This window comes from Scyliorhinus canicula, chromosome 11 (genome assembly GCF_902713615.1).
Source record: "Scyliorhinus canicula chromosome 11, sScyCan1.1, whole genome shotgun sequence".
Lineage (NCBI taxonomy): Eukaryota > Metazoa > Chordata > Chondrichthyes > Carcharhiniformes > Scyliorhinidae > Scyliorhinus > Scyliorhinus canicula.
The window spans coordinates 161244763-161494359 of record NC_052156.1 but is presented as its reverse complement, the minus strand read 5'-3'; the positions used below and the strand labels follow the sequence as shown (position 1 = coordinate 161494359).

The 249597-nt window shown below is 42.6% G+C and overlaps 1 protein-coding gene across 2 annotated transcripts; it reads left to right on the top strand.

Moving 5' to 3' along the window:
• Nucleotides 1-8590: 8590 nt before the first annotated feature.
• taf3 (TAF3 RNA polymerase II, TATA box binding protein (TBP)-associated facto) lies at nucleotides 8591-209248 on the top strand. Of its 2 annotated transcripts, none has more exons than XM_038811879.1 (7): nucleotides 8591-8697; nucleotides 38123-38365; nucleotides 149600-151395; nucleotides 163683-163765; nucleotides 196150-196411; nucleotides 205938-206044; nucleotides 208481-209248. In XM_038811879.1, the coding sequence occupies exons 2-7, from the start codon at nucleotides 38173-38175 to the stop codon at nucleotides 208593-208595; spliced, it is 2556 nt and encodes an 851-aa protein (XP_038667807.1). In that variant the 5' UTR covers nucleotides 8591-8697; nucleotides 38123-38172; the 3' UTR covers nucleotides 208596-209248. The 2 variants fall into 2 exon arrangements, with proteins under 2 accessions (XP_038667807.1, XP_038667806.1); XM_038811878.1 differs by lacking the exon at nucleotides 8591-8697 and adding an exon at nucleotides 8887-9130.
• The last annotated feature ends 40349 nt before the right edge of the window (nucleotides 209249-249597 follow it).

Below are 249597 nucleotides of genomic sequence, written 5' to 3'. Positions count from 1 at the left end.
TCTTTGTAATTGATAAAAACTCTTGCTATATTTAGTTTTTTAATATATATAAATAAAAGTTATTAGAATAAAGCTTGTTTTGATTAAGTGTCTAGAAGACCGATGAATCACACCTGAAGGGAAGGCTCTTGGGCTCATTCTAGCCAAATTCAACATAAAAGGTTGTGGGTCAGATGAACTTCATAATATACTTTGGAGTTTCTAAGCCCTGGCCCATAACAATAGTTATAGGCCTCCTCCTGTCAAAAGACAGTGATGAATCAGGCAAGGTTCAGCAAGGTGACAAGAATGAAGAAAAGTTCACAAAATTTGACATACTTCCAGCAGAGAAGAGAAAGCAGATATGGTCCGAGTGTTGGCAATTCTGAGAAGGATAAAAATGCTAGCAAAACACGGGTATTTAATGTAGAGCGGGAGTACTGCACCAAAATCATAGAGTACAAAATACAACTAAAACTGAAACTTTGATTTTATTTTCTCTGCGGGTTCTAATACAAATGTACTGATTCAGGTCAATCAATCCATTCTTTTCCTCAAACAACAGAAAATTTCCAGCAAAGGCTTCATCGGAAGAAATAATTATTCTTTTGACTCGTCTGGTTTTTGAGCTATCTGGGAATTTCAAAAATGTAACCTGGATGCAAAAGTATTTTTAAATAAAGACTTACACTTGTTTCTTCTGCGGAGGCATTGATCATTATGGTTTTCAATAAATTTGGACGAGTAACAGCATGTTTTCAATACATTTGCTTTAGTAACAGCAAAAGCTGTGAACAGGCAGCATACCTGTACCTGGCAAATTCATCTTTTTGCTCTTCTGGGAAGCATCCTGGATTTTATTTTATTTTCAAGACACAATGAGATGTAAACAACAAATGACTAGAAATACAATAGACCTCCAGAATTTACAGTTTTTCTCAGGTTCTGTTTCTATGTAAATGTGAAATTGTTGATGGACCAAAACTTTGAATACAGGGCAACTATCGAAGTTTTAAACGTGCCTGAAGGGGGATATATCACCTGGACCGGATGGGCTACACAACCAGGGTTCTGAAAGAGACAGCTGAGGCAGAAAACGGGAAATGATGGGCGGGTTAGCCTGACTTCGGTTATTGGTAAGATTTTAGTGTCCACAATTAAAGATGAGATCGCGGAGTACTTGCGAGTTCATGGTAAAATAGGACTGAGTCAGCACGGCTTTGTCAAACGGAGATCGTGTCTGACAAATCTGAGAGAGTTCTTTGAGGAGGTAACAAGGATGTTAGACAAAGGAGAACCAGTGGACGTGATTTATTTAGATTTCTAGAAGGCCTTTGACAAGGTGCCGCATAGGAGATTGTTAAATAAGTTAAAAGTCCATGGTGTTACAGGTAGGATCCTGGCATGGTTGACTGGCAGAAGGCAGAGTGGGGATAAAGGGGTCATTTTCAGGATGGCAGCTGGTGACTAGTGGTGTGCCTCAGGGGTTGGTGCTGGGACCACAACTTTTCACAATATACATTAACGACCTGGAAGAAGGAACTGAAGCCACTGTTGCTAAGTTTGCAAATTATATAAAGATATGGGCCTGGATTCTCCACCCTGCCGCGCCACATTTCTGTTTTACTCCGCCAGCGGGATGCTCCATTATGCCGCCTGGTCAATGGGGTTTCCCATTGTAGGGCAGCTCCCCTGCCATCGGGAAACACCGGGCTGCCCGATAAAGGGGTCATTTTCAGGATGGCAATCGGTATCTAGTGTTTGCCTCGGGTCGGTGCTGGGACCATAACTTTTCACAATATACATTAACGATCTGGAAGAAGGAACTGGGACAGGTAGTATTGAGGAAGCAAAGGGTGCTGCAGAAGGACTTGGACAGGCTAGGAGAGTGGGCAAAGAAGTGGCAGATGGAATACAATGTTGGAAAGTGTGAGGATATGCACATTGGATGGAGGAATCAGTCATAGACTATTTTCTAAATGGGGAAATACTCAGGAAATCAGAAGACCAAAGGACTTGGGAGTCCTAGTTCAGGATTCTCTTAAGGTTAACGTGCAGGTTCAGTCTGCAGTTAGGAAGGCAAATGAAATGTTAGCATTCATGTTGAGAGGACTAGAATACAAGAACAAGGATGTACTTTTGAAGCTGTATAAGACTCTGGTCAGTCCCCATTTGGAGTATTATGACCAGTTTTGGGCCCCGTATCGAAGGAAGCGTGCTGGCCTTGGAAAGGGTCCAGAGGAAGTTCACAAGAATGATCCCTGGAATGAAGAACTTGTCGTATGAGGAACGTTTGAGGACTCTGGGTCTGTACTCTGAGTTTAGAAGGATGAGGGGGGATCTTATTGAAACTTATGGGATACTGCGAGGCCTGGATAGAGTGAACGTGGAGAGGACGTTTCCATTAGTCGGTAAAACTAGAACCAGAAGGCACAATTTCAGACTAAAGGGACAATCCTTTAAAACAGTAATGAGGAGGAATTTCTTCAGCCAGAGGGTGGTGAATCTGTGGAACTCTTCGTTGCAGAAGGCTGTGGAAGCCAAATCACTAAGTATCTTTAAGATAGAGTTGCAAAGAGGGAGAATTCAGAATGTCCGATTCCCCTAACAATCACGTCTTTTGGGGCTTGTGGGAAGAAACCAGAGCACCCGGAGGAAACCCACACAGACACGGGGAGAACATGTAAACAGTGCACAGTGACCCAAGCCGGGAATCAAACCTGGGTCCCAAGCGCTGTGAAGCAACAGTGCTAACCACAATCTATGACAGCATCGCTCCTAGGCCGAGGAAACTGCTTTCCAGTATAAAAGGGACATGGAAATCCGGGTAGCCAAGGTGAGGTGATGAAATGAACTGATGCTTGAAAGTGCATAAGGAGTCTTCACATGCTGGGGTCTATTTCCCTGTGATGATTCGTTAAATATCATGCCTCGTGTGTCTTTGCACCCTCCGCCCCGCTCCCTTGCTATTCTCTACTCAGCAATTTATGGACTGGGACAGCCTACTGTGCATGACTTTGCACAAACCACCTATAGTAGCCAACCAGACCGAGAAACCCACGGAATTCCCTCTCTTAGGCTAAGGCTGTTCCCGTACTGCTTACATCATCATCAGGAGCGAAGCCTTCCCTGGTGACGAAACGCATAGGGCACTATATTTTTGACCAGAAAATTTGACACTTTCCTGGTTTGATTTTCAAGTTAAACTCCGACAAGTTGGCTGAGGTGGTGTCTAGTGTTTCAAAGGCCTCATCAAACATCAAGCCGAAGATGAGGATATCATCCAGTTGCACAATGAGGGACTGGAAATTAAGGTAGCAAAAAGCTTTATCCACCACATGCATGAAGTTGTCTAGGGCCTCACAAAAGCCCAACCAGCATTCTTATGCCTTCACAAAGTCCCCTGGTGCCTTTTTGGAATGTCATATTTTCAATATCTCCCACGGCGATGGATGGGTAGCTGGTTATAACCGTGGACCAAATAGAGACTACAGTACTTTGCATCTTGGAGGATATGTAATGCTTCCTCAAAGGCAGCGTGCAAGCATCCTTCTGCTTTTTGGGTTGAATTCCTGGTAATTAACACACGTCCTCTGTTTTATGCCTTCCTCCCCCACAAAGGCGATGGGGGAGTTGGATGGCCTCGATGACCTAAGGATGACACCTCTTACCAGAGACATTTGAAGATACTGTCCGACTTCTTTCCAGTATTGGGGTGGGATCCAGTGGTTGGTAATATATACTGGACGATCATCTACAATCACAATCCTGTGGCTCAATACCCAAAGTTACAATCATCCTGACTGAAAACTGCCCCATACTTGGTCAATAGTATGTAATAGTCATAGTAGTAATAATCGAAGAGTTTTATAGCACAAAAAGGGGCCCTTTGGCCCATTGAGGCTGAGCTGGTCATCAAGCACCTTTCTATTCTAATCCCATTTTCCAGCACTTGGTCTGTAGCCTTGTGCGCTGTGGCTCATCTAAATGCTTCTTAAATGTTGTGAGGGTTCCCGCCTCTACCATCCCTTCAGGTAGTGAGTTCCAGATTCCCACCACCCTCTGGGTGAAAATGTTTTTCCTCAAATCACCTCCAAATCTCCTGCCCCTTAGCTTAAAGCTATGCCCCCTGGTTATTGACCCTTTCACTAAGGGGAAAGATTCCTTCCTATTTACCCTATCTGTGTCCTCCACAATGTTGTATACAGCGCCGGCCCTAGGGTTGCTGGCGCCCCGGGCAAGCTGAACTTCGGCGCCCTTGGGGGGCGGGGCCGGGGCCGGGGGGGGGGTGGGGGGGGGGGGAGGCGGGGCCGGGGGGGCAAGAGGGGGGGAGGCGGGGCCGAGAGGGGGGGGCGGGGCCGAGAGGGGGGGGGGCCGAGCCGAGGGGGGGCCGAGGGGGGGGGGGGGGGGGGTCGAGCCGAGAGGGGGGTCGGACCCGAGGGGGGGCGGACCGGCGGGGGGGGCGGACCCGAGGGGGGGGCGGAGGGGCGGACCCGAGGGGGGGCGGAGGGGCGGACCCGAGGGGGGGCGGAGGGGCGGACCCGAGGGGGGCGGGGGGACGGACCCGAGGGGGGCGGGGGGACGGACCCGAGAGGGGGGCCACCCTGGGGGAAGGCGGCCACCGCGCATGCGCTGGTTGGCACCGGCCCAACTGTGCATGCGCGGGACCCGAGTCTCTGGCACCCCCTAGCACATGGCGCCCCGGGCGACTGCCCGAGTTGCCGGTGCCTTGAGCCGGCCCTGGTTGTATATCTCAATCAGGTGGCCCGTCAGCCTTCTCTGCTCCAGGGAAAACATCCCCAGTTTAACCACCCTCTCTTCATAGCTGAGACGCTCCATCCCAGGCAACATCCTGGTAAATCTACTCTGCACCCTCTCTTGTGCAATCAATTCGTTCTGGGATTGTGGCGACCATAAGACATAGGAGCAGAATTAGGCCACTCGGCCCATCGAGTATGCTCCGCCATTCAATCATATTTTCTCATCCCCATTCTCCTGCCTCCTCCCCATAACCCCTGATCCACAGAACTGGACACAGCTCGAGCCTAACGAGCATTTTATACAGCTCCATCATATTCTCCCGACTCTTATATTTTATGCCTAGGCTAATAAAGGCAAGTATCCCATACGGCCTACTTCTGGGTACTGCTGCCTCCTCTGGGTCTCCTGAAGCTTGCTGATGTCCATCTTTGAAATCAGGTCAGAAGTGTTTTCCCAAATTGGCCAACACTTCATGACGGTAGCAAGCTTAAGGAAGTCAGGGGATGTTCTTGGTTTCAGTTAACATCTTTGTCATTGAAATTAGTGATTTGATTGACTACCCTACTCTTTTCTCCCACAGTAACGAGGGTACCTCACACCAAGTGGTAGGTCTGCTAGATGCAAAATGTGGTACTCTAGCAAGACATTACGTCCGCCAGTTGGGGCAAACTGGCTTAAGCCTTCAAGGGCAGTGATGGAATGGGCAGACAAAAGAATAGCCTGGTTCCCTGCTACTCGAAAACTTCGAAGGTCTGGTGCAAGCTGATACACACCTTGGGTATTTAGTCTAAACGCGCCCGGACGTCCCTTTAACATCACAGGTGTTCTCAACTTCTGTACTTCCACTGGAGTATCTCTTGGGTCACGGTAACCCCAGGTTATGAAAACTATGATTGAGGGCAGATTGGGAGACTACTTGGTGTAGTCATGATAAGGAATGTCTGACCCCTACGATTCAATGAGGGGAGGAAACGCTGATTAGCTCAGATGCTTCAGCAAGATGCTCTTCGAAGAACTGGTAACGGTTGACATCTCCACTCTGGTGTCAATTAGGCATGATGCTTCTACTGTACCAAACACACCCCTGTACGGCAAGTCCCTTTTGCTCTACGCAAGACGGAGCCTCTTCCGAAAGGAGCTCAACACCTGCCTGGTTCTTGGTGGGAGGCCCGACTAGCTTCACGTCGGTCGGGAAGGGTAGGCCATTGCACTGGATGGAGTCTCCAGTTGTCTGACATCAGTGATGGCTGTGGTTGTTGAATGCAGTATTGGTTGACGTTCCCTGCCCCATTACAATTCCTGCATCTCTTTGGAGCATTCCTTGGATAGGATTGGCCATAAGGCTTTCCGTGGGCCGAGGACAGGAACGACTGAATTTGCAGTTGTTGTGCGGCAATCTGTTCTGCTTGTCTCCTCAGCCTGAGGTTTCCATTCTCGTTTGCACCAACAGTCTAAATGTTGGAAAGACCAAGGAACTGATCATTGACTTCAGGAAGCGTAGCACGACGCACACTCCCATCTGCATCAATGGCTCCGAAGTGTAGATGGTCGATAGCTTTAAGTTCCTGGGGGGGGGGGGGGGGGGGGGGGGGGTAGTCACCATCACCAACAGTCTGTCCTGGTCCACACATGTTGATTTAACAGTCAAGAAAGCCCAACAACGTCTCTACTTCCTATGGAAGCTAAAGAAATTTGGCATGTCTGCATCAACTCTCACAAACGTCTACAGATGTGCGATAGATCGCATCCTATCGGGCTGCATCACAGCCTGGTACGGCAACTGCTCGGTCCAAAGTCGCAAGAAACTGCAGACTGTGGTGAACTCAGCCCAACGCATCACACAAACTTGCCACCCCCACATTGATTCTGTTTATACCTCCCACTGCCTCAGGAAGGCTGACAGCATTATCAGAGACCCCTCCCACCCAGGCATTGCCTTCATCCAGACGCTTCCATCAGGCAGAAGGTACAGAAGTCTGAAGACTCGCACATCCAGACATAGGAACAGCTTCTTCCCCAAAGCTACAAGACTCCTCAACGACTCCCCCTCGGACTGATCTGTTCCCTGTAAGAACACTATCCACGATGCCGTATGATGGTCTTGCTCATGTATTTGCTTTGTTTGGCCCCTTGTTCCGCACTGTAACCAATCACTGTTTTGTCGATGTACCATTTGTCAATGTTCTCTGTTGATTATTCTTGTGTCTACTATGTATGTACTGTGTACGTTCCTCGGCCGCAGAAAAATACTTTTCACTGTACTTCGGTACATGTCACAATAAATTAAATCAATCAATCAGTCACTTCCCTAATGGTAGCCAGTTTCCTGGTTGCATCCTTCCCCATGACCTGGATGATGTGGTCTTGTGCTTTGAAGGCCGTTGCTTATACAACAAGCACTTCATTCTTGCAAACCTCCTCCGGACCCTTTCCAAGGGCAGCATATCCTTCCTTAGATATGGGGCCCAAGACATCTCACAATACTCCAATTCGGGTCTGACCAGAGCCTTATACAGCCTCAGAAGTACTTCCCTGGTCTTGTATTCTTGCCCTCTCGATATGAATACTAACATTTCATTTGCCTACTTAACTGCCGACTGACACTCACATTTAACATCAGCGAGGTTCTCAACAACTAACAGATTATTCCTATCAGTATTCACAGACAGTTCAAGGTGTCTCTGTCTCTCTCTCTCCCCCTGCCCATCTCTCTCTCATCCTGTCCCTCTCTCCCCCCCCCCCAACCACCACCACCGTCCCCCCCTCTTCTCTCCCCTTGCCCCACTCTCTCTCTCTCTCTCTCCCCTTGACCATCTCTCTCTTCCCCCCGTCCCCCCGGTCTCTCCACTTGACCCCTCTCTCTATCCCCCCCCCTGTCCCTCACTCTCTCCCCCTGTCCCTCTCTCTCCCTCCCCTGTCCCTCTCTCTCTCTCCTCCCCTGTCCCTCTCTCTCCCCTGTCCCTCTCTCTCTCTCTATCTCCCCTGTCCCTCTCTCTCTCCCCTGTCCTTCTCTCTCTCTCTCTCCCCTGTCCCTCTCCTCTCTCTCTCTCTCCCCTGTCCCTCTCTCTCTCTCTCTCCCCTGTCCCTCTCTCTCTCTCTCTCCCCTGTCCCTCTCCTCCCCTGTCCCTCTCTCTCTCTCTATCTCCCCTGTCCCTCTCTCTCTCTCTCTCTCCCTGTCCCTCTCTCTCCCCCCCCTGTCCCTCTCCCCTCTCCTCCCTCTCTCCCCGTCCCTCTCCTCTCTCTCCTCTCTCTCCCTGTCCCCTCTCTCTCCCCTGTCCCTCCTCTCTCGCTCTCTCTCCTCTCTCATCTCCCCTTCCCCTCTCCTCCTCCCTCCCCTGTCCCTCTCTCTCCCTCCCCTGTCCCTCTCTCCCTCCCTCCCCTGTCCCCCCCTCCCTCTCTCTCCCATCTATCTCTCCTCCTTCCCTCTCTCTCTCTCTCTCCCTCTCCCCTGTCCCTCTCTCCCCCTCCCCTGTCCCTCTCTCTCTCTATCTCCCCTGTCCCCCTCTCTCTCCCCTGTCCCTCTCTCTCTCTATCTCCCCGTCCCTCTCTCTCTCCCCTGCCCCTCTATCTCCCCGTCCCTCTCTCTCTCTCTCTCCCCTGCCCCTCTATCTCCCCGTCCCTCTCTCTCTCCCCTGTCCCCCTCTCTCTCCCCTGTCCCTCCTCTCTCTCTATCTCCCCTGTCCCTCTCTCTCTCCCCTGTCCCTCTCTCTCTCCCCTGTCCCTCTCTCTCTCTCCCTGTCCCTCTCTCTCTCTCCCTCCCCTGTCCCTCTCTCTCTCCCCCTGTCCCTCTCCTCTCCCTCCCCTGTCCCTCTCTCTCTCCCCTGTCCCTCTCTCTCTCTCCCCTGTCCCTCTCTCTCTCTCTCTCCCCTGTCCCTCTCTCTCTCCCCGTCTCCCGGGGCAACCACAATGGCAGGCCTGGCCATCCGATCCGGCGGCATCGATGGGCGATCGGGGCGGGTGAGCAATCGGCGCTCGGTTGGTCGGGTTTGCTGGAGCCGGCGGCAGACAACATGGCGGCGGCGGAGTGAGGGGCCGAGCGGCGGCGGCGGAGTGAGGGGCCGAGCGGCGGCGGCGGAGTGAGGGCCGAGCGGCGGCGGCGGAGTGAGGGGCCGAGTGAGGAGTGAGGGGCCGAGTGAGGAGTGAGGGGCCGAGTGAGGAGTGAGGGGCCGGCGGCGGCCGGGCTGACACACACACACCGGGCCTGAGTGTGTGAGCGGCGCCGGGATGTCGGACAGTTACGGGCGGGCCCTGCTGCGGGTGGCGGTGGCTCAGATCTGCCAGGCCCTGGGCTGGGACTCGGTGCAGCTCACCGCCTGCGACATCCTCACCGATGTGCTCAACAGGTACATCGAGCAGCTGACCCGCGGCTGCCATCGCTACAGTGAGCTGTGTGAGTACCAGAACCCTGTTTCTACTGTACACACACACCCTGACAGCAACACACACACCCTGACAGCAATACACACACCCTGATAGCAATACACACACCCTGACAGCAACACACACACCCTGACAGCAACACACACACCCTGACAGCAACACACACACCCTGACAGCAACACACACACCCTGACAGCAACACACACACCCTGACAGCAATACACACACCCTGATAGCAATACACACACACACAGAGCAACACACACACCCAGACAGCAATACACACACCTTGACAGCAATACACACACCCAGACAGCAATACACACACCTTGACAGCAATACACACACCCAGGCAGCAATACACACACCCTGACAGCAATACACACACCCTGACAGCAATACACACACCCTGATAGCAATACACACACACAGAGAGCAACACACACACCCAGACAGCAATACACACACCTTGACAGCAACACACACACCCAGGATAGCAACACACACACCCTGACAGCAATACACACACACAGAGAGCAACACACACACCCAGACAGCAACACACACACCCTGACAGCAATACACACACCCTGACAGCAATATACACACCCTGATAGCAATACACACACACAGAGAGCAACACACACACACCCAGACAGCAATACACACACCCTGACAGCAACACACACACCCTGACAGCAACACACACACCCTGACAGCAACACACACACCCAGACAGCAACACACACACACCCAGAGAGAAACACACACACCCAGAGAGCAACACACATACCCAGACAGCAACACACACACCCTGACAGCAACACACACACCCAGAGAGCAACACACACACACACAGACAGCAACACACACACCCAGAGAGCAACACACACACCCTGACAGCAACACACACACCCAGAGAGCAACACACACACACACACACAGACAGCAATACACACACCCAGACAGCAATACACACACCCAGGCAGCAATACACACACCCTGACAGCAACACACACACCCAGGCAGCAACACACACACCCTGACAGCAATACACACACCCAGACAGCAATACACACACCCAGATAGCAACACGCACACCCAGATAGCAACACACACACCCAGATAGCAACACACACACCCTGACAGCAACACACACAGATAGCAACACACACACACACACACAGATAGCAACACACACACCCAGATAGCAACACACACACACCCTGACAGCAACACACACACACCCTGACAGCAACACACACACCCAGATAGCAACACACACACCCAGATAGCAACACACACACCCAGATAGCAACACACACACCCAGAGAGCAACACACACTCCCAGATAGCAACACACACACCCAGATAGCAACACACACACCCTGACGGCAACACACACACCCTGACGGCAACACACACACCCTGACGGCAACACACACACCCTGACGGCAACACACACACCCTGACGGCAACACACACACACCCTGACGGCAACACACACACCCCCAGGCAGCAACACACACACACCCAGACAGCAATACACACACCCAGATGGCAATACACACACCCTGACAGCAATACACACACAGACAGCAATACCCACACCCAGGCAGCAATACACACACTCTGACAGCAAAACACAAACACAGGCAGCAATACACACACCCAGGCAGCAATACACACACCCAGGCAGCAATACACACACCCAGGCAGCAATACACACACCCACATAGCAACACACACACCCAGAGAGCAACACACACACCCAGAGAGCAACACACACACCCAGAGAGTAACACACACACCCAGAGAGCAACACACACACCCTGACAGCAATACACACACCCAGACAGCAACACACACACACTCAGGCAGCAACACACACACCCAGGCAGCAACACACAGACACCCAGGCAGCAACACACACACACCCAGAGAGCAACACACACACCCAGACAGCAATACACACATACACAGAGAGCAATACACACACCCAGACAGCAAAACACACTCCCAGATAGCTAAACACACACCCAGGCAGCCATACGCGCACCCAGACAGCCATACACGCACCCAGACAGCAATACATGCACCCAGACAGCAATACGCGCACCCAGACAGCAATATGCACACCCAGACAGCAATACGCACCCCCAGACAACAGTACGCGCACCCAGACAGCAATACACGCACCCAGGCAGCAATACACACACCCAGGCAGCATTACACGCATCTAGCCAGCAATACACACCTACTGACAATTACACATACCTAGACAGCAATACGCACTTGAATAGCAATACAATCACCGACCCAAATGCACACACTTAGACAGCAGTGTACCCCATGGCACACAAATACCACTTAGACACACACACTCTTTCTTACGCACTCTCTCTCTTATGCGCATGCTCTCTTTTACGCACACGCTCTCTCTTACGCACGTGCTGTCTCTTACGCGCACGCTCTCTCTTACACGCTCGCACTCTCACGCGGGCTCTCTCACGCGCGCGCACTCTCTCTTACGCGCACGCTCTCTTTTACGCGCACGCTCTCTTTTACGCGCACGCTCTCTTTTACGCGCACGCTCTCTTTTACGCGCACGCTCTCTTTTACGCGCACGCTCTCTTTTACGCGCACGCTCTCTTTTACGCGCACGCTCTCTTTTACGCGCACGCTCTCTTTTACGCGCACGCTCTCTCACACGCGCCCTCTCTCTTACGCGCGCGCGCACTCTCTTACGCGTGCGCACTCTCCCACGCGCGCGCTCTCTCCCACGCGCGCGCTCTCTCATGTGCCCGCTCTCTTTTACGCGCACGCTCTCTTACGCGCGCGCTCTCTCTTATGTGCGCGCTCTCCCTAATGTGCGCACTCTCTCTTAGGCGCACGTTCTCACTTACGCGTGCGCTCTCTCTTACGCGCACGCTCTCTCTTACGTACATGCTCTCATGCGAACGCTCTCTCACGTTCACGCTCTCTACGCGCACGCTCTCTTACGCGCGCGCTCTCTCTTACGCGCGCGCTCTCTCTTACGCGCACGCTCTCTCTTACGTACATGCTCTCACGCGAACGCTCTCTCACGTTCACGCTCTCTTTTACGCGCACGCTCTCTTTTACGCGCATGCTCTCTCTTACGCACGTGCTCTCTCTTACGCGCACGCTCTCTCACACGCGCCCTCTCTCTTACGCGCACGCGCACTCTCTTACGCGCACGCACTCTCTCACGCGCACGGTCTCTCACGTGCACGCTCTCTACGCGCACGCTCTCTCTTACGCTCGCGCTCTCCCTAATACGCGCGCGCTCTCCCTAATACGCGCGCTCTCTCTTACCCGCACGCTCTCTCTTAGCGTGCGCTCTCTCTTACGCGCGCTCTTTCTCTTACGTACATTCTCTCACGCGAGCGCTCCCTCGTACGCCCACTCTCTCTTATGCCCACTCTCTCTCTTACATGCACGCTCTCTCTTATGCGCACGCTCTCTCTTATGCGCACGCTCTCTCTTATGCGCACGCTCTCTCTTATGCGCACGCTCTCTCTTATGCGCACGCTCTCTCTTATGCGCACGCTCTCTCTTATGCGCACGCTCTCTCTTATGCGCACGCTCTCTCTTATGCGCACGCTCTCTCTTCCGCGCATGTGTGGTCTCTTACGCGCACGCTCTCTTATGCGTGCTCTCTTTACGCGCGCTCTCTCTTACGCGTGCTCTCTCTTACGCGTGCTCTCTCTTACGCGCTCTCTCTTACGCGCTCTTTTACGCGCGCTCTCTTACGTGCGCTCTCCCTTACGTGCGCTCTCCCTTACGTGCGCTCTCCCTTACGCGCGCTCTCCCTTACGTGCGCTCTCTCTTAGGTGCGCGCTCTCTTATGCGCGCGCTCTCTTATGCGCGCGCTATCTTACGCGTGCTCTCTTATGCGTGCACTCTTGCGCACGCACTCTCTCTTGCGCACGCACTCTCTCTTGCGCACGCACTCTCTCTTGCGCACGCACTCTCTCTTGCGCACGCACTCTCTCTTGCGCACGCACTCTCTCTTGCCTCTCTCTGCGCACGGCACATCGCTCTTGCGCACGCACCCTTCTTGCCCACACACTCTCTCTTGCGCACGCACTCTCTCTTGCGCACGCACCTCTCTCTTGCCGCACGCACTCTCTCTTGCGCCACCGCACTGCCTTGCGCACGCACTCTCGCTTGCGCACGCACTCTCTCTTGCGCACGCACCCTCTTGCCCACACACTCTCTCTTGCGCACGCACTCTCTCTTGCGCACGCACTCTCTCTTGCGCACGCACTCTCTCTTGCGCACGCACTGCCTTGCGCACGCACTCTCGCTTGCGCACGCACTCTCGCTTGCGCACGCACTCTCTTACCCACACATACACACACACTCTCTCTTACACACGCTCTCTTCGACAGCAACGCATACTCACACTCAGCAGTACACCCACACACACTTACCCCCACCTATACAGACAGGCGTACAAACGCACAATTATACTTAGACAGCAACAGACACTTTTTTAGTGTGTATGTAATCACCAAGCCAGGCAATAGCTTCCATAGTGACTAAATGGAGTTCTCTGAGCTCTCTGCTGAATTTTGTCATGGGGGCAGTTTTCAGTGATATGAATCATTGATTGAGGGCACCATGGTTGCAGTCCGGATTCCCTGCAAAGCCCCACTTGTGCCGAATTTCTGCACAAACGCTCTGGCCAGTGCGAAAACAGTTGAATGCCCAACGTGGCCTGGAAGCTGGGTGAGCAGGCTATTGGATCTCTGGTGAGGAAGTGTTTTTTTTTAATGGTGGTGTGTTGGCTCCATTTGAGCCGCGACACGGCCTCTGGTATTATTCCTTGGCAGAGTGGTCTTAGAACAGCAGGTGGATCGGTAAGATCCTTGCGTAGCGACAGGCATGGGTTGATGTAAACCTTTTCCAGCAGCTTTCTTGTTGCAATTTCATTCATAATATGAGGAGGTGGGATGTGAGGGGATGGGATGTTGCTCAGGACTGGGAGCCAAGGCAATTGAGTTGACCAGAGGGTACCTGTGATGACTTGTACTGTAGTGGTGCACAGTACTCTGCAGTCAAGTAGGAGATGGCAAGAGCTGAGGTCCTTCAGGCTTGAGCAACTTCACCCAATTAAGAGCCAGCAAGTTTGCTGAGGAGGTAGTTTCACATTTTGATCTTTGCTGCTGTCTTGCTCAGATGTTTTTAGTATGTCAGTATTCGGTCAAGGATAACACCAAGATAAATGGGATGTTGTTCCTGATTCGGTCTCTTGCCATTCAAGAGTTTCCTCTTCGCACTGGCATTGTGGAGGTGAAATATACTTGAGACTATTTTGTTACTGGGGGAGGTTGAATGTGCTATGTCTTCCAGGAGCTGGTCAGCTTTGTAACATCGTTGTTTAGTGTTGCTTCTAGTTTAGCAAATGTCCCAACCTGAGAAGCACAGCAGATATAGTCAGCGTAGTTGAAGTTCCAAGACAGGGTTGGAGACAGAGCATTGATATAGAGATTGAAAAGGGCAGAGCCCTGGGCAAGTCCATTGGACTGTTTCCTTCAGGCGTTTGTCTTATCACTCGTGCACCTGAACCGTCTGTCTCGGAGTAATAGTACAATGGCGTCAGTAACCCACGGAGGGAGGATTGTTTAGATTTTGACCAGCATGCCAGACAGTGCTGTATGTTGCATTGAAATCGAGAAAGACATTGCCTGTTTTGAGGTGATTATCAAAGTCTTTTTCGATGAAGATGTTTTGGGGAAGGACATGGTTGCATGTGCTTCGCCCTTGCTGAAAACCAGCTTGTTCACCGTTCCAAGATTTCTCCGTCTCTGGCTCTATCCACTATAAGATGAGCTGCTCTAAGAATCACAGAGAGGTGAGATATTGGTCTGTAGCTTGAAGGCAAGTTTGGATCTTTGCCAGGTTTTGGGGGCCGATGACTTTGGACACGTGCCAAGGTTTAGGCAGTCTTACTTGCAGATAACCCTTGTGAGGAATTCATCCAGCAAGCAGCAGGCACGTGAGCCAATGTGTTTGAAAAGCATAGGAAGAATGTTGGCATAGCCTGTGGCAGTGCTGGGCTTTGACTTTTTTTGTCGCACCTTGTCCAACTCCATTGCAGAAAACGGTTCAGGGCGTGATCTGAAATTATCATGTCTTCGAAAGGCTCGCCACTCAGTCTTTATTAGCTTCTTTCTCCAATGATGCCTTTCCCATATGGAGGAGATGGGCTATTTTGTTGGCATTTGCAGATAGTTGGCTTGGTGTAGGTGGTTGCTGAGCTGCTCCAAGATGGCATAGGAGCATCCAGCGTTCCTGGCTGGATTGGGTGAAATTCAAGTTCCTGGTGGTTTCTTCCCATCTAGCTCAGTGGGCAGAGTCTAAGGCAGTGATGGGCAACCTAGTTTATTGAGTGGGCCACATGACTGCCCCTCCTTCAACTTAATGGGCCACAAGATTGAAATCGGGCTTGTTCACTAATTATGACCCCGTGAATAAGGTTAAATATATTTAATACATGCCAAATATTTCCTAACGAGTTAGAAAAGATGCTTAATCAATGTTAATAGAACTTTCAGCAACTTCAAATGGTAAAAACGAAAAAAATATTTGGACGCAGAGGGAGTGCACAGCTCTCACAGTCAATGCTGTGAGCAATCAGTACGCACCTCGCTTCACTTAGCTTTGCTTTACATGCGTATCACTTCAGTCATACTAGTAAGAAAAAAACAATGCGGTCGGAAATCAGTTGAATCCAGCAACCCTGTGTGTAACAGCGGTCAACAAAATGTCCCGTGGGCCAAACTCAGAACCCTGAGGAGCCACATGTGGCCCCGGGCCGCAGGTTGCCCACCATTGACCTAAGGACTCTACCAAGTGACCAGCTACATCTGGGTCACCAGTATTTCATGCACTTAGGCGGAAACATGCACATAGGCACAAATGCACACATGCTCAGACAGCAACATAGAGATGCATTTAGACACGCACATTGGCATAGTGGTATTGTCACTGAACTAGTAATACAGAGATCCGGAGACCCTGGTTCAAATCTCACCAAGGCAGGTGATGAAAGTTGAATTCAATAAAATTCTGCAATAAAAGTCTACGGCAGTGATGGGCAACATAAGCTAGCGTGTGGGCTGTGATGACCAAGAAACCATTGTTGATTGTTGTAAAAACCCGATGATATCTTTTTGGGAAGGAAATCTGCCCTCCTAAGCTGGTCTGGACTATGTGTGACTCTAGATCCATAGCAATGTGGTTGACTCTTAAATAATCTCTGCGTAGCTTGCCATTCAATTGAAGGGCAATTAGGGATAGACAATAAATGCTGGCCTAGCCAGCGACACCTACATCCCATGGATGAATAAAATGTGCCCATATTTAGACATACAGGAATATACATACTTAGACACGCACACAGAAACACTTAGCAACGCACATGTACACAGACTTAGAAATACACGCACACAGTCAGCAATACACACTGATACATTTAGAAACACATTTACTTGGACAGTAACACACACACAGACAAACACGGATACACATACATATACACGCTTACACATGCAGACACACAAATATACCTATATACTTAGAGAGCAACACACATACACACACAGACTTACAGACCGCAACATACAAACAGACATACCAGCACACACACACACACACACACACACACACGTACAAACAAAAACATAGTTGAACAAGTGCGTGCACACAGACAAACACACACACAGCAAGAACATCACTTACTCCAGGTTTCGCCCCCCACCCATATAAACACTTCACCAAACAGCCTCTGAGCAGCGAATTTGCCCTACGTCCTGCATTGTATGTTGTAGGCCTGTACTCCCTGGAGTTTAAAAGAATAAGAGGTGGTCTAATTAATACGTATCAAGTTCTTAAGGGACTTAACAGGTGAGATGATGTTCCCCCTGCTCGGAAAATGTAAAACACGGAGTTACAGTCTCAGAATGAGGAATCAGCCATTTAAGACTGAAATGGGGAGAAATTTCCTCATTCAAAGGGTTGCAAATCCTTGGAATTCTCTTTGGGTATTAAGGCATATGGGGATAGTGTGGGAAGATGCATCCGATAAAGAAGATCATGATTCTATTGAATGGTGGGGCAGGCTCAAGGGACCAAATGGCCTATTCCAGCTCCAATTTCAAATGATTTCATAAGGCCGACTAGAAGTTTAGAATATGGATCGAGTATGCTAGAAAGATGAAAATAATGGCAGTTAGAAAAAACTAGAATGAAGATTGAAGTGGAACAAGTTGTCTATTTAGGTCAAATGACAACAGAAGATGGAACATGTGATGCTGAAGTTAGAAGAAGGATGGAGAGCACCAAAAACAATTTTGTGATGATGAATGATGCGTTAACTACTAGGAAAAAATAACTCATAACATGCAACTTTCTATGCACTTTGCCGTATGTCTGAGAAACCTGGACAATAAGTAAAGATCTGTGGAAGAAAATAGAGGCCTTTGAAATGTGGATGCTAAGATTCCATACACAGAATATAAGACCATAAGAAGAGGTACTGGAAATTACAGGAACCTAAAGAACTCTTTAAAAAGTGACATCCAGAAAAGAAAACGTCAATATTTTGGTCATTTGATCAAAGTTGACAAGCTCAGAGATCTCTTCTGCAGGGCAAAGTGGAAGGCTGGTCAAGCCAGGCGCAGGTAGATGGTAGACGTCACAAAATGGTTTCAGACCAGTTACAGTGGGTATGTGGACGCAAGACAAACGAGTGCGAGATACCATGACCACATCTCCCGCGGTAGGAATAGCTACAACCAACCAGCAGTTGAAAGCATCATTGTAAAGCATACACTGATTAAAACAAACTTAAATTCCCTCTTCCCCATTATAATTTGATTCAGTTAAGCGGAGTTGTTATGGGGAAAGAAATAAAAAAGAAACAAAGATATCAGCCGTGATCGAATAGCCAAGCTGCACCCAAAAAGCAGCGCGCTGTGGTACAGCGTGGCCGAAAGAAGCCGGTTGACCCTGCTCCCGGGATCTACCTGACTCGATGTTGCGATGTAAATCCCGCCCATTGTGGGTGGAATCACTTTTAGCCAAATCTGCATATTAAAGCGAGACAGTTAGTGTAGTGATCCTGACTTGAGTGTGTACAGAAGGGGCTGATGGATAATGGATAAACCACCAGGGGGCAGCACGGCCCTCCCCCTCACTTTGGCTGATGTGACTGTGAGGGGAACAGGAATGGAAGTTTAGCTCAGGGCTGCTAGTGTGGCCAGGCCTAGTTGCAGAGCATAGAAAAGTTGTCACCTCATTTACAAGTGCAGTTCTTTAAGTAAGAGCTAACGCAGTTATTTAAGTTTTGCTGCTCAATAAACCTACCATCAAACTTCTGGACGACTTCTAGCCTTCTTTCCAGACCGTCTACTGTAACTGAGTTACCATCTCTACAGGTAACAAAACATGGTACAGGAGTGGCTTTATTTGAACAGCACTAGATAGATTAGGTTAGAGACCAGAAAGAACCAAAGCAACCAGCAAAAGCAACGTGCCGGCCGCTCGACTGTGGAAGACTTCGCAGCATTTTGATTCCAAACAACCTACTGAAGCGATGGATCACACGCTACTTCCAGAGATGCTGAAAACTACCGGTAATTTAAATAGTAACTGGAAAATGTATAAATAGCAGCTTCAGATATACATGGCAGCTATGGACCTAAATGCAGCCACCGACGAGAGAAAGATTGGACTATTACTCTCAACGGCAGGCTGGCAGGCGGTAGACATTTATAACTCGTTTACGTATGGTGATACTGAAGATAAAACTAAATATCAAGTGATAGTGGCAAAATTTGATGACCACTGTAAATCACAATCAAATGAAATCATGGAACGATTTAACCTGCGTAACAGATTCCAAAAAAACGGGGAGACTATCTCCAATTTTGTCACAGATCTCCGCTTGCTAGCACAAGGCTGCAACTATGCTGATGTAACAGACTCCATCATCAGGGATCAATTAATCTATGGTCTTTCCAACGAAAATTTAAGGGAATCATTAATGCAGCAAAATGATTTAACATTAAAAACCACAATAGAAGGCAGCACGGTGGCCTAGTGGTTAGCACAACCGCCTCACGGCGCTGAGGTCCCAGGTTCGATCCCGGCTCTGGGTCACTGTCCGTGTGGAGTTTGCACGTTCTCCCCGTGTCTGCGTGGATTTCGCCCCCACAACCCAGAAATGTGCAGAGTAGGTGGATTGGCCACGCTAAATTGCCCCTTAATTGGAAAAAATAATTGGCTAATCTAAATTTATTAAATAAAACCACAATAGCAAAATGCTTACAGCAAGAGCAGAAAAAGCAGCAGTACCTGGAGTTTCTTGAAAAAAAAACATGGAGAAGATCCACCATGAGGCAGACGTAAGAATGGTGGCCTCTCCTCACAGGCCTTCTTTTCCGGTGGCTGGCGCCCATAACGGCACATCTGCGCATGCGCGCAATCAGGACAGACGCAATCCTGGAAGGACCCGGTACGCACATGCGCAGTACGCACAATACCGGCCCCAGTCTGAAGAGCGCGCTGCGCATGCGCAAACGCTGCCAGCGCATGCCGTGCTACCGCTGTGGCACCGCCCATTTAAAAGGGAAATGTCCTGCACAAGGGAAAAGGTGTCGAAAATGCTCTAAGATGAATCATTTTGCCTCCCAGTGTCAGTCCACAGCCAAATACTACTCTCCAATGCAAAGGCATGGAAACTTTAAGGTTTGCACGGTAGATACAATGGACACTAGGACACCCGAAGAAAATGTTTCCAACTACGAAGAGTTCCACTCCTGGGAGAACACGTACGGCGTTGGAATCATAAACGCCACAGCGGAGCCACATGAGCTGAACACACAGCCTCGATACGTATATACCGTTGAATCCACAAGCGAATGGAGTGCCACGATGCAAGTGAACAACTCCCCAATTATGTTCAAGCTGGACACGGAAGCATTCGCAAACCTGACGACAAGCAAAGATCTCGCATCCATCCCAGGGACACACGAGATGCTACCTGCTGCATGCAAGTTAACAGACTACAATGGGAGCCAGATCACCTCGAGGGTATCATGCCACCTACAAGTAATCAACAAGACAGCCACAAAAGGACTACGTTTTGAGATCGTGGATGACAAAAGAACTTCACTATTAGGTGCTCAAGCCTGCAAGGATTTGCGGCTGACACAAAGGATTTTCATGCACACGGCTGACTCATCACGACTGCCGATGACATACAGCTGCTTCTCAGTGAGTATCCCGACGTCTTCTCTGGCATGGGTACGTTACCTTACAAATACAGAATCCTGCTCAAAGAGGATGCAATACCGGTCATTCATGCACCAAGGAGGGTACCAGCTCCATTGTGGGACAAGCTAAAAGCAGATCTCCAACGCCTCCAATCTCAAGGCATCATATCCCAAGTCACACAACCGACTGACTGGGTCAACTCGTTGGTGTGTGTCAAGAAGCCATCTGGTGAACTCAGAATCTGTTTAGATCCCAAGGATTTGAACAAAAACATTCGCAGGGAACACTACCCTATCCCCAAGCGAGAGGCGATAATGAGCGAAAAGGCACAAGCTCGCATATTCACCAAACTTGATGCCTCACAAGGCTTCTGGCAAATGCAGCTCGATGATTCCAGCCGACTACTGTGTACCTTCAACACGCCGTTTGGACGGTACTGTTATAATCGGATGCCCTTCGGGATTATATCTGCATCCAAAATATTTCACCGAATAATGGAGCAGATGACAGAAGGCATTGAAGGCGTCCGTGTATATGTTGATGACATCATAATATGGTCAACGACAGAGGAAGACCACATTGCTAGGTTAAAACAAGTCTTCCAAAGAATCCACCAATTTGGGCTGAAGCTCAACCAAGCCAAGTGCACCTTTGCACGGTCCTCTCTGACCTTCCTGGGTGACACAATATCAGAGCACGGGGTGAAGCCGGACGCTGAGAAGATCGCAGCAATTCAGAGCATGCAGAGACCACGTGACAAGAAAGCGGTGCTCAGGTTCCTGGGATTCATCAACTTCCTAGGCAAGTTCATATCGAACCTAGCAGCACGGATGACGGCGTTAAGGCAAGTGATAAGGAAGGACACGGAGTTTGACTGGACCCAACGTCACCAAGGTGAATGGGACGATCTGAGACACCAATTGATGGCAGCTCCAATGCTGGCATTCTTTGACCCGGCAAAACCCACAAAGATCTCCACTGACGCCAGTCAACATGGAATTGGTGCGGTGCTACTTCAACAGAATGACCAGTCGGACTGGGTCCCAGTGGCTTACGCTTCTCGAGCGATGACCGCCACAGAGTGCAGGTATGCACAGATAGAGAAGGAGTGCCTGAGATTGACCACAGGCATGACCAAATTTCACCACTATGTGTATGGTCTCCCCACATTTCTCATGGAGATTGATCATAGGCCACTGGTCAACATCATCAACAAAGATCTCAATGACATGACGCCGCGCCTGCATCGCATGATGATGAAGTTGCGGAGGTACAACTTCATGCTGGTCTACACCCCTGGTAAGGACCTAATTATAGCTGATACCTTATCCCGAGCCATTGACGCTGACAATCTGCTTCCGGCTTCCATTAATGATGTGGAAGCTCATGCACAGTGGTGCAGGGAGACACTCCCGGCAACGGACGAGAGGCTGCAGCAAATTCGGCAGGCGACATGGGAAGATGCCACCCTGCTTCAAGTCATGCACAACCTTCAGCATGGCTGGCCAAGAGGGCAGTGCCCACAGTTCCAAAATGCCCAAACTGAACTGTCCATGGTGGATGGCATCATACTGCGGAATGACATAATCCTCATTCCACTGACGCTCCGGGCGGACATGCTCCGCAGGATTCACGAGGGGCACCTTGGTGCCGAAAAGTGCAAAAGGAGAGCATGGCAATCCGTGTATTGGCCTGGGGTAAACAAGAACATAACGAACACGGTGCTCACATGTGACACGTGTCAAAAACATCGACAGGCACAATGCAAGGAGCCACTGCAGCAGCATGAGATGGCTACGTCACCGTGGGACAAAGTTGGCATAGACTTGTTTCACTCCATGGGTCGAAACTGTGTTCTTCTCATCGATTATTACGGAAGTACTGAAACTCCCGGATCTCACATCGGCGTCAGTTATCAAAGCCTGCAAAGAAACCTTCTCCAGGCATGGCATCCCACAGACGGTCATGTCCGTCAATGGTCCTTGCTTTGCCAGCTGGGAGTGGTTGGAATTCGCAAAACAGTCCAACTTCAAGCATGTGACGTCGAATCCACACTTTCCTCAATTGAATGGCAGGGTGGAGAAAGGTGTTCACATTATTAAGCAACTAATCAGCAAGGTTGCTGACTCAAAGTCTGACATACACTTGGCCCTATTGTCATACTGTTTGTCGCCTTTGAGCTCTAGGCTGTCACCGGCTCAAATGCTCTTCAATCGAGATGTGCGGACAACGCTACCGGCATTACACTTCACCAATCCCGATCACTCGCCAGTGCTGGACAAGATGCGTCACCAACGTCAGGTACAAAAGCAGCACTATGACTGGCAGGCAAAAGTGCTGCATCCGTTAGCAATCAACGACACAGTGAAGTTGCGACACCCGGCTGGGGGTTGGTCTGACATGGCAATGGTTCTCTGCCAAGTATCGCCACGATCTTACGTTGTGAAGTCTGATGATGGAATACTGTTTCGACGCAATCACGAGACCTGCTGAAGGTTCCAACTCGTCAACGTACATTTCCAACATTAGATCTGCAGGACTCTTATCGTGCGACATCCTGGGACTCCAGCAGTGTGTGCCCGAATGGACATAAAATACTCTGGGTCTCCATGCCCACTCAGGAGGTCTACCCGGATCTGACGTGCACCCAACCCCCTGAACTTGTGAACATGAACTGATACGATCATTGCTCTGCTCTGTTTTTGTGCAGGAAACTAACTGTTTGAATTTTGTTTTTAGTTACAGCTCTGCAACTATGAAAAAAAAGTGAAAAGGGGGGATGTAGTGCTCCTTACTTGAGTGTGTACAAAAGGGCTGATGGGTAATGGAAAGAACACCAGGGGGCAGCACGGGCATGTATAAAAGTGATGCCGATGGCCCTCCCCCTCACTTTGGCTGATGTGACTGTGAGGGGAACAGGAGCGGAAGTTTAGCTCAGGGCTGCTAGTGTGGTCAGGCCTAGTTGCAGAGCATAAAAAAGTTGTAACCTCATTAACAAGTGCAGTTCTTTAAGTAAGAGCTAACGCAGTTATTTAAGTTGTGTTGCTCAATAAACCTACCATCAAACTTCTGGACGACTTCTTGCCTTCTTTCCAGAGCGTCTACTGTAACTGAGTTACCATCTCTACAGGTAATAAAACAGTTAGTCTCACTTTAATGTGCAGTTTCCCAAGATACTCGAGGCGTTGGGTTCTATCCTCTTCACCTCGGAGACATGGGGTGAGTTGTTCAGTACTGGTCTTCACAAACGGGGACCAGACGGATTGGCACTTGAGGTCTCCCAGGGGATCGGAGGCCGATAGGGGATATAGATAGAATGGGTATTGTATATTTAGTGTTGGTCCAAAATTGATGAATAATAAATGGCTTTCCCATGCAATAATGCTCAGCTTTCTGCTGACTCTTCGTGTTCCTGTTCATCAGATATTTCCTTAGGCTGATTCCCCATATCTACAGCCTAAGCAAATACAAGTTTTGTATTTTACAGATGTTTTTAAAATTTGTAATTCAGGTTTTCAGGGCGGAGGTTTTTCAGAGGGGGAGGGCCATCAGGGTGTCAGTATGTGGTCACCCTTGTAACCTCATTTCCAAGAATATGTTGTAATTTTGTTTTATTAGACAATTGTACTCAAAGACTGCATCCAAATGTACAGATTTTGTGACTTTTATATGATTTTGTATTTGCTGTGGACATGTTTCATTTGATTTGACCATTAATATCATAGTAACCATGGTATAGATCTGAAGATAGTCTTACTGATGTTCTCAACATCGGCTCAAGACAGTTAGCAACGTTGGTTTTTAAGACAAATTAATTCAGTATAGTGAATGATTTAATTGTGGTAAAAGCATTGTTTTACAAATTAATTTTACTAATTCTGCTAAAATCAAATCAATTAATTAAAGCTTCCTTCAGTTTGTGTGAACTTCTGACACTCAAAAGTAACTTTTCCCACTTACTAAATTGTGGATTCTCTGTAATTCTAAGGTTATCCAACCGGTCCCATTCCAAAAAAAGTGATGGTTAACATTTTTGCTATGCCACCAGTCAACTTGCACATTGTGGCTCTGCAGTTCGTAGATTTTCAGCATAGCCACTGGAGGGTGCACGGTAATGACTTGGGGATGATTCTGGTTCCAAGTGTAAGTAATTGGCGCCAACCTGGCAGAGAACATAGAACATTACAGCGCAGTACGGGCCCTTCGGCCCTCGATGTTGCGCCGACCCGTGAAACCATCTGAAGCCTATCTGACCTACACTATTCCATTTTCATCCATATGTCTATCCAGTGACCACTTAAATGCCCTTAAATTTGGCGAGTCTATTACTGTTGCAGGCAGGGCGTTCCATACCCCTACTACTCTCTGAGTAAAGAAACTGCCTCTGACATCTGGATTGGATTGGATTGGATTTGTTTATTGTCACGTGTACCGAGGTACAGTGAAAAGTATTTTTCTGCAAGCAGATCATTCAGTACATGGGGAGAAAAGGGAATTAAACAGAATTCAAGAAAATACATGAGAATACATAATAGGTCAACACAATATATACAATGTAACTACATAAGCATTGGCATCGGATGAAGCATACATGGGTGTAGTGTTAATGAGGTCAGTCCATAAGACCTCATTAACACTACACTATCTGTCCTATATCTACCACCCATAAATTTAAAGCTATGTCCCCTCGTGTTGGTCATCACCATCCGAGGAAAAAGACTCTCACTGTCCACCCTATCTAACCCTCTGACTATCTTATATGTCTCTATTAAGTCACCTCTCAGCCTTCTCCTCTCTAACGAAAACAACCTCAAGTCCCTGAGCCTTTCCTCGTAAGACCTTCCCTCCATACCAGGCAACATCCTAGTAAATCTCCTCTGAACCCTTTCCAAAGCTTCCACATCCTTCCTATAATGTGGTGACCAGAACTGCACGCAGTACTCCAGGTGCGGCCGCACCAGAGTTTTGTACAGCTGCAGCATGACCTCGTGGCTCCGAAACTCAATCCCCCTACGGATAAAGGCTAGCACTTGAAATTCAGAGCATCTCTAATACAGTGATGCGCTTAATTCAGACACTGTATGTGACAGCATTGTGGCAGCAAAATGATTAATCTATTTTGAAATATTTTTGTTGGATATTTTGAAGTGCCAATGACTTTGGTGGGACATGAACTGGCAGGCACTTCTGAAACTGATAGTGAACAGTGATATCAGTTTCAGTATATACAGCAACTAACCCAGCGTACTAACCCAACTACTGCAATTAACCCAGCATATGGGTGGCACGTTAGCACAGTGGCTAGCAATGTTGCTTCACAGCGCTAGGGTCCAAGGTTCACTTCCTGGCTTGGATCACTGGCTGTGTGGAGTCTGCCTGTTCTCCCTGTTTCTGTATGGGTTTCCTCCAGGTGTTCCGGTTTCCTCCCACAAGTCCCGAAAGACGTGCTGTTAGGTAAATTGGACATTCTGAATTCTCCCTCCGTGTACCCGAACAGGTGCCGGAATGTGGTCACTAGGGGTTTTTCACAGTAACTTCATTGCAATGTTAATGTCGGCTTACTTGTGACAAAGATTATTATTCTTACTTTTACCATTTAATTCAAATAAGCTATTTAAGCTCACTTTGCTCCTTGATGCAAGACTTCCTGATCACAGAAAGTCACAGCTTAAAAAACAGAATGCTAAACTGTACAGTTTTTTAAAGTCTGTATAATTTATCCAGTAACTTTACCAATCGTGCCAATCGAGAAGGATCAAGATTCAACTCCAGTTCGTGTGGAGCTCATCAAACCTAGCTTGGGATTTTGTGAGGAGTGTTAAATTTGATCTAAGTGTCCTTGCATTAGGAAAGTGAAAATCAGTCAAAATTAATTTTCTTGATTTTTGTCCACCAAGCTTTGGTAAAGGTGCACCCACGTGGACAGGATTGTGCTCTGCCATGATGTCCTGTTTATAAAAGCACATCTGCACTAATTTTCTGGACAAGTTACGGATTAACCATGATCTAATTAAATGGTGTAGAAGGCCCAAGGGTTTGAGTGGCCTACTCCTATTCCTGTGTCCTGATAACTAATGACAAAAGGACATTGTGTACATGAAATTTCATTTCTGCAAGTTAGTGCTTTCAGGAGGTTGGTGAGAGGAACAACTTAAGTTATGTGATTTATAAAAGGAATATGGATTGTGTGTAGACTAGAAGGGGGTAGGACAGAGCCTTTATATAGATGTTGGCATGTGCATAGTAGTTCAGAAGATTGATTTTGCTATTTAGTTGGCTGTGTAACCGCTGATCATTAATCGCTTCCATGAGCACTATAAATGGCTGTCCTGTTTAAGTAATGTGCATGTAGAGAAAGTTTATTTAAAACAATGCTTTATTCACCTTTTAAGTACCAAGTCTGTTGGAAAATGGCTGGCAGTGAGGTTAATATGTTGGCCTGATTGAAAAGGGTTAATGGAGCTTTACAGGAATTTGATTGAGTTAACCTTTCTCTGGATTATTGTTTTAATCTGATGTTTGGTGTAATCAGCTAAATTAGATTTGGTGCTAAATGCAAAGGTATTACTTTACTTGTAAAAAAAACTGCAATTCTTTATATACTGCAAGAAGCATTTTCTCCACAGTAGGTTTTGTGTATCAGTAATCTCTATTAAAATTTGTCAGAAGGTTGTCATTCGGCCATTATAATTCCAATGGGTCTCAGTATTTTATGATGCTTGTTCTGAAGACCTCTGATATAGTATCTGCTATTCTTTGTACAGATTGGATTTAAGTATGTTTTTACTAGTTTGTCATCGTCTTTGAAGTTTAACATTTGGTGTTAGACTTTAAGATCAACTTTTTAAAAAGTATTGATATGACTAGTAATTTTGAAATTAATACAGATAAATTTTCCTTTAGCTTTTCACTTGTGCCTTGTGTCCAAATGTGATAAACTTTCCCATCTCAATTCCTTTTTTATGAATTTAAAGTACCCAATACTTTTTTCCAATTAAGGGCAATTTAGCATGACCAATCCACCTATCCTGCACATCTTTGGGTTGTGGGGGTGAGACCCACGCAGACACGGGAAGAATGTGCTCCCATCTCCCATGAGTATAATGAATGTTGAATTTCTATTTGCTACCTATATTTTATGCCACTGAAGCTTCATTCAGTATGGGTGGGTACGATGTAATAATAGTCATGTTTATTGTCGCAAGTAGGCTTACATTAACACTGCAATGAAGTTACTATGAAAAGCCCGTAGTTGCCTCATTCCAGCGCCTGTTTGGATACACAGAGAGAATTCAGAATGTCCAATTTGGATTTGGATTTTGTTTATTGTCACGTGTACCAAGGTACAGTGAAAAGTATTTTTCTGCGAGCAGCTCAACAGATCATCAAGTACATGAAAAAAAAAGGAAATAGAAGAAAATACATAATAGGGCTACACAATGTAACTACATAAGCACCGGCATCAGGTGAAGCATGCAGGGGTGTAGTGTTAATGTGGTCAGTCCATAAGAGGGTCAAATTTACCTAACAACATGTCTTTTGGGACTTGTGGGAAGAAACTGGAGCATCCGGACGAAACCCACGCAGACACGGGGAGAACATGCAGACTCCACACAGACAGTGACCCAAGCTGGGAAACGAACCTGGGACCCTGGTGCTATGAAGCAACGGTGCTAACCAATGTGTTACCGTGTCATGTGAAAGTAGAATCGCCGTTCCTTAATAACATTATTACATTCAATTAAATCCATGTGGTGTGTATGGAGACTGTTACAGTGTATTTTTCCAAGCTCAGGCCCAGGTGTAGATTTATTAGAGGGTTCAACAATAACGGGGCTGCAAGCATATCTTTCCAGTAGCCTGGATAGTTTTAGTAGTTTGAATATATCTGACTGAGGGATGTTCAAAAGCTAGTTAAATTGTTCTCGCCTAATATTGTTCCTGTTACATTATTAATAATTAATAGTGGGTTGAAAAGATGTCTGATGCAGATGTGTTAGAATTAAAAATTAGAATCATATAATCCCTACAGTGCAGAAGGAGGCCATTCGGCCCATCGAGTGCATTGATCCTCTGAAAAAGCACTCTGCCCAGGTCCACTTCCCCGTCCATCCCACCCTATTACCGTAACCTAACCTGCACACCCCTGGACACTAAGGGGAAATTCAGCATGGCCAATCCACCTAACCTGCACATCTTTGGGCTGTGGGAGGAAACCGGAGCACCCAGAGGAAACCCACGCAGACACGGGGAGAACGTGCAAACTCCACGCAGTCACCCAAGGCCAGAATTGAACTTGGGTCCCTGGTGCATTGAGACAGCAGGTGCTAACCACTGTGTTGTCTTATTTCTCAGGTAAAATGGTAGCTGAAGGGCAGCACGGCGGTGCAGTGGGTAGCACTGCAGTTTCACGGCGCCGAGGTTCCAGGTTCGATCCCGACTCTGGGTCACTGTCCGTGTGCAGTTTGCACATTCTCCCTGTGTTTGCGTGCGTTTTGCCCCCACAACCCAAAGATGTGCAGTGTAGGTGGATTGGCCACGCTAAATTGCCCCTTGGAAATTAGCAAGAAAAAGCAATACACCTGAGGATTGGGAACAGCTTAAAATTAAGCAAAGGCGGACCAAGGGATTGATTACGATGGGGAAAATACAATATGAAAGTAAGCTAGTGGGGAACATAAAAACTGACTGTAAAAGTTTCTGTACGTACGTAAAGAGAGAAAGATTGACAAAAACGAATGTAGGCTCCTTACAGTCAGAAATTGGGGAAATCATAAGGGGGAACAAAAAAATGACTGAGGAATTAAATTTGTACTTTGCTTCTGTCTTCACAAAGGAAGGCGTGAACAATGCACCGGAAATTCTGGGAGAAACAAGTTTTAGTGAGGAGCTGAAAGAAATCAGTATTAGAGAATGGTTTTAGGAAAATTAATGAGATTGAAGGCAGATAAATCGGCAGGGCCATAAAGTCTTCATCGCAGAATTCTTAAGGAACTGACCCTAGAAATAGTAGATCCATTGGTGGTCATTTTTCAAGTTCTTTGGACTCTTGAATGCTTCCTCAAATTGTGGAGGATAGCTAATATACACCTGCTATTTTCTTGTCTTGCCGGCTGTACAATTACTTTAACTCTCAATTCCCAGATTGTATTAAAATGGCAGCAGACATTTTGTCTACCTCTGAAGTCTACTGTCCCACTTTAAATCTAGTTACTGCAGTTGTCTATTTAATTCAGATCACTTTGTTTACTCTTCCTTGAATTCTTCTGAATAATCCCTTGGCCTCTGTTCTAACTTCAGGTGTCTTAAACATTCTTTCTGTACCAAATTCCCTGAATGTCTGGATTGCATTTTGTTCCTGAGGAAGCCTGCATCTTTGCAACTTCCTTGTCCTGTCCAGCTTCTCCTGGCAGAGTTGAGAGCTGTTCACTTGCCAGTATCCTGTTTCCAACTGTTCTAACTTCCAGTTAAAACTAAGAACAAAGGAAAGCCCTTCCTTCTGGAAAATGGACTCCTGTTGCTAAGCAACAACTTACTTCTATTTACTCTTCACGTATTAACCTTCTCTAACCACAGTAGAGACACAGTTGGAACTGAACCAAATCCCACTCATAAAAACACCTTTGTCCAGCATGAATCTAACTATAGGTTTTCCCATTCCAGGCACCGAAACATTATATTGAACCCACTTAAAACTATAACTTATTTCTAATGATTACCAATGCAAATATAAATCCCGTAAAACTACCTTTGTTTTCCTAACAATATGAACACAAGAATATGATTTGAATATTCTCTGTTCCTTCATCTCAGCAGTATCTTTCTAGGCACATTCAAATACTGAAAAATAAAACTTGGTAAGTATGTGCTAGATATGAATTAACTGGCAAACTGATCAGACACATCACATTCCAATATAAATGGCAGATCAACCCAAGTAGATTCTGTGGATTTTTCAACAGCCCATCCTGACGCTTGTCACACTGTAGGCCAAACGGTCTTACTGAAACTTTTTTTTTCTCACGGAGGTTCCCATTTGGAGAACTCACCTTGGAATTCTCCAAATGTCGCACCTACTTGGGACGGCTTCCACAAGGATCCACCTCCAGGGTTTAATTCTCACCTGGGATTTCTTTCTTCAGGATCTCCGAGTAGATTTGTGTTTCACCTTCCAAGCACACTTTCAGATCTTTGGCCATGCCAGGCAGAACAGCACTGCTCCAAATGGGCACTTTTGCCCTCACAACCTGCAGCCCGGAATCACCAACTTTCAGCATCCCTTTTTGATCCTCTGGGCTTCTCTCGAGCCCAATTTGCTTTAAGCCTGCTCTCCGGAGCTGTTTCATTAACTTGGAGCCTTTTTCACATCTCGGTAGGATCTGTCTCTGATCCCTGTCTCTGTTCCGTGCCTGATTTGGGACCTTGTTCTTGGTTAGAGGCCCCCACCGTGTCCTGCTCCCAGGGGCACCGTCTCTTGAATGGCTCCTGACCTCCAGTTTCACACTGTTTCATTTCCTCGCTTCCTTTTCTCCTGCGCTTGCATGCAGGGTGGGTTCCTGGCCCGAAGACAGTGAAAGCACTGAACTCCAGTTCCCTTACTGCCACTTCAATTTAAACTCAAGGTAAGCATTGGAGTTTGTATTTTGCTCTCGAGAAACTTGTTTGTATTCCAGTTCAGTTTTGTAACTACTCAGTAGGGTTGACCTATTGTCCTGTTCTTAACACGATACACTTTAGTAAAGTGAATCCTTCATTGCATGGCACAAAATCAAGCAGCAGTTTCCTCCAGTTATGTAAAGAAATCAGAGTTACCAGCTGCATTATTCCTAATTTCTCAGCAGTTAGGTTGGTAAACACGGAGGAGAATGTTTCTTGGATCGAACTGTCACCTCAACTGGTTAAGGCAGTAGGTGACCACGCCACACACCCAGATATGTCCCAGATTCGGTATTCCTGCTGAGTTAGCTGATTTTAAACAATATGGATTACCTCAGCACCTGTACAGTATGGAGGGATAAAACCATCTGGATTTTTGCTCATGATCACTGTCGCAAGTAAGGAGCATGTTGTTTATGGATATCGGGTATGGCTGTGATCAGATTTGGCTGTGATTGCTGCTGTTTCACCTGTCACCGTGGTTAACCGTCCTGCCCGTGTTCTCAATTGTTGTGTAAGATAACCATGCAAATCTGTAAGCTTCCAGTAATCAAAGTTTTTATTCAAGTACGTGGTGGAGAGAGTGCCTCAGCTTGCTGAGGAGCCTCTCTCAATAATACATGGTTTTCAGCACATGTTTACAGTTCTTATTTGCCTACTTTTCATTATAATGTTTCCCATTCATTTCTTAACTTGTCACACTATTCCATTAGCAGATTTTTCCGTTATCTCACCCAGTCTTGAGCATGGCCTTCAAGGGCAGCACGGTGGCGCAGTGGTTAGCATTGCTGCCTCACGTCGCTGATGTCCCAGGTTTCATCCCAGCCCTGGGTCACTGTCCGTGTGGAGTTTGCACATTCTCCCCGTGTCTGCGTGGGTTTCGCCCCCATAACCCAAAGATGTGCAGGGTAGGTGGATTGGCCATGTTAAATTGACCCTTAATTTGAAAAAATGAATTGGGTATTCTAAATTAAAAAAAGAGTACAGCCTTCAGTTCCTTATCTCCTCCTTCTGTATAACAATGAATAAGGCAGTAATTGCTAACTACCAAGCCAATGTTCCCAAGTCAGTTTGGTCAAGTATCCCATCATGCTCTAATAACCTTAGAATAGACAAATACAGTTATTAATGTTGAACTTAATGTAAATCGTAGTATAAAATATTATCCCATTTTACAGTCAAATCTCATCTCTAGAGAATAGTGTCTAGATCAGAGGTTTTCAAGTGCTATGAGAAGGGTGAAAATGTACCGTGTCCTGTTGTGGGAAAGTTCAGAGGCAATGTTAAAAATCAAATCCTTTCCTTGCTCTGTGAGAAGGAGCCATGACGTCTCTCTCTCTCTCTCTCTCTCTTTCTCTCTCCATCTGGTGATTGAATCCTTTCCTTGTTCTGCAGAGGGAGAGGAGAAGATGTGCCTCTCAAAGGCCAAGCAAAGGATTCAATCACTAGATGGAGAGAAAGGGGAGGCTGCGGCACCGCCACAGACCAAATTTGGATCTTCCGGTGGTTGGCAGTGAGAAAGTGCTGGAGCAGCAGAGAGGAAGCCAGTACACATCCTCCCAACGAAGATCAGGCTCAGGGCCACTTCCGCAGATGGACTTTCAACCCTTCGAAAGACACCTCAATTTGGCTACTTCCTGCATTTCACACGCTTTCACGGCATTCGACTTCAGGCAGTGGCTCAAAATGACACTGAATTCCAACAATCACCAGTTCAGCTCCCACAACAAAAATTACGATAATAGAAACAGTAATATTTGTTGTGGGTACTGAATTGTAGATTGCTGAAGCTCAGTGTTGCTACACCTGTAAGACCAACAATATTCCACACATTGTTACCACATTGGAAAATTAGTGTTGCAATTGGTAGCAGGATCTGAAGCACTTCAATTTCATCAGCTGATTCTCTTCCCGCTCACTGGACTGGATACCATCATCCCCCGAAACCCACCCGCAGTCCAAAGACACAGGAAAAACTCATTATTATGGATTTCACTCACTCCTCATCACCCTGAATCTGAACCTACAGAGATTCAGGGGTGGGCGCCTCGAAGTTTGGATGGCCCCATTGTGTGCTATCTAAAGCCTGGGCTTGAAGTCTGCACAGCCACAGCACTCGAACCTCCCTTTCCCACAACAGGGCTGACCACCCTGCTTTGTGAATGTTGCAGCTATCCAAACCGACATTTTGGGCTCCGGGCACCAGAGGACTAAGGCAGCCATTATCTCTCCGTGTCATGTGAGTTTTGTTGAAACCTCCGGACCTACCATTCATCAAAAGTACTAACGGTCCGACTTGGTAGAGAAGCCTGAGGAAATTCTCATTGATATCAATACTGAAAATACAGAGCAGGCTCAACCTGCGGAGAAGGTAAGGTTAACGTTTCAGTCACGGTCAGAAGGAGGCCATTTGGCCCATCGTGTCAGCATCGGCTCCCCAAACGAGCATTGTGGCCCCAGTCAAAGTGCCATTCTCCTGCCTTTTCCCTGTACTTCTGCACATTCTTTCTATTCAAATAATAATCAAACGCCCTCTTGACTGCCTCGATTGAACCTACTTTGAGAGTAAAACAAGACTGGTAGACGCAGCGGAATTGACCATATCCACATTTCTTTGCCGGGTCTATTTTATGTTCCCTAATCTAAGCGAAATGGATAAGTGTGTCGTCATTCAGTCATTCAGTCGGTGATGAAGCATCTGAAGCCCAAGAGAAAACGTAAAGTGATGTTCAAAGACAGTACAATGAGAGCTTGCTGGCCTTTGGATTTTCATGGACAGGAGATGCTGTTTTTTTTAATGTATATAATAATCCTTATTGTCACAAGTAGGCTTACATTAACACTGAAAATTCCCTAGTCGCCACAATCCGGCGCCTCTTCAGGTGCACTGAGGGAGAATTCACAATGTCCAAATTACCCAACAGCATGTCTTTTGGGACTTGTGGGAGGAAATCTGAGCACCCGGAGGAAACCCACGCTGACACGGGGAGAACGTGCAGACTCTGCCCAGACAGTGACCCAAGCCAGGAATCGAACCTGGGACCCTGGTGCTGTGAAGCAACAGTGCTAATCACTGTGCTGTTTATCTCTTGCCTGACTGTCTCAACTGCAAAGAGAAGTTGGCTACGATGGTACCAAACAAGTTAAAAGGCCATTTGCAGACAAATCACCCATCTCTTGTGAACAAAGACATTCAGTACTTCAAGCACATTAAAGAACAAAACATGAAGCAGACCTGACGTCTGATGGGGTGCGCGCGGGAAGCCCAAGAGGCTAGTTACGTGGCGGCTGAGCTTGTAGCAAAATCAAAGAAGCCCCAAACCATTACCAAAACCTTAATTATGTCTGCATGTAAAGAACTCTATGGTGTGCTGTTAGAAGCTGATGATGCAAGAGAGATCGACAAAGTTCCATTCTCAGATAATAGACGGCAAATTGACAGCATATCAGCTGATATCGAGGAGATGCTGCAAACGAAGTTAGTCAAAGCGACTGGAAAATTTGTTTTGCAGACTGACGAGTCCACCAATATAAGCGGACATTGCCAGCTGCTGGCCAACGTTTGGTATGTTGATGGGGACTTTTTTATAGATTTTTTTTAATATAGTAAGGAGCTGCTGAGTCATGCGACTGGTAAGGAAATATTTTGGGTAACAGATAGTGGCTGGTTTAGCACAGTGGGCTAAATAGCTGGCTTGCAATACAGAACAATGCCAGCAGCGCGGGTTCAATTCCCGTACTGGCCTCCCCGAACAGGTGCCGGAATGTGGCGACTAGGGGCTTTTCACAGTAACTTCATTGAAGCCTACTTGTGACAAGCTATTATTGTTATTAGATACTTACTTGAAGGAAAACAAACTCACCTGGGCCATGTGTTGTAATATTGCATTGATAGAGCAGCCTCCATGATGGGGAAAGTCAAAGGATTTGTCAGTAAGGTGAAAGGACAAAATCTTGAAATTCATACCAACTATTGTATCCTCCACTGTGAAGCCGAAAACTGGCACCAGAGTTAGCTGCAGTATTAGAGCATGCCATGAAAATCGTGAATTACATAAAATCACAGCTATTGAAATCACATTTGTTCACTATTTTGTTTGCAGTGATGGGGGTTGAACATCAGAGTTTATTACTACACCCCGAGGTGCGATGGTTTTCGCGTGAGAAAGTGCTGTCCCATGTTCATGAGTTCCAGAGAGAACTGACAATCAACAATGCATGAACTGCCTTATAAAGAGTTACTGCCTGATAAATACTGGTGGGCTACGCTTGCATATCTCAATCACATTTTCAGCCATTTAAATGAGACAAGACTAAAATGCAAAGGAAGAACGAGACAATCCTGCCTATCACAGATAAACTTCAAGGTTTCAGGTCAAAACTAGGCCTTTGCCAAGAGAAGGTGGCAAAGGGTTCACTTGAGATGTTCCCACTAACATCGCCGCGATGTTTCCACTAACATCATCAATGGCAGACACAGTTGTCAAGGTGCACAGTCTCCAATTCCAACTCTTAAAGCGCTCCAAGAGACGTTTGAGTGCTACTTCCCCTCTACATATGTGGAAGACTATGACTGAAATGTGATCCATTTAGTTCACTTTCTTCCTATTCATCACAAAAGTTGACATTAAAACAAAAAGAGGAGTATGCAGAGCTACAGATGGATCGCACAATGAAACTGAAGTTTGGGGAGGTATCTTTGGACGGGTTTTGGCTGACTGCGGTACATGAATATCCGGCGATCTGACCATGCTATTGCTGTACTCTTGCCGTTTCTGACAATATACCTCTGCGAGCTAGCATTTTCAATACTGGCATATGTAAAAAAACAACAGAAGGGAATGTTTGTCAGTTGGAGCAAGATTTGCAGGCGAACCTCATCAATTCGCATCAATGGCAGCCCCAGGTTTGCCACTAACCCGGTAAATTGTAATTTACTCAACTTTGCGTTTGCTGTGATCCATTGAATTTCAATTGAATGCTGTAAACCTCTGGTAAGACCGTAACCATAGTAGGTGCAAGCAAATGTGACGTTTATGAGCAGTCAATTCAGCTGAAAAGAAGTGGGTTGTTTGTTTCATTGAAGAGTGCCGTGTTACTGAAAAGGTTTGGAACCACTGGTCTAGGTAACCAGATTTCAGTGGAAAATAAATTGGCAAGCAACAAACACAGACGCTTTGTGCAACAGCCTTGAGTGCAAAAGTGAATATTATAAAGGCAATATCAAAGGCCCAGCCGCATTCAGTAGATGTACGATGGCCCTTTACCCAAAGACTTTCTGTATGGTGAACCGGCCATTGGGCTACACCCTCTTGGGCGTCCATTCCTCTGCTGCAAGGAGATCACTGAGTGAGGTATGAAGATGGCGGACATTGAAGCTCACAACTGGGAGACAGTTGCTCGACCTCTGGAGCCTGACTGATTGGAAGGGTCGAGCAGAAATGAAAAGCTCAGCTGTCTGAGGAGAGAGGCAGAGAAAACAGAGGCCAGCAAATCGTGCACCTTCTCATTCCACTCACTGTCTTCCTTGGCAGCAAGTGCAACAGAGACTGCCATGCCAGAGTGGGGCTCCTAAGCCACACCAGGCGATGCTCAACAGAGTCGTCCACCATGGCACAAACTATTACCTTAAAAGATGGAAGGCTGCCATTTTGAAAGGCTGAAATAATTTAAACAATAAGCAGTAATTATGTTTCTCAAAGATAATGCAAAAATACTTTTTCAATTTGTAGTTAGACATATAAGTACATTTTCCGATCTGACCCACCATGGAATCGCCGACCGTTAAAAGGTCCATTGACATTGGGTGGGAATTTCCGGTCCCTGGGAGGGAGCGACTGGAATATCCTGCTCAATTTATGTTCTGTAATATCTTTTAAGATGAATTTCACCCAACATTATTCTAATAATTTAACTTAAAATTATTTTTTCATTTTGACAATTTGTTACTGTGAAGTCCGAAAAGTGATTTTAATTTCATAATTAAGCATCTCAATGAAGCTTGCGTTTAATTAGTGGGAGACTCACTTACTAATTAGAAATTTGAATTTATTAATACACCACAGTTCAGGTGCTGTTGACTGCATTGTGACTATAACAATGTGTACTCGAATGCACTAGATTTCTAACTGACATGGAATTAGTGGCCTATTACATGATAAGACTTGAGAGTTCCTTCACAAAGACAACATTGAAAATCATATGCTTTTGCAGTAGTTTAGGCAGAATAAATCATTGTGCTGAACCACATCAAAGTATAGCATAAGACAGTTTGGTGTTGTTAATTAATGAGAAGTGGTGATTAAGCATTATCAATAAAGGGCTAATCATTGATTAAGACTCACTTAAGCTCACTTCATTTGATGACCTGAGCGAGGGTGAGTTGCCGGGCTAGGCTGTCATAGAAAGAATGGGACAGATATTGGTATAGAGTTAAAATGTATGGGGTATAGGGTTAAAATGTATGGGAGAAATCAAATAGTCAACCCTGATTATGTTGATATATTCATCTATAATTTATATAAAGCAAATATATCTAGATTTTGTTTCTAAAATTTAACATCATATTTTGTCTTGAAATGTTGCATTTCAAATACTTTTGTTATTCTGCCACATTAAAGTCTGTTCATTCAACTTGTGCTCAAATCAAAACTCTACAAGCTACAGAATGTTAAAGATAAATAATGACTGACTGATCGTCAGTGGAGAACAGACTGGAATGTTGCTTTGGAAAAATTGCAAAACTGGACACATGAACAGCATAACTTGTTGGTGTACTGTTTGGTGACAAAGGATGTTGCAAGACAACAGGGAAATCCCAAGTAGAAGCAAGGTTCTTTCCTGCAAGGAGTGAGGGGAAATTGGGAGCTGGGTTGCAGTAAGTTGCTCTCACCTGCAACAAAAATAAGCCAGCGTATATGGCTGAATGAAATTGTCATAGTAATATCAATATTGTACTTGGAAACTGCTTATATTTCTTTTAGTTCCACACTAATATTTTACCATGCCACTAAACTTACTTTTCCTTATGCTTTGCCAGATGGCCGCACAGATCCTGTTTTGGATGATTTGGGACAGGCCTTTAAATTAATGGGAATCAGCCTTTCAGAACTTGAAGACTATATTCACAACCTCGAACCCATTGGATTTGCACACCAAATCCCAGCATTTCCTGTCAGCAAAAACAATGTGCTTCAGTTCCCACAGCCTGGTACCAAGAGTCTTGATGAGGAGAAGGAGTATATTCCAGAATACATGCCACCACTCATCTCATCACAAGAAGGTGAGGTCTGTTTAGAATAAAACTTCACTGGTTGGAAAGATTATTTGAATGTCTCATCGGAGACACCAGTGAAGTAGCACATTAGTAAGGCATTGAATTAAGATGCCTTTTCTCTACAGCTAACGTGACACTTTTTGGCAGCTAAATATGTCGGCGTGTACGAGGGAGGAGTATATATGAGGTAGGAGCAAAGAGTGGGCCATTCAACTCCTTGAGCCTGCTCCATCATTCAGTAGAATCATGGCTGATCTTGTCTCTCTTTTATTCTGCTGAAAACGGCATCCTTCCAGAATTGGTATAGATAGGATCCTGAGGGGATTTGATAGGGGAGGTAATGGGAGGATGTCCACGATTGAAGACTGAGATGAGTAGAAATGTTTTCTCTCAGGGTTGTTGGTTTGTCCAACTCTCTTCCCCAGAGGGCAGTGGAGGCTGTGTCGTTGAATTTATTCAAGGCATTGTTGGAGAATATTTTTGATAGACAAGGGAGCTGAGGGTTATTGGCGGACAGACGGGAATGTGGAGTTGAGACCACAACCAGATCAGCCATGATCTCATTGAATAACAGTGCAGGCCCGAAGGGCTGAATGGCCTACGCCTGCTCCTAAACCTATGTTCCCCCAATAAGAATGAAGGAGATTACATTTATATCGTTCTTCAGCATGTTTTAAGACCTCCGGATGGCGCAGTGGTTAGCATGGCTGCCAGCGGCGCTAAGGACTCAGCCCGGGTCAGTGTCTGTATGGAGTTTGCACGTTCTCCCCGTGTCTGTGTGGGTCTCACCCCCACAACCCAAAGATGTGCAGGTTATGTGGTTTGGCCAAGCTAAATTGCTCCTTAATTGGAAAAAAATAATTGGGTACTCTAAATTTATTTATTTATTTCTTTCTTAAATTTAGAGTACCCAATTCATTTTTTCCAATTAAGCGGCAATTTAGCATGGCCAGTCCACCTAGTCTTGGGTTGTGGGGGCGAAACCCACGCAAGGACGGGGAGAATGTGCAAACTCCACATGGGCAGTGACCCAGAGCCGGGATCGAACGTGGGACCAGTGCTAACCACACCGCCACCGTGCTGCCTCTAAATTTATAATAAAAATATAAATAAAAAAGATCTCCAAAGTGCTTCGCTAGGAATGAAGGACTTCAAAGTGTAATCGCTGTTGCTTTTTGGGCAATCATGGGAACCACCTTGCGCATAACAAACACCAGAAACAACAAATGAACAGAATGGCCAATTCATTTGTTTTTGGTAGCATTTTTTGGAGAAAAATATTGAACAGAAACTGCTCACCTTGCTGTTTTGTATGTCCTTCTGAACTATTTGAATAGGAAAGTGGGCATTCAGTTTAATCTACCTCCAACAATGCCACACTCCTCCGGTACCGCACTGAAGTATCAATCTAGGTTATGCGCTCAAGATTCTTTGAAAAGAAATACTATAAATCAATTTGAAGAATTAAAGGTTGTTAATGGAATCTATCACGGTTGAATAAATTCGACATTTGTATCTGCAGCCTTCTTGATAATCGTTTGTCTTATGCAGTCCATTGTTTTGATGCACGACTGGGCGGAAACCTTTTTCCCAAGTGGAAAATGTCCAATTCAGAGTGATTCGAGTTGGGTTGGATAGACATTTGCTGTTAAAATTTGAAAAATAAATTAAGACCAATTAGGTATTTAAATGTTCAAGCATCTTACCACATACTACCAGTGTTTGTAACTGTTGGGAGAATAATAATCGAATGAAAGATGGGCTTGTCTACCTAAATCAAACTGCACTTTCATGTTAAGTATTTTCTGTAAAGTGTAAATATGTATTGTGCTGATGTTTTAAGGACTCTCTTGCTGCTGTTTTTATATAAGCCCAGAGTTTTATTTGTACATTTTCATTAGGAAAGTACACCTTTAAGCTTTTAACTGTACGGATGTATATCCATTGTTTGTGCAGTTGGATTTAATCTGTACAGGTGTTTTTGTGTCAACTTGCCTCAGTTGGCAGTAATCTTACCTTGGAGTCATGCGATTGTAGGTATTCATACACTTTCAGTCTTCGAGCACATAATTTAGATTGGCTACCTAGTACAATATTGAGGGAGTTCTGCATTGTCAAAGCGATCCTTCAGGTAAGACTTTGAACAGAGGACCAATTTTCCCAGGTGAATGTTAGAGACCCCCCTGGATCTTGCTGTGTACAAAATTGGCTGACCCATTGACCATAACAATAGTCGTGAACTTCAAAATAATTCATTATACATTTGATTTTAATTTTTCTTGGAATGTGGTAACGCTGACAAGGCATGATTTATTGTTACTCCCTCAGGGCATTAAGAGTCAAACATGTGGTGTGGGACTAGATTCACAGTTGGGTACGGGTGAGTGGCAGTTTCCCCTCCCTGAAGGAATTAGTGAACCAGCTGTGTTTTTACAACACTCTGACGGACTTTCATTGTCATTTCTCTTTCTGGTGTCAGTGTACAAATTGCCAGATTTATTGCATTCACTGCCACAATTTGTCATAATGGGAATTGAACTCATGACCTTAGATTATTTGTCAGTATAAACAATAAACTACTGTACCTCCTCTCTCTGAATTGCTTGAGATTTTCCACTAAACAGAAAGGTGTGCTATAAAAATGCAAGTCTTGGGGAGAAGCTATCCGAATCTGTTCTTTTGGAAGTGTTAGATATAATTTATGTTAAAATGTATCTTTTATTGGTGGCTTGACATTCAGCCAATTGACTGAATTTTTTATTTGATTTATAAACCTTCCGACGCTGCAGTACTTGACCAAATTATCAAAGGACTAATTATGTGGAAGAGTTGCAGGCCTGACGTCTATATGACTACAACTCTGCACAATATTGCTCAGAGAGCAGTTTTCGCGATTTGAACCTGTGCGGTGAACCTTAATCCTGCATGTGCTCAGAACTACCCTGCATATTGCAAGGTTGAAACCAGGGCAGAAGAAGCAATTTTGAGTTAAATTGCTTTCGTTTTAAGAAGGTGCCCCATTGCCCTGAGGTGTGGTAACCTTCAGGTTTAATCATCACCATTCAGCTGTCAAAGGGGAGAGCAACCTATGGTCTTCTGGGACTGTGGTGACATATACATTTTATCCTATTATCCACCATTTTTCTTAGTTTGTAACACAATTAAACACGTGCATGGCAAATCAATTAAGAAACTTTAAAAAGTCATAAATGACAAGTTCTTCCATATAATTGGCATCTACATTAAGAATAATTTTTCACTGAAAATCACCATATTAATTTCATTGCAATTTTATTTAAATGTGGTCGTCCTGCCTTATGCATCTTTCTGCGGAGGAACCCAACAGTGTGTTTATTCTGTTTGTGCAAAATTCAACCTTCAGTTCGGAGTTTCTGAGAGAAGTCTGAGTTAAGTCTTTAATTACTCCCTCTGCTCTACGCCTCACTGCAACAGGATAGTTAAGGCTAGCCATTCAGCATTTTTATTGAATTCTGTCAACTCATTTTCAGTACAACCTTGAGGCTGTTAAAAATGATTAATACTCTACTGCACATTATATGAAAGCGGAGGCCCAAGTTTTCTGTCTTTTTTGTTTGTTGTTTAAATGTGTAGTGTGGGGCCTCTGGAGCCACGTAGAAAGTTTAAATCAACATTTCCATTAACTTCCATTAAAGTCAAGCTGTAGATTCTAACAAATCTGAGTGTACTGATTTAGGATTCATTTAGGAATAAAAAAAGACTTGCATTTGTATTGGGAGCTTTCATGACCTCAGGATGTCCCCACAGCACCTTACAGTCACTGAAGTACTTGTGATGTTTCGTCACCGTTGTAGGAAATGCAGCTGTCACTTTGCACACAGCATAACTGTTCTTTGTCAAGTAGTGCTGGGGGATGTTTCATGTCCACCTGAGAGGGCAGACGTTTTAGCAACACTTATAAAAGATGGCTCCTTCAACAGTGTGGCACTCCCATAATACTACTCTGGAGTGTCATTCTAGATTTTGGAGGCTCCATTCTCTGGAAAGAGACTATAGCCTATGGCTCAGAGGTGGGAATGTAAAAAACGAACCACTGCTGACATTGTTTATGAGATAGCACTGCTAAGGAACGGCCTATTTTAAACCTTCAGGCCCATGAATTAAAACAGAACAAACTACTGAGCGTGAAATAGAAGCACAAATGACACGGAGTTGCTGGTACTTTCTAAGCCAGATTGCCTCTGGTCATTTCCAGCCTTTGAACAGTAGATTGGACACCTCCAACTGGAGATACTTTATAACCATGTGTACACTACTTCAAATTCTGTGCCTTTATTCTTGTATTTATTCTCGAATGCAGTAACCATTTTTTTCTCCCACAGTTAATTTATGTCTGCTGTAAAAGTAGTTGTGGTTCTTTACATTGGCATGGTTAAAACCAGAAGAAAAGTTAAAATCTGAAATTAAATAATGATCTTCCATTTAGCTGCAGAACAATGGGAATAAAATTGCGAATTTAGTGTTCTCACCAACATCTCCAGGGAAACCTCAGAAGCTGCATCTGTAGGCTTTGTTGAAGTTAAAGTTGAAATAGTTTGGTGTTTTGATCTGATCTAATCACCTGACAATAATCACCTAATCTCTCCAGGTGAAAGACTGCTGAACTTCTGTTGCATTTATATGAGGTCTGGTTTAGAGTAAAAGGGCTGTGCTTTTCTTTCTGAAATACGATGAGCAGATCAATTCCTCTGACGTTGCAATACTTGCCTCCAAGAAAGAAAAGGTTTGGAATTATCTGTGTCTCTTCCCATGGTCACTGTTGTCCTTTGCGACACATACAAATCAAAAGCGCTGGTGGTAATTCTGTCTTGCTGCTGCATCAGGAACTGAAAACAAATGACATTAAATACAGCATTAACAACATTCCTAGTGATCAACTGCTGCTTTTAAAAATAATCCTGCTGGAGTAAAGTTTTAATTATATTGCATGATATTATTTTGTGACACAGGCGAGGAGTCTATTAATGATATCTGCTGTCCCAAAACAGCAAATTAACTTTAAATGATGGTGCACTACGGTTCTCTCGGAGTTTGTGTTGCTGCACTTTTTACATGCTTGTTGTAGTCTTGTGCTATGGTTGGTGATGGTGGAGACTCCAGCGACTTTCCATCGTGTGGCTCACCAGGAGTCTCTCCTGCTCTTATTGTCTGCCACTGGGTGTGCATTTGAAAGGGTTTGCAGGTTGACACTCAACCTGTATGAACACTTGGATATCTAGTCCCGGGGGCTGGGATTGTCACTCTGAGCTTCTGGCTCAGAAGCATGGAAGCTACCCACCATACTGCAAGATCTCACTCTTTCAACGGTATCGGGAAAACGGTATTGGACACATTGAGAACTCCTCAAGCTTTACTTATTGTTTAAATCATCTGAAACCTTCAGTTGCGCTAGTACCTTAAAATCACTGCCAAGTGTCCATCATTCGTATTAGGGTACTGTCTATCTGGCCTGTTGCTTCTCTGTGTAAGGCATTGCAAGTAAATATTCATATTCTGGTAGTTAGAATTGCAGAGAATGCCACCAACAAACATCGTCAGTTCAATTGATTTGTATTTTGCTGGTAAATATTAGTGAATAGACTGCACAATATGAATCATCTGTTTATAAAAAAAAATTTAAATCTAGTTTTTAACCTGTTTAGTTCAATCTTTACCTCAAATCGCATTCAGCCCAAAGAAATATGAGGCAGTGTTGACACTGTGATATGCAGCGCCCTCTAGTCGAAATTGTCGACAAGCTGATTTACAAACTACTTGAAGATGTACAATCAGTCAGTTTTAAATAAAGCCCGTCTAGGCTCTCAGGCTTAACATGTTCTGCAAATTTTTCAAGACCCCTCAAACAGTTAATTTTTTTTTTGGAAAAGACTGACTCTTCGGACGATTGAACAGGGGTCTAGATTTTAATCTGACGGAAAGTTGGGAAGGAGTAAAATATTTGTTACTTGTAAATAGAAAGTTCTTAATTTATTAGGATGAAACTGAAGAGCCTCGTATGCGTGAGAGATCAAACAATGTGTTTTGAATGGAATGGGTTTTTGCAATAACTTAACACAAGGATTTACAGTGGTATTTCTTTAGGACCACTTGTGAGAAATAGCCAATGGGACCATACAAGTAGTAAACCTCATCTCTTGGGAAAATAATTATTGGTTTTAAATGAATACCAGATTGAAAGTATTTTATCACCAGAACTGCGTAAATACTTTGGATTACCTCATGAGCTGACAACTGGAGTATTAGGGGTGGCACAGTGGTTAGCACTACTGCCTGACAGAGCCAGGGCCCCGGGTTCAATTCTGGCCTCGGGCGACTGTCTGTGCGGAGTCGGCACATTCTCCGTGTCTGCGTGGGTTTCCTGCTCCAGTTTCCTCCCACAGTCCAAAGATGTGCACGTTAGATGGGTTGGCCATGCTAAAATTGCCCCTTAGTCTCCATGGATAGGCAGGATAGCTGAGTTACGGGGATAGGGCAGGGGGGAGGGCCTAGGTAGGGTGCTCTTTCAGAGGGCCGGTGCAGACTTGGTGGGCCGAATGGATCCTTCACCACTGTTGGAATTCTGTGGTTCGATGGTATTGGGTATTCCTATGATCAAATAGCTTGTATTATCTTTGGGAAAATAGGAATAATACATCAAGCCTGTTTTGCCATTTTTACTTGCTAAGGTAGCACTGAGTGTTTTTTAAACTCCCAATTCCCTGCCTTTTCTGCATTTACGTTAATAGCTTTGCCCCTTCAGTCAGTAAAACATTCATGTATTACTGTGATTAGCTCTGAATTTAAAATATTAATTCCCAATTTCTTCTGTCAGCCTGTCCTAAGGCACTGGATATTTTTGGGAATAGGAAAGTTCAGCAGCATCCTTCCTCGAGGATCAAGCTCAAGCACTGTTCTTAAAATGTGGTTCTAGGCAATGAGCATTGAAGGCACCAAAACCACGGCAAATTACATCAGTTTTAGTTAAATTAGTTAAGACTTAGACAAGCTGCAACACACATAGTTGGACTGATTTAGAGGCTGTACTGTCACAGATTATTCACAGAAATTACAATGGAGGAGACTGCTGAAATGCTATCAATTTTCTTAATCCAGAGAGAGAGTTGATGGAAACAATTGCTCATATACTGCAGGTTATGGCACATTAATCTCCTGACTACAATATAGCTTTAAAGTAATAGTAGAAATTCAGAGCCCAAGGTTCTTAGTTGTACATGCTCCAGATTGTTCCGTATAGCTTCAAAATTTTATATCCAATCTAACCTTGAGAATAAATGAAGAATTTGATGTAGAATAAAATTGTAGAATATATTCTTCAATTGAATGAAGATGATGTGTCGAGTCATTTTATTGAATTGCAGACTCTGCCTATTCCCAGATTGCTAAATTAGTTCACAATTGTGCCCTTGATAGAGAGACTCTGGAGACCGTTTAAATGGATGTGAGATTCTGAGGTGAAAATAGGCCAGAAATATTATCATCACTCCTGCCATTAAACTCAACAGATGGTACTGTGGGAGTTAATAGTATGTGACATAGGATAGAGTTGTCTTAAGTTCCACTAACATTGTCATTCTTCACTTAAACTAAAATTTGATCTTTCAATTGAGCATTGTGCGTATCTCCATCGGAGATTTCCTCTATTCACTTCACTTCATTGGCCATTTAAATTATAAACCTTCCTAAACACTAGGAGATGTTGAGGGATAATGTTTTTACTTGTGTTTTTTTTAAAAATTAATGTTTTGTGCAACTGCTACGTATTGACTGTCCCTTTTTGTCCAGGTTTGTTCATAAATCAGCTCAGATGTTAATATACAGGCTAGTGGGTGGCTGGCAGCGAGCCGGTGACTGATCCCTTGGGATAAGCCACCGTGTGCGTGAAATTTGAATTTGCTGTCAATTATGTTTTCTAACCTATAGTTATTTTTTTAAGTGGCCTTTGTTTGGCAGAGCAAGGTGACAGAAGTGAAAGAATAATAGTCGCGGTATATTGTGAGACGCAATGGCATAGGATTTGTGGTCATAATGACGTCAAAACTGTCAGAGCTCGTTGTCATTCCTGTGTAAAACTGACAGCAATTTCTGGCATCACATACGGAGGTAAGAAATTGCTGTCAGCGATACCCTGCTCCTCCACAAGATATACTGTGACAGTCTTTACAGATGCAATCAACACCGTGATTTGATGTGAACCTAAACCTTTTACATACTATTCTTGGTTGAAAATCATTGAAAAGGTTAACCCTTGTTAAGTGAAGTGTAACTTAGTGTTTAATGGCATACTAAATCATGAGCCCTACTGAACAGCCGCCCTGGAAAAACTAATTTTAGACATGTAGGATGAAAACATTTGAAAATTGCATTACTTTAAAATTTAAAATGTGCTTTTTTAAAATTTGTTTATGATAATTCAGTTTCGGTCTCAATCACTTGTGAATGCCCTAATCTTTGTTTGCTTTGTGGACAATGGTTAAGATGTGAATTATAATTTGTGCTTGTTTACTTTCTGCTTTGCTGTGTATAAGAGTTCTTCTGATTGGCTTCAAACTTCTTGATGGCTTCATTGATAGTGAATGGCAATGCTCTCATAACTCTTATATTCAAAATCTGTATCAGAATAGAGGAAATCAGTGTTCCAGACCCTTGTAAATATTCGTAGGCAGCTTTCTTAAAGACCGGAGGTGAGCACTGCCCCTCGGCACTGACTGCAAAATCCAGAGCAATGCTTTTTCTTGAATCAAACCAAGGCCCACACTGGAGATTTTGCCAAGGTTTAGAAGACAAGTGTTAAATCAGGAAGTTGTATTCATGAGACACTAGCCTCATATTTGAAACGCCGAAGGAAAGGACAATAGTGAGGTAAGGAATCTCAACAGTTCTGTTGTGCTAAAAATAAAACAAGTTAGGGCAGCACGGTGGTGCAGTGGTTAGCCCTGCTGCCTCACGGCGGCGAAATCCCAGGTTCAATCCCGGCTCTGGGCCACTGTCCGTGTGGAGTTTGCACATTCTCCCTGTGTTTGCGTGCGTTTCGCCCCCACAGCCCAAAGAATGTGCAGGGTAGGTGGACTGGCCAATCTAAATTGCCCCTTAATAGGGCACTCTAAATTTATAAAATAAAAAAAAACAAGTTAGTAGGAGATCATGCAATGAATCTTGATTTCAGTACAGGAGGATACAGGGAGGTAAGAGTGACGTTCAGTCCAATATACTTTGACAAAGAGTCATCGGACTCGAAACGTTAGCTCTTTTCTCTCCCTACAGATACTGCCAGACTTGCTGAAATTTTCCAGCATTTTCTCTTTCGTTCCAGTATACTTGGAGCTTGGCAGGCGCAAGAGGAAAGTTTAGGGAGGCACTGAGCATAGTAGCAATACCTTCAGCCATAATATTATTAATAGTTTAATTACGTTTTAGTGATCTTGATTAGGCTAAACATTTAAAAACTTCTTTCAGGACATTTGCACTTACCAGTCTTCCTTGGTCAGCGTTGATCGTTTATCTATGTGGTGTGAAATTAGAGCAAGTTGAAAGGCCCCCACGCCCCAAAATGTTTGCACGATATCTTTGTGTAAAAGATAAATAATGGAGCACATGTAATTCACTGCAGATATACAGAAGTGATTATCAAGCCTTTAAAAACAAAATGAAAGGCGGCTTCACGTAAAGTGAGTCCTTGGCAAACGTTGTATTTGAAACAAACACTTGCACGCACAAGTTATTTAATATTCAACCAACTCGGGATATGTTTGCTAACACAGGCTTAACAGTTCAAATACAGTTTTTTTTTTATTTGTTTCCATTTTCCAGTTTATGGACATCACATTTCATTTTCAAGAGTTTTCAATTTTGCAGTGCAGATTGTTCTGACACCTGCAGGTGGCAGTCTCAGCTCAGATTTGGTTACAAGTGAACTAATATTCACTGTTATTGAAGCAAAAAGTGACCCAGCTGAGATTCCGAGTCAGCCGACCCAATAAAGTACAAGTGAAATGTAGATGAGTCTGGAACAGGTGATGTGTGAACGAATTCTCTGAAAAGTTAATTTAAAAGTTCAGACGTATTATTCAACAAAAATGTAATCATTAAGATATCCATATATGGAATTACCAGAATGTGTAAATCACTATATCAAGAGTACAGAACTCTTTCGCTTCTTCCTGTATTATCACCATCATCATTTTTTTTTTTGAAAGCCTCTTTTTTTTGTTCTCCTCTGTAGGTTGGGGGGGGGGGGGGGGGGGGGGGGGGGGTCTGTGGGTCTGTGGGAGTGAGACCGCGACTGTCTACTCCCTTCCATTTACTTTTCCTTCTATGTAAATAAATTATTAATTTCTGATTTGTTCTTCCACAAAACAATTCCCATTAGGAAATTGGCAATGAAGTCCTCTTGGCCATATTCTCTCCCTTCTATTGGTAATATATTTCAAATAAAAACAAAAAAGCTGAAGGTATGTGATGGAAGGGGGGGGGCGGGGGAGTAATTAATTTTAAAAAAATCTTTATTGTCACAAGTAGGCTTACATTAACACAACAATGAAGTTACTGTGAAAAGACCCTAGTCGCCACATTCCGGTGCCTGTTCGGTACATAGAGGGAGAATTCAAAATGTCCAATTCACCTAACAGCACGTCTTTCGGAACTTGTGGGAGGAAACCGGAGCACCCGGAGGAAACCCACGCAGACACAGGGTGAATGTGCAGACTCCGCACAGACAGTGACCCAAGCTGGCAATCGAACCTGGGACCCTGGCGCTGTGAAGCAACAGTGCTAATCACTGCTACCGTGCTGCCCCATAAAGTATCTGTAGGGGGAAAATAGTTATGACATTTTGGATGTATATCCTTCATTGGAACTGAAAAATCATAGTGTGTTTTTATTTTCACAGATGCTGACTGACCTGCTGTAAAGTTCCCATCAATTTCTGTTTCTATTTTATATTCCCAACATTAGCACTTCTCTTCACATTTAAATTACATTTGCACTCAATTTGTGAAATGTCAGCAATTTATTTTTAAACAGGTTAGAAATCATCATTTGAGTTTTGGAAGATTTTTTTTTAATAGGGTTACAAACAGATTTTCAAACTTCCCCTAGTCTTTAGTTTAGCGATAAACCCTTTGCACAGTGTAACTACTTGCGCTGCCCTCTGCAATTGTCATTCTGAATTCACCAGTGTCTGAATCTACATTGGAATCCGTGGTAGATGGCTAAACTAATTGTAATCCGTGGACTACCTTAAACTGAGCCTGCTAGCTATGAAATTGATCATTGCACTAAGACACCATTTGTTCTGTAAATTCTTGACAAAATGAGAAGTGTGGCATTATCAGGTTTTTATAGTAGACATTGCTTCTCAAAAGGGGGTTATTGAAAGATGGGCAGTGGCAGTGCTTAGAAAATGGAATTTTCCTCTTCCAGGAGAAATTTGACAAATGAAGCGGGAACTGTTGAGACCTCCTTGTGTCAATTCTCAAGTTTGACACTTGCCAATGAAAATCATATCTGCTCTTACTAAATATTAAATTAAGTGATAAAGCCACCATAAAATTACATATTAGGGTTATATACTGGATTATCCATCTGTATTTCATTGTATCCATTCCTAATAGTTCAAGAAGGCTAAATTTTGACAGGCATCTAGCCCTAATATTAAACTCACTGCTGAGAGGATGCCTTTAAAGGAACAGTACACCACACTGGTGTGTTTTTTTTAAACCTGCATTTAACTACTATTAACCACAATAACGTCATCCATTTTTAAAGTTTAAAAAATGTGTTTTGTTTACATGGGAGGTCTTGAAGTTAAAAAGGGAAACTCATTATTGTACATTTACATTGAAGTTGGTGTGGGGTGGGGGTAACAGTGGGGGGGGGGGGGGGGGGTAACGGTGGGGAACATCGCTGAAACGGAGACCTATGACCTCTGTCTGCTGCTGTCCCCTATTTACCTTTCTTTCTGCTACTGCTCGAAATCAAGATTCATTAGAGGCTAGAGAAATATTGATGCTTTGAGTCTGTGGAAACTGCCTCTGCATGTTTACCGACAATAGATCTGACATTAGCTTGTGGGGCCCACGTCAATATGGGTCTCCAATGCTGCTGGGAATATGGGAATCCCATACTTTATATGAGAATGTCATCAGTGGTAGAATATGGACTGCCTGTCTGACATTGATAGCATTGCTTCAAGATAAAAGCATCTACGCTTAATCATTGTGGTTCATGGACACAGTCCATTTTTAAGTTAGTTAAGAATTCTACAGGTCCCTCTCCATTCTTTTTGTACAACACTAATTATCCCTGTCACACGCTATTAAGAAAGAGTTGACAGGAAATAATAGTTCACGACCAACCGGCAATTGAGCGAGACATGCAGGAACCTCTAGTGCCACATGAGCTCAGGAAGGATCGCTTTTCATTTCCTCCTGACTCCAGTGTATTTAAGGAGAAGAATGCCTGGCTTGAATTTAAAAGAACAGGATAAGATTCTTTCAGCTTTCGCTGCCCTGTGACAGAGCAGTAAATAGTGTTGGTTTCCTGATAGGTGGCTGATCTCAGCTGGACTCTTTCAGCTCAAAATGAACTTCTTCTGGCCACCAAATAGGGCTCACCATTGGCTAGAAACCCTTGCAGCACTTTAGAAGAATCTGTTCTCAGTGCCAGCTTTCTTTTGCTGCTTTTACTAAGATTCTAGGGGTCATTAACACATAGCATGTACTGATTTAAGAAGGTACATTATTCTCTTTAAGCTGGCCCCCTCCCCACCTTGCTGTTGATATACTGTGAGCTATAACCCAGTTTGAATTTTGATAAGAAAACATCAAGAGAATTCTGCAACTTGCTTTAGAAATATAGTCAGTGACAACAACTCATTTTTGTGTGGCAACTTTTCATATTAGCTCTCTGATATGCTGCAGCCTCTGGGACATGTTAAACATCCTGCTTGTAACAACATCCTTATTTCATATAGTGGTGTGTCTTCAAAGAGGTTATTTTTAAAAAAAATACCTTTTGCACAGGAAAAATTTAATAGAATGGACATATGCTTATTATTCCAGGTTAAGCACATTTTTAGCAAATAAATGAAAATGCTCTCTACATGGTATTGCATCCACATTTTTCTGGTATGCTGGAAAGAATTTGCAGTAGTTTATGTTAAGAAGAAAAGCTATACCAAAGAATAAAATGTGCCCAGAAAACTATGTGACTGAAGTCACTTCACCCCAAGGTGTTAGGACTAATATAGGAAAAGGAAGGCTGTTGTGTATAAAAGGTAAAGCATTTATATTTGCCTGAATTAGTTAACTACTGTTGTGCAAATATACATACTTTATAATAAAGCCTAGATTTTGCTGCAAAAAAATGTTGGCTTAGCTCTTGGATTGTAAATTGTGTTTTTCAATCAGACTTCTTTATCCCATGTCCATGAGGAGGGCTACCCTCGAGTATCCCATATGTAATGGTCATAAGCCTTTGTGGTACTATTGCTGAATGCCTATTCATATTATTGCTCTCGGCTTGGCAACATGGGCTTTTAAATATTGCGAAAATATGTAGGGCTTGAATTAAAATGCTAACCTTTGTTTGGAGTAATATTCCTCAGGTGTTGGCTCAAGGTGATCATTTATTCACTTGTACTGAGATCACACACAGAAATCTGGAAAAAGACCATTTGACTCATAGCCCATGAAGCTCTTTTCACATGCCTTCCCCAGGCACGGCACCACTCTTTTCTAACCTCACCTCCCACTGCTGCACCATCATCACCCCCACACGAGGTCTCTAAGCTTTTATTATTTACTTTAACTCAAGTGAGTCAGATTTATTAATATCTCTGGCAACTCTCAATTTGTTTTAATGTAGATAACATTGGTAGGATGACCCTGTGAAACACCATATGTTTCAACTGGTACGTCTTATGGACACAAACTTCCATTCCAGTTATAGTGGCACACTGCAAGCAAAAAAAAAGTTTAAATTTAATTTTGCATCTTTGAATGAAATCCACAAATTAAGTTAACGTAATAGTGAAATCTCTTGTTCTCCAGCTGCGAGTAAAATTAATTTTGATGCCTAATTTGCAGAACCTGGAGTTGAAAGCAAGCACGCCAACTGCTCACAGCTCTCTCTGCCACTGACCTATGAAGTACATGAGAGCAGCCCAGACAGATTGCACTGCCAGTCTCCTTTCCCTGCCCTTGAATCAGCATATCGTACACTAACAAGCTAAAAGTTTTTTTTCTATAGACTTATAGTCTTTAGACTATAATAGCATATTAGCCAGCCTTGTCTTAAAGCTTTTGTGCTGCCTAGATCTGAAGCCTTCCTCTCTTGGTCACCAAAGGCATATGTACAACACTGCCAGTAATAGTTAATAAGAAAGGGCTGTAGAAAATACTTTCCTGGATAGATGATGTAGGTAGGGGACCAATTACAGTTTTCTCCTGCAAGAATACTCATGTTTATTATCTTCACTCCAAAAAGTGAAGTAACTGATTAGATTTTTATGAGGGTACTTGTGGCATTAACCCGCGCTTCTATCTTTTGTGTGAATGTAAAGCCAAAATGATAACTTGATTCAACTCTGGGAATTATTTTGCCTCTGAAATGTGATGAATGCCATCCTCTGGTTGTTGTACTTCATTATCTTTACATTAGGTGGTGCTGTTCAACCAACATTCTCATGGCCATTTGTTTGATCACTAAGATAAAATCTAAAGCAGATGTCTTTATTCTTCAAGACCTCGTGTACAAGTGCAGATAGGAATAATGTATAGAACCAACTCTATATTAAACCTGTTCCTTATTAATGGATATGGAAGTATAGTTTGGGTAATAGTTTTAAAGAATTGTAGGTAGAGGCTCGACTTTATTTTACATTAATTGTTGTCAAGCCAGCCTTTAAGCCAGTTAAATATATGTCTGGTATATGTTTAGGCATTTTTGAGGGTATGTTTTAGAAGAAACAGTCACATTCAGGTTAACTATAGAGATGTGTTTGTGATATTTAATTAACAAGATCATTAATTAAGTTAAATTGAATTTTACAAATAGATGCTTTATGCTTTCAAAATGAAGATTTATAGTTCTACATGCATTTTTAAACAATAATTTCTCTATTCAGGCATTGGATTCTGCCTTTTGTGTGTATTGTATTTATATCAAGTCCATCTTCAGAATTAAATTATATGAGATTTGAAGTAGCTAACTCTGGTGACAAACATCATGCAAGTCTTTAAGACAATGTCTACTGAGGTTTACTGAGAATATTGTTTGTGGTGCTTCAGATTTTCAAGCAGCGATGCATGCATTGACTGCCGTTTTTCTAGAAGCTTCAGTAATTGCAAATTATGAGTGACCATTTCCTCACCAACGGGAAAAATAGAACAATTGATGCGGTATGGGTGTCTCAAACCTTATTTAATTTTTTTCTGTCTGTAGCCATTTTTGATAAGACCAGACTGTGAAGTAACTCTTGATTCTAGGTTTATTTTAGTTCAATTCACAATACATAGATGAATGGGCATGATTATGAGGTGGTATACTATTCCTTTTCCAACAATGTGGAATGTAGAAGAATACCGGAGATCCTAGTGGCAGTAATATTTTGCCATTGGAATAGCCCCTTATGATGAAGGTGTAAGGCTATCTTCAAAGACAGGCACATGATGTGTGCGGTCTCTATTTTGATCTTCCCTTTCGTGGGAATTGTATTGACTAGATTTAATTTGGAGTTTCTAAACTGTAAATGTTAAAGTTTACAGTATCCTACCAATATTAAGTATGTTGTGTGCTTTCCTTAAACCGGATGGTAACTTTAAAGGTGGGTAATTAGATACACGTAACTTTTTTTAAAAATGCAAGGTAATGTTTTAAAAGAAGTGTGACTTTGTACAAGTTGACAACAAAGAGTAATTTTTAAATTGTTCTCTAGACCTTCACTGTAATTCTGTTGAATTTTTTGATTCGTTCTGAATGATGCTGTTTGGCTAATTAAAATCTCTATAATAATTTGGCAGGGAGGCAAAAAATAAATTTAGTTTCGTAATTAATAATGAGAAACTTTATTGTTTCAATGCAGGATCTCTAAGTTAGTACCTGGACACTCTTCAGAACCAATTTCAATATTGTTTGTAAGGCATTGTTGTTGTTGAGGGGAGTATTTACTATGACAGCTAATCTTAAATGTTTGCAATAATGAGCTTGATGTAAATGTTGCCATTCTATTATTGAGAGTTTTTTTAAATTCAGTATATTTTTGGCCCAAGATTATTTTTATTTTCTGCTCTCTGGTCACTCAAACAATTGAATAACACCACATGTGTGTGTGTGTGTGAGTAACTTGTAGATAAGAATGTTGAAACTTTGCATCTCTCCAAACGGCCTGACCGTCTGAATTTAGCATAGGGCTCTGAGAAGGCGAATCGCCCACAAGTAAAAGACTAAAAATGTAAATCAAGTGTCGGCCGTCTCTGCTGGTACTTTGTTGTGGGAAGAATTTAGGGAATGGAATTAGATAAAAATTAAGCCTAAGAGAGTGCCAGAAAATATAAGTTTGCTTAGTTGTAGTTCAATAAAAGTGAGCTGACTAAATGCTCTGCCCAGAGATTGAAATCAGAATCCAGTATACCAACAAAAATGTACCGGGACAGATCCATCCGGTCCAGCATTATTTGATTTAGAATTGCAACATCAAAGAATATAAATCATGGTTCTTCTTGTGGAGGTCAACTTCAGTGGAATGCTATCATTTCAGTAACATTTGAGGTAGGTATAATTCGGGGGGGGTGGGGGGGGGGGGGGGGCGGTGGTGGATGGGGACAAAGCAGTTGTTTCACTAACACTAAGATGTGTGATTTTCGTTCATCATTCCGCCTCCACCCCCGGCACCACAGGTTAGCCAGATTTATACATTTTTTTAAAGCAATGTTTCCTTGAAATGGTGCTGTCTGTACTTTACCAAAAGTGCAGAGGATAATGCAGTGCTCTTGAATCTTCTTAGAACATCAGCGGATTCTATTCAGATTTCAGGAGACTAATATGCAGAGTCTTTTACTTCTTGTCCCTGCAATTGTTTTTCAAAAAGAGCTAGATCAATTTCACAATAGTTTTCCATCTACCAACTGATATTGCTGCTGATATACCCTTCCAATATTATCTCTACTGCTCTTATCTCTTTACGTTTCACTCACTGGAGGCTATCAGTTTTTGTAGTCTTCAATATTTCTTCAGTGCAAAGTCCACATAATTTAAAGAGACCATTTCATTTACAAAGATAAGAGCTTTGGGATCAATGCGGTTAGAATTTATTTGCTTTGTATCAAGTTCATTCCCTGGTTTTGGAAAGGATTAGCGCTGAGATTTTAAATGCACGTCCCGACATATAATTGGCATAAGAAGTCTGAATTATTTACAAAATATTGTTCTTCCCCCTTTTACCCCCGATCTGGCAGACATTTAGAGCAAATGTTAAAATAGATTTTACATGTGCATTCTAGAGTAATGAAAATTTGCCAGTCACAGCATATACTCCGATCACATTGTTTTACTGTTTGATCAATAGTTGTCAAACAGGGGCCAAGGGTGTTATATACAGCATAGGTGTTATAGATTGGAGGGCAGTTATACATACAGTATGGCACTGCTTGACAATGAATTTCATTTGTTGTGTGTTACTAGTTCTTTTTACTCAGAAAAATGAAGTGGAGTTCAATGTTGTCATTATTCATCTTCAGGTTAAAAATATAAATTACTTCTCAAACATCTTGATTGGGGTGCAAAGAGGTTGTTAGATACCAAGCAGGATCGTTAATTTGCTCATGTAAAACCTCGTAACTAAGTGTTCATCGGCAATTTGAGTTTTTTTTGGTACTTTTTTTCTATTATTTGTTCGTGGGAGGTCATTGGTGAGGCCAGTATTTTATGCCGAGCTTGAACTGCCCTCCTTTGAGAAGGTGGTGGTGAGTCGCCACCTTGAACTGCTGCAGTCCATGTGGTGGAGGTTCACCCACAGTGCTGTTAGGGAAGGAATTCCAGGCTTTTGACCCAGTGACAATGAAGGGATGGCAGTATGTATTTCCAAGCGTGAATGTTTGTGATTTGAAAGAGAACGTGAGGCGGTGGTGTTTCCACATGCCTGCAGCAACTGTTGATCATTGTGGTCGCAGGTTTGGAAGATGCTGTTGAAGAACCCGTAGCACGTTTCTGCATGCACCTTGTAGATGGTACACACTGTTGCCCTGTGTGTCATGGAGGGAGTTCATGTTTAAGATGGAAGATTGGGAAGGTGGCATGGTGGCGCAATGGCTAGCACTGCTGCCTCATGGCGCCGAGGACACTGGTTTGATCCCGGCCTCGGGTCACTGTCCGTGTGGAGTTTGCACATTCTCACAGTGTCTGCGTGGGTCTCACCCCCACAACCCAAAGATGTGCAGGGTAGGTGGATTGGCCATGCTAAATTGCCCCTTGGAAATTATTTTTTAAAAGATTGAAGATTGGGTTCCAATCAAACTGGCTGCTTTGCCCTGAATGAGTGTTTCTTGAGTGTTGTTGGAGTTGCAGTCATGTGAAGGGTGTTCCATCACACTCCTGACTTGTACTCTGGGGATTTGGAGTATTAGAATACCCAGCCTCTGACCTGCTCTTGTAGATACAGTATTAACATGAGTGATTGGTTTTTAAGTATGATTGGGCCATCTGACCATATGATATTACAGTTGAGTGGAACTATTTCCATAGCCTTGGTCCCATCTCAAACTCACCAGTGGTTGGCAGAGTGGGATCATGAGCACGGGATGACATGCCCCTCCATTGCTGAGGATATACCGGGGTCACATCTGCAGCTTTTTTTGGTGTGGTTCACTGTTACACCATGCAATATATATCAACCCAATAAACCATTAGGCGACATGTAAAGAATTAATTACTTTACAAGACAGTATAGAATTATATCTCCATTATCAGTATTCCTGTTATTCCCTCATCATGATTATTTGCCAAAATATCTCTTGGTTATCTTTAAAAGTTTTAGTTATTAGTTACAAGTTAACTTATGTGATTTGATAGTATCTAAAACACTAGACTTGCCATTTAGAATTCTCCTATTTTCTTCATTCGCAGGAAACTATAATAATTTGGTTAAATATTAACCCTGTCTTGAACTGGATCACCTTTCTCCCTTTCCCCACCCCTTCGCAGACAGTATTTTATGTTCTCAGATTTGATCTTCAATTTATACTAATTGAAGAGTGAAATAACTGGGATTTCTTGATCCAGTTTATCAGTACTTGGAGCATTAGTAACTGTTAGCAGGTGCCAAAGTGTGGTATATGTCTGAGTTATTGTTTATAGGGAGCATTTGCTCAGCAGCCAATTCATTCCCTTTAGCATCTACAGTGTTTACTTATTAGAATGGATTGGATAAAGAGGGTATTTGCTCATCACAAATGTTGTGCCATTAGGAGGCTACTACAGAAGTGTGCCATTTTGACCTTCTGCCAAGCTGAATCTATTCGCTCTGCAGTAATTGATGATGTTTTGGAGCAATGTTCCGGCTGATCCCGGACTTCGACACCTCTAAAAGAGATTTTATGGTGGCATTTTACAAGGGTAAGTTCATTGGAGTGTGGATGGGTTTCATGAAATTTGAAAGGGTTTGGCATTGGAAAAGCATAATTATAGAGTGATAGAGGTTTACAGCATGGAAACAGGCCCTTCGGCCCAACTTGTCCATGCCGCCCAGTTTTTACCATTAAGCTAGTCCCAATTGCCCGCATTTGGCCCATATCCCTCTATACCCATCTTACCCATATAACTAAATGCTTTTTAATAGGAAAAATTGTGCCCGCCTCTACTACTGCCTTTGGCAGCTCGTTCCAGACGCTCACCACCCTCTGTATGAAAAAGTTGCCCCTCTGGACCCTTTTGTATCTCTCCTCTCTCACTTTAAACCTATACCCTCGATTTTTAGACTAACCTACCTTTGGGAAAAGATGTTGACTATCTACCTTATCTACACCCCTCATTATTTTATAGACCTCTAAAAGATCACCCCTAAGCCTCCTGCGTTCCAGGGAATAAGTCCCAGTCTATCCAATTATACTTGGCAAAATGAATATTAGCTGAAAATTGCTTTCCAATGAAAGAATTATCATAATTTTCTGTACTATATCCCAAAATACATTATTTCTAGTATCCGCAGAGCCTAAGCACAGCACTTCAAATAGGTGATGTGGATCTTTAGAATGGCATAATGTGACAATAAGTATATCTGGCAATCACCTTTATACTGTCTCAATACTTTTAATACTTGCCCTTACTACAAAACAAGAGGCTGTCTGAACGTAGTAATTGTGAACAATAGAGGCAGCTTTATCAGTACTGCAATAGCAACTTGCATTTATACAGTGTTAAGATGCTTCACAGTAGCATGAGGAAAACGGATGCCTAGTCATGCAAAGCGAGATTAGGAGCAGTGACAACTGATAACCATTTAGTGTAAAGCAAATTCTGGAGACTGTGCAGAATCAGTTACAAAAAAAAGCAAGGCAAAATATTCACTGTTTATAGGATTTAGATTCCTCTGGTGGTGCATTGATTGGAAAGAAAAAAATTCACTTGGCGCACTATTTTAACACAGTCCAATAAATGGATTAAAGGATGTTACATGAACATGCAAATCAAATTCATGTGAATGTATTCAGCAGTAATGACCAGAGGGAACTCGTATTCTTTATTACTAAATTGTCACTTTCACTTAAAAAAGAAAACAACATCTGACTGCAAAATATGAACATTTTGATATAACACAAGAATGAAGATTGAATTAAGTTCTACTCGGATAAGGTGCTGGGGTGATTCCACATGCCCCATTCTATAAGTTTGTTGCCCCCTTGTATTTTGCTGCATTCGTCCTCCGTATTAATTACACTCCCCGATATACCCTGTCTGTGTGTAACCGAGAGAAAGTGCACAATATTGCTGTATTCTTAGAAACCTTTATATTTTGCCTCATAAAGTCTTTTTTTCAAGATCACAGCTTGGAGAACAAAGTTACCACAATTTAATTGCTGGCACGAAATGTGGACAGACATGCTGTTAATATTTTTGTTGCTTTGTGCGTGCAAGAGTTAAAAGAAATGAATATTGATTTTGCTGAGTAATTTTATTCAATAAACCGTTCATTTTTTACAATATATTCCAACTGTTGTGTCATTGTGGATTGAAGCTAATAGAGGAATGCAAACTGCTTTACGGTTACAGGTAAAAATAGACGCAGTTGTTGAAAACGGAAAGTAATTTACTTAATTACAATATGCACATTACAATAAAGCACTACAAATCTTTTAAAAATAGGACAGAGCTTCTGTCAGCTTGTCTCCAAAGGGTTAGTCTGCCACTAAAGCATGGATAAGTTTTAAGCATCACAAAGCTTGAGCATTAGTGCCTGATGAGATGGTTTTTGCACCTAAAGAAAAGCACTTGTCACAATGATTACCAAACATGCCTGAGCCATAGCACCTGTTCAGGTAAAGAAGGGATTCTCAAACATCACTGAATTGGTTAACAGAAGATTTTCCAATCTAGAAAAAAACTTGTATAACACTTATCATCTCATACTGATTGACAAAAGGGCTTGATACATCAACACTTGAATGAATAATCCAATCTTTTGCAGTTCATTTAAATGTGTTATCCATTTAACAGCAAGAGCAATCCTTGGAAAGGTTGAAAAAAGATCTTAAAAGTTTAATTACTTAATCAATTCTTCATTTGAATAGTCTTGATTGGAACACATTTTCTAATTTGCAACAATATTTGCCAACAAATATCATGAGTCATTTGGTTCTGTGAAATAGCTTGGAAATAATTTGAGAACTGGATGCAAACAGTATTCAATACTAACATGGATTGGCCTTTTCCTCCCTGGTGGCCCGGAGACGGATTTTCCTGGGCTGGAGTGACTCGGAGCCTCCAAAGTCAGGGGTGTGGGTTAGTGAGACGGCAGGGTTTCTTAGGCTAGAGAAGATTAAGTTCGCCTTAATGGGTTCATTACAGGCGTTCGCTCGGAAGTGGCAGCCGTTCATTGACTTCTTTAAGGAAAACTGACCATCAGCAGGATGGGGAGGTGGGGGCGGCGGGGGGGAGTGAAGGGGAGGCATGGAAGCGAAGAATAAGGGCAGGGAATCTAATATATGGGTAGCTGGGAGTTAGGGTGGGGGGAAAGTTTGGGATGTTATTTTGGGAGTTTTGCGTGTGTTGGACCGCTCTGTTGTTTAGAATGTTAAAATGTTAAAATTATAAATGCCTCAATAAAATATTTTCTAAAAAAAAGACTAACATGGATCCAAAATTGTGGGTCTTAAACAACCCTAAATAACTTAAATAGCAGGTTATTTTGACACTGTGTTTTAATAATTGAGTCCCAGAGTAAGAATACCAGAGGCATTAAACATGAGTCAGATTACTGTTTGTCTTGTGCTACCTGGATCCCAGATTTTGTTTAAAACTGTTACGCATACAGCTGCTTGACCAATCATGGGAGTAAAATAGAAAGTTATTTCCAGTTGCTAAGCAATAGTCAGTCGTTGTCGAATTACAGATCTTAATTGGAGCAGGTCATAGCTCATCTCATTGAAATATAAATTATTTTGTCAAGTGATAAAGTTTAGATCTACTTAAAAGTGTGCAGTTGGTTTTCGCTGGCCGACCTTCTGTTCATTTCCCGTTGTTTAGTTAAGATAGTTACCTTGGTTACTGGGAATTGTGCTGGCTTTTGTAGCTGACTGTAAACATTATTCACACTGGCCTTGATTAAGGTTCATCTTGTATCTTGCAGAACACAATTGACCTATGATTTTGAAATCTGTGCTGCATGTCCAAAGTATTCAAAGACTTTTTTTCAGTTTACATATGTAATGGATTAAAAAAAATATTATGTTAGGTTATATAATAATTTATTTCAATTTATAGTTACAATTGATATTCACGAGTAAAAGAATGTAGGCCACTGTTGACAGTGACCTTTCAATTACAATGTTCATCATAATCCCCCCCCAAATTATTTTCATGAAAGCTTCAAGAGTTTTTTTTAAGGTCTTCAAGTCAATTTCATGCTCAGTAGTATTAACCTTGTAATTGGATGATCTTGATCACAACCGGATCACCCAAACTGTGCAGTAGTACTTGTAAAGTGTGCATGTGTAGGACATGTTTTATGAATGTTTGAGTATGCATTAGGTTTAGTAGAAACTTGAGTGTAGGAATGCAGGATAGTAACCCATGGGGTGAAGCGAGGTTTCTGTGCAACACTACAGTGACTTTTATTTGATCCAGTTTACTTTGTTTTGGTAGTCCTGTTTTATAAGAATCTAATAAAGTCCAGAGTATAATAAAATCTGCTTCAGGAGTGTAAAGCAGCAGCTTCAGGAGAGTTTTGTCCCCATTACTTTTGCTGTTACTTCCTTATTCACTCTGGTTTCCATTTGCCAGAGCATTAGCAATTTTAAGATATAATTCGCTTATGTCATATAGAAAACATCTGCCACCACTGCTTCTTTGAAATCTTTATGTAGGACCCTGTGAATTTGCTTATTTAGTAGTATCCAACACAGATACAGAATTCTCAGATTTGAGCATAATAAAGAGCTTCTCTTTCAAAATAGCTTTGTCCGTTTCATTAATAACTGTAAGGTTAATATTCCTGGGAATCAAACTTATTTATCTTCTGTGATTTGAACAGCCCTTTTTCAGTTGTATTGCAGGAGGGTTGCCACTTTTACTTTTATATTCTAGAAAGCCAGTTGCTGAAGGATAGTACTGGAGCCAATCTTTATTCAGTCTTGCATTTATCAACAGCGTGAAACATTACCTCCTAACTCAACCGCACCACAGTTTCAATAAGTCTCTTTTTATATATGTTCAAGTGAAACCCAAATCAGTGGCCTCGACCTGTATATAGTTAAACAGAATTGGTATACAATTATTCAGGGATACTGTTATGTACATAGTTGCCATCATCAAACCTGCCTGCATTATACATTATCAGCTTTCTTCCTATTGTTCTGTTTTAGTTTATTATTCCTCTTATTCTTTTTAATATATATATTTTTTAAATTTCCATTTAAGGGGCAATTTAGCATGGCCAATCCACCTGCCCTGCATATCTTTGGTTTGTGGGGGTGGGACCCACACAAACATGGGGGAAGAATGTGCAAACTACTCGTGGACTGTGATCCGGAGCTGGGGTCGAACCCGGGTCCTCGGTGCTGTGAGGCAGCAGTGCTAACCTCTGTACTGCCGTGATACCCTCCTCATATTCTTTTCGAACAGTATTGCCTCTGAAATGGTCAAAGAAAAATTGTTTACTTCAGGACCAAATGAAAGAGTATAGCACAGTGGAACCTCTATTCTTCACACTGCAGTTACCCACATTTTTGATTATTCTCTGAAAATGTTTTGAGAGACAAAGGACGAATCATTGTCTCAGTACACAACCCACCAAAATCAGTCTCTTCCTGCTTACCATAAATCAGTGCCGCAAATTCAGTGTGGTATTGATCGTGTCCTTTTCTTGACATTAACCTCACCCCTCTCCCACACCTAGGGCATTGCTGTACAGTGTGTGTAGTTCAGGATTTGGGGGCTGACGATCACCTGACAATTTCTATTATCAACTGATAGGTCCTCTTCAATATGTCAAATATGAGAGGTTTTCATGTAAAGTTTGAATTCATACAACTCTTGTGATTTCTGACTTTCATAATTTGTGAGTGTGTGTAAAATGTTAAACTAGTGGAGCGATATTGCTGGAAAGGTCAGGCCACAAGTAAACAAATTTGTGAAATGGTTAATGTCAAAACCTCCAGCAGATCCATGGTGACCACCCGATTAATCTCCCCATGAGCGTCATGGTGTACGAGCACCCTGGTTAGGGGTGTAGGCCCATCAGCGAGACAGTTAACTCTGGACATTGAAAGCCGGCCCAGGTAGGAGCCAAGCTGCAGAGTGGCCCCAGCTGGGACTGGGACTGTTACTGCCTGTACTTTACTTTGGCAATAAACCGTTCGTTTTAACTTTCCTTCCCAGAATCCCCTGTGGCTATTACAGTTAAGTAACAACTTCAGCTTCAACTACATTTTTAAAAAGGAAATCAGTGTTTGCTGAGCTCCACGAATGGAAAGCTGCTCCCACTATGAGACACATTACTACAATGGAAATGCTGGCAGTAGATTCAAGTCAAGGTTTTCTTTCTTGCTGAGCATTGAGGTTTCAGTTTCAGTTTCGATTTGTGGGTAACTTACATTCTTAATGGTAAAGTTTCCACAAAGTCCAAATATTGATTTGGATTATAACCAAACTACTCAGCATCAGTATATGTACTCCTGGAGAAGAGTTGTAATTTACAATAGGTACCAATATGGTGGTTGATATTGCAATAGTCGTAGTAGTTGTAGAGATCCTGCTTGTGGATTTGTGCTTCTAAAAACCAAAATGAAATGAAATGTGTACAACTTTGTACAGAAGTAGTGAACCCAGAGATTGTAATACTCATCAAAAGGGATTAAGAGCTGAGGAATAAAATTTGTTACTTGATCAGTTTCTTTGCCTGATAAATCTAGGAAGGTTTCACTTGACATGCACCAAGTATTTATGATCTGATTATTTTGATAAGGAAGAAAGATGAAGCTTGGGTGGCGTGACTGGTGTATGTCCAAATTAATATACCTCTGCTTTCCTTTCAAGTTCCTTTTAAGTCAATTTTTTGGGCTGTTTCCTTTGCTGATAATGTACTGGAAGATTTTCTTTTGTTGAAATCAAGCGGGAGGCCCAATAGTTACTTTATTTTTTTAAAGCAATAAGAATATGTGTGGCCATTTTTTCTGGGAAGGGTGTTATGAGAAGTAAAGAAGGAATATTATTTTAAGTGGTTAGGTCTGATATTTTGTCTTAATTCAATTTGAACCTTTTCACTTTTGAAGTCATTCTTTGTTTTAAATATATTTCGGGTTTCCCACATATATTAAGTAGTCAGGAAATTCATTAATTCTAGAAAGTTATGCTGATAGGGTTCGGTGAAGGAGGGTAGAAATATGCTCTTGTGAACATAAACACAGTCAGACTGTTTCTGTCCTATTATTTAATGTAATAGCGCCCTAATGAGTTATGCACCTGCCATCGCAGCTTGAAAATATTCTCATTGTGAGAGAATTCTTGTATTGGTGTTTGCGACTAGTTATGTGGAAGTAATATCGAAAATGGTCTTCAGTTTACCACATTACTAGGACATATTGTCACTAACTAGTATATCTGGACCTTTTTAAGCTGGTATTTCATTTACTGTTTTCTTTCTATCTCTGTCTGACCACGCACCTTGGTTTGAAATGTTTTTTAAACAACTTTGCCCTCACTAAGAACTGTATTTCAGTGTACTTAAGTTAAATGTATCCCTGTTCAATAACTATTTGTAACTGCCAGTAGCGCCGGTCACTTAATAGCACTTTACGATGGAAGTGATACCCATGTATGTTTTGAGCTGATGGTAGCATTCCAATCAGTAATATGTCTAATTGTTTATTATTTCCAGTTCTTTCATTTGCCAGAATTATACCACCAGTACAGTATATATTGTTTCACAGCAATTAATTATGTAATATTGCGAGACAAAACAGAAATGTCCTGTCAAGCCATTTGCTTTGCATGAATGTTTAATTAGAGAGGCACAGCATTATCGATAACACTTTCAGATGTCATATCAAAATGAAATTGCAATTGGAATGTTGCTCTCAGTGATTATAAATCTCCACCTTAAGTAGTCTTATAAGGACTGAAACAACCACCTGTCAAATTGAGAGTTTGGAGGCAAATCCCTTTTAGCTGCTGCAACTAATAAAGGTTCAGAATGTACATACGCATGAATGCTTCATGTTGATTAATCTTTGCTTTCAAGTTTTTTTCCACACAGGTACTCAGTGCATGTCATTGTTCAACTGAGCAATTTTAATGGCCAGCAGCTCAAATGAGAAATTTACAACCCTCTCAATGGACTGTAGCCTTTTTGAAGAATAAAATTCAAGTTTTTATATATATGTAATACGCATGGTAATAAATATTCCTGTCATGGTGCTCTTGATGTATTTAGAAGTTGATTTTAGACATGGTAGGCTTTTGAAGATAATGGCCAGTGCAACTAGATATTGTTTATTCTTTCTTTGTAAGCCATGCTTTGACAGTATGTTTTGGCAAAATCTGCTTTGTGTCCAAGATTTGCCTTTATGCTGCAGAATTACGTAGAATTTTCAGCAAAGGATCAGGCTATGTATCTCAATCAATTCCTTGTGCATTCAGAGCACCCACAGTGACTCAGATCGTCTCTTGTGTGGATGCCCTGACACAGAGTAACAGCTTCTCAGCATCTCTTATTGTCTTCATGTTGTTCAGAGTGCTACCCCCTGGTGAACTATGAAAGCGCAAGGAAAGTATCCATGAGTAGCATGGGTATCGGTTGTTTCATTGACTTTGATTTCCCAAATGTGAAACAACTCATTACCAATGATGACTTTTAGTTTGGGCAGGTTTGCGTTATCTTCAAAGACGAAGGGAAGTAGTTGTTTACTGGGGCATGATGCTCAATTGGCCCATACAAATTAGAATTCTTTCCTAGCAGGAAGAAATGAAGAGGAACTGATGCTGCTTGTTTTGTACTTACGAAGGAGAGAATAACAGCAGAGCAAGTAACTTTTCTTATCCCACTAATTACACTCATAGGGATAAAAAAGGAAAGGAAAGACCTGACTTGCTTGTTTTGGAGCGAAGAGGAAATGCTCTACCCATGATGGTGCCTCCTTAGCTTTCACATTCTGCACTTTTATTTTGCATCTGTTAAGCCGTTTCATCATTTTATGCACCAGTCCAAATAATCTAAAACTAGAATTAATCCGTATTAATTTTGGTCAGTGATGTTTAATAGAAAAATGAAAATCGCTTATTGTCACGAGTAGGCTTCAATGAAGTTACTGTGAAAAGCCCCTAGTCGCCACATTCCGGCGCCTGTCCGGGGAGGCTGGTACGGGAATCGAACCGTGCTGCTGGCCTGCTTGGTCTGCTTTATAAGCCAGCGATTTAGCCTTGTGAGCTAAACCAGCCCCCTGCATTTACGTGATCGAGTTTTTGCTTTGGCCACATCGAAGGATCAAATCCCATAGATCGCAGTGTATTGGTTGACTTTTGAAGCTTCAAACAATCCTTCCAAAAATAGTGGTCAATTTATATGCTGCGTATAAAATGTGAACCGCCAGTGCTGATGTAGGTGGTCATTTTGAAATGTGAAAGAACAGTGGTAATTCAAATTAATTGAGTTTGTCATGTTTTATACAAACAAAGAACAAAGAAAAGTACAGCACAGGAACAGGCCCTTCGGCCCTCCAAGCCCGTGCCGACCATGCTGCCTGACTAAACTAAAATCTTCTACACTTGCTGGGTCCGTATCCCTCTCATCCTATTCATGTATTTGTCAAGATGACCCTTAAATGTCACTATCATCCCTGCTTCCACCACCTCCTCCGGCAGCGAGTTCCAGATACCTGCTACTCTCTGTGTAAAAAAACTTGCCTCGTACATCTCCTCTAAACCTTGCCCCTCGCACCTTAAACCTCTGCCCCCTAGTAATTGATCCCTCTACCGTGGGGAAAAGCCTCTGATGATCCACTCTGTCCATGCCCCTCATAATTCTGTAGATCTCTATCAGGTCGCCCCTCAACCTCCGTCGTTCCAGTGAGAACAAACCGAGTTTATTCAACTGCTCCTCATAGCTAATGCCCTCCATACCAGGCAACATCTTGGTAAATCTCTTCTGCACCCTCTCTAAAGCCTCACATCCTTCTGGTAGTGTGGCGACCAGAATTGAACACCATACTCAAGTGTGGCCTAACTAAGGTTCTATACAGCTGCAACATGACTTGCCAATTCTGATACTCAATGCCCCGGCCAATGAAGGCAAGCATGCCGTATGCCTTCTTGACTGCCTTCTCCACCTGTGTTGCCCCTTTCAGTGACCTGTGGACCTGTACACCTAGATCTCACTGACTTTCAAAACTCTTGAGGGTTCTACCATTCACTGTATATTCCCTACCTGCGTTAGACCTTCCAAAATGCATTACCTCACATTTGTCCGGATTAAACTCCATCTGCCACCTCTCCGACCAAGTCTCCATACGATCTAAATCCTGCTGTATCCTCTGACAGTCCTCATCGCTATCCGCAATTCCACCAACCTTTGTGTCGTCTGCAAACTTACTAATGATACCAGTTACATTTTCGTCCAAATCATTTATGTATACTACGAACAGCAAAGGTCCCAGCACTGATCCCTGCGGAACACCACTAGTCACAGCCCTTCAATTAGAAAAGCACCCTTCCATTGCTACTCTCTGCCTTCTATGACCGAGCCAGTTTTGTATCCACCTTGCCAGCTCACCCCTGATCCCGTGTGACATCACCTTTTGTACCAGTCTACCATGAGTAGCTTGTCAAAGGCCTTACTGAAGTCCATATAGACAACATCCACTGCCCTACCTGCATCAATCATCTTTGTGACCTCTTCGAAAAACTCAATCAAGTTAGTGAGACACGACCTCCCCTTCACAAAACCATGCTGCCTCTCACTAATACGTCCATTTGCTTCCAAATGGGAGTAGATCCTGTCTCGAAGAATTCTCTCCAGTAATTTTCCTACCAGTGACGTAAGGCTCACCGGCCTGTAGTTCCCTGGATTATCCTTGCTACCCTTCTTAAACAAAGGAACAACATTGGCTATTCTCCAGTCCTCCGGGACATCACCTGTAGACAGTGAGAATCCAAAGATTTCTGTCAAGGCCTCAGCAATTTCCTCTCTTGCCTCCTTCAGTATTCTGGGGTAGATCCAATCAGGCCCTGGGGACTTATCTACCTTAATATTTTTCAAGACGCCCAACACCTCGTCTTTTTGGATCTCAATGTGACCCAGGCTATCTACACACCCTTCTCCAGACTCAACATCCACCAATTCCTTCTCTTTGGTGAATACTGATAAAAAGTATTCATTTAGTACCTCGCCCATTTCCTCTGGCTCCACACATAGATTCCCTTGCCTATCCTTCAGTGGGCCAACCCTTTCCCGTAAAAAGCCTTGGGATTTTCCTTAACCCTATTTGCCAATGACTTTTCGTGACCCCCTTCTTGCCCTCCTGACTCCTTGCTTAAGTTCCTTACTACTTTCCTTATATTCCACACAGTCTTCGTCTGTTCCCAGCCTTCTCGCCCTGACAAATGCCTCCTTTTTCTTTTTGATGAGGTCTACAATATCTCTCATTGTCCAAGGTTCCCGAAATTTGCCGTATTTATTGTTCTTCCACACAGGAACATGCCAGTCCTGAATTCCTTTCAACTGCCATTTAGGGGCTGGTTTAGCTCACTCAGCTAAATCGCTGGCTTTTAAAGCAGACCAAGCAGGCCAGCAGCACGGTTCGATTCCCGTACCAGCCTCCCCGGACAGGCGCCGGAATGTGGCGACTAGGGGCTTTTCACAGTAACTTCATTGAAGCCTACTCGTGACAATAAGCGATTTTCATTTGAAAGCCTCCCACATGTCAGATGTTGGTTTTGTTTTGAAATAATTCTCCAAAGATAGTTTGAACAAAATAGCAATGTTTAAAGATCATCAAATTAATTTGTCCAGATTGTCTGATTGTTGCTGCGATAAAATTCCCCTGATTCAACATTATAATAATCTTTATTGTCACAAGCAATGTTTCATTATCACTGCACTGCTGTTGCTCTGAACTTGTTACTGCACTCGGGGTTTGATTCACGCATTTCAAGTGCATATATATGAATTGTATTTCTGGCGACAATGTAACAATTCAGATGTTTTACGAGGACCCCTTCGTTACATGCTGCTCAACATCAAGCCAGTGGTTGGCCCTTGTTCTCATGATTCCTCCCTCTTCCGTTCCCGCATCTATTTTTCAATAACATCGAATTCCCTCGCTGCATCACAGTTATTTGATGAGTTGGCAAATGTTTTAACTCTGAAACGAACTTCTTACATTAATCCTTTTGCTGGAGAGCCCATTTCTGTTCATCATTCACGGCCCGTTCCGTGTCGGCATTTCTTAACCTACGCATCATCTTGGCAACTTGTCTCCTATCACCTATTGATCCCATCTGATTTGTAAGGTGAGTGTGGCCCTAAACATACATTTCTCAGCTTAAAATTGGAGCCCTATTCTTCAGGCAAGTATAATGCATCTGTTGGCTGAGAAATGGGAGCTTGACTTAAATGCCGAGTATAGGCCTCAACATGCATTTTGATGCTGAAAAAATGGGTTTGTCTTATACACTGGGTCAACTTATACCATGCCATCTGCTGTACATTTCACAAAGTTAAATGGCAAGTTTAAAAACTATCTTCCAGCTTGTTCTTTTTTTATGCTAGATAAAATTGCCACTGTCTTTATGCTTCTGTGATACAAGCCTATTCTGCCATTCAATTCGTTCATGGTTGATGTGTGTAAATTAGGCCATTTAGTTTTTAACGTAAAATACTTGTTTTTCAATCAAATATTATCAAAGAATGAAAAGCTAAATTCTTACTGAGGAATAAGATGATACTCCAGTGTAAAGTTACACAGATTTATAAAACAACCAATTTGTCAGGGAATATTTTTAAACTTTGTGGTCACCTGGTTACTTGAAGGATTATTATGGAATTTGTTGGCAAATTAGTTTCCAAAATGTGACATGCATTAAAATAATTTCCACTTAACTTATTGAATGAAACCAAAGATGAATAAGCAAGTGCTGTAACTGCTTTAGGCTCAGTAAACTTTGCAGCTGGCAGTCTGTTGCTTGGCAGTTTGCCAGTGGTGTCATGTACAGTCATTGATTTGGCTTTGGGCCAAAGGTTTTGGGCTGAGGTTGATTCCACTACCAGCATTGGATTTAAGTTTGAAAATAATATAATACACTACATTATTTTGTGGTGGTGCTAAGATTCACAGTTTAGTCCAATAACCATAAGGACAAATATTGAACAATGCCGAAAATTGAAAATGTTGCTTAGTTTTTGCCTGCTTAGAAAACTCAAGAATACATCACAATGCTTATTTTAAACATAAAAATGGATGAAGAATGTACGTGTGGTGGTCTAATGAGCAGGTTTTTGACATGCTACTGAAATTTTTTCTGGTTTTATAGTTTGGAAATCTATGTAAATCGTCAATACAGGCTGTATGCAGCTTGTCACAAAATAATTTGAACGTAGTCATTTGTCCCCGTAACTAAGGAAGGCTGGCCTTGGAAAGAGTCCAGAGGAGGTTCACAAGAATGATCCCTGGAATGAAGAGCTTGTCATATGAGGAGCGGTTGAGGACTCGGAGTTTAGAAGGATGAGGGGGGATCTTATTGAAACTTGCAGGATACTGAGAGGCTTGCATAGAGTGGACGTGGGGAGGATGTTTCTACTAGTAGGAACCTGAGGACACAGCCTCAGACTGAAGGGACGGCCTTTGAAACTGAGATGAGGTGAGATTTCTTCAGCCAGAGGGTGGTGAATCTATGGAACTCTTTGCCGCAGAAGGCTGTGGAGGCCAATTCACGGAGTGTCATTAAGGACAGAGATAGATAGGTTCTTGATAAATAAGGGGATCAGGGGTTATGTGGAGAAGGCAGGAGAATGGGGATGAGAAACATATCAGCCATGATGGAGCAGACTCGATGTGCTAAATGGTCTAATTCTGCTCCTATGTCTTATGACAAATAAAATTTTGTCAGGGAAAAGAAATTATCAAAGCCAATGCAGGCAATTCTAAGATGGGTTTTATCAATCTTGATTCCATAATAATTGATGGCTAATAGCAAATAGTTATCAACTATTTTGGAACATTAACCAATGTTGTCTTCAACAGCATCCTGATCAGTAAAATATGAAGAAATGAACTGATATTGGTGAGGAGGAAAACTATGAAGGATGTATACGTAGTGGTTCAGTTGTGCTGCATTAGAACATGGGTCAGGATTGTGAAGGCCAAGTTTAGGTGGACATCAGGAAGTATTTCACCCTCACAGGAGGGTGGTCGGCAGTTGGAATGAATCACTAGCAAGGACCTTTGAGGCTAAAACACGAGGCTTATTGAAGGGACAGCTTGATGCGATAATGGGAAGTGGTAGGATCATTATTCTGGAAGTTTCAGAAAGACCATGCGGAGGAGCAACTTTTTGTCTGAATCAATAATGTCAATTTGAACACTGTTGCCAAATTCTTCAGTATACAAATTCCTGAGATTCGTGTTCGAAAGAGGAAGGAATGACGAATACGAAAGACTTTTCAGGGAACTATTAGTATAAGAATGCCAGGGTCAAGGTTAACATCTGAACAGCAATTAGACAAGGAAGCCTCCGAAATTAGAAAAATGCAAGTTGAATGCAACTTGATGACAGGGGGATGGGGCAGTCAGATGGGTAAAAGGAGTTCAAGGAAGCCTCAATGTTCTTGAGTCCTTGACAAATCCTTTAGTTTTATAAAAGCAAATAACTACAGATGCTGGAATCCGAAGCAGGGGACCCATCGGCGGAGTAAATGGGCTCTAGCATAAAAGCCGCCCAGCTGAGAGCTGAGCAGGTCTTGTCCCGGCTGGGACCTGAAATGTACTATGTGTGTAGTTTACTTTGTAATAAACAATTTTCTTTACTCCTCGTTTAGACTCCTCTGTGACCAGTAATGATTTCTTGACATTTCAAAAAAAGAAACTTACTGCATTACTGTTTTGGGCTGTAGATTTTGGAATACTGCGAGATCGTGCCAGCAGCTAATCTGCTTATCAGTTAGGAAATGTTTCATTCTGAAAGGACCAACATGTATGGACATTTAAAAGATTGACATGCATAGAAACTGAAAAAGTTTGGTTTTGAATCTTTGGGCCATTAGGAGGCACCTCATAATATGTGGTATCTCTATTATACTTTCAAAATTGAGAGCTCGTACCATCAATCATATGAAGTCCAGGATGGTTCAGCCCACTTCATCATTGATGAAATATTGTATGTCCAGAGAATGATTAGTGATGTATTAACAGATCGCCAGCTGAACCTGATATTCCCTCTTCAACATCAACAGTGATGATGACTGACAGGTTAAGTTTGAAGCTGAAACACCTTTGATGATATGGACCCACAACCACTTTGGAATGCTTGATCAGCTGGGTTGAATGCCTCGAGACTCAATTCTACCAGTGTAGAAAGTTACATGAGTAACTTATGGGATGCATGTACTGCAGCAGATCTTTTAATATCAAAATTTATCAAAGCAGTGACATCTGCGTTATCAATTAATTTGGTCATATACTTTAAAATGTAAATTGTCAAGCTTCTAACTCCTTTCCAGTCTTGTATACCATCGACAAAACAGCTGCTCGGGAGCTGAGTTCAATCTTGTGCCAACCGTTTTTGAATCCGCTCATGCTGTATTGAAAACTTGCTTAAATGACGCTCTTAGTTTGAAATTGGGTCTAAGAAGTAGTCACTTGCTACTGCAATTGGATCAACTATAGAATCAAAGAAGACTATTACTTGCATCACATTTTCTATTATTTCACATAGATCTGAGCAGAAACACTGTGGTCCTCTGTGTGTGTGTGGGCGGAACTAAGGCTCAGAAAATCCATAGTGTTATGGTTTTTGAGGAAGTAAAGAACTGAGCAAATTGATCACAAATTCAATGGTAAAAGGGAGGAGGAAGTTATTCAGGAAAACTAAGGCCATTCAAGAAGTTTGGTTCCATTATGAAATCAAGGCATTGGTGTGTTGAAGAGGATTCTGAAAAGGGTGATTCTGGAAATAAGGCTAATTGTTTCCATACTAAATCAAATGGTTTGTGTAGCGTGGAGTGGCTTCCTGCAATATTTTCCCATATTTCATTTGGTAATTCATTAGCCTTAGTTACGAGGAGAGACATGGAGAAATAAATATTTTTTCATTTAAAAAATGTAATTCTCGTCTCTCACAAGTACTGGAGGTGGCTGGATGCGCAGGTTAAGCGAGTAACTTAATTTTGTATGTGGCCATTGATCTGGAGCACCTGAGTACAACAACAATATACATATAAAATTAAATAGAAAAGATTTTCCTCCCTTCAGAACAGTTCATACGTCAGCTAGCTTCCCAGGAAAACCACAACACAGTTTAAAAACAAAACTGAACAAACGTGTCTAAGTGCAGCACTTGAAGATATTAAAAATAAACGCACTGAGATCACTCACAGGAAAACTGTGATTCCTGAGCTGCAGGGAGCGAGAAAGTGTTATAGGAAGAAAAATAACTGGTTAAGAAAGAAACGGTGTCCTTGCTTGTTTTAGCAATGAAAAATCTCACCAATGAACAAAACTGCAGTTTCAAAATTGCACCTATATTGTAATGTGATCATTCTTTTTTTTAAATAAATTTAGAGTACCAATTCTTTTTTTCCAATTAAGGGGCAATTTAGCACGGCCAATCCACCTACCCTGCACATCTTTTGGGTTGTGGGGGCGAAGCCCACGCAGACACGGGGAGAATGTGCAAACTCCATACAGACAGTGACCCAGAGCCGGGATCGAACCTGGGACCTAGGCGCCGTGAGGCTGCAGGGCTAAGCCACTGCGCCACCCTAAGTGATCATTCTTAATCTCAATGCTCCCACCACTCGCCAATAGCAGATCTCTAACCATCAGTATTTTGTTTGTGTTGAACAGCTCAGCATTTTTGTTTCAGCAATAATGATATGATACAAGAACAGAAAATGCTGGATAAACTCAGCATATCTGTAGAAACATCTGTGGAAAAAAGCGAGTTAACAGTTTGGAGCTAAATGACCCGTTCTGTGGTAGGGTCATTTCGACCTGAAATTGTAACTCTGTTTCTTTCGCCACAGATTGGAGTTTATCTAGCATTTTCTACTTTTATTCCAGATTTCCAGCATCCACAGTATTTTGCTTTAATCATGGGATGCGAATGTTGCCCATCCCTATTTGTTCTTGAGAAGGTGGTGGTGAACCGCCTTCAGCGCTGCAGTCTATGTGCTGCTAAGGAAGGGAGTGCCAGGTTTTTTTACCCAGAGACTTTGAGGGAACCGAGATATAGGGGCAATTTTCAGCCCGCGATCGCTGTCAGAGAGAATAGCAATGCAGGCGGAAAATCTGGAGAGAATCAGGAAGTGCGATTCTCTCCAGAAAGATCGTGTTTCCTGATTTTCCCCACTCCTTGCCGCTGACGGCATGATTTCATGCCAACAAAGGGAGAGAACCACATTTAAATGGATTTCAAATTTTTTTATTATCATTAGCCAGACCCCATCACATGATCCCTCCTCGCTGAATATTCAAATCTCGCTGATATGACGTCAGGTCGGCATGGTTTACAACAGCTCTTTAAAAATAGGATTTAGTTAATGGGCTAGCCCCAGGGAGGCAACGGTCAGTATAGACCCTGGGCTGGTGGCGGACATTCCTTGGCACTGCCCCTAACAATTTGGCACAGTGCCAACCTGGGCCAGGGGTCAGTGCTAGGGGCTGGCCCTTTGTGGAAGCCCCATGGGGGCAGTTTCTAGTTAAGTGTGGTGGGTGGGGGGAGGGGGGGGGCGTAGTGAGCAGGTAATGGGGGGGACTTGCTGACATGACGGGTGAGGGGAATACTGGCAATACATCTGCAGGGCGGGTGCCCTCCAGCATTGTGGGGGGGGGGGGGGGCCTTGAAGTTACCCTTCACTTCTGATTGGGGCACCCTTTAAAGATGGTGCTCTGACCTCTGCGGAGCCAGCCTTGTCGGTGCTAAACCCCGCCCACTAATTTTCTTTACTCCGAGGGAGATGTTCAAGATCTGGAGAGAAAACTGGTATGTGCAGCTGGCGAGCTACACGCCGGCTTTCAGTCTGAGCCTGACACTTTGAAAAAATATGGTAAGATTCTGCCCATAGTTTCAAGTCAAGTTGATTTGTGGCTTGGAGGGGAACTTGCTCGTGGTGGTGTTCCAATGCTGCTCTAATCATTCTGGTTGGTAGAGGTTACTGTTTGGAAGGTGTTGTACAAGGAGGGTTTGCGAGAGGCTGCAGTTCATCTTGTAGATAGTCCACACTGCTGTCATTGCACTTGCGATGAAGGGAGTGAATGCTAAGGTAGTGGACGGGATGCTGATCAAGTGAGTTGCTTCGCTTTGAATGGGGTTGAGCTTCTTGACTTTAGTTGGGACTGCGCGCTTCCAGGTAAATGGAGAATATTCCATCACATTCCCAATATTTTAGATCGTGGACAGGTATTGGGGAGTCAGGAGTTGAGCTACTCATTGCAGAATTCCCACCTGACACCTATCCTTGTAGCCACAATATTTTTATGGCAGGCCTAATCGTGCTCCTGTCAATGTAACTCCCAAGATATTGATCGTGACGGATTCAGTATTGAATGTCAAGGAAAGATGGATAGCGTCTCCCTTTTTGGAGCTAGTCATTGCCTGGCACTTTTCTGGCACAAATGTTAGTTGCTGCTTATATCCCAAGCCTGACTATAGTCTTTGTCTTGCTCCATGTGATTACGTATATTGTTTCAGTACCTGAGTCACAAGGGATGTTGAACATGGTTAAATCAGCAGCGAACATCCCCACTCCTGACCTGATGGAGGGCAGATCAGTGATGAAACTGCTGCAAATGGTTGGGCTTAGGACATTGCCCTGAGAAACTCCTGTAGCCTTGTCCTGGGGCTGCAATGATTGGCTTCCAAAAACCACAACCTTCAGATATGATAGAGGTTTGAGTGAAACAGAATCTGCAGTGGTTCTGCTGGCTGATCTTCATACTGTTTAAATAAACACTAACTTTTTAAATAAACACTACATGAAAACTTAATATGTAGCGCATTCACTTTAAATTGTACCGAAATACCCTGAAATATTCAAGTTTCAAAGATACACTATAGATTGTGAGGTCAGTAAGTTATGCGCAAGATAAACTTTTTTTGAATTGACTATTACACATACGTATATAAGAATGCGATCTGAAGGTTGGGAAGGCATATTTCACAGATGACGAAGGCTAAACATTTCTGTAAAATCATTAAGGCAGGAACCCTGGCCATTTCCTGTCACCAAACCAGGTTAATAAAAATGTAAATTTTGGTTCCAGCATCACTGCTCCATCAGAGAATCAGTTAATTCAATAGAGACTCACGATTTAATCCATTGTCTACCGCACATAATCAGATGAGTGCAGGCTAAGATGAAATCTAAACAAAATGTTTGCATCCTTAAATGGAAATGGAACTGTGGTTTTGCAAGGATAAGGAAGTAAAAGCAACTGGACATGTTCCTGTGCCTAGCCTTGAAAACACACAGAAGGTCATGGCTTCCATAAAGAGGCTAGCTGCCAACTGGAGAGTTTTTCAAAAATAAAAGAACATTTAGGACATGCAAAAGCCAAACAAAATTTCACTCATGGGGGGGGGTATCTGGAAGTAGGGGGCAGTTTCAAAATACAGGATCACCCATTGAAGTCAGAGAGGAGGACGAATTTCTTCTCTGAGGGTACCTTTGAATTCTCTGCCCAAAAAGCAGTGGCGGCTGAGTCATTGAATACATTCAAGGCTGAGTTAGATTTCTTATCTGCAAGGGTCGGAATTGGTGGATGTTGAGTCTGGAGAAGGGCGTGTAGATAGCCTGGGTCACATTGAGATCCAAAAAGACGAGGTGTTGGGCGTCTTGAAAAATATTAAGGTAGCTAAGTCCCCAGGGCCTGATGGGATCTACCCCAGAATACTGAAGGAGCCGAGAGGAAATTGCTGAGGCCTTCACAAAAATCTTTGGATCCTCACTGTCTTCAGGTGATGTCCCGGAGGACTGGAGAATAGCCAATGTTGTTCTTTTGTTTAAGAAGGGTAGCAAGGATAATCCAGGGAACTACAGGCCGGTGAGCCTTACGTCACTGGTAGGAAAATTACTGGAGAGAATTCTTCGAGACAGGATCTACTCCCATTTGGAAGCAAATGGACGTATTAGTGAGAGGCAGCATGGTTTTGTGAAGGAGAGGTTGTGTCTCACTAACTTGATTGAGTTTTTCAAAGAGGTCACAAAGATGATTGATGCAGGTAGGGCAGTGGGTGTTGTCTATAGGGACTTCAGTAAGGCCTTTGACAAGGTCCCTCATAGTAGACTGGTACAAAAGGTGAAGTCACACAGGATCAGGGGTGAGCTGGCAAGGTGGATACAGAACTGGCTCGGTCATAGAAGGCAGAGAGTAGCAATGGAAGGGTGCTTTTCTAATTGGAGGGCTGTGACTAGTGGTGTTCCGCAGGGATCAGTGCTGGGACTGTTGCTGTTCATAGTATATATACATGATTTGGAAGAAAATGTAACTGGTCTGATTAGTAAGTTTGCAGATGACACAAAGGTTGGTGGAATTGCGGATTGCGATGAGGACTGTCAGAGGATACAGCAGGATTTAGATCGTTTGGAGACTTGGGCGGAGAGATGGCAGATGGCGTTTAATCCGGACAAATGTGAGGTAATGCATTTGGAAGGTCTAATGCAGGTCGGGAATATACAGTGAATGGTAAAACCCTCAAGAGTATTGAAAGTCAGAGAGATCTAGGTGTACAGGTTCACAGGTCACTGAAAGGGGCAACACAGGTGGAGAAGGTAGTCAAGAGGGCATACGGCATGCTTGCCTTCATTGGCCGGGGCATTGAGTATAAGAATTGGCAAGTCATGTTGCAGCTGTATAGAACCTTAGTTAGGCCACACTTGAGTATGGTGTTCAATTCTGGTCGCCACACTACCAGAAGGATGTGGAGGCTTTGGAGAGGGTGCAGAAGAGATTTACCAGGATGTTGCCTGGTATGGAGGGCATTGGTATGAGGAGCGGTTGAATAAACTCGGTTTGTTCTCACTTGAACGACGAAGGTTGAGGGGCGATCTGATAGAGGTCTACAAAATATGAGGGGCATAGACACAGTAGATAGTCAGAGGCTTTTCCTGAGGGTAGAGGGGTCAATTACCATGGGGCATAGGTTTAAGGTGCGAGGGGCAAGGTTTAGATTAGATATACGAGGCAAGTTTTTTACACAGAGGGTAGTGAGTGCCTAGAACTCGTTGACGAAGGAGGTGGTGGAAGCAGGAACGATAGTGACATTTAAGATGCATCTTGGCAAATACATGAATAGGATGGGAATAGAGAGACACGGACCCAGGAAGTGTAGAAGATTGTAGTTTATTCGGGCAGCATGGTCGGCACGGGCTTGGAGGGCCGAAGGGCCTGTTCCTGTGCTGTACTTTTCTTTGTTCTTTGTACTTGATGGGCCGAATGGCACTGTAGGAGCTCTATGATTTTATGGTTATGCGAAGCAGGCAGGAAAGTGGAGTCAGGACCGCAATCAGTGCGGCCATGATCTCATTGAATGGTGGAATAAGCTCAAGTGCCAACTCCTACTCATCCTATTACCTATTCCTCCTGTTAATTAAGGGCTGTTCTACAGGCAAATAGCACCGAGTACAGCTCTTTCCTCATATTTATTTACAGTTGCTTCGGACTTATCATATAATTTTCTTTCATTTTTGCTGGAGGGATACGTGTTGCAAATTGTAGACATCACGCACAGTCATCCATCGTAAAGCAGAATGTGAGGTTTTGCCAGGATCAGAGAATAGTGTCGACAGTCTGAATGGCACCATTATAGTAAGTGTACAATTAGGTAACATTCTCTGTAAGAAAAATCTCTTGACAGCAGTTACTGGAATTGTAAATACTATTTTCAGTTTTGACTCTCGCCCTCTGAGCTGCCTCGCATGGCAGTGAAGCACACAAATAGTTTTATTTTATCTCTCCCTCATTTCCCCTTGAGTTATAATTGTTGCAATTGAATTTCTGACAGTGTGGTAAGTTGCAGCTGAAGACAGCCTATTTCTCATCCTTTGCAGGCTGCTGTAAGTTTGTTTGTTCATTACTGATGATGTGAAAAGCAGCTTGTTGTTGAAGTCAGCTTTTGATTATCTATTTCAGCAATGTTAGCATTGCGGAAAATTATGCCTAGAGTATGCTGCAGCTTGAATGATTCCTTCCCAGTTTTTAAGCAGGCGTGGGTTTTCTTTTGAAAATTAACTTTTGTACTTTCTTTAGCTCTTCAAACTGGAAACAAAAGCAAATGGAGGCATCTTACCTGACAATGTGCAGTTTATAGCAGAGCTCAGAATTAAGACTGCTGGATCAGAGGTCAAAGTAGACCAGTAGAAGTAACCGACTCGCTTGATAAACATTCACTGATCCTCTCTATCCAGCATGCACATTTGTTTACTGAAGATGGATTATAAAACAAATCTCATTTAAGTTTTCTTTTTCTGTGACTTCTGTGAATATTCATACCGTAAACATTTTTGAAGTAAAACGCGAGAAACAGGAGCGGGAGTGAACCATGTGGCCCTTTGAGCCAGCTCTGCCATTCAATATAATTGTGGCTGATCTCGGTCTTCAACTCCACTTCCCTGTCCACTCCCATATTCCTTGATTCCCTGAGAGACCAAAAATCTGTCCGTCCCAGCCTTTAAATATGTTCAACGATGGAGCATCCACAATCCTCTGACAGAGAATACCAAAGATTCACAAGCCTTTGTAGTGATTTCTCTTCATCTCAGCGCCAAATGTTCGGCCCTTTATCCTGCGACTATGTCTGGCATTTTAGATTATCCAGCTATCGGAAACATCTCTAAGTATCTACCCTCCCACCCCTTCAACTTGTAGGTTTCAGTGAGATCGCCTCCCATTCGTCTGAGCTCCAGAGGAAGTAGACCGGATTTTCTCAGCCTCTGATCATAGGACCCCCCCACCCACCGAGCCAATTTAGTGCACCTTCGCTGTACCATCTTCAATGCAAGTAAATCTTTTCTTAAATATGGAGACCAAAACTGCACACTCCAGATGTGGTCTCACCAAAACCCTGTTCAACTCCGGCGCGAGTTAGGATTAAAAACATTATTCTGTAAATTTATACCACATTTTGCAATGGCATTAACTGGTTCATCCTAATTGTTCTGTGAAGGGCGGGGTGGTGACATTTCTAAACACACTGATCTTTTTCTTCTAAGACTTGTGTTCATTTCCCTGGGATAAATAGGTGAAATTGGTTGGGCCTTCATAACTTGGCTGCAAGGGAGTGTAGGTCCATATCGCAAAACTCTCCATTTCATGGCATTAATCAGAGAGTTCACATATTCAGCTACTGGAAGAAATCTTGCTCTTCCAAAAAGAGAAAGCAAAAACTACCACAGCTGAACTTCATTACTTTGAGTTTTATTTCAAACCGTTTGTTTTACCGAACAAACAAATCGGTTTGGATTGAATATGGGTTTATTGTCACGTGTAACAAGATACAGTAAAAAGTATTGTTCTGCATACAGTCCAGACAGATCGTTCCATACATGAAAAACATAGGACATATGATAGTACTACGCAGTAGAGAAGATGCGTGGAGAGATCAGTTCAGTCCTTAAGTGGGTCATTTTGGAGTCTGGCAACAGCGGGGAAGAAGCTTATTTTGAATCTGTTAGTGCGTGTTCTAAGAGTTTTGTATCTCCTGCCCGATGGAAGAAGTTGGAAGAGTGAGTAAGCTGGGTGGGACAGGTCTTTGATTACGCTGCCTGCTTTGCCAAGGCAGCAGGAGGTGTAGACAGTATCAATGGATGAGAGGCGGGTTCGCGTGATGGACTGGGCTGTGTTCACGATTCTCTGTGGTTTCTTACGGTCTTGGGCTGAGCAGTTGCCATACCAGGCTGTGATGCAGCCAGGTAGGATGCCTTCTATGGTGCACCTGTAAAAATTGGTAAGAGTCAATGTGGACATGCCGAATTTCCTTAGTTTCCTGAGGACAGAAAGGTGCTGTTGTGCTTTCTTGATCGTCAGTTGCCTCACAACAATTTGTTTGCATTGTTGATTAATTATTTGTTAACTGTGTACTCTTAGCTTTTAATTGCAGGAAGGACATTCAGAAATCGCCCACAAATAGATCCCTAACCTGCGTAGTTACTTAGGTTTCTCGCTTTATTTATAATCACATTGTTAAAAATGCATTGCAATTCTCCCTGCGAACCTATGATTTCATCTCTAGCCAGTTAGTTGGCTGACGTTTGAGCTCTCCATAATGAATGATGCATCACTGTTTGTCGTCTTCGCTTCAAAACTGGCAGATTGACAGATGATAATGCAAGTTGATTTAATTTCATTATCTACACTTTGTCTAATGTGGTTAACAGTGATACAGCTTTGGTGTTCTTATATCTCAACCCTGAACAGAGAGACAAAGTTCCTTACACTTCTATATCATCATACCAATTCATTTGCCTGTTTCAGGAATCAACTTGTGGTCCACTTAGATTTAACGAAAAGTTGACGCCATTACTTTTGAATCATTAAGAAAAATTCCAGTTGATATTTTAATTACAGCTATTACAGATAGTTGCATAACTCCAGATCTATTTTTACATGATTACAATTATATCATAACCTTGGTGCACCTATACAAAGGGAAAGTACCTTGTACTAATTTGCTGTGCTTGGTATCTTCTTTATTGCCGTTGGCAGGGTTCTCATCATTGAAATGCATAGGGTGAGTTCACTGCTCAGAGATGATGTTGGTGTTCAGATCTTATCTTCCTTATACCCTCCCAACTCCTGAAGGAAGCTCCTGAAATTGGATGCTGTCTATTACTACCCCTATCACTCTTTCTTCCTCCGATATGAAAAGTTTTCAATCTTCTTAAGCCATCTTCCACAGCAGCATAAATTCATTTCGACCTAGTCTGAGATGACATTGCTATTGATTTATGCACCCGTGTTCATCAGGAACATTAATACTTCACCATTGTCAACTTGTCTTCATAAACCTCTGTGCCATGCTTCAACTTTCCCTACCTTCAAACCTAACCTTTATGACCTCTCCTTCAGTAACCTCCATTAATTTTCCCAATGACTGCAATACTTGGTGTCTAATTACTTTTTTCAATCTTTCATAAGTGCCTTAGGGTGTTTCGCTATATTAATGCTGTTATGTGGATGCAAATTTTTGTTTACCATAAACAAAGATTATAATATTGCTTGTAGTGTAGTAATGCAATTATTTTCCCCTTTGTGTAGGTGCCTTATAACTGGGTAGCCATGATGTGGAGATGCCGGCGTTGGACTGGGGCGAGCACAGTAAGAAGTCTTACAACACCAGGTTAAAGTCCAACATGTTTGTTTCAAACACGAGCTTTCGGAGCACTGCTCCTTCCTCAGATGAAGGAAAGAGCAGTGCTCCGAAAGCTAGTGTTTGAAACAAACATGTTGGACTTTGACCTGGTGTTGTAAGACTTCTTACTGTTATAACTGGGTGAAATAACGTAGTACAGTAACAGCACTTCCACTCAACAGTATCTAATTCATTTTTGTAATGTATTAACCACCTTTATGAAAGCTAATGGTGAGCTCGAGTTAACAACAGCTCCTCGGGGCCATTTCTGAACAAGCCAATTGGTTGCCTCACAGCATAGTGACTAAGTTGTTGAATGTACTATGTGCTGCACTGAGTCATACACTGACAAGGACTCAGGATGGATCACTGTCTGTGTCCCTTTGGTTGATCTTAGGCATGGCTATGGTGAAACTCTACAGTTGGCCTCGCCATCCTTGAGCAAAAGAGGAGGAAAGTTAGCTCTGCTTCCTGCTGCAGAATACTATCCAGAGACAGCTGCTGGAAAATGTTTGTTTTGAATCACTGGTTTAAAATAATTGAGTTGATGTGTGATGCGAACACCACCCCATCTTGTATTCTGTTGTGGGGTGTTGGTTGCAATTCGGTAAGTTTTAATGAAGTTTTCGTAGTCTGAAATAAGTTAATTGTAGGTCTTTCTTGACTCCTAGAACTATTAATAAATATACAGTAGAGGATACAAGTTAGTAACGGTCTCTGTGCTCGAGTTTGCATGCAATCCTGTTCAACACCACACTGATCCTGGGTGTGGGTCAAGCGCTCTCTTGTATCAGTGCGTGGGTGACACTGTACTCACTCCCCCATTAACCCTATATATGCCAGATCTTTATAGTACATCTTGTATCACATTGTTGTTATTATCATACACTTACATTGTCATTACGACATAACTACATTACTACATAATCAGTACCCCATCTCCCCACTTCAATCCTTTGAATTCAGAGGTTCACACTGTCTGGAGCTCTTATAACCCTTCCATATCTGGTCTCCAGGGCTGTCAGTGGAGTGGTAGGCTCAGTTGCTGGGTAGTTCTTTGTAGGTTTGGAGGTTGTTCTGGCATCTGAGTATGTATTCATCCTCTTATTCCATTCTTTGGTGTTGAACCACACTTGGTCGATTTGGCTGTTGTGCTAGTTGGTGCTTGCTACCCAATTCGTTTCTTGTGGGGTGGGCGCATTTGTCATTTCTTTTGCTTCTTCCATCCTCGTGTGGGTCATCGTGATGTCCTCTGTGGTGGAAGTTAAGATTTCCTGTGATGAGAAAGAGGTTTAATGATATACTCACCTCTGTGTTTTGCAGGTTCACTGCTACCAGGTTCACTGCACTCGAGTTTGAAACTGAACTTCCAAATAATTCTTTGGACTCTTCTGCTGCAGGAGGGAATTTTAAAATCTTTGCCTTCAGCTTCCAAGCTTTTCTTTGGAGCTTTGTCCTGGCAATTTTTCCTCTGCACCTCTGTTCTGGGGCTTATTTTCAGGTCAGAATGCTCCGTAAATCTTTTCTTAGTCTTCCAGCATGGCTTTGTATTTAAGCGAGCTGCCACCATGCTGTGGGGAGGTGGTAACATCTTGATGGGTTTCAATGAAGTCTTCGTAATCTGAAGTAGGTTAACTGCAAGTCTTTATTGACTCTTTGAACTATTTACAAATATATAGTAAAAGGTACAAGCTTGGAGCTCTGTCCAACACTGCACTGATCCAGGGTATGGGTCATGTGCTCTCTTGCATCGCTGTGTGGTGGTACTGACTTGGGCCCACATTAACTCTGTGTCCCAGACCCATGTAGGACATATTCCACTGGTACTTACCATGCGAGGTCACTTGGCCATGTTCCGAAAGGGCTCTCAGTGCCTCTTGACTTTATAGGACCAAGCGTCACCTGTATGATTATGTTGAACAAGCTGATCGTGTTGTGTGTTGGATGACACACATTCAAGACGCTATTGATGACACATGTGAAATCCAGGCATATAATACTGTCAAGGGATTTAAGAAAGCTCAAAAGAAAATTCAGAATGGTTGTTATTTAATTCTTGTTCGGTTTTATTTTCTGATCAGGTATTCACTGAGTAACTTAGTTTAGAATTCAGGTGATTTTTTTTTTTGGAATTCTGGTTACAGCGATGTAGCTACTTAGTCATTTCTACATCACCGGTCAACCTGGCTGAATGTGAAATTGAATTGAATTGGCTCTCATGAGAACAGTGAGTTAGGAGGGTCAAACAAATCAGTTTAGCTGTTCTCCCATAGGAAAACTGATAATAGAATCTCTCCAAATAGTTTACATGCCTTTGCAAAATAACTGCTGTGACTGAGCTATGTATTGTTGGTATCGTAAACCCCTTCAGCCTGTTCTCATTGCAGCCAAAAATGCCACATATTTTCAATAACTGTGCACAGTTGTTCACTGCTTTGTCATTCCATTCCACCCCATTTTGCATTCTCTCCCAGCAGTGCTTTTCACCATCGTGAACCAGATTATACTCCCTGGTACTTAGACTGTAACCTTGTCTGTGGTGCCAGGACTAACACAACAGTGTATCTGTTTCCAGAGCCTTTTGAACTCTCTGCACTCCACACTGCCAAAGGAAATGTATCGCTGGGGCAGAAGCAAATGGGCAGTGCTGCATCCTAGGTCTCTATTTGATCCTTGTATGAGCAAGCTGAACTTCTAGCCCATTCGCAGTCCACCAATGTGAGAACCAGATGGCTGGCCTGCCTGGGACCCTTAAAGATGCCGGAAATGCACATTTATGAATGGCTTGTACACAGTTGCATTTACACAGCTGCAAGTGCCCAATAATACCAATGCTGTTGCCAGAGCCTTGAATCTTCCTCACTGTGCCAAAAGGGTGAATTTTAAATACCAGCAGCTCGACTGCATTGCAAAAAATGCATCTCTGGAAAGTAGCTCAAAAACAGAAATGGAGTACTAGAGATGGAGTATTAGCAGTATCTTCAAATGTAGATGCGGTATGCACACAAAATTAGCAACTTTGCCAGTCACTATTACCATGTGGTTATATTTTAGTATAAATGTTTTCCAAATTTAAAAACTTTCATAGGATTTACCAAAGTATGAACTGGACTATTGCTCCACTTATTTTTGAGGTTGCGAATTGTGTTTTGAAGCCCCAACTGTGTTTTACTTTCTTCAGTTTTAGACCATCTCCTTACAGCTCACTGTTCTATTAATTGATCCCAACAGGATTAATATTTTTTTCAGTAAATATTAACCTTTTTTGTGCTGGGTAAATAGAATTTTGGAAAACAAGCAATTAATGGTTGGTTCGGACAATACGCAATTTATGGATGACACATTTAGAGAATTGCGGCAGAGTGGCACAGTGACTAGCACTGCTGCCTCACAATGCCAGGGACCCAGGTTCAATTCCGGCCTTGGGTGACTGTGGAGTTTGCACTTTCTCCCTGTGTCTGCATGTGTTTCCTCCGGGTGCTCCGGTTTCCTTGCACAGTCCAAAGATGTGCAGTTAGGTGGATTGGCTGTGCTAAATTGCCCCTTAGTGTTGAAGAATGTGAAAAATGAAATGAAATGAAAATCGCTTATTGTCACAAGTAGACTTCAATGAAGTTACTGTGAAAAGCCCCTAGTTGCCACATTCCGGCGCCTGTTCGGGGAGGCTGTTACGGGAATCGAACCGTGCTGCTGGCCTGCTTTCAAAGCCAGCGATTTAGCCCTGTGCTAAACAGCCTCTGTAGGTTAGACCATAAGACATAGGAGCAGAATTAGGCCACTCGGCCATCCCGTCTGCTCCGTCATTCAATCATGGCTGATATTTTTCTCATCCCCATTCCCGTGCCTTCTCCCCATAACCCCAATCCCCTTATTAATCAAGAACTCTTGTCTTAAAGACACTGTGATTTGGCCTCCATGGTCTTCTGCGGCAGAGTTCCACAGATTCACCACCCAATGGCTGAAGAAATTCCTCCTCATCTTGGTTTTAAAAGATCGTCCCTTTAGTCTGAGATTGTGCCCTCAGGTTCTAGTTTTTCCTACAAGTGGAAACACCCTCTCCACGTCCACTCTATCAGGCTTGCAGTATCCTGTAAATTTTAATAAGATTCCCCCCCCCCTCATCCTTCTAAACTCCAACGAGTACAAACCCAGAGTCCTCAACCGTTCCTCATGCTGCAAGTTCTTCATTCTAGAGATCATTCTTGTGAACCTCCTCTGGACCCTTTCCAAGGCCAGCACATCCTTCCTTAGCTACGGGGCCCAAAACTGCTCACAATATTCCAAATGGGGTCTGACCAGAGCCTTATACAGCCTCAGAAGTACATCTCTGCTCTTGTATTCTAGCCCTCTTGACGTGAATATGACATTGCCGTTAGGTTGGGTAATGGGGATAGGACAGGGGATTGGCTTGGCTGGGGTGCTCTTTCAGAGGGTCGATGCAGACCGAGTTATCTCTTTCTGAGCTGTAGGAATTCTATAGTTCTAATTTGGAGAATTTCTTTGGGAAATAAAATAATTGAAATACTGTTTGTTCTGTGATTAATTTCTGCATGCAAATTGTAATTTTTCCCTTAAAGTGTCAGGGGAAGTACTAAGTACATAATCTTTCCCATCTAGTTTGCAAAGGTGGGTCAGAAGAATCTTATTAATACCTCCAACTTTGCAGGATTGCAGCTATTGCAGTTCAAAGCAGCTCAACGGTTGTCAGCTTTGTCAGTCTTCATGGAGTTCAGCATTGATCAATATCTTGTGTAGCACTGAATGCTGATCTGGAGGCAATGAAGGCCAGAAAATTGGGTGCTAATTATGTTCTCCTGTTGACTCAGCCGTTCTCTGATGCCTTCTGATGGTAGGAATGACTGAAAAAAAAATGTCAATCACTGATCTAACTAGGGGGGAGTTCCAAAGGGCCTATTGAGTCGTACTCCAGCATGTTTGAGACCTGAAATGGTAGGCCTATGAAGAAGGCTGCACTTAATAATAAAAAAGATATTTCTGGATCTTAGATCCTAACTAACATCTGCTTTTTTAATAGTTGATGTTGAAATATATTTTTGATTTCTATAAATTCGGTAAATTTTCTTAAGTGATGTTTGATGTTCAATCATCACATGAAAAGAGGGTAATATATGACATATGGAGGAAGTCAGGTTGTAAGAAGTCCATGTGGGGTAGCCCTCTCATGTAACTTTACTCTTGGTGTGTTGTAATTGAGGAAGACAGCAGAATGACATCCAGCATTTTTCGATAGTACGAAACTAGCTCAATTTAGCACAGTGGGCTAAATTGCTGGATTGCAACATAGAACAATGCCAGCCGTGGGGGTTCAATTCCCGTACCGGCCTCCCCGAACAGGCGGCGGAATGTGGCCCCGAGGGGCTTTTCACAGTAACTTCATTGAAGCCTACTCGTGACAAAAAGCGATTATTTATTTAATTTTATTTATTCTAGTCCTTACACTCTCAGCATCAAGTTGGGTTGAAAAACATATGCATATGCTGGCAGCAGACTATATACATAGAAGAGTTACTAGACATTGCAGAGTACTAACTTTGCTGATGCAGAGAAATTAATGTGCTTGTGGGATTTTGAATGACTGGCCGTGATTCAGCAGACTAAAGTTAAAGTCTGCTGAGAGGCAGGTTTAGCGGGGTCTTACCGGCTGCAACCCCGAGAAACATCCCGCTGCCCTTTTTTTTAACCATGGGGAGTTTCTCTCTGGCGAGGCCTCACTTGATGGATTTCCTGTTGGCGAGCTTCAGCTTTCCAGCAGGAAAAGCTCCTGGCAGATTGGGGCGGCATATGTCCGGCACCCCAATCTTCCCCCCCCCCCGCACTCCCCCCAACCTTGGAGAAACCCTCGGGAACCCCCATTCACCCCCTCTACCTGGCAAGCCTCCCCCCCCCGGCCTGACCCCTGGCAGTGCCAACCTGGAATCATGGTGCTTCTGGCTGGCATGCCACCCAGGTGTCCTGGCGGTGCCAGGGTGGTGGTGCCCAGGTACGATGGGGTGTGCCAGGGTGCCACCCTGCCCTGTCCCGAATAGCCGGGGGCTCCAATAATAATAACCTTTATTGTCACAAGTAGGCTTACATTATCACTGCAATGAAGTTACTGTGACAATCCCCTACTCGCCACATTCCAGCGCCTGTTCGGGTACACCGAGGGAGAATTCAGAATGTCCAGTTCACCTAACAGGCATGGTGTGTGGGAGATGGTGTGTTGGGTTTCATTAACAGGGGGATTGAGTTTAAGAGCCGCGAGGTTTTGCTGCAGCTTTATAAAACCCTGGTTAGACCGCATTTGGAATATTGTTTCCAGCTCTGGTCACCTCATTATAGGAAGGATATGGATGCTATGGAGAGGGTGCAGAGGAGATTTACCAGTATGCTGTCTGGACTGGAGAACATGTCTTATGAAGAAAGGTTGAGGGAGCTCGGGCTTTTCTCACTAGAGCGAAGAAAGAAGAGAGATGACTTGCTAGAGGTGTACAAGTTGATGAGAGGCATGGATAGAGTGGATAGCCAGAGACGTTTCCCCAGGGCGGAAATGGCTGTCACGAGGAGACATAATTTTAAGGTGATTGGAGGAAGGTATAGGGGAGATGTCAGAGGTAGGTTCTTTACACAGAGTGGTGGGTGCATGGAATGCACTGCCAGCGGAGGTGGTGGAGTCAGAGTCATTAGGGACATTTAAGCGACTGTTGGACAGGCACATGGACAACAGTAAATTGAAGGGGTGTAGGTTAGGTTGATCTTAGATTAGAGTAATGGTCGGCACAACATTGTGGGCCGAAGGGCCTGTACTGAGCTGTACTGTTCTTTGTTCTATAAGCACGTCTTTCGGGACTTGTAGGAGGAAATCGGAGCACCCAGAGGAACCATTGTGCCTGGATCTGCGTCGGCTGCAATGGGGTCACTGAATCATGCCCACTGTCTGCATTTTGGAAAGTATCCTCTTTTCATGCTCAAGTTTCAAAAAAGATATGATAAACATCTGGCAGGTTTGAATCAAAATAAGGAGTACCAGTCAAAACCCACAGTCTCAGATATGAGACATCTTGATAGATTCTGGAACTGCAAGGTGATGATAATATACAAGTTGCAAATGTCACAGACTTTGACAATATCAAACATCTCCTTGGTGAGGGTAATAGTGGCTCCGACCTGAAGCTCTGTGGTACATATTCCTAGGTTTAAAGGAAAGCAATTGAGACCGTATAAGTGAGATTGGGTGTGAGTATCAATGTTAATTGACATCAGGTCTACAATTACAATCAATTCTGAGTCTTTAACCTGCAGAGTGGTAACCCTGCTGCAGCATTGAAATCGGATGCTTTGCTTTTTATTTGTCTTAAATGGAAGGAGCTAGTGAAGCATCAAAATCCTTGTTTATGGTGATGAACAGGGTAAATTAAATTACAAGTGACTTTTTTATTTGCTCACAGGATGAGGGCATCGCTGGTTCGGCCAGCTCATATTGTCCATCCCTGATTTCCTTTGAGAATGTGGTGGGTGAGCCACCTTCTTGAACTGCTGTCGTCCATGTGGTGTAGGTAAACTCACAGTGCTGTTAGAAGGCAGTTCCAAGGATTTGACCCAGCGACAGTGAAGGAACAGTGATAACAGTTCCAAGTCAGAATGGTGTGTGCTTGGAGGGGAACTTGCAGGTGTTTGTGTCCCTATGCCTCGGCTACCCTTGTTCTTGTGGATGAATTTAGGCCATTCATATGCAAGAATTCCAGAAGGAACATGGTTTTATTATAAGCTTGGTAATCAAAGGACAAATACCACTTTTGAAGTTGTACAACACTGTTATCCTTTAAAGATAACTTTCCAACGCTTTTTGATGGGGAGCACCATGTTATACTGTGCATGAGAAAGTCATGTATAACATTGAAGAAGCCAGGTCAGGAGTGTTGTCAAATGCACTTTGCTTGTCTGAATGAATGCAGCTGCAACAGTACTCGAGAAACAACACAATCCTGGACAAAGCAGTCAGCTTAATTGGCACCCCATCTTCCAGATTAGCCATTCACTCCCTCCACCACCAATGCACAGTGGCAGTAATGTGTGCCATCTGTAAAATGCACTGCATCTGCTCACCAAGGCTACTTCGAATGCAGCTTCCAAATCTGCACTTTCTACTATGTAGAAGGACTTGGGCAGCAGACACACCACCACCTACAAATCACACCACCCCTGATCTACAATACAATCATCGCCACATCAGTGTCACTGGGTCAAAGTCCTGGAGCCCATTAACAGCATTGTGGGTGTACCTACACGATGTGGGCAGCAGCGGTTCAAGAAAGCGGCTCACCATCTTCTCAAAGGCACTTAGGGTGGACAATAAATGTTGGCCTTGCCAGAGATGCTCACATCCCAAGGACAAATAAAAAAAGACTAGAGCATATATAGTCCCCCGCTGTTAACAGACTCCTGAATGTGACCCCCTTATGGACTGAACTGATCTCTCTACACACCTTCTCTACTGAGTAGCACTAACTCTGTATACTTCACCCAATGTCAATGTTGATGTATTTATATTATATATTTATTGTATGTCCTATGTTTGTCATGTATGGAAAGATCTGTGAACTATATTGCAGAACAATACTTTTCACTGTACCTCGGTACATGTGACAATAAATCTATATCATTGCAGTTTTGTTTGGAACACTTAGAGGTACAGAAAGTTGAACCTGCAAATTTTAAGGAATTTGTTCAGCTCATTCCTGATAATGATGTCTGAATTAAAATAGAATGGTCAAGGTGAGTTTTACTGAAATACATCTTATTTGTTTGTGTGCGGCTGCAACCTTTAGGTCCCAGCCAATGTGGATTGACCAGCAGCAAATATGTGGCAAATTGTCCATTTCTTTAACCTTTCTTTGTAAGAAAAAGCGCAATATACTTACCACACAAATATACCTGGATGCTGTGAAGTTAGGTGTCCAGGCAGAGTCTCGCCTGAAACTCCAGGCGTGATGAATGTGAAAAAGGGCGACTGCATCCTATGATGCATTGGACCAATGCCAATCACAGTTGAAAAGAAAAATAGGTTTTGCATTTTTTTAAAAAGATTAAGTGACCTCTTTAATGATTTGTCTTTCATACTTGGCCTGTGTAGCTGCGGTGCTTTTGGGGTGCAAACTTTATTGTTGGATGAAGGTGGACTCTATATTCCATGTTCTGGATTATTATGACCAGTTTATTCCAAGCTGATTGAAACATTTTTTTTGTTTCAAATTCTGTTTTTGATACTAATGCTGTAAAATTATAAGTAACATTCCTTGAGGATGAACAACATTTCTAATTTCTGTTTACTGAAACACACTAGTTTGTTGATAAGTTAATCATTAATGAAAAGCTGTCTGAAGTTTCATTTTGTTTCCATTTTTGGTTTGAATATTGCAAGACAAAATAATATATTTTTTATCTAAACTCAAATCGTAAGACTTAAGCAGTGTGGAATAGTGTCAGTGCAAGCAGTCTTTTGCTATTTGTTTATCTGAAACAAACCTTACTATATCAGGAAAACAAAAATAATAAAGAATTATAGATGTGTGACAAGAATCCTGAAAGTGATTTGTTGAGGTGTTTGGGTAGCGTAAATTGTAAAAGCAAAGGTTGAGTGGTTTAGATACATCACAGCCCTGAAATTGAGGTTTGAAATAACTCACTGGTATCGGTTGCTATTTCAATTCTTACATTTTTTTAATGTTGCTTTTTTAACGTGTTTTTAGTCAATTGACTCCAGGGAGGGATGCTGATTTGTGCTTTATATCCATGATATGTGATAATGCTCACACAAGAGGTTCAATCAGCAATCTGCAATTGATCACTGAGAAATTCAATTTCCACAATATAGAGTATTATATTTATAACTAGGGTATATCATGATGGACCACCTGTCTCTCTGACTGTGTCATCAGTATTGTCAATTGAGCAGCTAGGACATGTAGTTAATAATGTAGCTAAAGATTATGTAGTTTTCAAACCTTAGTGTCCAAAGACCATGCAAGAGAATTGAAGCATAATAATGTTCCATGATGTTTGCCACTACACTGCTGTAACAAATAAACATGTTGGAGACTAGAATTACTATATTAATGAAAAGGTACAGTGCAGCTTTTCGTCTATCGCCAGCGGGGCTAGAAGATAGAATTTAATCGTGGCATAAATGTGGGTTGAAGATTACATTGCAGTGCAGCCAGGAGTTCATTTAGTAATATATAAAAGTAACAGTAATAGCACTGAATGCAAAGGCTAGTCTGCTGAGTACAAACAAAGTATTGAGAGTGCTGTTATGCCTCATAGAGCTGGCGCTGGTAGTAATGCACTGATAAATGTGCTGATAAACCAACGAGAAAGGGACACTGCCACAAAGCCTGTCATGGACTAAGGAAGTGTCCAGTTAGAGTAAATTTCATTCGTGGTCAAATACAATGAAATTAAGCATAATTTGCTGGAGTGAAATGGCAGTGAGAAGACTTGAAAATGCTCCTGGGAGCAGCGAGCGATCAATTTGCAGTGCAATCAGTTGAGGAGCTGAAGTAAGCACAGTCAGTAGATGGAGGCATGTCTGCTTCAGGAGCCTTGCGTTTCAACAGACTGGTGTTACAGTACCAGTAATGACAGATCAATAATTATGCCCTGTTTTATAGTCTAAAAGAGACAATTGGTTTCCATTTGCATGGTTTGTGTAACAAAGCCAAAGGAAGCTACTACCATGATGGTGTATATACTTGGAAAAAAACTAATTTGTCTAAGTATGTTTGTTTATAACATAACTGTTCAGTTTAAAACAAAATAAACACACGAGTAGCAAGATTATTCTCATTTACCTTTCCTATGATTTAGATTAAGTGAAATATTTTCCACGTTATTGCTACAAGATTTATAGAGTGAACATTCAGCTATCGGCTTAAATGGGTATCTGAATATTATGCATTTTAACAGTTTATTTTGCGACTGCATGTTGCAGAAAAAATTGTATCTGATATTGCAGTATATTACAATATTTCTCAAAGGCGTATCACCATATTAAGTTGCTCACAGGATCCATTATACTGTTATCCTGTGTACCATAAAACTGTTAATGCCCCTTTTTCAATCACAGGGTAGTCTTTTCAAATTCAAATTACTTTGGGAGAAGCTCCACGTCAAATGGGCCACAACGCAGTTAAAAGAAAAAATGAAATGCCACAATCTTCAGCAGCTTGATATTATCTGAACCCTCAGTGGGATTGCAGGCTTGGTAATTCACTTAGAACTGCCCATTATCCTTCACTGAGGACAAAATTCAGTTGCGAGACTGTGGAAATGTAATGATAAATAGAAAGACATTGGGAGTTTCCGCACAACCCGCCACGTGCTTCACGGTGCTGAGGCCCCCCCCCCACTGTTGTTAGCAGTTTCCTGTTGAATGCTCCCCTCACCATGTTAAAACCTGCTGTTGGGATTCACCGTTGGTGGGTCCGGAAGATTCCGCCGGCGTGAATGGCCGGAAAGCTCTGCTCATTAATCATGAAATTTTGAAGTAAAAGCTGAAAATGAAGAGTGGGTGTTCAGCACCTGAAAGGACCATCAATTGTGACCTTTGAAAACTGAGCGTCACCCCTGTAACGTTAACCTTCCCTTTCTGTTTCAGATGCTAATCAACCCATTAAGCATTTGATGTTTTCATGTACTTGCTGTGCTTTTTCTAATGAAATTGCTGTATTTTCATTGCAAATATAAAGACATAAAAATTTAGTTCCATGGTGAACTAAGTCAGAAATTCCCGTCCTACTTATCTCAGATACATACGTACATGACAGTTTGCTTTCCATTTGTGCTGAGGGGCTGGTTTAGCATAGTGGGCAAAACAGCTGGCCTGTAATGCAGAACAAGACCAGCAGCGTGGGTTCAATTCCCATACCGGCATCCCCGAACAGGTGCTGGAATGTGGCAACTAGGGGCTTTTCACAGTAACTTCATTGAAGCCTACTTGTGACAAACAATTATTATTATTAACTCAATTTTAGGAAAATGCAGTTCCTCTTTTCACCATTCTACTCTGTTGCGGCATAATAGGCCAACCATTTCTGTATCTCTGTGAATAATACCTGCAACCTAGTATGAATTCACACTGTTAAGCTAAGGATTGAAGGATCACCCATGATCTGGGTTACAGATTGAAGGATGGTATAAGTAATGAGCTGAGGCCGGAACAGTAATTCTAAGAAGGCTCTATGTGATGAGAGAGGCTGGTAACTGGATGGGGTCTTCAAGGGGGAATTACTGCCACATGGTAATTAGTTTTATATACCATAGATGCTGGCATATAAATCGACATTCAAAGCTTTGACTAGTTTCTGCATAAACAGGCATCAACTTATATGCCAAGTGTAAAAGTGAACCGCCAGTGTGGGTGTTTTATCAGTATCTCACTCAAGTGGAGATATCTTAAACGCTGCGCATCTTCGCAACGCATCCTGGATTGTCTGCTTGATTCCTTGTGCCTGGCCAGAAGACACCAGTAAGTAATGTATGCATTTGAGGGGTGATAAATTGAGGCCATCTGCTAATGGGAGTGCAGCTTATCATGACAGAAAAGGGGGGTCAATTAGTAGCTGAGTACATTCAAAAACAGTACTCCAGACTGCCATTCCGCTCCTTTATACCTATCCAGGTGAGGAGCTGCCCATATCTCTCTCAATCGCCTGTCCCAGGCCTGGTGAGAAATGTGCAGCGCAGCAGCTTCCTGTGGACTTCCTGGGCAAGGCAGCAGGGCTGGGAAAGTGAAACTGGGCCTTTTTTTGGGCAGCACCGACTGCTGTAAACCAAGTCGTTTTTGAAGTCTCGGCCACTTTGAGAAACCAGGAAAATATTAAGTATATAAGGTAAGTGGGTGAGAGGTTAGCGTGCTCGGCGAGCAAAAGGGGGTGTCGGCAGTCAGAGGGAGGGGTCGGGAAATCGGCGGGAGGGGTCAGGCGGTTTAGGGGAGTTGGTGATCAGGGTGAGGAGTGCAGTTGAGAGGTGGGGGGAGGGGAGGGGGGTGGTGGTGGTGGAAGAGCTGGTCACTAGTTACCCAGGAGTTGGAAGTGATTTTGAACCTTCTAACTTTTCCTGGGTAACTATTCTACTAAGAGAATCGGAACCATCCCAAGTGTCTGATTTAAATCAGAATATTATAAGATTCCCAGTGCAGGGGAATTCGCCATTGGAAGCTTAAACTTCCCGGTAATTCCCATGCAGTCCTTGTTGTAACGTATACAAACGCAGTGTCACTTAGTTGAGTTGGCTACCCATGCCTTAGTTTACACAGTTTGATAAGCTGCTGGAGATGACCCAACTCCAGTCAAACCATTTTCCAGCAGGGAAAGTATAGGGAGAAAATAGATAACCATTTTATTAAGACCTAGGTGTTTTTGACTAGTTTCAGTGCAAAACATCAACCATAATTCTGCAGTCAATTAAATATATGAAATAATATATTCAAGTATATTACCAACCATCTAAACTAGGACGTAAAATGTATCCATTGCATAATGCTTTATTAAGCAGTTTCCTCTTCCATACGAGTGTGATGCACAATAAATCGGTCAGAGGAAAGTGCATCATCTTTCTTTCACATGATCATTGATCAAAGCACCAGTTTTTCAGGTTACTAAGTTGTAAATTTATTTCTCTGTGTGGAAAAATAGGGTCAAAACTATAAAAAAAAACTTAATCAAGATAACTGACCAAAGAGAGAATGGCCAAGCTGATCCTGTTTAGGGATACTGCGATGGTCACTGGGCCTATCATTCTTTCATACAGTCTTGAAAAAATTATTTGTTCAGATGCTCTGTTCCTGTGTCTTGTTTTGTCTCTAATTATTTTGGACGCCCAGGCATTGTGCTGTACGCAGTGAAAGGAACAATATTTTGCATGAGTTCGACTTTTGAAAGATGATTCCTTCACATACACCTCCAGGAGCACCCAAATTCGCTCTTGTGTGGGCAAATGAATTAAACAAGTGTGACACCATTCCAAGGCCATAAAGAACTGCCAACGCTTGATGCACGTGGTTTCTACAATCGGTGTTGACATGATTCATGCGATAGATTATTTAAATTTCCTGGTTGCTCAGACATGCAACGTTTAAATGAGAGTTAATACAGCAATTGGAGACCCCTTCTTTCAAGGAACCAGAATTATTACAAATGTTTTGATATTTATTTTAAGTGAACCTACATATACATAGATTTACATAGAACATACAGTGCAGAAGGAGGCCATTCTGCCCATCGAGTCTGCACCGATCCACTTAAGCCCTTACTTCCCTCCCTATCCCCATAACTCAGTAACCCCTCCTAACCTTTTTTCGTAACTAAGGGCAATTTATCATGGCCAATCCACCTAACCTGCACATCTTTGGACTGTGGGAAGAAACCGGAGCACCCGGAGGAAATCCACGCACACACTGGGAGAACGTGCAGACTCAGCACAGACAGTGACCCAGCAGGGAATCGAACCTGGGACCCTGGCGTTGTGAAGCCACAGTGCTAATCACTTGTGCTACCGTGCTGGTTAACAATTTTGCATAACGTCTCTTATTCACTTCTTAATATCTGTTATGTTAGCTGATTTTATTAAGGGTAGCATGGGCGTATACAGTCCCATTGCCCTTTCAGGACATATAGGGATGGATAAAAAATACGAACTGCCGGCATTGCCTTCTTCCCAAGAACAAATGCCTGCTTTCAATGTCCGCTTTAAATGCCTGCTTTTTCTTTCTGCATTCTTGAGAAAGCCATTAAGTTGGTTAGCATCATTATTTTAGTAAACATTTATTACTTTAAGGAATGTGCAAGGATTTGGCTGAAATATTCTCCAGTCACTCCCCGAATTTGAAAGAAGGGCTTTTTATGGAGTTTTCAAAAAAAGTCTACAGCCATTATTGCTTTCTGTTTTGTGCTTCACTGTCAAATGGAGGTCACTTTTTCCATACGTTTACCCATTCGCTTCATAATCCATTTTGCAGTGTGCTGGGTGTAACTGATCTTATCTTTTAGATTCAAAGGCAGCATTTCATTTGCAATTCTGAACAGGAGTTGCCTTTTTACATTGCAGGTCACTGAAGGTGATAGTTATTTCTGGGGTTTTTTTCCTGAAGGGTTGCACTAGTTCTTTAGTGGCTATGGTTCACTTCATTGCCTGCGGTCTTCAATAAAGGAAGGATTTTTTCATTCAACAGGGTGGTCAGCACAGTAGCAGCTCACAGCTAAACGTTAATCACTGAAGAATTGTCTTATCGCATGCTCAAAAACTGCTGAGTTTCACCTGTATATTTTATGTGTGATTAGACTTCGCTGCCATCAGGGGAACACAGGCTGAGATGTGGCATTTCAGTTGTGTATCCGAGTCTAAGCAGATTGAGTCAGGCAACACCTTAAACAATTGTTTTCTGAGACCAGTTTTAAGTGTAACTGAGCAACGGTGAACTATGTATATGAAATATTTTGCCATGGCAATGCTTACATTGACATGAGGTAAAGCACTGAAACAATTGGGTAATAAAACCCTTCCTACACACGTCCAACTGAAGTTCATATTTGCTGGTGGATTCTGTGTTTTATTTTTAACTTTCTTAATTAAAACTATTATTTGGTCTAAATGGATGTCACTGTCCAAACTAACAGTGACTGGTCGCATCAGCAGTGGAAAGAATATTTAAGCAGAGGCACTTGAAGGACATAATGAAAATTCGCAAACCAGTATTCTGAGTGAGTATGCCGTAAGTTTTACAATCAGTGCGTTACTGTTTCGACTGAAGTGAGTATATCAATGTATGCTAGTTTATTATTTTGCTGCTCTATTATTTCTTCAGCCATTTGGTGGTGTGGGCACTTCCTGGCATAGCCGATGTTGATGTATATGTTCTTTCACACTGAACAGTGAGAAAGATATACAATTATGGTTATAATTTTTAACCATGGTTAAACTTTCAGAACCTGTCGATCTGGATACACCAAGTTAGGACTTAGAATGCAAGTATCAGTTCCTATCCTGAGTTGCACACTCAAATATCTTGTTACAATATGCTTTAGGATTCTGGGGGTGAAGGAGTTGACGTATGAGGAGAGATTAAGCAGTTTGGGCTTATAGTCACTGGAGTTCAGAAGGACGAGAAAGGGATCTGATTGAGGTATGTAAAATACTAAAAGGGATTGAGAAAGTAAATGTAGACCAAATGTTCCCCTTGTGGGGCAATCTAGAACAAGAGGTCACATACATAGGTTGAGAGGCGTTGGACTTAAAACTAAGGTGAGGCAGTATTACATCTCGCAGAGGGTGGTGAATTTGTGGAACTCGCTGCCCCATAGTGCGGTGGAGTCCAAATCATTAAAGGGTTTCAAGAAGGAGATATATATATTTCTGATTTTAAAAAACAGGTTAACGGGATATGGGGAACAGGTAGGGAGATAGCTTTGAGATCAGGAAGAGATCAGCCACGATCTGATTGAATGGCGGAGCAGGCTCTAAGGGCTGAATTGCCGACTTCTACTCCTAATTCCTATGTTCCAATATAAAACTATTAAAGGAGAATACTACACTAGAACACGGTGACTTACCATCGGGTATATAACCTGTGAAACTGAAATGAATTGCAGGCCTCACTCCTGGCTTCATTATGTAAAGTTTATTTCAATTATGTATCTTGCTTATGCCACATTTTCAGGAATTATCACAAATCTTTTAAAAAACTGAGAATATAATAGCCATGAAATTACTATTGCCGACACATGTATTAACAAACACTTGTTCACATTACGTCTACTGTCACTGTTGTAATTCTACTAGGTTAACACCTTAGCAAAAGGAGTGGACAAGGAAATGCCGCACAAAAATAGTAAACTCATGTAGGCAACAATAATTTCGAGCCTAGATGGGCGGCATGGTAGCACAGTGGTTAGCACTGCTACTTCACAGCGCCAGGGGCCGAGGTTTGATTCCCGGCTTGGATCACTGTCTGTGCGGAGTCTGCACGTTCTCCCCGTGTCTGCGTGGGTTTCCTCCGGGTGCTCCGGTTTCCTCCCACAAGTCCCGAAAGAGAAACTTGTTTGGTGATTTGGACATCCTGAATTCTCCCTCTGTGTACCCGAGCAGGCGTCTTAGTGTGTCGACAAGGGGCTTTTCACAGTAACTTTATTGCAGTGTTAATGTAAGGCTACTTGTGACAATAATAATCTATTGTCTTTGCTGCTTTGCATAATACAAGCCACTGTATGTTCCATGATGCGGGCATCTACACAGATAGTGGGCGTCACAACATTTCATGTGTTCAGCACAAAAATGGCCCTTAGAACATAGAACAGTACAGCACAGAACAGGCCCTTCGGCCCTCGATGTTGTGCCGAGCAATGATCACCCTACTTAAACCCACGTAACCCGTATACCCGTAACCCAACAATCCCCCCATTAACCTTACACTACGGGCAATTTAGCCTGGCCAATCCACCTAACCCGCACATCTTTGGACTGTGGGAGGAAACCGGAGCACCCGGAGGAAACCCACGCACACACGGGGAGGACGTGCAGACTCCACACAGACAGTGACCCAGCCGGGAATCGAACCTGGGACCCTGGAGCTGTGAAGCATTGATGCTAACCACCATGCTACCGTGAGGCCCCTTCTGGTGTTTACAGAGCACACTGGCATCAAATAGTCCAAATGTCCCATTTTTCCTATCAATTGTATTCAACAATGGATTAAATAATTGTCTGGTATAAATTGTTGACATGAGAAAAGATAGTTTAAAGCTGATGTCAATTTTTACATGGACGTAATAAGGTGTGTTGAACAATTTTGGGAGTCAAAGATTTGAATATCTTATTGAAGTTTTATGCCATTGAACTGTTTTAAACATGCAGTATAAAAGAACATAAAAGTCATGATATATTGAATTGTAGAATTTCACAAGCTGATGCCATTGATTCCTCTTTGTCCCTATGGAAATGTTTTTAAAAGTTATTTTAGCTCTCCTGATGGCCCAGTTAGTATGTTGCAGACAGGCTGTGGATAAATTTTTAAACGTATTACTGTATTAGCAATCTTTAGGAAATAGATTAACTGACTGGTGTAAAATAGAGCTAATAGTTTAATAGACCATTGTTACTGAGTGTGCATGTGATAAATGATCTAAGTTTTTTATTGGTCAATCACTTAACAATGGTGCAAATTGAAAATGGTTTCAATTTTTCATTATTTTCTTATGTGTCCATTTAAGTGGAATTGAATGTAGATACAGTGGCTCAGCAAAGTAATTGTTTGTCTTCGCTTTCATATTTTTCTTTAATCACATCAGTCTGTATGTTTTACTTGTTTGCCAATCTTTCCATCTTATTGCATTCAATATTCTCTATTCTTTTTGTTCCTGCACCCCTCTCCATTCTTACCCTTTCCATGTTCTATTCCTTACATTATGTTTGCAATGAAATCTAGAGTGACTTGTTAGGTTTACAACTATCGTCTGCAATTCACATTTTTACAGTGCTTGATCTTAGACCATCTTAAAATCTGTGAGGAGGGACCTCCAGTGGCGTAGTGTAAGGGGAAGAATAAGGTGGCTCCCGCTGGAGAACTGATTTTTTTTTTTGCTCTTTCTTTTGCCATTTATTCCTTGGAAACCCATGATAGTTAGCAGAGTAGAGTTCTCTCTTTGCTGAGGTTCCAAGAAAAAACAAACCGAAGAAAGTTTTGATCAGAAACCATTGACGGAGTCTGAAGGCTGACGGGCTCAACGGGAAGTAAGATGGCGGAGTCGATTTCTCTCTCCGTCCACTCTAACAGCCGAGGTTCTCACTATTTTGGCGAACAGTTCGCAAAACACCAACAGATCTTGTTGGAGGATCTTAAAAGATCAATCGAGCAGGCCTTGGCCCCCATTCGTGCGGCTCTGGAAAAAAACTAGTAAGGCCGCCGAAATCCAGGGAGTCACGATTAGGAGCATGGAGGTGGCTTTGTCGGACCGCAGTGATCGGATTGCCACACTGGAGTCTGATCTGACTTCCGTGGCTGAAACCAATAAGTCTTTAAGCTGAATGACCTGGAGAACAGGTTCAGAAGGCAGAACATCCAGATTGTGGCGTTGTTGGGGATTGAGGGCCATACCACCACGGAATATTTCTCAGACATGTTCCTCAAAATGGTGGGTGAAGGTGGATTTGCTTCCCCTGAACTAGACCGAGCCAGTAGCTCTCTTCGATCGAAGCCTCATTCTGAAGATCCACAGCATGCAGTAATTTTCAGATTCCAATATTTTAAAGAAAAAGGGAGGGTTCTGCGAAGGGCAAGGGAAATCACGAATTCAAGTGGAAAGGCCGCTCGATTAGGCTGCATCAGGACAACGGGCACACAGCGAATAAAAGAGCCACGTTTAATGGAGTGGAAGCCGCCCTGTGCAAGAGTGGAGCCAGGTTCAGGATGGTCTTTTTATTAATAATGTTACCCAATTTTTTTTAATTAAAGGGCAATTTAATGTGGCCAATCCACCTACATTGCATCATTTTGGGTTGTGGGGGTAAGGCCCACACAGACACTGGGAGAATGTGCAAACTCTACACGGACAGTGATCTGGGGCTGGGATCGAACCCGGCCCTTTGGCGCCATGAGGCAGCTGTGCTAACCACCACCACCCTGCCGCCCACAGGTTCGGGATGGTCTATCCAGCTCACCTTAGTGTCATGTTTGAGCAGAAATACTTTTTTGACATGCCAGGAGTTGCGGACTCTTTTGTTAAAAGGCACTAAGCTGTGTAATTTGGTTTGTGGCTATATCGAAGGGCATATTGTATTGTTTGTATTTCTTGTTTTTCTTTGTTAGGGCTGTGTTCTTATCGCCTTTGATTAGATTTGAGGTTCTCCACTATATGGGTTTGTTCTTTACATTAACATATGGTTGCCTTTCTTTTTTCAACATTGTTGCTTGGCATGACTTTAAGTCGGTCGTGGCGTGTGTAAGTTAAATAGGGCCTTCATATTTTATTTTTTTACTTTCTCTATTTCTCCAGTTGGGAGTCTCCCTGCTAACTAAGGAGTTAACGGGAATGGTTTTGGGGGGTTCGCTGCAGCTCATTACAGTAGTTTTTTTAGAAAATGAGCTTAGAGTTTTTTTGATTGGTTTTGTTAAATGTAGATTTTAGTTTCATGATAAGTCACAGTTTGCCTTGCCTTTATTTGCTTTTGGGGATGGGCACATTCAGTGGCGATGACATTTTTGGGAGGGGGGTGGGGGAAGTTTGCTGACGGGCGTCAGTTGGTTTCTCTTTGTCCAGTTTTCTGACTTGGCTTGGTGGCCATCTTGAGTGAATCTTTTTGCTTCATCTTTTCAGTGTCCCTTGGCTGATCTTTCTTGGTGGGAATGGCTGACTTCGGATTAGGGGGTGGTAGGAAACCTCCAATCCGTTTGGTCACTTGGAACGTTAGATGTCTGAATCGCGCAGTGAAGTGGCCAAGGGCATTTGGCCATCTCAAGAGTTTGAACTCCGATGTTTTTTTTGCAGGAGACGCCTAGGGTGTCAGGGATCAGATCTGACTGCGCAAGGGATGGGTTGGAGGATCAAACAGACTTAGTGAATAGCCGACAATTGTCAGCAATATACATCACCTGTTGAATGTCATCCTTTCCCCCCCCCCCCCCCCCCCCCCCCCCCCCCCCCCCCCCCCCCCCCAGTGTCCGAACCTGAGGTGACAGTATCTCTTGATGCTAAAAAGGTATTTGACAAAGTGGAATGGGAGTATTTATTTGAAATTCATTGGAGATTTGGATTTGGTCTTAAACTTGCTTCCTGGATTAGCCTGTTATATAATGCCCCTCCTTTTTTGTTTTAAATTTAGAGTACCCAATTATTTTTCTTTCCAATTAAGGGGCAATTTAGTGTGGCCAATCCACCTAACCTGCACATCTTTGGGTTGTGGGGGGTGAAACCCACGCAGACATGGGTGGAATGTGCAAACTCCACACAGACCATGACTCAAGGCCGGGATTCAAACCCAAGTCCTCAGCGCCGCAGTCCCAGTGATAACCACTGCGCAACATGTCGCCCTTATAAAATGCCCTTAGTGTCGGGTGGGGTTTCTGCTTTGGATTTCCAGCATCCAGAGTATTTTACTTTTGAGCTTCAGTCCAAATGCTGTGGTATGGTTTTGGTCTCCTCGCATTGTGAGACTTTTGTACGGTGGGCCACAGGATTTATTTCCAGTTCAAAAACCCAAGCTACCCAGATATATTCCAAAGAGCTAGGGTTGTGTGTTTTGCAAACATATCGGCTGCATGGCAATTCCTTATAAAAATAATGAAATGGGTCAGTTGTTTTAATTGGATAGGCTAAAGCGACCAGGCGTCAAGTTTAAAGATAATGTAAAGACAGAACTAGGTTGGATGTTGAGCCATTCTTAGCTTCCCAGAAAATAGTTGACCTTTGAAAAGAGTTTCCTGGCTCACGTAGTGAATATTGCTTTGCTATATTATTTCAGGAGAGAATTGAGCATCTTTTTGGCTGGGGTGAAGATCACTTTTATCCTGTAACCAGTCAAGTGGCCTGTTTTTGTGCTGTAAATTCTCTGTGGCCTTATTTCCTGAACTAGTGTTGATTACCTAGAAGGTCAGAGAGGACTTCTTTCAGTTTCCCGCCACCTTCCTTCCCCATTAACCCGAGTTTCCCAGGAAATTACAAAGCTGTGGGTGGGTGATGAGCATTTGTTTTGTGGTGCATACAGCATTGTGATGATATGGGGCAGACTAGTTGGACCAGTGGGTCTTCCTCAGTCTATATTATTTGTATGTTTGTATTTCAAAGCAAATTAAGACATTATAGACTTTTTTGGGTAGCAGCTCTACTTAAAGTTTTACTTGACTTTGTTCAATCTTATTTATATGTCACAAGCGCAAGTCAGATATGCATGGATCAGCGAGTTGGACATACATAAAATATTATCAAAAGCTGTCAGTTTGGACATTGTGGAAAAAATGAAGTCTAAAAGGCTGAGCATATATTATTATGTTGGCCTTCACAGCGAGAAGATTTAAGTTTAGGAATGGGGATGTTTCACTGCAATTGTGTAGGGCATTGGTGAGACCACACCTGGAGAGTTGTGTGCAGTTTTGGTGTCATCTAAGGAAGGATGTTCTTTCTATAATGTGGAGATGCCGGCGTTGGACTGAGGTGGGCACAGTAAGAAGTCTTACAACACCAGGTTAAAGTCCCAACAGGTTTGTTTTGAATCACTAGCTTTCGGAGTGCAGATCCTTCATGAGGAGTTCTTTCTGTAGAGGGAGTGCAGCAAAGATTTGCCAGGCTGATTCCTGGGATGGCAGGACTGTCATATGAGGAGAGACTAAATCGGTTACGATTATGTTCATTGGATTTTAGTAAGGGGATGTCATAGAAACTTGTAAAATTCTAACAGGATTAATAGACAGGGTAGATTCAGAAAGAATGTTCCCGATTGTGGGGTAGTCCAGAATAGGGGTCATAGTTTGAGGATAAGGAGTAAACCTTTTAGGACTGAGATGAGGAGAAACTTTTTCACCCAGAGAGTGGTTAGTCTGTGGAATGCACTGCCACAGAAAGTAGTTGAGACGAAAGCATTGTGTAATTTCGAGAAGGAATTAGATATTGGCTCTTGGAGCTAAAGGGATCAAGAGGCAGGATGAGGGTATTGAACTTGATGATCAACCATGATCATAATGAATGGTGGAGCTTGAAGGGCTGAATGGCCTCCTCGGGCTTCTATTTTCTATATATATTTCTATACATTCTTTGTTAGAAAACCAAAGGTGTGAAATACAAAGTTATTTTCCTGTACTAATTATGCCATCTTTTAATAAATATAATTTGAAGTTTTAACCTGAACTATGTGGTTTGACAACATGATGTTTTCTTGCCTATCAAATGTAAGAAACTTTTTCAACTATGTGAAATAGGCTTGCCTTGATTTTGTGACAATGCATATTTCTTTCTGGAGGAAAAGTATCAAGTGGCAATGTAGTAGAGGCATTTGTACCATTTTTTTAAACTATATACTGCCGTTATCACACTTCTTGTGAGGAGGGGGGAAAGGGGTAAAATTACCAGTAGTCAAACAGTTGTGCACCTCCTGGTGACGGGCTGTTACATTGGCAGAGATCTGACAGTAGGTTTTCCTTCCTTTTTTTTGGCATACAAATGCAGGGTCTGTTAAGCTAAAGGTTAAAGGTGGAAAGTTCATTATTGTTTCAGTGGTGGAGACGATCTGCAGCACTAGTGAAAGTTAACTGTTAATGGTTCTCAGAATGCAAAGGTACCGTCACTCCCTATTGGGCTCCCTGGTGATAAGGGATTGACAAGGCGCTGTTCCATTGGCTGTGATTTGGGGGTAGGAGTTTAGACGATGCAAAATAGAAATTGACATCTGATTGCTAATTACCCACTGAGTTGTTGATGAGTTTTGCTGTCCATAAGCCCTGGCTTATGGTCAGGATAATTAATGAATAATTGTACAGAAGTTTCTCATTTTAATTCTGTAAACTCTGACCTTTCTTGGCGATCGTCTGAAGATGCTAATTTTGATCTCCTTTCATTCATTAAATAGTCAGTACTGCAAAAGCATTACCAAGCATTGATTAGAATAAAAGATAGCTATAACTTGAGAGCTTTTATAGACTACTTCTTCCATTATCTTTAAATGGGATATTCCAAAAGGGTTTGTTGCATTCCTGCGTAATATTTTATAATGTTTGTATCTGGCATTAGATACACATGGGCATAAAGTTAAAAGTTAATATTTTAGTTTCAGTGTGTTTTCATTTAGTGCCTCTAATGCCTTTTCTTCGATGTAAACATTTTTACTAATGACCTCTGTTCTGTGTTGTTAAGTGAAATATTTGTGCTCAGCTGTTCTTGTATAAATACTGGGAGAATTGTTTTGCTGAATGCATTTGTTCAAAGTGAATTTTAACCCCTCCAGTACAATGTTGCGTTTGGTCTGTACTTCCAAAGTGAGTTTGTTATCAGCACTGCTTCTTGAGGAAGATGTTTCAATTATATCTCGTGCTTTTTTTTGTTTGTTAGTCCCCACAGTAAATGTTGATGAACTAATCAGGAAAATGGAGTTGGCAGAGTTTCTGAGCTTGACAATGTGAGGAGACTAAATTAACATTGCTGGATACCTTTATTTACCCAGTGTGTTTCAGTGATCGTGCCATTTCAGCAGTATATGTTAATTTAGCTCCCTTACAGTCCTGGACCAAGTAAGCTCTCAAAAGTAGCTCCTTCTGTCATCAACAGTCACTGACATGCTGATGCAAAAACTTGCCCAGCTTGTCCAGCAAGAATAAATTTCCTGAGTTTTCATTTCTCGATGATGGATGTAGAATAAAAACAGAAATTGCTGTAAGAGTTCAACGGCTGCAGGAGAAGGGGATACCATGCATTCCTCTGACAACTTCCCTTTCCTGTTTTTTCCACTAAAAGCAAATCACCACCACAATTACATTGTGCAATTATACAAATTCTAGCTGCTCTCATGCATGATGGAGCCGAACAGTTTATTTTTCAGTAATTCAAGTTATTTTCTGCACCACAGTAATGGTTGTATGAGAAAATATTAGTGAATCAAAGGTCAGATTATTTATTTTGATGACAATCTCTTTTCTCATGTTTTCTTTCCCTCTGTCTCTGCCAGTCTTTCCTGTAGATCTTTGTCGTGTCATTTTGTGCATTACTCTTCATCACTGTCTTCTCTTCTTCCATTGTTCTGTGGACGTTGAATCTCTGCAGCTACACATCGGTCAGTGTTTGAAAGCAACTGCTTTCAAAACCACCTTGGATATCTTCACCTACTCCACTTCCATAATATGCTGACTTTAATCAATAAACACTAAACCATATTAGCTGTTGTAGCAGTTATGATGTTTGAAGGTTTGATAAAGCAAATCAGATTTTTAAATCTTAGCCATAAAAGTGCATGTAGGACTTGTATTTATTTTCTTTGCGATTTTTTTTGTTGCCGTCGGTGAATTGACCAAGGCCCATGCTGCAGGATGTCACTGAACATAAAAAGTGTGAATAAAACAAAAGGATAAATCTGATGAGTGATTAAGTTACACCAAGATTGAATTTAATATCCTGAAGATTGACGGAGCACAAGCACGAGCTGATGTTAATAGGCCACCCCTTCAAAATGTGCTTTCTGTATGCTGAACAAAGGTTTCAGTTACTAGGTATTTTTCAACAAGCTAATACTAAAATGTTAATCTGTTGCTTTAATAGGTGGAAGCTTGTGTGTAAATAAAATGCATTCCACTGGGTGCAGCCTGTTAAATGCTGGATATATTCAATGAGTGGAATGTCGAGCAAAACAGTTTGATTTACAGTCAGTGTTGTGCAGACATTGAATTCAAGAAGGGCACAGAAATATTTACTATGTTTGTTATTTACAAGTTCAGACTCAGCCATGGATAACACAGATTCTTCTAGTCCATTCTGCGGTCAATTGTGTCATCTGTCGAAACTCTGAAATCAACATGTGACAATAAAAAGCAGGCTGAATGACCTTTAGGCTCGTACAAAAAAAACCTTCAGTATCACAATCTACCTTTGTGTATAGTTATTACTGAATGCCATACAAATATGAATATGTTAAAGATGTTTATTTTCTTGCAGGTAGGCAGTAAGGTTTACTGGCAGCCAAAGATAGTCAGGGCCCCACTACAGCTGTTATCAAGTCAGGAAAGCCAGGGATCCAATTAGATATAGAATCATAGAATTTACAGTGCAGAAGGAGCCCATTCGGCCCATCAAGTCTGCACCGGCTCTTGGAAAGAGCATCCTACCCAAGCTCACACCTCCACCCTATCCCCATAACCCAGTAACACCACCCGGCACTAAGGGCAATTTTGGACACTAAGGGTAATTTAGCATAGCCAATTCACCTAACCTGCACATCTTTGGACTGTGGGAGGAAACCGGAGCACCCGGAAGAAACGCACGCACACACGGGGAGAACATGCAGACTCCGCACAGATAGTGACCCAAGCCAGGAATCGAACCTGGGACCCTGGAGCTGTGAAGCAATTGTGCTAACCACTACGCTACCGTGCTGCATTGCATTTACAGAAATTCTTATTTATGTCTCTCTATGATCTTTTTCCAGCTGGGACAGAATAATGTAAAGGCTCTAAGGACTGGAAACGTATTAATTTTATGACAAATATTTGGCTGTTTTAATTTGAAGTTTGTAGTACCAACATGGGAAGAAGAAGCAGCCAGCTCAGCGGTGCAGTTCAGTAATGTGGTAAAGGAATTCTGTTTCCCAAGACTTCAATTCTCTCAACTTCAACCTTACCTGAACATCAACATGATTCCAACCATTTTCAGGCTGAGGATTACTTGATCTGTATTGGTCACTGCCACTGTTTTCAGAATGGTGAATTAGAAGTGGGCAACAATTAGATGAGATTACCCACAATGCATGTAATCCACACGTTCCAGAAATAAGCTTAGACGTCAAGTGGAAAATAATATTGCAAGATAACATCCGTAAATTAAGCAATAAAACCTGTCTGCATTGGAAAAGCAGGCCCCAACATGTTCAGATTGGGAAGTTAGCAGTGCTCTTGCCTCACTTTGGAAGGTTGAGCTTTTGAGTCCCAACCCTTGACTGGAGCACATATTCTGGACTAACATTTTAATGCAGCATTGATAGAAGTGCTTTTTTCACTGTACCCCAGTACATGTGCTAATAAACAAATCCAATCCAATCCAACCCAATTTGGATGCAGCTGCACTCTTTAAGGAAGAGCCAACATGTCCTGGCCAGCATTACTTCCTCAACCATCATCACCCAAAAATGACCGTCTTCTGTTTAGAGGATGTTGCTATCACATTTGCTGACATAACTGTATTGCAACTGAAATTTCATTTTTTTCTTTAACTTAAAAAAAAGAGTCTGGATTTGAAGCTAAAATCTTGAATATTTGATTTTAATTGAAATTCAGCATTAATATCAGTAAGAATGAAGATATCACCTTGAGTTGGAGCCGAGGTATGCCATGGATTGATGATTGTAACTGACTGCTCCATCAAATGATAGAAATGAGGTTATGACAGGTGATGACCTTGAGAGGATTGTTATCACTAAGGAGGTAGTGATGGGCAAGCTAATGGGGCTAAAGGTAGACAAGTCTCCTGGCCCTGATGGAATGCATCCCAGAGTGCTAAAAGAGATGGCTAGGGAAATTGCAGATGCACTAGTGATGATTTACCAAAATTCACTAGACTCTGGGGTGGTCCCGGTGGATTGGAAATTGGCAAACGTGACACCACTGTTTAAAAAAGGAGGTAGGCAGAGAGCAGGAAATTATAGGATAGTGAGCTTAACGTTGGTAGGGAAGATGCTGGAATCTATCATCAAGGAAGAAATAGCGAGGCATCTGGATAGAAATTGTCCCATTGGGCAGACGCAGCATGGGTTCATAAAGGGCAGACCATAGAATTTACAGTGCAGAAGGAGGCCATTCGGCCCATCGAGTCTGCACTGGCTCTTGGAAAGAGCACCCTACCCAAGGTCAACACCACCCTATCCCCATAACCCAGTAACCCCACTCAACACTAAGGGCAATTTTGGACACTAAGGGCAATTTATCATGGCCAATCCACCTAACCTGCACATCTTTGGACTGTGGGAGGAAACCGGAGCACCCGGAGGAAACCCACGCACACACGGGGAGGATGTGCAGACTCCGCACAGACAGTGACCCAAGCCGGAATCGAACCTGGGACCCTGGAGCTGTGAAGCCATTGTGCTGTCCACAATGCGACCGTGCTGCCCCTAACTAATTTAACCCCGTGCCTAACTAATTTAGTGGAATTTTTTGAGGACATTACTAGTGCAGTAGATAATGGGGAGCCAATGGATGTGGTATATCTGGATTTCCAGAAAGCTTTTGACAAGGTGCCACACAAAAGGCTGCTGCATAAGATAAAGATGCATGGCATTAAGGGTAAAGTAGTAGCATGGATAGAGGATTGGTTAATTAATAGAAAGCAAAGAGTGGGGATTAATGGGTGCATCTCTGGTTGGCGATCAGTAGCTAGTGGTGTCCCTCAGGGATCCGTGTTGGGCCCACAATTGTTCACAATCTACATAGATGATTTAGAGTTGGGGACCAAGGGCAATGTGTCCAAGTTTGCAGATGACACTAAGATGAGTGGAAAAGCGAAAAGTGCAGAGGATACTGGAAGTCTGCAGAGGGATTTGGATAGGTTAAGTGAATGGGCTAGGGTCTGGCAAATGGAATACAATGTTGACAAATGTGAGGTTATCCATTTTGTTAGGAATAACAGCAAACGGGGTTATTATTTATTTATTTATTTTTTTTAAAAAATAAATTTAGAGTACCCAATTCATTTTTTCCAATTAAGGGGCAATTTAGCGTGGCCAATCCACCTACCCTGCACATCTTTGGGTTGTGGGGGCGAAACCCACGCAAACACGGGGAGAATGTGCAAACTCCACACGGACAGTGATCCAGAGCTGGGATCGAACCTGGTACCTCGGCGCCGTGAGGCAGCAGGGCTAACCCACTGCGCCACCGTGCTGCCCTCGGGGTTATTATTTAAACAATAAAATATTAAAGCATGCTGCTGTGCAGAGAGACCTGGGTGTGCTAGTGCATGAGTCACAGAAAGTTGGTTTACAGGTGCAACAGGTGATTAAGAAGGCAAATGGAATTTTGTCCTTCATTACTAGAGGGATGGAGTTTAAGACTAGGGAGGTTATGCTGCAATTGTATAAGGTGTTAGTGAGGCCACACCTGGAGTATTGTGTTCAGTTTTGGTCTCCTTACTTGAGAAAGGACGTACTGGCACTGGAGGGTGTGCAGAGGAGGTTCACTAGGATAATCCCAGAGCTGAAGGGGTTGGATTATGAGGAGAGGTTGAGTAGACTGGGACTGTACTCGTTGGAATTTAGAAGGATGAGGGGGGATCTTATATAAACATTTAAAATTATGAAGGGAATAGATAGGATAGATGCAGGGAATAGATAGGATAGATGCAGGCAGGTTGTTTCCACTGGCGGGTGAAAGCAGAACTAGGGGGCATAGCCTCAAAATAAGGGGAAGTAGATTTAGGACTGAGTTTAGGAGGAACTTCTTCACCCAAAGGGTTGTGAATCTATGGAATTCCTTGTCAGTGAAGCAGTTGAGGCTCCTTCATTAAATGTTTTTAAGTTAAAGATAGATAGTTTTTTGAAGAAAAAAAGGGATTAAGGGTTATGGTGTTCGGGCCGGAAAGTGGAGCAGAGTACACAAAAGATCAGCCATGATCTCATTGAATGGCGGAGCAGGCTCAAGGGCCCGATGGCCTACTCCTGCTCCTAGTTCTAATGTTCTTATGTTAAATCATCAGACTCGGTAATTCTTATAAAGGATTAATTCCTTGGTGTGATCAGTGTTTATTGAAAGGCCAATTTTGTAAAAAGGAGAAAGGTGACAAAAATAAAAGGAAGTTGAGGATAATTCCATATCGCATTTAAATTCATTCATTTATAACACTTGTACAAAGTTTTATATTTTTATATTCACTTTAAAAAGTAAACTCGCCATAGTCCCAGGTGACCTTAGGCTGCTTTCCCCTTTGAGGGGGGAGAGCTGACTGGTGATGATTTTACCTGAGGATCACCACATCTCAGGCGAGGGGCAAGGTTGAAAAGGCAAATTCCGGATGCCTGGTCAACTCTCAACAGTAGCTGAGAGGCTGGGCCCTATGCCATAACCATTTTAAGTTTAATGTAGTGCAGAAAGGTCCATTTGTTTCACGAGTGACAATATAAGAGATAGGGCTTGGTTATTTTATAAAGAAACTTTATTAAAAGAAAAGAATATTTAAACTTCACTAACAGATTACACATTAGTTCCCATTAAACAACACGTCCAATGAACATTCAGCTCTCCTTCCACTTACATAGACAGGCAAAAATGATACTGTATTTACAAAGCCATTCTCTGCTGTAAGCCAAGGTCCTTTAGAACCCTTTTCAAAAGGGTGCATGAATAACTTCAGCCAGGAATTGAACCCCCACTGTTGGCTTTGCTCTGCATCACAAACCAACTGTCCAGTCAACTGAGCTAAACAGGTCACCACTTTAATGGGATTGTGATAGTGACATTCTAAAGAAAGATATTTTTCTGCCAGCATTATGTCAGGTGTCAGTACAGATCGTGAAATGAGTCTCTTTGAAATCTAATACAGGGCATTGTGTCCATTTACTAAGTTTTATTTGTAGAGCAGTTATAATGTTGAAATGGTGGCGATAACAACACCAAAAGCCATACGAGAGTAAAATCCGAGGCAAATTATTCTATGAACATGCCGTATTTTCTGTGAAGTGACCGCCACCAATTCTTTGGCAACTATAGGGGGCCTCACGGTAGCATGGTGGTTAGCATCAATGCTTCACAGCTCCAGGGTCCCAGGTTCGATTCCCGGCTGGGTTACTGTCTGTGTGGAGTCTGCACGTCCTCCCTGTGTGTGCGTGGGTTTCCTCCGGGTGCTCCGGTTTCCTCCCACAGTCCAAAGATGTGCGGGTTAGGTGGATTGGCCATGCTAAATTGCCCGTAGTGTAAGGTTAATGGGGGGATTGTTGGGTTACGGGTATGTGGGTTTAAGTAGGATGATCATTGCTCGGCACAACATCGAGGGCCGAAGGGCCTGTTCTGTGCTGTACTGTTCTATGTTCTATGTTCTATTCAGAATATATTTATCCAATCTTCAGATAATGTGTAATTAGATTCCAGAACTGTGCCATATGTGATTATGAATTGTAGTGTGATATCTGAGTCATCAGAAGTGGGCAATTAAGAATTGGAAGGTAATTTTATGGCTTTATATTTGAACCTAAAATTTATTTTCCCCACACCTATAATGTTATCTTTTTTTATATTTTTCAAAATGCTTTTATGGTCAAATATTTCTGAAGCGCGACCCTTTGTTTTCATCAGCTGATTGGGATATTTGAGTAATTTAATTAAACACAATTTCTAACTTCCCATTGCAAGAAGGAAATGCTAGGAAACAATGTAATTATGTTGTTTATTTAACAATAATTCCAGTCAGTTACCTAAATTTGTTTAATCTTCCGTGTCTTATTTGCACTTTTGCCTACATATTTGCCTGGATAGTCTCATAGACTTAACTTTGCTTCCTTTTTTTCTATTGTTGAGAATAACATTTATATTTGAATTTTATTTTAAAAGCTTGGATCAATATATAAAGCCAGCAGCTATCTGACTGACACAGTTTAAATCTTTTATGTATTTTTAAAAAATTCTGCATTAAAAATGAGAAAGATGATTTATATGTATTGTAATAGTGCAGCAAAAGAAACTATCTGGTTGTTCTACCATCTATACAAACCTTTAACAGTGTGAAACAGAGCCTCATTAACACAAATTTAGAATACAAGAATTGGCCTTAATATACTGGATACTGCTCAACTCTGGGGCAAAATACACCATAACAATGACATTTTGTTACCATTTATGGTCCTGATTGCAGCTATCACTGCATTTCAATAGAATATGCATGTTTTGGGTTTTAAGTCACAATAATGTTTTGGTATTGAACTTTTTCAGCAATGAAGAAATGTCACATTGTTTACTTTGTTACAGAACTCCTTGAAACTTAAGTAAGGACAGTTTGTAATCATTTTGCATCAAGACTCTGCAATCGACTTGTAAAAATTTCTTTTGGTATATACAGCTCAAGACATTTTAATTCCTTAGTGCATGTGCAATTATCTTCTAATCTATAGGAATGTAAGTGTACATATACAATTTTTATATCTTCCATTCGTTCCTACTGCCTCCCCCCAAAAACGTTTTGTACAAATGTTATATATGAATGAATTTAAATGTTTCTGAGTATAATTTACGGGAAAAGTACAATTCATCTGCTGAGTTACTCTTTTCCCCTCCGCTGCGCACTTTTTGGGGGAAAAATTCTAATTGTTTTCATTTCAGAAAAAGGCTTTTAGTTTTCCTTGCTTGTAAATATGTCACTGACATTTCCACAGAAGTATGTTTTATGTGCAAAATAATTAGTGCATTGGGGCGCTGATGTGTAGTGTGAGAACAATGGGAGTAAGGTAGCAATCCAAAGCAGAGCAGGGAAAATAAGAGGGAGTTTCACCTTGGCTACAGTAAATTGGTACCTAAACAGCTGGTTAAAAAGTCATTTATTCAGAAATTGGGCACTAAAATAAATAATTCAAGAAATAAAAGATTCTTATCCATTTGAAAATGTAGATTATTCACACAAATATTGAAAAATTCCCATTTGATATGTAGCTACATACTTCAAAATAATTTTTGTTAAGAATGTGAGTTTTGAAGAAGCTAGAATTATTTGGTATTTTGGGGGTTTAAAAATAAACTGATTTCAAAACAGGTAAGTTTTAAAAAAAAACAAAATTCTCTTTAATAGTAATTGATAAAGTCAGAATGATGGTTAAGATTCATGATGGTGGGCTTTTGAGCAGAGTTATGTTTAAAAGGACTTGAGGAAAGGAAGTTAGGAATTGCACCCACACACAGACGCACACACACACCCCACACCACCAGGCAGCCTGCCAAAGAAGAGCATACAGAAGCTTTTCCTCTCTCACCCAAATGTAAGGAAGGGGCAGTATTTCACAAGCCAAGTGATCTTGCTACAACGATTTATTTTGCCGATATTTTAACAATAATTTCATGTTCCTACTTAATTTCTCATGCTAATATGTTTGTATAAACTCTTCTCCATTCACGAGCAACGTGTATGAAGTGCAGCATTTCAAACTGTTTTGCTTTAAATGTGTTTAGTTAAGCCTGGAACAAGGGGAGGGTTTATTGTGCTGAAGGACTAAATGTACTTCAGGCATGGAAACTCAAGGAGCTAATATGAGGTGGGGGGGGGGCTTTATTTTTCGTTTTATTGTCAAAATGGTTCTGAAATTTTAATTGTTTAAAATTTGCAGTTGCAATTACAACAGTTGCAGTGGATTTTAGCTCGGTGGTGTCTGGGGCAGAACAGTGTCTGTACAGTTTCACATGCCAATACATGCTGCTGCATGCAGTATGACTAGATGACATCCATAGTCATTCAGCCGTGTCTTTCTCATGGAGATGCCAGACGCCAGGCGCCAGGCTGTTTGGTCTTTACACCATGATTGCTGCAAGAATGCCAGCCCACTACATGGATGGCACGAAACCAGCAGATAAGTGGAATCATGTAATACAAATTAGGCATATAGTCACCTTTTAAAAAAATAATCACAGCTACCTTGCTCTGGTATGTGTTTGCTACACGCGAGTCAAACATAATTTTTTTTTAGTTTTTACACAGCTCATTTAAAGAGTGGCTTAAAAATCTCTAGTTTATAATAGAACTTTTTCAACTTTAATTTCCTATTCGTTTCTGGATACATGGGATTTAGTGAAAATCCACTTTTAAATTAAAACGAAAACAAATACAGCAATAGAGAAAGATATCTACTGAATCCCCGACTGAAAACTTCCCTTTGTTTTTCAAGTGGATTCTATTTCATTAATCGTAGAGACAATTATTCACTTTATCGTAGCATGCTGAGTATCTTGAACGTATTCAGGATATTCGTTTGCCCATAAAAATCCTAACGCAACTATTTTGTTTCCTCTAGCTTTGGCAGCATTTATAATATTTTAATTTCAATATGTGATTCTAAGAATGATGCGATTCTTATTCCCAGAGCATTACTATCCATTTAGAAATTCTGTCCAACATTTACCTGCCTGAGTGCACATTTGCAATACCCTCCTAGTCTTTCTGGAAGTTATATATTTTGCTCACTTGCTACTTTTGGTGGCTAAAAATTGAATTAAATTTACGACATATAGTTGCCTTGTCAATGCAGACTTGTTTCCAAAATTCAGGAGACAAACAGTCAAAAGTCTCTCCAGTGAGTTTTGCTGCTTAAAGAATGGAATTGCATTTCAAGCATTGTGCTCTTTAATATCATTTTACCTTTTTTCAATTTTATGACCACTGATTGATAACATTAGGATATCCAGTCAAGGCAATTGTCCGTAAGCCACTGGTTTCTTTAAAGTTTTATGTGGAAACCACCGAACATGTAGCGTTTGCATCAGAATGTTGAAAGACAGCTAACATTAGAAATATTGTGAATGGTATTTTGCTTTCACACAATGGAAGGACAGTGATGTTAAATGGCTGAATGGAAATATGGCTCCAGTGGATTCTATTATTTTAATAAAATATTGGCTGAGGGGGGCTGTGGAGGAGTGAATCTATTAGCAAAGCCAGTCCCACCAAAAGTGGTGACAAATCTCATTAAGTGATCATTCTGTCCATTCAAAAGTTGAATTTGTTTGCATCGTATCTTATTTGGAATAAGCCCGCTCAGTTCTATGTTACGCCCTTGGCTTTTTTTATGCCTTGTTTACTTCTGTTTTGTAAATGTATTTTGGACTAGTAGCCAAATGTCTGTTAGATGAAATCACAAATAATTACACTAGATAGTCCCCATTATTTTCATCAAGGTTTTAAATTCATTGTAAGCACGTAAGCATGCTTTTCCTTCAAACTGTACAAGCCTTTGAAGTGCAGATGAAACATGGTTCTTTTGCCACAGTGGTGGTGATTTTATAAAATTACAAGCTGGTAGCAATTGAAATGCAATGGAAATAATTTTTCCATTGATCTTAGCAAGTAAATGATTTTTAATTTTTTTTTCCTCCTCCGTTTTTTGAGGCAGACGGTTTAATACTATTGTCGTTGGATCTTAAGACTCCTAAATTTCTTTGACCTTTCAGATGAACCCATCCTGAACGTAAACATTTTCTTGACACAGTTAGAGAAGGGGCCAGCAGATCTGGAGAGTATTAGTGGCGCTATATTTTGAGGGAAGTGAGGTCCCCAGGTAATTCTTTGGAGTTCCTTTCCAAGCCACAGTACGTTTAGGCTGCATTTTTTAAAAGTAGCATATAGGGTTCACTGCCAATGCCTGTGCAGCTTTTTGAACTGTGATTAGTAGAAAACTTAATTAGCCTTTGCCTCTGCCATGAACCTGAGCCTATACAGTATAACTTCAATACAGTCTTTGTATATTTGATTCCTCCTTTTAAAAAAAAACTTGGCTGCTGATTTCTTACCGTCTAAATGATGCCAAAATGTAAATGGAAAACAATCCAGTGCAAGAAGCCTATATTGCCCTTTGGAAACCAAGTTTGCTTTTGCAATTTACTGCAAAATTTAGAAAATTGATCTGTTTTTCAGTTCACGCATAGTACCTCCTATCTAATTTCATAACGTCTGGAACAGTGACGATTACATAATTAAGTATTATGAGGTTAAATAATTGTGTTGAATAGTATTCATCTCCCAGTTCTCTTTCCTTCCCCATATTTAGGCAGTTTGTGAACTGAGAAGAAATTCTGAGCATTTTTATTATGTAACTGAAAACTTGTCCCTATTTTAAATCACAGTTGCTCACTCCCATTTTTCCCCTTCCTGAAGTATTTGCAGGATAATCTTGTGTAGGTGTAATTCACTGGGCGATATGTATTTATTGGGTAAATGGAGTAAAGACATTGATTGAACGTGTTTTGATCTGAAGGCAAAATTATGCAAAATGCTCATTGGGAATTAATTTTGGGCCAGAATTTCCAGTAAATAACCATATTCAATTAACCGGGTTAAGTTTACATAAGTGGAAAACAACTGCAACTTTACATGCATTTTAAATGGAATAGCCAGTATTCCATAGAATGGCTACAATGCAGAAGGATGCCATTCCATCCACCAAATCTGCACTGACCCGAAAGAGCAACCTACCTCGGCCCACTGCCCCGCCCTAGCCACGTAACCTCACTTAACCTACATATGTTTTAGTACACTGAGGAGCAACTTACCATGGCCAATCCACCTAACCTGCACATTTTTGGACTGTGGGAAGAAACCAGAGGAAACCCACGTTGACAGGGGGAAAACATACAAACTCCATACAGACAATTACCCAAGGCCGGAATCGAACCCGGGTCCCTGACACTGTGAAGCAGCAGTGGCAACCCTAACCCTCAATCTTCTCAAATATATCAGAGGATCATGACATTAATCATTGAAAGTACTAATAGCAATTGTTTTAAATCTGTTTATTTTAACTGCTATTCACGTTAGCTGTACAATATAGCTTTTGAAACAAAGCATGGTTGACCTACCCAGTTGGGAATAACCAAACTTTGTATCAGACTCTAGTTGCAATCAGTAGACAAAGATTTTATCTAACGTGCTCTCACATATAAAGAACCAAACAGATCTCACTTCCACAAAAGCAGCAAATATTTACATTGTGGAATCCCTCTGACATCTGGTAGAGCAGAGAATCGGTGTTTTTACGGAAAGCGGTGATTATGACATTGCGTACCAGAGAATCGTATGTAAGATATTAGCTCAAAATTTACAAGGGTCACATAGATCTCAATGGTTGTCCCTTCAGAAGTCCTCACAGTGACGAAAATTGGTTGCAACTTGGGTCACCTCCATAGATTTTCTAGCCAAGTCCATGTTTCTTTAGAATCCAAGCATTACTTTATGCACACATGAATCTAGGTTAACTATACATCTGTATTTATGATCATTTTTCTGAATGTAGCATAAACTGGCAGGTGCACATATAACATTCTTTGTAAACCGTGCAAATCTGGATTTTACGAAAAATGAGTAAGCAGTCTAATGATAAATCAAAGTGGTTTTATTGATTTACAAAAATTTGTTTCAAAATATATCATCTTAAATCTACCATAATTTCTCATAACTTGGATCACATATTTCTGAGAAAGTTACCCATTAACTTGTTTATTCATCAAGTCCTATGACCTGCTGCTCAAATCTGACGAGAACTAACCTGAGCTAAAAATAGAAAGAGAAAAAGAACTTGCATTATACAACACCTGTCACAAGTCTATAACATTATAAAGTGCTTTATAGCCAAATACTAATTTTGAAATGTAAGCACTATTCTAAATTGGAAAATATAGCAGCTAGTATAGCAAGGATCCACAAACAGTACTGAGATAAATGGCCAACTTATCTCCCTGACTTCACTTTCAAAAGTGCCTTAGGATCTTTTACATGTACCCAAGCAGGCAGATAGGATCTCAATTTAATACTTCATTAAAATGACAGCACCTGCAACAATGCCGCACCCCCTCAGTATTCCTCTGAAATGTCAGTCTGAGGTTATGTATTTGAGTATCAGGAGCGGGGCTTGAAGCCATAACCCTTTGTATCAGCGACCAGAGTGCTACCACTAAGTCAAGACTGACAGTTAGGTAAAGTATGCAATCTTTGTACTCAAAACAAGCCAACAGAGCTGTCTATTGAAACAGACTCAGATATCAATGTCCTCCATATCACAAATCTCTCAGGCTGTTCATCAATTTCCAGGACAAAGCAGGGCTGCATATTTAATGAATTGAGCTTCCTGCTAAGAAGCGAATCGTATCTGGTGGCTCTTGTAAGCACAAATAGAATTTCAGTGTTCTGTTCCAACCATCTTTAAGATTAATGCAATGTTTGATATTCGTAGAATCGCATGGTGAAAGAGACTAGCTGGTCCATCATACTTATGCTGGCTCTTTGGTACAGTATCTGTTTATTCTGATTCCCCTGCTCTTTGTCCATAGCCATGTTGCTTTCTTTTTAATTTAAATATTTACCTAATTTCTTATGAATGTTACTATTGAATTTGGTTCTACCACCATTTCAGACATTGTATTCCAGACAAAAAATAAATATCCTCACATTGCCACTGGTTCCTTCGCCAATCACCTTACTTCGATGTACTCTGGTTACCAACTCCCCTGCCTTGGAAACACTTTTTACTTTATTGAAATCGTTCATGATTTTGAACACCCCCCCCCCCCCAAGGTTCCTGCACAAAATTTTAAATTGTACTCTTTATTTCATATTGCCTCTTTTCATTCTTCTTATCAAGTTGCATCACTTCACATTGAGCCAACATTACATTTTGCCTGCCATGTATCTATCCATTTCACCAGCCTATGTACTGCTGACATATGTCTTTTCATTGTTTACTACATTTCTAAATTTCATATCGTTTATGAACTTTGAAATTATGTCGTCAACATACCCGAATCCAGGTCATTAATATACATCTAAAAGAACAGTGGCTTTATTCGTGACTTGGCATTTGATAACCTCTGATCTGGCCGATGCTCTAGTCTAATTAAATTAAAATTATATTCATCAAGTGGCTACCCTATCTAACAAATTAGCTCCTGTAGGGTGCACAGACCGAGGGTGGAACTGCCCTTTCAAAATGCTATGATGGGCCAGAAACACCAGATCTGCACTCACACAGTCGTGGTAAATCTACATCTGAGACATTGAATCAGGTACATTTCTTGACTTTTGCTGAGTAAACCAAATTCTGTTTTTAATTGCATAGGATTTTGTTCCACAATTCTGTCCTTTTTTATTAATTATTCTGTTTTAAAAAATCATATTAAACCTTGTCATTATTTGCAAATAATTTAAGTAAATTGTACCAGTAGCGACTAATTGCAAGACTTTTGTTTCCCTATTGAAAATTAGAAAACCAAAACGTGAAAAGTCCCAGCTTTTATTTAATTGTTAATGGGAAAATATATTTTACATTAACAGTTTCACCTGAGTGCAAATCAAATTCCTTTCTGCAAAAAGGGATCATGTACTGTACTATGCCATCACTTGTTCAACTATAAAAGCAATTTGTCATTCCTAACCCTATGTTTATTGTTTACCGTTCTCAGCTTGGCGCCAAGCATTGCAAAAACTAGAAGTTAAAAACATTTTGTTTTGGGGACGAGCACAGCCTGTGGTTTTGCCGTCGCCCCGATCAAAAGGAATCTTTTGTATAAACAATGTGTAGTAGGTTGTGCTTCCTTGCTGAGGCATATGCATTACAAGCCAACCACAGCAAGATGTGGGTTTGGATGTCCCTTTTGGGTTTCGGTCTGTTGCCGCTTTTTTTTTGCTATACATACCATAGTTGTACATTGGTGCCAGTGTGACCTGGGGTAAGTATGCATGTGGTTCCCTAATCATTTGCAGTGGTCCAAATCATTTAGCCTTCTCTCCTGTGATGTCATGCCGATCAAATGATTTAGCTCTACATTTTAAGTGCTGCTACCGAGCAAACCTTCAAAGAGTCACCTTAATGACTGCCTTTTTGCAGAATTGAAAAATATTAACCCTTTCAGGGCAACTGGAGCACTTGTGAGCAAGATACAGAGTAAGTGGAGGAGCATTGGATCACATTAATATCTACTTTAAACCAATGCATCGTTTTTTGGTGTTTGTGCTCATTTAAAAACGATTACACCAATACAATAATGTCAATTTCTGCCGACATAATCTTGCTTCCTTTTAAAGCCAAATGTCATCGTGTAAAATCCAAGATGGCTGCTAGCAGCTTTTTGAGACTCACTCCATTAAAAGTACTTCTTAGCAGGAAGATCTCTACTTTATTTCTGACACCGCAGAATAACATAAGATCCCATTTCAGTGGTTACGTTTTGTTCCTGGCACTTCAGTTATCTTCCACTCACAATTTTGACGCCACGGTTATACATATTTGGCGTGCAATCAAAATCTCTCCCACTTTGTTTGCTTGCATAGTAAACAAACGGAATGTACTGTTTTATTCGCCTTTTCATTATTAAATGTACTTGAGTTCTGTCTCTGCAAAAATTCGAACTAATTGTCGGAGCTGTGCTAATTAAATCTGTACTTGTATAAAACGCCTTTTTACAGTGAGTGTTATTTGGTCTAAAAGATCAAATTCACTGATCTAATTTGAGTATACCAATTGTGTTGAATTATACGATAGAAAACAAATCATTATTTTGAAGTTAATGTTTGGAAATTATTAAACACTTTTACAGGATTATAGTAGCACAGAGGATTGAACAGTTGCTAACACATCGTGTGTAGTAACAAGTGCAAGAACACCACTAAAACTTTACATTTTACTTTCAATGAAACATATTTAGAAATTCATCAATATCCTGCTACCGAGAACATTTAGTGAGGCATAGATGTCCCATAGTATCTTATCAGGAAAAAAGTCATGGTTTTATAGACACTTACAAAATAGCATTTTTGCTTGGTAAATTTAACTACAGCGATGCAGTCTTTCAGTATAACTGCCAATTTTGTTACAATCTACAATGTTTCAGTTAGATTGTTGTTATCTAGAACGTTATTTATGAGAGGACACAGTCACTACCAACTTCTTCAAACTTTGAACACAAAATAAATTATATTTCCTATATCCTCGTGATTGTTGTGGTTAGGCACACACCTATCAATCTAATAAAACACTGTTACACTTGACTGTTTTAGGTATCACTGAGATAGCAAGAGCTTGAGCTTTTAAACATGGGTTCTTTAATTCATAAAGGCATGTCCTGGGTGGGGTTACCCAAGATTAATAATGATCTTATTTTGCAACAGCGCTGCAATTTATGTAGTACATCCATTATCACGTTTATTCAAAAAAGATTATATCAATCAATGACTAGACTTGAATATGTTAAAAGCATTGCCATTTTCAAAGGGAATATATAAAGACAAAAGTATACGGTCTAATGCATTGTATGAAACAGTATTTTAAGATACATACATCATCCTGTCCATTAGAGGTAATTCTTCAGCAGATAATCATTTTTTTTAAATGCTCTCAATTTAAACAAAGCAACAGCCAGTATTCCCTTGAGGTGTCATAAGAAGATCTTATAGCCCTCAAATCCCTCTATTTAAAAGGTATATAGCTTTGGAAGTGTCTCTCCAGAGAATAGCAGCAATCACATATTACAGTAACATTTGAACTTGGATCCTTTCGTTTTGCCAAAGCTATATGTCTGTACTTAAGTTAATTTACACCCATTAAGTTGCACTTTCACACTACCAGTGGCAACGAAAGCTAGACGAAGGTATTGCTGATTGCATACCCAGCTATGTTTGTGAGGATAGTCATAAACTTAAAATATATGATGAATTTTGAGAGAAATGCCTGATGTGTCATTTGAAAAACCCTTTCTGTAATTAATCCTTTGAAGCAATTGTCTCACTAAGACCAAGTCACTCACTACCTTCTTGTGCAGAAACAGCTTGAAATCTAATATAACTATTTGAGTTAAACACACATCTTAGCTGTTAAGAATATACACACCGGCCTGAAAGGAAAATTTGTCAATTGAGAAAGAGTTAATTATGCTCCATTGTATGCAATTTGCTATTTTTTGTTAACTTTATGAAGACGACTCTAGCACTTTGAAGAAAAATCAAAGTCAGATAAAATATTTTTATTGCCGTACAGGTACTTTTTGTAAACCAAGTGATGAACGTTAAGTTGATTATGCACAAGTGAGAATCTGTGCATATTCAACCGTTCAGTGTTTGATTGAAAGCATGTGGAGTTTGCGAAATGACTCCTCTGCAGAATTCAACAGCTTAGTCTCCAATTGAATATCACAAAGGTTTCAGGTGACTGTGCCCCTCAGTGGAGTTCAACAGCTCACTGATATTATCCGCATCTTACCCACCCTAAAGGTTTTCAATCTAACCTAGCTGAGAACTACAAATAAATTATTTGAAGAAGTAAAATCATTTTTGCATGAGTTCAGTTTTAACGTGAGCAGTGTATTTGGTTACAGTAAATGGTAGGCATTTTGGTCTGAATGTAGTGACGTTGATCGGTCTGTTTGGAGTATTGGGTAATTGCAACCCAAAGTACTGCAGTTTTGTGTATGCTCTGGTTTGAGCTAAACCCCATAAGTTACCAAAACCGGGACGTGATTACATTTTTAAAAAGCGGAGTCGTACTGAATATTTGGCTCAATCTGTGATCGAATACAGTGTCAGCAATTGATTAATAAGAAAATGTAAAAACTTTCCTGCCATATTCGTGCCATTAAGGGACAATAAGCCTTTCATGCTTACAATCAAATAGCATATCATGATTCCTTTGATTTTTGTCTTATTGTTTCCTCATGCTAGCATTTTCATTTGTTAAAGGTTTGCATTTTAAAATAAATGTCATGATCATGCATACCACCACTACTTTATGATCTAAAATGTATTTTATACACCACTGTTTTATAAACAGTATGACCATATACTTGAGGACGCAAGTTTATCAACTTTAACCTTGTTGAAACATTTCAAGCGATTTCCACTAAATTAAATTTTCAACTTGTTTCCTGTACTCTGATCTGTTCAGATGATGTTCCGAACTGATTTGCCGCTTCCGCTAATGCTTACCATTTTCCCGCACAAGGTTTTATACATGGGCTTAAATAATGATGATTAAGCTACAAGATTTTAAAGCTATTTTCCAAACATCTCACAGAACATATAAACTAACTTTGAAGGTGAATCAGTGGATTGCCCTTTGAGACGCTGGCTTAGCAGTGTACAGTGTACTGCAGCCAGTTTGAAAGCACATCAATGCTAGTGCTAAGCTACTGATCTGAGGCCAGTAGATGGAGTTTGGACTCCAACTCTGATTTCTTTGCTGGTCTTCTGCCTGGCCAGAACTTCAAAGTTGCCCTGTTCAGGAGGAAACACTGCATTTTCCAGGATACACAAATACGTTGAGGGGCTCCTGATCTTTATATTTAAGCTGAGGTAAGGTAGTTTTAAAAAGTAGCAGGCAGAGTCTAATTAATCATCTATGGGCTCCAACCGCCCTCAACCATACCCAGAGAGCTCTGAAAGTCAGATTTGGCATTGCAATGGACTTACAGTATTAAAACCAGAGCTTTGGGCGATTACTACCAAGTTGAAGGCCCTCCTTCTCAACCTTGCCCCTCGCCTGAGGTATGATGATCCTCGGGTTAAACCACCATCAGGGAGCTCTTCTCCCTCAAAGGGGAAAGCAGTCTGTGGTCATCTGGGACTATGGCAACTTTACATTTACCTAGGTACGGTACAAAGTGAAAGCACTGTTGCTAAACTTGCCATGCAAATTAATCTTTAGGCTGTGTGCTCTGGATGATATGCTAACCTGAATCCTAAAGTGGTGGAGATTTGACTGTGGTAACACAATGCTGACGTTCAAGCTGTGTATGCTGCAGTAACAAGATGCAGAGGCTGCCGAAGGAAATTCAAGTTTGATTTTTAAAATTAAAACTTTACTTCTGCAGCAAATACATCTTTTCAAATAAGCTACAGATGCGCAGAATTCCAGGGCGCTTGAGATGTGGTTTCTGTTGACAAGTTTTATGCAAAATCAGATGGTCACATTGGCGCTGATGATTATCACAGTAAGCATTCTTAGTTATCAGTATGGCTGTTCTGCAAAATTTGAAATTTCAATCACCTTGATTGCCGTGATAATCTCTATTGACTGTCCTCGTTGATTTTAAAGCATGAATTTTTGCTACACAACCAACCATCTCTGATTATGATGCAATATATTTCCCACTTATGATTCAAATTCCTGTAATTTGCGACATGTATTTGTGTTGTACAAACTGATTATAGTTGGCAAGTGTGGTCAAGTGAAGATCCATGCATCTTTAATCTACACTCAGCATGTAGAAGGTCATCTAATCATTCTTTTTAAAGCTCACTTTATAACAGTAAATAACATCCTGTGTCAGTTATCTGTAAGCAGAATCACTTCACCTTTCCTCTGAACTGTCATAGACCCTGCAATTACCTTGTCTACATAGTAATAAGAGGGCTACATTTGCAATAATTCTAACCAGAGGGTTTTCAAATCTGGTAGGGCATTTGTGTGCGGACCTGGTGCAGATAGCAGGCCACAGCTCAGAACAATGGCTCCTCACTAATCCTTAGCCCACAAGGTAGATTGGCAGAGATAGTGTATACATCTGGTGCAATGGGAGAGAAGAATCAGGAGTAGGTGTCATCATTCAATGTAGATACATATATTGTATATATGGTAGCAAAGACACCGCTCTACTGCACAGGGGAGGAGCGAAAGGCGTAGAAATGCAAACGTTATAGTGGATTCAATTGTGTGGGGAATAGAAAGATGTTTCTGTGGCTGCAAAAGAGACACCAGGATGGTATGTTGCCTCCCTGGTGCTAGGGTCGAGGATTCAGAGCGGTTGGAGGACATCCTGAAGGGGGAGGGTGAACAGTCACTGGTACACATTGGTACAAATGACATTAATAAAAATAGGGGAGGTCCTAAAAGCAGAATTTAGGTAGCTCGGAAGCAAGTTGAAAAGTAGGATCTCAATCTTAGGCAGTCACATCATGATTACTACCAGTGCCACACGCTAGTCAGAGCAGAAAGCAGGATATATAGAATGAATACATGGCTGAGAAGTTCATGTGAGGGGGAGGATTTCAGATTCTTGGGTCATTGTGACCAGTTCTGGACGGGGTGGAGCCAGAACAAACTGGACAGGTTACACCTGGGCAGGACCAGGACTGATGTCCTTGGGAGAATACTTGCGAGAGTATTGGTTTAAACTAATGTGGCAGGAGGATGAAATGTAAATGAAATGAAAATCGCTGATTGTCATGAGTAGGCTTCAATGAAGTTACTGTGAAAAGCCCCTAGTCGCCACATTCCGGCACCTGTCCGGGGAGGCTGGTACGGGAATCGAACCGTGCTGCTGGCCTGCTTGGTCTGCTTTAAAAGCCAGCGATTTAGCCCAGTGAGCTAAACCAGCCCCTACTGGTACACTTGGATGGAAACATACGTAAGGATTCAGAGCAGGTGAAATCAAGAGGAAGAAAAAAACAGCAAGGAGAATAAGAAAAATAATAGGCCCGAATCAGATCAGGACAAGTGTATAAAATAGTAGGGATGGAACAAGGAACGTTAAAAGGACTAGCCGTAAGGTTTTGTACCTGAACGCTCAGAGCATTCAAAATAAACTGGATGCATTAGTTGCGCAGATGTATGTAAAGGAGTATGATATAATTAGGATTAGGGAGATGTGCCTCCTATGATGGGAACTAAACATTGAGGGCTATTCAGTTTTTAGGAAGGCCAGACAGAAAGGAGAAGGTAGTGGAGTTGCATTATTGATTCAATAAGACATTGATATAATATTGAGGAAACATATTAGCACAGGGGATGTGGAATCTGTATGGGTCGAGTTAAGAAACACCAAGAGGCAATAAACATTCGTAGGGATGGTATACAGACCACCAACTGTAGTGGTAATGTTGGGAATAGCATTAGACAGAAAATCAGAGATGCGTGTGATAAAGAAATATCTGTGATTATGGGTGACTTTAATCTACATAAGATTGGGTGAGTGAAATTAGTCACAGTACAATAGAGAGGGAATTTCTGGAGTGTGTATGGGATGGTTTTCTGGACCAATATGTTGAAGAACCAACAATGGAACAGGCTATTTTGGACTGGGTTTGTGCAATGAGAAAGGATTAGTTGGCAATTTAGTTGTGAGAAAACCCTTGGGGTTGAGTGAGCATAGTATGGTAGAATTCTTTATTAAGGTGGAGAGTGAGGTAGTTGATTCTGAGACCAAGGTCTTGAATCTCAATAAAGGTAACTGTGATGGTATGAGGCAAGAGTTGGCTATGATGGACTGGGAAACATTACTGAAAGGAAGGACAGCGGACAGGCAATGGCAGGCATTCAAGGAACTAATAGGTGATCTCCAAAAATTGTTTATTCCTATTTGGCACAAGAGCAGAAAGGGAACAATGGTCAAACCATGGCTTGCAAGGAAAATTGAAGATAGTATTAGATTCAAATAAGAAACATACAAATTAGCAAGAAAAAGAAATAGACCTGAGGATTGGGAACAGGTTAAAATTCAGCAACTGCGTACCAAGGGATTGATTAAGAAGGAGAAAATGCAATATGAAAATAAGCTAGGGGGGAACATAAAAACTGACTGTAAAAGTTTCTATAGGTATGTAAAGAGAAAATGATTGACAAAAACAAATGTAGGCCCCTTACAGTCAGAAATGGGGGAATTCACAATGAGGAGCAAAGAAATGGCTGAGGAACTAAATTTGTACTTTGCTTCTGTCTTCACCAAGGAAGACATGAATAATGCACCAGAAGTTCTGAGAAACACAAATTTTAGTGAAAACTGAAGGAAATTGGTATTAGTAGAGAAATGGTTTTAGGGGAATTGTTGGGATTGAAGGCGGATAAATCTCCAGGGTCTGAAAATCTTCAATCTTGGGTACTTAAGGAAGTGGCCCTGGAAATAGTAGATCCATTGGTGGTCATTTTACAAAATTCTTTGGACTCTGGACTGGTTCCTACAGATTGGAGGGTGGCTAGTGTAAGTCCACTATTCAAAAGGGAGGGAGGGAGATAACTGGGAACTGTAAACCAGTGAGCCTAGCACCGGTAGTGGGGAAGTTGCTAGAGTCCATTATCAAGGATTCTGTAGCACAATATTTGGAAAGCAGTGGTATAATAATGCAAAGTCAGCATGGGTCTACGAAAGGGAAATCATGCTTGAGAAGTCTCCTGGAATTTCTTGAAAATGTAACTTAGTAGAGCTAACCAGGGAAAACCGGTGGATGTGGTTTATTTAGACTTTCAGAAGGCTTTCGGCAAGGTCTCACATAGCAAATTGCTATGCAAAGTTAAAGCGCATGGGTTTGCGGGTAGTGTTGTGAGATGGATAGAAAGCTAATTAGCAAAGAATTGGAATAAATGTATCTTTTACCGTTCGGCAGGCAGCGACTTGGGGTACCGCAGAAATCTGTGCGAGAACCTCAACTGCTCAAATTATATATTAATGATTTGGATGAGGGAACTAAATGTATTGTCTCCACATTTGCAGGTGATACAAAGTTGGTGGGAGGGTGAGCTGCGTGGAGGATGCAGAGATGCTTCAACGTGATTTGGGCAGGCTGAACGAGTGGACATATGCATGGCAGACGCAGTATAATATGAATAAATGTGAGGTTATCCACTTGGGTAGCAAAAATAGGAAGACATTGTTATTTGAATGGGTTTAAATTGGGAGAAGTGGATACTATGCGAGACCTTGGTGTCTTTGTGCATCAGTCGCTGAAAGTAAGCACGCAGGTAGAGCAGACAATAAAGAAGGCAAATCGGAAGTTGGCCTTAATAGCGAGGCGATTTGAATAGGAATAGGGATGTTTTATAGTAATATAACCTATAATCTTTGTTATTGTCACAAGTAGGCTTACATTAACACTGCAATGAAGTTACTGTGAAAATCCCCTATCGCCACACTCTGGCGCCTATTCGGGTACACTGAGGGAAAATTCAAAATGTCCAAATTACCTAACAACACGTCTTTCGGACTTGGATGAGGAAACCGGAACACCCGGAAGAAACTCACGCAGCCATGGATAGAACGTGCAGACTCTGCACAGTGACCCAAGCCGGGAATCCAACCTGGGACTCTGAAGCCGTGAAGCAACAATGCCAACCACTGTGCTACTGTGCCACCCATACTGCACCATATAGTGAGTTGATGAAGCCACACCTGGAGTATTGTGTTTATTTTTGGTGTCCTTAACTGAGGAAGGATGCTCCCGCTATGGACGAATTGCAGCGAAGATTTACCAGGCTAATTCCTGTGATAGCGGGACTGTGTCATACATGGAGAGACTGAGTTGGTTAGGATTATATTCATTGGTGTTTAGAAGAGTAAAAGGGGATATCATAGAAACGTATAAAATTCTGACAGGATTAGAGAGGGCAGATTTAGAAAGAATATTCCCGATGGTGGGGGAATCCAGAATTAGGGGTCATGGTTTGAGGATAAGGGATAAACCTTTTAGGACTGAGGTGAGGCAAAATTTCTTCACCCGGAGAGTGGTGAATCTGTGGGATTCACTACCACAGAAAGTAGTTGAGGCCAAAATGTTGTATGATTTCAGGAAAGAATTAGACATAGCTCTTGTGGCTAAAAGGATCAAGGAATATGGGAAGGGCAGGATCGGATCAGGGTATTGAATTTGATGATCAGCAATGATCGTAACGAATGGTGGAGCAGGCTCGAAGAGCCAAATGGCCTACTCCTGCTTCTGTTTTCTATGTATGTTTCTATGCATGTTTCTGTTCTTGAGCTTCTGTATACAGATAATTCGTATCTAATTGAACATTAGGATTATACGGTCTATTCCTGATAATTCAAAGCCATTTTTAGCACTAAAAACATTTAAATAACAGGGGTTTGCAGGTCCCTCCATGATGTTCCTCAACCTTCCAACCATATTTCTCAGTCTGCTTACTGTAGTCTTCCCATTCCAACCTTTACTCTTTTCGAGCTATAACTCTGTATCAGAGCTTTCAGCCAGTTATGACAAACCCACTCGAAGTCTCTCAACAAACCTACCTCATTTCGTCCTTCTCCACATTTAAAAGTAGGGGAGAAACTTGACTTTTCCATCGTGCATTCAGTCAACTCTCTTAATTCTTCATCTACTATTTGATATGCTTTTCTCCTAGGTAAAATATTACATTTAAGCATTACACTTTATTGTAAGTCGGGGGAGATGGTGGAATTGTGATAATGTCATCAGACTAGTAATCCAGAGGCTGTGAGTAATGCTCTAAGTGCACAGGTTCCAATCCCACCACCACAAATAGTGGTATTTAAATTTTATTATAAAATCTGGAGTTGAAAGCTAATCTCAGTAATGAAACTGCCATTGATGGCTAACAAAAAATAATCTGATTCACTACTGTCCTTCATGGAAGGAAATCTGCCATCCTTTCTTGCTCTGGCCCACATGTGACTCCAGTACCACAGCAATATGGTTGACTCTTAACTGTCCCCTTAAAAATTGCCGGGCAGGCGCTCAGTTCAATGCTGGCCTTGCCAGTGAGGTGCACATCCATGAAAGAATACATTTTTAAAAAGTTATGTTTTAAAAAGCAACAAGATCAACAAATGTGTTGTCATCGTCATCTTATTTGCTTCCTTTTGGTGGATTTGAGGCTTTGATAGTTCTTACAATTCTTATTTATCGTCGCCCATAGTTGTGTTTGTGGTACCTTGTTGAAAGAAAGATCTTCCATACTTGTCGCTGGCACACATTGGTAACAGTATGTATCACCTTCACGATGCACTATCAAGGCTCCTTCAACAGCATCTTCCAAATACATGACCTTTATCACTTAGAAGAACAAGTGCAGCAGTCCCATGGAGCAGTGCTACCTGAAAGTTCCCTTCTCAAGTCACACACCATCCTGACATGGAACTATATCTTTGCTCTTTACCGTTGCTGGGTCAAAGACCTGGAACTCTCATTCTAGCGGACTGTGGGTGTACCCATACCACATGGACTGCAGTGGTTCAAGAAGGCAGCTCATTCTTCTCGAGGGAAATTAGGGATGGGCAATAAATGCTGGCCTTGGTGGTGATGCTAACATTCCATGAATTAACCAAAAGAAATATATGGGTAGAGATAAGTGGGATGGAAAGCCCATGTTCTTGCTGTACCAGGAGAGGTAGAAATAGAAGAGTGAGAGACGACATGAAATGGAATGGTCAACTGCGTCACACATTGTTAAGGAGGATGAGTAGGTTAAGTGCAGTGTGGTCCAATCAGAAAGGATATCGCTGGGATTTTTTTGCGAAGTCTTGGTGCTTTGGAAAATCTTGTGAGATATCATTCCTTACATGCTCTTCCTCCCTACATCTGTACTGGATTTGGACTTATGAGCTTTTAATACATTATTGCTCAGGATCTCAAGCTGTGAAACTCATTATCTCTCCTCTTTCCCCAATTTTCAAACAATTAAACCTCAAGCTTGGCATGATTACTAATTACTACATAGTGTTACTGCTTTACTAGTTATTTTCAAGTTTGGTGTTTTGCAACTAGGCCATTGGTATATAAAGAGATATGCTTTCATTTACAGTTGCCATCCATTTTCAGTTTCCATCAGCAATATATACATGATCCTCTAACAGGTTGCTTATTGTATTATTTCATACAGCTCCAATTCCTATGTCCTTTAGACTTCAGAGCTGTTGCACTAACTGTACGAAGGTCTGTTACTCTGCAGAATTTAGAAGTGCTTAAAAGAACAGTCTTAAAATGACAATGGAAATTAAGAAAATAAACAAAGCTATTCTTAAAGGCAAAGGGGGAGTGAAAGACAAAGTAAGTGAAAAGGAAGTTCAAAGAAAGTAATAATGCACGTTAAGACAATTAAAATAAAGGAACCTATTATACAGTACCAAATAATGAAAAAAAATAACAATTTGGATAGAGGTTTGTTAAAGCAGAATATTTTATAATTTTTAATTCTAATTTGTTATTTGCACTGAATCAAAACAGTCCAGGCTGCATTTTTCATAGATGTGTTAGTTGTGCACATCACTAGTTCATAACAGTTTGAAAAAAAATATTTGGCATTTGTGGAGTACATGTCATACTTATGATTCCAAAAAATTCCATAATTTAAGGATGTGTTTTCATCAGCTTACAGTTGATTACATATTCTTTTATTTGAGTAATGTATTCTTTCTCAAATTATATGCACGTTGGCTCTGTATACAGGGTAAAATAAGAGTCGAACACAGTGAAAGAAGACTATTTTGTGTTCTGTGAAAATATTGCTAATCACTCAATGACCCCTTAGCTTGTAGTTAAATAATTACCTGTTATTAGTGTTAATGGCATTGGAAGAGTTAATCCTTTTTTGTCATTGTCTGCTGGTAATCCTTCTGTAATGCATTTTGCCCTCTCTGGCATCTGTGCGTTTTCCTTCTCTGCACATCCCTCTATGCTTGCAAACTAGGGGAAAAAAAGTGATTGTGGGAAGTAATGGAACCACTGGAGGCCAGTGAGGAAAGTAGGCCTTATCTCAAGCAATTAATCAAGAAACTCATATTGTGTGACAATTATTCAAAGCCAGTTCAAAAATAGCTCAGAGCTGGAGGTCCAGAGATTATTTTTCCAGAATTTGTCAAGGTCATTATAAGCATTGAACAAGTTTATAGCAGTGTAGAAAATACATGGTTGGCAGGAGGTGACAGGGCATGTTTAAAAATGCCTTATGAGATTTACAGCATTGGGACATACTGCATCTTAGCATGGGCATGATAATTTGTAAATTAAAGCCATGTAAACCCTAAAGAAACAATTTTGCAATCTGTCCCTGTAAAAAGAAATATATATATATATTTTTAAAGTGTAATAGACCTTTCCTGAATTGAAAACCCATACAATGTATTTGGGGCCCAAACACAGCATGGACATGTGCATGCTTTCAGAAAGCACGTTTTTAGATTGAGTGCAGATGTAACCATTATATTTTATACAGCAAATACTTTATTGATTGTCCAAAAACATCTAATTTAGGAGTGTCTGGTGTTCTTTGTGCCTGTGTATATTTCTTTCTTGTCACCCCCGTCCCCCATAATAGAGTATCGCCTGGATCAAATGCAATCTGCTGATTTTGGCCCAAAACTCATTTATACAAGAGATTTTAGATGAACAGCTAGGGCAAGTGCTTTATACAATATCCTCTGCATAGAGCATAGATAATTTAGTTAAATTGTAAACAAATTATGAAAATCAGTTCAAGAATAAACCAAGTAAAAATAGCAATTTAAATATTAGCATTAGAAAAACCGTGTAAGTTAAATGGCCCTTCATGATCTAAAGCTACAAGTACAGTTTCACTTGGCGAGTTCATCTGTACGTTTACACATCAGGGGCATATATAAAGCACTGAATTTTTAAGTCTCCCAGGAGATTTCATGGCTACAAGGAGAAGGGTACAGTGGGATGGATGACACTTAGTTGCGTCATGACGGCTTTAGCCAGGCTTGAAGAGCCAGCTGGTCTTTCCCTGTCTGTCTTTTTATTTGCTCAGGCAGCTTCTGGCGACAGAATTGACAATCGGAAACAGAACAAAGATGCAATGCAGGCATTCCAGGTTGATGAAACACCATGTGCCTGAGATTGCCAGGAAATGTTCGTGCTGATGCAACGTGTGTCTACCTGTCATATAAACATGGTGTCTCTTTATCTGATTATATACTGGATCATAAAATTTGATAGAAAATCATGTTGCTGGAAACTTTCGACTCAATGACATTATGTTTTCCTAGATGTACTATTGGCAGGCCTACTTATGAAATTACTCTTTATCTGTCATCTTATGGAGCAAGAAGAGAAATATTACAGCGACAAATGAAGAAGGCATTCAGTAGAGCTCACTGTTCTGCCACGGTGTTTTAACTCAACATTATTGCAATTAATCAGCTGTTCCTTGAGGCTTTCCTTGCCAGGATGATGGCATGTAAGCACAAAGCTGTTAAATATATATTTTTAATTTACTAAGAGCTTCCATCTCACAGAGGAGACCTCAGGGGCCAGTCCACATCCAACAACCTGTTCTGAAAACTCTGCTCATTTTGACAGATGCACCACAGCAACTGAGACAATCCACAACACTAAAACAATCAACAACCTTCTAAATAAAACCACCCTCATATTCTTTTTTTTAAGTCTTGTATCCCAATGTTATCGGATCCTTTAAAAACTTTCCAGGACCTGACCTGCATCTTTGCCAAAAGCTAATCAGTTCTTTCTTGGGTGAGACCCTGTTCACATTTCATGAAAATCCGTCCATTAGTTTTCGAGATATATTGATTATGAACAGATTGTCAAATTGATGTAAACGTGACCGTTGCCTACCTTCAGTCGTGGAGGTAATAATGTACATTGAAGGAACACAAACACTGTGCTAGATGTACTTAATCCATACTAGTTGCCAGTACAATCATGATTGTGTTGTAGCAATTTTCTGCATGAAGCCCGTGGAAACTGTCAGTTTGAAAAGCCTTCAATTGTAGGTTGCAGTTTGAACGTACGAGAGGCACTGAAAGAGCTGTACGCGGTGTGAGAGATTGGCATAGGCAAGCAAAAAATGTGGACCAGCAACACCAAGGAGCATGTTATCGTGAACAAAGTGGTGGCTGTGGCACAGAGATACTGTCGCTGGATTAGTAACCCAGAGCCCCAGGGTAATGCTCTGGGGGTCAGGGTTCGAATCCCACCACAGCAGATGGTGGAATTCAAACTCAATAAAACATTCTGAACTAAAAGTTCAATGATGACCATGAAACCATTGTCAATTGTTGGAAAAACCCAATTAGTTCACTAACGCCCTTTGGGGAAGGAAATCTGCAGTCCTTAATTATGACCCATCCGTCAGAAAAGACAATGCAAGTCACCCCGTTGGATTCAATCGAAAAAAGAAAACACAAAAGGAATGAAACCGGACATCGACCTAGGGTCCGGAAATGGCAATGGCAAACCTAATCCTGTGACCATGCAAAGTCCTCCTTACTAACAGCTGGGGGCTTGTGCCAAAATTGGGAGAGCTGTCTCACAGACTAGTCATACTCATGGAATCATACCTTACAAATAATGCCCCAGACACCACCATCACCATTCCTGGATATGCCCCGTCTCACCAACAGGACAGATCCAGCAGAAGTGGTGGAAAAGTGACATACAGTCGGGGGGGATCGATGTTGCCCTGGAAGTCCTCAACCTGACTCTGGACCCCATGACGTCTCATGGCACCAGGTTAAACTTGGGCAATGAAACCTCCTGCTGATCACCCTCCCTACTGCTTCACTCCGTACTCCTCCATGTTGAACACCACTTGGGGGAAGCACTGAGAGAGGCAAAGGCGCAGAATGTACTCGAGATGGGGGACTTCGATGTCCATCACCAAGAGTGGCTCAGTAGTATTACCACAGACAAGAGGGAAAAACACACTGACCCTGATCCTCACTAAATCTATCCATGACAGTATCGGAAGGTGTAACTACCGCACGGTCCTTGTGAGACATATCCCTCTCTTCACATTGCGATTAAATGGGATCGACTTCAAACAGATCTAGCAACTCAAGACTGGGCATCCATGAGATGAGGAGCTGTGGTACATCAATAGCAGCAGAATTGTACGACCACAATATTTAACATCATGCCCTAGCATATCCTCGACTCTACCATTACCACCAAGCCAGTGGATCAATCCTGGTTCAATGAATATTGCAGGCAGGCATACCTAAAAATGAGGTTTCAACCTGGTGAAGTTACAACTCAGGACTACTTTGATGTGTTGGAAACCTTTAAACTCTCTCCCAGTATGTCAATTTCAATGATTTGTCATTAGTGTCCTCTAATTTGTAGGAAATCTTTTGAAGTGTTTTTTTCACAATCAATTTCATACCCCTTTCACTTTTCCAAGTCTCCAGGCATGCTTGGAAGCCCAAAAGCATGGAACTGCATTGTTTACATTCATGATTCATTGCCTTTTACAAGCTATGCTCCCGCACTTGCTCTTTCCAGGAGGCTCTCAGAACAAAGAAACAGCCTCTTTAAAAAACACTGTGGTTAGAAAGAACACCTGCTCAAAAGCCAAAGCACTTTAGAGTTAATGGGCCCCTGCAGAGCTATAAAATTGAACAATGCTAACCCCTCCTTTGAAATAGCCTGGACCTGCCAATCAAGAAGCTTGTAAAGACTCCGGGGGGTGGGGGGGGGGGGGGTGTCTGCACTGTTACTTTGAGATTGGGGCACCCTTTAAAAATGGCGCCCCGATCTCTGTGAGGCTTTGGGTCCCACACATCACTTTCCCAGTAGGTTTCATCCCGGTTCCAAATAAATGATTAAGTGTGCGGGAAATACGGTGGGAATCGCGCTGGAACTGCTGCCGCAATTCGCACCTGTTTTCCAGCCCGAAATGACACTCAGGGCGCGTATTTCCGGCCCCGCCACCCGGTGACCGGAAATTCCCGCCGACGTCAATGGACCTTCACATGCTCCGCGGCCCAGCCATGGCGATCTTGTGGCAGGCGGGATGTGGAAGAATACAGCCCCTAGTCATTTCTTGGGAGAGTGCTGCCCAGTTTGTTTTGATAACTAAGAATGTTGACAATTAAAGTTTGCTTCCTTAATTTATTTTTTAAAACTCTTACCATTAAGTTAAAACTTTAGCTGTGTTACTCAATGTTTTCACTTCCATTTTTTGCTCGTTATCGTTAACGTAAGGATAACGTGAAACCTAACTGTACTTGCAGCTATTGCCGAACAAATCCTCAGCTGCATTGCAAGTATTTTTGAAGTATGTAAAGGCATTACTGTAAAATGCCTTTTACAATAAAAAAAATGATACAGGATTTGTAGATTGAAAAAAGAATATTATTGCTTTTTAGTTGGTAGAAAAGCCAGAAAGCATTACACGTTAAAAAGCTGTGGGCAGGATTCTCTGTTTGGGAGACTGATTGTTGATGACCGGACTGAATTGCGTGCAGTTTATGTTCCCTTTGTGGCCGCTATTCAGTAAGAGAGTCAGGACATGCAAATTGGCGAGCACTCTGCCAGTGTAAATTCAGAGCAATTCCCAGCCTAGCGGGCTTTTTAACCCTTGGGCTTGAAGTTAGTGCCAAAGAGCCTGGCAGCTGGAGCTGTTTTTAAGCGCTCCACTTACCGCACACACACGCTGAAGCCACGATATGGCTCACAGAAGATGTGCCCTCCCCCCCCCCCCCCCCCCCAAAGACAGGAGTCCGAAGTGGACCCACCAGTCCATGCCAGTGAGGTGCAGAGGAACACCCTCTTCCCCAGGTTGGGCTGCAGACTCACACCTGCCCTCTGGGAGGTGGTGGTCGAGGCAGTCAGCACTGCCAGCCTCACCAGGAGGAGACAGCTGGTGATCCAGAAGGGTGTGGGTCACTGTTGAGACCTCTGCCCTGAGAGAGGCAGAGAACCAAGGAAGGCTACAAAGGCCATGGGGCAGGTGTCCTCTGGTTGGGGTGAGCTATGCTGTTCCGTTGCAGTGGGCAGCATTTCTGAGGAGTGCCAACACCTGGTAGGCCCCTGATTGAGCATGGCCATGCCCACCCCCGTGATGATACAGCTGGGGTATGAAGGGGTCCAGAGGGGCAACCTGGTTGTGCTCCCAGATGACCTTGGCCTTCTGAGCATTCAAAGGATGCACTCAGCAGTGTCAGCAGCACCGAAGGGGCGTGTTTAAGAGACAGACTGCAGCAATGGCAGTCTGAGCCAGGCCACCCCGATCCCGAGGGGGACACCCCGTCTACGAACTCGACACCAAGTCATTCCCCGCTGCTTGTCTCAGCCCGGGCAGCTATCCCCAGCAATCCCGACAGTTTTCAACAGTTTCTCAGTGTTTTTTTTAGCCTCCTTTGCTCCCCCTCCGCTGCTGTGCCGCCCAGTCCATGTTTGTGAATACCTGTAGTAATTTGAGCCACCAAGACTTCTGCCTGAGAGGGGTGAAGCATCGAGGAAGGAACTTAGGAACAGGAGTAAAGCCACTCCACCCCTCGAGCCTGTCCAGCCTTTCAATGGCTGATCTGTGACCTAACTCCATATACCTGCCTTTGGCCCATGTCCCTTCATATCTTTGCTTAACAAAAGGGCGGAGCATCTTGTGTCCAAGCTGTTAATCACATTTAAATGGGTGCAAATGCCGGTTTTGCACGTCCTGCCGGCACGGGGCGCAAACCTCATTTTCACTGCCGGAGTGGGGACAGACGCATGCTGCCCGAATCGGCGCCGGATGCGAAACTCGATTTTTGCCGGATGCCCAATCCTCCACCCGATCGTGATTCGCATTTCCAGCATCGCGAGGTGGAGAATCCAGCCCTAAGTATTATATAAATATTCAAATACAGTAATACAGATGTGTAAAACTGCCATAACTCTTTATAATGTCCTGGCCTGATTGATGCCCAACAATGAGAGTTGATCAATCATTATTTAAATACTTCTGTCTATTTTTATTCATTTTCTTCTATGTTTGAAAGAACACTTTTTTTTCACTCGTTAGTCTGCAATGCCATTAGGGATTGCAGCTATTAAAAGGTAACTACTTTCCTGTAGTTATCCAGCTGTTGTGACAGATGGGCAACTTACTCCTTGACCTTGCCTTTTTGATAAAATCATCCTCGTTCCTATGTTAGTGCAGATTTTGAAATGCAGTGGCCAGTTTTAAGTAACTGGTATCTTGTGATAAAGATATGCAACTGGCTTGATCAAACACCGGGCTGAATTCAATTTGCTATTCAGCGTGTTTCCCTGTTAATGTTTTCAGATTAACATGGGAAAAAAGAGGCAAAGTAACTCCGATTTTCCTCCTTTTTTAAAACAATTCCCCATTCTATTTGTAGCTCTTGTTTAAACCCCTCTTCTCTCCCCCCCCCCCCCCCCCCCCCCGCCCCACGGTGTTGTTACACCAGCTATGACATAAGAATAAGAGCAGGTTATCTCGTCAATATCTCACAGAAGATGTACCCAAGAGGTTTGCAAGATGGCATCCACTGACTTGCTGAAGGATTTTTCAACAAAAAAAAACTGTCACTTTTCTGAAGAGACAATGTGCCTCCACTCTATGCTTAATAGTTCTTAGAGCTGGCATAGGCCAGTCGAGCTTTAAACTTCTATTAGCTTGTGACTGAATAAAGGCCTATGACAAACGGAGGTGATTTAATGTATCTGAGGGATGCTGAGGGGCGGTGGGGGGGCGGGGGTTAGATATTAGAGAAACTGCTGTTATCATAGCTTCATATCATAAGCAACTGCTGGGCACCAATTGAGCAGCGTGTGCTATGTCAGTCAAGCAACCTTTCAGAACAGTTGCCATTGGTGGTAACTATAGAAACCCTCCAACTATGCCCCTATCTTATTCAAGCAGGAGTTATATGATCCACTAGTATTAACATATAGATTAGGCCATTCATAATATTGTAAATTGTTTCACCTTACGGTGCTTACACAGTCCAGTAGTTGCTTTACTCTGCAGTACAGAATTGTGCATTCGGATGTCACAAAGTGATTTTTTTATTTAAAAATTAAATAACTGTTCAATGCAGTACCATAGGGGTGTCGTTGGTGCATTTTATTCCTGCTGTAAATGTTACTTAGCTCCTTTTGTGATCCAGCGCAATCATGATAATCACGCTTGCAATTATAATACTGTCAGGAAGAGGAAACAGCAGTCTGAGTTATATATGTATACCCATACAGTATCTGCTAGCTCCTGCATGATGCTACCACAAAACATATCTTCCCGTCACTGTCCATCCCCCCCCCCCCCCCCCCCCCCCCCCCGGTTCCCTCGCTCTCCCTCTGTGACACCCTTGTCCACCCCCCTCCACCACACCCAACTCCGCATCCCCTTCCCACGGCACCTTTCCTTGTAATCACAGAAGGTGCAACATCTAACCCTTTACCTCTTCACCATTCAAGATCTGAAACACTCCTTTCAGATTAAGCAACATCTCACTTGCACTTCCTTGAATTTGATTTATTGTCTTCACTGCTTTAAATCCGGTCATCTTTATAGAAAGGATACTAAACGCCGACTAGGTGATCGCTGTGCGGAACACTTTTGCTCAGCCCGCAAACATGACCCCAGCCGTCCTGTCGCATGCTACCTTACTCTCATGGTCAAATGTCCCTCCTTGGCCTGCTGCAGTACTTCAGTGAAGGAGGAGCAACATTTTGTCTTCCAGTTGGGCACTTTGTGGCCCTCGAGACTCAACATTGAGTTCATCAACTTTAGATTTTGACCTTTCACTTCCCGGGCACAGTGGTTAGCACTGTTGCCTCACAGTGGCAGGGACCCGGGTTCAATTTCGGCCTCGGGTGACTGTCTCTGTGGAGTTTGCACTTCTGCCCGTGTCTGCGTGGGTTTCCTCCGGGTGCTCCGGTTTCCTCCCACAGCCCAGAGATGTGCAGGTTAGGTAGATTGGCCATGCTAAATTGGCCTTAGTGTCCAAAAAGGTTGGGTGGGGTTACTGGGTTGTGGGGCTGGGGTAGAGGTGTGGGCTTGGGTGGGGTGCTCTTTCCAGGGGCCAGTGCAGACTCTATGGGCTGAATGGCCTTCTTCTGCACTGTAAATTCTATGACTAAATCCCCCCTTTTATTTTTTTAATATTCCATACATGTATTGCCTCAGTACAAACCCCTCTCCTCTCACACTAGGACATCCATCTTCTGTTCTTAAAGCTGCTTCTTGTTGCAGTTTCTACATTCTCTCACCTTTCAGTTCTGATGAAGAGTTTATGGACTCAAAACATGAACTCTGTTTTCCTCCTGCTGAGTTTTTCTCTGTTCTTGTTTCAGATTCCAGGAGCTGCAGTATCTTGCTTATTTCAGTATATCAGCATTAATGTTTATTGTCACAGTCATTATAGCCGTACTTCATAGTTTTCTGTCTCGCTGTTTACAAAGATTTGTGAATTTGAATGGCATTTGTTCAGGAAATTGTACCTTAAGGGCTCTGTTAACCCTGAATAATTATTTACTGATTTCTTTGAACTTGCCAAATTAAGTGTTCAAAAGTTTTTTCCTCTCTGACACATACTAGCTACATATATAATCACTTTGTAAATTACCTTTTACTTGAGAACCGTCAGGCCCCTACAGTACCAGTGAGCATGCCACAAAGCCCAGGGCCTTCATCCACTCCTCTAACAGTGATTTGCAATCGGACCTGCAGTTCCAGGTTTGGTTTAACATCACATATGATGTGACAAGAGACCTAGACAGTGAACAATCGGTCTCTTTGCTGAACACATCCATCGAAGCAACAGGAGGATCCATCCATCCTAATCACCTTTAATATCCTCACTTCTGTAGATCACATAATGTTATGCTTCATCATTGCTGCCTCCCGCTAACTTTAGTCTCTACAAAACAGCATCTTGGTAAGGTTTCAGCTGTTATTACCATTCCTCATACAACAGTTCTCAATTGTTGGAAAGTTTCAATTGCCACATTATTAGTGCTGAAATATTTTCCAACTTTGGCAACCTGATGGGCAAAGCAGTATGTTTGATTGTGAAACACTGTTGATTCATTTATGCTTCCAGATTTAATCTTTTCATTGATTTTACTTGCTGCATTTGATCATTCATGGCCCGTCCCAGCAGTTTGATTGAATTTCAAGTTACTTTTGAATTAATGAAACGTTAATTTCATTGAGTTCCAAAAAAGACCCCTATATGCTAAATAGTGCTTAGCTTTATTAACCTTCTTGGTCATGGCTGTGCACATAACGGATACTATGATACCAATTAAAGGCTGTAATTCCATCTCTGGGTTGTCCTGACATATGTAGACCATTTGTGGTCAGCTGCAATCTGTCTTCATCAGCACCCTTCTAATTCTCTGGAAATTGAAGTACCAATGGTGTCTTAATTACCTTGTTTCAATAAAAACTGACTCATAGATGTTGGTGCCGTGTTGTCTATATAAAATCAAATAACGACAGGCAAATAATTCATGGGCATCATCACCAAAACTGTGTTTATGTAGCACCTTTAACATAGAAAAATGTTCCAAGGTACGAGGGAGGGGCATAGTCAAAAGATGCAATGAAAGTCACAGAAGGAGATATCAGGAGAGTTAAAAACATGCTTAGTCAGTACAATAGGTTTTGAGAAGGGTTTGTAAAGTAGGAGGAGGAGATGGGAGGGTTTAGAAATCAAAAACCTCCCAACTCAAATGTTTGAGGCCTGCTGGTAAATATATGGCCACCAATGGTGGGGCAAAGTAGGGGTAGATTTTGCGCAAGAAGCTAGCTTGGGATTGAAATGGACACTTAAATTGAGAGAAGTTTGGTTCCGCCTGAGATTGCGGCCGGGTAAGAGGATGGAATTGATGGCAATGGTCAGGAAATTGTAGCAGGAAACGTCAATGGCTTTAGTTTTCCCAATGTTTAACGGGGAAGAGTAGAAGCTCTTCTAAGCCTGGATGTCGGACAAGTGGTCATACAACACTGAGGCAGGAAAGGGATTGAGAGAAGTGGAGGAACGGTAGACTGGAGCATTGTCAGCATGCATGTGGAAGCTGACCCCATGTCTACACATGATGGAACCAAAGAGTACCATGTAGATGAGAAACAGGAGGAAGCCAAGCATAACCCTTGGAGGATTTTAAAGATAATGGTGCATGGGCTATCAGAGAAGCCATTGCTGTAGTTACTACTTTTGAATCTGGTTAGAATAGAACTAGGTGAAAATTATTTATGATTTAATGTAAGCTAACAGTCCATGAAATATGCTAAGATCAGAAAAATACGGGCAGCACCTTTGGAGAGAAAAAGTTACTGTTAATGTTTCATAACAAAAGATGTTACAGATGAACTATTTCTAGTTCTAACAAGAGGTCATGGAATTGAAATGTTAACTGGACCTTCCTTTTTCCACAGATGCTGCCTGACCGATTAAGTTGATACGGCGGTGGGGGGCAGGGGGGATTAATTTAAACAGCACTAATTTCTTCTCTCAATTCCCATCCGTAAACACAAAGGTTTTTTGACTTGCTGCCCCCTTTATACGTGATGGGGTATTTCCCAGCCCCCTCAATTTTGGTGTGATCTAATTTATATTAATAACCTCACAGCAAATTTGAGATGGGATGAGCTCATAGGGTTAGTTTAATTTCTCATACTCGGCCCTCAGGAGACGAGTCGCAACGTTGCTCCTGCGCATTCATACAGTAAAAGAGGGATGGAGGAAAAAAGATTTGCTGAGCAAAGACCACAGAAAAAAGAATTACTGTTCCCCATGTGTTTCAGAGTCTTGAATCAAAGCACAATCGGGTTTCTCTTCACTTGAGGTCAGTGGGCTGAATTGAATTTTCCAGTGGGGTTGACTTCATATGGTGAGGTTGGCACGCGGAGATGCATCAATCTTCTCGACGATGGTACAGAAATCAAAACTGTGTAGATGTAGCTAGGTATTCGAATCTTGGCAGAAAGCTCCTTTCTGCTAGGATGGCTTGTAGAATGGTAAACAACAGACTGAGGTTTTATACTACAGCAAGGCAGCATTACTAGTTATGCCAGCTAGAGGTCTATGTCACATGAGTCCCACCTCTCCACATTGTCTTTAACAAGGGAATGTATGCCTCACCTGGGTCCTTGCGATATTCAGACCATAAGAATTGAAAGGAAGTCTACAATGCGCTTTGTCCTCGTAGATGAGTAAGCTCCAGTTGGCCAGCATTGAGCTACAAAGTGCAGGTGGCTGTTGTATAGTTCTCTTTGAACTTGCTCTGTGCAACCCACAGGGTTAGTGCCTCTTCAGTGATAACGAGGGGCAAATTTATTTGATACTGCCAGGAAGTTCCTTTTGTTCGAGGGCCACAGACAGGCATACATTCAGCCATTTTAAGAGGGGTTTGTCCAGTTTATAAGATCTGAGAAATAGCCTTAAGGATGGTATGTTAAAACATAGTGTGAGGTTTTAATCCCGTCAAGGGTGTTTCTAGCATTTTATATTTTTCTTCCAGATTTCCAGCAGCTGCATTTTTTTGTTTTTGTTTATTAATGCATCACCTCAGCACACTTCTAATTAACTGAATTTAGTGCTTCTCATTGTTTGTTAGTGAATGGTCCTTTTGTGTTGCGGGCATGGCAGCAAACACATGGTTTGCTCCAAGCAGAGTTTGCTCCCATCTCTATCTACGATGATGTAGCTGTTCCCTTTTCTCTTCCTCCTCCTCCCCACTTTTCTTCCTCTATTCCTCATGCCTCAACAGAACATTCTGCTACAATTTCCTTGTGTATCTATTCATGTATGTTGTGCATGAATTTCTTCCAGAATATCTTACGCAGTGTTTCTGTTTGTAATGCGGATTGGTTACTGCCTCTAAATCAATAGAGAACGTGTCCATTTGCTATTCCTGTCAGAATATATAAAACAGTCAGATAAGTAGAACTGAGGTCCCACTAAGATTTCAGCACTGCAGATCTTCATTTCCTGGTGCCAGTGTAGACGATTTCCCTGTGGCATTTTCAATAAATGCAGTATTGTTATAATTAAAATCTTAACGCAGAAGGAAATAAAACAGTGAGGTAGATCTGAGAATAAAAATGATTTAAGAGGTTTCATTTTACTTTTTGGGCTGTTAAAAAATAGTTCGATCCATAAGTAAGTGTTATTTGTTAATGTAACTTCTAACTAATAAGATCACTTTAAATTCTGACTTTCATTTACTCACCGTTTAAGCTGCCTTTTTTCCAGCTTTAGACCTTTGTGCTTTCGCTTCCAGTGCAACTCCAGAGTGAATTTAGAAGTTCTACTAAAGCTTGCTACTGGCAAGAAAGGGATTGTCCCATCCCCATGTGTCTTGTTTTCTCAATTTTGTTCTTGGTTGTGCGAACCCCCGCACGTCAAAGTCCAAAGGCACTAACCTACCTCACACTACACCAAAGATGGAAGCAACTTCAAGGGGAAGCTGCCAGTTTGCGGCAGGGTTCATTCATTAGATCTTCAAAGATTAATGTGGCAGGACCCCCACTTGATACCTTCACTCACACTGTTGACAAAGCAGGAGGCAACCTCTTCCCTCCTTAGGTGACTGAGCACCAAGATAGTACACAGAGATTAGAGAAACTTCACTGCAACGCAGAAAATCTGATAAAGTTGCCCAGCAGTTGTGAGGATTTTCAGTGAGATTACCAGGGAAGACTAGATCACATTAACCTACCAAAAGATGATGGCAGAGGTCAGGAGAATTTGTTTTTTGCTGCTGGTTGTTAGGACAATGTGCTATCCGAAGCAAGGTGAAAGCGGAATCTATAATAGCTTTTAAAAGGGACATGGATAAATATTTGAAAAAGAAAAGCTTAAGAGTATGGGAAAGGGCAGGGAAAAGGGTCTAAGTTGAAAGCTCTGAGAGCTGGCCCAGGCACAATGAGTTGAATGATTATATAAATGCTTAGCATAAAACAAACTGCCATATAAAGTTCTTTTACAGTACTTGTCAAGGGAGCAGTCTGTTCTGTGTTTTACAAGAAATAACAAAATATGTGCAACTTTGGTCAGTGTCAGTATTTGTTTAAGTTTCACTTTTTTTCTGAACTTTTAAGCTAAATTGAATCCATGTTTCAAAACCATCCCCAAACATGGATGTACTGCGATTGATTGTATAATGTTTTGAGTGTGGTTGATTTTTATTTACCTTGCCTTTAATCTGTTTACTAGTTAAACACCAAGTGTAAACAAAACACCAGTTCATGAACAGCTTGAGTTTTACACTAACACGGTAAGGTGAGCCTGGCATTTCCGTACCAGCCGCCCCGGACAGGCGCCGGAATGTGGCGACTAGGGGCTTTTCACAGTAACTTCATTGAAGCCTACTCGTGACAAGCAATTTTCATTTCATTTCATTGCCTATTGATTAGTAAATGTAGGATATTGGTGTTCCCATGTTTAAACCAATGCTGTGAGCACGAACATAGAACTTATGTTTCTGTTTTGGAATAGAACATTTTTCTGTTTTGGAAGTGTTGTCTACCTTCTGATGATCATATCACAAGTTATTCTTTACACATTAATCCTAACATAGCATACATATTTAACCTGAACTAAGTCTCTTTTACCCATCACCCCTGTGCTTGCTAACTTGCATTGGCTCCCAGTCTGGCAAGATTTCAATTTAAAAATTGAATTTTCAAATCCCTCCATGATGCTACTTCTCCAAATGTCTGTCACCTTTCTAGCCCTGCAAATCTCAGCCATCACTGCCCTCCTCCACTTCTGGCCTCTTTGGCATCCCTGATCCACACCCCTCCACCAGTGGCAGGTTTGTCTTTAGCTGTCTGGCCCTAAGCTCGCCCCAAACCACTTTCTCCTCCTCTTAATGATAGTCCATAAAACCGACCTCTTTGACCAAACATTTGGTCACCTGTCCTAATATCTCCTTACTTGGCTCAGTGTCAAATTTTGTTAATTCTTGTAAAGTGCCTTAGGGTGTTTTACTGCCAAAGGTATATAAATGCATTTTATTTTCAGACTGGGGTCATTTATGCAACGTTCTTCACTTTGATCTAACACCACATTGGATGGCTACAATTGTGGGAAGGAAAGGGAACATTAAATACTATGTATAAATGCTGAATCTTCGGGTGGGATAGGGGAATTGTGAATATGTCCTATATGTACTCATAATTCACATGGCTTGGTATTGGGTGGAAAAGATAAACTCTTGATTGTAGGAAGCACAGGACTTATCTGGTGTCACTGAACCCAAGAAATTATCGAACACAGATCTGAAGTTCGAAGCAGAGAACAAAATTGTAATTTATTAACCTTATTTGATAATTGTGTGCTTTGTGCTAGTTATCCTTTCATTTTTTTAAATTTAGAGTGCTCAATTATTATTTTTTTCCAATTAAGGGGCAATTTAGCGTGGCCAATCCACCTACACTGCACATCTTTGGGTTGTGGGGGTGAAACCCACGCAGACACTGGGAGAATGTGCAAACTCCAGTGACCCAGGGCCGGGATTCAAAGCTGGGTCCTCAGTGCCGTAGCCCCAGTGCTAACCACTGCCACCTTGCTGCCCTCATTTACCCTTTCTAAGTCAATTTAACATAGATACTATTTCAGTAGTTTTGAGTTGCAAACATCCACACTGACCCATCAGATGTCTTATCAGGGCAAACTGAATAGCATCGTAAATAAGATCCCAGTCTAACAGCAACTTGCATTTATATAGTATAGGGGTGGTACAGTGGTTGGCACAGCTGCCTCGCAGTGCCACGGAGCCGGGTTCAATTCCAGTCTTGGGTGACTGTCTGTGTGGAGTTTGCACTTTCTGCCCGTGTCTGCGTGGGTTTCCTCTAGGTTTTCCGATTTTCTGCCACCGTCCAAAGATGTGCAGGTTAGATGGATTGGCTGCGCTAAATTGTCCCTTAGTGTTCAGGGATGTGCAGGTTAGGTGGGTTATGGGGCTAGGGCTGGGGAGTGGGCCTCAGTAGGGTGTGCTTTCAGAAGGTTGGTGAAGATTCGATGGGCTAAATAGCCTCCTTCTGCACTGTTGGGATTCTATTCTTTGAAAGTATCTTTACAAGTAAATTGACATTGTCAGATCAGATTTTATTAAGCTAACTTTTCCATGGCTTGATTCAAGTCTATTCCTGTGTCAAGATAAAAGTGATCAGAGTCATATTTCTAAACTTACTCCACTTCTAATTTGAAGATATAAACTATACATTTTTCTCTCTTATGGTTTTTATTCTTTATTCACATGCCTGTTTGTAGCTCTCACCTTTGAATCAGAAGATCATTTTGATGTTATAAATTATCAGTCTGTAGAGTAAGGTTTGCGCGCATCACTCTTCCCAAAGGCACTGTTGTTTTCTCTTTGGGTAGATGGGCATGTGAAGAGGTATCATGACGAATTGGTACCTAGGCTTATGCAACGGAATGACATGATATCATATATTACAAGGTGGGGCGTATATGTGTTCTTCTCATCACAAGGGCATGCCTAGATTGCCACATCTGCCATGCTTTTGCAAAGCACAATTACTTTTATTTCTTCCTTTAAGATCCGTCATTTCTTGGCTACCTTTCTTGCTAAAATCTATCAGTTTTAGGTCCACCTGACCACCAAGAATGAACAATCCTAGCTAGAGAAGCAAGTGGCCAAACACAAGTATAAATATGGGTAATAGGTTTTGATTTCAGCCCATTGAAGAATTAAGCTCATAAACTAGGCTAACACTTTGTACTCTACTGAGGGAATTATAATGTTCATGAGGTTGTGCCTGGTATGAAAATGCAAGTGGACGTTAAAGATACCATAACACCATTTTGAGCAATACATGCCTACATTCCCAGTAACCTGGCCAACATTTCTCTAACACCAGAAAATGATGATTAAATTGTCATTAAGCTCATTTGTTATTTGTGAGACTTTTGAAAATTTACTGTTGTGGATGCTTTAATAACAAGTGACTGACCTTCAAATGTAAACTATTGGTTGTGAAATCCGTTGAAAGTGATGCGATGTTACAAAAATGCAAGTTCCACCTTCTGTAATATTTTCTTTTCTTTGACAGAGGAAGAGGAGGAGCAGGTTCCCACTGATGGAGGTACATCAGCAGAAGCTATGCAGGTTCCCCTTGAAGAGGAAGAAGAGGATATGGAAGAGGAAGAGGCTGTTAATGATGAAAACTTCTTGGGCAAGAGACCACTTGAAAGCCCTGACTCTATTGACTTACCAATTGCAAAGCGAGCTAGAACAGCTGGCTGTAAAATGGAGAGCCCGGATGGTATCTTAGAACCAAGGGAACCCTTGAGTATGATCAATTCTCAAAGGGTGCCTCCTGTTTTATCTCCAGTTGAACCACCAGATCATTCTGGACCAATTCCTCTTTCACCTGAGCCTCCGATGCTTGCACCTATACCGAAACCATCACAACTTTCAACCCCCAAATCTTCAGATTCAAAAGTGCTCACATCTAAAGTCAAATCTAAAGTCTCCTCCTCACCGATACATAAAAACAAATCCCCTAAAGGATCTCAGTTGGCACTTTCAGGAAGTCCCATTCGTTCTCCAAAAGCTTCATTAAAGTCAGACAAAAAATCGCCTATGCGTACAAAAAGTCCCAAAAGTCCGAAAGCACCAGCAACTGTTTCTCAATCCACTACCAAGAATGAAACGCCAAGCCAAACACCTTTGTTGGTGTGTAATTTAGGGCCTGAAAAACTTGGGAAAGAAAATATTCACTTAAAGCAGCCACATACGTCAACTGAATTGGAGAAACTAGATGTTTTGGATACATCACCAAATAAATTGGCAGTGCCTGATAAGAGCATTGATGACTCTATTGACGCTGTTATAGCTCGTGCTTGTGCTGAGCGTGACCCAGACCCCTTTGAGTTTTCTTCCGGGTCCGAATCAGAAAGTGAAATCTTCACTAGTCCCAGAAGACTCACTATTTCAGAAACATCAACCCCACGGATGCTTTCCCTATCGAGCAGCTTTAGCAGGGGTAGTGCAACCCCAGTATCATCATCTGGGCCAACAACGAGCACAAACGTGTCATGGACTTTGGATGATTCCATTAATGAGGTTGTCAGGAAGGCAAGCTTAGGTACACCTCCTTCTGTACCTCCATCCATGCCTGACCTGTCCTCCCCTTCTGCTTCCCCACCAACTCCAGAACCCCTCCTTAAGCTCTATGAAGAACGCACAAAGCATGCATCTTCATCTGATGTGAAGAAAAAGCTGAAGAAAGAGATTAAGATGAAAATCAAGAAGAAGGAAAAAGAAAGGCTGAAAGATAAGGACAGAGACAAAAAGGAAAAGGGCAAAGATAAAGAGAAAAGCAAGGATAAAGAAAAGGAAGCCAACAAAGAGTCCAAGATTTTTTTCAGAGAATTTGGTAAAGAACACGATAAAGATCCATTTAAATTTAGAATTAAAGACTTCAATGAGAGTGATGTAAAGTTAAAGCATAAAGATGGGAGCTTTAAAAAGGACAAAGAAAAGCATAAAGAAAAGAAAAAAGATAAAGAAAAGGGGAAAAAGGATAAAGAAAAGAATAAAGACAAGGATAAACATAAAGCTAAGGTCCCTTCAACAGGACTTGGGTTTATTCCAAAAGAGGTTCCGTTGCCCTTGTTCAGCACCCCAAGCAGTATCAAGACTCAGTGTGCTTTGCCAGCAGTGTCTCCTATGGTTCCAGAAAGACTATTTGAGGAAAAGTCGAAAGAGAAGGACAAGAAAAAAGACAAAAAGGAGAAAAAGAAAAAGAAAGATAAGGACAAGGAAAGGATGAAGGAAAAGGAGAAAAAGGAGAAAGAAAAGAAGGAAAAGGAGAAAGAAAAAGATAAGCATAAAAATGAAAAAGTAAGTTGCACTATGAAGTGTGTATTGCTTTAACAGTGAGCGTTGATGGTTGAGCATGACTATAGCTCAGCTCAGGTATTTATAACAGGCTCTTGCTGCAAGGTTGGTGACTTTAGTTATTTTTAAAAATAAATTTAGAATACCCAATTCATTTTTTCCAATTAAGGGGCAATTTAGCGTTGCCAAACCACCTACCCGGCACATCTTTGGGTTGTGGGGGTGAAACCCACGCAAACACGGGGAGAATGTACAAACTTCACACGGACAGTGACCCACGATCGGGATCGGACCTGGGACCTTGGCACCGTGAGGCAGCAGTGCTAACCACTGCATCACCGTGCTGCCCCTGTTGACTTTAGTTCTGATTAATCTTTTTTTTAAAGACCTAGTGTGAAAAACCAACTTTCGTGCAGGTACAAAAGTCTGAATTTCTAAATTCCAGTGGCCTTCTGTGGCACCAGAACCAGACTTCCAGCTTGTGTTTCACAAAATCTCTGAGGTTAGCTATTTATTGACTGGATTTGTATCTCGTTGTTTTCATCAAGGAAATAGTTCCAGCCGTTCATGCATTTTAAAGCTGGGTATTAGAGCAGGTTTACAGTACAGAAACATAATAAAAGGGTTGGTACAAAGAGATGATTTAAAATATATTTGCAATTTCATGAATGCCTAAACTGTTTCATGTACTACTCTTAAGTTTGGATTGTGAATTAGGCCTTTGCTGAACTTCATACCACAGCTCAGAGGTTTTTCTTCCTACTGCCTATATGTAGTAAAGAAAATCATGAAGCCAGAAGACATCAGATGTTCCCAGATACTATTGTAATTTAGATTAATCTGCTTAGATAAGCTTTGAAGTTGTTTTTTTTTGCTGCAAGACAGGATTTGAAAAATGAATTTTTCAGAGACCCACTCTAACACTTTCACTTTGTGATGCCGCTTCACGGGTGTCCTAGAAGAAATGTAGAGCAACAGAGCATTATCAGTTTGTGCCTTGAGGTATGTAGTAAAAAGAATCTAAATCCCAGAAGATTAACAGAAAAATGCAACACACTCCAAAAGGGGGCTTATGTGACTGGTATTATTTATCCAGGTGAAAAGAATGGTGCTTACACATAAGACTGTGAACAAATCCACTGGCAATGTATTTCTAGTACTCCACAAAAGAGCCTTATATTAGTGGCCCTTCACTATCTTGCTTTAAACCCTGTCACCAGCCCAATTTTGTATGCTAGTCCACTTATTAAATTTGGCTTCTTGTGAAGTTGTCTTTTTTCTCAGATGTACAAACTTGTTTCTATTCGCAGGCATTTAAAATCAGTAGTGCCCTGCAGTATGTCAGCACGTATATTTCTATCAATGGTCTGTGTAAAACTTCAGACACTTCGCCCAGTTTGTTGTTACCCAGGTGCCCTTATTTGCGAGACAAACAAAGGAGAAATACAAGTTTCCAATCAACCAAATTTATTATCAAACACAGTAAAACCTCTTAAATTATCCAAACTACAACAATCCCAAAATTCTTAATACAAATTTATTATCAAATGCAGTAAAACCTCTTAAATTATCCCAACTACAGTAATCCCAAAATTCTTAATACTACCCGTGCCGATGAACCCAGTCGAGCCGCGGGCCCAATTCTCTGAGTCTCGGTTGTCTCAGGACCTCCATCCACAGAGGTGGGTCACGCACGTCGAGAAGACATTCCTCCTCTCTATCCTAAATTGGAGACCCCTTTAAAACTGTGCCCCCTATAATGCATAAATTCATGCTTAATTGATTTAGGTTCTTCAAAAATTCATAATGGAGGAGAAGTGAAATTCATTGGTTACTGCAACACTGGAATCTTTTTAAAGACAGGGTAGTCAAAGAGTAAACATTTCCCGCTAAACAGTGGCAGTTGTAGAACCCTGTAGGTGGTAAGTCTTTGCACTTGTTCTTGGACCAAGAAGTTGGAATAGAATATTAAAAAACAAGTTTTCAGGTGAAAGTTGGAAGCAGTGCGACCATCTGGAAGAACTTAGATCGATGATGTGCTGGAACAGTTGAGGCAAATCCAGATAGACAAATAGTGACCAATTAATTTACAAATTGAAAATAAGCAACATGTTTTGAATTAACTAGTTATGTAACCTTTTGAAATTTTGGGATTAAAACACATGGCCGCAACAAAGGAGCAAATACAAGCTGTATCAGTGGAACAATAGACAGTCAAAAGTGATGACTCCAATATGAAGTGCTGGTCACAATAATGCCTCATCGTGCCGTAGGAAAAAAAAAATTTTTGTTTTCAGTTTTGGAGTACCCAATTCATTTTTTCCAATTAAGGGGCAATTTAGTGTTGCCAATCGACCTATCCGGCACATGTTTGGGTTGTGGTTGTGGGCTGAAACCCACGCAAACACGGGGAGAATGTGCAAACTCCACACAGACAGTGACCCAAAGCCGGGATCGAACCTGGGACCTCGGCACCATGAGGCAGCAGTGCTAACCAGGAAAAATAATTTTTAACCATGGGGCAGGGGGAAAAGATAAAATGATTTGTGTCTCGGGGCTTATACTCACTGGAGTTTAGAAGGATGAGAGGGGATCTGATCGGGATATATAAAATAATAAAAGAGATTGATAAAGTAAATGTAGACCAAATATTCCCCCTTGTAGGGCAATCTAGAACGAGAGGTCGCAAATATAGGTTGGGAGGCGGTAGATTTTGAACTGAGATGAGGAGGAACTACTTCTTGCAGAGGGTGGTGAATTTGTGGAACTTGTTATCGATGGAGTCTGAGTCATTAAATGGTTTCTGATTTTAAAAATGGGTTAAAGGGATATGGGGAATGGGTAAGGAGATGCATTTGAGACCAGGAAAAGATCAGCTATGATCTGATTGAATCGCAGAGCAGGCTCGAGGGGCTGAATTGAATTATCTACTTCTGCTTCTATGTTCCTATGTTCAGGGATGTGAATTCTGAGAAAAGGTTGAGCACTTTGTTTGTGTTCTCAGAAGTTTTCAGAATTTTGAGTAGTGTGTTAACGAAGCTGATTCAGAGAAATTGTCAATGCTCAAAGGATTGAAAAATTCAAAAAGTAGGCAATTGTACCTTAAACATTTCACAGAAAATAGAGTTGGAACCAGTTACAATTGAAAGACATAATTTTAGAGACAACTAAATGCATTTCTGGAGAGAGACATGTTCAATGCCAGGGTTAAGATCATGATGTGGAGATGCCGGCGTTGGACTGGGGTGAGCATAGTAAGAAGTCTTACAACACCAGGTTAAAGTCCAACAGGCTTGTTTCAAACACGAGCTTTCGGAGCACTGCTCCTTCCTCAGGTGAATCTGAGGAAGGAGCAGTGCTCCGAAAGCGAGTGTTAGAAACAAGCCTGTTGGACTTTAACCTGGTGTTGTAAGACCTCTTACTGGGTTAAGATCAAATAAAGAGGACAAGTTAGGATTTCTGCTTTTTGAAAAGTTCTTTATCCCTATGGCCATTGCGCCATCTACTTTCAAGTAAGATAATCGAAATGAGTAGACTTAAATTCAGCTTGGCAACTGATGGAATTGAAATCCTTTTTTCTTCCCAGATACAGTAAGCAGGGTTTCTGCAATGTTCAACATCAGTGGGATGCATGGTGATTTCAGGCCAGCACCCAATTACCCCACAAGCAGACCACATTTAAGGGTGTTGCCATTTGTGCTTTCTGAATGAAATTGTGGTGTAATTAAAATATTGCATAATCACTTTCCTGAAGTCCTAACAGACACTAGTTGTAAAAGCTGAAGAATATGAGTGTGGGTTTTTTCCTAAGAATTTAATGTTGGTTTTCTTTTTCTCTCTTTCCCTCCACTGTTCCACCTCACTTATAAAATTGTTAGCCTTTAGGTAGAACAAAAAGTTATCGTATAATATTTCCTGTAGCTGTGAGAGAGTTTGGCTACATTCCAGAATGTCTAAAATATTGCAAATCCTTAAAATCCAATTTAACTAATCAATTTCTGTTGCAATGTTTGCAAACGTAGCCTTTGATCCATGACATACACTCCTGAGACAGTAGTTCAGGTATTGCTTTCTTGATGCTCTGGAATGTTAGCAATTCGCTTTTATGTTAAATTCTGTTGGGCGCATCTAATGCCATGATTGGTTCCAGTAAAATATATACTTTGTCATTGCATTACCTTTTATAATATTCCTACCTGGGCAGCACGGTGGCCTAGTGGTTAGCACAACCGCCTCACGGCGCCGAGGTCCCAGGTTCGATCCCGGCTCTGGGTCACTGTCCGTGTGGAGTTTGCACATTCTCCCCGTGTCTGCGTGCGTTTCGCCCCCACAACCCCAAAAAAAAATGTGCAGAGTAGGTGGATTGGCCACGCTAAATTGCCCCTTAATTGGAAAAAATAATTGGGTAATCTAAATTTATTTTAAAAAAATAATAATAATATTCCTACCTTTTGTGAGCAATTTGCCAGGATTTCGGCCAGATGTGTTGCAAACTATTTTGCTATTTACTTTGACAGTTATCTAACTGTAAATTGAGGGTAGTAAATTCTACTTTTTCCCAGCAAAAAGAGTATAAACAAAAAGAGTATTCTATGAGATAATATTCTATGTCCAAAACAGATCCCTTGTGAGACCCTATTGTATAGATACTTGGCATCAAGAGAAATGTCACAATTTTTCTCACAGCCCAGCTATCTTACCCTTAATTTAAGAAAATTCAATAATGTAAATTGTGAGAGTAGCATCTTCCTTCTCCCACTAAAATATTTTCAACTTGTTAATCTGATCGTGTTTGCAAGACATAAAAAAATACACCAATCATTCAGTCTCGCCTAATGGTACATGTAACCCTGTTCTCTACCTGTGAGGAACAGATGGACTGTGTCTCCCTCCCTTCCCACGCCCCTTCCCAAACACACACACTCATATTTATCCTAGGTCTTCTTTCACAGACTTCCATATCAAACGCATGAGTATTTCAGAAGTTGGTACCTCCCAATTCTAAGCAATAGCAGAAATGTGTTTAATCAAGTTGCAGCTTTCATGTTTTGACAAGAATGTATACATGCAACATTAGAATTAGAAGCGGGAGTAGCCCTTCGGCCCCTCAGGCCTGTCTATAATTTTAGAAGATCATGGCTACGTCAATCCAGAATATGAAGTAACGTCGCCACAGTCCCAGATAACCATTGGCTGCTCCCCATTTTGAGGGGAGAGCTGACTGGCAATGATTTAACCTGAGGATCACCACACCTCAGGCGAGGGGTTTATGACTAACCTCAGCCAGTACGGAAATTGAACCCGCACTGCTGGCCCCGCTCTGCATCACAAACTGCATCACTATCTGGCGGCATCACAGCCTAGTATGGCAACTGCTCGACCCAAGACCGCAAGAAACTTCAGAGAGTAGTGAACACAGCCCAGCCCAGTCCATCATATGAACCTGCCTCCCATCCATTGACTCCATCTACATCTCCCACTGCCTGGGGAAAGCGGGCAGCATTATCAAAGACCCCTCCCACCCGGCTGACTCACTCTTCCAACTTCTTCCATCCGGCAGAAGATACAAAAGTCTGAGAACACGCACGATCAGACTCAAAAACAGCTTCTTCCCCGCTGTTACCAGACTCCTAAACGACCCTCTTATGGACTGACCTCATTAACACTACACCTCTGTACGCTTCACCCGATGCCGGTGTTTATGTAGTTACATTGTGGGGCTAAATCGCTGGCATACCGGCCTCCTGAAACAGGTGCCGGAATGCGTATGACTAGGGGCTTTTCACAGCAAATTCATTGAAGCCGACTTGTGACAATAAGCGATTATCACCTTGTGTTGCCCTATTATGTATTTTCTTTTATTTCCTTTTCTTTTCATGTATTTAATGATCTGTTGAGCTGCTCGCAGAAAAATACTTTTCACTGTGCCTCGGTACACGTGACAATAAACAAAAATCCAAATCCAAACCATTTGTCCAGTCAACTGAGCTAAACACTAAACCGGTCCCCGGAGATATCCAGAACATAGCACCTGGGTTACTCACTGATTATTAACGTCTCTAGGTAGCTGTATAAAAATCACTGCCTATTAGTGAATGCCTCTCCGGCACAAAGCACATTAATTTCTCTTAACTTCAGCATCTCCCATGAAAGATTTCTGAAGGTTGCCTGTATTGGAGTATATTAATTTAAGATCATCTTGGGTCATTGTTTTTTTGTAACAACTCGGCAAACAAAACATCTCTTCGATGCTCATTGGTTCTGTCAATATTTCATTAGTAAATGCGGCTCTGTTCACAAATTTCTCTCTTTCAGTATAGATAACGATATACTGGATCATTGACCTGACTTACTGTCAGTAATGAGCCACTGAATCTAGCAAGCAAACCTAATCTTGCTTGTTTGCTAAAAGATATTTATTTACACTTTTCTGAACAGACAGACAAATGTAACAATCCTTAATTCCTTCTCACTAATATCACTCTTTCACAGAGGCTGGCCCTTTCCTGAAAAACCCCTGTCTTATTCCACATAAGTTGGCATCCAAACATCTTCTGTTTTGGCCTCCATGGCAGCTTCATTACCGGGTGCCCAACCTTTCCTTTTCATCACCAAATTTCCCCAAAAATTGTGACTTGTTACGAGAATGGATTCCCAGCTAATGGCAGCCCCCTGTTGCCTTGCACAAGTGGTCTTTCGTTATGTGGTAGCCTAGGCTAACAGGTCGTTTGATCATGCATGAGAGGGAGGGGATTGATACGGCTGATCCTGTTCTCGTTGCAGTTTCCATGCTACTGATCCTCAGCATGGGCCACAAAATAAAGATCAGGACCAACTGGTTTTCTGCTCTGACCTGAGGACATTCTGCACAAACTAAAATTTAAATTTTCTGTCCCTATGGCTCAGTTAAAAATCATAGCATTGTGAAACCACTAATAGCTGAGGTGGGCTTGACTCCCTAATGATGAAGAATCTCCTGACAGGTTGTCATTTTTTTTGTAGCCTTTCTGAAGTGTTACTTAACTGGCTGATCCAAGACTTTCCATCAGGTTCTTCAGGAAACCATGGTTTGGGGGGGGCATTTTGTAGATTGTGGGCATATCGCCTAATCACAAATCTTTCTTTATCATTTGGAAGGTCAAATTCGGGAGGACCTTTAAATGGACTCCCATTTACTTTTGATTGTCTCAGCTTCCAAGGAGTTAGTAAACAACAGATTTTGAGCAGTCAACTGTGCTTCATTTGGCAGAAAGACAGGTTACTGTAGTCCAGGCAATCTCAACAGGATTGCCTTCCCTTCTGAATTTTCCAGTCCCAAAATGAAAATCCTATAAACCCTTCCTCCTCCTTACATCCATTCTGTTCTCAAAATCCAGACTTGTCATAGAATCCCCGACTCTCCAAACAACAGCAAAACGTCAAAGTTTCGAACTCCTGTTTACCTCTCTTTCTCCCAAAAGATTTCAGGTTTTTCAAACTGAAGCTTGGATTTGCCACTGCCTGAAAGACGTAATTTCTTTTATTGTTTTCATCCTTTGTAACATTCAGCACCATGGGGCTTGGTTTTTCACTTTTTTTCAGTTTATAAAATGCCCAAGATTATATCTAAATTCCTCAGTGAGCTAGTTTCAGAATTTTATCATTCTCAAGAAACTTATATACTTTGATTGCGCCCCGCCCTAATCCTCTGCTTCCGCTACTTCACAATGTCGATATAAAATATCGTGAGGGCCTGGGGCAGCACGGTGGCGCAGTGGTTAGCACAGCTGCCTCACGGCGCCGAGGACTCGGGTTAGATCCCGATCATGGGTCACTGTCCGTGTGGAGTTTGCACATTCTCCCCGTGTTTGCATGGGTTTCGCCCCCACAACCCAAAGATGTGGAGGGTAGGTGGATTGACCACACTAAATTGCCCCTTAATTGGGAACAATGAATTGGGTACTTTAAATTTATTTAAAAATCAGAGAGGGCCTAATATTTTTACATAATAGGGCGTCAGTTTTGTTCAGACTTCAGGAACATGTTTCTCTAATCAGGCTTGTCAAAATACCAACTGGATTTTTTTAAATTGCAACTGTTTGGCTTGAAAGAAATAGTCAACAGCAGATAAACATCCTTGAAATCATATTTAACTACACTTAGAACAAGCCTTAAATAGGTCACTTTGGACCACCCATAAAGCTATTCTAACAGGGGATCTCAGTAAGCAATGTCAATATTATGATCCTTAAAACTTCTTAAACCCAATGTCGCACTTGTAGTTCTCCCCGTTGTTTATTGGGTTTGCTCTCCGCTGAGGCATGAAGGATGATTCTGCCATACAAGCAGCTGTCTTAGAAAATTGCAGATTATCTAGTGCTGGGGTTCAGGTAACGAACAAATCACTTGAACTTTAATAATCTTTTTTATTAGTGTCGCAAGTAGACTTACATTAACATTGCAATGAAGTTACTGTGAAAAGCCCCTAGTCGCCACACTCCGGCGCCTGTTCGGGCACACTGAGGGAGAATTCAGAATGTCCAATTCACCTAACAACACGTCTTTCGGGACTTGTGGGAGGAAACCAGAGCACCCGGAGGAAACCCACGCAGACACGGGGAAAACTTGCAGACTCCGCACAGACAGTGACCCAAACCGGGAATCGAACCTGGGACCCTGGTGCTGTGAAGCAACAGTGCTAACCACTGTGTTATGGTACCATTCACTCTTGCAGTATGACATCTGAACTCATCAAATACAATACTGCATCGTAGCCAGTTAAGAAGACAATATAATTTGGCATGCATACTAAATGGGAATTCTTATGAGCATACGAAATAGGAGCAGAAGAAGGCCATTCAGCCCTCGAGCCTGCTCTGCCATTCGCTAAGATCATGATTAATCTGTTTGTGTTGAGTTCCACAATCCCCATATCCCTGGATAACCATAGATTCTTGTTAAGCAAGGGAATTAATCGACCCCGCCTTAAAAATATTCAGCGCCCTCACTCACTTCCACTTCCACTGCCTTCTGAGGCAGAGATCCAAACCCTCCTATCCTAATTTCTTTCTCCTGATTATCCTTCTAGTCATTCTCCTCATTCTCACACTCTAGCGGACCAACACTCACTTATTACTTAATCTTTTCCTATTTAAATACCTGTGGAAACTCTTGCTACCTGTTTTTATATTCCTAGCTAGCTTGCCCTCGTATCCTAATTTCTTTCTCCTCATTATCTTTCTAGTCATTCTCTGCACAACCTTCTAATCTCTGTCCTAAAAGGGTGCCCCTAATTTTTAAAACAGTGCCCTCTAGTTCTGCAGTCATGCACAAGAGGAAGCATCCTTTCCATATCCACTTTGTCAATACCACTGAAGATCCCAAGTCACTCTTCACTTTCTGACATGTAGTAGAAACAAGTTCAGCTTTTCTAACCTAACCCCTAAGACAACCTGCTCATTCCATGTATCAATCTAGCAAACCTTCTCTGAACCACCTCCAATGCATTTATAAACTTCCTTAAATAAGGAAACCAAAACTGCACACAGTATTTGAGATGCAGTCTGATCAGTGCCCTGTATAACTGAAGCATAAAATTCTTACTTTTATGTTCAATTCTTCTCATATTAAAGGATAACGTTCCATTAGCCTTCTTGAATACATGCTGCAGCTGCATACTAACTTTTTGTGACTCATGCATGAGAACATCAAAATCCCTCTGCATTTTGACATTCTGCAGTTAGTCCCCATTTAAATAATACTGCTTTTTTATTCTTCCTTTCAAAGTGAACAACTTCACACTTTCCCACAATATACTCCAACTACCAGGTTTCTGCTCACTTGCTCAACCTACCTATATCCATCTGCAAACTCTGTATGTCTTCACAACATACTTTCGTACCTATCTTTGTGTCATCTACACATTTAGCTATCATGCCTTTGCTTCCCTCATCTAAGATATTGATGTAAATTATAGAAAGTTGAGGCTCCAGCACAGACCCCTGCGGGACATGCTGTTTACCAGGCAATAACTTCTTTATGCATACTTTCTGTTCCTGCTAGCCAGCCAATCTTCAATCCAGGCTGAGACACCATCAGCTTTTATTTCTTGCAATAAACTTTGATGCGGCATCTTATCAAATCCTTTCTGGAAATCCAAGTACATTATGTCTATAGATTCCCATCTATCCTCAGCACACGTTACTCCTTCAAAGAACTCTCATAAATTGGTTAAATGTGATTACCCTTTCATAAAACCATGCTGACTTTTCCTAATCACCTTGAGCTTGTCTACATGCCCAGCTATAACTTCTTTAATGGTCGATTCTAACACCTTCCCCATGGCAGATGTGAAGCTAACTGCTATAGTTTCCTGTTTTCTGCCACCCACCCACCCTCCTTCAATAGAGGGGTTACATTTGGTACTTCCCAGTCAGAGTTTTGGCAAATTAACACAATCTCATTAACCCCCTCTTTTAAGATCCTGAGATGAAATCCATCAGGACCTGGAGACTTGTCACCCATAACACCATCAGTTTGCTCGGTACTGCTTCCCTAGTGATTGCAATTTCACCACGTTCCTCTCTCTCTTCCACCTCCTGATTTATAGCTATTACTGAATGTTTCTTGCATCCTCTATAGTGAAGACAGAAGCAAATATCTGCTCATTTCATCCACCATTTCATTATTAACTACTATTAACTCCTCATTCTCACACTCCAGAGGACCAACACTCACTTATTACTTAATCTTTTCCTGTTTAAATACCTGTAGAAACTCTTGCTAAATGTTTTTATATTCCTAGCTAGCTTGCCCTCGTATCCTAATTTCTTTCTCCTCATTATCCTTCTAGTCATTCGCTGTTCTTTATATTCTGACCAGTCATCTCTCCTGACACATCAGGGTTAGGTGGATTGGCCAGGCTAAATTGCCCTTAGTGTCCTAAAAAATAAGGTTAATGGGGGTTGTTGGGTTACTGGGATAGGTATACGTGGGCTTGAGTAGGGTGATCATTGCTCGGCACAACATCGAGGGCCGAAGGGCCTGTTCTGTGCTGTACTGTTCTAATTCTAATCTTTGTGTAGGATTTTGTTTTTTTCCTTAAATTTGGTGTTTTCCTTGCCTTCTTTAGTTGACTGCAGATGGTGCCCCCCCCCCCTCTTTAGAATTTTTCCTTACAGCAGGAATATGCTTATTCTGAATATTCTAAGTAAATTTGCAGTATATCATCTTCATTAATCCTGTGTGGATGGCATCACACATCAAAGAAATTCCACGGTTGCCTAGATTTTCCGCTGATTAACTGTGAATAGGAAGAAAATCTAGTTTAGAGTGAATTGGCCATAATTGCCTTGCATAGCACCTGTCAGTAGCAGAAACAAACTGGAGATGTTGTAAAATAACCCTCACAACCTGCATACTAGTCCAGGATTCAAATGGCAGTTCTAAATTGCTCATCTTCACTCTTCTGATTTGCCTCGTCATTTAAACCCTTCGATGAGATTATTGCTGAGGAATAATCCCTACTCAGTTTCAATTATTGACATTTTTACCCCGGTAATCCACTTATTGGAGAATTTAATCAAGGGCTGCAGTGGTCAAAAGGATTACCCCTACACCATTACTTTCCCTGGGAAGCTGAGGATGAACAAGTTATTGCCCATATCCTAAAAGAATATATATATAAACTTCAGAATTAAGATGCTTCGGAGGGTTCCCAGTGATCCATATATTGTAATACTACAGTGCTACACCATGTTGTGATGAATTTTTAGTCTCAGCTTGGCCATCAAGGAAAGAAATTAAAGATGGATGATGACGTTACCTCAGAGCTAAGAAGCAAATTTCTTGCTTTTAAGGTTTTTTGACAGTGATGGAGACCTAAAAGATGGAAGAATATAACTTTAAAATTAAGGATAAATATTCACCTAAAGTTAAATTGTAGGCCCGGATTTATTACCCTTTGCCCAATTCAACCACCCACTTCTACTTCAAAGCCTTCCAATCAATTTAATGGCTGCAGATGGCTAGCAATGAGCTTTTTGGCCATTGTTCAAAACAACCATCATTATAGAATAGGCACTTACACCCATTTACATTTGATGCAACACTGGAGTCACAATGCAGCTACTGAGTTACAACAATGCGAGGCAAATACATTTTAGCTGGTCTTTTTTCAACATCAAATTATTTAAGTTTTATTGATAAAATGAATTTGCTTCGGCTTTATCAAAGTGCATATATGCGAATTGCAAACAGTTTGCAATATATCAATTTGTAATACAATACTTAAGACTGTATTTCTGTCCCAGGTAAAAACTGAAGTCATTTTACCAGCTCCTTCCCCTGTTATTCCAAGACTAACCCTGAGGGTCGGTGCTGGCCAGGACAAGATGTGAGTACTTTATCTTTAAAAAATATTTAGAGTGGTAATGTTGTTTACATTAAGATAAAGACCAGCGCCATTTCATGGAAAAATGGTATTTGTTTTCTGTTGTTAAATTTGATGGGCTTAATTCTTCATTTTCCTTTCCAAATTTATAGGATTATCATCTTCAATATAGATAATTTGATACTGGACTTAGTAATTTTGTCAATAATGGGAAAGCGAAGTATTGAATGAATAAGTTATAATTTAACGAGAAACAAAATCTACCATAGCAAAGATTGTGGGCGGGATTCTCCCAGCCCCGCGCCGGGCCGGAGAATCCCCGCGAACGGGCCATGCCGGCACGTGATTATCTGACCCCGGGGGGGGCCTCCGATGTGGCCTGGCCCGCGATCGGGACCCACCGATCGGCAGGCCGGCCTCTGTGGCTGGGGGCCTCCTTTCCTACGCGCCAGCCCCTGTAGCCTTGCGCCATGTTGCATTGGGGCCGGCGCGTTGGCGGCGGCGCCACTACTCATGTCCTCGTTGGCACAGGCGCAACTGCGCATGCGCGGATCTTGCGGCGCCCAGTTCGTGCCGGGATGTGCAGCTGGAGCAGCGCAAACCGCTTCCACGCCGTGCTGGCCCCCTGAAGGGGCCAGAATTAGACGTCGGAGCGGCCCGTTCACGCCGTCGTAAAATGCAACGGCGTTTACGGCGCCGTGGACACTGCCGCGGGATTGGAGAGCCCTGTATGTGTCGAAATTTCCGATTCACTTCTGTAGGCCGGTTGTGCACATGCAGTGTACTTTCATTACTTGTCTTAATTTTTTTTTAGCCAGGCCAATTATAGCATCTTAAGTGGTAGAGTGGTGCGTGGAGTTAAAAGGGAGACTTTTATGTGGATGAGCAAGATCTGTTCAAGGAACAGCTATTTTCACCACTATCTGCGAGCTTCATGATATGCTTCTAATATTAAAATTGTAGTATATGGACTTAATGGACATTTAAGCATTGGAATCATGTGTAAAAATTTGCAACATCTGTTTACCATAGTAAAGAAAAGGTTTTGTTATCCTAATGTCTTAATTATTTATAAGCACTGTACAGGCAACCTGGAACTGACTCTTCTTTAAAAGACCTTCTAAAGTGACTTCATAAGGCTTTATTTCAGTGACTTCATGAATAAAAGTAGAGGCATAAAATGACCATAAGACATAAGAGCAGAATTAGGCCTTTCGGCCCATCAAGTCTGCTCCGCCATTCAATCATAACTAATATATTTTTCATCCCCATTCTCCTGCCTTCACCCCATAACCCCTGATCCCCTTATTAATCGAGAACCTATCTATCACTGTCTTAAAGACACTCAGTGCCTTGGCTTCCACAATCTTCTGTGGCAGTGAGTTCCACAGATTCACTACCTCTGGTTGAAGAAATTCCTCCTCATCTATATTTTGAAGGATCGTCCCTTTAGTCTGAGGCTGTGTCCTCGGGTTCTAGTTTATCCTACTAGTAGAAACACCCTCTCCACATCCACTGAATGTAGGCCTCTCAGTATTCTGCAAGTTTCGAGATCAATTCATCGCTTCATGATAAGGTGAGGCTATCTCTGCTATGATTTGAAAGCATAAGCTATTGGAACAAGGGAGGATTCTGGAATGCATTTAAAGCATTCAGGATTATATAATAATTCTGTTAGGTATTTATCCTCTTCATATATTATTGTAATATATTTCTGGATGTCAGCAATAACTCTGATTTTATCCTCTGAAACATACAGTCAAACGAAGTTGACCACAGATCCACATTAAGTTAGCCAATCCCAGCCGGGGGGATAGTAAAGATGCCACAACTAACCTCAGCTCAGCTGATTTAAATGTTGTTAAAATTACTTGCTGGGTGTATGAAATTTGGGTAAGGACTGGGCCAAGCTCTGTCGTGATGGAGTCACCATTTGAATAACCACTTTCTTCTTCAACTCTCTGCTGAAGGTGGGTCCTTGGCAATTATTCACCAAACCACAGCAAAGTGCAGTGATATTTTTGTTCACTATGGAGAGGTCAAGGAGGCAGGCCATGAGTCTACCTCAGCTGGAACATGGATTGAACCCTGTGCTGTTGGGGTTTATTTGATCCACATGCTAATCATCTAACCAACTGACCCAATTAACCCCCTTGAATAACCTAATGATGTGCAAAACACAAGTGTATTTTAACTAGTTTCAGCAAAACTAAGCCTTAACGTCCACAAAATTATCATAGCTAATGAATACCTAAGATACTAGAGGTGTAGAGAAGTAATATTCTGAACTAGTATTCATGATCAAAAATAACTCTGGTGCTGGAAGACCTGTGTTATGACACGTGATACTCTCTGCAGTTCTACAATTGGCCCATCAAAGGTATTCCAAGCACTGAGGATACAGTTAACTTTCACGGCACATTCTTTCATTTAGCAAAGAGGGGGGGAAAAAGCCGCATGCCGACACTACGAACATGCCTACAAGCTGTCTTGTGTACATGGTCATTCCTTTATTTTGTCAAACACTGGAAGAGATATGGAAATGCTTTCCCATAATTGTGGTCATATGTAATTTTCAATACTATCTTCCAAAACAACTGTGGAAGCTTTATGAAAACATACGAGAACAGTAAAGAGTCATGAATCATCACAGCTGTATAAGTTCATGATTTTATAAAATAGTGGATAATTTAAAATCATTTGAATTCCAAATGGCAAATGATGTAGGTTTCAAGTTAGAATATAATGGAACCTGATTACAATAATCAACTTCAATATTTGCCCAAAGGTTTCTGCAGCCAGATTTGTTAAATCTGAATTTGCATCCAGATGGTGCTGAATTGCCTTCCTGTTTAAATTTTACTTTGAGGCATTCTTTTCCCACTATAGTTTTAAAAATTTTATTTTGCAGGCTTTATTTTGTTCTCTGTACTCAAAAGGTGTTTTGTTTGGTGTATGCATCAGCTCTTGCCGATCAACGACATAAATTCCCAATGCTACTGAAACTGATCCCACTACCTTCCCAGTATAAAAAGGCTGGTCAGTAAAACCAAACAGGGTTAATCTAAATAGGCTGTCGAAAACAGCAGTTGTCCTGATAACCTCACGATCACGAGAGGCTGAATCCACTGTATAAATTAATCAAATGTGTGTGATTTCAAAGTGAAGAAATTGGCATGATAAAACAAAGAGTACAGTAAAAGAACCAATTAGAAAAGCTTGGTTATAGTGCCAGTGCCTATTGAGTGTGAGGAATGACCTTGAGAATCCCCAAAGAAAGAAATGATATTTCTGCTGTCCAGTCATTTTAATTTGGTTGTTTAGCGCGACTGGTATATTCTGAGATTGCCCAAATCTGTAAATTGCTCAGTAAAACTTTCAATAGCAATATTTGCTGTACAAGAGACAGAAAACCCTTGTGAAGTAATAATACGTAACCAAGTTCAGGCTGTGTCATTGAGGAAATAACTCAATGACTGGTCCTACAGGGCAGCGCGGTGGCGCAATGGTTAGCACTGCTGCAGCCGGCGCTGAAGACCCAGTTTCAATCCCGGCACCTGGGTCACTGCCCGTGTGGAGTTCGCATATTCTCCCCGTGTCTGCGTGGATTTCACCCCCACAACCCAAAGATGTGCAGGGTAGGTGGATTGGCCACGCTAAATTGCCCCTTAATTAGAAAAAAAAATTGGATACTCTAAATTTATTTTTAAAAAGTGACTGCTCCAACAAAAAGCTTGAGCAATAGGTTCAGCTAAATTTCCATCAGTGATTAACAGGACTGTGGACCGAGCACAATAGGATGGAGGGGAGCAGGACCTAGTGAGAATGAGAGAAAGCTAAGAACAATATGAAACAGGCTGGGAATGTCAGTACTCAATTCATGCAAAAATGCAAGAAAGTACAAATGCTGGAAGTTGAAAATGAAAACATACACAGTGAAGAGATGAAAAGACAGAAAACAAAAATAATTTTTATACTGACTTCAATGCTGTTTTCTTGATTCGGAGACAGTGGGCCAGCTTTGGGGTTCAGATGACAGACCTAGATCGTTTGTGCTTTACTTTTATGAATTAATGTCATCCAAACCCCGAAGGTTCTGTTGCTGCCTTGTATTTCACTGACAAGTGTGCAGTGTTCCTCTTGTACATTCCTAGGATGTTTGTGTCGTGAAGTAGTAGCAGTTGACTGTATTTGTGGGTGAAAATAAAAAAAACTTGCATATGGCCCCTGTCCCGGAACTGAAGGTGGGACCTGAGACAGTTTGGTTGACTTTATAATGACACTAATGATGTGTGAGAATGAAACACAGTGATCAGTTGTATATTGTAGTACTTAAGTGATTGACCCCAAGGCCAGAAAATGATGGGTTTCATTCCAGGGGAGCCTGTCCCCTGTGTAATTACTTCTTGGAATGTAGCATGACTACATAGGCAGAGCACAAGATGAGCACAAATTGTGAATTTCAGTCTGTGTAAAGTCTTCTATCAACCACACATTGTCAAGAATAAAAATTAACTGTTTGATCATTATTATAAACTCTCTTTAGACAGGTGCTGAGAGAATAAAAAGGCGTCATGCCTCACAACGACTTTGGGGTTTCAAATAGACAGTCCCAGTTCATTGGGAAGGGGATGGGAAATCACTTATGCTTAACTTTTAACAATGCCAAACCTGTTTTTTTTAAGAAAATAAATTTGTATGCACTTGCTTTTATGTGCTGTTTTTAAAGCAGAAATACTTCCCAAGGTTCTTTGCAGAAGTTTAATCAGATAAAAATTCATCGCCGAGCCAGTGAAACATGAAAGTCTTGTTGAAAAGGTGATCTAAGGAGGGATTTAAATGAACAGGGAGAAACAGAGGTGTTCAGAAAAAAAATTCCAGAGTGAAGGGCCCAGAAGGCAGGGCCTGCCAGCAGTGTGTGAAAATGTGTGAGGGTGCACAGGAGTTGGTGTTGGAAGAATGCACAGTTTTTGAAGGATGGCGATGGGGGGTGGGGGAGTGAGGCCACGAAAGGATTTAAACCTGAGGATCTGTTTAAATTTTGAGAAACCAGGATGCATAATAGGTCAGTGAGCACAGGGGTAATTGGTAAATAATTGTGCCGGATAGGATACAAACAACAGAGCTTTGCATGAATTAATGTTTATGGGAAGCCAGCTGGGAGGACATTGGAATACTCAAGTCTGGAGGTAACAAAAGTATGCATGAAGCCATCAGTGGCGAATGGGGCAGAAATGGGTATTGTGACAGAAGTAAAAATGGCCGGTCTCTATGATGGAGAGGTTATGAGGTCAGAAGCTCAGCCTTAGGTCAAGTAGAATGCTGAGGTTACAAACAGCAGGTTCAACCTCACACAGTTTCCAGAGGAAAACAGAATCATAATTCATGCTGATACTTCACTCCAGTACAGAGAGAGTGCTGTATTGTCAGATGTGCTATTTATTAGGTGAAATATCAAACCAAGGCCGTACTTACCATCTCAAGTTTATGTCCACATTCCCATGGAACTTTCAAAGAAGAGCAAAGGCATTCTCCATATGTTCTGGCAAATATGTATCCTTCAACCAATGTAAGTAGAACATCGTTGTTTGCAAATTGCTGCTGCATTTCCCTACATTACAACAGTGACAGAATGTACTGTGGGCAAGAGACTTCAATGTATATCACCAAGAGTGACAAGTGCCAAACAATGACCATCTCCACCAAGAGAGAATCCAACCCTCTCCCTTTGACATTCAATGGCATCACCATTGCTGAATTCCCCGCAATCAACATCCTGGGGGGGGGGGGGGGGGGGTACAATTGACATGAAACTGAATTTGGACTAGCCATATAAATACTTTGACTGCAAGAGCAGGCCTGGGAATTCCGTCGGGAGTAACTCACCTCCTGACTTTCCAAAGCCTATCCACCACCTACTAGGCACAAGGCAGGAGTGTAATGGAATACTCTCCACTTGCCACGGTAGATGAGTGCAGCTACAACAACACTCAAGAAATGTGACACCATCCCGGACAAAGCAGCTCGATTGGTTGGCACCCCATCCGCCACCTTAAGCACCATCACTGTCACAAGGCAGCCAGGGTGTGTATCATCTGCAAGATGCACTGCAGCAACTCACTAAGGCTCCTTCGAATTCACCTTTCAAATCATGACCTCTACCACATAGAAAGTCGAGGAGAGCAGATGGGTTCACCACCTACAAATTCCCCTCCAAACCACACAGCATCCTGACTTGCAACTATATTGCTGTTCCTTTACTTGGGACTCCCTCTCTAACTGCACTGTGGGTGTATCTGCCCCGCATGGACTGCAGCAGTTCATAAAGGATCTCCCAATCACCTCCTCGAGGGCAATTAGGGTTGGACAATTATTTGCTGGCCTAGCCAGTTAGGCCTTCATCACATGAAATCATTTTTTTAAATCCAATGTTCCATGATAATAGATTCAGTAATTACTGCCACATTGCAGGAAAAAAACATCAATATTTAGTTGACAGATTTACCAACCTTGTATTATGCTATGCAGAACACTAATGGCATTTGTTAATTTTATTTCATTGGATACTTTTCCAAGCTGATCTGGAGCTTGTCCTGCCTTTCTTTGTATCACAAATTTTTTTCTGTTATTGTTGAATGCTGCACATTGCATTATAAGACTTCATGCAAAATAACTAGACCCTGTGTGTGATCCATTTTGGTCAGAAAAATGGAAAGGCAACTTATTCTCTAAATAGAGAGGAACTTCAAAGTGCTTCGGTGCAGAGAGATCCTGGTGTTCTTGTGCATGAATCACAGAAAACTAATGTGCAGGTACAGCAGGTAATAATGAAGGCAAATGAAATGTTGGCCTTTATAGTTAAAACGTAGGGAAGTGCTGTTGCAACTGTACAAGGCATTGGTGAGACCGCACCTGGAGTACTGTGTACAGATTTTGTCCCCTTATTTGAGGAGGGATGGAGTTGCATTAGAGGCAGTTTAGAGGAGGTTCACTAGATTAATTCCAGAGATGAGGGCTTTGTCTTAAGAAGAGAGATTGAGAAATTTTGGCCTGTACTCTGTCAAGTTTAGAAGAATGAGAGGAAATCTAATAGAGGTAGATAAGATGATAAAAAGGTATTGACAAAGTAGACGTGGAGCAGATGCTTCCTCTTGTGGGACAATCTAGAACGAGAGGTCATACTTTTAGGATAAGGGTTTAAAACCGAGATGAGGAGAAATTATTTCTCTCAAAGGGTCGTGAATCTGTGGAATTCACTACCCAGAGTGCAGTGAAAGCTGGGACATTGAGTATATTTAAGGAGGAGATAGAAAGGTTTTTAATTAGTAATGGGTTGAAGGGTTATAGAGAACGGGCAAGAAAGTGCGTTGAGGCTGAAAGGCGATCAGCTGTGATTGTATTGAATGGCGGAGCAGGCTCGAGGGGCTGAATTGCCCACTCCCACTCCTGCTCCTAGTTCCTATGTTTTGCCAAACAGAATGAGGTCAGAGCTTGAAGCATTCCAGAATCAAATGGAGTGTGGAGTCTGCGATACACATCAAGTGATATGTTTACATGATGCAGTAACATTTTTGCAGTGTTTCTTTACACTGTCAATTAGTTAATTTTGTAAATTACTTACTTGTATAATATCCACGTTCCCATAGAGATTCCTTAACAGCACTTGCCCCTGACATCATAAGAAATTACCTTATTGTGGGATATCATCTCTTCCAGATTGTTTCCCCTAACTCTCACTAACAGGTGACCTATTGGGAAGAGGCGGCTTATATGTGCCATGTATTACTTCTACAAATCCAGATACAGTCTTCAGATTCTTCACGTTGATATGCATTTAATGACATAACATTCAAATTTCTCCTGCTAGGTACAAGTTGAGTTCTTCTAAAAGTCAATATTTTTTTCATTGCAAGCCTGCACTGAGCCAGAATGAAAACTCGAGAACTGTAACAATTTTTACGATCATTTGTAATTTTCTCCAGTCCCACTTGTTTTTTTTTCATAATTCTATTTCGTTGCTTGGTAGTATAGAACTTGAGTATTGCTGAAAATCCCAGGTTTGATCCCGGCTCTGGGTCACTCTCCGTGTGGAGTTTGCACATTCTCCCCATGTTTGCATGGGTTTTGCCCCCACAACCCAAAGGTATGCAGGATAGGTGGATTGGCCACGCTAAATTGCCCCTTAATTGGAAAAGATGAATTGGGTACATTAAATTTATTTTTAAAAAGAATATTGCTGAAAAGAGAGAGACATGTTGCGTAAGCTCAGTCATCAGGACAAATGCAAGAATGCCAAATTTCAAACAATCGCAACAATTTATACTACAGGGAAAAAAGGGCGCTGCTTGGTTGACAAGCCAACTCTAATTGGGCCAAAGGCTGTCACTTTCGGACCTGAAAGTTGCCCAGCCTACCTAAAATTACCCAGTAATGGTAAAGTATCTCAAAAGTTTGAACAACAGGTTAAAGAAACTGCTTCACACTGTTAATGTGAGTTGCTACACAAGTGGTATTTTCACTAACAGGATGAGAACGTCAGTCCAAAAAGACATTGTGTGTACCATACAATGTGAATCTCAGTGCTGGTGCAATTCCATATATGTGGTCCATTCTTCCCAACGATTGGCTGATCAAATTAACAACAACTTCACACGGTTGTTTGTAACAGGCAAGAGTAAAGATGGCACTCAGCCAACCCATGCTTGCAAAACCCAAAACAAAATGGCTGCTGTTAGATGTGATTCCTTGATTGGACAGCATTTGCTTAACAATCCTGAGTGCGCTAATAGCTACACTAGGAACTAATTTATGATAATCAATCAAACACATACATTTATGGGAAACTACTTACATTCACACACTGGAACCTATTCTATGAAAACAAAAGGGATATGTGCAGGCCGTGCACTTTTTTTGAATTACCAGGGAACTTGGGAAGTGGGCAGTGAGAGCTTTTTGTCTCAGATGGAGATGCTTGCACGAGGGGACATAGCTTTAAATTGAGGGGAGATAGATATAGGACTAATGTCTGAGGTAGGTTCTTTATTCAGAGAGTAGTAAGGGTGTGGAATTCCCTGCCTGCAACATTAGTGGACTCGCCAACATTCGGGGCATTTAAATGGTCATTGGATAAACATATGGATGATAATAGAATAGTGTAGATGGGCTTTAGATTGGTTTCACAGGTCGGCGCAACATCGAGGGCCGAAGGGCCTGTACTGCGCTGTAATGTTCTATTATTGTTCTATTGTCTATACTTCCCCATTTCTTTTCTCCATGCCTCGGCGAATCAGTCACTTGACAACCAATCGGTACCCTTTTTCCTGTAGTATAGATTGTTGTGGTTTTTTGAAATTTGGCATTTTTGTGTTTGTCCTGGTGAGTGTAAGACAATAAGCTTTGCCATTGTGTCCCTCTTTTCAGCAAAATAAAGCAGATGAGGAAATCAGTTGGCAGCATGTTAACAGTTCTGCAAAAACAGAATCTATTTTTAAACTATTTCACACTTGTATTCATATGTAAAATCGTTGTGTAAGTGAAAACTTTTGCCAAATCTTTAAAGCAGTGAGAAAAAGTTTGGTGCATTTAATGTCTTTATTTCAATTTATGATGCCATAGTTAGCATAACCAAATAAGTGACTTTAGTCTTCAGGTGGCACATTGTCAGGGGTCCCAAGACTGTTCTTGCACAATTACTGCTAACCACTTTAACAAAAAGATTGCAAAACCCACTCCCCACGTTACATGTGAAGCAGCATTCGGAATATATGACAGATCGGGCAAAAAACAACTTTTGACCTCGTTAAGAGCAGGACCGTATCTCATAATGTCACTGACACTGTCAGCTTTCATTTTAGCAGCCTTCAACAACTTGTATTTGTACAGCACCTTTTAATGGTGTAAAAGAAGCAAATATCAAAACTAAATTTGACACCAAGCCACATATGATATTAGGACAGGTGACCAAAACCTTGGTCTTAAGGAGCATCTTAAAGGAGAGAGACTGGGAGAGGTGGAGACTTTTTGGGAGAAAACTCCATGGTTTAGGGGCAGGGCAGCTGATGAGCACAACCACCAAAGGCTAACCACAAAAATTAGGAATGTGGGAATGCGTAAGAAAATTAGGAATGTGGGAATGCGTAAGAGCGCAGAGATCTTGAAAGGTTATTGGACTGGAGGTGGCTACCGGGGGGGGGGGGGGGGGGGGCGAGTTTGAAAATACAGATGTGAATTTTTTAATGAGCATTGCCAGACAATATGGCACATAATTATCTTAATGGTTATATATAAAATTGTGAGGGAGTTGTGGAAATTAGTTGGCAGCGTATAGCTGCAAAGCTGGTGGGTGAATGGTGCTTGAGTGCAACTTAAGACACAAGGAGCAAAGTGCTCCATAATGTGAGTAAGTACCCTGAGGCATCATATTTTTACTGACCTTTGGACACTTTGCAAACCAAAATTTCAAATCCTCTTGTTTCTTATACATTTAGCTTAATTATGGTCACTGCTCCTTGTTTTACAGCTTCTCACTGAATGAAGTCTTTGAATTTTCATCTCGTATCTATAAAAGTACTCTTTGTAATAGGGAAAGCTAACCAAAGGTTTGGAATGAAAAATGCACGTTTATCTTTCAGGAATGCTTTTGGTGATGTTATTGCAAAAGTAATTTTTTTTTAAATGGTTAAATTCCGTGTCAGATTAAAGCTACCAAATGAATGATGCTTTGTCCTAAAAGCAATAACATATTGGAAGGCAAAACAAAACAATGGGGGAAGCAATTAGAGTGATGTGGATTGAAGCCAAAATGAATGATTCTGTAGGTTAGATAGTCAAACCCAAATGAGACTTAATTCACTGTCACTGTGAATTCAGAGTTTCTCTGTAAAGCGTTTATCTATAGATGTGATCAACACAAAAATTTAATTGCTTTGCTTTATTCAATCACTTTAAGAGATCTTATCCTCAATGGATCTGAAATGTAATTGGCTGGTGTAGATTTTAAACATTTATGTGCACTTCCAGGTGCCCCTTAAAAAATTTAGTTTCAGCTAATGATTTTTCTTTAATCATCCTCTGTTCAATAACAACTAGTGGTAGTAATCACCAACTGTGCTAATTTAACTGATTGCTTAAGATTTATTAGTCTGAAGGAAAAGTAGCAACAGCAAATTACTTCAGCGCCGTTGATACTGTTGCACAAGCTGCATGCTTTATACCACCATGATGATTCACTTGATTAATGCTTGAATCTATAATTTGGAATCACTTAACTATTTGGACTCCACTAATTTTATTTATATAATCTGAATCTTATTAATTCATTAACAAGTCAGTACTAAGGGCGGCGCAGTGGTTAGCCCTGCTGCCTCACGGCACCGAGAACCTGGGTTCAATCCCGGCCCCAGGTCGATGTCCATGTGGAGTTTGCACATTCTCCCCGTGTCTGCGTGGGTCTCAACCCCACAACCCAAAGATCTGCAGGATAGGTGGATTTGTCACGCTAAATTGCACCTTTATTGGAAAAAATAATTGGTTACTTTAATTTTTTTTTAAAGTTAGTACTGAGGTAAAGTTTTAATTGCTGTTTTATAGTGGATGTTTGAATTACATTTTATAAGTGGTCTGAAAGGATTCGCAATCCATGAGATCAAGTGATGTAAATTCAACAACGAGAAAGGATGACTGCTTTTTCTCATCCCATCATTCTCCCATTCTTACAAATCCAGCCGTACATTCAGTTTTTTTTTAGTTCTGCATCATGTCTGTCTCTGATTTGGCTGACACATAATTGTGGTGAAATTTTGTGAAGGTCTATGGTGACTTTGCTGCTGATTTTAACTGCCTCCAATAATAAGCACTTCTGATCTCTGTCCACTTATAATTTTGCTATTTGTTGGTTTTAACATAGCCGCAGTTGTTACTTCAGAAGAGAAAATAGGTCTTCAAATTTTCTGCGCTGTGTACTGCAGGCTCCAGTATTGCAGGATATCATCTGTGACAGCTCTGTGTTTTCAAGGAAAGAAAATACACTATTTTGGGAAAGCACAGTACCTCTAATTCGGTGTTTTTTGTTATTGAACAATGCAGGGAGAGTAATTTGTGAAGAGTGAGTAGGTTTCCACGTTTGAATGGAATATGGTATTTGCATTTGTATGGCAAAGTTAATCGAAGAAGGCACGGGGGCGCAGTGGTTAGCACTGCTGCCTGACGGCGCTGAGGACCTGGGTTCGATCCCTTCCCCAGGTCACTGTCCGTGTGGAGTTTTCACATCCTCCCCGTGTCCACGTGGGTCTCACCCCCACAACCCAAAGATGTGCAGGGTAGGTAGATTGGGCATGGTAAATTGCCCCTAAATTGGAATTTTTTTTAAGTTAATTGAAAAATTCCCACTTAAATGAATCATTGCATTTGACAATTTTCAATAGAATGCTTCAGAACAAAATGTATTTGTAACTGTCAGAACTTATGGCCATCTTCTGCAGATAAATATCCTCTCCGATAGATGTGATTTATAATACAAATTTATAACGTAATTAATCGGCATATATTGGTGTTGAGTGAATCAGGGACTTATAATTTCTTATGGAAATATTATATCTGCCAGAACATTGGTATTATCCATTTTCTGTGCAATTACTGCATCAAGATCTTTATCAAGCTTGCAAAAGCAGCCTCCGTTTTAATTCAGTATCTCCAGCAGAAGGTCACACTCCTTCCACAGCACATGTATGTAATGCTACACTATAACAATAGCATTAGGCACTGTTTCCTACACAGATCTTTAATCCACAAGATCTGTTGAAGAAAGGAGAATAGCCCATTACTAGCTGAGTCAAATCACCTAAGTAACGTGACTGTGAGCCGAGTTGTACAGATGTAGTGCCAGGACTGTACACAGCAGCTTGTTTAAGAAACACATTTCTGAAATGTTGTTGATGATCATAGATAAACTTTTCAGTACTTTCCTTCAAAATATTAAGTAAGTTGGATAGAATCTTTGATAGATTGTCAATAGAAGGACCAAACATGTTGGGCCTTTGTAAATATTACTCATTAAAAAGGTAGAAGGAACAAGACATATGAAAATAATGTTTTTTCAAGCAAATCTTTTCCCTTTCCACCCCTCCTGAAGATTCCTCAGTGGACTATGATTCCATAGGTTAGGCCACATCAAGCCCCTCACCTGTATGGATTCAATGCATGTATTAGCATTAACAGTATGGCTGCAAGTCATGCCACTATGGGAGAACCAGAACCAAGCCCGGTTGTGCAGTCACCCTGTGTCAAGAAATTAATCTCATCAATGGCGCCTCCTAATTCTTTCTCCTAACTTGGGAACTGGGGCCAATTCATTCTGTGTACGGCCTGGGCACGTTTACGGTGTCCTTAAATCTGTGTAAATAGTATGTCTAATCCATCAATTCTAGGTTGTTCAGCATCCAGACACTTACTCCTTAAGAAAGGAAACACGTAGGGCGGCACGTGGCGCAGTGGTTGCACTTGGACTGCGGCACTGAGGACCGGGTTCGAATCCCGGCCCTGGGTCACTGCCCGTGTGGAGTTTGCACATTCTCCCCATGTCTCACCCCCACAACCCAAAGATGTGCAGGTTAGGTGGATTGGCCATGCTAAAATTGGCCCCTTAATTGGCAAAAACAAAATTGGGTACTCTAAATTTATATTAAAAAAGAAAGAAAGGAAATACGCATTCAAGTGGGTTTGACATCTATATCACAAGTCTCATTCCTATAATTTTCCTAATGTTGAGAACCCTGATGTGTATCTACATTAAATTGGGGCATAAACATGTTGAGAGGGTTTAAATTGGAGGCATGTGCATTTACACCAGGCTTGGTCACAGGATGGTGATTTTAGTATAAATGAGATTGCTGTTAATTGAATGAAATAAATATCTTCCTCATTCATTCCTCCTCTTCATACAGTCGGAATATCTGTTTTCTAACCCTGCTTTTTTGTTTTGAGGTGATTAACTGCCTACGGATCTCAAGGAAAACTGGTTAATGGATAGTTGTCTGAAACCTATTGAGCTAATTGTGTGGCCTTAAGTGGGCAAAGCACGTATCAGTATGAGGTAATTTATATGGCAGGCCATATAATGTTTGTACACAATAGCTAAATAAAAGGGTTATTAAACTACTGGTATTGCTTTATCCACACGATGAATACGGATAACCTTCCATCAATATGTGTGGTCAGGGGTGGAAAAGATCGACTCATTGGTAACTTGTCAAGCAGCAGGCTTGCATTTCAGCCTGTGCAGCTTGTGACCCAGTCCATATACTTGTCTTTTTGTGGTGGGGAATTGGGTAAAGAGACACTGATGAAAGCCCCTCCTGCAGCACGTTCTCATGAATGCGACCAGTGTTTTTAGCAGTTAGCCCACCGTGACCAGCAGTGCAAATGGTGAAACGTAAGCAGCATGGGGCCATTATTAAGCACAGCTGTGGGCGGTGTTTGTTTCCTCATTGAAGACTATCTATTCAATTGGCCTGCTGTAGGAACTGTTATTCATGAACTAAAATGCAAGCAAAGGTGATACTTTAGAAAGAAAATGTGGGAGGATGATTGTACTGTGCAAGACAAACTCTTTTCAGAAAATAGAAATTCTAGTATAACAGGTAGTTGGCAACTCTTTAGCTACGTTTTCATCATTGAGCAGAGTGAAGTTAACCATGGAAATCAAAGTTTAAGCTGGGAAGAAAAGAAGCTTAGTTGTAAAAAAAACATTGAATAGAATTATTCAGCTCTAATTTTATATCAGGCCAAACACTGTCAATCCTGACGACTGAAATGGCTCCTAGACCAATTAGATTAGCAGTTTCGTTAATGCAAATAGAAGCATTTTTTTCAGAGCAAAATGCAGCACTGTGTAATAATCTGATATCTGCTTACGCTCTGGAAGTTTGGGACAGGATGATGGGCAGTTTGTAAAGATGATACTCCGTAGTCATTGTCACCATATGCGTTTCATTTGAGCAATAGGGAAAAACTCCACACAGGATGAGTGGTTTATTTATAGCATGTCATCTTGAGCAGAATAAGAGCTAACCATACATTTAGTTGCTTTTCACAAAAAAACCATATGAACAAAAGGAGTGTAGTCACCAGAGATATTTGTGAATCATGAGGATGTTTTAAAATAATTTCTGAGTAATGACTGATGTAAATAGAATCTAATTGGCATGTCCAGGTGAAGAGAGTGTCATGGCGCAGGAACAACATCCACTAGGCTATACACTTCTCCCAACCTTAATTACTTAACGGTAGGGAGTCACTAACAGAGCTATGGGAAGGTTGTGACTGAACTATCAAATGTCCAGAAATTAGGACTCCTACCAGTCATCCTATATTTTTTCTAAACCAATGATATCCTGTCACTGGTGTTTTCAAGATTGACAACTACCAGAGTGAAAATCCAATCAGTGTACTATTTCTTTTCCCTACACCATGGAAATATTCAAATCTCCGGCCAAAGCAAAGTTGACAATCATTCTGCCCCTATTGCCAATAGCCGGAACCCTTGAAGTTCGCACTTCGAATTTTCTCACTATTTTACACTTCTTTTTGTTTATTTTTATTTATTAGTAGTAGGATTTTTAACAACTTTCATTTATGTTGCAAATATTCTGAGATGCTTCACAATTAGTCATAATTAAAATAAATAACAAGCTAGGAAGGAGGAGATTTAGAGGGGCTGATTACAGGCTAGGTCAAAGAGATTGGTTTTGAGGAGATTTTTATGTGTGGGAAGAGAGGGGCCGAGAGGGGAAGAATTTAGCCGGTGAGATCCAAAACATTCGGATCAAACAGGCTGACTGCTCGGCCACCAATAGCGGTGTAAAGGGAATAAGAGGAATAAACAGAAAACTAAGGACCGAATTCCCCAGCCTCGCAGTGGAGGCAACTCATATTCGGCCTTCGTCTGTTGAAGGCAGCGCCGATTTACATTCCTCGCCCGTGCAGTCAACTTCGGAAGATCCCGCCAGTGGGAAAGGCTGCAGAATTCTGTCCTTCGAGTAAGAGGAAAAGAAGAATTAGCATGGTGATAGGAGAGTTTGCAGCAATGAAGCAGGACAACATCTGAAGGATTTAGCAACCTTGACAAGAATCTTAAATTGAATTAGTTTGGGGACGAGAAGCCAGTGTAAGTTCGCATGGACAGGGATGATGGTCATGCAAGACTGAGGGCTGGGTTTTCCAACAAGCTTTGGTACCCAATGTTAAGGCAAAATGGGGGTCCCAAGTCCACCCATGAGATTGCACGTCCAGCAAGACAGGAAATGCAATCTTCTGGGCAGCCTCCTAATTGACCATCTCTGCACTTGCAGTCCGAGTAAGGACAGCAGGCAGGCTTCTGATGCCAGAGGTACAATCAGGACCAGCAGTTCTCTGAGAGAGAGATGGGCGCTGCTGAGGCAGGTTGAGGACTGCAAGGGCAACACTTCATGGAGATGCCCTCGGAAGCGTGGATCAAATTCTAAAATGATGAAGGTCGAAGTCGATAAGCTCCTTGGACTGGAGAGGAAGCCGCTGGTGGGATCCTTTATGCCCCGAGTGTGACCTTTCCAGCATACAGCTCCTTCACTAGGGCACAAAGCCTCTGACTCCGATGACCATTGAGCTGATGGCCTCCTGGAGTTGGCAGCTCATTCTGTTCCCACCCCACCCTGGGGAAAAAAGCCCCCCCCCCCCCCCCCCCCCCCCCCCCCCCCCCCCCGACGTATACACACACACACACGCACACACACACACACACACACAAACAAACTATTTGCAAGGTACACCCTTCTCCAAGCTCATCATCAAAAGGTCAAGAAAGTTCCACCCATCTGTCAGGCAGGATACATGTGGTATAGCTGAGTTTCGATGGTTCAAGGGAGTAGCAAGTACATGTGTAAGGATTTCTATTGGACCAGGGCTACAGTATGTACGGTTGTGCATTTTATAAATTATTTTCTTCCTACTCACCCAACCTCACAGTGACAAAGGCTACAGTGAGTATTTCTGCTCTCAGTTAAGCCAACTCTGAGCTGGACTTTATAATATGTATTAGAGCAACTTGGGTGGAGTCTGATTTATTGTTCTCTCACTCCTAATATGATTGAAATCAGGAACAAAATATACTGGGTCAGGGAAGGAAAATAAACTAGCCTCCTAACTATTCTGTACTCCAACGTGCTTTTAACTGTTAGGTTGCATGATCTTTTGAACTTAATTGCACTCCCAGTTAATCTGAAACATCAGCAAATTAATTCGGTTGGGTGACGTCCATGGTACAGTGGGCTGCACATAGTCTGAGGGAGAAGCAGACTTGATGGGCTGTGTGACCTTTTCATCTTAAATTTTTTTTCCACATTAACTGTGGTTGCTATGGCACATGGAATTTTATTTAGCTGAATTGGCTTTTCCGTGCCATTCCATGACACACCGGCTGGACCGTGCTGTAACTAAGAGGGGTGGGACACAATCTCTCTGACAGGTGAGCGGTCCCGCACCTCTGAGTTCGGTGCCATTTTAAAAGGGAGCGCCAATCTCAAAAAGCTACTGCTGCCCCCCCCCCCCCCTCAGAACCCCCCTGTCAGCCCCCCCTTCAGTACACCCCAGTCCCTCACCCAACCCACCCCCCCGTCTCTCCCCTAACCCCCCCCCCCCCCCAGTCTCCTCTAACAACCCCCGTAGTCTCCCCATTTCAGCCCCTTCCCTCAATACCTCCCCTTCAAGAACCGCCCCTTGGCAGTGCAAATTTGGAACCTTGCAGTCGAAGGGATGACAAGGTGGTGAGTACCCTCGCAAAAACTTCCACCAAGGTGCCGAGGGGAGTCCTTCATGGAAGTCAGGAGGTGGGGGGGTGGTTGTGTTGGACTGGAAGGGCTCAGATTGGGGGTCTTTCCTGGGATGGGACTTGTTTGGCAGCGTTTAAACAGTCAGTCAGTCTGTAAAAATTAACGTTTTCTCATAATAAAGTGAAAGTTTTCCCACGTGTACTTCTAAACCTTTTAAAAAGTCTGTCAGTATGACAAGTTTAAAGGTCTGCGATGAAGGTAAAACTAATCCCTTTAAAGTGGCGGAAATCTTTGAAGTGCTTTTCACGCATTCAATTTCATTGCCCTTTAAAGGAGTCTGTGTGTATGCTTAGAAGGCTGAAAGCTTTGATCTGCATTGTTTACACCCAATTTCATGCCCCATTGCATGCTAATAGCTTTCTGATTGACAAGTCGAGGCAGTTTCAAAGGGGAGGTTCAGATTGTTTTTTATGTAGCTCTCAGGGGAGCACGGTGTTTTTCTAACCACAGTTTTTTTCTATCAGCCTCTTTGTTCTCGAGTGCTTCCTAGAAAGTGCAGGGACAGATTAACCCTTTGCCACCCTCAGACTGCAAGCCACAAGGTCCCGCAATACTTGCACCAAATCACACCCGTGTGACTTCCCCTGGGGTGAGGGGGAGGGGTGTTTGGTCAGAACTTTGCGGGCGGAAGGTTAATCGCGTTCAAATGAATGCTTATTAGTGCTTTGCACGTTTTCACGTATGGGAGGTGAGAATCCCGTTATGGCAGGAGGGCCGGGCCTGGAAACTCGCGATGGGTCTGATGCCGGTGCAAATTTCGATTTTAGCCTGACGTGTTATTTTGCGGCCAATCCCGCTTCGGGGGGGGGGGGGGGGGGCAGACCTGGTAAATTCTGTTCTATATTACCCAGTGTGAATAAGTTAGGTTTTATTGTCTGGAAAATGGAACCAACCTGCAAGCTGACTTCTTTGTGGTTACTGTCCCACCCCACAACATTTACCAGTCTCTCTCCTCATCTTTTCCTTAAATATGATTCTTCATATGATTACTATTCCTCAGCCCACTGCTCATTGACATCAAGAACCTTCCCCTTTCCCTCTGCTTTTTCAAAGACAGCTGCATTGGACCCATTCTTAAAAAGCCTGACCTCAATGACGCTCTACCCTCCAGCAACTAACCCATCTCGAACCTCCTCTTCCCCTCCAACCTCCTGTTCCTTAATAAGATAATAGCGTCACCTGAACCCAACTCTGAGCCTCCCTGTTCCACCACTCCCTGCTGGCATCTGTTATGCCCAGTAAAGGAGTGTCATATTCTAACTTTTAAAGGACAAACTTTATTCAATGAAATTAATACTTTTTTTAAAAATGGACAATGTGCTTCGCAAAGATGGCTGCCAATGGTCAGCTGACCTGAGTGTGTATTCAAAAACTGACTCACCAACAGCCAAAAGGGTACATCTCAAATGAAAAGGTGTCAACTGCGCATATCCTGAGACCATCAGAAGACATTCCTGAATTGAATGAGTATTATGTTTTAAACAAAAGGCAATTTTCTTAACCTTGTCAGCACAAATGCCTTAAAACAATAAACCAGGTTTCGCTAATCAACCCTAAGACCACCATCGCATTTGGTAAATGGGCCACAGTGTAAGGAGGCGTACGATGAGGCAGCCATGTTTGTCCCTTTTAATCTTTAAAAGCTGCCTGTAGCAGGAAGGGTCTTAAAAGGCAATAACATTTATGCCTTAAGATCCAGAGACTGTAACATCACGAGGTCTCCAAGCCTGTCCCTTTTCTGGTCCAGCAAACCGACCTCCAGGCACCACGATTTCCAGGAACTAGTTTCATGGCCAGCGGAAAGCCCTTCTCTTGGAGAGAATCCCATAAACAATGACAGCATAAAGCATCAGCTGTTAAATTCACCAAACTATGTTTCAAGAGTGAAAATGCCTTTTCAACAGGCTGGCAACACATGTTTTCCAGAACAGGACAGTCACGTGAATTATAATCTGTTCCTTTTGTTTATAACTTGTATATGTGCACTATTCTCTTCCACTGTACCTTCCTTGAGTGTGCCTGTGTGTGTATGCTTGTGTGAGTGGATGCCATAGCGCTGGATCTAAGGGTGAGTGCTTGAATAAGCAATCGTCTTTATTTAAACTCATGAAACACTTGATGCTGGTTATTTAAATTGTCCACAAATTCTGGTTAAAAAATACACATGCAGCTTCCTCTTAGAAATTCACTGAATACAGACAGCAGGGAAAAGTGGACAAGGATTTCAGCAGTTCTTTCTCACCCTGTCCGTGACATAGCCTTGTCTAATTTTCCACCTTGCCTGCAACAGCAAAACAACCCTGTTCAAAGTAACCCATGACATTCTATCTGGCTGCGACTATATATGCTGCTCCTCCACAGCCTCCTAACCATATTCAATATGAATGACCTTTTGGGCCTCCCTTGTAGCCCACCTGTGTTGGAGCCTAAAGTCGGGTTTCCATCTTTAACCTGCAGACAGGTTTATCATAGAATTATCATAGAATTTACAGTGCAGAAGGAGGCCATTCGGCCCATCGAGTCTGCACCGGCTCTTGGAAAGAGCACCCTACCCAAGGTCAACACCTCCACCCTATCCCCATAACCCAGTAACCCCACCCAACACTAAGGGCAATTTTGGACACTACGGGCAATTTAGCTTGGCCAATCCACCTAACCGGCACATCTTTGGACTGTGGGAGGAACCCGGAGCACCCGGAGGAAACCCACGCACACACGGGGAGGATGTGCAGACTCCGCACAGACAGTAACTCAAGCCGGGAATCGAACCTGGGACCCTGGAGCTGTGAAGCAATTGTGCTAACCACCATGATACCATGCTGCCCCTTAGTCATACTGCAATTGTTGATTTGCCATTAAAACCTCAGAAATTTACAGCCAGCCTCCCAGAAATGCTTGTTACGTCTTTTCAATGAATATACTTAATAAAGCCATAAACGATGCCACACAATGCTGTAAAAATGGTCCTTACAAATTATGCTTTATTATCCTTTTTAACGTAAATACCCACTCTAAATGGTTAACAGCAGTTTTTTGAAATTCTGATTTTCAGTTTTTATCAATTTCTATCTGATCCCAATTTTTCCCACCTCTCTCCTCTCAGTACTGACCCAGGCAGCAGTTTAACAACCCTTTGGTACCTTTCCCAAATGCCAAGTTTCATGTGTGAACTCGGTAAGTTGGTGAATATCAACAGGTCATTCAGTCGTGGTGTGTATCACAGCCAAGCCAATTGTATTATCCACTGCATCAATAAATGTGCTCTTCTGGGGAATCCAGAGTGGGAACTAACTGTAGGTGTATATTCCCTCCCCTTGGATGAGGGACAGCGATGTCTCTTGGAATCCCCAAATGAATCCCTTTTGAAAATGCTGTGGAAAGGCCAGAAATACTTCAACAGTCTGTCAATTTTGTTGTCAAACTTATCTTGCTTTTTCTGCTATGTAATTGATAAACTGATGTGGATCTCAGTTGAGTTCTGCTGTTATCTTTTAAATCCATGATATCCTATTGAATAGTTTATACATAAACACAATTTTAATTGGATTTCGTATGTTGCATTTTAAAGTGCTGGATTTTAGTGGGAGGCCCTCGACAAGATCCATAGCTTAGTACTAGAATTCAATTGTTCTAATTTTGTATTTTGAACTTCCTTATCGTGTAAACTGCCATGTCATGTTGCAAGTGTTTTGTGCAAGGTTTGTGTGATAACATATAATCACATTAGAATGTGGATATTGGCATCAATCATGTGTGATAAAAAGATATGGGTGTACTGAAGTCGATGAACCCTTATGGTTTCAGCTGCAGATATTGTATTTAATGGTTGTTTGTCTTGGATACGGCAATCCTTTTGATAATGCATTTTTTATAGAAGCAAATTTTCAAATGCAGAATTATGTTTGGATGTTTAAATTTAATTGATTGTAGCACTGATTTGGATGGAAGCTGGGCAACAATTCCCAGGCTGCAGCTTTGAGTTCACTAGACATCTGTGACTATCCTGTATGCCTTTTTTTGCAGCTATTACTTAAGGAAGGAAGTGCTGCATTAGATAATGTTTTTAAAATCCCTTTTAAGTGCAAGTCTAATAGCCTCCTGCCTTTGTGCATGTCCCGTTTCTCACTGATTAAACTGTTGAGCAGCTATTTGAAGTCATTTCAGCAAGGATACAAGCATTTTTATAAACTTTACATTCCCACATACAAGTGAGGCTAAAAATACTCCATTTCTCTGGCAAATGGTGGAGAGCAATATTAACCCCTCTATTCCACACCCCCACCCCCCAAGATGTTTGGGTTCATTAGTTCAAGTTAATGGTTATTAATTGTGCAAGAATGATTTCTCTTTCCTTAGCAAATTGAATTTTGGAACCAAAGTTATTGGGCTGGATTCTCTGCTACCCAACGCTGAAATCGCATTGGGCGGCGCGGCGGAGAATCCGTTTTGGCATCAAAGCCAGGAGCGGCGCCGGTTTCTGAATTCTCCGCCCACTGAAAAGCGCCGTACTCTGGAAGTACGCCACGCCGATTATCCACGGCCTCAGGCCATTGCCTGAGGCTTGCCCCGCAATGCTCTGTCCCCAACCCGCCAAGTTCCTGATGGCGTGGGTTACGTGTGCTCACATCATTCGTGAACTCAGTCCAGGGGCGCCACAGTCGGGGATGGGCCGATCAGCGGGCAGGGGGGCACTGTGGGAGGACGGTCCAGGGCGCACAAGCGTCCGATTGGGGGGCACTATTTTGCCGGTCCAGGTCCGCGGGCTGAGTCCGCCATGGAGCACGGTGCGGCCGCTGCCGTGCGTATGCGCGGCCTCTGAACCTGAAGTGCTGGGAGCTGTATCGGCAGCTAGAACTGCTAACTCTACGCTGCCTGCGTGCTAGCCCCCCGCAAAACAGCGAATCGGTGGCCTTTTGACGGCAGCTGTCCTGGCATGAAAGATCACCGATTTCACGCAGACGTGGGGACTTAGACTCCAAAACGGAGAATCCATCCCATTGTGTTTGATTAGTTTTAATCTTTTGTCCAATTGAGACGTTTCACGATTCTTTGTGAATTTTGTTCTCATCAAGCTGTGTGAATGTGTTGGAATGGAACATTCTTGAACACCCAGTGTCAGCATCAACAAAGAACAGCTAGGGGCAGCACGGTGGTGCAGTGGATAGCACTGCAGCCTCACAGAACCGAGGTCCCAGGTTCGATCCCGGCTCTGCGTCACTGTCCATGTGAAGTTTGCACAATCTTGAAGTTTGCACAACCTTCCTGTGTTTGCGTGGGTTTCGCCCCCACAACACAAAGATGTGCAGGGTAGGTGGATTGGCCGTGCTAAATTGCCCCTTAATTGGAAAAAGTGAATTGGGTACTCTAAATTTATTTTAAAAAAACAAAGAACAGCTAGGTGCAGATTATGCCCGACAATGTGCCTCAGCACAACCTCCATAGAGTTCCTCAACACACACCAATCTAACAATTTATCACTTCCCATCTATTGACAATTGTGACATTCTTCTAGTGTGACATTCCATTTCCCACAGTAGCCAAACTGTGACTCAATCGGGCGGCACGGTAGCACAGTGGTTAGCACTGTTGCCTCACAGCGCAGGGTCCCGGGTTCGATTCACGGCTTGGGTCTGTGCAGAGTCTGCACGTTCTCCCTGGGTTTCCTCCGGGTGCTCCGGTTTCCCCCCACAAGTCCCAATAGATGTGCTTGTTAGGTGAATTAGACATTCTGAATTCTCCCTCAGTATACCCGAACAGGCGCCAGAATGTGGCGACTAGGGGATTTTCACAGTACATTGCAACTTCATTGCAGTGTTAATGTAAACCTACTTGTGACAATAATAAAGATTTAATTATTAAGTTAAACGCCAGGTTCATGCTGAATTAAGAGTAGCTTTGAATTGAGTTGGGACAATCCGAACTCATGTTACATCGGTTCCTTTATACCCAGCAAGCAGAAGACTCTTAATCCATGAGGCAGAACTGAACATCAGGAATTATCATGGAGTGAAGGAAGAATGCATAACTCGTGAATGAGTTATGTTGGTTACATCATGTATAATTTACTTTCTCCTGCCCATTATTATATTAATTCTTGTTTAATACATCCTTGTTTATTTTTACTTCAAAAATATGCAATTTAAGAAATCTTGTGGCATTCCATGCTGTATGATGATAATGATGGGTCATTATACAAAAATAAATTCCATTTGTGAGCTGTATAAAATGGAGCAAGAGAAATCGGTCTTGGAAGATCAAAGAAGGAAAACTGGACAGCAGCAAAGCCAGCAGAGAAACCTTGGCTGAGAATTTAATCATATAAAATCATAGAATGGTTAACAGTACAAATGGAGGCCATTCAGCCCACCGTTCCCATGCCAGCTCTCTGCAAGAGCAACTCAGCGAGTCACGTTTCCCACCTTTTCCCTACAGCCCTACAAAATGTTCTCTTCAAGTAATTATCCCATACCTCTTAGAAGGCCACAATTGAATTTACCTGCACCACTCTCCCAGTCAGTGCACTCAAAATCCTCGCCAAACACTGCGTAAAAATGTTTTTCTCGTATCACCTTTGGTTCTTTTGCCATTATCATAAATCTGTTGTCAACCTTTCCGCCAATGGGAACAGTTCCGCTCCATCTACTCTGTCCAGATTTCTCATGGTTTTGAACACCTCTATCAAACCTCCACTCAAACTTATCTTCACCAAGGAAAGCGGCTTCAATTTCTCTAATCTTCCCTCGTAACTGAAGGCGCTCTTACCTGGGGAAAAGAAAGAAAGCAACTAGTGATACAAATAAGATAGTAATTAAAGCCCGTGGGCGTGATCTATAAATAAAATGGACAGTAGTAACATTGGTATAAAATTGGCTGAATAATAGTAGTAATAGTAGTAATAAGAGTAATGGTCAATAGATATTTTTTTGGCCTGGAGAAACATTTGTAGTGGTGTCTGCCAGGGGCCGGTATTGGGGCTCTTGCTTTTCCTGAATATATTCATGATCTAGATCTTGGCGTGCAGGGGACAACTTAAAAGTTTTTGGATTATATAAATTATTGGAGGCGGTTCAGAGGAGGTTTACTAGATTGATATCTGGAATGAGCAAGTTGTCTTATGGGAAAAGCTGGGCTCGTTTCCACGAAAGTTTAGACGAGTGAAGGGTGAACATGGAATACCTACAGTGCAGAAGGCAGTCATTCGGCCCATCAAGTCTGCAACACCCTTCCAAAAGGATCCCCTACCTAGGCCCATTCCCCATCCTAGCCCCGTAACCCAGTAACCCCCCCCCCCCCACCAACGTTTTGAACACGAGGGGGAAATTTAGCATGGGCAATTCACCAAACCGGTACAACTTTGGACTTGAATAAAGTTTATAAGATCCTGAATGGTATTGACAAGATGGACATTGAAAGGATGTTTCCTCTTGTGTGTGTGTCCAGAACTAGATGGCACTGTTTTAAAATTAGGGATTGCCCTTATAGGACAGAGATGAGGACAAATTCTTTCTTAGAATGTTGTCCTACTTTGGAACTCTCAAAAGGCAATGGAAGGGGAATCATTGAATATTTTTAAGGCAGAGGTAGATAGATTCTTGTTGGGCAAGCGAATCAAAGGCTATCTGGGTAGATGGGGAATGTGGAACTCAACACAAACAGATCAAACATGATCGCAATGGATGACGGAGCAGGCTTGAGGGGCCGAATGACCTACTTCTCCTATTTCGCATGTTTGTGTGAAAGAGAACTTGTAAATTGTGAGGAGGGCAGTGTAGAACTTCAAAAGGACATGGCTGAGTTGGTGGAGTGGGCAGATGGATAGCAGATGAAGTTCAATGTGGAGAAGTGTGATGTGGTGCATTTTGGCAGGAAGAACATAGAGAGATGATACAAAATAAGGGGTGAAATTCTTAAGAGGGTGCAGGAGCGGGGGCAGCACGGTGGCCTAGTGGTTAGCACAACCACCTCACGGCGCTGAGGTCCCAGGTTCGATCCCGGCTCTGGGTCACTGTCTGTGTGGAGTTTGCACATTCTCCCCGTGTCTGCGTGGGTTTCGCCCCCACAACCCAAAAATGTGCAGAGTAGGTGGATTGAACACGCTAAATTGCCCCTTAATTGGAAAAAATAATTGGGTAATCTAAATTTAAAAAAAAAAAAGAGGGTGCAGGAGCTGAGGTGTTTATGTGCATAGATTATTGAAGGTGGCAGGGCAGGCAGAGAGCAGTTAATAAAGCATACAGTATTCTGGGCTTTATTAATAGGGACATAGAGTACAAGGGTAAGGAGGTCATGCTTAACTTATACAAGACTCTAGTTGGACCTCAGCTGGAGTATTGTGTACAGTACTGGGCACCACACTATAGGAAGGATGTGAATGCTTGGAGAGAGTGCAGGAGAGGTTTACAAGAATGGTCCCAGGAAGGAGAAACTTCAGTTATGAGGATATAGTAGAGAGGTTGGGCTGTACACCTTGGAGAGAAGAAAGCTGAGAGGAGATTTGATTGAAATGTTCAAAATCATGAGGGGGCTCGATAGAGTAGATAGGGAGAAACTGTTCTAGATCGTAAAAGGATCGACAATGAGAGGGCACAGATTTAAAGTAATTTGCAAAAGAAGCAAATGTGATGTGATTAAAAACTTTTCCACACAACGAGTGGTTCAGGTCTGGAATGCACGGCCTAGAGGTGTGGTGGAGGCAGGTTCAATCGAGGCATTCGAGCACATTGGATGATTATTTGAATAAAATCAATGTGTAGGGGGCCGGGGAAAAGGCAGGGGGCTGGCACTAAGCCATGATGGTCATTTGGAGAGCTGCCACAGATGCAATGGGCCAAATGGCTTCCTGCACTGTAGGGATTCTATGGCACCATGTCACCCAGCTAAAACCAAGAAGTTGTGTGAGAAAAAGGCCACAAGTCCTAATAATCTTTGTGAATTTTAATACACTTTTTGCATTTACTACTGCCTCATCTTAAATTTGGGGATGCATCTTGAATATTAATAAATCCATGGACAAAGTGATTTTTAATTGTTTTTTTTAACCAAAACAGTTGTGGCTTTAATGTTGAGAGGTTACAAAACGTAACCTCAAGCACACTTTCTAATAGCTGTGAAAATCAGACTTGCCATCTAATTCCACCCACATCAACTTTGTTTTTCTCTTTATTTCCTGTGTGCCCTTTTCCAAAGTCGGAACATCATGTTACAGAAAGGTCACTTTGTTTGTTCCCTTCTTTAATAATTGCTATGTTTAGGTGTAATTTATCCTTCAAGGTTGGTCAGACATGGGTCATTATATAGTTTCAGATACACTGTAAATTGCTGGTCACATTTCAGTTGTCAAAATGGCAGTGGTGTAGCAACAACTTGCATTTATATAGCGCTTTTAGTGCAATAAACCGTCCAAAAGGCACTTTGCACATAAATTGCATATTGAGCAAATAATGATAATCAGTTTGCTCAACTGCAGCACATTACAGTTTGACCTACAAGCACTCAGATATATGCCAACTGTACGAGAACTGAACTTGGACCAACAATATTTCAGATGTTCTGTTATTTTCGTATCACAAAGCACGAGTAGAAATTCTGTTAACCTTTCAAACTGCACAAACTATATTCAGTACGTTGATTGGAAACTGTGTCAATTAGGATGTACAAAACAAATATAGTCTCTTGTATCCCTTCGGCTAATTACTTCAAATAGATTTTGGTTACACTTAAGTGGTGGTTGATATGACTTTTTGTACAAGAGTTTCCTGTAGACAATCTTGTGTCTAGTACAGATAGTTTATTTCTGCAGAAATAGAATTTAACTGTATTTGAAAAGCAAAAAGTATGAGTGGCTCACCAAAGAATTTTGTATGAAAATATTGGATTGAGAATAAATTATGCAAACTTATTCTTGACCAGATATAAAAACTATTCCCTATCTTTTAATTGTTCTATTCAGATTCTTCAATTCTGTACAATGGGCCTTGTTTTTTTATGTTTAATTCTAGATCAATTCTTTAACTGTAGGTTGGCCCCACTCTAACTACTCACAGAAGTACCCACTGTAAACCAACATGTCGTGAAGGCCTCAAATTTACCAAACACGCATACCCACACACACACACCCAGTCTGTTAGCTCAGTAAGCTCGAAGGCTAGCTAGAGTGTAGTTTCAGAACAATGCAAATAGTGCTGATTCAATCCCTGTGCAAGCTGAGGATGTTCTTGGAGCGTGCCTCCCCGCTTTGCCTAATAGCAACCCTTGGACAATGCGGACGCGACAGAGATAGCGGTGGAGCGTTTGTTTACAATTTTGTTCAGATTGTTTGGAGTGAAATGCTAAGGGTTGGAAGATAATTAATAGTCACTCAAATTTGTAATGCCACATTGCACTGGTGAACCTCTGATGTAGTCTTTGTAAAGTAAAGGATACGGCTTTTGTTAGCTTTGCAACCTGACGCACAAGTATTTTAACCGTTATACTAAACCAGTTGGCTCTGAAATACACCTGCCTATTTGAGGCGATTATTTTTTGTTTGTGCTTCGCTCACGCGCCAATGCAGAAATAGTTTAATTTGGGCAGCACGGTGGCGCAGTGGCTTAGCGCTGCTCCCTCACGGCACCAAGGTCCCAGGTTCGAACCTGGCTCTGGGTCACTCTCCGTGTGGATTTTGCACATTCTCCCCATGTCTGCATAGGTTTCGCCCCCACAACCCAACGATGTGCAGGCTAGGTGGATTGGCCACGCTAAATTGCCCCTTAATTGGAAAAAATGAATTGGGTACTCTAAATTTATATTTTTTTTAAATAGTTTAATTTAACAGCTCAATTTACTGAAACATCCGGTATCACTTTATTGTTGCAATATTAATATTAAATTAAACATTTGTACAATTTTACATAACCTTCCCTGCCATCCCATTTCTTGCTATCGCCTTCACAACTGACACTAAACAGGTGATCTCATTGAAACATAGCGGATTCTTAAAGGGTTTGACAGGGTAAATGCTGAGAGGATATTTCCCCTCATGGGAGAATCTGGGACCAGAGGGCAGAGTCTCAGAATAAAGGGGTGCCAATGTAATACATAGAACATTACAGCGCAGTACAGGCCCTTCGGCCCTCGATGTTGCGCCGTCCTGTGAAACCCCTCTAAAGTCCCTCTACACTATTCCCTTATCGTCCATATGCCTATCCAATGATCATTTAAATGCGTTTACTGTTGGCGAGTCCACTACTGTTGCAGGCAGGGCATTCCACGCAGGAATTTATTGTCTGAGGATTGAGAGTCTTTGGAACTCTCTGCCGCAGAGAGCCAAGGGGGCAGAGTCCTTGTGTGTATTTAAGATAGATTTTTGATCAGTAAGGGAACCAAGGATTATGGGGAAACGGCAGGAGAGTGAACATGAGGATTGTTGGGACAGCCATGAATGGCTTACTCCTGTTCCTATTTCTTTTTTTTTAAATTTCCAATTAAGGGGCAATTTAATGTGGCCAATCCACCTATCCTGCACATATTTGAGTTGTGGAGGTGAGGCCCACACAGAGAGAATGTGCAAACTCCACATGGACAGTGACCTGGGGCTGGGATCGAACCCGGGTCCTCGGCACCGTGAGGCAGTAGTGCTAACCACTGCCAACATGCAACCCTTGTTCCTATTTCTTATGGTCTTAAATAACCTCCAGAAATGTTAGGGAAACAAGGGTCTAGTGAGAGGGCGTAATTGAAGTAACTCAGTATGAGTAAGAAAATAGTGCTGGAGAAATCAACGGGATTAAAGGTTGCCAAATCACCAGTGCCTGATAATCTGCATAACCTGGATGAGGGAACCAAATGTAACATTTCCAATTTTGCTGACAACACAAAACCAGGCAAAATTGAGAGTTGGGAGGATGGTGCAAGGAGTCTTCAAAGTGATTTAGACACATTAAGTTGGAGGGCAACAGAAGGCAGATGCAGTACAACGTAGCTAAATATGAAGTTATACTTTGATGTGGAAAACAGAAAGGAAGAGTATTATTTAAATGGTGATATATTGGGAAGTGTGAATGTACAAAGGGATCTGGGTGCCCTTGTACACCAATCAGTGAAAATGGAGAGACAGGTGCAGCAAAAATGTAGGAAGGCAAATGGTGTGTTGGCCTTCATTGCAAGAGGATTTGAGTTCCGAAGTAGTGATGTCTTACTGCACTTACACAGTTAAACCACACCTTGGGTATTGCGTGAGGTTTTGGTCTCCCTACCTAAGAAAGTATATATTTGCCACAGACGGAATGCAACGGAGTTTCACAAGGCTGATACCGGGGTTGCTAGGGCTGTCCTATGAGCAGAGATTGTTTTGACTGGGCCTGTGTTCGCTAAGAGCTTATAAGGATAAGAGATCTGATTGAAATATATAAAATGCTCGCAGGGTTGGACAGACTAGATGCAGGGAAGATGTTTTCTCTGGTTGGGGCATCTAGAACCGGGGACACGGTCTCAGAATATGGGGTAGACCATTTAGGACTGAGGTGAGGAAATATTTCTTCACTCAAATGGTAGTGCACCTGTGGAATTATCTACCTCAGAAGGCTGACGAGGTCAAGTCACTAAATGTATTCAAGAAAGAGATCAATCATTTTTTTAAATTTTAATGGCATCAAGTGGTATGGGCAGAAAGCAGGAATATGGCATTGGGATTGAGGATCAGGCATGATCATACTGAAAGGCAGAGCAGGTTTGAAGGGCCAAATGGCCGACTCCTGCTCCTAGTTTCTGTGTTTCTGTTCAGAGGTATGGAACCAGGATCGGTAGCTGTAATCTGATTGCATAATGAACAGGCTCGAGGGGCTGAATTTCCAATTCCTAAATTCCCATTTAGTATTCTGTTTTCTTGCTTGCTCTCTTATTTTGTTTCAGTTCTAGCTTTACTTTAATAGAAAAGAAAATCAATAAAATGTAAAGTTTGAGAATTTTCATTTCTTTCTTCTGCCTATGTGGCAGCATTACTGGGGCGGAATGGCAATGGAGAATCCCGGCCTTGACTTAGATAATGCTTCTCAATTAACTTTTGAGTCAAAAATCATGTCCAAACATAGATATACCCACAGGCTTTTACCATCCGGGGCACTAAACATGCCCATTTCACTGGAGGGTTAAAGATTAAACTGTTATAGTTCCTTAAAAAATAGTAGAGTTTGATAACTGTCCTGTATTAATTAATAACCGTAATACAATTGTTTTTTAAATCACATTATTTCAAAAATTAAAGAGTCGCTGAGGTGTAAAATCTCAAATCACGTGCTATTTGTGGAATTAATAAGCAGGTTACTGGTTACATTTGTGATTTTAAGTGTACCATCAAATATGAAGTGCTAAAACAAATTCTAAAATATCGTCCTGATTAAAAGAACCATTTGTGTTGCAAAACTAATATTTTGGCACACAAAATAGAAATTTGGCTTTCATGGGCTAGGCTATTTAAAGTTTCGCCTTTGTATCATTTTTATTTGCATCTGCAAATAAGTATTTTCCTTTAAATTGATCTTGCTCCTGGTTGCTAATTTGTGAGCAATCCAAGGAGATTACCTGTGGTGAATGTGAGTAATTGAGCACCATTATTCTCATCCATATTAACATTCTACTGAAAAGTCTTTGTGCTGCCTCCCTATTTTTCATCTTGTCCAAAGACTCATGACTGGATGCAGCGTGTAAATTAATAATAATCTTTATTAGTGTCACAAGTAGGCCTACGTTAACACTGCAATGAAGTTACTGTGAAAATCCCCTAAATGCCACATTCTGGCGCCTGTTCAGGCACACTGAGGGAAAATTCAGAATGTCCAAATCACCTAACAGCACGTTTCCCGGGACTTGTAGAAGGAAACTGAAGCACCTGGAGGAAACCTACGCAGACACGGGGAGAACGGGTAGACTCCGTACAGACAACTCCCAATGCCTCCCCTGTTTCCACATGAATGACTGAGCACCTCTGTTTCTGGAAAACCATGAGGAGGGTAGGACATTGGTGGAAAGAGGAAAGTATTGCCTGATAGCAGTCCTGTGCAGACACCAACAATTTCAAGCAACTGTCATAGATTGGCAATTACCAGTGAGAAACCCAACTATATTTTTCCAACCATCCTGTCTCAGAAGTATGATTGTATCCCATGTCCCACTATGCCTCCGCTACTGCTCCTGATTTACAGTAGCTAGTTTAGCCCATTTATTGAACTCCAGTCTTCCTGGTTTGTTTGATTCATTGCTAAATCATGCGGTGCATTTACTCACTATCCCCAGGGAACGTTACTACTGTATACATATTTTCAAATGATAGTTCAACAATTCAAAACTAGTCCTAGTTAAATAACTTTCTGTATATGGTTTGCTTTAGTGATATAAAAATGAATAATGGCAAATTAATTAAATGTCTATTTTAAGAGGGATATTGAATTAGAAATGTGGCCAACTTCCTCCTTATGACTAATTCATTCTTTCCATTAAGAATTTAATAGTAAGACTGCATTAACCCATATTTTCTGTTTATTCTTTCAGAGTCATCAGTAAGGTGGTCCCAGCCACAGAGGCAAAACCATCGCCACCTGCGGGTCACCCAAAGACTCCACCACCACCATCTCCAGCCCCAACTCCAATTCATATTGCACCACCCCTTACGCCAGCTGCTCTTCCTCTCCCCACAGCAGCTCCATCTCCAGCTTGTGCTCTTCCTGCTGCATCTCTTGCAGCTTCTGCTGGAGCAGGAACCTCTAAGACGCCAGTCAGAAGTGTAGTCACAGAGACTGTCAGTACATACGTGGTGAGTAACACTTCAGAGCTTAAATTCATAGTTTATGCAGTTGCAATAAATGTTCTCACAATGAAATAATTCTCAAATTGTCAAGGAAAGGATTACAGACAAAAATGACAATGTAGAAACAAGTTAATACACAGCATTGTATAGAGATGAATCATGTCTTTATTTTGAATGCTTATGTTAACTTTAGAACTCCTTGGAGAAAAGCAGAGGCTGCATTGAAAGACTTATTTCTACCACTCATCGTCTCCCATCCTGCACTGTGGTACAGTTGCACGGGGCCACTAGTAACTTGACATATCTCGTGTGCGAATGCAGCAGAGTATTTACTGCAGGAAGCCTTGTAACCAAGCTCCACCCTATGCTCACCCAAGGGCACACATGCACAACATTTCTCCACAAATACTCAATAGCAATCAGGAGTAGAAATCCACCACCACCTCCTCTCACTGCCCTGGTCTGGAGTCATGAAGCCAGGTGCAGCGCCTGTATCTTTGACCTTGCTGAAATCAACAGACTTGTCTCAGGCCGGGCATTGAATGAGCTAGCCTCGATATCTTCATTTCACATTGGACAATGGATTTACCAACTAAGCCTTGGTAAGAGTTTTCCAGGGCTTCCGGTTTATTTCTGAGACTCCACTAAAATCCTGGAAGAATCCAGAAGATTCTCATGCTCTGCCCTCCAATCAAACCATACTGAACATTATGTGGTCTTGTAATAAGGATTGTCCAGTCTTCAGTCCTGATTGCAACCTTCAATATTCCATCCATAAACAATATATTCATACAGCTACTTATTTGGTCTCCTAGAATCACCTAGAATGTTGTAGAGCATGGGCCCAAAGTTGGAACACACAGAACCTGACAATCGGAAGAGAGGTGGGCGGACACAGGAACATATTGCTAGATGAGATTGCTGAGGTAGAGAAAAGTGAGGGCATGAATGATTTCAAAGATGAAGGATGAGATTTTCTGGCGCTTCACGAAGCGGGATCTTCCAGCCCCGCCAATGGCTCACCCACTCTGCGGGTATCCCGGCGGTGCGGGGAGGATTCAATGGGAAATCGAATTGGCTGCAGCAGAACCAGCAGATCCAGCCAACGGCGGCCCGCCTCCCACCATCGTGAAACACGCCACAGGGACACCAGAGAATCTCGCCTGAAGGGGATTGAGACTGCGCCCATTTTGAAAAGTAGCTGTTTGGAGAGGGCTTAGCTTGGGGCATCCAGGAAGGAGAACTTTGGAGTAATTGAGTCAAGGTGACAAACCCATAGATAAACGAATGAAGTGGAGTGAAAGCCAGGCAATGTTGTAGAGGTCAAAATAGGTAAACCTAGCAAAGACAAGCCTGAGGATTGGGAGAAGTTCAGTCTACAGCAAAGGAGGACAAAGCGATTGATAAAGAGGGGAAAATAGAGTACGAGAGTAAACTTGCAAGTCACATAAAAGCGGACTGTAAAAGCTTCCTCAGTATGTAAAAAGAAGATTAGTGAAGACAAATGTAGGTCTCTTACAGTCTGAAACAGGAGAATTTCTAATTCTCCTGTTTCAGACTGAATTTCTAACAGGAGACAAGGAAATGGTAGAACAATTAAACAATTACTTTAATTATGTCTTCACGGAGTAAGATACGAATAACGTCCCAGAAATGCTAAGGAATGTGAGAAGGAAGAGTCTAGTGAGAAGGAGTTGAAGAAAATTAGTTACACTAGAAAAATAGTGTTGGAGAAATTAATGGATCTGAGAGCCATTAAATCCCCATGGTCTGATAATCTAAATCTCTGGGTACTAAAGGAGGTGGCCATGGAAATCGTGGATGCATCGGTTGTCATATTCCAGCAAGTCCCAGCACGTCAGAGGGTGGTAAATTGAATCCCGCTATTTAAAAAAGGAGGGAGGGAGAAAATGGGGAATTACAGACTGGTTAGCCTAACCACAGTTGTAGAGAGAATGCTAGAATCTATTATAAAGAGTAACAGGACACTTAATAATAATAATCTTTATTGTCACAAGTAGGCTTACATTAACACTGCAATGAAGTTTCTGTGAAAAGCCCCTAGTCGCCACATTCCAGCGCCTGTCCGGGTACACTGAGGGAGATTTCAGAATGTCCAATTCACCTAACAGCATGTGTTTCGGGACTTGTGGGAGGAAACAGGAGCACCCGGAGAAAACCCACGCAGACACGGGGAGAACATGCAGACAGTGACCCAAGTTGTGAATCGAACCCGGATCCCTAGCGCTGTGAACCAGTGCTAACCACTGGTACCGTGTGAACATATCAATGGGATTAGGCAAAACCATGGATTTATGAAAGACAAATCATGTTTAACAAGCCTGCTGGAATTATTTTTAGGACGTAACTAACAAAATAGCTACGGGTGGACCAGCGGATGTGATGTGTTTGGATTTTTAGAAAGCTTTTGATAAAGTCCCAGTTAAAAGGTTGGTGTGCAAAATTGGAGCGCACGGGATTTGGGGTAATATATTGGTAGGGATTGAAAATTGATGAGCAGATATGAAACAGAGAGTAGGAATAAGTAGTTCTTTTTCAAAGTGGCAAGCAGTGATTAGTGGGGTCCCACAGGGATCAGTGCTTGGGATCCAGCATTTTATAATATACATTAATGATTTGGAATCGGAAACCAACATGTAGTATTTCCAGGTTTGTTGCTGACACGAAACTTGGTGGGAAGCTGAGTGCTAAGGAGGATGTTAAGAGGCTTCAGGGTGATTTAGACATGTTGACTGGGTGGTCAAGTGCATGGCAGATGCAGTATAATGTGGATAAATGTGAAATTATCCACTTCAGACAAAAAAACAGACTGGCAGAGAATTATTTAAATGGTGTAAGAGTCCTTCCTGTTCATTTCCTTTGTTCCCATTTCTTTTATTATTTTTGGTCTGTGGACCCATAATCGGAATGTGCCTTTAAGCAGAAGAGTGCTTGTCAGGACAGTGTGTTCCTAGGTTTTGTATTTTGGAGAGGAGAAATGAGATTCATCGATGCTGAGTGAATCTTAGGAACCAGCTATGGAGGAAGTTGGTTTTATTGGCTAACTGGCAATGGGGTGGGTTGGCTGAGGACAGTGTTCTGTTTGACAACGGTCAACGATTGCTTCCTGACAGGTTTTTTATTCGGACAGAACCTGCCTGAAGCCTTTCGACCCTTGAAGGAAGAGTAGCTGTGTTTTCTCCCTCTCTCTGCTACCTGTTTCCTGCTGTCTCTGTGAGTCTGCAGTGAAGATTTTGTATTTTGGAGAGGAGAAATCAGAATCCGTTGGCACCGAGTGAATATTCTAATATAACTAATACTAGTTTTGGAGGAAGTTGGTTCAGGGTGTCGTAACAATGGTGATAGATTGGGAAATGTTGACGTAAAAAGGGACTTGGGTGCCCTCGTACACCAGACATTGAAAGTACATGTACAAGTGCAGGTACAGCAATCAGTTAGGGAGGCAACTGGTCTGTTGGACGTCAATGCAAGAGGAATAAGGAGCAAGGATATCTTACTGCAGCTGTACAGGGCCTTGGTGAGACCACAAGTGGAGTATTGTATACAGTTTTGGCCTCCTTATCTAAGGAAGCATGTACTTGCCCGAGAGGGAGTACAGCAAAGGTTCACCAGATTGACTCCTGCAATGGTTGGATTGTCATATGTGCAGAGATTGGGTCAACTGGGCTTGTATTCACTGGAATTTAGGAGAATGAGAGGGGATCTCATTGAAACATATAACATTCTGACCGGGCTGGATAGACTGGATACAGGGATGTTGTTTCCTCTGCCTGGGGGTGGGGCTAGAACAAGGGATCGCAGCCTCAGGATATGGGGGAGGCCATTTAGGAATGAGACGAGGAGAAATTTGATCCCTCAGAGGGTGGTGAACTTCCCAATTCTCTACCACAGAATGCAATGGAGGCCAAATCAGAGTATGTTTAAGAAAGAAATAGATCAATTTCTGGACTGTAGAGGTCTTGAGGGGAAAGCACTGAAGTATGGCATTGAGATAAGAATCAGCCATGATCATGTTGAATAGCGGAGCGGGCTTGAAGAGCCGAGTGGCCTACTCCTCCTATTTCCTATATGGGGTTTGAAGTTTCTGTACAGAGTCAAAGAGGGCACTGACATTGTGCACCATCTGGCTTATTCGGAGGGAATTGTCAAAGTTAGAGGGAAGTTGAGTGCTAAGGTTGGAAGGTATACATAGGAGCAAAACATAATGGCTTCCCTCTTTGCTGATGCTGAGTTGAAGGAACCTTTTGCTCATCCAACACTTGATCACAGCTCAACAGTGCAATAATGGAAGAGGAGTCAGGAGTGGCCTCATTAGCATAGGAGTGAAACGTCACATCATTCGTATAATTTAGGGGCAGCATAACGGTAAAGAAAGAATGGAAACAAAGGGGAGAATCTTGGCAAAAAGGGTCGGGAGGGGTCGGGGAAGCCAATGCAAGTGATGCCCTGGCTGCATTGGGACAGGAAGATATGGAGTCGTGCTAAGGAAAGTCTGCCGTCCTTACCCAGCCTGGCCTACCTGTGACAGCAGATCCACAGCAATGTGGTTGACTGTTAACTGCCCTCTAAAATGGTCCAGAAAGCCACCGAGATCAAGGGCAAATAGAGATGGGCAACAGTTGCTGGCCTCACCAGCGACGCCCACATCGTGTGAAAGAATTTTTTTTTAAAACAATGGGAAAACTATAGAATGCTGAACTGTGTCAAACACAGCAGAGCAGCTGAAGAACAATGAGACTGGCATATATCAGCCATGGTAAGAAAATATGTTATTGGTGACTTTGACACGGGATGTTTCAGGGCTGCATTCAAGACAGAAACCTATTAACTGGATTCGAAAGGGAAATGATGCGGGGCGAGGAGATATAGTGGCAATATATGGCCTAGCTGTTTAGAGAGAAAAGGAAAGGAGAGGCCGTCAGAGATGGTGCTGTAATTAATTGGGAAAAGTATTTTTTCTTCATCACCCCTTGGAGTTTCCATATCTGGTAACTCCCAGGTCTTACAAAACCCAATCCCTTGTTGAGACCATTTTGCCCATCGAGTCTGCACCGACCCACTTAAGCCCTCACTTCCACCCTATCTCCCTGAACCCAATGACCCCTCCTAACCTTTTTGGTTATCTTCCTGGAATACCTTTCCCTACTGGAATCTTGAAGCCAGTTCCAGAATCTTTACCTTTTGTCCTTGCTGAAATCAACAGTTCTAACTGGGGCTAGGCAGTGAACTCGTCTGTGTGGCTTGGTTGCAACTGGGCAATGAACTTCTCAACTAAGTCTTCAGAGGATGTGTTTCAGCAGTTCCCCGATGCCTTTCTGCCCACCTCAGGCACTAATTTCCAATTCAGTAGAGGTTAATCTTCATCTTCTGCGAGATCCGGCTCTTTTTCCTCAATAGAAAAGTCTGATACAAATTGAATAGACAGCCCCCGGAGCCCCATACTGCTTTAAAATAAAAACAAAATACTGCGGTTGCTGGAAATCTGGAACAAAGAGGAGCATTGGGACAGGTTATCAGGGAGTCATGTTAAGGGATGTAATATAGGTATACGCTTTGAAGAAGAATCATTTGGACTCAAAACGTTAACCCCATTTCTCTCTCCACAGATGCTGCCAGACCTGCTGACTTTTTTTTCAGCATTTTCTGTTTTTCTTTCATTCTGCACTGTTGGATACCTTAACTGATTCCAGTCCTTAACTGTAATCTTAACTGTATCCAGTCCAAAGATGTGCAGGTTAGGTGGATTGGCCATGATAAATTGCCCTTAGTGACCAAAAAGGTTAGGAGGGGTTATTAGGTTCTGGGATAGGGTGGAAGTGACGGCTTAAGTGGGTCGGTGCAGACTCGATGGGCCGAATGGTCTCCTTCTGCACTGTATGTTCTATGTTGATGGTGTAGCTAATGAGAATGTTAGTTAACATGTTTGAAGTTAATTTCAAGATTTAAGAACATAAGAACTAGGAACAGGAGTAAACCATCTGGCCCCTCGAACCTGCTCCACCATTCAATGAGATCATGGCTGATCTTTTGTGGACTCAGCTCCACTTTCCGGCCCGAACACCATAACCCTTAATCCCTTTATTCTTCAAAAAACTATCTATCTTTACCTTAAAAACATTTAATGAAGGAGCCTCAAGTGCTTCACTGGGCAAGGAATTCCATATTCACAACCCTTTGGGTGAAGAAGTTCCTCCTAAACTCAGTACTAAATCTACTTCCCCTTATTTTGAGGCTATGCCCCCTAGCTCTGCTTTCACCCGCCAGTGGAAACAACCTGCCCGCATCTATCCTCTCTATTCCCTTCATAATTTTATATGTTTCTATAAGATCCCCCCTCATCCTTCTAAATTCCAACAAGTACAGTCCCAGTCTACTCAACTTCTCCTCGTAATCCAACCCCTTCAGCTCTGGGATTAACCTAGTGAATCTCCTCTGCACACCCTCCAGCGCCAGTACGTCCTTTCTCAAGTAATGAGACCAAAACTGAACACAATACTCCAGGTGTAGCCTCACTAACACCTTATACAATTGCAGCATAACCTCCCTAGTCTTAAAATGTGTACTGTTTTTTTCTAGTAATTTTGTTGTCTTGCGCCAGATAAATGATCATTGTGAGTGTAGAGCCAGGGAAGGAAATGGTTACACCCTCCTACACTGTTCGCCCACCTCCCATGTTGAATTTGCTAAGTAAGCTGTTTTGTGCCTCGATTCTGTTATGCTGGAACCACAAATATCTGCACTTCTCAGCAAAGCATAAATGGTGCCTGTGACTTTGTACTGTATCTTTTATGTACATTTCCTGCTTCAAAATATTATGTTGCTAGTGGGTGTAATGTATGAGACAAAGTGGGATGCATCATGGTCTACTACAGCACTTATAAAATAACCAACTCATCAGACCAAATTCGAGAACTCTATCACTCGGGCATTATTTTCTTGCTTTGGTTACGCTGTGAGATTTGTTCTGAAGTTCCTATGGTAGGCATTTAACTTTGATGTGATATGCATGGTGTGACCTTTATGTGTCCACCCATAAAAGCACTTCCCTGACCATCTTTAGCAGCCATGACGCCTCTGAGACCTTAACCCTAACACTGGAACCTCGTAACTTTCTCCCTCCTCTCTTAAATGATTTAATTAAGAGGTGGGGTGAATCTGAAATTACTATGAACACGTTATGAGCCCATTATTTTACTTGCCAAATTACCTCGTCAGGATGTGGTGCAGTGGAATTAATTATCTGAATTTCCAACAGGTGGTATGAGCCAGCTGGTGTTTTATTTTGGTAAATTTGCTCCAGTTACAGTTACAAAAGCAGACAGCGGGCAGTGCAGCTGTAATATAAAATAATGAAAGCAACATAATGATGGCACTTGAGAAAATGCATGGGTATCACTCGGGCAATTCATCCTCTTTTGGTTTCAGATAGGATACAGGAACATATCAGAAGAATCCATGTTTGCACGTAGCTAGTACACAACCTAACTGTGAAATTAAAACACTTGAAAAGAGTTATGGCAGCTCCGTAAGCCAATATGCAGGTGTCAGGCTTGTATCAGAGCAGCCAAGCAGACTCCATAAATGAATTTGAAAAACTTTGTTTCATGAGCTCCACATAATAAATTAGTCTCCACTATTTCCATAGGCAGATTTCATCAACAAGGGGAGCTGCATTTCTCGAGTAAATGGAAGAACATCAGACTGCTGCAGTTGTCAGTTCATTTAATAGCCTAACAGTTATTCATTCAGATGCTCCAAGCTGCCTAGGTCTCTGGGGTAACAGTGAACTCAAGTTTCAGTTTTGAAATTTAATATGAACTGCTGAACCATTAACCATTGGGGCTGGTTTAGCACAGTGGGCTAAAGAGCTGGCTTGTAAAGCAGATCAAGGCAGGCCAGCAGCGCTGGTTCGATTCCCGTACCAGCCTCCCCGACAGGCGCCGGAATGTGGGGACTAGGGGCTTTTCACAGTAACTTCATTTGAAGCCTCCTTGTTACAATAAGCGATTTTCATTTCATTTCATCCTACCAGGCGTGCTGAACTATTCAGTTAATGATGCTGAATTGTATTTGGGTACAACTCCATTCATATTGATCACAGTCTGATAGATTTTCTCATTCCGAGCACAATGTTGCTGGTGTCATGGGCAAGATTTTGATGGAGTCGGTAAGTCTCCACAGGGTGGTGAAAACGGCACCCAGGGCCCAGTTCTGGGGTTTCTGATTTTCACCTTGGCCATTTAAGGGTGTGCGATGGTTCGGATAGCGATCGCGCAGCCTGCAGTCCCGACCAAGCTGGCTTCAATGCAGGCAGAGGCATGTCCTCGTCCTCCACAATTTTCATGTAGTTGGACCAGCTTTTCAACGAATCGTGGTTCGCAGCACCTCAGAGGTGTCATGAACCATAGTCTGCATGAGGAAATTTTTTGAAAAGCAAGTTTTTAAAAAAGCTTCTCATGCCCCCAATGCCAGGCAATGGCACTTCCATGCTCATTTACTCATTAAAGATTATATAGAACCAATGAACCCTACAGTGACAATAGGATATGTTTTAAACACAGATTTAAAAAGGACAGCCATTTATTAGAAATCTACCACTTTTTTTAGAAAAATCCTTTTTTAACAACAGGTCAAAGAACTGGCAATCATCCAAACCCTTTAAAGTATAAATAGCAGATACTGAAAGCACTTGGAACCTCTTTTTAAAAATAAATTTAGAGTACCCAATTCATTTTTTCCAATTAAGGGGTAATGTAGCATGGCCAATCCACCTACCCTGCAAATCTTTGGGTTGTGGGGGTGCGACCCACGCAAACACAGGGAGAATGTGCAAACTCCACACGGACAGTGACCCAGAGCTGGGATCGAACCTGGGACCATGGCGCCATGAGGCAGCAGGGCTAACCCACTGCGCCACCGTGCTGTCCCACTTGACAGAAGAGATCGGAAAGCCAGAGTTTTCAATCAAGCAATATTTCACTGGGGCCCTGATGTTGCAGTAATCTTAATTGATTCCTGTGATCTTAGCCAGCTTACCATTAGATTCCCTTACAGAATACCAGCTTTTCTCAGTGCCTATCACTTCCCATTTATGCAATATCTTTATTGTAGGTCAGTGAGAGGGCAGCACGGTGGCCTAGTGGTTAGCACAACTGCCTCACGGCGCTGAGGTCCCAGGTTCGATCCCGGCTCTGGGTCACTGTCCGTGTGGAGTTTGCACATTCTCCCCGTGTCTGCGTGGGTTTCGCCCCCACAACCCAAAAATGTGCAGAATAGGTGGATTGGCCACGCTAAATTGCCCACTTAATTGGAAAAAATAATTGGGTACTCTAAATTTTTTTTAAAAATTGTAGGTCAGTGAAACTGGGAAAAAAGGGGATGTGCTTTTTCTGTGTCATGTGTGAAAGGCAAATTTGACACCAAACACTGTTTTGTACACTGAACTATCTGTTTTAATTGTTGAACAATTATCTGAAAACTATTTTGATTTTGCTTCCCCCACCCCCCTCAGATTCGGGACGAATGGGGAAATCAAATCTGGATCTGTCCTGGCTGCAACAAGGCAGACGATGGCAGCCCAATGATTGGCTGCGATGACTGTGATGATTGGTATCATTGGTAAGAAATTGGTTTCCTTGCATCTTTTGCATATCTGTGAAACTGTTGAAATGATGGACACTGATCTTAACCCCACTGTGTCCCACTTAAGAAAAGCACAAGCATAATCTGGCGGAAAGTAATTATATTGAATAATTACAGTAAATCTTTTCACAACCTGAGGATGAAATGTGCCAAAACGAAAGCAACAGTCCACCTTATATTATTTGTTTTTAAAGCATTTTTAAGATTTAACAATAGTTGAGCAGTTACACTGGAGTTCTGATGTCCAATTCTCTGAGGTTTGTTTGGAAATCAGTTGTGTATAAGGCCTGCATACTGCTGTGAAGAGATGCCTCTACACCTGGGAAGAGAAGAGGTATGGAGACAGAAAGAAACCTGAAACTAAGTTGGTACATGAGCTCTGCAGTTGTGGAATCTTCATGTGACCAGCTGAAGGGGAGGGTGCTCTCTACACCAGTGTGAACTTGAAGGAAGCAAGAGCTAAAAGGGGAAAATAATTGACAACAATAAGACTTTACCCCCCTCCCCAAAAATGATACATTATATGATGCCAGCTTCAAAATGCTCAGAAAATATTACAATGATTGCAGCTTGTATTATAATGGCCTTTTGATATTCCTCAGTTATCATGTGTTTCGCAACAAATCCGCCTTTGAGAAAATAAGTTGTCCTGGAAACCTTCTTTAACATCCGTAAAATATGGTTTCACTTTTTGTATTTCACTCATTAATTTTGTTATTATTGATAAAAGGACTGCTTTGATTGTCCCAAGGGATGGGACTATTTTCTCGTCGTGCTTCCTAAAACATGTCAGCATGTGACATTGGAAGGAACCTACTGAAGCCCAATTTCAGGATGGTACATAACATCACGTGATTTGAGTTTGAATTCAAACAGGATGATAATCCAACACAGGACATTAAAGCCACCCACCAGTGGCGTGACCCACCTTGCATTATTTGCTTGCGCAACTCCTCGCACTTGCAACCGTATAAATGTAGCACATTTTGAAGCCATATCTCAATTGGACATCATGCCTACGGAGAACTTCATACATTTATTTTCATTTCATTGAGCCATAGTCTTCTGTCAAAGTAACGGTAAGGCCCATGCCATTCGCTATGTTTTGTAGGAAAATAGCACAGCGACTTTAGGCAAGGAGGGGATGTGTGGTGATATGTCAATCTCCCAAAGTTGCTGGCAAGAGTTGTGTTGCTCTAGGATGGCATGGTGGCACAGTGACTAGCACTGCTACCTCATGGCGCCGAGCACCCGGGTTGGGTCCCAGCCCTGGGTCACTGTCTGTGTGGAATTTGAACATTTTCCCTGCGTCTGCCTGGGCCTCAACCCCCGCAACCCAAAGATGTGCAGGGTGGGTGAATTGTCCACGCTAAATTGCCCCTTAAATGGGGGGGAAACAATTTGTTACTCTAAATTAATTTTTAAAAAGAGTTGCGTTGCTCCACAGTTGGTTTCACTAAAGTAGCATCTTGCCCTTACCTTCCTTCATTTTAAAAAACTAGGTGTATTTGTCCATGTATGCCGATAAATCTGCCACAGGAAATTACTCCTCTGTCATTACAAGAGTAAATACCCTTTTAACAATTGATAATTGTAATGACTTTCAGTTAACCTCTCTGGTACTGAAAAATAACTATTACAATTGTTGGAGTCTCATTCCTTCCAGTTTTGAATTCTTTGGAGTTTTAAAAAAATGTCCTTTTTTATTAAATTTTGTTTTCTTTTTACTATCTTTCCTTCTCTCTTAATCCAATATTTCTGTCTTTTTTTCCCTTTCTGTATCTGATCTGACATTAACTTTACCTCCTTTAATTCCCTTCCTTCTCAGTTGTGCCACTCATTTATTTCCCAATACCTCAATCTGATGCCCTGTTGGTTGCCCTATTCATTCGGATCCCAAACGCTTCCCTTGCAGTGCCTTTGTTCGCTCGTGCTTTTAGCAAATTTGTGGGGAAATATATTGAGCGGAAGAACACATGGGGCAAGTCTTTTTCACGGCAGGCAGTTTTAGATACCCTGCTACAGCAAATACTGGCTCAGTGGGCTAAACAGCTGGCTCGTAATGCAGAACAATGCCAGCAGCGTGAGTTCAATTCCTGTACCGGCCTCCCCGAACAGGCGCCGGAATGTGGCGACTAGGGGCTTTTCACAGTAACTTAATTGAAGCCTACTTGTGACAATAAGCAATTATTATTATTATAATTTTCCAAATGCCATAGGTGCATTATAAAGAGTGATGAGGATACTACTTTCTGCTGTGATCTTTAACATGCTGGCTTATATATTTTTTGATTTGCTGGTGCTGTGAGTTTATTGACTATCTAGTGCTGTGTAAAGAGCGCATACGTTGTTTAATTCTGCTGATGTATCCTCGGTGTGCCAGTGCCTTACCTTTGGTATTCATTTTATCAGGCCTTGCGTTGGGATTTCTGCAGCACCACCAGATGAAGTGCAATGGTTTTGCCCGAAGTGCATCACTAAGAAGAAAGAGAAGAAACACAAGAGAAAGAAATCAAGAGCTCATTGAAAGGGTTTTCAAACCAAAAGTCCCTCTTTTTTTTTTTTACAGATTGCTCCTTTTTAGTTCCAGTTTTTTGAAAGGACACCAGTGGCGATGGACTGTGTAAACTATGAGATCCAGTGCAATGTGAGACCTGATTAGATATCTTTGTACAGTGCAGAAAATGTCAAATTGCTCAGAGATTTCACTCACTTCCAGGAAAAGGCTGGAGAATTAAACTCTTTTTTAGCCTTTCCGTGTAATTAATTGTATACTTTTAAAATGAAAGTTTGTATTATATATCACAATCATTTTTTGCATTCTATATGGACTTGTCATCCTTGTAGTTAAGCTTGTAATATATTTTATCTTTTCTGCTCAGAGCTCTCATTGCTTTAACCAACAGTGGCATGGTGATTGTAACCAAAATAATGGATTGCTAAGGTTTATTAAGAGAATAAATTACATTTTTTTTTTTAAAAAAAGATACTGCAGTGCACAGTAATGCATTGGTACTGCTGTTTTTCAAGGATGGGATGGTTTACAACAAGCCTTCAGAATTTCAATTGTACTTTGAAATATTGCCACAGAAGCTCCTGCAGAACTTCATGCGAAGGACACCACGATCTTACAAGGGAAAAGTAACTTCAAAATAAAATGAAAGACATTCTTCACCAGAAGCATGGGCTGCAATGTCCATCTTATTAGACTTCAGCCGTTTTCCAGTTTGATTTTGCTGGCTGGATGATGTGATGATTTGAAACAGCTGGGGCCTAGAGTTTTCACTGAGGACAATTGTGCTCAGAATCACGCTTGTTTTTAGAAGTGCCTTTTTGCTTGCTCGGGTTTCAGCACGCATTTGTTTGCATATCACCAAAAGTAGATTCACTGAATTGTTACAGCACAGGTGGAGGCCATTCAGCCCATCGTATCTGCACCAGCTCTCCAAACGATCATCATGGTTTAGTGCCGTTCCCCTGCGTTTTCCCGTACCCCTGCACATTGTTTCTATTCAAATAATCATCTAATGCCCCCTTGAATGCTTTGTTTGAACCTGCCTCCACCACACTTCCTGGCCGTGCATTCCAGACCTGAACCACTCGTGTGAAAAAGTTTTTTCTCTCATCACATTCGCTTCTTTTGCAAATCACTTTAAATCTGTGCCCGTCCGTTCTTCTTCCTTTTACGAGGGTGAACAGTTTCTCCCTGACTCATCTGTCCAGCCCCCTCATGATTTTGAACATCTCGATCAAATCTCCTCGTAGCCTTCTCTCTGAGCAGAACAGTCCCAACCTCTCCGATCTATCCTCATAACTGAAATTTCTCATCCCTGGAACCATTCTTGTGAACCTCTTCTACACTCTCCAATGCGTCCACATCCTAACCATACTGTGGTGCTCAGAACTGTGCACAGTATTGCAGCTGAGGTCTATCTAGTGCCTTGTATAAGTTCAGCTTAATCTTCTTGCTCCTGAACTCTGTGCCCCTCTTCATAAAGTCCAGTGTGCTGTATAATCTATTAACTGCTCTCTGTCCTGCCACCTTCAATGATCTATGCACTCAGGTCCCTCTGCTCCTGCGCTCCTCTACAGTTGTGACACCTGGATGAGATATGCAAGGCAGGAGAAAAGGCTGAACATTTTCACCTTGTCTCTGAGTTGGTGACCTTGCCCTGCCGAGAATGTAGGCGGCACGGTGGCGCAGTGGTTTGCACTGCTGCCGCATGGCGTTAAGGAGTTTGATCCCGTCCCCGGGTCACTGAGAATTTGCACATTCTCCCCGTGTCTGCGTGGGCCTCACCCCGCAACACAAAGATGTGGAGTGTAGGTGGATTGGCCATGCTAAAATTCCCCCTTAATTGAACCTGGGTCCCTGGTGCTGGGAGGCGGCAGTGCTAACTACCGTGCCACCGTGCCGCTCCCAAAAGGTCCAAAGACCTCCTGTATACTGAACTGGCCACTGGGTCATAACCTGCTGATGTCCATATTTCTGCAGTAAGGACACCTGTAAGCAAGATATAAAGATGGCCATTGACACAGACAAACCAGGAGACATTCACTGATGGCCGCGACCTCTGGAAACTGACAGGAGGGCTATAGGAAGAGGCACGGTGAAAGAGAAAGCCAGGCTGGCTCAGAAAAGGGCATAAAGAAAGCTGAGGCAAGTAAATCCCGCATCTCCTCATGTCCACCATCTTCATCTGCAGCAAATATGGCAGGAACATACTATTATCTCACGAGGCAGAAAGCTGCCAGAAAGGAAATTCAGTAACAACTTGTAATTATTTAGCACCATTAATGTCAGAAAGTGAGAGGCAGTGGCATAGAGGTAATATCACTGGACTAGAAACCCAGAGGCCCAGGCTAACACTGAGGTCGCAGATTCAAACCCCACCATGGCAGCTGGTGGAATTCAAATTCAGTTCATAAAGTTGGAATTAAAAGATAGCCTAATGGTGACCGCAAAACCATTGCCGATTGTTGTAATATCCTATATGGTTCCCTAAATACGGCAGATGGAAAAATCTGAGGTTATCCACTTTGGTCGGAAAAGCAGAAATACAGAATATTCTTTACATGAGGGCCAGAAAGTGTTGAATTTCAAAACGACTTGGGTGTTCTTGTTCAAGAATCACTGAAAACTAACATGCGAGTGGAGCATGCAGTTAGGCAGCCAAATGGCAAATTGGCCTTTGTTACTATAGGATTGGAGTACAGGAGTAAAGATGTCTTACTGTAATTACGTAGAGCCTTGCTGAAAACTGTGTGCAGTTTTGGTCACCTTACCTGAGGAAAGATACATTTGCCGTAGAGGGAGTGCAACAACATTTGACCAAACTAATTCCTGGGATGGAGGGAGTGGCCGGTGAGGGAAGATTCAACAGACTGGAACTTTAGTCTCTGGAGTTTTGAAGAACGAGAGGTGAGTTCATTCAACCATAAGAATTCTTACAGGAGGAAACTAACCACAATGTTTATAAACATCTAGCAGATAAGAGCATTCATTTCCGCTGTTTCTCAGCAGAAAGCACTTAACTGCTTTTGATGTGGTGATGACCTGTCAATCATAGTACAGCACGGTAGCACTGTGGCTTCACAGCGCCAGGGTCCCAGGTTCAATTCTCTGCTGGGTCACTGTCTGCAGAGTCTGCATGTTCTCCCCGTGTGTGCATGGGTCTCCTCCGGGTGCTCCGGTTTCCTCCCACAGTCTGAAAACATGCAGGTTAGGTGGATTGGCCATGCTAAATTGCCCTTAGTGTTTAAAAAGGTTAGGAGCAGTTATGGGGATATGGTGGAAGTAAGGGCTTAGGTGGGTCGGTGCGGACTCGATGGGCCAAATGGCGTCCTTCTGCACTGTATGTTCTATAGCTAGATGTTTATAAACATTGTGGTTAGCTTCACAGTAGGGGTGCTTGAGATCCATTCAAGCGTGAAGGGAAACATGGCCCTCAAATTGGATCCCCTACAGGACTCCTCCATCCTAACCCCCCCCCCCCCCCCCCCCCCCCACTGCACCAAAGGCATATCATGCAATATATCTGAAATCCCACATTCATCACAGGTCATTCCATCGAAGACGCATTTCTTGTGGAAACTGATAAAGGTGTGAACAAGAGCTGGGTCTGGAAGGGTTTCTATAGCAACACCATTTAGTTGGCCATGCTTGGCGCCGTTAAAAGTGAACTCAACTGCACGGGTTTCTGAGTCCATAATGAATACAGACTCGGACAATGGTGATGCGTCTATATTGGCACCCTCTTCTCGTGTTTGTTTCCCTTTGAAATTTGGTATTTCTGCATCTGTTCGGATGCTTGCAAGACAAAAAGCTTTGAAAGCATGTCTCTTTTTCAGCAATACTCAAATTCAATACTGTAAGCGCGTATTCATTTGGGGGTTTTTGGGGGAAATGGGTTCTTTAAGCTGCTTTATTTTTTGTTCATCCTTGCTGTTTCTCACTTTTGCTCAATGTGGCATGCCACCATGCAAGTTAAGATTTCTGTACTTTGTAAAGAATTTAATCATCCCTACTCTGCAAATTCTGAGTTCATAACGAACACTTAAGGTGGGACCAACAGCAAATTTACAGCATAGCTCTTCTTACGATCTAATCCAATATGGATCATAAAACACAGCAAAACTGTTCCTGAGCAGCCATCGATGGTCTGGGCATGGGCTCCAGGCCTTGTTATGTACAGAGTTGCTTGGTTAGAATTTATGGGCTTAGTGGCTTAGAAATAGTGTGTGTTGTTGGTGCTTCTGTCTATGCAAAGGACGTTGGAGGAAAGATACGTCACATTGGACAGCACTGAGCAGCATAAAGCTTGAGGAACAATCGTGGCATAATCCCCAAGAGTCTGGTACAGCAGACTCAACACCCTCAGTTCTTCTGGGCAAGAGAGGGACTTGCTCACAGGTTGAAGAAGACCAAGCAGCATAAAAAGCATGAAGAGGTCAACATACTCGCTCCATTTCCCATCAATAAGAGAGCCTTGGCTCATCTGTTCTGAATCTGATGCAAGGAAAGCGGAGATGGAGCAAAATAGAAGAACAGGAATAGGTCGGGGCAAAGGGGATATTGACAAATATAAGGAACAGGTGAGGTCCAAAGACAGATCCCCACGGTCAACAAAAGTAACTTTCTTGCAATTCAGGTATATACTCGATCCTATCTCTATCTACAATCACCTGTACAGTTACCAAACTGGATCAATAATTTGCATTTGCCTTCATTCTTTAAGCTTTAATTTTGGTTAGAAGTCTCTTGTGTGGAACATTATTGAATGCCTTCTGGAACGCAATATAAACTACGTCCCTCAGTTTCTGCCTGAAAAGATTAAGCTAGGTTTGCTAGACTTGACATACTCTTTACAAATGTCCCTAATTATAGATTCCAGTAACTTCCTCACAAATAGCTGTTAGACGAGCAGGTTTATAATTTCCTGGCAAGGCGCAAATATGCAAAAGTTCAGTTTTCCATTCTTTTAACAATTACTTTACTTTATTTAAAAATATCTCATGGGTATGTAATTCAAATTGTATGGGATTGTTAGGGACCAGAAATAAATTGGCTATCACTTTCTTCGGTCTAATGGACAACTTTAATTATGCATCTGTCATCTAAATGTACCTGAAAGTGCAAGCATGATCAAAGAATTGCTCATTAAGTTTAAATCATTGTGATATAAATATTTGGACATATCTATTTATAGAATTTTCATTAAATCTTAAATTATTTTGATATTAAACCATATTATCTTAGCGATTTCTCCAAAATAGTACCACTGAAAATTGTGGATATGTCAAGAGATTTTTCTGTACCTGGAGCTAGATGATGGAATTACCTGTAACGTTTAAGATGATCACATCAAAGTTGCATGACAAGGATTGAAGCAATCTGTTCATCAAGGTAGTTAAGGAGACTAATAACTTAGAGACAGAATGACATTGTTGTCAAAAGAATGGACCATTTCAGAAAAGTCTCACATTGCAAGAAAATAAATGGTGTTGAAGAATTTTCTGGGAAAGGGACTTCGGAAAAGAAAGGGAATCTCATGCAGGAATGAAAAAAGAGCTAACTAATTTGTGCAGCGTCACAGAGAGTATTTCAAACATGAGTCATCAGTTGACTTCTGAGGAACTACTGACATTTTTTAAGAGATTTTGTTAGTGATCAAATATTTTGTAATTGGAGGCATTGCTTTTTATATATCTACGAGACACATTTAACTGTTCTTTATGAACTAAACAAGGAATGTTGGTGTTTAGTATGTTTACTATCAGAGAGAAATAATTCCCATGCCTCTGGAATGTTATTCCATTCACTTACAGGGTGTGTGAATCAAGACAATGGACCAACTTCAAAATAGACAGGTATTACTGTTGCTGCGTTCATTCCAAAGAGCTTCCATACATCAGGCTGCATTGTAGACAGTTCCACTGTATTTGAAATCACGAGGAGCAGAGTTCCATTATGTCAGGATATTCCATAAATAGTTTCACTGAATTAAACGCCCGGTGAAGAATGTTTCACTGTGTCATGGCTAATGTTAAAGAGTTTTTCTTGATCTGAATTCACAAAAGCAATCACTAAATTGGCTTGCCGAGACACCTGAGGGCACACATATCATGAAGATTGGCAAATATCATCCTTGTTTTCAGGAAGGATGTGGCATCGCTCTGTGGATGAGTGTGACCTGATGCACTTGTTGAGAAACAACAGGAGGGGCAGTATAAGCTTATTGGTACCAAATTATATGAGATAGAGCAGAGGAACTTGTCCCTTCACATTCACAAATGATTTGGGATAATTTGAATAACTTTATTACACTGTTGTGGAGATGCCGGTGTTGGACTGGGGTGAGCACAGTAAGAAGTCTTACAACACCAGGTTAAAGCTAATGATTTAACACAAACCTGTTGGACTTTAACCTGGTTTGTAAGACTTATTACTGTGTTTATAACACGGTTAGGAAGTCTAACGGAGGGCAGCACGGTGGCGCAGTGGTTAGCATTGCTGCCTACGGCGCTGAGGACCTGGCTTCGAATCTCGGCCCCGGGTCACTGTCCGTGTGGAGTTTGCTCATTCTCCCCGTGTCTGCGTGGGTTTCACCCCCACAACCCAAAGATGTGCAGGGTAGGTGGATTGACCACGCTAAATTTCCCCTTAATTGGAAAAAATAATTGGGTACTCTAAATTTATTTATTTTTTAATTTTAAAAAAGAAGTCTAACGGAATACGTTGTAAATAGAGCTATTGAATATAAAATCAAAAAATCATCCTCAAGCTTTATAAATCTCTGGTTACACTTCAGCTGGAAAACTGTAAACACATCTGTATGCACATCTGGACACCACACTTCAGAGAGGATGTCAACATCCAGAATGATAACAGGAATGAGGGAGTTCGTTATATGGAGAGATTAGAGAAGCTCAGATTGTTCTCCTTCTATGAAGGATAGTTTAGTGGATAATTAATGGTGGTGTTCAAAATTATGAAAGGTTTTGATAGAGGAAATGGGGAGTAATTATTTCCTCTGACACACAGTCTGGTAAACCTGCTATTAGATTGAAAGAAAATAGATAAACAACTGGAGAAGAAATGTGGAGGAATTTCATCAAACTGAAGTTTATTAAGGTGTGAAACGCATTGCCTAAAGGTGTGGTGAAATCGGATTCAGAGGCACTTTCAAATTATAATTAGATATATACATCAAGTGGTATAATTTGCAGCGTTCTGGGAATAAAGCAGTGGTGTGGGACTGTGTTGCAAAGTTTTTTCCAGCACAGATTTGATGGACAAATGGTTCCTTCTGCGCTGAAAGATTCTATGGTTCTTTACTATAGACTTTCATTGCATTAGTCTTGTCTGTAAATTATCAGACACTTCCGCCAGTTTATTAGTAAAATGTTTTACCCAGGTCCCCTTATTTGTGCGATGAACAAAGGACAAGCAAAGGTTCGTGATTCAACCCAAATTTATTCACAAACACAATAAACAATTATTCTCCTAAATTATCCCAACTATTATCTGCCCAAGATTCTAATACTATCCATGTTGATCAACTTCAATCCTCTGAGCTCCGGGTCCTCTCCTGCGAAGGTGGGTCATGCATGCCACTTCCATACATTCTCTGGTCCGATTCCGAGTCTGCTCCGCTGTCTCCATGCCAGGGTCTTTGCTGGGGAGGGTCCTTGGGTGTCTTGTTCTGATCCACCTCTTTGCGCCCTTCCAGAAGTTTCTCTGGCCCTCAGCCAATAAGGCCGCTGAGCGGGTGTCGCAACACCCAATGGAGTTGCCAATTACAATTCTGCAGGACACCAGGAGCTCCCACTAGGGGTCCATCTTCAGGTGCAATGTCCACACGTAACCTTATCCTATATAATGTGGCAGTGGAAAATCTAGGTGCCAGAAAGTCTGGTTTCATCTGGGCAATCCACAGCAACCGATCCATTTGAATGGGGCCGATTATCTTCCGATCATCTGTTTACAGGACAGGCCCAGACTTGTCCCGACTGATTGTCTCCGTCCAGTATATTTTTTTTTAACAAACAATTTGATTGAGGTATTTTAGGCACATAGAAAAAGTGACATTGGACAGTACAAAAAAAAAGCCAAGGCGCAAATTACAAATTAAACGTAATGCAAACCATAGCTCTGTTCACGCACGAACCTGCCTCCGTATCCCCCTACTCTACTCTACTCTACTCTACCTTTGCCCCCCCCCCCCCCCCCCTTGCTGACGCTTACTCCTCTGCGAAGAAGTCAATAAATGGCTGCCACCTTCGGGCGAACCCTAGTAGCGAACCTCTCAAGGTGAACTTGACATTCTCTAGGCCAAGATAGCTCGCCATGTCCGATAGCCATACCTCAGCCCTCGGGGGCTTTGAGTCCCTCCATGCTAACAGTATTCGTCGCCGGGCTACCAGGGAAGCAAAGGCCTGAACGTCGGCCTCTCTCTCTTCCTGGACTCCCGAGTCCTTCGAAACCCCAAAGATTGCCACCTCCGGGCTCATTACCACCCCAGTTTTCAATACCCGGGACATGACATCTGCGAATCCCTGCCAATACCCCTGAGTTTAGGGCACGACCAGAACATGTGTACATGGTTAGCCGGCACATCTGGCACACTTGTCCTCCAGCCCGAAGAATCTGCTCATCCGGGCCACCGTCATGTGGGCCCGGCCCACGACCTTAAACTGGATCAGGCTGAGCCTGGCGCATGTTGCGGTCATGTTTACTCTGCTCAGGGCTTCTGCCCAAATACCATCCTCCATCACCCCCCCCCCCCCCCCCCCCACTCCCCCCCCCCCGAGCTCCTCCTCCCACTTAAGCTTCAGGTCCTTGGTCTGCGTATGCTCAGCTCTCATTAGCTCCCTTGTAGACGTCTGAAACTCTACCCTCTCCAACCTCTCCCCTTGTAACTATCCTGTCCTGCCTCCCCTTCGGCAGGAGACCTGGGAAGGACGGCACCAGTCTGCGTACAAAATCCCGCACCTGCAAATATCTAAAGTCGTTCCCTCTCCCCAGCCCAAATTTCTCCTCCAGCACCCTCATTTTGGAAAACTCCCAGGAACAAATCCGCCATTTTCACAATCCCCGCCCTCCTCCACAGTTGATACCCCCCCCCCCCCCCCCGTCCATGTTCCCCGGGGCAAATCGGTGATTGCTGCAGATTGGGGTCCACACCGATGCTCTTACCTCCCCTACATGCCTCCTACACTGGCCCCAGATCCAAAGAGCCGCCACCACTATCGGGCTGGTGGAGTACCGTGCCGGCGGAAGCGGCAGAGGCGCCGTGACCAGGGCTGCTAAACTAGTACCTCTGCACGAAGCAGCCTCCATCCGCTCCCAAACTGACCCAGCACCCACCATTCATTTCCTCATCATCGCTATGTTGGCCGCCCAGTAATAGGTGCTGAAGTTCACCAACGCCAGCCCCCCTTCTCCTCTGCTCCATTCAAGCATCACCCTCTTCACCTGCGGGGACTTCCCTGCCCATACAAATCCCAGAATAATTTTATTCAGCCTCTTAAAGAAGGACCGTGGGATAAAGATGGGGAGACACTGAAAAACAAACAAGAACTGCGGGAGAATCGTCATCTTAACAGTTTGCACCCTCCCCGCCAATGACAGCAGGAGCGCATCCCACCTCCGGACCTCCTCCCTCACTCGTTCCACCAGTCGGGACGGGTTGAGCTTATGCAACCTGCCTCAGTCCCGTGCCACCTGAATCCCCGAATATCGGAAATTCTCCCCCACTAGCCTGAATGGCAACCCCTTCAGCCTACTCTCCTGCCCCCTCGCCTGAATTACAAACAACTGGCTCTTACCCATGTTCAGTTTGTACCAGGAGAACCGGCCAAATTCCCTCAGGGTTGCCATAATACCGTCCATCCCCACCATTGGGTCCGATACATATAACAGCAGATCATCCGCTTATAACGAGACTCTATGTTCCACTCGCCCCCGGACCAGCCCTTTCCAGCCCCTAGAAGCTCTCAGTGCAATTGCCAGCGGCTCTATGGCCAGCGCAAACAGCAGTGGGGAGAGTGGGCTGCCCTGTCTTGTCCCACGGTGCAGTCTAAAGTAGTCCAATGTCGTCCTGATCATTTAAGATGAATTTATATATATATTGGTGTGTTAAGAAAGGGAAAATCGTTTCAGTTTTATTTAGATTTTATTTATGAACCTTGGTGCCTGGGTATCTGGATAGACTTGTGGCTGAAAGGTGTATATATGCACTTTTTAAGATAAATTTAGAGTACCCAATTCATTTTTTCCAATTAAGGGGCAATTTATCATGGCCAATCCACCTAACCTGCGCATCTTTGGGTTGTGGGGGTGAAACCCACGCAAGCACGGGGAGAATGTGCAAACCCCACACAGACAATGACCGAGAGCCGGGATTGAACCTGGGACCTCGGCGCTGTGAGTCAGCAGGGCTATCCACTGTGCCACCGTGCTGCCCTCTATATGCACATCTTAATGAGGTCTTACAACCCCAGAAATTAAACAAATGGGTTTACAGGTCAATCTTTCTGCAAACAAAACACAAAGTAGAAAAGTTTTACTTTTCCCTCGCAAAAGTGGCAGCACAACACAGACAGGGAGGGTTGTCTAGTGTGCGTGTCAGAGAGGGAGAGAGAGAGGACAAGAATCTGAAGCTCTGTGAATAAAACTACAAGGCTAGTACGTAGAACAGTCAGTTATGGGAATTATGAGTTTAGAGTCGGGGGGGTCTCAGGGAGAGGTGCAAGTTGGGTGTGAAGCATCAAGTGAATGCTCAGGAATTCACTGGTAGAAAATCGTTTACAATTGTGCCCGTCCCAAGAGAACTTGTGTCAAGCTAGTGGTAACTCTTCAATGGTTTATATGTCTGTAAAGATATTGTTGGAGTAAAAGAACAGTGGAAATGTGCTATTATTGAGATCTTTCAAATCCTTTTGTTTGGTATATTAAAGTTCACTTTTCCTGTTTTAATAAATATTTTGTGCTTTATATTAAAAGTTCACCAACAGACTCCTGTGAATTTGTTCAGTAGCTTACCTCCATGTTTCTAAAAATAAGCCAGGTTTTACTCTGGGATCTGCTTCGTCCTGTATTAATGTCGGCTGGGGTCAGAGCAATTAGATTTCATGATCACAAAGTCCTCCAATGTGACTCACTATCATAGCCATCTATGGCCTCTTAATGAGAAACGGAAGCCTGAAGCACAGTGTCCTATTCAACCTCAAAACCATGGGTAGATTCCTCAATCATTATGGAACCCATGAGGTGTCTCATCTGAAAAAGCTTTTAATTATATTTCTTTGAAAAATCCAAGTTACGTTTAGGTGAATTGCTACCATGTGGAATAACTTGGAACCTAGTCTTATGCATCATGTTATCATCACTTAATTTGCCAGATGTGGCCTTCGCTGACTCAGCCCTTAAACAAATTGGATCCTCGCGTATCCTGTCTTATTTTCTTATTTCAGATGAGAAAGACTGTTCTCCAGCCATGCGAAGTAGGATTCACCTAAATAGTCAATCTTCAGTTGAATGGGTGAGGTTAAGTTCACAGTAATTAGCATATTAGCACATATTAGAGTTAATGCTTTGGGAGGTGATGTAAGCAGTTCTCCCTAAATCTGGAATCCGCCAGAATCTCTTTTTAATGAGCGACCTCAGGCAGTATCACATGGGTTCAAAAGGCAGAAATCTCAGCTCTCTCATCTCAAGCAGCATGCAAAGCTGGACGATTTCACAATCCTTGCGCTTTAAAGGAAATAATTTCTTCCAAACTATTTTTATTCTATGCCAATGGTCTGCGAGGAAAGCAATCTGGTTTCCTTTTGAACAGTTTTCATGGTATTTCCTGTTGAGTTTCACACTAGGTGCATCCTAAAACATGGGGGGGGGGGGGGGAATTGAGTCAATAATGACCCCATTGTCAATCATCAGAATGACCCCATTGTCAATCATCAGGATCTTTAGATTATGCTGATATCATCACCCACTAAGTTTATTCAAGAACATATTGTAGAATTTCTCAATGCTGTTTTGTGTTGTCTTCACTCTAGACCCATTTTCTGGCTGCCATCACAGCTCCAGGGTCCCAGGTTCGATTCCCGGCTGGCTCACTGTCTGTGTGGAGTCTGCACGTCCTCCCCGTGTGTGCGTGGGTTTCCTCCGGGTGCTCCGGTTTCCTCCCACAGTCCAAAGATGTGCGGGTTAGGTGGATTGGCCATGCTAAATTGCCCGTAGTGTAAGGTTAATGGGGGGATTGTTGGGTTACGGGTATACAGGTTACGTGGGTTTAAGTAGGGTGATCATTGCTCGGCACAACATCGAGGGCCTGTTCTGTGCTGTACTGTTCTATGTTCTATTGTGGCCTTTTATTGTTCAATCTTGCTCTGGCAGTTTCTTTCTTTTCGATTCACCTTTACCGAGCACTGCACTTGTGCATGGATGTGTGTGTATGTGTGATTGCTACTCAGTTTGGATTAAGTTGAAGGGAACGCACACCTTTGCATGGTAACTCTCTCTGTGAAAACAATTCGCCCCAAACCAGCGTTACCTAGCCTGACCCCATTTCTCTACTCCTTCACGACTCTGGCAGTGTGTTACCCTGTGTTTCTACAATGAAACACATTCGGAACTGTCAAAGGGAGAATCTGGCAGATGAAGTTCTAAAGTTGCTAAAGTCAACATTTACATCGACGGGCACTTGTATGCCCAGGAGGAGGATGAGATACTGGGACTGATTTGAAAAACGTGCACTCCCAACATGGAGTCACGACCACTGGGAACATGGATCAGAAAACCGGCCTTGCTGTTCCTGTTGAAGGAGAGTAAAAGGGAATGTGAAAACTGAGTTGTGCAGAAGTGATAATGGAAACCAGATTGCAGATGTCTTGCCAGGGGAACAATATATAATGAGTAGAGTTTAAAACCACTGAAGGCAGAGTGTGTTACATCAATACTGAGATTACATTTGAAGTCATGCTGTATGGAATACTTTATCATTTTCTTCACGTGTTACCTACTTACTTTACATGTTGTGATTGACTCAACTTTACCCACGGTAATATATTCCAATGATGCATTGCACAAATAAATCCTCCATGATTTGAGTACTAAATCTAGGGGGATTTTCTACAACCACTTTTGAGGGGGTGGGGGGCAGGATTGGCGGTGGGGGGCAGGATTGGCAGTGGGGGCAGGACGTTCCGTGGGAGTCCCAAAACACATTTTGCGATAGTGTGGTTTTGTGTTGCAGTTGCCCCCATTTCCCCCACAATGAAGTAATGGGTATCATGATGTTGACCATTAGGATCCCCATCTGAATGGATGTAAATATCATTATCGGGCCCTTACACCTGCTGACTACCCCACCCATTGAATTGTCCATTCCGTGGGGGTTTAGTGTCCATGGTGGGTGGGGGGGCGGGAGCTCTGTAAGGGAAGGGGGGGGGGGGGGGGGTTACATGGCTGGGGAGTGGGTGGGGAGGGTGTTGTTCTATTTTAATTTTTAAAAATCTGGATGCCCTTTCAAAAACCAACGTTGTTGGCGGTGTTGGGGGTGGGGGCTGGAGGGCAATCGGAACCCTTCCCATCAGCCTTAACTTAAGAGTCTAACTTAAGAGTTTAACTTAAGAGCCTAAGAATACAGTGGAGGAAGCTGTCCTTGGGACCGGCACCTCCCACCCCGCTCTACACGCCCGCTGTGACACCCTTAAAGAAATTCTGAAGATTCCACCCTCAGTGTATGACCACTTTGCACCAACTCATCCGCCAGTAGAAATAATGGCCTGGACTATGCAGTCAGCAGTGAAGCAAGACGCTCGCCACTGACTATACAAACAGCTACCAGCGAAGGTCTTGGGGGTTAACCCTTTCCCACCAGGTGTTGAAATCTGGCACCACGACAAGGGGATATCATCGCACAGCAACAGTGATGTCAGCACACAAAGAGGCAACCAATCAAATTTGAAGTATTCGCACACAACAAACCAGAAAGTTAAAAGCTCTTCATCACTTTTAATTCGAATTTTCAGGTTTTTATATGAGTAACGGCGGAATTAAGATAAGAGGTAAACAGATAAACAGACTTTTTAAAAATCATGTTTTCAATAATATTTGGGATTTTAAATCACTGCATTGAGAATTGACAAACCGGGTGATAAAGGCTGGAATTCTCCGGCCATTGGGATTCTATTTTCCCACCGGCAGTGCAACCCCGCTCTGGGGTTTCCCGGTGGCGTGGAGTGTCTTCAATGGGAAATCCCACTGACAAGTGGCAGGAAGAAGACACAATCCCACCGCCAGGGAACTGCGCGACGCCACGAAACACGTGGCTGGTGGTCCGGGGAATCCCTCCCAAAATTACCTTTTCAGGATCAGTGAGGATGTTTAAGAGTAATTAAGAAGTTAGTGCAGCGTTTGTTTCTGGATTGCATTCCCTGATATTTTCAAGTTAAGATGGCGCGTGACGTGAAGGGAAACTGAAAAGTGATTGGCTCCCGTTACAGTGCTGAAACTGGTGATTTGAACATAACACACCGTCTAATGAAATATCCTCAGGCGGGCAACGGCTGATTTAAAATGGTTCAACACAGGAAAATAGGCAGGAAGAAAGGCCTTCAGCTCCTCCAGCCTCTTCTGTCATTCAATTAGATTGTGACTGATTGGTATCATAACTGACACGCCCACCTCGATCCATTAACTTAATATCCTTGCCGAACACAATCTATCAGTCTCAGTCTTGAAATTTTCAATTGGCCCCCAACAACTTTTTGGGGAAAGAAAGTTCAGGATTTCAACAATCCCTTTGTGTGAAGGTGCGCCTCCAGGTGTCATTCTTGAACACTTACCTTTAATTAATTTTAAGGTTATGCCCCCTTGTTTTGGATGCACCCATCAAGACAATGGTTATTCTCCAGTTGTATTATCTGTTGTGAAATGGGACAGGTGAATTTAGATATGCTCTGGCTAAAAACAAATATGGGACCAATATCAATTTGGTATTATCTGAAACGTTTGCCAATACGAACATGATGTGTGAGAATATAAGGAAACACTTTAGTTTCTCCAGCCTGTTCCACCATTCAATGAGATTGTGGGTAATCTGCAACCTAACCTACTTACCTGTCTTTGCCTATTTCTTAATCCCTTTGGTTAACAAAATCTATCCGCCTCAGTTTAAAAATTAACAATGGTGCTCAGATCATCCCTGTTTGTAGAAGAGAGATCCAAACTTCTCCCACCGTCTATGTGCAGAAGTGTTGCTGAAATTCGATCCTCAAACGTCTGGCTCTGATTTTAGACTATGGGCTGAATTTTACATGCCCAAGGCAGGTGAGTTTCTCGTGGGTGGGGGGAATGTAGAGGGGGGGGGCCACAAAATAGGGGGTGGGCGCCCATCCCACCAACTTACCGCTCACCATACCTGGGTATCCAAATAGCCCATGACTGGAAAGGGATCCACAAGTGGAACCTCACCAGTCTGACAGAGGAAGTCAAAAAGGACCTGCAAAGATGGAACACACTCCCACTCTCCCTCGCGGAGACCGGCACAGACCTGATGGCATGAATGGTCAGATCTGTGCCATAAATCAAGTTCTAGGCTGAGTATCATATTCCTTCTAAATTACATGCTAATGAGTTCATTTTCTCAATGACACATTTCAGCTGAGGTCCTATTATTTTGAACAGTGTAACGTGCAGTCTGACTCCCCCCATTAGGGGCTGTCTGCCTGCTGAATATCCTGAGGAATTAACCTCTCTGCTGAATCTTTCAGCTCATCTTCAGCTCGAGAAGACATTGTTGATGACTGACAGTGTGGAAAGAGCTCATTTGTAAATGAAAAGAACGGTAATCTGGCAAAATATGTTGTTTTAAATCATTCATTTTGCTCATTGCAATATATTGTATAAATAACAAGGCCCAGCGGTGATGTGCCAAGACGTTAAAGATATCTTCCTATCCAAAGCTACAGTGTTGATCATTTCAAATGGGGCTGCGTGACTCTCCAGACAAGCATTATGACATTGTTTCTCCCCTCGTGGCGAGAGTGGCACGATTGTTGTCAGGAGAACTAGTGGGAATTCCCAATTCATTTTTTTCCAATTAAGGGGCAATTTAGCGTGGCCAATCCACCTAACCTGCACATCTTTGGGTTGTGGGGGCGCAACCCACGCAAACACGGGGAGAATGTGCCAACTCCACACGGACAGTGACCCAGAGCCAGGATCGAAACTGGGACCTCGGCGCTGTGATGCAGCAGTGCTAACCACTGCGCCACCGTGCTGCCCTTCAAAACACAGACATTATCAGTGGCGTGGTCTTTTAGAAATTTAGTCCATCAGCTCATCCTCCAGATTTTGTTTGTGCTGTGAGCTTCCAGGGTGAACGAAAATGAGTCATTTCCACACAACCCAATTCCCATCTCGCTGCCCCAACACATTGATGTGTTTCGTCAGAATTCCTGCAAATCTTTCATTTCTAGAGTTGTCACTCCTGGAGGCTTGCCTCACACAAGTACAGTTTTGCACATGCATATTACATAAGGTGGTGGGGGAGGTTTCCATGCTCATCGTGTCTGCACTGGCTCTCCAATTCACTTAGTGCCATTCTCCGAGAGCCTCTCCCTGTCTGCGTGGGTTTCCTCCGGGTGCTCCGGTTTCCTCCCACAAGCCCCGATAGACGTGCTTGTTAGGTAATTTGGACATTCTGAATTCTCCCTCCGTGCACCTGAACAGGCTCCGGAGTGTGGCAACTAGGGGATTTTCACAGTAACTTCATTGCAGTGTTAATGGAAGCCTACTTGTGCCAATAAAGATTATTATTATTATTATATGTGTGTTATTCAGGCTGCTTAAGAAATAATTTAAGAGCTCCTGGTAGAGCACTGATCTCAATATCTCATTGAATCATAGAAAACTGTGGCATAAAAGTAAGCCATCCAGCCAACCCTTCTGGTGCTGGTCCTTTGAAAGAGCTGTCCAATTATTCCTATTGCCCTGCTCTCAACAGAGCCTGACAACTTCCTCCCCTCCAAGTACTTATCCAATGCCCTTTTGAATGTTGTAGAGTAAGAAGTCTTACAACACCAGGTTAAAGTCCAACAGGTTTGTTTCAAACACGAGCTTTCGGAGCACGGCTCCTTCTTCACCTGAAGAAGGAGCCGTGCTCCGAAAGCTCGTGTTTGAAACAAACCTGTTGGACTTTAACCTGGTGTTGTAAGACTTCTTACTGTGCTCACCCCAGTCCAACGCCGGCATCTCCACATCATGGCTTTTGAATGTTGCTATTGCATTTGCTTTCAGACAGAGTGCTTCCCACCGTAACTCACCTCATAAAACAAATTCCCCTCATCTCACCTTTCACTCTTTTGCCAATTAACGCTAAATTTACAGCCCCCTGGTTACTGGGTTTTCTGTCAGTGGAAACAATTTACTCTATCTAAGAAGCTTAATTATATAAAATTATTCTGCTTTACCTCTCCGATTATCTATTACGTAGACTTCACTTTCTTAGAATAATCCAATTATCATGACCCCTAAAAGTGCAACAGCAGGGTGGAAAAAATATATTAAAAATAAATTCACAGAGCATTTTAGCCCCTTCAATGTTTCAATTCCCATCATGAAGTCTCAAGCCCAAAATTAATACCTTGTTGTTGCGATTTGATGGTGATATTGAGCTGTAAATATTGTTGAACAGTCAGGCCATCCGTGGCACAGTATGAGTGTCACAAAGCAGCTGAACATAGCTGCGCTTTGGGTGGAGCTAGGTTTTGGCAGTGAATTGTACAATCAATTTCTGGCATGTAGTAACATTCTATTATCAAAGTGGGGTCTACCAAAATGCAACCGCATAAATATTTGAGCAGCGATCTTTAACAAAAACAGGCCAAGGGATATAGATAGAGTAATATAGATGCAATATCAAATGATGCAATGCTTTTTAGACTAGAATAGAATACCTAAAGTGGCGAAGGAGACCATTCGGCCTATCAATTCGGCACTGTCCCTCTGAAAGAGAGTAACTATCCATCTATTTTTGGCTGTTGCAATTTTATTTATTCATTTTTTAAAATTTAGAGTACCCAATTCTTTTTTTCCAATTAAGGGGCAATTTAGCGTGGCCACTCCACCTAGTCTGCACATCTTTGGGTTGTGGGCGGGCAGCACGGTGGCACAGTGGTTAGCATTGCTGCCTACGGCGCTGACGACCTGGGTTCGAATCCCGGCCCTGGGTCACTGTCCGTGTGGAGTTTGCACATTCTCCCCGTGTCTGCGTGGGTTTCACCCCCACAACCCAAAAAAAAATGTGCAGGTTAGGCCACGCTAAATTGCCCCTTAATTGGAAAAAATAATTGGCTGCTCTAAATTTAAAAAAAAAATCTTTGGGTTGTGGGGGTGAGACCCACGCAGACATAGGGAGAATGTGCAAACTCCACACGCACAGTGACCCAGTGCCGGGATTTGAACCTGGGTCCTCAGCGCGTGAGGAAGCAGTGCTACCCACTGTGCTACCGTGCCAACCTGCTCTGTGAAAAGTCTAACGAGGAATTATACTTAAACCTCGAACAATCTATGATCTATGATCTATGAATCCTTGGCCCAAGTGTCAATGAGCGACAAGCTGATCCTCCTTGGTGACTTCAGTGCCAGAGTTGGAAAGCGTTATACATGTAGTTGTGCGTAATGTCTCTTTAAGATCTGAGTCATGTGACATGTGTGACATCATTGGCTACCTTGGGCTTTTTGGTAGTCTAGCGCCAAATTGGTGTTACACCTTGAATGAACTAGACACTGAATTAAGTGAAGGGGAAGAGCATTTGGAAACCGTGAAAAATAGTGGGAAACCTTGTGGCGATGGGCTCTTTCGATGAGCCATATTCAGCGATATTCCATTATTACACTCAAGCCAACAAAATTTTGGAAGAGACTGAGGTCACTGTATTCTTAATTACAATCAGAAGCAAAAATTTAATTTGCAAAGAAACTCAGTTTAGCCAGAGAACAGCAGAGATAAGGCACATCAAAGACTGGTGAATATATTAGAAGATTGTTAATCATTATCGTGGAGAGGTTTCGTTTTCATCTAAGGCATCCATTAGAAGGTGACAATATTTCAGTTTCTTGCAACCCTCAAGCGACTTGCAGAGTTTTGTGCTTTTAGCAACATAGGCATACAGGAACAGGAGTAGGCCAATCAGCTGCTTGAGCCTGCTCTGCCATCCAATGAGATCACAGCTGATCTAACTCCATATACTTGCCTTTGGCCCATATTCCTTAACACCTTTGCTTACCGAAGAATTATCTATCTCAGATTTAAAATTAACAACTGATCGAGCATCAATTGCCTTTGGCAGAAGAGACTTCCAAACCTCTATCACCCTATGTGTGTAGACGTGCTGGGGGCGGCACGGTAGCACAGTGGTTAGCATTGTTGCTTCACAGCACAAGGATCCCAGGTTTGATTCCCGGTTTGGGTCACTGTCTGTGGGGAGTCTGCACGTTCTCCCCATGTCTGCGTGTGTTTCCTCCGGGTGCTCCGGTTTCCTCCCACAAGTCCCCAAAGACATGCTGTTCGGTAATTTGGACATTCTGACTTCTCCCTCTGTGTACCCGAACAGGCGCCGGAGTGTGGCGACTAGGGGATTTTCACAGTAACTTAATTGCAGTGTTAACTCAAGCCTACTTGTGACAATCAAATTTATTATTGTTATTAGCATCTCTCCTGTATAGGCCGGCCCTCATTTTTTGACTATGCCCCAGCTCTAGAATCTCCAACCAGTAGAAACAGTTTATCTTTATCTGCCTTGTGTTTTCCTGTTAACATCTTGAAGACTTCAATCAGATCACTCCTTAACCTTCTAAATTCTAATTTGTATAATGTCACCTTGTATTTTTGGCAATTCACTAGATGACACAATTAGAGATCGTTTAGTGAGTGGTTTGAAAAAAGGAGGTTATTCAAAGGTTATTAACGGAATGTAATCTAAGTCCGAAGACTGTGTTGGATATTGCTGCTTCAATGGAGCTCATAGCAGACGGGACTTCCCAGCTCAGAACAAACACGAGGATCCATAAACTGGTTGCTGGTCAGAAGATGTCTACCCAGCAACAGGTGTGTCATCGCTATGCATAATAGGCCACTAACTTGCTGATTGCTGGAGCAGGGACTGTAAATGTAAAAATTTTGCAGAACTAGCCACACAGAAAGAGCTTGCTGGAGTAAAATAATTCGTCCAGAGAAGAGCACTCAAAAGAAGACACAGAACTCATTCAAAGGAAGAAACAAAACAAATTCAACTAAGAAAATTCATAATGCGGAAGAAACGAATGACAACCACAATGAAACTAAAACAATTCATTCCGATGAAAAACTAACATCGAACTCACTCTCAGCCGAGGGTGAGTCACACTGTTTTTGAGTAGTGCTAAAGTTGAATGGACAACCTGTTAAAATGGGGGTTCATTAGCCTAATTCCTGAGACCATCTATGACTGGAAACTTAATCACCTGCCTTTACAACCAGCAGATGTGACCTGGAGGATCTATCCTGAAGAGATGGTGCCACTGAGAGGTTGCATCACAGTTAAGGTTGAGCAGAGTGAACAAATCGTAGAGTTACGACTCCATGTTGTGCGAGGACGTTTTCCAGCTCTCTTTGGCCACTCTTCGCTGGACAGGATTAAACTGAATTGGTGCATTGTCAGCAACTTAGTTGATTCAAAGTCAGATTTACAGACCATAATGGAGAAATCCAGCAGCGTTTTTGAAGACATACTGGGTTCCACGAAAGGTGGGCAAATGTCCCTGAAGAATAAGAAAAATGGCCAGCGACGTTTCTCAAGGCTGGAGCTGCAACATATGCAATACTTCTGAAGGATGAGGCAGAACTACTGAGACTTGCGGAAACAGGAGTCGTTGAACCCATCATTACTTGTGACTGGACAACCCCTATTGTACCTGTCATGAAACAGGATGATCCAACTCCATCTACAAGTTTGCTGATGATGTAATGGGTCTGATCTCAGACAATGATGAGTCAGAATACAGGAGGGAGATAGAGAACCTAGTCTAGTGGTTTAACAACAACAATTTCTCCCTCAATGTCAGCTAAACTAAAGAGCCGGTCATGAAGCAAAGTACTGTATACACCCCTGTCAGCATCAATGGGGCCGAAGTGGAGATGGTTAACCGCTTCAAATTCCTAGCTGTGCACATCACCAAAAATCTGTCGTGTTCCACCCACATTGACGCTATGACCAGGAAAGCACAACAGCGTCTATATTTCCTCAAGAAACTAAGGAAATATGGCATGTCCACATTGACTCTTATCAACTTTTACAGATGCACCATAGAAACATCCTACCTGGCTGCATCATAGCCTGGTATGGCAACTGCTCGGCCCAAGACCGCAAGAAACTTCATAGAGTCGCGAACACAGCCCAGTCCATCACACAAACCTGCCTCCCATCCATTGAATCTGTCTACACCTCCCGCTGCCTGGGGAAAGCGGGCAGCATAATCAAAGACCCCTCCCACCCGGCTTACTCACTCTTCCAACTTCTTCCATCGGGCAGGAGATACAAAAGTCTGAGAACACGCACGAACAGACTCAAAAACAGCTTCTTCCCTGCTGATACCAGACTCCTATACGACCCTCTTATGGACTGAACTGATCTCTTCACATATCTTCTCTTTTTTTTTTATAAATGTTTTTTATTCAGTTTTCATGTTTTATATTGAACAAATTACAAATTGTTAGAGAGAGAAAAAAAAACACGCAAAAATTAACATATATATTTACAGGTGAGCATCTTCGTAGTAATAACTGTGGCCTCCCCCTCTTTGCCGGCATACATATTTTACATTCCCCAACATGTTTATTGGCATTTATTTAGTTTGGTTTTGGGCCTTAGCTAGCCATCAAACCCCCGTAACGAGCCCGTAGCCCCCCCCCCTCCCCGCCGGCTACCTTCCCCCGACTATTCTTCCTCTTGTACGTTGGCCACAAACAGGTCCCGGAACAATTGCATGAATGGCTCCCACGTTCTGTGGAAGCCGTCGTCCGACCCTCGGAGGGCGAATTTGATTTTCTCCATTTGGAGAGAATCTGAGAGGTCGGACAGCCAGTCTGCAGCTCTGGGCGGTGCTGCTGACCGCCAGCCAAACAGGATTCTACGGCGGGCGATCAGGGAGGCAAAGGCAAGGGCGTCCGCCCTCCTCCCCAGGAATAGATCTGGCTGGTCTGAAACCCCGAAGACCGCCACTATCGGGCATGGCTCCACCCTCACCCCCACCACTTTGGACATAGCCTCGAAGAAGGCTGTCCAGTACTCCACAAGTCTGGGGCAAGACCAGAACATGTGGGCGTGGTTGGCCGGGCCTCTTTGGCACCGCTCACATCTGTCCTCCACCTCCGGGAAGAACCTACTCATACGGTTTCTCGTTAAGTGGGCTCTATGTACCACTTTTAGTTGCGTCAGGCTGAGCCTTGCGCACGTGGAGGTGGAGTTGACCCTATGCAGTGCTTCGCTCCAGAGTCCCCACCCTATCTCCATCCCCAGGTCGTCCTCCCATTTCCTTCTTGTTGCGTCCAGTACGGTGTCGTCCCTATCTATCAGTCGGCCATACATGTCACTACAGTTCCCTTTCTCTAGGATACTTGCGTCCAGTAGGTCTTCCAGTAGTGTCTGTCATGGCGGTTGTGGGTACGTCCTTGTCTCCTTTCGTAGGAAGTTTTTGAGCTGCAGGTACCGTAGCTCGTTCCCCCCAGCTAGCTGAAATTTCTCTGTCAGTTCGTCCAGTGTTGCAATCCTGTCGTCCGTGTATAGGTCCCTGACTGTCAGTGTCCCCCCGTCCTGTCTCCACCTTTTGAAGGTGGCGTCAGTCAGTGCTGGTTTGAACCTATGGTTGTTGCAGATGGGAGCCTTGTCCGACATTTTGTTCAGGCCAAATTGCTGCCGCAGTTGGTTCCAGGATTGGAGGGTGGCTGTCACCACTGGGCTGCTGGAGTGTTTTTTGGGTGGGGATGGGAGTGCTGCCGTGGCGAGGGCCCGGAGGGAGGTCCCCATGCAGGAGGCCTCCTCCGCACGCACCCACTCGGCTTCTGGCTCCTGGATCCATCCCCTTACTCGCTCGGCTGTTGCCGCCCAGTGGTAGAATTGTAGATTCGAGAGGGCTAGCCCCCCCCTGGATTTTGTTTTCTGTAGGACCTTCTTTGGGATCCTAGCATTTTTACCCCCCCATACGAACGCCATGATAATTTTGTCCAGCGCTATGAAGAAGGCCTTGGGGATGTAGATCGGAATGGATCTAAACAGGAAGAGGAACCTGGGCAATACGTTCATTTTGATCGTCTGGACTCTTCCTGCGAGGGAGAGTGGGAGTGTGTTCCATCTTTGCAGGTCCTTTTTTACTTCCTCCGCCAGGCTGGTGAGGTTCCATTTGTGGATCCCTTTCCAGTCATGGGCTATTTGGATCCCCAGGTAGCGGAATTTATGTCGGGCTTGTTTGAACGGCAGCCCTTTTAGTGCTGTCCCCCCCCCCTTGCTGGTGTACTGGGAAGATCTCGCTTTTGCTCATGTTGAGTTTGTAGCCCGAGAAGGCTCCAAACTCTTTCAGGAGCACGATGATTCCGTCCATGCTGCTTTGTGGGTCCGAGATGTAGAGGAGCAGATCGTCTGCACAGAGTGAGACTCTGTGCTCTCTGCCTCCCCTTCGGATCCCCCTCCAATTTTTTGCTGCCCTGAGCGCAATTGCTAGCGGTTCGATTGCTAGTGCGAACAGCAGTGGGGACAGTGGGCATCCTTGTCTGGTGCCCCTGTGCAGCTGGAAGTATTGGGAGTTGGTATTGTTGGTCCGTACACTCGCCATGGGGGCGTTGTATAGGAGTTTTACCCACGCGGTGAACCCTGTTCCAAGCCCGAACCGCTCCAGTACCTCTATGAGGTATTTCCATTCGACTCTGTCGAAGGCCTTTTCTGCGTCCAGGGAGATGATCAGCTCTTGTGTTCTCTCTCACATATCTTCTCTACCGAGTAGTACTGCACTCCTGTGTGCTATGTCCGATGCCTGTGTCAATGTTTTACATTGTGTATTTTATATTTGCCCTATTATATATTTTCTTTTCATGTACAGAATGATCTGTCTGAGCTGCACACAGAACAATACTTTTCACTGTACCTCGGTACACATGACAATAAACAAATACAATCGAACAGTTCGTATCTGCGTAGATTTTAAGACAGCAATAAAGCCAGTTCTGTATACCATCAATTGAGGATTTGTTTGCAGGTCTAGCCGGAGGAAGAGGTTCAGCAAGGTTGACCTTTCACAGGCCTATCTGCAAAAAATCCACAAACTGAAGAATAGATGGTGGGTGGAGAAAACACTGCAGATCCAGCAGATAGGCGGCAAACGATGGACAAGGCTTCTTTCGTGCAGTCACGATCACCTACAGCCCAAGCACCCAAGACAACCTGCCACCATCTCAGCACAAACTTAACCTGGCAGGAGGTCGAAAAGTCTATCCAACTGCTAAGGAACAGCAAGGCATCAGGAGCAGATAGAATCCCTACTGAAACATTAGAACATAGCAGAGAAGCACAATTGGTGTGATTACATTACCTCATTTCCCTTATCTGGAATTAGGAGAATACGAGATATTAGAGATGTCTTAATCATAACCATCTTCCAAAATGATGACAAGTAGGACTGTAGTAACTACAAAGGAATCTCCTTTCTGTCGGCCACAAGGAAGGTCATCATAAGAGTCTTCCTTAATCACTGTCTCCCTATAGCTAAAGAGCTCCTCCCAGTTGCAATGCAGCTTCCGCCCACTAAGGGCCGCACCGTATACGATCTGCACCACACAGCAACTACAAGCGAAATACAGGGAACAGCACCAACCCATACACAGGGCCTTCTTTGACCTCACAAAGGACTTTGACCATGAGGGGTTATGGAGCACCAGCCTCCGTTTCAGCTGCCCCAAAATGTTGTCAACATCTTCCCTCTGCTCACGATGACATGCAAACTGCTGTCTTAACTAGCACATCCATCACAGGCCCAATTGGTGTTCAGACTGGGGCCAAGCAAGGCTGTTATCGCAATAGTGCCCTAATTGATCTTCCTTGCTGCAATCTCCATCTCACCTTCAGCAAGCTCCCGACTGGAGTGGAGCTAAACTACAGAACAAACGGGAATCTGTTCAACCTCCGCCACCTGCAGGTCAGATCTAAGGTTGTCCCATCTTCTGCCATTGAGCTGCAGCAGGCAAGCTATTCTTGCAACTACACACACTCGGAGGCCGAGCTCCAAGCCATCACTGAGGTGTACGACAGCATGGGCCTCACACTAACGACCAGTAAGACAAAGGTCCTCTATCAACCAGCACCCACTGCACAACACTGCCCTGGAGGTTGTCAAGCTAAACTGCGAGACCTTGGACAACGTGGACCACTTTCCATACCTCCGAGTCTACAGTCAACAAGGCAGACATCAATGATGAGGTTCAACACCACCCTCAGTGTCCCAATGTAGCCCCTTTGGTTACCTGAGGAAGAGAGTGTTTGAAGACCAGGATCTCAGATCCGGCACCAACTCAATGATCTACAGGGCAGTGGTGATATCTGCCCTCCTGTGTGGCTCAGAGATGTGGACTGTGTACAGCGGGCATCTCAAAACTCTGGAGAAGTACCACCAGTGTTGCCTCCGCAGAATCCTGCACATCTATTGGCAGAATAGGCGCACCAATGGCACTGTACTCGCTCAGGCCAACATCCGCAATATTGAAGCATTGATCACGCTCGATCAGCTCCGCTGGGTGGGCTCCATTATCCGCATGAGTCTCCTGAAACAGGTGCTCTTACTCAGAGCTTCAACATGGCATGCGAGCCCCAGGAGGACAGCAGAAACATTTAAAGGACACCCTCAAAGCCTCCTTGAAATATTGCAACAACCCCACTGATACTTGGAAATCCCTGGCCCAAGACCAGCCGAAATAGAGGAAAAGCATCCGGGAGGGAGCTGAACCCCTTGGGTTTCACCTCTGAGAGCCAGCTGAAGCCAAGTGTCGTTAACAAAAGGAGCACATGGTTATCCCGGGCACCCTACTCACCCACACCTCCAACCACCGTCTGCCCCACCTGTGGCAGAGACTGCAGGCTACGTATTGGACTCCTCAGTCACCAGAGAACTCATTTTGTTTGCAGTAGCAAGTCATCCTCGCCTCCCAGGGATTTGCCATTCACTCTAGTGAAGCAATTAATTTCAACATCGCAATTTGCAATATTATGCTCTATTATTCAATTCTAATAGCTAACAAAGCTATTCCCTGAAGGTAAAAGTCTGCATGATTAGTCCTTGACAAACAATTTTTTACTAATCAGTGATCAGAATGCACTGGACTGATATTTGCCTTTGTCTGCGACTTTAACCTGACAACAGAGGTCCTAACAAAATCCTGCCCAATTGCATTTTGTTGATTGCATATCCACTGTCCAAATAGAACTTGACCCACAAATCAGATTTTTTTGAAATACCAGCAAAGGATGCCTCAAAAAAAAGAAGAAATTAAATGAGAAGAGGTAACTGGCAAGAAATATAGAAATAAACAGTAAGAATTTCTGCAATGCATAAAAAAGAAGAGAGTAGCTAAAGTAAATGTTGGCCCCTTAGAAGATGAGACTGGGGAATTAAACATTGTAAACAAGTAAACGGCAGATACTTTCAACAAATATTTTGTATATACTTTCACAGTAGAAGTAACTTTTTTTTTTAATAAATTTAGATTACCCAATTATTTTTTCCAATTAAGGGGCAATTTAGCGTAGCCAATCCACCTAACCTGCACATTTTTTGGGTTGTGGGGGCGAAACCCACGCAGACACGGGGAGAATGTGCAAACTCCACACGGACAGTGACCCAGAGCCGGGATCGAACCTGGGACCTCAGCGCCGTGAGGCGGTTGTGCTAACCACTAGGCCACCGTGCTGCCCTCCAGTAGAAGTAACTAAAGGCATTTCAAGACTAGAAGAAAGTCAAGAGCCAAAAGGGAGGGAGAAACTTAAAACAATCACTTTCATTAATGAAAAAATTATTTGGAAAACTAATTAGAACATAGAACATAGAACATAGAACATTACAGCGCAGTACAGGCCTTTCGGCCCTCGATGTTGCGCCGTCCTGTGAAACCCCTCTAAAGTCCCTCTACACTATTCCCTTATCGTCCATATGCCTATCCAATGACCATTTGAATGCGTTTAGTGTTGGCGAGTCCACTACTGTTACAGGCAGGGCATTCCACGGGCATTCCACGGGCAATTCCAGGGCATTGGACCGAGGATTAACAAATCCTCTGGACCTGATGACCTGCATCCTAGGGTCTTAAGGGAAATGGCAGCAAAGGGTTGCATGGCATTGGTTGTAATCTTCCAAAACTCCCTGAATTTTGAAAGCCATTTACAAAATCACAAATGTAATAAACTAACTCAAGAAAGGAGGGGAACAGAGAGCAGACAATTATCGACCACTTAACTTATCATTTGTCAAAAATGTTGGAATTCATTATTGAAGGAATAGTCACAGGGAATTTAGAAAATCATAATACTATCAAGCAGAGTTAACATTGTTTTATGAAAGGGAAATAGAATTTGAACAATTTAGTTGAGTTATTTGAGGATAAAACAAGTTGGGTGGATCAAGGGGAAATAGTAGATGTGCTGAATTTGGATTTGCAAAAGATGCCACATAAAGATTACTGCCAAGATAAGAGCTCATGGTTTAAGAGTAATATATTAGCCTGGGCACATATTACTAAATAATCTTTATTAGTGTCACATGTAGGCTTACATTAACACTGCAATGAAGTTACTGTGAAAATCCCCTGGTTGCCACACTCTTCCACCTGTTCAGGTACACTGAGGGAGAATTCAGAATATCTAATTCACCTGACAAGCATAATTGGCTAACAAACAAGACACAAAGTCAGGATAAGTGGGTCATTTTCAGATTTGGAAACTATGACTAATGGAATGCAACAGGGATCATTGATGCGGCCTCAACTATCTGCAATCTAGGGCAGCACGGTGGTGCAAGTGATGAGCACAGTTGCCTCACGGCGCTAAGGTCCCAGGTTCGATCCTGGCTCTGGGTCACTGTCGGTGTTGAGTTTGCACATTATCCCCGTGTTTGCATGGGTTTCGCCCCCACAACCCAAAAGATGTGCAGGGTAGGTGGATTGGCCATGCTAAATTGCCCCTTAATTGGAAAAATGAATTGGATACTCGAAATTTATTTTTTTTAAACTATTTGCAATCTATATTAATTACATAAATGACGAGACAGCACTGCAGCACCCTAGGCTAGGGTGTGGTCAATTCCACCCGCCTTGACCCAGGGTCACAACTCAATTGACGTAATCAATAATTTGTAGAAAAATACCCAAAGTCTTTGGCCCTTGGCTGCCCAACAATGACAGTCACCAGGATTGTAAATTTAAGCACAATTACTTTCATTGGTTAGCAAGAACTATAATTAAATATTCAGCAAATACAACTAGTTAACTCTTATCTAATTCCTAATCCCCCACTTTAATTTGCAACATTGCCCATCGTCTACACACATAGAACGATACAGCGCAGTACAGGCCCTTCGGCCCACGATGTTGCACCGACATGGGAAGTCAAAAACTAAAGGCCATCTAACCTACACTATGCCATTATCATCCATATGCTTATCCAATAAACTTTTAAATGCCCTCAATGTTGGCGAGTTCACTACTGTTGCAGGTAGGGCATTCCACGGCCTCACCACTCTTTGCGTAAAAAACCTACCTCTGACGTCTGTCCTGTATCTATTACCCCTCAATTTAAGGCTATGTCCCCTCATGCTAGCCACCTCCATCCGCGGGAGAAGGCTCTCACTGTCCACCCTATCTAACCCTCTGATCATTTTGTATGCCTCTATTAAGTCACCTCTTAACCTTCTTCTCTCTAACGAAAACAACCTCAAGTCCATCAGCCTTTCCTCATAAGATTTTCCCTCCATACCAGGCAACATCCTGGTAAATCTCCTCTACACCCGTTCCAAAGCTTCCACGTCCTTCCTATAATGAGGCGACCAGAACTGTACGCAATACTCCAAATGCGGCTGTACCAGAGTTTTGTACAGCTGCAATATGACCTCATGGCGCTGGAACTCAATCCCTCTACCAATAAAGGCCAACACACCATAGGCCTTCTTCACAACCCTATCAACCTGGGTGGCAACTTTCAGGGATCTATGTACATGGACACCGAGATCCCTCTGCTCATCCACACTGCTAAGAATTTTACCATTAGCCAAATATTCAACATTCCTGTTATTCTTTCCAAAGTGAATCACCTCACACTTCTCTACATTAAACTCCATTTGCCACCTCTCAGCCCAGCTCTGCAGCTTATCTATGTCCCTCTGTAACCTGCAACATCCTTCCACACTGTCTACAACTCCACCGACTTTAGTGTCGTCTGCAAATTTACTCACCCAACCTTCTGTGTCCTCCTCTAGGTCATTTATAAAAATGACAAACAGCAACGGCCCCAGAACAGATCCTTGTGGTACGCCACTCGTAACTGAACTCCATTCTGAACATTTGCCATCAACCACCACCCTCTGACTTCTTTCAACTAGCCAATTTCTGATCCACATCTCTAAATCACCCTCAATCCCATACTTCCTTATTTTCTGCAATAGACGACCATGGGGAACCTTATCAAATGCTTTACTGAAATCCATATACACCACATCAACTGCTCTACCCTCGTCTACCTGTTCAGTCACCTTCTCAAAGAACTCGATAAGGTTTGTGAGGCATGACCTACCCTTCACAAAACCATGCTGACAATCCCTAATCATATTATTCCTATCTAGATGATTATAAACCCTATCTCTTATAACCTTTTCCAACATTTTACCCACAACCGAAGTAAGGCTCACAGGTCTATAATTACCAGGGTTGTCTCTACTCCCCTTCTTGAACAAGGGGACAACATTTGCTATCCTCCAGTCTTCCGGCACTATTCCTGTCGACAAAGACGACATAAAGATCAAGGACAAAGGCTCTGCAACCTCCTCCCTGGCTTCCCAGAGAATCCTAGGATAAATCCCATCTGGCCCAGGGGACTTATCTATTTTTACACTTTCCAAAATTGCTAACACCTCCTCCTTGTAAACCTCAATTCCATCTAGCCTGGTTGACTGAACCTGAGTATTCTCCTCGACAACATTGTCTTTCTCCAGTATAAACACTGACGAAAAATATCCATTTAACACTTCCCCTATCTCCTCTGATTCCACACACAACTTTCCACTACTATCCTTGATTGGCCCTAATCTTACTCTAGTCATTCTTTGGTTCCTGATATACCTATAGAAAGCCTTAGGGTTTTCCTTGATCCTATCCACCAACGACTTTTCGTGTCCTCTCCTCGCTCTTCTTAACTCTCCCTTTAGGTCCTTCCTGGCTAACTTGTAACTCTCAAGTGCCCTAACTGAGCCTTCATGTCTCATCCTAACATAAACCTTCTTCTTCCTCTTGACAAGTGCTTCAACTTCCTTAGTAAACCACGGTTCCCTTGCTCGGCAACTTCCTCCCTGCCTGACAGGTACATACTTATCAAGGACATGCAGTAGCTGTTACTTGAAAAAGCTCCACATTTCGATTGTACCCATCCCCTGCAGTTTCCTTCCCCCATCCTATACATCCTAAATCTTGCCGAATAGCATCATAATTGCCTTTCCCCCAGCTATAATTCTTGCCTTGCAGTATATACCTATCCCTGCCCATTGCTAAAGTAAACATAACCGAATTGTGATCACTATCACCAAAGTGCTCTGTTGGTTCAGGAGGACAGAAGTCACAACATTTCTGGAGCTGCTCCTTTTTCAGTGTTCAGGATCCAAATGCTTTCCTTGGATTTCTGAAAATCATTCCACTCGGGTAGGACCCAATCACCCCCTGTTACCGGGCAGAATATAGCTTTTTTGACCGATTCATTGGCCGCAGCCAACCAATAGAACCGAATCCCACCCCATCTCTTGGGTGCCACAAAGTCTGAGTTCTCCTCTTTGAAACCTAGCACCAAAGACTATGTTGCAACTTCTTAAATGCCTCATCCTCACTGTTGCTTGATTTAAAGATACATATCCATTAAGCATCCATAGAACAAAAATGATAACGGTAAATTAAAGAAAGAGGAAATGAGGGAATCAACAGAAAGGACCCCGACAACAGTGTCTTCTAACCATTTTGCTGATGATACAAACATAGGCTGTGAGGCATGTTGTGAGGTGGGCACAAAGGATCTGCAAAAGGATACGGATAGCTTTCGTATGTGGCAGAAATTCAGCAGGTGGAGTATATTGTGCGAAAATGTGATAGTATTCATTTTTTAGGAAAGCAGCATATAATTTAAATGAAGAGAGACTGCAGAATACTGCAGTACAGAGGGATCTGAAAAATGAAATGAAAATCGCATGTTGTCACGAGTAGGCTTCAATGAAGTTACTGTGAAAAGCCCCTAGTCGCCACATTCCGGCGCCTGTCCGGGGAGGCTGGTACGGGAATCGACCCGTGCTGCTGGCCTGCTTGGTCTGCTTTAAAAGCCAGCGATTTAGCTGAGTGAGCCAAACCAGCCCCTGGGTGTTCCTGTGCATGAATCACCAAACATAATAATAATCTTTATTGTTACAAGTATGCTTACATGAGCACTGCAATGAAGTTACTGTGAAAAGCCCCCAGTCGCCACATTCCAGCGCCTGTTTGGGTACACAGAGGGAGAATTCAGAATGTCCAAATTACCTAACAGCATGTCTTTCGGGACTTGTGGGAAGTCTCCTCTTTTGCAAAGGAGAAATCTCAACTGTGCTGAACATTGTTGAGCTCATGCCTAGAGTACTGTACGCAGTTTGATCTCCTTATTTAATGCGGGATAGACTTGAACTGGAGGCAGTTCAGAGAAGGTTTACTAACTTGATTCCTGGGATGAAGGGGATGACTTATGAGGAAAGGTTGAGCAGGTTAAGAGTTTCGAAGAATGAGAGGTGATCTTATTGAAGTATCTGAGGTTCTGAGGAGACTTTAATATATAGAGGCTGAGAGGATGTTTCCCCTCATGGGGGGGGGGGGGGGTGGTGGTGGTAGTCAAGAATTAGGGGGGCACGCTTACATAATAAGGATCTCTCATTTACGATGCAGATGAGGGGGAATTTAGTCTCCCAGATGGTTGTAATTTTTTGGAATTCACCACCCAGAGAGCAGTGGAGGCTGGTGCATTGAATATATTCAAGGCTGAGTTTTATTTAAACAAGAGTTAGGGGTAATGTGGGGCAGACAGGAAAGTGGGGTTCAGGCCACAACCAGACCAGTTGAAAAGCAGAACATGTTCGAGCGGTCAAATAGCCAACACCTGTTCCTTCTGCTTCTCTGTACTATTCCAATTTGTTCCAATTTATTTTTATGCCTTAAAACTTTTCTTCACCAAAATATTGTCCAGCTCTTTTTAAAAAGATAATGATCAAAACTACTGTTCACCGAAGTCTGTTGCGAACAATTACTACTCTGCTTTTCTTTTCCAATCTGTAGTTTTACGTGACGCTTGCCAATTTGCTCTCCAGCCCCTGTGTGATCACGTTTTAGTTTAATAAAACAACAATGCATTATTTATACTGATTGGAATTTAAAGATCTGGATCAAGTTCCTGCTCAGCCTTTTCTCTTCTGAAAATAAATGAATTTCTCAACATTGCGGCCTAGTTGTAAATGCTGGAATCACCCTTGGCATTTTTCTCCGCAATGTGCCAGTAACCTTCTGAAGGCAAGGTGCCCAAATTTGTCACAATGTTGCAGATTCTTTTTAACTCTAAAGGACAATGAGGCTGAAATGCTTTCCTAAATAATGGATGGGATTGACAGTTTTGCAGATCAAGACGCTTACACCCTCCTCCAGGAGAACAAGACTCAGAATGATCAATTCTTCAACTTTGGGAGACTGAGGGGTTACGTTACATTGATGCCTCCTTTAAACTGTTTCATGTACCATGTCTGAGAAATGTTTATGTAATGGCTGCCTTTATATATTTTTTTCTCTGCTGGTGAAACATGTTGCCAGTAGTTTTCCTCTCTCTTTCTCTGCCTTCAAATGAGAAGAGAGCTATCTTTGTTATGGTGTCCAGATCTCTAACCTTGTCCTTCAAAAATAACTTGCACCACTTTATTTCTTTGACAGTCTAAAGCAACTGTGATGTGCATGAATTAGATGGAGCTTCCCAGCTTGTCCTCTGAATTTGGTTAACAGCTCGGTTTTCATTGCCTTGTTGTTAACTAATTTCTATGAATTTTACCAAGCAGTCCATTGTTCATATATGTTTTTTGCTTTCCTTACAGGCTGGTTTTGAAAGACCGTGTTGAAAAGTCCGAGATGTTTCAATGTGATATTTTCAACAGGTTTACAAGATTTTTAAAAATAGGTGGTTTAATTGTGGGCAGCACGGTAGCATGGTGGTTAGTGTAAATGCTTCACAGCTCCAGGGTCCCAGGTTCGGTTCCCGACTGGGTCACTGTCTGTGCGGAGTCTGCACGTCCTCCCCGTGTGTGCGTGGGTTTCCTCTGGGTGCTCCGGTTTCCTCCCACAGTCCAAAGATGTGTGGGTTAGGTGGATTGGCCATGCTAAATTGCCCGTAGTGTCCTAAAAAAAGTAAGGCTGGGGGGGGGGGGGGGGGTTGTTGGGTTACGGGTATAGGGTGGATACATGGGTTTGAGTAGGGTGATCATTGCTCGGCACAACATCGGGGGCCGACGGGCCTGTTCTGTTCTATGTACTGTTCTATGTTCTATTAATTGGATCACCAAATGCCCTTGACATGAATCTGCAACTCGGTCAGTTTCTGCTTCAATGAACACTCATCCGATGTGTATGTTTTCTGTTCCAGAGTGTAGTTTGTCCCACATTAAGATTTAGCTGCCATTCATTAGGTTACCTGTTTAGAATGGCCGGATTCGCCCCAGTCGATTTCCCAACATCACTAACCCGGTCGCATAGCCTGGTATCCGCAGCACATTTAATATCCCAGGAATTTCCCCTTACCGTGTCTTAAATGGTGGTAAGAGCAAAGACCCAAAATATACACCTCCAAGATTCACCCAACATTGTATCCCGTCAGAGTCATTTCCACTTATCACATCTGCTGTTGTCAATCAGATGGCCGAAGAGTTGCTTGTGCTATTAACGAGGGGTTTTTCACAGTAACTTCATTGGTGTTAACGTAAGCCTACTTGTGACAATAATAAAGATGAATATTATTGGCGTTTTTTTTACTTGAAGAGCGTCATATTTGGGACGTTATCAATGATTTCTGATCGTTCAAATAAATTATACCCTCGAAGATTTCGGCTAGATTTCTCAATTACTCAGTACACTCTTGAAAGCATTGCTTCCTCTTCGTTCCTGGCAGAAAGCTCTGGAGATTGGGTTTTGAGGATCGAAAGATTTGAAAGCATTGCAAACCGTGCACCTCACTTGGCAGAGAGTCTGTCCTGGGGTGGGTTTGCTGTTGCATGCACTGAGCAGGAGTGATATAAGAATGGTGGTGAGCACCCACACCCCCCCTTGCCCCACATGCCCCACATGACCTGAAGTACAACAGATACCCTGCTTTATTGTATTATAAACCTAATCGTCTAATTGCTGAAAGCGATATGCGTTCTCCCAAATCTAAAATGGTCAACGTGCATTACTGCCCACATTCTGATGACATGTTTAATTATTGCCGATCCACAAGTCCCAACATTGTATAAGTGATATAACTCCTCGCCCCCCCCCCCCCTCATAAAAACCTAAAAATATTGGCTGACTGCAATGAAAGAAACTGACAAATTGAAAAAGGTTAAGATGAAAGTGTGTTGTTTTGCAGGCTGCTGGGTTTTGTGCATTCAAATGATAGGTAGATCAAACGGCCTCACTTCTGGGGCGGGGTTAAACCAGTCTGATGTCCAGCATCTGCTGCTCATCATAGAAATGCTGTTATTGAAAAGGGGAAGGGTGGGAAATTAATTAAGAGCGACATCATTTGTCTGTTGACATCCTTGCTATTTAATTAGGCACATCACTCAAAAATTAAAAACGAATGAGCGCATCTGCTTTTGGGCGGGCGGGGGGAGGTGCTATCTTCGTTTTTAACATCGTCCACCTTTGTGGCGGGTTGATAGATTTTCGCACGCTGCTTTAATAGCTTACTGCGAACACCCTTGGTGCACATTTGAAAATAACAAGTGATAAATAGATTCGGTCCACAGTATCACTGCGTCCGATCGACGATTCTCAGAGCTGGCAGCGAAGGTGGAATGGATGCCTTGCCTACCCCTTAGCATGTTTCTTCCTCCTTGGGATGAATTTCTGTTGCGCCTCCCTAATTACCCCCAAAAACTCCTGCCATTGCTGTTCCACTGTCTTCCCTGCTCCGCTCCTTCTCCAATCAACTCTGGCCAGCTCCTCCCTCTGGAGCTCCCTCAAGTTACCCTTGTTTAATTGTAATACTGTTACATCTGGAAGGCACCAGTGGGATGTCGGAGCTCCAGGAGAACCAGGGGGCAGAGGTGAGTGCAGTGACCATTACTAAGGAGAAGGTTCTGAGGAAACTGAAAGGTTTGAAGGGGGATAAGTCACCTGGACCGGATGGACTACACCCCAGGGTCCTAAAAGTGATAGCTGAGGAAATTGTGGAGGCATTAGTGATGATCTTTCAGGAATTACTGGAGGCAGGCAGGATCCCAGAGGACTGGAAAGTGGCTAACGTAACACCACTGTTTCAGAAGGGAGGGAGACAGAAGATGGGAAATTATAGGCTGGTTAGCCTGACATCGGTCATTGTTAAGATTTTAGAGTCTGTTATTAAAGATGAGATCGCGAAGCACTTGGAAGTGCATCGTTAAATAGGACCGAGTCAGCACGGCATTGCCAAAGGGAGGTCATGTCTGACAAATCTGTTAGAGTTCTTTGAGGAGGTAACAAGCAAGTTAGACAAGGGAGAATCAGTGGGTTGGGTTGAATCAAAGGGGCTGGTTTAGCACACTGGGCTAAATTGCTCGCTTTTAAAGCAGTCGAAGGCAGGCCAGCAGCATGGTTCAATTCCCATACCAGCCTCCCCAAACAGGCGCCGGAATGTGGCGACTAGGGGCGATTCACAGTAACTTTGTTGAAGCCTACTTGTGACAACAAGCAATTTTCATTTCTTTTTTTTTCAGTGGACGTGATTTATTTAGATTTCCAGAAGGCGTTTGACAAGGTGCTGCATAGGAGACTGTTAATAAGTTAAAAGCCCATGGTGCTAAGGGTAAGATCCTGGCATGGATCGAGGATTGGCTGACTGGCAGAAGGTAAAGTGTGGGGACAAAGGGGTCTTTTTCAGAATGGCAGCTGGTGACTAGTAGTGTGCCTCAGGGGTCTGTGCTGTGGCCATAATTTTTTACAATATACATTAATGATCTGGAAGAAGGTACTGAAGGCACTGTTGCTAAGTTTGCAAATGATACAAAGATCTGTAGAGGGACAGGTAGTATTGAGGAAGCAATGGGGCTGCAGAAGGACTTGGATGAGCTAGGAGAGTGGGCAATGAAGTGGCAAATGAAATACAATGTGTGAGGTTATGCACTTTGGAAGGAGGAATCTAGGCATAGACTATTTTCTAAATGGGGAAATGCTTCAGAAAGCAGAAGCACAAAGGGACTTGGCAGTCCTTGTTCACGATTCTCTTAAGGTTAATGTGCAGGTTCAGTCAGCAGTTAAGAAGGCAAATGCAATGTTAGCATTCATGTCAAGAGGGCTAGAATACAAGACCAGGGATGTACTTCTGAGGCTGTATAAGGCTCTGGTCAGACCCCATTTGGAGTATTGTGAGCAGTTTGGGCCCCATATCTAAGGAAGGATGTGCTGGCCTTGGAAAGGGTCCAGAGGAGGTTCATAATAATGATCCCTGGAATTAAGAACTTGTCGTATGAGAAACGTTTGAGGACTCTGGGTCTGTACTCGTTGGAGTTTAGAAGGATGAGGGGGGTTCTTATTGAAATGTACAAGATACTGCAAAGCCTGGATAGAGTGGACGTGGAGAGGATGTTTCCACTTGGAGGAAAAACTAGAACCAGAGGACACCATCTCAGATTAAACGGACGATACTTTAAAACAGAGATGAGGTGGAATTTTTTCAGCCAGATGGTGGTGAATCTGTGGAACTCTTTACCGCAGAAGGCTGTGGAGGCCAATACTCTGAGTGTCTTTAAGACAGAGATAGATTCTTGATTAATAAGGGGATCAGGGGTTATGGGGAGAAGGCAGGAGAATGGGGATGAGAAAAATATCAGCCATGATTGAATGGCGGAGCAGACTCGATGGGCCAAGTGGACTAATTCTGCTCATAAGGCATTTATGGTCTTATGGGGCATTTAGGGAATCTGCTTCTCCAACTGAAGGACCCCAACTTGGCAAGCAAGGTGTGACAAGGGGCCCGCAGTTCGAGTCCAGGGAGCAGACTGGGGGCATGTCACATTGGAAGGGTTAGAACGCAGAGCAGAGAGCAGAGCGCCATCTGCTGTGCTCCAGCGCGATTGCAGAGCCAGTAGCCAACTGTGAGAGGGGAGGAGGGCAGCTGTAAAACAAGGGAAAGGGAGGGGGAGGTCTCTCTGATCTGACTGTGGGCCGCCAAGCAACTGAAAGATAAGTGGATCACGTTGAAACAGATAAACAGACAATACACCCGGTTGTCTGACAGGCTGGATTGTAATCCGAAACATCAACAAAAATAATAAATCGCAACAGCTCAACTGTTGAAACGCCCCGCCCCCCAACACCTCGATAACGTTCGTTCAGAACTATATTTTCTTGAAAGCATAATGGGGCGCAGCCCATTGGGTTCTGCGAATATATTTGCGCACACTCCTCCCGGGAAAGCTTACACTAAATGACAATAATTGTGAGAAGACTGCATAGGGTCAGTCTGCAATACAATCAGAAAAAAACATCAGATTTATCACTTAGTCCCGATTTGCACCCGAATTAAACTTCACTGCTAAACTGGGTTTAAATTGCATCAGTTTATTTAGCTGGTTGATTCCAGGTCCTGGTATGTACACCCGCATTCCCACAGAAATATTCAGCCGCTCACTCATCCAGTACTTTATCGATTAGGAAGCTGCTCTGATGTACGAATATTGCAAAACCAAATACGCCCCTTATAAATCCCTGTAACAATACATGGCACGCAATTTCGCATACTGAAAATCTTCTGCATTCCCCGGGAAGATGTTTTTGATACAGTTTCGTGACAAATTGGAAGAGGGGGATTGGTCGCGCCCCCATTCGCCGTCATTTACAAAAGGAGAACTTATCATGGAGTCACGCAGCCCCGTTATCTGAAACCAGCTCAACAAACGTATCTTGCTATTCTGTTATCTACTTGTTAACAAAATGTTATCAGGCCCCCACTAAACATCAGCATTACTCTCAAAGGCTTTATCAGGAATGAAGTATTGGGTGCCCATCAATTAGTGCAAAGGGCGTTTATTACATTAAAAAGGCAGCAGACGCCTTTCTGCGTCCAAGGTTTACTAAGAAAACAGGGAGAAAGTGGTTGTAATTGTCTCCCCCCCCCCCCCCCCCCCCGCATTTTGACAGTGATATCATTCTGAATAAGTTGGGGATCGAACGATAAGAGCCCTGTTACAGCCGCTTCAATTTGATGAAAGAATAGCAAAAATGAACCATTCTAAAATTATTCAAATGTTTTGTGCAAATAAATCCACCGTAAGCGGCATGTTTATGTTTTACTAACACACTGGCACACCTTGGCACAGTGTCTATCTCCTCGAAAAATAACACGTTAGTGACAGTCACAGCGCACTGTCTGTTTTGTAAGCCCTGTCCGCTCAGTACCGAGATGCGTAGAGATCAACATATTGTAAGAATAAATTCAGATACGTGTGTGTATCTGTGCGTGTATATCTGTGTGTGTGTCTTTGTGTTTCTGTGTATGTGTTTGTGTGCGCGTATGTATGACTGTATGTGTCTAGTCTGTCTGTGTGTGTTCCTGTGCGTCTGTGTGTGTCTGTATCACTGTCTGTGTATCTAGTCTGTTTGTGTGTATCTTTGTGTGTCTCCACGTGTGTGTCTGTGTGGATATCTGTCTGTGTGTGTATGTGTATGTATGTTTGTGTGTGTCTGTGTGTGTGTCTGTTTATGTGTGTCTGTGAGTATGTATGGCTTTGTGCATGCTTGTGTGAGAGTGTGTTCGAGTGTCTGTGCCTTTGTGTCTATGTGTGTGTGTCTGTGTGTGTGAGTGCGCGTGTCTGTGTGTGTGTGTCTATGTGTATTTTTGTGTGTGAGTGCCTGTGTATCTGTGAGTGCGTGGGTGTCTGTGTGTGTGTCTGTGTCTAGGTGTGTCTGTATGTGTGTGTGGCTGTCTGTGTCTGTGTGTGAGTGCGCGTGTGAATGTGTGTCTGTGTATCTGTGAATCTTCTATGTCAAAAACTCCATCAAGCACTAATAAGGATAAATAATTATATTTATATTATATCTGAATTTTACAGACTCGTACAACAGGTCATTAAATGGTTGTGTTTAATTCCAGACTCTTTGAACATCATTCCCACACTGTAAAGACCAAACCAACTATTTATTTGCGGTGAATAAACGGATGATTATGCACGAGCTTGCTAAATTACCGTTTGTTTCCCCCTCTGTTCTGCCTTAAAAGGCTGTCACACTTATTTATTGAAAAGATGCAAAGCACATTTGTATTGAATGGGTTTGTGTGTGTATCTGTGTGTGACAGGGAGAGGAAAATAAAACCCAGTGTGTAAACCTGTTCAGTGGCCGATGACTTTGTGACGACCTTTTTGAAAATGGCCTATGCATGCGGAATAATGGTCTCCTTACAGACATGGAAATGGCTTAGTCCTATCGCTTTCTCCATGGTAACGATCAAAGTCATAATCTAGGAGGGATAAATGAGTTATGAAAACGCAGAAGTGGAGACAGGATTAACCCGATCCGCGGTGCTGGATGTCAATCAGAGAGTCTTGGCCACAAGAAATACGACGGTCGAATTTGCTTTTCCCTAAATCCTATCGTTTAAGTTAGTTATTTTGGGGAGGGTAGGGGGCACTTCACAACCCCAAGGGTACAACTCCTGCACTCTCATCTATTTCTAACGTACGGTGTCAAAGCTAATCTGCCGCTTCCCCAGCACTGGCTCCAACCCCTAACAATATGTCATGTAAGCCTTTGAACGACATTAACTCCAATATGCCTACAGATTTGCCGTTCATGTATTTATTTAAGATTTATTTAGATCATTTGATGCCGGCGGGAGCCAAATCCAGCTTGATGACCATCACGCCCCGCAGCCTAGACTTAACTCTTTCAGCTCTGTGCCTCCAGTATATTGGGGGGGCAAGACAATACAGACAGTATGGCCAATATTGCGCGATAAGTGTAACAAACCCAACATATCTAGAATACACTGGACAGGACTTTCTGTTCCTCCTGTGTATTTTCCTCATCATAGTTTATGGTATATATTTTTTAGTATATTGAATCATTGCCCGGTGCTAGATAACGTGAGAGCTTTGCGAATTGAACAAGAAGGGACATATTAGAAAGTCAGTTGTCCAGTTTCGCTAAATGGATGCTCCAAATGTTCACACCACTTCACACTGGAGAACTGGAAATGTGTGCCTGCTGCCCCAGCCACTTCAAGATTCCTCTTCGTTACGGATCGTTGGCAACTCCAGCAATCCCGGGTGCAACTCTTCCCCGCTCTCGGGGTGCCCGATGCACGAATAATGAATTTGCGGGTTCAATCGTTTAAAATATTGAAACAAGACAATGAGTGTGTGTGTGTGTGTGTGCACTTGCGTCTTCCAGGGAGCACAGTTGATTCTCACAGTAACTTCATTGCAATGTTAATGTAAGCCTACTTGTGACAATAATAAA

Excerpts from the sequence above, each read along its gene's own strand:
- taf3 (XM_038811878.1), top strand. The coding sequence starts at position 8,965 with ATGTCGGACAGTTACGGGCGGGCCCTGCTGCGGGTGGCGGTGGCTCAG. Across the intron at positions 9,131-38,122 it reads CCATCGCTACAGTGAGCTGT|ATGGCCGCACAGATCCTGTT; the intron begins GTGAGTACCAGA and ends ATGCTTTGCCAG. Across the intron at positions 38,366-149,599 it reads ACTCATCTCATCACAAGAAG|AGGAAGAGGAGGAGCAGGTT; the intron begins GTGAGGTCTGTT and ends TTTCTTTGACAG.